This window comes from Nomascus leucogenys, chromosome 12 (assembly GCF_006542625.1).
Source record: "Nomascus leucogenys isolate Asia chromosome 12, Asia_NLE_v1, whole genome shotgun sequence".
In the NCBI taxonomy this organism is placed as follows: domain Eukaryota; kingdom Metazoa; phylum Chordata; class Mammalia; order Primates; family Hylobatidae; genus Nomascus; species Nomascus leucogenys.
Genome location: NC_044392.1, coordinates 1897037 through 2159122, shown reverse-complemented (window position 1 = coordinate 2159122; position 262086 = coordinate 1897037). Strand labels below are relative to the sequence as shown.

Genomic DNA, 262086 nt, shown 5'->3' with positions numbered 1-262086 from the left:
TCTACTAAAAATACAAAAATTAGCCAGGCTTGGTGGTGTGTACCTGTAGTCCCAGCTACTCGGGAGGCTGAGGCAGGAGAATCACTTGAACCCGGGAGGTGGAGGTTGCAGTGAGCTGAGATCGTGCCACTGCACTCCACCCTGGGCAACAGAGTGAGATTCTGTCTCCAGAAAAAAAAAAAAAAAAAAAGATTTGAATTGTTTAGTAACAATAACACATGCAAGTTATTTCTTCAAGATATAAAATAAGAACAAACATTTTCATCCCTGGAAGAGGTTGGAGCAGGAGTGATCAGTATCGTGGGGAAAGAGAAACAGCAATTCCCTGAGTGTTGGGGGACTTAGTGATTCAGCTCCTGCCCCCCTATATTGGGAGGAGCTTTGGGTTATGCTATGCCCATGATTTATTACCTCTTACAGCTCCAGGATACTCAGGCTGTGGGCTCTCTGCTGGGGCAGTACTTTTACTTTCTGTTACAATGCAATTCACCAAACATGTATTGAGCATCTTGTTCAACAAAGCGAAATGTGATATCCTGCAGTAGGCTGAATAATGACCACCTAAAGATAGCAGGTCCCCAGAACCTGTGAAGGTTACCTCGGATGGTAAAGAGATTTTGCAGATATGATTACATTAAGGATCTTAAAATGGAGAGACCATCCTGGACTATCATCCTAGTGGGCCTGATGTAATCACAAGGGTCCTTATAAGAGAGAAGATAATGTATGAAGACAGAACAAAGAGAGATTTAAAGATGCTGTATTGCAGGCTTTGAAGATCGAAGAGGGGACCACCAGCCAAGGAATGCAGCCCACGAAGCTGGAAAAGTTATGAAAACCAGTTCTCCCCTAGAGCCTCCAGAAGGAATGCAGCCCTGCTCACACCTTGATTTTAGCCTCCATAAGACCCATTTTGGACTTCTGACTTCCAGAACTGTAAGACAATACAATCATCTTGTTTTAAGCCACAAATTTGTGGTAATTTGTGAAACTGATACAGATGTAATTGCCAAAAATATTATAGAAAACTGGCTCCGGTTTTCACATAGTGTGGAGTGAATAAACACATACAAATCCACATTCACCTTCACTCTGCCTCTGGCCTGGTGTACTTGGGGGAGCAGGTGCACAGTGGTGCATATGTGCCTTCTTGTCTTGAAGAGTGAGAGCACCTGTAGCCACCTAGACCCACACAAACCACTTCTGGTCTTATTTTCACAAGTAAGCATGTTTGATTTGTTCCTTCAATAAACATTTACTGAGTACCTGCTTTGTGCCCAGCGTGGTGCTAGGTGTGGCTACAGTGAGATGAGCCAGACAAGTTATCATGGGACTTTGGGTCTGTGGAGAGATGTGTATGTAGAAATTCAATACTCTTTCATATTTATAATCATAATGAGGGTGTCTCTGAATGGGGTTCAGTTTTAAAGTCAGCAGTCAGGTGGAGAGGACATACCCAAAACTACATTTAAAGCCCTTAGGGCTGGGCACAGTGGCTCACACCTGTAATCCCAGCATTTGGGGAGGCCAAGGCGGGCAGATCACCTGAAGTCAGGAGTTTGAGACCAGCCTGGTCAACACAGTGAAACCCCGCCTCTATTAAAAATACAAAAATTAGCTGGGCGTGGTGATGGGTGCCTGTAATCCCAGCTACTTGGGAGGCTGAGGCAGGAGAATTGCTTGAACCTGGGAAGCAGAGGTTGCAGTGAGCTAAGATCGTGCCATTGCACTCCAGCCTGGGCAACAGAGCGAGACTCCGCCTCAAAAAATAAAATAAAGCCCTTAAATTACCTGTACTGCACAATAATTCCTTTGTATGCTGAATTCTTTTGTATGCTCAATGAGAATTGGTTTTCATAACTTTTCCAGCTTCTTGGGCTGCATTCCTTGGCTGGTGGTCCCCTCTTCCATCTTCAAATTATTTTGTATGCTAAAATAAGTAACTAAAGGAAAGGCTGTCTTGAGATACCTGGACATTGAAGCCTCTCTGCCTTTAAGAAAATGACCCCATCTCTAGGGATGCATTGAGATTGAGCAGAGAATTCAGGAGTGCTCCTGGTATCTGCAGGGGTGACTCCAATCTGTTTCTATATTCAGCATTATCAGCTTAGCGCATGCTAAAAGATGAGTTTGGTTTTGTGAGGATAATATCAAATTCTGGGGTGGCATCTTTGGAGGTCAGTGGTTGGAGGATAAGTTGTAAAGCTGGTGTTAGTTAAATGTGCCTCTGATGTGAGTCCACAGGGCAAACCAAGGACAGTGCTCTTATGGAAAAGAGCTGGGGCCATGAGAATCTACAGTGAGGCAAGCTTAGGGGTTCACAGAGGCCTTCCCAGAGGAAGTGACCTCGAACTAACACTTGAAGACAGGTAGGCATTAGCTAGGCAAGGCAGTTGAGAACATTCTGGACATACATATCACCTCTGCCAGTAGCCGGAGTTGCAGCTTCATCTGTAGGACCAAAAGAGTGACACCCACAGGCCCCTTACTGCCTAGAGGAATGCTGGGACTCTGCCCTAACCTCAAGAACCTCTGCAAGATCCTTGTCTTGTGAACCTCATGCACTGTTTGACTTCCTAGGAAATGCTATGGATTTCTTACAATGAGATTTCTGGTATATCCACTGCTTCTGCCTGGGGCACTTTTTGTTTTCTAGAATGGCGTGGTGAGCCTTTGAGCAGAGCAGTCCTAGAATCTGCTCTAGCATTGACTTGTTACATGACCTTGGGCTGTCACTTCTTCCCTCTGGGCCTTGATTTGTCCACCTGTAAAGTCGAGAGCAGGTGGAACCTTTCCAGCTCTGATGCTGTCTGGTGGGACTGTGAGGAAGCAGTGTCCTGTAGTGGTTAAACCCCAGGCTGTGGCCCTGAGTGGGAGTCCTGCCTGCACCATTTACTGGGACCTTGGGCAAATCACTTCGCCTCTCTGAGGCTCCATTTCCTCATCTGTACAATAGGACCTTCATTCCTATCCCCCTGGATTGTATGAGGATTAAATGAGATTACAGACATAAAGCATTTGAGGATGTGCCAGGCCCAGCAAATGGCAGCTGCTGTTATATTTTGTAATGGATGTGAAATAGAAAATGTTAACTCTGCTGATTGCTGTGAAACACACCACCCTCAGGGTTTACCATCAATGCAATCTCTGCAAACTGTCAGAAGGTCCTCTGATGGGTGTCCAGGGAAACACCCAAAGCTGGGTAGCTTCACTTCAGCAGGAACTGAGGAAATTCCCCATGGGGAAAAGTTGGCCAAGTAGGTGGTGGCTGTGCTAATTTGTGGGTATGAAGACAATTCCTAGACTCTGAGCTGCAAGGGTGAGCCTGAGATGGAGTCTGGGTGGCCCGAATTAGCTCAGGGTGGGAAAGGAAATGTCCCTTGCCCGTAGCTAGTAACCACAGCCAGGATAGCCTAGGGCAGGATGGAAGGGAGAACTGAGTCTTCCCTCACCCATGACCTGCCCTGGTCCTCTGCCTGTGCCACACTGTCACTCTAATTCTGACCATCTGGTGCCTGCTCATATTGCCACTTGTAAGTCTGACTGCTCTTTACATAAAAGATGGGAAACGAAGGCTCAGAGAAAGGCAGGGACTTGCCCAAGACCACACAGCATATCAGAACCAAAATCTAGGTCTCCAGGCCTCAGATGCAGCTATCTCCGTGAGCATCAGACAGCCTCCTTGATTCTGGCAAGAGAGTGAATGGCTGGTTGTTGCCTGGCAACCACAGCCGCCCCAGAAGTTTTCTATCTCCACATTTTCATGAGAATCAGGCCATTCAGCAATAGCTGGGCCCAGACCTCAGAGAGGAAATGTCTCTGGTCTTAGGGGCAGTAGGGACAGGACTCTTCATGTTGAAGTACTTACCTAGGCAAGGTACAGTCGGTTCCCCTCCAGGTTCTAGAGCTCTCCCAGGCTGCCCCGACCCATTTCTCTTTCTTGCTTAGGGGCCAGATTCACACGATTTCCTCCCTTCTGGCTGAGCTGAGCTGTGCTCTGTCATCACCAACAGCAAGTGCTGGAGGAGAAAATCCTGCTGGGGCCTTTAATCACATCGAGAGAGCAGTTTAGGAATCACCCTGGGCCTGAACCCTGGCTCTGCCAGTCGTTGGCTACATGACCTTGATCAAGTTACTCCACCTCTCTGAGCTGGTTCTTTCATCTGTAAAACAGGGTTAATGTCTGCCTCTCAGGTCTGTGTAAAGAGTTAATGAAATAATGAATGTAGGCCGGGCGCGGTGGCTCACACCTGTAATCCCAACACTTTAGGAGGCCGAGGTGGGCGGATCACGAGGTCAGGAGATCGAGACCATCCTGGCTAACACGGTGAAACCCCATCTCTACTAAAAATACAAAAAATTAGCCATGCCTGTAGTCCCAGCTACTCGGGAGGCTGAGGCAGGAGAATGGCATGAACCCAGGAGGTGGAGCTTCATCTAAAAAAAATAAAATAGAATATGAATGTAAGGTATCAGGCATAGGAATAGGTATTCAGGGCCACGCGTGGTGGCTTACACTTGCAATCTCAGCACTTTGGGAGGCTGAGGCAGGCAGATCACCTGAGGTCAGGAGTTGGAGAAACCCCATCTCTATTAAAAATACAAAAATCAGCCGGGCATGATGGCAGGTGCTATAATCCCAGCTATTTGGGAGGTTGAGATGGGAGAATCACTTGAACTCGGGAGGTGGAGGTTACAGTGAGCTGAGATCGCACCATTGCACTCCAGCCTGTGCGACAGAACCAGACTGCATCTCAAAAAGAAAAAAAAGAAATAGGTATTCAGTATTAATATCTGTATCAGTCAACTTTCTCAACTGCAAGCAGTAAGATTCCACTAAAGGTTGTCTAGCAGAAAAAGGCCAGAGGATCAGGCTGGGGGGCTACATATCAAGAAGAGTATCCCCAGAATGCCACTTCAGTGAAGACCCTAGGGCCACCCCCAATTGCCAACACATAGCACAGATGTGGCAGCACGCATTAGGGATGTTCTGTAGCCTCACTCACCGTGGCACCCCTTGCCCTTCTCTCTCCCCTTTTGGGATCTGGGTACAGGAGGAAGGAAGTGGATTCCTCACGCTCATGGCTAGACTGCATAGGGAAAACACATACATAAGCGCCGTACCCCTGGTGCTGTTTACACTGCTTACAACCCTCCCTTAGAGAATGATACTACGATTTTGCCAGTTGATAGATATGGAAACTGATGCACAGAGAGGTGTTTCTTAACTTGCCTGAGATCACACAACCAGTAAACAGTAGAACCAGAACTGGAACCCATGCAGTTTAACTCTGTTGCTAATGTCCTGAACTAGAACTCTCAGGGTAACCAGAGTTACCCTGAGAAATTACTATTTCCCATCTACATGTAGGGAAGATTCTATCATAACTGTGACTAGATGGATGGATGGATGGATGGATGGATGGTTTATTCATTAATTCAACTTTAAGTGCTTTTTATGTCCCAGGCTCTGTGGTCAACACCGAGTAAAACTAACGTGTTCCCTGACTTTAAGGAACTCAGGGCTAGTGGAGGAAACGAACAAGAAATAAGCAAACACTCAAGTAAATTAAATACTTGGAAATTATGAGAAGAGCAAGGAAGGAAGCACGGAGCAAGGTATAATAAAGAATGACTGGGGCAATATTGTGGGTAGGGAGGACTCTCTCCCTGGCTCACTGTTTAGCCATACTAGCCTCCTGGCTGCTCTTTGTTTTCTTTTTTGTTGTTGTTGTTCGTTTGTTCTTGTTGTTGTTTTTGAGATAAAGTCTTGCTCTATCACCAGGGTGGAGTGCAATGGTGTGATCTTGGCTCACTGCAACCTCCGCCTCCCGGGTTCTAGCGATTTTCCTGCCTCAGCCTCCCAAGTAGCTGGGACTACAGGGGCGCGCCACCACGCCCAGCTAATTTTTGTTTTTTTAGTAGAGATGGGTTTCACCATGTTGGCCAGGATGGTCTTGAACTCCTGACCTTGTGATCCACCCACCTCGGCCTCCCAAAGTGCTGGGATTACAGGCATGAGCCACTGCACCCGGCCCTGGCTACTCTTTGGGACCACCAAGCACACTTAGGGCGTTTGCTTTGGCTGTTCCTTCTGCTTAATAAGGGTTTCCCCAGTTACCTGCATGGCTAACTCCCTCACCTCCTGAAAGTTTTGTATGCATAGCACCTTCTCAGCAAGACCTTCCTTGACACCACTATTTAACAACTCATCCTGCCTCTTCCCTGCACTGATGCTGCATCAGCACTCCCTGTCTCCTCCCTGCTCTACTGTATCTTCCCCTTACCACTTTCTAACACAATTTATTTATACGTATTTATAATTTATTATATTTATTATGTTTACACTTTGCTTTACCTTGTAGAATGTAAACATCACAAGAGAGCAGGGATCTTTGTTCTGTTCACTGAAATGTGGCACATAGTAAGTGCTCAAAGGTATTTATTGAATGAATGTAAATAATGTCCCTGATGTCACACAGCTGGAAAGTGGCATTTCTGTGATTTGTATCTAGTGTTATTTGGCTCCAAAGCTATAGAATCTTATTACTAGGGCTGTTACGGGGCTCAAATGGGTTCACGTGTCAGCCACTTAGCACAGTGCCTGGTAGGAAAGTTAATGTGCCGTAAACATGAAATAATAGTCGTTATTGTTAATTATTGAGAGGGCCCCTCCCTCTTGGGCTCATTTTTCTAAATTTCATAATAGTACAGCCGGCTCTTTGGGATAAGCCGTCAAGCCTGACTTGACAGACACACTGACATGACTCTTAGGAAGGAAAAGTGCAGCTGTGCCAGCCCCAGTAGCCTGGAACCCTGCCCCAGCAGGACCCAGTCCTCTATGTGGTCCAGCCTACTTCGTAACTGAGCTGAAACTGTTCACCCACAGGGATTGCAAACAACACAGACTTCCTGTGTTTTGAGAAAGGGGAAGTCCAACCAGTGATTTACCTTGAGTCATTTGTTTCGAGAAGGAAGCCTCAGCAGTTGGCAGAAAGTAGCGGAAGGGGGAGGGCTGCCAGAGGCGAGAAAGGAGACCTGGATTCTAGAAGGAATGCCACTACTTCTCAGCTGACCACACTGAGCAAGTCCCCTCTCTGGCCTTAATTTTCTCATCTGGAAAATGGGACAATGATCTTTACCTCACTGGCTTCTCTAGGCGTGCTAACATCGATGAGTGCCTGTGTGTGAAGAGCCGGAAATACAGGAATGCATCAGCATCTTGCAACTGGAAGGGCAAAGTTCAGAGGTTAAAAATTTACAAACTATGAAGTCACTTAGATCTCGATTCAAATCCTGCCTCCATCACTTTCTAGCTGTGTGTCCCTGGGCAAGTAATGGAACCTCTCTAAGTCTCAGGATCGTTGGTTTCCTCAGCTGTGAAATAATTTTTCTCCTAAACTGATTTTGAGGATTAACTGAGATATGCATATCAATGGCTATGAAGGAACAAGGAACTGGGCTCAGAGGAATCCTTCAGGAATGGTGATTCTTGTTTTTAATCCTGGATGAGCTCTCACTTCCTCTCTGTGTGCTGCCAATGCCCAGGACAAACCCCTGCTGAGAGTATTCCTTTTTTTTTTATTTTTTGAGACAGAGTCTCACTCTGTCACCCAGGCTGGAGTGCAGTGGTGCGATCTCGGCTCACTGCAACCTCCGCCTCTTGGGTTCAAGCGATCCTCCTGCCTCAGCCTCTCGAGTAGCTGGGATTACAGGCACCTACCACCATGCCTGGCTAATTTTTTTTTTCCCACCAGGGTGTTCCTGAGTTTATCTGAGGCACACCCGGCCGAGGGCCCTGTACCTAGAAGAAGGTGTTGGATCTCCTGGTGAAGCGTGGCTTCTGCTGATGGCACAGCACCAAGTGGGGCAGCAGGAACTTGATCTTGGAGTCGTGGAATTGCCTGACAGCCAGCCGCCAGCACTTGCTGGCCGCGATCTCCTCCATTTTCATGATCTGGATGAAGTGGGCCCAGGCGCGGTACCGGGTGCCCATGTCTCGGTAGCACTGGGTGACAGCACCCATGGTGGTTAGGTCCCGGTATTCCCCATACATGTTGTGGGTGCTGCTCCAGGAGTCATAGTGCAGCCAGATGCCGAAGTTCTTCACCCACAGTGGGTACTTCTCAAACACCTGCCCACAGTTGACAGTCTCCCCCGAAGACCTCTTCATCTTCTTTAATTGAGATAGGAAGAACCAGAAGTGGAACTTGGCGACTACGTGATTAGGCGCAAAGATTTGCATGTGGTAGAGGGGCAGTGTGTGGCATTTGGGGGTGGGCAGGCAGCAACACACCTGACCTTGTACTCTTGTTGTGTGCCCAAGGCCTTCATGGCTTTCTCTCCACCTTCGCCACCACCCGCAAAAGGAAAAGGCTAATTTTTGTATTTTTAGTAGAGATGGGGTTTCACCATCTTGGCCACTCCTGACCTAAAGCGATCCACCCACCTTGGCCTTCAAAAGTGCTGGGATTATAGGCCTGAGCCACTGCACCCGGCCCTCTTCTGAGTATTTAATAGAAATACCTCCATCTGTGGGACCACAGATAATTATTAAAATAGAGAATAATTTTATGTATTTATTTTTACTTATTACAAAACTTAAATTCATGGCATCAAAAAAAGCTTAAGCAAATAAGTAAAAATAAGAAAATAGAGATTACATATAACCTCATCACCTAGAGATAATCACTATTAACAGTTGGGTTAACTCTCCTGGATTTCTTTTTAAGGCATATTTAACAAGATGTCAAATGCAAGTTTCCTGTCATTTTGGCTCTGGGGCAGAGGCAAGGACCACTACATCCAGGCATGCTGAAGGATGGAGAAACCAGTTCTACCAGCATTAATCCCATCACCCCCAGAGTGTGGTGGTGTGTGTGTGTGTGTGTGTGAGAGAGAGAGAGAGAGAGAGAGAGAAGACAGAAGAGAGAAGAGGGCTAGTTGAGAGAGATTTATTTTAGAGGGAATTGTGGTTTTTTGTTTTGTTTTTGAGTTAGGGTCTCACTCCGTCACCCAGGCTAGAGTATGGTGGTGCAACCACTGCTCACTGCAACCTTGAATTCCTGGGCTCAAGTGATCCTTCCACCTAGCCTCTCAAGTAGTTAGGACTACAGGTGCGTGTTACCATGCCCAGTTAGTTTTTTTTCTACTTTTTTGTAGAGATGGGGTCTTGCTGTGTTGCCCAGTCTGGCCTCGAACTCCTGGCCTCAAGCAATCATCCCCGCTAGGCCTCCCAAAGTGCTGGAATTACAGGCATGAGCCACCGCACCAGGCCTCTTTTGGACCCAATTGTTGATTGCTATATGTTCCCCACTGCATCACCCACCTCCACCCCCAGACAGGAGGGGTGAGGGGAACTTGTGAAGGGAGCCATTTGGAAAGTGTGAGATGTGCCTCAGGGGTCTGTAGACCAAGGAGAAAAGCAAGTCTAAAGCAAGGGCCCACTCCTCTCTCTCACCTGCACTACCCTACCCGCAACAGAGAGAGTTTATCATGCTGAAATGTAAATATCCATTGGGTTATCTACCTCCCCAGCTAAACCAGAAACCAGAGTCTGGGGCTTGTATCTCTTGCCCCCTGCAAAAGGCCTCTCACTTAATTGATGCTTGATAAATGTTCTGAAGAATGACGGGAAGACTGAAAAAGCTGTGGAGTCGAAAATGGAAAGAACCAGGATTTAGAATCACACAAATCTGAGTTCAAATCCTGCCTCTGTCACTTTCTAGCTGTGTTCCCTTGGGGAAGTCATATCATCTCTCTAACCTTATATTTCTCACTTGTAAAATGAGGATAATTTGAGTGTCTGCTTTGCAGAGTTTTGAATGAAATGAGATCAAGCACTGGTACATAGGTGTTCCATCAGTGAAGAATGAATGAAGATATGGTAGTTTGGGGAATGCTGCAAACTGGCTCGGTTTTCTGAGAATTTCCTATGTGAGCTGATACAGTTCTGGGATTTCTGGTCCTGGTTTCCTTCCCTGCTCCTTCCTCAGTCCTCATCATCCTCGTCATCTTTATAGAAGCAGCAACAGCTGCCATTTGTATGGCAATTTATAGAAATTCCATGGCCTGGTCTCATTTAAATATCACAATAACCCTGTGAGGTGTATATTATAATCCCCATTTCACAGATAAGGGAACTGAGACCCAGAATGACTTGCCCAAGGGCACAAAGATCTGAGATTCGAGGGTACCTCTATTAGCTTTCCTAAAGGGATTTATTTCACATGTATGCAGCACCCACTGGTATTCTGGGCACTTGCAATTAGCAGCTCCTGTCCCCTTCTATGGTAGTGGAGAGGACAGACAACCAAATCAAAACACCGTCTATATCTCTTCATGGTAAGATGGTAAGTGCTGTCATTGAGTGGGCAGAAACGCCAAACAAGATGACAATTTCTGTTGAGGGCAGTTGTCTGGAGAGCAGATCCGATCCACTGTTTGCTATCTCTGTGGCCTTGGGTAAGTCACTTCACCTCTCTAGGCCTTAATTTCATCTGCCAAATGGGAGTTATGATAATGGTACTTCCCTCATAAATCACTGTGGGGGGCCAGGTGAGGTGGCTCACGCCTGTAATTCCAGCACTTTGGGAGGCCAAGGCAGGCAGATCACCTGAGGTCAGGATTTCAAGACCAGCCTGGCAACATGGTGAAACCCTGTCTCTACAAAAATACAAAAATGAGCTGGACATGATGGCGGGTGCCTGTAATCCCAGCTACTAGGGAGGCTGAGGCAGAAGAATCACTTGAACGCAGAAGGCGGAGGTTGCAGTGAGCTGAGATTGTGCCACTGCACTCCAGCCTGGGCAACAGAGCAAGACTCTGTCTCAGAAAAAAAAAAGTCACTGTGAGGATAACAGATGTAATGTATGTAGCATTTAATATAGTGTTTTGCACAAGCAAATGTATACAACTTTTTTTTTTGAGACAGAGTCTCGCTCTATTGCCCAGGCTGGAGTGCAGTGACAGGGTTTCACCATGTTGACCAGGCTGGTGTCAAACTTCTGACCTCAAGTGGTCCACCCACCTCTGCCTCCCAAAGTGCTGGGATTACAGGTGTGAGCCACCATGCCCAGCCACTTCTCAACTTATGTCCCAATAAACCCATCATACATTGAAAATATTGTAAGCAGAAAATGCATTTGATAAACCTAACCTAACCATCATAGCTTAGCCTAGCCTATCTTAAACATGCTCAGAAGACTTGCACTAGCCTTCAGTTGGGCAAAATTATATAACACGAAGCCTATTTTTAAGCCTTCAAAGGATGGACCCAAGCACCCATTCCAAAACCCCTTTCCAGGATTACTGCAAATTCCCGGGAGGCTTTATTTCTCCTGCTCCAGTTCCTACTTCAGCCTGTACTATCTTTGGTCAGCACTATACCAAAACAGATGTAAAAGTTGGCCCCTTCAGCTGTTTCCACCAACACCCCAGTCAGGGCAGCCTCCGTGAATATAGAAGATCTTTCTTGAATATTTCAAGGGATAGGAGGCAGAGACATTCACATCATAGCTATAAACCTCAGGGTGAACAAAAACAAAAACAACTCCCGGTTTCCAAGACAGCTTTTTCTACTTTCCTCCACGACCCCCAGCCTCAGCCACAAGCCAGCTCTTGTCTCCTGGTAAAGGACATTTGCCTTTGGCTATTCATTCCACTCTCCCTTCCTAAGGACCTCTCAGATTTCTCTTCCAGGCATTATCCCACTGTGTGAAGCCTCAGGGTTGGGGGGCTGGCTTTCTCTCCTATCTCCCCATCACCACCATCATCAAGTGAAAGCCGTACAGGGCTCCTCTTTGGCCTTCATGTAGTCCGCACAAGGATAGGAGGAAATATTTGCTGTCATTCTGGCCCTCTCTGGCGTCCTGCTGCCCACCCCTCCCCAGAGCTCTCGGGTCCTGCCCATTTCCCAAATCCAGTCCTCCAGATTCTAGTAGAATCTCTGAGCCCTCAGTAGCTTCTCAGTGTATGTATGACCTTTTGCTTAAAACATCCAGAGCCATTGGGGAACAGATCCAAATCTAAGTTCTCTTCTTCTTCTTCTCTTTTTTTTTTTTTTTTTTTTTTTTTTTTTTTTTGAGATAGAGTCTCACTCTGTCACCAAGGCTGGAATGCAATGGTGTGGTCTTGACTCACTGCAACCTCTGCCTCCCGGGTTCAAGCGATATTCCTGTCTCAGCCTCCCGAGTAGCTGGGACTACAGGCGCGTGCCACCACACCTGGCTAATTTTTGTATTTTTAGTAGAGATGGGGTTTCACTATGTTGGCCAGGCTGGTCTCAAACTCCTGACCTCATGATCCGCCCACCTCGGCCTCCCAAAGAACTGGGATTACAGGTGTGAGCCACCACGCCTGGCCTTCTCTTCTTTGTTGCCCCCACAACAGCTGCCTCTCAGACATTAAAGACCACACCTTTACCCTGGTTTTCCAAAGCATTTTCCTAATGAAAGCCATCCTGTTCTCTAAGGGTGGAGGTCATGCGCCTGAGGGTTTATGACATGCATGTGGCTCACTGGGATGTTTTTAAAAAATCAAATCAACATTTAAAAATTGATGGATTACACATAAAAGTCCAGATTTGTGGCTTTTCTTATAAATTCAGAAAATCTGGCTTCATAAGACCCACATTTCTCCCAAGGAGCATATTGGCCTAAATGAAGAGCGGACTCCCTGCCCTTTAGACAGGTTTTGCCTTTCTTTTTTCTTTCTAAATACTGTACTTCACCCCATAAGACAGGTTTTTCTTATGCCCCTAATGCACCAGCCTTATTTCTCTCTCCTGCTTGACTCCTGCAGGCTTTCACCTTTGTGACCTTTGCTAAGCGGCATTTTAGTGCCAGTTTCTACCCTCTGTTGCTTTATTATAATTAAGTTGGGTCTAGGAATTCGCTAGGCTCACAAAGGGGGAAAGGCAGTGATGGCTCTCCCTGGAAGGGCCCCGGGTCCAGAGGGATGGGGTCTCCCGTGCAAGGAGGCGGTGGGACTGGTGAGGGTGAAGGTGAGTCTTGGTTATGAAGGATCTAAATGCTCTGTCATCGGGCACGGGGAGCCAGCGTGGGGTTTAAGGCAGGGCGACACACCATGAGCTGTACGTATGAGAAAGGTGGCTGGGAATCTTGCGGGGCAGAATCTATTGAAACCCTCCCATCCCCCGCTGTGTCTGCTGGAAGCCCAGTGAGAGGCAGGGGCAGTGGTCCGAGGACGGCTGCCGCCGGAGGAGTGGCAAAGGCGGTGGGAACGGCTGGGAGAACTGCAAGGGAGGGATTTCGGAGGCAGCCTTGTCAAGAGTGGGTATGCTTGACCTTGACGGAAAACACTGCGGGAGCTGCGGCAGCAACTCGTTCGCCTCCGCTCCCCTCCCGTCCCCTGCGCCGCAGCGGACTGCGGCGGAATCCCGGCCCCTAGCCGGGCGCCCTCCCGCGCGGATGCGGCACGCGAGGGGCGGGGGCGGGATGGCGAGGGTGGCGGGATGGCGGGGATGCCGGTCTTCCCTGGAAGGCCAGGGAGGGAAAGGGAGGCTGGTCACATGGCACCGCCACCGGGCGCAGCCGGATTGGCCGGTTGCGCAGCCAAGCAAGCCAAGGCTGCTCGGATTTCCAGGCACTAAGCGGCCCCCTCCCCTCGTTCGAGCGCCCGAGGAAAGCGCTGGCCCTGCCCCGGGCAAGGGAAGACGCGAGCGGTGCTCGTTCCTCAGTGTGAAACGCACGGTATCGCCGCAGTCCTAGGGAGGTCTGATTATTGGGAGCTTGGGACGTCTGATTATTTATTGTGTAGAAGCAATTGTCTGATTATTGTCTTGGGAGGTCTGATTATTTATTGTGTAGGAGCAATTGTCTGATTATTGTCTGGGAGGTCTGATTATTGTCTGGGAGGTCTGATTATTGTCTGGGAGGTCTGATTATTGTCTGGGAGGTCTGATTATTGTCTGGAAGGTCTGATTATTGTTTGGGAGGTCTGGTTATTGTCTCCATGAACACCTCTCATCCCCCTTCCCTTCTCTGCTTTTCTCCTGACTTCCCACACCTACCCCTCTTTCTACCTTACCTACCTGGAGGTCAGCTTTATTTGCAGGTTTCCATTACTTGCTGTAATTTTTCAGCTTTGAGTAAATCAACCTGCTGGAGGTGGCAAAGATTAAAAGAGAAATCCCACAGATGCCTCAAGTCCCACACGTCCAGGCCCACCTATCTCCCCAAAATGCTCTTCTCTGTTTCAAGCAAACACCTGAGAACCATCTCCATCTCGCTGTCCCCAATCAAATCTATGACCAAAACCTATTAAATTTACCTCCAAAATATTTCTTACACCTCACACCAAGTATTTTTCCTTCTTAGCATTTATCCTGATTTGTAACTGTATGTTTATTTGTATGATTGTTTTTGTAAGGGTTTTTCCCACTGGATTGTAAGCTCCATGTGAGCAGGGACCTTGTCTGTTTTGCTCATTGCTGTATCACCAACACTGTACCAGGCACATAGTAGGTACACACTAAATGTTAATTAATTGATTGAATGAATGAATCCATGTATAACAAGTCCTGGGGAGGGGCACAGATTTTAAGATAAAATACACAGTATCTATCCCCAAGAAGTCACCTATCCGATGGGTTTGGTGTCATGAAGCCTGTAGTTCCAGCTACTTGGAAGACTAAGGCAGGAGGATTGCTTGAGCCCAGGAGTTTGAAGCTGTATCATACTATGATTTTGCCTGTAAATAGCCACTGCACTCCAGCCTGGGCAACGTAGCATGACCCCATCTATAAACAAAACAAAAAAAGAAGTCATCTATCCAACAAACATGGCCTGAGGTCTTTGCTACACAAGGCCCTGGACAGAGACTAGTGCATGCAATGAGTAAGATTCCATTTCTACCTTCCCTCTTTGTCTTAAGAGTCCACATGTCACTAACCCAGACAAGACCCTGTGGTATTGGAGGTGCCAAGGGTGGAGTCAGAGTCCAGGATTTAGAATCTGATGAGCTGGCTGTGTGACCACAAGCCTTCTCTCTCTGAGGCTCCATCTTCTCATCTTGAAAACAGGATAGCAATACCAAGCTCACATGGCTGTTGAGAGCAATGAATGAGATAAATGAAAGCACCAACTGTGGGTCTTATGGCGATGTTGGGTGTAGGTGGGTGATCGTGTCTTCCAGTTTGCCTGGAAGAGATCGATGGACACCTGTTAAACTAGAGAAAATTAATAGCATTCCCTTTCATCCCTCCAAATGTCCAGCTTTGGACAGTAAAGTATGTGGATACCCTAGTAATCCATGTAACTCTAGAGTTATCTACACTGTACCCTGGGGACACAAAGGATGTAGGGAGCTGGGTCTGACTGTAGAAAGGTGGATGGTAACCATGGAAATGAGCCTGAAAAATGCATAGGATTACACCAAGTGGAGAGGGATAGGAAGGGCATAAGAAGCAGAGGGTCCAGCATTTGCCAAGAAGCAAGGCTTAACAATCCTGGGCATACTTAGTTAGATAACATAAAGAAGGCCAAATGGCTTGAGTCCAGGAGGCATGCAAGAAGATGAGGCTTTCTGCAGTGGGAACTGGAGAAAGTTTTTGAGTAGGGGTAGACATGAGCCAATGGCTTCACAAAAGAGACCAGTTGAGGAGCTGGGGCCAAAATGGAAGCAGAAGAGATAATGAGGCTTGAACAGGGCAGTGCATGTAAGCCCAGGGAAGAAAGGGTGAGATTCCATAAGCATTTTGGAGATAAAACAGATAGGACTTCGATGTGAGCATCAGAGGACAGGTCAGAGGCAGGAAGACTTCCAGATGGATAAAGAGGCCACTCCCTGAGGCAGGCAGAGAGAGGACAGGCCAGGAGACCCAGAAAATAGGAGGTGACCCAGATCAGGCCGACTAGGCACAGAAGCTGATGATCCACAGGGAAAAATGGAGATCACATCAGGTAGAGATGACTTCTGAGGCCAGAGGAAGGAGCTAGGAGCCTCAATATTCATGTGACATCTAATTAAAATTAGCTTTCAAAGCAACCTTGAAGCCAGGTGCTGTGGCTCACGCCTGTAATCCCAGCATTTTGGGAGGCTGGGGCGGGTAGATCACCTGAGATCAGGAGTTTGAGACCAGCCTGGTCAACATGGTGAAACCCCGTCTCTACTAAAAATAAAAAAATTAGCCAGGCATGGTGGCACACACCTGTAGTCCCAGCTACTTGGGAGGCTGAGGCAGAAGAATCTCTTGAATCTGGGAGGCAGAGGTTGCAGTGAGCTGAGATTGCGCCATTGCACACAAAAAAGCGAAACTCCATCTCAAAAAAAAAAAAAAAGGCTGGGCGTGGTGGCTCACACCTGTAATCCCAGCACTTTGGGAGGCTGAGGTGGGCGGATCAATTGAGGTCAGGAGTTCAAGACCAGCCTGGCCAACATGGTGAAACCCCATCTCTACTAAAATACAAAAGAAAATCAGCCGGGCATGGTGATTAGCGCCTGTAGTCCCAGCTACACACAGGAGGATGAGGCACAAGAATCACTTGAACCCAGGAGGTGGAGGTTGCAGTGAGCTGAGATCACGCCATTGCACTCCAGCCTGGGTGACAGAGCAAAACTCTGTCTCAAAGAAACAAACAAACAAACAAAGAAAAAAACAACAAAACAACAACAACAACAACAAAAACCTTGAAAAAGACAAGAGAAAACTCAAAAGTAGAGCCTCAAGAAAGAAAAAAGCAGGTTTTGTAGTCCAATTTCATTGTATGTATGGCTCTCCTTGATTTAAACTGTCCCATAATACCTCACAGACTAAAGGCTGAGCTCCTTAGCCTGGCACTCAAGGCTTCCTGCAGCTGGGTCTCAGCCTATCTCTGATGAACATTTCATATTTCATCTGCTCATGTTTGGCCCCTCCCTCCTTCCTTGTGAAAGACTAGCTCCTTCCTTTTGGAGAATTGCTCCTCCCTTTGGTCCAGGCATATGGTTCAGGTACTGCCTATCAATCATAGCATTCCATCCTCCATGACCACAGATGTGAGTGAGTATGCAGCCAAACCTCACCAATCAGACTTGTTCTGAAGAATTTTGAGAATCTGGAACAAAGGGAAGGTAATTACTCCTCTCTGGGGAGGAAGCTAGGACACATAAGCTAGGGATTCTACAGTTCCAGCAAGAGAGAGAAGTCGACTGAAAAAATAAAGTGGGGAGAAGAGGGAGTTAATGCTTAACGGCTATGGAATTCCAAGTTGGGAAAACGAAAAAGTTCTGGAGATGGATGGTGGCGATGGTTGCACAACAATATGAATTTATTTAATGTTACCGAACTGTACACTTAAAATTGGTTAAAATGGTAGATTTTATGTAATGTATATTTTACCACAATAAAAAAAAAAAAGAAGAAGCTAGCATGCAGAGAAGCAAAGATGAATGATGGAGTGCAGGATCTGGGGGCTTTCCTGGGTGCAGTTGCTGTGACACAAAGGGTTCAAAAGGTTATAGAAGCCAAAAAGCACTCTTTTGGCCTAGCCTCATTCAAGTTAGGCTTCTGGTCCCTGCATCCAATGGAGCCATAATACAGAACCTTGCCATTTTCTTTTTTGGTTTTTTTTTTTTTTTTTTTTTTTTTTTTTTGAGAAGCAGTCTCACGCTGTTGCCCAGGCTTAGAGTACAGTGACACGATCTTGGCTCACTGCAACCTCTGCCTCCCAGGTTCAAGTGATTCTCGTGCCTTGGCCTCCCGAATAGCTGGGACTACAGGTGAGTGCCACCATGCCTGGCTAATTTTTGTATTTTTAGTAGAGACAGGGTTTCTGCATGTTGGCCAGGCTGGTCTCAAACCTCCCGACCTCAAGCGATCTGCCCACCTCAGCCTCCCAAAGTGCTGGGATTACAGCGTGAGCCACCGTGCCAGGCCAGAACCTTTCCATTTTCATTTCTCACTCACGTCCTTTCAGACCTTCTCTTCTCCTGTCAATGCTGCTGCTCATACTTCCTCAGACTTATCCTGTGTTTATACACACTATGCCTTTCCTCCCTGCTCCCCAAGCTTGGAATGTCCTTCCCCCTTCTTATGACTTTGTCAACTCATATTCATCATTTGAGATCCAGCTCAAAGGGCTCCTCCTCAGGAAAGCCATCCCTGACCACCCTAAGCAGAGCCTGCCATGCCTTCTGTTGGTCTATCATAGCTTTTTTGTATATGTCCTCATCACTTGGTATCTCAGTGATCTGCCATCTTGTCTGTAACCCCCAGTAAATTATGTTTTTCATCTCCATGACCCTGGAAGCTGGCAAAGAGGCTAGCACAAAGTAAGTATAATAAATCTTTACTGAATGAGTGCACAGATGAGTGAGAATCTTTTTCTCCCCCATGCCATCTCTGAGTCACTACTCAGTTTCTATCAAGAAGAGACACATAAGGAAACGTGGGAGGAATTGCTTTAGTCCCTTTATTCAAGGGTGATAGTCTCAGGAGAGAAGAAAACACAATCAAATTGGGGCCATTGCAAAGTCTAGTGGCATTTAAAAGAAGTTATTTTCCCCAAAGCACTGGCAGCTTTGAACTGAGGCTGAATTTGTTTGGAAGCCAGAGCCAAGACAAGCAGACATTTGGTAGTGTTGAGCCTTCCAGCAAGCTGGGATTCTGACAGCTGTTTCTGTCAGCTGCACAAGGAGAAGCATCTAAAAGGCATCTGGGTCTACCTGGAACTGGGGGTCCCCCTATCTTTTAGCACAATCTGACTCAAGGAACAAGGCAGCCCTCTCTCCTACCCTCCATTCCCACCATAAGCATATACCTCCTCTAAGGGGGCTCTACAATTGATTAGGACGTTGCGCACTGAGAACAGAGTCAAAGATGACTATAGGGAACTGTGGCAGAGATGATACTACTGCTTACTAAATGGCTTATGGTTTGTTCCTACATTTCCCAGCCTTCCTTGCAGTTTTGTTTGTTTGTTTGTTTGTTTTTGACACAGAGTCTTGCCCTCTCGTCCAGGCTGGAGTGCAGTAGTGTAATCTCCGCTCACTGCAACCTCCACCTCCCGGGTTGAAGTGATTCTCCTGCCTCAGCCTCCTGAATAGCTGGGATTACAGGCGCCCCTACCACGCCCAGCTAACTTTTGTATTTTTAGAGATGGGGTTTCACCATGTTGGCCAGGCTGGTCTTGAACTCCTGACCTCAGGTGATCTGCCCGCCTTGGCCTCCCAAAGTGCTGGGATTACAGGCATGAGCCACCGTGCCCGGCCTCCAGCTCTCTTTTTGAGGCAATACTGAAAGCTTTGCATTGAGATGGTGGAGACCAAGACAGAAGTAGTCTGGATCTCTGAGTTACCCAGGAGAGTTGAGAGCTACCCTGGAGAGTGCCTTAACCCATAGCCAGCTTTGCATGAGTGGAAAAGATATACCATTGTTGTGTTATGCCATTGAGACATTTGGCTTGTTTGTTACCATAGCCAAGTCTAGCCTATTCTGCCAGATAAATATAGACATTAATTGTTGTTTTAGCCATCCAGCATCAAACCTCCTTCCTATTTGAGGATTAAACTCTCCCCCTCCTTTAGGACTCTTTGGTGTTGCCAAATCCAGCGGTCACATCTCTGTTCTTATCTTTCTTGATTTCTCAGCAGCATTTGTCACAACTGACCACTCCCTTCTGGGAACATACTCTGTTGGTGTCTGTGACATCATGCCTGCTTAGTTTTTCTTTTATGTCACTGGCCCCTGCTTTTCAGTTTTCTTTGTTGGCTCCCCTTCTTGTTTTATGTCAAAAGTTTGAAGTTCTGGAGACCTGGTTTAAAATATCACAGCTGGTTTCCACCTTTTGAGACGGTGTCTTTTTGTGTCACCCAGGCTGGAATGCAGTGGCATAATCACGGCTCACTGCAGTTTCAACCTCCCAGACTCAAGCATTCCTCCCACCTCAGTCTCCCAAGTAGCGGGGACTACAGGCACACTCCATCACACCCAGATAATTTTTGTATTTTTTGTAGAGATGGGGTTTTGCCATGTTGCTCAAGCTGGTCTCAAACTCCTGGGCTTAAGAGATTCACCTCCTTAGGCCTCCCAAAGTGTTGTAATTACAGGTGCGACCCACAGTTCCTGGCCCATCTTCCCTTCCTTATTAATAACAGAGCACTCATTGTTAGCTGGGCACATCGTACCCAGTTAAGAGAATGTTTCCCAGGCTCCCTTGCAGCTGAGTATGGCCATGTGAGTATGTTTTGGCAAAAATGTGCAGGACTTCCAAGGCAGTCCTTTTTTTTTTTTTTTTTTTGAGACGGAGTCTCGCTCTGTCGCCCAGGCTGGAGTGCAGTGGCGCAATCTCGGCTCACTGCAACCTCCGCCTCCCGGGTTCCCGCCATTCTCCTGCCTCAGCCTCCCGAGTAGCTGGGACTACAGGCGCCCGCCACCACGCCCGGCTAATTTTTTATATTTTTAGTAGACATGGGATTTCATTGTGTTAGCCAGGATGGTCTTGATCTCCTGACCTCGTGATCCGCCCGCCTGGGCCTCCCAAAGTGCTGGGATTACAGGCGTGAGCCACTGCGCCCAGCTCCAAGGCAGTCTTCTTAAAAGGAAGAGGATGCATTTTTCTTCCCTTTTTCCTTCCCACTGTTTGGAATATGGACCATAGTGAGGTGACCTTAACACTGGAAGCCAAATACTGAGGATGGCTGAACAGCCCGGAACTGCCTACTTTTGGACTTATATTTCATGGAAAAAGAGAAATTTCTGGCTGGGTGCAGTGGCTCATGACTGTAATCCCAGCACTTTGAGAGGCCAAGGCAGGAGGATCGCTTGAGCTCAGGAGCTCGAGACCAGCCTGAGCAACACAGGGAGATTTCATCTCCATGAAAAAAATAAAAATAATAGGCAGGCCTGGTGGCGCACCTGTGCTCCCAGCTACTCCGGAGGCTGGGGTGGGAGGATCGCTTAAGCTTGGGAGGTTGAGGCTGCAGTGAGCTGTGATCACACCACTGCACTCCAACCCGGGTGACAGAGCAAAACTGTCTCAGGAAAAAAAAAAAAAAAAAAAGATAAATTTCAATCTTAAGCTATTTTTTTCTTTTGTTATTTGCAATTGAATGTAATCCTGATACATTCCTGTTGTTGAAGCTGTTTGCCTGCCTCCTACTAGGAAGCCTAAGGGTCCAGATCCTCCCCCAGTCAGAGGAATGGGGAACTAGAAAAAGAAAGGCAAAGGCATTGCCAGGCAAGAAAACGCTGGGTCTCCTTCTACAAGTTTGGTAAGTAAGCAAGATACCAGGAGGACAGAATGGTAAGTGAGCCTAGAAATAGATTATTATATACATAGGGTTTATTAAATATATAGAGAACACTGAATGCTAGACTAAGAAATTTGGACTTTATTCTGTAAATCCCTTGCAATAGGGGACCTTGTCTGTTTTATTTACTAATGCCTCGCGCTTTGTAGAGGCTCAATGAATGAATATATTCTTTATTAATTTATGCTGTCTGCTTAATAAACAGAAATGTTGGAAGGTGAACCAGTTAGGAGTCACCATCTGATCAACCCCCGTCTGCTTTTTATAAATAATGTAACTGAACCATCATTTACTGGAAGTGGCAATCAACCCGTGAGCAACGGCAAACCAAAAAGTCCACTTTGGGTGTCAAGGTGATGGAATTGGGGGCGGAGACCGGGGAGAGCAGTGGGCTAGGATCGCTCAGTCTCCGCAACATGGCGGCCCTGGAACCACCTGACCGGCAGGAGGCGGAGCTCCGCCCCAGCTCGCCCGGCCCCACCCGGCTCGGCCCTGCCCGGCGCACCCCTAGACTGGGGCGCGAGGGTTGTGAGGTGTTTGAGCGAAGCGCCTGCGCGGGGCAGCGGCGCGCGGGGCGGAGGCTTTATAACCACTTCGTCGTTGCCTCTCGGCTTCTATCTTCGGGAGGGCGGTTGAGGCGGTGGGGGCGGCGGCGGCGGCCGGGCGCTGGCTGAGAGGCGCTGAGGCGGGAGCTGTGGCGGCGCTGGGCGTTCCTGGCCCCTCGGCCTCTGCGGGCCATGGGCTCCGAGAAGGACTCCGAGTCGCCGCGCTCCACATCCCTACATGCGGCCGCGCCCGACCCCAAGTGCCGCAGCGGCGGCCGGCGCCGGCGCCTCACCTTGCACAGCGTCTTCTCTGCCTCGGCCCGCGGCCGCCGCGCCCGGGCCAAGCCGCAGGCCGAGCCGCCGCCCCCGGCTGCGCCGCCGCCGCCGCCCGCCCCGGCCCCTGCCGCGGCCCAGGCCCCGCCGCCCGAGGCGCTGCCCGCCGAGCCGGCCGCCGAGGCCGAGGCAGAGGCCGCGGCGGTGGCGGCGGAGCCCGGGTTCGACGATGAGGAGGCGGCAGAGGGCGGCGGCCCGGGCGCGGAGGAGGTGGAGTGTCCGCTGTGCCTGGTGCGGCTGCCGCCTGAGCGGGCCCCGCGCCTCCTCAGCTGTCCGCACCGCTCGTGCCGGGACTGCCTCCGCCACTACCTGCGCCTGGAGATAAGCGAGAGCAGGGTGCCCATCAGCTGCCCCGAGTGCAACGAGCGACTCAACCCGCACGACATCCGCTTGCTGCTCGCCGACCCGCCGCTTATGCACAAGTACGAGGAGTTCATGCTGCGCCGCTACCTAGCCTCGGACCCCGACTGCCGCTGGTGCCCGGCCCCGGACTGCGGGTGAGCGCGGGGGCGTGGCGCGGGTGGCGGCGGGCTGCGGCCTAGGGGCGTGGCTGGGGGCAGCGGGGACCCCGCGTGGGTGTCCCACGCAGGGAAACCCGTAAGGTTGCAGCTTCGGCGGGGTGGTAACATCAGGCAAGCCCAGACTAGTGGGGTCAACGCACCCGACACCCCGCCCCTGCCCCAGGGCTCGAGGTGGCTGCTAAGCGTTCGGTGAGGGGAAGGGAGCCGTCCATCAAGTTAGGAGACAGGGAGAGGTTTTTTTGTTGGGGGAATGCCCTCTGTCTGGAGGTGAGGACAGTATCTTTTTTTTTTTTTTGAAGACGGCCAGGCTGGAGTGCAATGGCGCGATCTCTGCTCACTGCAACCTCCTCCTCCCAGGTTCAAGCAATTCTCCTGCCTCAGCCTCCTGAGTAGCTGGGATTACAGGCGCCCGCCACCACACCCGGCTAATTTTTGTATTTTTAGTAAAGATGGGGTTTCACTATGTTGGCCAGGCTGGTCTCGAACTCCTGACCTCAGGTGATCCGCCTGCCTCGGCCTCCCAAAGTGCTGGGATTACAGGCGTGAGCCACCGCTCCCGGCCAAGGTGGGGAGTATCTCTTAATGAGAGCGGGGAGGGGATATTTGGCCAAGGAGGGAATGAGAATATTCTGAGGGGGCAGCGCGTCGGAGGGGTGTGTCCACTTGGCTAGGGGCAGACTTAGCAGCATTGCAGAAGAAGGCGTGTTCTCCCTGACAACCACCGCTGAAAGTTGGGATGGAGGTGACCGGGGAATAGGCTCTGGGGTACCCTGAGCACTGTGTGTTCCGTGCCACGCTATCGGGAGGCACTCTGTCGTTCTTACCTTGCTGCCTTGGGTAGTAGGGTGAGGGATGGACAGACATGTTCTTGGTCCAGAGACTCAATGGGGGCAACTGAGAAGAATGCCCAGAGGTTGGTGTGATAAGAGAAATTGTGTTTCTGAACCCCTTTAATCTTGAGTTCTTGATGACAGTCTTTTTAATGCACCATGTAGGCTGAATTTTAAAGGGCAGTAAATTAAAATATGCAATATCTGCAGAGACATGAACACCAGATTTTCCTATCTGAAGCATTCAGTGGAGACCTTCCTCGCCCTCCCCGCCTTTAGAAGTCTGTTACTGTCAGTATATCCCATGAAGGCGTTGCACGCAGGAAGAGGGGCTCATTTAAGTAGTTGGGAGTCAGACAGCCATTACCTGCTCTGTGACCTTGGGCAGATAATTTTATTCTTGTGTGTCATGTTTTGGCGACAAAAAGATGCTGGGGACTCCTTGCAGTGTGTAAACGTAATGCTAGTAAAAAGTTGTGTGATCTTTAGCTTCAAAGGGTTGTTAAGGACTTTTAATTGTAGCCTGTGTATCAAAGTTGTTTTGAAATCTCCATGATGCTGCTGGTTGTCTCCTTTCAAAAGGAGCTGTCTTAGAGTGTCTAGGAGAGTAAGAAGAGTTAACTTCTGTTTTTAATTCTGCCAAACTTGCTTGGAAATGGGTGTGTTATTTAACCTCACTGAGATGGGGTTTCTAAATTACTTTGAAGTGCTGTGGTCAAAGGAATGGTGTTTATGGTGGCTCACTTTCACTTTCAGTTAATAAGTATCAGGAAGGACCTTTTAGGTTCATGGAACTGTCTGTTTATGTCTGGTGATCTTACTGGCCTTCTGAGGTTAATTTATATTAAAGTTTTACAGATACTGTTGATCTATTTTCTTAACCAAATGAATACTAAGAGAACACAGGCCAGGCTCGGTGGCTTACGCCTATAGTCCTAGCATTCTGGGAGACCAAGGCGGGCGGATCACCTGAGGTCAGGAGCTCGAGACCAGCCTGGCCAACATAGTGGTATCCTGTCTCTACTAAAAATACAAAAATTAGCCGGGCGTGGTGGTGCACACCTGTAGTCCCAGCTACCCGGGAGACTGAGGCAGAATCGCTTGAACCCGTGAGGCAGAGGTTGCAGTGAGCCGAGATCAGGCCACTAGACTCCAGCCTAGGTGACAGAGCGAGATTCCGTCTCAAGAAAAAACAAAACAAAACACTGCATAGTTAATTTTGGAATAGTACATTAACTCCTTTCTGAGATGTTTCCTTGAGTTCTAAGAAACGTGGCAGATCATCCTTCTGGAAAAGGTCCCTGTTTATTTTTAATTTTTCTAAAGTCAGTTTCTGTCTTTGCTCACATCAATAAAAATGCACAGAAAATAATTTTCAAGCTTGGTGACAACTCTGAACTATTTGGAAGTTATTAAAAAATTAGGCCATTTCTTATTTTAGCCAAGTATTATGTTAGTATCCTCCAGATTTTATTTTTTTAATTAGTTAAAAGAATGATAATCATATATATAGTCATATATAAACTGTGTATTTTTTTATATGTATCATCTGCGGACTTAAGGTGGAGTTCGGGGAAAGAAGAAAGCTGGCCTCTCAATACCTGTGTGCCAGGCATATATAATTTAATTCGATACTCACAACCTTGTGAGATAGGTTTAGGTTTGATATGGTTTTACAAATGAGGAAACTAAAGTTTAAGGAAATTGAATGACTTGTTCAGGGTCCTATAACTAGTAAGTGGTGGAACCAGGCTTAGAACAGGGGTCTTAATTCCAACCAATGCCAGTATTCCTTCCACTCAGCTCCTGTTTTAAAAAGCATTTGCTTGTTAACATAGCCACATTATTGAGGATGCTGCTGCTTGGGTGCATTTCATTAAGTGTAGCCTGAGGACAACATGGAGAAAGCCAGAGATACTAGAGTCTAGCTTCCTTTCTGATTCCTGTTGTTAACAGCCTCCTACCTACGTTATTTTTCTTATCTGAAATAGGCCTAATTCTTTCCTGACTTGAGAGGTTTAATTAATGTTTACACTGTGTTTTGAGATCTTCAGTTGAAAGTGGTTATAGGGAGTAACTTTAAAATTCTGTTAGTTGCCAAATAGATGCCTGAGTTCTCCCTTGGGATGTGGCTAGTGGCCTTGCATCTCTTTTTTTGAGACAGGGTTTCGCTCTGTCACCCAAGCTGGAGTGCAGCAGTGGTGCAGTCACGGCTCACTGCAGCCTCAACCTCCTGGGCTCAGGCGATCCTCCTGCCTCAGCATTTCAAGTAGCTGGGACCACGGGTGCATGCCACCAAGCCCAGCTAATTATTATTATTAATATTATTATTATTATTTGTAGAGACAGGGTCTCCCTGTGTTGCCCAGGCTGGTCTCGAACTCCGGGGCTCAAGCTGTTTTCCCGCCTTGCCCTCCCAAAGTGCTGGGATTATTTATTGCTGCCTCTTTTTAATGCCAGGAAAAAAAATAGCTTCTGTGTTCTCACTGGATGTCATGGTTCCTTTGTTTTGTTTTGAGCAGTGTTGTTTTGTTTTGTTTTAGAGACGGAGTCTCACTCTGTGCCCAGGCTGGAGTGCAGTGGCATGATCATGGCTTACTACAACCTCGAACTCCTTGGCTAAAGCAGTACTCCCACCTCAGCCTCCTGAGTAACTGGGATTATAGGCACGAACCACTGCACCCAGCTCCTTTGTTTTATTTTTTAAACAAATTGTTCTATTCTTCTGGGGCTGGTAGAGGTCGTGGATAAACACTAGAAGTCCAAGTCCCAGTTATCTCCCGTTCCCATACCTGACCATCTTTACTGCCCACAGATAAAGTTCTTGCCAGCCAAATTGATCAGGTCTCCCCTCTGCCTTGTTTGTATGTGCATTTGGTAGGGCGAGGGGGGCATGTGAGCAATCTTACAGGTTCTGCTCATTAGTTTTACTATAATTACTCATAATAACAAGAACACCATACATTCAGAGATTCATGATTTGTTTACAGAATAAAGCAAAGCGTTTTGGATTTTTCTTTTCTTACACTCAAATGTGGTTTTATTTTATTCATAAATAAGGGAACCAATTTCAGTGGGAAAACATTCACATTATAATTTTTTTTTTTTTTTTGAGACGGAGTCTCACTCCGTCACCCAGGCTGGAGTGCAGTGGCACCATCTCTGCTCACTGCAAGCTCTGCCTCCCAGGTTCACACCATTCTCCTGCCTCAGCCTCCCGAGTAGCTAGGACCACAAGCACCCACCACCACGCCTGGTTAGTTGTTTTTTGTGTTTTTTTTTTTGTTTTTTTTTTTGTATTTTTAGTAGAGACGGGGTTTCACGGTGTTAGCCAGGATGGTCTCGATCTCCTGACCTCGTGATCTGCCCACCTCGGCCTCCCAAAGTGCTGGGATTACAGGCGTGAGCCACTGTGCCCGGCCTCACATTGTTATTTAATATACTAAGAACAATATGGCCTAGTATAATCTTAAAACAAGCTGTCAGATGAGATAAAATTAGTTCAAAATCCAAATAACTGATTTTTTATAGTTCTTTATAGCCTTCAGACTATAATCTCATTCAGACATAATTTCGTTTTAGTCTCATCCAGGTGGATATTGACATGCATTTTATAAAGGAGAAACCAGTTCAGAGAAGTTTAAATATGGGGCCTAGTGTTTCATTGCTAATAATTGGTACTGTTGATCTTTTACGCTTTTGAGTCTCTGCCCAAGTATGTCTTTTCAGAAACCCCGAAATCATGTAACTGTAATGTTTTCCTCTCAAGTGTCCTGTTGCTAATCTTAAAACCCTTTCAGAATCCCTAGGAGACTGACGGGTGAGCAAAGTAGGCAACAGAAAATTTCCTGGTGTACAGGGGCAGATCTTCTGTACAGATGAATAAGAAGGGATAAGGCTGTCTTGACCTAAATTCTTTGTGCAGGTGCACCACTCCAGCCTTTCATTGCTGCCTCTGTCGTCTGCAGAATCCTTCCTCCCACCTGATCCCAGGAAATAGTATCAGCTATTGGCCTTCCCAGACAACTAGACTGGACCATCCCATAAACAGGAAGCTTTTGTTCATCCCTAGCACATTTATGAGGGAAGAGCAAGCAAGCTCTTTGAGCAAGACAAATTTCAGTCAGTGAAGGAGGATTTTTGCTTTCTGAAGCCTCCCTGAACCTCTTCTCTTGATTTGGCTCCATACCTCCTGTTCCACAGCTTTTCCCTGCATTCCCCAACTCCACACCACCCCCTCCTCTTGTGCGAGTACACCATCCTCCATCCCAATACATCTGTCTCAGATTTGCCAAAGTTCTTGTACTAAAGGAGAACATCTGTATCACTCCCCTGCTTAAGACTATTCATTGACTACCTAACCTAGAAGATGACTTCTCATTATGTCTTCGAGAACTTATTTGAGCTATCCATCCTTATCATTTAAGCTCCTTTACAGTCTCCAACCATCTTTATTTATTTTTTTTTTTTTAAGATGGAGTCTCGCTGTGTCGCCCAGGCAGGCTGGAGTGCAGTGGTGCAATCTCACTGCCAGCTCTGCCTCCAGGGTTCATGCCATTCTCCTGCCTCAGCCTCCTGAGTAGCTGGGACTACAGGTGCCTGCAACCACGCCTGGCTAATTTTTTGTATTTTTAGCAGAGACGGGGTTTTACCGTGTTAGCCAGGATGGTCTCGATCTCCTGACCTTGTGATCCACCCGCCTCAGCCTCCCAAAGTGCTGGGATTACAGGCGTGAGCCACCACACCTGGCCATCTCCAACCACCTTTGATTTTATTTTCTATTTTTCACTCATGTCACTATTTCCTAAGGTATGTTATAGGCATTACTTGAAAGAAAAATGTTTTGTGAGGAAATAAGCTTGGAAAATACTGGGTTAAACAAAATAAAACAAGTTTATGAGTTTCTTAAATCTTTAAACATGCTAATATGCTAATATGTAGTATACATCTTCAATATAATATAATTTCCCCAATTTAGATCACCAGGAAACAGGTTTTTGTTTTTTCTGTAGCATCTTTAAGGCTTAACTCAAACTTTCCCTAAACTCCTTTAATAGTTACCATGCTGGCCTGCTTTTGGTTAGTGTCCTTATTTAACCATAAACCTTATGGTCTGAATAGATTGAGAGCTCATGCCTCTAGACTAGGATATCTATATTCCAACCATTTCTACAACTCTGTGTACAAAGTCTTTCAATGAGGTTCTAGAAGAGTATGGTACATAGATGAATTTTGATGAGAAAGATAAGAAATATGAGCAGCATAGTTCTCAGAGGAAGAATAGAGATGAAAGAGATAAGCAACAATAGGATAGACAGGTGATCATTCAATTCAACAGACAACTTTTTTTTGAGATGGAGTCTTGCTTTGTCGCCCAGGCTGGAGTGCAGTTGTGCCATCTCAGCTCACTGCAACCTCTGCCTCTCGGGTTCAAGCGATTCTTCTGCCTCAGCCTCCCAAGTATCTGGGATTATAGGCACGTGCCACAATGCCCAGCTAATTTTTGTATTTTTAGTAGAGACAGGGTTTCACTATGTTGGCCAGGCTGGTCTTGAATTCCTGACTTCAAGTGATCCACCTGCCTCAACCTCCCAAAGTGCTGGGATTACAGGTGTGAGCCACCACACCCGCCTTCAACGGATACTTTCAGAATGATACAATGTTGAACCCTGGGTGAGTACTGGGTATTACAGAAAGAACTTAGACATGGTTTTCTTGATAGGATGTTTCACCTGGTAGAGGAGACAGATAATTGATACATAGATAGATAGAAAATTATACAAATGTCATGTGATAAATACTAAAGAAAATACGGGTGCTCTTAGATAGATGAAAGAACAATAGATTTTGCATGACGGTTTCAAGAAAGACTTCACAGAGGAGCAGTCATGGTGGTTTGCACCTGTGGTCCCAGCTACTTAGGAGGCTGAAGTGGGAGGATTAGTTGAGCCCAGGAGTTCGAGACCAGGCTGGATAATAGCGAGACCCCATACCTGGGAAGTGACTAGAGATCAACCTGAAAACGTGGACTGGATTCAGGTCGATAGGCCTGTGTAAGCCATGGAAATAAGTTTTGGGTTGAAGCACTTTTTTTCTTTTTTCTTTTTCTTTGAAGGATTTCAAGCAAAAGAGTAACCTTCTAGAATGGAATTTGGATGGAGTGGGGAATAGGGAGACCAGATAAGGAGGCTGTTGGAGTTGTCTAGCCTAGAGATGAGTCTTAAATAGGGCAGGAAAAATGAAGATGTTAAGGGTACAGTTCATTGTGACAACTTGGCACATGTCTACCACCCTGATGCCTACTAGGGGTCTGTTTGTAAATGGGTAACCTAGTTATGTTACATGACTTGGGGGTGGAAAGTACAGACATAATATAGGAACACATTTCTTTAGCCACCAAAGTCTATTGGAGCATAATCAAATTTATACTAATGGAAATCTTTCTTTCCAGGTCTGAAGCTAAGTAATGCTGTGGTCTAGCTTGTCACTTTACGATGTTTCTGAAGATTTAGGAAATTAATAAAATGAGTAAAAGTTGTATGAACGTAAGCAGCGGGGGCTGGGGAGAGTGGTCTGTAGTCTCTTTTTTATTATTTTTTATTTTTTTGAGATAGGGTTTAACTCTGTAACTCTGTTGCTCGTGCTGGAGTGCAGTGGTGCAATTTCAGCTCACTAGAACCTCAACCTCCCAGGCTCAGGTGATCCTCCCACCTCAGCTTCCTAAGTAGCTGGGACTGCAGGCATGTGCCACCACACGCCACTGCACCCCACCACACTCGGCTAGTTTTTGTTGTTGTTATTTGAAGAGAGAGTCTCACTCTGTCACCCAGGCTGGAGTGCAATGGTGCAATCTCGGCTCACAGCAATCTCTGCCTCCTGGATTCAAGCGATTCTCCTGCCTCAGCCTCCCGAGTAGCTGGGAGTAGCTGGGACTACAAGTGCACGCCACCATGCCCAGCTAATTTTTTTGTATTTTTAGTAGAGATGGGGTTTCATCACGTTGGCCAGGCTGGTCTCGAACTCCTGACCTCAGGTGATCCACCCACCTCGGCCTCCCGAAGTGCTGGGATTACAGGTGTGAGCCACCGTGCCCGGCCTAATTTTTGTGTCTTTCGTAGAGATGGGATTTCACCATGTTGCCCTGGCTGGTCTTGAACTCTTGGGTTCAAGTGATCCTCCTGCCTTTGCCTGACAAAGTTCTGGGGTTATGAACATGAGCCACTGCACCCAGCTGTGTCTGTATTCTTCACAGCATGTAATTTTCTACACCTTTCTTTTAGCTTCTAATTAGCAAGCCTGACTGGTTGGTTAAGCTAAAAGAGCAGAGTAGGAAAGATGCACCAGCATGGGACATGGAAGAGAAGGAACAAGGTGGACAGGGCAGATTGGGTCTCAAGAATGAGGTATTTTCTTTTCTTTTCTTTTTTTTTTTTTTTTTGAGACAGAGTTTAGCTCTATCTCCCAGGCTGGAGTGCAGTAGCATGATCTTCACTCACTGCAACCTCCACCTCCCGGGCTGTAGCCATCCTCCCACCTCAGCCTCCTGAGTAGCTGGGACTACAGGCATGCACCACCACGCCTAGCTAATTTTTGTATTTTTTTTTTGTAGAGATGGGGTTTTGCCATGTTGCACAGACTGATCTCGAACTCCTGAGCTCAAGCAATCCACCCACCCCTTGGCCTCCCAAAGTGCTGGGATTACAGGTGTGATCCACCACGCCCAGGCAAGGTTTTTTTTCAACTATTCGGGAAGAAGATTACCCTATTCATAACTTAGGGGTTTACCACTAAAGTGGGTTTATATGAAATTTTAGGGTTAGGTTATAGTTCCTGGCATATAATAAGCCAATAGATACATGGATATGTTGAAAAGATTGCTTTAGAGCAGAGTGATGGCCTAGGAGAAGACCTAGAATGCCCTGGGGAAAGTCAAACAACCAAAACAAGAGAGGGTCTCTGTCATTCATGCAACACAGGTATTTTGAGCATGAACCAGTATACTAGACTGAGATTAAAAAGTGGATGATATGTCTCCTTAAGTCCAGTGTGGTTTGGGAGGCAAGCATATAAACAGATAGTTACAATATAATGTGATAAGTGTTACAAAATAATTGTGCACACCCATGAAGTAGGCAACCAGCTGCCTAGAGAGGTTAAGTATATTTTACAGAGAAAATGACACTGGAGTTGGTTCTTAAATGGGTACTTGTCAGGGCAAGAAGTAAGGACAAGACATTTCTGGGTAGAAGGAATAGAGTATGTAAAGGCCAGGAAGTAGGACAGAGTGTGCGATGTTTTTACGCCATACATCTTTGAGGACAAGGTCTCACATACAGTTTTAGAACGTGTTTAGCTACGTTTGAATGCGACAAGTACCTATACCTCCATTTGGTGGAATAGAAGCTAAGGTTTGGAGTTTTTGTTTTGTTTTGTTTTGTTTTTTGAGATGGAATTTCTCTTTTGTTGCCCAGGCTGGAGTGCAATGGTGTGATCTTGGCTCACTGCAACCTCCGCTTCCCAGTTTCAAGCAATTCTCCTGCCTCAGCCTCCTGAGTAGCTGGATTATAGGCATGTGCCACCATGCCTGGCTAATTTTTGTATTTTTAGTTGAGACGGGGTTTCGCCATGTTGGCCAGGCTGGTCTTGAGCTCCTGACCTCAGGTGATCCACCTGCCTCGGCCTCCCAAAGTGCTGAGATTACAGGCGTGAGCGACCGCACCAGGCCGGTTTGGAGATTGTAATAACTCCGTGTCATGCAGCATGAGTCAGAGGCAAGAGCTCAGACCAGGTACCCAAAAACAGGAATGCCAAATCTTGTGCCCTGAGTAATTCGGTGTCATAGTAATAGATTGCTGTGGATTCATGAGTATTTGGGGTTATTTTACTTCCTTGGCACCAAATTACACACTCAAAATTGACATTGTCAATCCTATCCAATGTTGTTCTTTTTCAAGAAAAACAAAAAAAAGAAGTGGGCTGGGCATGGTGGCTCACACTTGTAATCCCAGCACTTTGGGAGGCTGAGGCAGGCAGATCACTTGAAGGCCAGGAGTTCGAGACCAGCCTGGCCAACATGGTGAAACGCTGTCTCTACTAAAAATACAAAAAATGTAGCTGGGCATGGTGGCGGTCGCCTGTAAGCCCAGCTACTTGGGAGGCTGCGGCAGGAGAATCGCTTGAACCCAGGAGGCAGAGGTTGCAGTAAGCCGAGATCACGCCATTGCACTCCAGCCTGGGCAACAAGAGCGAAACTCCATCTAAAAAAAAAAAAAAAAAAAGAAGTGGGGGCTGGGGGAATGTTAATAAACATTTACTTCTGCCATGTGAGGTAGGAATGGATGATGACGTGTTCAAGGTTCCCTACTAGCTGTCCACTTAATTTGTATCTTTAGAAGTTGACTTAATGCTTTTCTGAGGTCATCCAGTAACTTTCCCATTTAATGCAAAATAACAAGCTAGTCACTGTCTTGAGGAGACACGTTGTTTATCTTTAGTAGTTATTTTGCAGCTAGGTGGGGTAAATTTGCTCAGAACTCCTACAGGATATGAATCATTTGCATTCATAGGTTGACCTATTCTCACTGTTCTTTCTGAGAAGAGTTTTAATACAGCCTGTATTATATAACATAGGGGATACATTGTCATTTATATTTTCAGCGTCATTCTCAAGTCAATTTGCAGAATCTGTGATAAACGTGACAACTTGAGTTGCTATGATTAACATCTTACGTACATTCAAATAAACAAGCAAACTGTAGAATAAATTCCAGAAAATGTTATTAGCTTTTTGCACAAGTTATTTGAGGTCTTTGAATATTGCGAGAGAGTATTGGAATAGAGGACAGAGTGCAGATGGCAACACGGAAACCTACAATTACTGATGTTTTTAAAAATGTGTGTGATAGACCAAGCATGGTGGCTCACGCCTGTAATTCCAATGCTTTGGGAGGCTAAGGCGGGAGGGTTGCTTGAAGACAGGAGTTCCAGACCAGCCTGGGCAACATAGCAAGACCAACCCTGTCTCTACAAAAAAAAAAAGTTAGCTGGGCATGGTGGTATGCACTGCTACTTGGGGGCCTGAGGTGGGATCACTTGAGCCCAGGAGTTTCAGGTTGCAGTGAGCTATCATCACACTACTGTCCAGAAGCTGGGTGACAGAGTGAGACCTTGTCTCCAAAAAAAAAAAAATTGTGTGATGAACTTTAATGACTTTCCATTTATTTATGTATTTATTATTTTTCCGACAGAATCTCACTGTCACCCAGGCTGGAGTGCAGTGGCGCAAACGTGGCTCACTGGAGCCTTAACCTCCCAGCCTCAAGCAGTCCTCCCACCTCAGCCTCCCAAGTAGCTGTGACTGCAGGCCTGTGTCACCATGACTGGCTGATTTTTCTTTTTTTTTTTGAGATGGAGTCTCGCACTGCCACCTAGACTGGAGTGACACCCATGGTGGCGCAATCTCTGCTGACTGCAACCTCCACCTCCTGGGTTCAAGCAATTCTCCTGCCTCAGCCTCCTGAGTAGCTGGGATTACAGGCGCCCGCCACCATGCCCAGCTAATTTTTTGTATTTTTAGTAGAGACAGCGTTTCACCATGTTGGCCAGGCTGGTCTCGAACTCCTGACCTGTGACTCGCCCACCTCAGTCTCCCAAAGTGCTGGGATAACAGGTGTGAGCCACCGCGCCTGGCCTTTTTTTTTTTTTTTTTTTTTTTTTTTTTTGAGATAAAAGGTCTTGCTGTGTTGCCCAGGCTGGTCTAAAAATGCTGGCCTCAAGCGATCTTCCTGCCTCAGCCTCCCAAAGTGCTGAGATTACAGGCATGAGCCATCTCACCTGGCTAAAATTTTATTTTATACAAGTATTATATTTCTTTTTAGAGTAATCTGAGCATTTAATTGACATATTTGGAATTAATCAGAAAGGCTAATAGTTATATAAATATATTGGATTGTTTGTGTGAGACTAATTTTTGGTAAATGAACATGAACTACAAGAAATGGTCGACATTAGTGCTGATAAATTCTGAATCTTTACATGAAGAATATGTGTCACGGCTGAGCGCAGTGGTTCACACCTGTAATCACAACACTTTGAGAAGCCAAGACAGGCAAATCACCAGAGGTCAGGAGTTCAAGACCAGCCTTGCCAATATGGTGAAGCCCCGTCTCTACTAAAAAAAAAAAAAAAAAAAAAAAAAAAAAGCTGGACGTGGTGGCGGGCGCCTGTAATCCCAGCTACTCGGGAGGCTGAGGCAGGAGAATCACTTGAACTTGGGAGAAGATTGCAGTAAGCCGAGATCACGCCACCGCGCTCCATCCTGGGCGACATAGTGAGACTGTCTCAAAAAAAAAAAAAAGAATATGTGTCAGAAGAGAGAAAGGGAGGTATGGCCTTAATGCTGTATTAATGTATAAGATAGAGGCATGGTATTCTTGGATTCTGGAGCCTATCAAGACATTTCAAGGTATAGATTTGAATTGAAAAAGTGTGGAAAGATGAGATGAGCTTTCAAGAGGGATGCTGATCATAAGTCTTTAGGGTTATTGTCTCTGTGACTATGTCAGACCAGCTTCACTGTGGAACTTAAGAATGAAAAAGGCAGCGCGCTTTCCAACTGCCTGACTGCTTTTTGGCCTCACCAGTGGGAGCTCCAGCATCTTGTTTGCTCGAAATGGACCCCAACTGCTCCTGTGCCACTGGTGGCTCCTGCACGTGCGCCGGCTCTTGCAAGTGCAAAGAGTGCAAATGCACCTCCTGCAAGAAGAGCTGCTGCTCCTGCTGCCCTGTTGCTGCCCTGTGGGCTGTGCCAAGTGTGCCCGGGGTTGCATCTGCAAAGGGGTGTCAGAGAAGTGCAGCTGCTGTGCCTGATGTGGGGACAGCTCTGCTCCCAGATGTAATTAGAGTAACCTGCACAAACCTGGATTTTTTAAAAAATACAACACTGAGCCGTTTGCTGCACTTCTTTTTATATTAAATATGTTAATGACAATAAAACAATTTTTACTTGAAGGAAAAAAAAAATGAAAAAGTCTGGGTGCGGTGGCTCATGCCTGTAATCCCAGCACTTTGGGAGGCCGAGGAGGGTGGATCACAAGGTCAAGAGATCAAGACCATCCTGGCCAACATGGTGAAAACCTGTCTCTACAAAAATACAAAAATTAGCTGCACGTGGTGGTGCATGCCTGTAGTCCCAGCTACTAAGGAGGCTGAGGCAGGAGAATCGCTTGAACCCGGGAGGCAGAGGTTGCAGTGAGCCGAGTCACGCCACTGCACTCCAGCCTGGCGACAGAGCAAGACTCCATCTCAAAAAAAAAAAAAAAGAAAAAGAAAAGGTAGCATGGTGGCTCATGCCTGTAATTCCAGCACTTTGGGAGGCTGAGGCAGGCTGATTGATTGAGCCCAAAGTTTGCAACCAGCCTGGGCAACAGGGCGAAACCCCATCTCTATGCAAATTACAAAAATTAGCCAAGTGTGGTGGTGTGCACCTGTAGTCCCAGCTACTCTAGAGGCTGAGGCAAGAGGATTGCTTGAGCCTGGGATGTGGAGGTTGGAGTGAGCCACTGCATTCCACCCTGGGTGACAGAGCGAGACCCCATCTCAAAAAAAAAAAAAAAAAAAAAGAATTAAAAAATAAACTTTAGTTTTTGCCATAGCTCTTTATTTCACTAATGTTCTCTTCCTTCATATAAACAAATACTAATCTCTCTAAATATAGCAAACTATCAAAAGGAAATAGTTCTGTACCCTGTTATTTATGAAACTTACTATGACAAACTACTCCGAAAGCAGCTTCAGCTATGATTGAATAAATGCTAGAAATCCAGGATAAATAAAATACTCCACCTCCACTTTTTAAAGGAAATAAATGATTTATGTTTTTGGAATCTCAAGAAATTTATAGCCAGGCGTGGTGGCTCATGCCCGTAATCCCAGCACTTTGGGAGGCCGAGGTGGGTGGATCACCTGAGGTCAGGAGTTTGAGACCAGCCTGGCCAACATGGCGAAACCCCATCTCTACTAAAAATACAAAAAAAATTAGCGGGGCATGGTGGCTTGCACCTGTAATCCCAGCTACTAGGGAGTCTGTGGCAGGAGAATTGCTTGAACCTGGGAGGTGGAGGTTGTAGTAAGCCGAGATTACACCCCTGCACTCCACACTCCAGCCTGGGTGACAGAGCAAGACTCTGTCTCAAAAAAAAAAAAAAAAAAAAGTTTACTTTCTCACATGGGATATGTTTACAGTTGGTCAAATGTGCTTGTGTGTGTATATGTGTGTGTGTGTGTGTGTATTCTTTTCTCTGTGTCATATGTGATAGTGGGGTAGTGCCAAACATTGTTAACTCTGATGAATAATGTCTCTTTTGGTTAGATCATTCTTACCTTACTGGTATCTCTTACTGTTTCCTTACCTAGTTATGCTGTTATTGCCTATGGCTGTGCCAGCTGCCCGAAGCTAACTTGTGAGAGGGAAGGTTGCCAGACTGAGTTCTGCTACCACTGCAAGCAGATATGGCATCCAAATCAGACATGCGATATGGCCCGTCAACAGAGGGCCCAGACTTTACGAGTTCGGACCAAACACACTTCAGGTCTCAGTTATGGGCAAGAATCTGGACCAGGTATAAGTTGGCATTATCTCATTGTCTCTTTATTTGGTATTTCATGATGTGAGCCCAAAGCTGAAAGAAATTATCTTATTGTATAACCCAAGTACTCCAAAGGATCAGAGAGCAGAAAATATCATTTGGTAATACTTTCAATATTATAATAAAGATAGCACTTCCCTCTCTGACCATCATAGGTTATCCAACCTATATAAAATTGAAATGCAACAAAATCGAATTATGTAGTTCCTACTTTTTTAGTAATATGATTCAGATTGGAGAGCAATTAGTTCAGTTTGTTTTACTAGGGGCTTTTTCAAAACTTTCCTTGTGAACAGAAAGACATTTAATTAGTATTAAACCTATGCTGTTTGCCTTCAAGCTGACTTAAGTGCCTCACTGCCTTTGGAAGTAGAGTACAGATTGAAGAAAAGGAAAACTATCTATTAGTATAGATTAATGATTAACCTTAAAAGGAGCAATGTCACACATTCAGCTCCAACCTTGACGAGTCAGAGGAAACCTATTTTAAAATGTCAGTGGATTTATTGCTTTGTACTTTTATTTTACTGATGTCATTTGGGCGAGGCTAGTAGGAAAGATTTTGCCATTCACTTTTTCCTGGCACAGCATAACTTCCTAAATTGTCATTTTATTAGGACAGTTCATAGCTTGCTCTGAAAATTACCAAGTATATGCTACATAGCATACCCAGTTGTTTTTAGGTTTTGAATTTGAAAGTATCATGGGAAGGGACTGTGGGCTATGTTAACAGCAAATCACAATGATACATGTTGAACCTGAAAAATAAATTTCCCAAACTAAAGTTTTTAAAAACGTAAAGCTAATTCCAGGCTGCAGGCTATTCTTTCTGTAGGATTCTTCTTTTAAATCTGCCAGCCTATCGACTGGTAGAAATTTCATTTTTCTTGGAAACATCTTTCTCCCTAAGGAAGTCTCCTTGCTAGAGTGTGGTTCAAGTGCTGTGTAAGATGCCAGTGGCTGGGATAGGCAGCTCAATAAGAGACAGGATTCATTTTATGAAAATTCCTGAGGTCTAGACATAGCCAACCTTCCAGTAAAGCAGGTTGTACAATTTGGAGTGTTCAGTGAAGAGTTCTTGACTGCTGCCTCATTTCTTATATATACTCCTAGGAATAATTAAATCAAACTGGATTTAACTAGGGGTGTTTTTTCTACCCATTCTTCCTCCCCCACTCATAGCAGATGACATCAAGCCATGCCCACGATGCAGTGCGTACATTATCAAGATGAATGATGGAAGCTGTAATCACATGACCTGTGCAGTGTGTGGCTGTGAATTCTGCTGGCTTTGTATGAAAGAGATCTCAGACTTGCATTACCTCAGGTAAGATGGGAAATGCATCCATTCCTTTTGTAGTCTTATTCTCTTACTGATTCATGGAAAAGGATGTCAAAAAGACACAGCTGTCCTCTCATTACAGGTTAAGGAAGCTGGGAAAACTCTGACATGCTCCTCTAATCATGTTTTCACCAGCTACTCTTCTAGTTCTTTCTGCCTTTCTTTGCATGCCATATTACAGGTAGTCTGGACTTGCTTTTCTCCTTTTGCTATCTTGCCTCCATACTTGTTCATGTTCTTTCCTTTGCCGAAAATGCTTTCTGCCTACCTTCCAGTATCCTCCTTTTATCTCAACTTGTTCAGTTCTTATCTTTTAAGAGCCACTTAAATGCCTTTCATCCATGTTGCCTCTCCTTTTTCCACCTCATTCTTTGACTTTCTTTTATCTTTTGTCATAAATATCGTCAGTACTTTACACTTCATGTACATGTCTTATCTTACTAACCTGTAAGTATCTTGAGGCTAGAGTTGTGACCTTTTTATAGTTTTTTGCATTTAATGAGTTCCCAAGGAATTCATTAAGTGAATTTTTTTTTTTTTTTTTTTTAAGACAGAGTTTCGCTCTGTCACCCAGGCTGGAGTGCAGTGGCTCGATCTCGACTCACTGCAACCTCCACCTCCCAGGTTGAAGTGATTCTCCTGCCTCAGTCTCCTAAGTAGCTGGGATTACAGGTGCCCGCCACCATGCCCAGCTAATTTTTGTATTTTTAGTGGAGGCGGGGTTTCACCATGTTAGCCAGTCTGGTCTTGAACTCGAACCTCAGGTGGTCCGCCTGCCTCGGCCTCCCAAAGTTCTGGGATTACAAGCGTGAGCCACCGCGCCCAGCCTCATTGAGTGAATATTAAAATATTGTTGTGGAGGAGTTAATATTTACAAACAAAATGTTTGCTAATATTTACAAATAAAATATGTTAATATTTACAAACAAACATTCATCGTGTAAATGAAACACAACACCTTCGTTGCCAATTTGTCGAACATTTGAGTACTTACTGTGTGCTAGTCATTGGGGACATAGGGGTGAATAAGACATGATCCCTATTTTCAAAATTGTTTATCCCTTCTAGTGGAGAAGATAGCACAAAGAGAATGGGCAAAAATGGTTGCGCACAGAAGGGCTGAATGTAAAAGTAGCCAAACTCAGAATACCAAACTGATACAAAGGTTATGATGAGGTCTTTTTATATCCTCTCCCAGGAACATGGTTTGCAGTATCTATTAGGTGTGGTAGGACATATGCCAAGAAAACTACACAAATCAGAGTGTTCATTAGTGCAGGGTGCAGTGTGTCTGGATGGGATGTCAAGTGCGTAAGGCTATGCAGCATCCCAAGTCTTGTCAGTCATGGAAGCTAGATCAGTTTTGGTGGGTTAGGGAAGACAGAATTCAGCAGAGAAGAATGGAAAAGGAATTTCAAGTCTGGAAGCCTGTCTTTACAACAACAACCAAAAAAGTTAAAGAGCCCAGAGCTCTAATAGTCTGGCCTTGTCCTTTGCTCTCCCTTGTGTAATATATTCATTTCCTGTAAACTCTTCTGTTAATCACTCTTACTGAAAAGAAGGCTGTTGCTGTTATCAAGCCCTCTGATAATACTAGCTGTATTTGTAATGTTGACATTAACTTCGGTCTGTTTTCCCTGCAGCCCCTCTGGCTGTACATTCTGGGGCAAGAAGCCATGGAGCCGTAAGAAGAAAATTCTTTGGCAGCTGGGCACGTTGATTGGTGCTCCGGTGGGGATTTCTCTCATTGCTGGCATTGCCATTCCTGCCATGGTCATTGGCATTCCTGTTTATGTTGGAAGGAAGGTAAGAAAGACATGCTGGTTTCTGCGCTTGTTTCAACTTTAGGTTCGTTGGTAAAGGTTTGAGGGAAATGGGAAGGAGCTATGTTTCAGAGCTACCTGAAAACCAGCTGGTTCTTAGATAAAAATAACCTTACTTTCTTAAATGGATTTTCATAAACCCCCATGAGATCTGAAAGTTCTTATTAACATCCTGGGCCTGGCTTGTCTCAGTGACTTTTTTTTTTTTTTTTTTTTTTTTTTTTTGAGACAGAGTCTCACTCTGTTGCCCAGGCTGGAGTGCAGTGGCACGAGCTTGGCTCACTGCAACCTCTGACTCCTGGGTTCAAGCAATTCTCCTGTCTCAGCCTCCCAAGTAGCTGGGATTATAGACATGTGCCACCACGCCTGGCTAATTTTTTGTATTTTTAGTAGAGACGGAGTTTCACCATGTTGGTCAAGCTGGGCTTGAACTCCTAACCTCAGGTGATCCACACGCCTCAGCCTCCCAAAGTGCTGGGATTACAGGCATGAGCCACCACACCCGGCCGTCTCAGTGACTTAAAGGTAGAATGCTGGGCCGGGCATGGTGGTTCACATTTGTAATACGTGGCCTAGCACTTTGGGAAGCCAAGGCAGGTAGATCGGTTGAGCCCAGGTGTTTGAGACCAGCCTGGGCAACATGGCAAAACCCATCTCTACCCAAAAAAATATAAAAATTAGCTGGGTATGGTGGCATGTGCCTACAGTCCCAGCTACTAGGGAGGCTGAGGTGGGAGGATTGCTTGAGCCCAGGGACGTAGAGGTTGCAGTGAGCCAAGATCGCACCACTGCACTCCAGCCTGCATGACAGACTCCAAAAAAAAAAAAAAAAAAAAGAAGGTAAAATACTTACTTCATTCTGCTGAGTTATTTTGTCTCTTTTTGGATTAACTTTGTCTGTATTACTTTATATCTTCCAGGTCTGAGTTAGGTTAACATTTGATAAAGATGCCTATTTGGGATGGAGGATATGTTTTAATATAGATAACTTGCAAGTGAATATTCACCTGTCCTTTTTTTCTCTGGCAAAAGATTGATGTCCTAACCTGCTGACCTGGATTTTCTTTTTTTATTCTTAGATTCACAGCAGGTATGAGGGAAGGAAAACCTCCAAACACAAGCGGAATTTGGCTATCACTGGAGGAGTGACTTTGTCGGTCATTGCATCCCCAGTTATTGCTGCAGTTAGTGTTGGTAAGCTAGTCAGGACCACGCCTCTTCTCAGCTTTCTGACCATAACAGTTTCGCCAGATGGCCAGATGTTTCTCAAAGATTCCTACATTTTATGCCAGCCCACCTTGATAGTAAATTCTGTTAGGCACCATGATTATGATTTTTTTTTTTTTTTTTTTTTTTTTTGAGACGGAGTCTTGCTCTGTCACCCAGGCTGGAGTGCAATGGCGCAATCTCGGCTCACTGCAAGCTCCGCCTCCCGGGTTCCCGCCATTCTCCTGCCTCAGCCTCTCCGAGTAGCTGGGACTACAGGCGCCCGCCACTGCGCCCGGCTAATTTTTTGTATTTTTTTTTTAGTAGAGACGGGGTTTCACCGTGGTCTCGATCTCCTGACCTCGTGATCCGCCCACCTTGGCCTCCCAAAGTGCTGGGATTACAGGCGTGAGCCACCGCGCCCGGCCGATTATGATTATTTTTAAGTTTTTCAAGCACACCAAATTATCAGAGTGTGTGATCTTTTGTTCTTAAGTTAGTGCCTAGAACTCCATTTGGCACATAGAAAAGGTTGAATTAAAGAAACTTATTTTAAGCCCTAGTTTTCACCTTTCATATTCCTTCTCTACTTGCCATGAAATCCACAAAACAAAATTACTTTTGTTTTGATTTGTTTAATGCTTCACATTACTTTGGGAGGCACAAGAGTTTGTTTTAGAATAATAATAGTGTAACTAACATTTAATGTGCCTCTTCTTGTGCCAGGAGTGGTTCTGAGACTTTTGCATATATTAATTTATTTAATCCTCACAATCCTCACAAAAGGAAGCACAATTTTAATAGAAAGGTGCAGTAATTGGCCGGGCGCGGTGGCTCATGGCCGTAATCCCAGTGCTTTGGGAGGATGAGGCGGGTGGATCACGAGGTCAGGACATGGAGAACATCCTGGCTAACACGGTGAAACCCCGTCTCTACTAAAAATACAAAAAATTAGCCAGGCGTGGTGGCGGGTGCCTGTAGTCCCAGCTACTCGGGAGGCTGAGGCAGGAGAATGGCGTGAACCCGGGAGGCGGAGCTTGCAGTGAGCCAAGATCATGCCACTGCACTCCAGCCTGGGCAACAGAGTGAGACTCTGTCTCAAAAAAAAAAGAAAGGTGCAGTAATTTTCCCCAGGTCACTTAGCTGGGGCATGAATCAAGTTAATCTGCCTTCAGATCCTGTGCTCTTAATAGCTAAGCCATTCTACCTCACACAGTAGTAAGATTTTGGAATTAACATCCTGAGGAGATCCTAAACTCCAAGCAGTAGTCACTTATTTAATATTTGATTCTTGATTGGCTCTTGATTAGGTTAGCATTTCAACAGTGATTAAAAGAGGGGAAAATGAAAGCAACATATATTTACTCTGCAAAGCACAGTACATAACATTCTCATTTGATTATTGACAACCGTGGGAAGATAGGTCCAAGATTATACAGCTAGTAAACGGAGCCAAGAATCTAATCCAGACCTTTCTGATTTCTAGCCTGGTCATCATTCTGTTACACCAGGCCACCCTTTTGGGATAGCTACTTTCTGTCTTTCTTTCTTTATAAAGTGGTTTGTCCATGCCCAGACTGGGAAGAATTATTCAGGGCACTTGCAACCTAATAGCCAGCTGACGTGTTTCCTTCTCTTCCCCCAGGTATTGGTGTCCCCATTATGCTGGCATATGTCTATGGGGTTGTGCCCATTTCTCTTTGTCGTGGAGGCGGCTGTGGAGTTAGCACAGCCAACGGAAAAGGAGTGAAAATTGAATTTGACGAAGATGATGGTCCAATCACAGGTAAAAAGCAGGATGTTTATTTCCATTTGAATTTATGATATACAAGATAAAAATCAGTAAAATTCAGCACATTTTACAGGGAGATTGTCATTGGATTACTTTGGATAATGAGCTTTGTAGGGGGTAAAGTATTTTTAGCTTTTCATTTCTTTGTTCCAAAGTTATTAGGTTAATTCCCCTGGTACTTGCCTCTGTGTGACAGGTACAAACTAGTAGGATTCCAAGTAACTCCAAGTATGTTGGTAGTAGTAGTGATTATAATAACATCTTTATATCTGCACAGTACTTGATAATTTTCAGAGTATTTTACACAATTATCTCACTTGGTTTTTACAACAAACAGCTCTCTGACGAGGGAGGATGGAGCTGTTGTCCCCATTTAAATGGGAATTTCTTTTTTTTTTTTTTTTTTGAGACAGAGTCTCTGTCACCCAGGCTGGAGTATGGTGTTGCGATCTCGGTTCACTGCAACCTCCGCCTCCCAGGTTCAAGCGATTCTCCTGCCCCAGCCTCCCGAGTAGCTGGGACTACAGCCATGTGCCACCACGCCTGGCTAATTTTTTTTTTTAGTATAGACGGGGTTTGGGGTTTCATCGTATTAGCCAGGAAAATCTCGATCTCCTGACCCCATGATCCGCCCACCTTGGCCTCCCAAAGTGCTGGGATTACAGGTGTGAGCCACCACACCCAGCCTAAATGGGAATTTCTTTAAGCTTTCATCTCACTATTACGAGCTTCACAGAGCTGAGACTAGGGCAAGTCTTCTGACTTTTACTTTAATGTGGGTTCTACTTTACCGTAGTAACTAACGTAGGGCACAGAGATCCCCAAAGGTTTTTCTAGCTTTCTTTTTTCTTTTCTTTTTTTTTTTTTTTGAGACAGAGTCTCGCTCTGTTGCCCAGGCTGGAGTGCAGTGGTGTGATCCTGGCTCACTGCAGGCTCCGCCTCCTGGGTTCATGCCATTCTCCTGCCTCAGCCTCCTGAGTAGCTGGGACTACAGGCACCCGCCACCACGCCTGGCTAAATTTTTTGTATTTTTAGTAGAGATGGGGTTTCACCATGTTGGCCAGGATGGTCTCGATCTCCTGACGTTGTGATCCGCCCGCCTCAGCCTCCCAAAGTGCCGGAATTACAGGCGTGAGCCACTGCGCCCGGCCAGTTTTTCTAGCTTTCTACTAGAAGCTTCCTATTAAAATCGGCACATGACCCAAACATATTTTTTAAATCTTCATGTTTGGTTACATGGAAGCAACAGTGTAGTGGAAAGAATAGTGGACTTGGAATCAGAGTTAGAGTTTCGCGTAACTACCATGGCCTTGGACAAGTCATTTAGTTTTAAATTTTAGTTTTCTCATCTAAAATTGAGGCTATTAATGCCTAGTTATTTGGAGGATTAAATATGAACATATGTTAAAACACTTGATATGTGGCGACTGCACACAGTACCTGTTCGTTAAGTAAATACGTTAGTACTCTGAAAAGTCATTGCAGGAAAATGCCTACTGACCGTTTTGGTGTTCTGCTGTCTTGAATTGGATGTTTGGTTCTATCCCCAGTGGCAGATGCCTGGCGAGCCCTCAAGAATCCCAGCATTGGGGAAAGCAGCATTGAAGGCCTGACTAGTGTATTGAGCACTAGTGGAAGCCCTACAGATGGACTTAGTGTTATGCAAGGTCCTTACAGCGAAACAGCCAGCTTTGCAGCCCTCTCAGGGGGCACGCTGAGTGGCGGCATTCTCTCCAGTGGCAAGGGAAAATATAGCAGGTAAACAAATAGATAATTTCTGGCAGAAATGGTTAGAATTATAAGAAGTAACACATTGAGCCATTTCTCTGTGCCAGGCTTGTGCCATATATCATCTTATTTTGATTTAATTGTCAATGGTTTTGTTTTGTTTTGTTTTTACTTTTTTTTTTTTTTTTTTAAATGGAGTCTCACTCTGTCGTCCAGGCTGGAGTGCCTTGGCGCGATCTCGGCTCACTGCAAGTTCCGCCTCCTGGGTTCAAGCGATTCTCCTGCCTCAGCCTCCTGAGTAGCTGGGATTACAGGCACCTGCCACCACGCCCAGCTAATTTTTTGTATTTTTAGTAGAGATGGGGTTTCACCATGTTAGCCAGGATGGTCTCAATCTCCTGACCTCGTGATCCGCCCGCCTCGGCCTCCCAAACCACTGGGATTACAGGCGTGAGTCACCGCGCCAGGCCTTTTTTTTTACTTTTACAAATAGGAAACAAGCTTAGAAAAAAAGGTTACGTCAGTTATGCAAAGTTCAGTGTTCTTTCCATTGCACCATAGCTGCTTCTATATAAAGAATAATCTTTTTTTGTTGTTTTTGTTGTTTTTTTTGAGACAGAGTCTCGCTCTGTCACCCAGGCTGGAGTGCACTGGCGCAATCTCGGCTCACTGCAAGCTCCGCCTCCCGGGTTCATGCCATTCTCCTGCCACAGCCTCTCCGAGTAGCTGGGACTACAGGCGCCCGCCACCACGCCCGGCTAATTTTTTTTTTGTATTTTTTAGTAGAGACAGGGTTTCACCGTGGTCTCGATCTCCTGACCTCGTGATCCGCCCGCCTCAGCCTCCCAAAGTGCTGGGATTACAAGCGTGAGCCACCGCGCCCGGCCTTAAAGAATAATCTTGACTTCAGATTCTCCCTTGACTGCCTGAGGCTGCCTCCTTCAGGAAGGGAGAGTAGGCATTTTTATAGAATTCCTAAAGCTATGCTCTCCATTAGGCTTGTCACTGGCTTTCAGTAGCATTTATGCTGTATCGTGGCTTATTTATTTTATTTTATTTTTTTGAGATGCAGTCTTGCTCTGTCGCCCAGGCTGGAGTGCAATGGCGCGATCTTAGCTCACTGCAGCCTCCACCTCCTGGGTTCAAGTGATTGTCCTGCCCCAGCCTCCCGGGACTACAGGCATGCGCCACCATGCCTGGATAATTTTTGTATTTTCAGTAAAGACAGGGTTTCACCATGTTGGCCAGGCTGGTCTCAAGCTCCTGATCTTGTGATCCACCCGACTCAGCCTCCCAAAGTGCTGGGATTACAAGCGTGAGCCACCACGCCCAGCCCATGATGGTTTATTGATAGTGGGCCTTGGGGGTGTTTTTTTGTTTTTTTTTCTCACTCTGTCATCCAGGCTGGAGTGCAGTGGCAGAATCATGGCTCACTGCAGCCTCAACCTCCTGGATTCAAGCAATCCTACCACCTCAGCCTCCTGAGTAGCTAGGACTACAAGTGCACACACCACATCCAGCTAACGTTTTCAATTTTTTGTAGAGATGGGGTCTTGCTCTGTTGCCCAGGCTGGTCTTAAACTCCTGGCCTCAAGCCATCCTCCCAACTCAGCCTCCGAAAGTGCTAGGATTATAGGCATGAACCATTGCCCCCAGCTGGTTTAATACTGCAATCCTTATTACCTTTCTATTTCCATTTGCTAGATAAGGAAAATCAATTCCATGTACTTGTGTTGAAAATACGTAAAGCTTTGTAATTAAAAAGATTGTGACTTGCTTGGTCATTTCACTAGTTAGGCAGACCAGAGTGTATATTTTCAGAGGAGCATAACATGTTGCCTGAGAAGCAGTTAGTTGAATGCAATGGAGAAGAAAGGCCTAGGGAGGGATAAAGGTAGAACAAAGCAGGACAGGAAGGTAGTTGCCTTCGGCTATCCGAAGGACCTTCAGCTGTGAAAAGGATTAGACTTCTATGCCTCATACCAAAAGGTAGATTAAGATGACTTGGCAGAAGCTAAAGGGAAACTAATTTTGGTTCAGTATAGAGAATATAGGGAAAAGCAACATGAAAGCCCAAAGAGGAAAAAGGCTACTTTATTAGATACTGAGCTGCCTATCCCTGGAAATGTTTACAGTGAGACCAGATGGCTATTTGGCTATAAGAAGGATTCAAGCAACAGATGGCAGGTGGACTGGATCTCACACCTGAGTGCCTGTCAATCACCTGGGAGCCTCTTAAAAATAGACTTCAGGGACCCAGCGCAGAACGAATAGCAGAATTTCCTGGAGTGGCACCTAGGGGGTGATCTGTGTTTTGAAAAAGCTCCCCAGGTAATTCTAGCACAGCCGTTGCATGAACCAGCATCTGAGAACCACCTAAGTAGGAGGCCTTTCTGAAAGACTCTTCCAACTCAGAGTGATTCTGTGGCAGACCTGAAACTAGAACGCAGGTCTCTGACACTATGCACTTTCCATTGCATGCCCTCATTTCCCTGGGCCTTGGCACATTTTTGAAGGGCACCTGAGGCTGGAGCAGCAAAGCAAAGGCTCAGGCAGTAGGATGGAAGCTGCTTGAATGTGCAGCTGCAGGCTGCGGCTGACCCGTCTGTGCATCTCATGACTCTGGTTGTCTCTTGTCAGGGGATCCCGCCCCCACATGCTGGCATATTCACTGCTGTGCTTTCTTAAAACCAACACCCCTGTAAATAAGCAGACAGACATAATTGGAGACTGACTTGCTGAAACTGCAGCTTAGCCAGTCCAGCTGTTGTAGTTCTGTGAAAGCCTTTATTTTATAGGAAGAGAATGAGTCAGACCGGTTTGACTGTGAAACCCATTATGAGGAAATACTTAAGTGTGCAGCAAAGTGGTGTTGGAGCCAAGAAAGGAAATAGTTATGGGCTCTGAGACACTATTGGGAGTTTGCTGCTCCAAGAGGAGGGAAGAGGTTGGCTCCTATATGTCCTTCAGTCTCATTCCCTGGAGGTAATTTGATGTTAAATGTTTGATTTCCTATTATGTGCAAGGCAGGGAAGGTAAAGTGTGAACGAGTTGTGGTCTCTCCTTTTGTGGGGTTAACAGACGAGTGACAGATGCATCATAATAAGTAGGCAGGGCCTGCGCACGCCTGTAATCCCAGCACCTTTTTTAGGTGGGAGATCACCTGAGGTTAGGAGTTCAAGACAGCCTGGCCAACATGGTAAAACCCCATCTCTACTAAAAATACAAAAATTAGCTGGGTGTGGTGGTGGGAACCCATAATCCCAGCTACTTGGGAGGCTGAGGCAGGAGAATCGCTTGAACCTGGGAGGCAGAAGTTGCAGTGAGCCAAGATCGTGCCGCTGCACTCCAGCCTGGGTGACAGAGTGAGACCCCCTCTAAAAAAAATAATAATAAATAAGTAGGCAGGTGCTGTGGCAGTCCTTAGCAAGAAGTGAATGGTTTGCTGGGATAATGAGGGAAGTGATAGTTCCTTTGTTGTTAAGGACTGAGTATAAGTTTGGTAGAGAAAGGAAATTTCTAGAGAGACAGAATAGCATGTGCAGAGTCATGGAAGTATAAAATGTATAGGTATTTAAAGAAAGAAAAAATTCAGAGTGACTATGATTTCGGATCTATAGGGAGTGATAGAACTGGACAGAGAGCTTCCTGGCAGATCAGGAAGACCTTAAATGCCTGTTGGCAGTAGGGAGCCAAGAGTTAGAGAATTGTTAGAGTGATTCGGTCTTTATTCACACTGGCACTGTTCTAGAGGTTGTTTGACTTGGACTTAAGAGCTACTGGAGAGGGAGCCCAATTGTAGTCATCCAGGCAGGAGATGATGAAAACCTGAAGTTAAGCAGTAGCTGTGGGGATAGAAAGGAGGGGACGATTTCAATAGATATTTAAGAGAAAAAATGTATGGGCATCTATTTGCGCTGTTTGACAATTGGAGAAGATTAGACAGACAACCACAATTTGCAAGAGAGTAATGGAAGAGATGTGTGCCAGGAAGCAGACTGTCTTGGAATACCCAGGTCTCATATTAACTTGAACGTCCCCTCTTTACACAGGTTAGAAGTTCAAGCCGATGTCCAAAAGGAAATTTTCCCCAAAGACACAGCCAGTCTTGGTGCAATTAGTGACAACGCAAGCACTCGTGCTATGGCCGGTTCCATAATCAGTTCCTACAACCCACAGGACAGGTATGTGAACAGTGAACAGTCAGATGTCCAGGAGAGGTTGCATTTTTTGGTTGGGTACTAGGTCTTCAGAAGTTCAGTGCCTCATGTTAGGGCTGTATGTACCATTTCGTGGGATATATAGTGTAACCTGTGGATTCATTGGAGCAAGTTCTTGGTACTTGAGTGTTTGGCATCTCTTGATTCTTCTTGTTAGCACTTGATTTTTAGAGATTTCTTTTCTTTCTTCCTTTTATATACTTTTTTCTTTTCTTTTTTTTTTTTTTTTTTTTTTTGTCTTTCTTGGCTATTCCAACAGTGTATAATTACATGGAACTTAAAGAGCTAGATTGATGTTCATTGATGTCTTCGAGTCTAGGGTTTCTGCTTGCCCTTTGCTTGATAGCGTTCCCGTAGCTTCTTTCTCTTTTATTTTGAGAAACTAGTATATCTGGGATGGTGTGATTGTGGTACTCCCACTGGTAGGTATTCTGGCTTCTTCTGCTTGTGGCATGGTAGTAAAAAGCTTTTAGTGTTCTATTTTGAGTAAGCTAGCGTGAGGCTCTGACCCTTAGTTGAATTTTGGAAGCTCTTTCTGTATGTTTAAAGAGATTAGCTGAGATATACGTGTGTGTGCATCTGAGCACACGTGTGCATGTATATAGTTAAATCAGCAAAAAGGATCTAATTACTCTTCTCCATCTCATTTATTTTTATTTTTGTTTTTTTAGAGATAGGGTCTTGCTCTTGTCAACCAGGCTGGAGTGCAGTGACACAATCATAACTCACTGCAGCCTTGAACTCCTGGGTTCAAGTGATCTTCCCATCTCAGCCTCCCGAGTAGCTGGGACTACAGGCACATGCCTCCATGCCCAGCTAATTTTTTTTATTTTAGAAACAGGGTCTGACTTTGTTGCCCCGGCTGGTCTCAAACTCCTGGACGCAGGCGATCCACACACCTCGACCTCCTAAAGCACTGGGGTTATAGGCATGAGCCACCGTGTCCAGCCTCCATCTCATTTGAGTGTTAGATTAAAAATGTTATTTTTGTTAAAAGTGAGCTCTAGTTCACTGTTTACCTAACTTTTTGAAATTCCTAATCCTGAACCCACGGACTGCTTTTACCAACAGGTTTAGCATGACCCATGCATGACTCAGCAAAGTGGATTTTGTCTCCACAGAGAATGCAACAATATGGAAATCCAAGTGGACATTGAAGCCAAACCAAGCCACTATCAGCTGGTGAGTGGAAGCAGCACGGAGGATTCGCTCCATGTTCATGCTCAGATGGCAGAGAATGAAGAAGGTAGTGGTGGCGGAGGCAGTGAAGAGGATCCCCCCTGCAGACACCAAAGCTGTGAACAGAAAGACTGCCTGGCCCGCAAACCTTGGGACATCAGCCTGGCCCAGCCTGAAAGCATCCGCAGTGACCTAGAGAGCTCTGATACACAGTCAGATGATGTGCCAGACATCACCTCAGATGAGTGTGGCTCCCCCCGCTCCCATACTGCAGCCTGCCCCTCGACCCCCAGAGCCCAAGGTGCACTGAGCCCAAGTGCCCATATGAACCTCTCTGCCCTAGCTGAGGGACAAACTGTCTTGAAGCCAGAAGGTGGAGAAGCCAGAGTATGAAGTGGAATGAATGCTCCTGTTCTGAGAAGCACACTTGTAACTGCATCTTTTGGAACTTTTTTTTTTTTTTCCAAGGGGTAGAGATTTATGTATTTTATTTGAAAGATTCTCCGGTCACAGGTTTTCACCCAGGGAAATTCTGAGAAATTCACAATTTCTTACCAGATAAAACATAAAAAGTTTGCCGTTAGTTCCCCTCCCCTCCCCTCCCTCTTTTTAGTTTTAACTTATTGGTTAAACTGATGGCAGCAATCTGTGAGGTGTGTCAAAGAGTGTACATATGTATGTGTGTATATTGAATGCTAAACATATTATTGAAAGACATTTTAATAAAGATTTCTGTCATAATTCAACTTACCTCATTTTCCTTGGCTTGGATAGTCCCACAGAGCCAAGTGTTTGATTGAAACAAAGCATCATCTTTGACAGTCTCTAGAGCTGAATTTTTCTAATCCCAGGGAAGAAGGATTGTATTCAAATCTAACCGCAGTAGTCATCTATAAACCTATGACTCCTAGCATGATAGGAAGCAAAGCTAGGCTTGTTTTGGACTTTGTAGTCAGGCTGAAGAATTATTAGCTGAGTCAGCTGAATAGGGAAGCAGTAGATTAAAACTAACCTTGTTTGCCCTCTAGAAGCAACTGTGCAATTTACTCTTAAAACTTTACCCTTTTCTGCATTATAGTCACTAGTAGTCATATGCTTCAGAGGAGGGAAGAAGTGGCAGTCCCAGGTAGCTCTTAAGAGAATTTTCAGTGGCCAGGCACGGTGGCTCACACCTGTAATCCCAGCACTTTGGGAGGCCGAGGCAGGTGGATCATTTGAGGTCAGGTGTTTGAGACCCACCTGGCCAACATGGTGAAACCACGCCTCTACTAAAAGTACAAAAATCAGCCAGGCGGTAGTTGCGCACGCCTGTAATCCCAGCTACTCAGGAGGCTGTGGCAGGAGAAGGGCTTGAGCCTGGGGAGGCAGAGGTTGCAGGGAGCCGAGATCACTGCAACTCCAGACTGGGTGGCAGAGACCCTGTCTCAAAAAAAAAAGAGAGTTCTCAGTGAATGTTGCATGGTTACAAGTTGGAGAACAGAATATTCTGTTATTGGAGGAAGAAATACACTGATGCGCGTAATCACAAAGCAATGACATAGGTGTTTGCTGTGTTCTCAGGTATACCACTCCATGTTCTAAAAAACTTTCTCAGTTTTGCTAATCTGGTTTAAATAAAAGGGACTAAAATCTGAGATTTGTAATGAAAGGAGGGGGTATGCCCTCAAAATCTCTAAACACATTTATCTGATCTTACAAATTTGTCAAAATTGAGCTAAGTTTGTACTACTTGGAGTTTTGCCTCTGTGTAAAGTAATGTCCTGGCCGGGCACAGTGGCTCACGCCTGTAATCCCAGCACTTTGGGAGACCGAGGCAGGTGGATCACCTGAGGTCAGGAGTTTGAGACCAGCCTGGCCAACATGGTGAAACCCCCGTTTCTACTAAAAATTAAAAAGTTAGCCAGGCCTGGTGGCATGTGTCTGTAATTCCAGCTACTCAGGAGGCTGAGGTAGGAGAATCGCTTGAACCTGGGAGGTGCTGGTTGCAGTGAGCTGAGATCGCCCACTGCATTGCAGCCTGGGAGGCAGAGGGAGACTCCATCTCAAAAATAAAAATAAAATAATGGGCCGGGCGCAGTGGCTCACGCCTGCAATCCTAGCACTTTGGGAGGCCAAGGCGGGTGAATCACGAGGTCAGGAGATCGAGACCATCCTGGCCAACATGGTGAAACCCCGTCTCTACTAAAAATATAAAAATTAGCTGGGTGTGGTGGCGCACACCTGTAGTCCAGCTACTCGGGAGGCTGAGGCAGGAGAATCACTTGAACTCGGGAGGCGGAGGTTGCAGTGAGCCGAGATCGCGCTATTGCTCTCCAGCCTGGGTGACAGAGTGAGACTCCGTCTGAAAAAATAAAATAATGTCCTTAGAAGTGAAAGCTTATATACAGTATAGCAAGAAAATAGAAGACTTGTGAAACCTGATGTCAGATTCCAAATCTTGCAGTGACTTACTTTGACTGTATGAGGCAGTTTCATGCCCCTAACTTCCCCAACTTTCAGATCTTATTTATGTATTTAGAGACGGAGTCTAGCTCTGTCCCCCAGACTGGAGTGCAGTGGCATGATTTTGGCACACTGCAGCCTCAGCCTCCCGGGTTCAAGTGATTCTCAAGTCTCAAGACTCCCAAGTAGCTGGGATTATAGGTGCGTGCCACCGCACCCGGCTAACTTTTGTATTTTTAGTAGAGATGGGGTTTTGCCATTTTGGCCAGGCTGGTCTAGAAGTCCCGACCTCAAGTGATTCCCCAACCTCGGCCTCCTAAAGTGCTGGGATTACAGGCATAAGCCATCTCGCCCGGCCCTCAGATTGCATTTAAAGAGCTTCCAGTGTGAGACCTCTCTCACCTTAGCCCTGGGCCCAGAGGAAAAATTGAAATCCTCCTTTCCCTGAAGACCAGATGGCTTTCTGTTTCCTTTCACAGATGCACTTTTGTCTTCCTGGCCAGTGTTTTACTACAATGAGGATGGCAAGTCTGGACAACAGCCAGCTTGGAAGATTCTTATCTCTTGGGCACTGCAGCCAGACTTCACACATTTCCCTGCACCTAGGACAGGAAATGCTGTTAGTGGACTTTGGATTTCTGGAAGAATGTTCCCTGAAGGGGGCGTGTACTTGTGTGAAAAAGAGGCAGACAGCCTGGAGATCTCTGAAACGCAAATTATCAACTCAAAACTTGGAATTCCCTTGAAGCCTCAAGAGAACAAGTCACTTCTTTGATAAAGAAGTCTGTTGGAGGGGCAGTAGTTTATGGCTAAACCTATATTTCTTATCTGGGTTCCACTTACTACGGCTGTGAGATTTGGGCAGTTTACTCTCTGAGTCTGTTTTCACTTAGCCAAAATGGAGATGATGACCCTGGTTAAGGGGTTGTGAAGACTGAGATGGTATACTGAAAATGTTTTTGGTAAAGGCCCATGTTTTTTCCTCCTGCAGGAATAAGAGGAAATGAGTTAAAGGAGATTTTAGATATCATGTGAGAAAGGAAGCCTAGACCTCTAGGCCAGAGGCTATGAAAAATTTAAATTTATTCTAATCCTTAGCCACACTTTAGCAGATGAAAAGGCCCATCATCACCACCTAGAGGCGAACACAAGTAATGCATTAGAAAAGTTACAATAGCTTGGCCAGGCGCGGTGGCTCACGCCTGTAGTCCCAGCACTTTGGGAGGCCGAGGGGGGCGGATCACGAGGTCAGGAGATCGAGACCATCCTGGCTAACACGGGTGAAACGCCGTTTCTACTGAAAATACAAAAAATTAGCCGGGTGTGGTGGCGGGCGCCTGTAGTCCCAGCTACTCGAGAGGCTGAGGCAGGAGAATGGCGTGAACCCGGGAGGCGGAGCTTTCAGTGAGCCGAGATCGCGCCACTGCACTCCAGCCTGGGCTGGGCGAGAGAGCGAGACTCCATCTCAAAAAAAAAAAAAAAAAGTTATAATAGCTTAGAAGATGGGGAAAGTTTAATTTCCTCTTCATACAGCCTTCATTCATCCTGAAATACCTACCGCATTTCAGGTATAAGATGTAGCAATGACTAAAATACAAAGTCCCCGTCCCCATGGGACTCAGACTCTAGTGGGGGAAGGCAATCAGGTATATAACCTGGATTGAGGATAAGTACTCTGTGAAGAAAAACACGGAAGACAGAGTGGTAGATAGTGCTACTTGACATGACCAGGTGGGGCCTCCTTGATAAGGTTCCATTTTATTAGAGACTTTAATGGAGCAAGGAAGAGAACGATATGAATATCTAGGGGAAGCACACACCAGACGTGAGGAATAAAGTGCAAAGGCCCTTTGGTAGAGCATCCTTAGTCTGTTTACAAAAAAGCACAGTATAGAGGCCTATATGGCTGGAAGAAAGTGGACCAAGGTGGGAAGAGTAGTGCATTAGGTCAAAGGCATAGCTGGGGCAGGATTGCGTAGATTAGCCAAACAACTCTGAAGACAAGGACATTTGAGATTTCTTTGGGCCAGGAAGAGGTAATCTTCAACGCCAGACAGATGCAGTGCTTGCAGCCAGCTTTCAAAGGGGCTGAAACTGGGAGGGGACATGTCTGATCACTAGTACTACTTGGACAGGCCAATGTGAAGAAGCTTGTGGATATGGTAAATGAATACTCATTTATTCTCACCTAATGTACCTTCTTATGCTGCAGAGGCTGGAAAACGAAAAACTTCATGTCTTAGATTTCCTTGAAACCAAGGTTCTGAACGTAACCTAAGGTTAAGTTTTGCCAATTAGATGCACAAACAAGATGTGGAGGGAGGAGTGATTCAGGGGTTATCTTTAGCTACTTTGGCTATTTCTTCTGCAAGATGTAGAGACCTTAGGTTTCTCCTTTTTTTTTTTTTTTTGAGATGGAGTCTGGCTGTCGCCCAGGCTGGAGTGCAGTGGCGCGTTCTCCGCTCACTGCAGGCTCCGCCCCCCCGGGTTCACGCCATTCTCCTGCCTCGGCCTCCTGAGTAGCTGGGACTACAGGCACCCGCCACCTCACCCAGCTAGTTTTTTGTATTTTTAGTAGACACGGGGTCTCACTGTGTTAGCCAGGATGGTCTCGATCTCCTGACCTCGTGATCTGCCCACCTTGGCCTCCCAAAGTGCTGGGATTACAGGTGTGAGCCACCGTGCCCGCCTGATTTCTCTTTAACTGCATTCTAATAGCCATCAGTAGCTTTGTGGGTGTTGAAAGGTGTCTGGATCCATAGATAGCAGTTCGTGATATGTTTTCTTGTAGTCAACCTGTAGTGGCCTCCTAATTCCTCATCTCCCCTATGGTGGCAGAGGTAGCAGCTCACATGGAAGGCTAATTCTGGGTCTGGGAATCTCCTGGAGGCCCAGCCTATGGCCATGTTCCCCAGGCTTTCCAGTACTTTTGTAAGCACCTAATTTACCTGTGTTGAATCCTTTTCTACTTAAAATGGGTAGAGGAGCATTGTTCCCTGCAGTTACTGAATCCTGGCTAATATAGTATTTGGTTCCAAAAGTGGTTACTAGCAACAGGCCCTCAAAGATGGGCCTCTTAGATTAATTATGACTAAGCTGTATTTGAATGAAATGTAGATCTAGTCACCATTGGAAAATGATAAACCGGCAGGCAAATTGCTTACACCTGTGGTCACCTGAAATGAAATGTCTTTTGGAGAAAAGACGTTGGCACCTCAAAGGGCTGCCATGATAGATCATCATGTAAGAAATGGGGACAAATGATGGTGACTACACTAGAGGGGTTAAAGGAAAAAGACAAAAAGCTCAAAAGTTTGACATTTTCAGCTCAAGGCATAGTATAGGAGAGACCCAAAATAATTTTATCTTCTGTAGCCGCAAGGCTCATGTACATCAAAATCAAAGGGAGATTCTGGATCATTGAATTACATACAACATAAGTTGAATTCGTAGCTTTACCAGGCCTCTTATGTGAAAATGGGGCTCTGAAATGAGCAATGGGGACCCTTGAGTGGATTTGGGTAAATCCTAGTGCTGTCAACTCACAGACTCTACTTCTCTTCACCAGCAGAAGCAGCCATTCTTCCCCTCATAGATATGGCTGGTTCTGCTGCTTGAAGACCGTGGGGTTGTTGCCTTAAAGGGGAATACTAATACTTCTCGTGTCCCACCCCCTACCCCTCCTTGCTACCAGCTCTAACTAGAGTCAGATCCCAGTATGCTTCTGGAAGGCAAACGCAAAGTCTGATCTGAGAGTCTTACAGAAGAATTGTAAAACTTTGCTAATTTGTATCAGCAGAAACAAGGGGAAAATGTGTAGCGTGTATTCCAAAGATGTTGGACCAGGAAGATAGGAATATACATTTATTTTCATTTGAGTTGAATTTATCAGTATGGGGATACTAGAGGTTCTGGACTCAGCATATTGGCTTTAGCAGCTAAGAATTTTTTTTTTTTGGAGACAGAGTCTTGCTTGCTCTCTCGCCCACGCTGGAGTGCAGAGGCGCAATCTCGGCTCACTGCAACCTCTGCTTCCCAGGTTCAAGCAATCCTCCCACCTCAGCCTCCCAAGTAGCTGGAATTACAGGCTCATGCCCGCACACCTGGCTACTTTTTGTATTTTTACTAGAGGTGGGGTTTCACCAGGTTGGCCAGGCTGGTCTTGAACTCCCGACCTCAAGTGATCTGCCCACCTTGGCCTCCCAAAGTATTGGGATTACAAGCATGAGCCACTGCAACCAGCCAAGAATGGCTCTTAACGGGTTGTTGGATGAAACCTGGACTTACAAGTGGCCTGTACAGAGATGGCAAAAATTCCTCAGTGTAGAATTAGAAGAAGAATCAAGGCCAGGCGTTGTGGCTCATGCTTGTAATCCCAGCACTCTGGGAGGCTGAGGTGGGAGGACTGCTTGAGGCCAGGAGTTTGAAACTAGCCTGGGCAATATAGCAAGACCCCCTCTCTACAAAAAGTTAAAAAATTAGCTGGGCATGGTGGTGTGTGCCTGTATAGTTTCAGCTACTCAGGAGGCTGAAGTGGGAGGATTCCTTGAACTCAGGGATTTGAGGCTGCAGTGAACTATGATCGTGCCACTGCACTCCAGCCTGGGCAACAGAGCTAGACTCCATCTCAAAAAAAAGAATCAGCTGGGCGTGGTGGCTCATACCTGTAATCCCAGAACACTGGGAGGCCTAGGCCGATGGGTCACTTGAGGCCAGGAGTTCCAGACCAGCCTGGCCAATATGGTGAAGCCCTGTCTCTACTAAAAGTACAAAAACTAGCTGGGCATGGTGGTACCCATCTGTAGTCCCAGCCACTCAGAAGGCTGAGGCATGAGAATCTCTTGAACCCAGGAGGCAGAGGTTGCAGTGAGTTGAGATCGTGCCACTGCACTCCAGCCTGGGTGACAGCAAGACTCTGTCTCAAATAATAACAAAAACATGATACTAAAAACATTGATTTGTAGATTTATCATATGTGTGACCTACTTACCTCCTAATTTTGCCCTTCAAAATTGCCAAGAGGTTATTCCTTTCAGCAAGGAATTGAAAAGTACATTAAACAAGGGAAACACCTTATCTTGGAAAGCTTGTAGTGTGCACCTTCCCTAGGCTGGAAATGAAGCTAAGAGATGTTACCATTATAAAGAAATCCCTGGCCGGGCGCGGTGGCTCACGCCTGTAATCCCAGCACTTTGGGAGGCCGAGGCGGGCGGATCACGAGGTCAGGAGATCGAGACCATCCTGGCTAACACGGTGAAACCCCGTCTCTACTAAAAATACAAAAAATTAGCCAGGCGTGGTTGCGGGCGCCTGTAGTCCCAGCTACTCGGAGAGGCTGAGGCAGGAGAATGGCGTGAACCCGGGAGGCGGAGCTTGCAGTGAGCCGAGATCACGCCACTGCACTCCAGCCTGGGCGACAGAGCAAGACTGCGTCTCAAAAAAAAAAAAAAAAAAAAAGAAATCCCTGATATCAGTAGGGATGATGGGATCCTGCAGTGCCAGCGGCCAAGCGGTAGTACCAAGGCAACAGAGCTGGAGTGATGAAATATATGGGTTACCTACCAAGGTTCTATTTGGCTTATAGAACACAAAACAAAGCTTCAGGTCTGGCAAATAGAGGCCTGTTTCGAGTCACCAAAATGGAGATTTACAGACAATTCTCAGAGCTGAAGCCCTTGAAAAAGGGGGTGCAGGGTACTCCGGAGGAAGCACCCAGCAATACCACCATAACTATATCCTAAATCTTCTAGTTTTCCCCAAAGGGATCTTAAGCCATTTAACTATGCACGTGTGCTCAGGGAAATGGGAATCCCCAGGCCTTTAGGGATTACCTGGAAATTGGCCCTAAACCAGCACAAATGCGGAGACCTGAAAAGCCTTTGTGGTCCACTAGTTAGAATAGAGGCTTCTGTGGTGTTACGGGTCGAATTGTGTCCCTTCCACCAAAAATCATATGTTGAAGTCCTAGCCCCTAGTACCTCAAAATGTGCCCTATTTGGAAAATGAGGTTGTTGCAGATACAATTAAGATGAGGTCATATTAGGGTGGCCCCTAATCCGATTGTTGTACATATAAAAAGGGGAAATCTGAACACAAAGACATGCACACGGCCGGGCGCGGTGGCTCACGCCTGTAATCCCAGCACTTTGGGAGGCCGAGGCGGGCGGATCACGAGGTCAGGAGATCGAGACCATCCTGGCTAACACGGTGAAACCCCGTCTCTACTAAAAATACAAAAAAATTAGCCGGGCGTGGTGGCGGTCGCCTGTAGTCCCAGCTACGCGGGAGGCTGAGGCAGGAGAATGGCGTGAACCCGGGAGGCGGAGCCTGCAGTGAGCCGAGATTGCGCCACTGCACTCCAGCCTGGGGGACAGAGCAAGACTCCATCTCAAAAAAAAAAAAAAAGACATGCACATAGGCTAAGTACCACGTGAAGATGAAGGCAGAGACTGGGGTGATGCAGCAGAGGCCAAGGGACAGCAAGCATTGCCAGCAAACCATCAGAAGCTGGGAGCGGCAAGGAACAGATCCTCCCCCACAGCCCGCGGAAGGAACCAATTCTGCCAAAATCTAGGACTTCTAGCTTCCTGCACTGTGAGACAATGAATTTCTGTTACTTAAGTCACCCAGTTTATGCTACTTTGTTATGGGAACCCTAGCAAACTAATATATGGGGGTCAGGTGATCAAAAGGAGTTCTGGCCTGCATCGATCTCACATACTCATCCCCAGTTCCTTTAGGCACAGTTGGAGTAGACGCACTTAGTGACTGGTAGAATCTGCACAGGGAGTGACTCATGGAATGAAAGCTATTGTGGTAAGAAGAGCAAAGGGAACCCTTGGAATTGCCCTTCCCCACCAAAAACATAAACCAAAAGCGACAGGGCATCCCTAAGGGAATGATGGATATTAGTGTCCGCATCAAAGACAGAAATTTCAGGAATGATGGCTCCTGTCATATCCACATTTAATTTACTTGTTTGGCCTATGCAGGACTTGATTTGCAGCTGTTATTTTAGATATAATCTCTTTACGAAGCAAATCAACACCTGCCCCTGGCCCCTACAGTCATGCAACTGAATATGAGTACTGACCTGGAATATGCTTTTTTCTCTAGCCCAAATAGCAGAAAACATCAAAAACAGATTACTTTCACCTGTCAGGGTCAACAGTCCATTACACTGTCCTGCATCTGGGTTATATCACCCTTGCAGCTCTGTTGCAATCTAATCTGCAGGCACTTTAATCACCTCACATCTCCCAGAACACTGTTCTACATGTCTGGAAACTTGTAAGCAAGAAGTAGCAGGTGTCCAAATGCCCTGGTAAAACATGTGTTCTAAGGATAGGAGATAATCCCTGTGGAAATTCAGAGAATGTCTACCTCCATGATTTGGGTCACCCCACCAGATAAAGAGCTTAATCCAGTTCATATACTGGCTGAGGAAGAAGGATCATGGACTGGATGGTGGAGAAATAAATATATATAAATATAAACAACTAACTCATGAAAAGCTGAGAAATGGGCACTATATTAGCAATTCATATTTTCTTCCTTGCTCTATTGTGTTAATTTATAGATATTAACTCATTTTCCCTTCCCATATTTTCCCTAGTATAATGAAATGTATTATTGTTGGTAACTTGTTAATTTAGTGTTTAGATTATATGCTGTTAAGGTAGAATTGTAACTGAACTAGAATGATAATCACCCAGGGTGGATCAGCTGTGTGACTGATGGGATTTGGGGTCTCTTATTTTAAGGAGCAGATTTAGGTCCCTAAAAGTCCAGAAAGATAGACTGGTGTAGACATGGTGAACTGACTTTCAGCATCCATTCCAAAAACTTCTGCATATTGCAGAGGCTGCAAAGATAAAAACCATTTCCCAGACTCCCATGCAGCTAACATTCCGCATACAAGTTGGAGTCTACCCCATCAATGGATGAAAAAATAAAGAAAATGTATCTATAAACAATGGAATACTATTCAGCCTTGAAAAATAAAGAAATTCTGTTATCTGCAGCAACATGGATGGAGCTGGAGAACATTATGCTAAGAGTGAAATAAGCCAGGCACAGACAGATACCACATGCTACCACTTGCATGTAGAATCTAAAACAATTGGGCCGGGCGTGGTGGCTCATACCTGTAATCCCAGCACTTTGGGAGGCTGAGGCGGGCGGATCACCTGAGGTCAGGAGTTTGAGACCAGCCTCAACATGAAGAAACCCCATCTCTACTAAAAATACAAAATTAGTCAGGCGTAGTGGTGCATGCCTGTAATCCCAGCTACTCGAGAGGCTGAGGCAGGAGAATTGCTTGGACCTGGGAGGTGGAGGTTGCGGTGAGCCGAGATCGCGCCATTGCACTCCAGCCTGGGCAACAAGAGTGAAACTCCGTCTCAAAAAAAAAAAAAGAAGTAGAATGGTGGTTACCAGAGGCTGAGGGCTGAGGGGAATAGGGAAAATGATGGTCAAAGGGTACAAGGCCTCAGGAGGAATATGTTTGTTTGTTTGTTTTGAGATCTAGTGCACGGCATGGTGAATATAGTTAATAATAGTTGATAGAGCTTGGATATTTGTCCCCGTATAAATCTCAGGTTGAATTGTAATCCCCAGTGCTGGAGATGGGGCCTAGTGGGAAGTGATTGGATCATGGAGTGGATCTTTGCTGTCCTCACAATAGTGAGTCTGGAGATCTGGTTGATTGAAAGTGTGTGGCACCTCCCCCACCTCTCTATTTCTCCGGCTTTCACCAGTATTAAGTGCTCTGCCTTCCACCATGAATAAAAGCTTCCTGAGGACTCCCCAGAAGCCGAGCAGATGTCAGGTACCATGCTTGCACAGCCTAGAGAGCCAGGAGCCAATCAAACCTGTTTTCTTTATAAATTATCCAGTCTCAGGTATTCCTTTATAGCAATTCGAGAATGGCCTAATACAATAGTATATGATTGTACATTTCAAAATCACTGAGAGTAAATTTCAAATGTTCTTGTGATACCCTAACTAGTATTAACTTGATTGACTCTCAGTCAGCTGAGAAAGCCAGATGGACTCCATTTGGCTCCTTCATTTGCAAGACATCAAGGGCTCCTTACCCACCCCCTTCCTCAAGGGCTTAACTTCTGCAAGCTGACTCTCAGCATATCAAAGAGTGCAATTAACTGATAAGGTACTGTGGCGAGCAATGTCCGCAATTCCCAGGAATTTGCCCAGGGAATTTCCCCACCTTTTTGTTGTGTTTTGTTTTTGTTTTTGTTTTGAGACAGAGTCTCGCTCTGTCACCCAGGATGGAGTGCAGTGGCGCAATCTTGGCTCACTGCAAGCTCCGCCTCCTGGGTTCACACCATTCTCCTGCCTCAGCCTCCCAAGTAGCTGGGACTACAGGCGCCCGCCACCACCCCCGGCTAATTTTTGTATTTTTAGTAGAGACGGGGTTTCACTGTGTTAGCCAGGATGGTCTCGATCTCCTGACCTTGTGATCCGCCTGCCTCAGCCTCCCAAAGTGTTGGGATTACAGGCGTGAGCCACCGTGCCTGGCCACCTTTCCCCACTTTTTAACTGGGTTATTTGTCTTTGTTGTTGTGTTGTAAGATTTTATATATTCTGGATGTAAGTCCCTGAACAGATACATAATTTGCAAATATTTTCTCCCATCTGTGGGCAGTCTTTTCACCTGGTGTGTTCTTCAGTGCAACAATTCTCATAGTCACTTCCTGACTCATCACCTTCCCAACTGTGCCAGAGTTAGTAGCTATTCTGGGGCCCAATTTGCAGAGTCTGATCCTGGTTGTTTTTCCTGAAAACGTCCTAGAGCCCACTCCTCCAGTCCTTCCAACTATTTTTTTTTTTTGAGATGGAATCTTGCTGGACTGCCATGGTGCATTCTCAGCTCACTACAACCTCCACCACCCAGGTTCAAGCGATTCTCCTGCCTCAGCCTCCCAAGTAGCTCAGACTACAGGCGCCCACCACCACACCCAGCTAATTTTTGTATTTTTAGTAGAGACAGGGTTTCACCATGTTGGCCAGGCTGGTCTCAAACTCCTGACCTCAAGTGATCCACCCACCTCAGCCTCCCAAAGTGCTGGGATTACAGCTGTGAGCCACAACGTCCAGCCCAACTATTCTTTTTACTTGCCACGCCCCCAACCTTTTTTTTTTTTTTTTTTTTTTTTTTGAGACAGAGTCTTGCTCTGTCACCCAGGCTGGAGTGCAATGGAGCAATCTCGGCCCAGTGCAACCTCCACCTCCCAGGCTCAAATGATTCTCCTGCCTCAGCCTCCTGAGCAGCTGGGATTACAGGCACCCACCATCATGCCCAGATAATTTTTGTATTTTTGTAGGGATGGGGTTTCACCATGTTGGCCAGGCTGGTCTTGAACTCCTGACCTCAGGTGATCCACCCGCCTCAGCCTCCCAAAGTGTTGGGGATTACAGGCATGAGCCACCGCGCCTGGCCCCATTTTATAAAGCATCTAGTTCCCTGTATTAAATCCCTTTCTGCTCGATTAGAGCGACTTCTGTTTCCTGTGACTGATCCCCGATGATAAACAGCACCATGTGATACAATGTCCTCAAAGAGAGGCTATGGCATGTCATTTTGCTAGAGTTGATGTGCAGCCAAACTATAATAATAATAATATACTCCTAGGAAGCCAGAATTGAAAGCACCTTTGAGATGGACCAGTCCAACGCCTTCATTCGACAAAGAAGGAAACGAAGGCACAAGAAGGAAGACATAAAAACCGTGAGGCCGAGTGCCTGCAGCTCCCTCAGCCGCCTCCTGAGGCCAGTGGACCTGAGCTGACCTTCCTCATGAAATCACTGTGATCTGGGTCACGGAAGTCCAATGAGGCCAGCCCTGCCAACCTCACTGTAGCTGACTGGACACAGGATTTGGGCCCGAGCCATTTGCTGCCGTGGACAAGCTGGATGTGATGGAGGCCAGTGCCTGTGTGAGACTGTCTGGTATGGGAGACATGGATGCTGGGAACATGCCCAGAGGACACGGAGCCAGAGCACAAGCCTATCCCAGTTCCTGTTCTCCAGGGACCTGCTGGACGCTGCTGAGAGGGCTTCCCCAATAACCTCACTTCCTCTGTGTCCTTATTGTAGCCCCCATTACTGAAAGTCCTCCGAGCCTGGCTCTTCCTTGCATACCTAAAGGAGCTTGAGAACATACCCAGACATGGCCCTTGATTTTTCTGGGAATCACATAGCTAGATCCAAAAAAGAAGTAGCCGGCACAGTGGCTCATGCCTGTAATCCCAGCGTTTTGGGAGGCTGAGGCAGGCCTCAGAGATCAGGAGTTCAAGACCAGCCTGGCCAACATGGTGAAACCCTGCCTCTACTAGAAATACAAAAATTAGCCAGGTTTGGTGGTGCATGCCTGTAATCCCGGCTACTCGGGAGGCTGAGGCAGGAGAATTGCTTGAACCCGGAAGTTGCAGTGAGCTGAGATTGAGGCACAGTACTCCAACCTGGGCAACAGAGTGAGACCCTGTCTCAAACAAACAAAAAAAAAGAATGAGTTTCCTTCTCAAAAGGGATGGTCTTCAGAATGAGAAGATATAAAATGCCTGTTCCAGCACAGATGGCTGATAAATATCCGTCTTCTCCTCCCCTTCCTTGCTGTGTGGTTTCAGTCCTCTGAGACCACATGTGACATCACTCTGAGATGTGACAAGGCTAAAGGACACAACCAAAGCAAACCTGAATTGCCTGGAATTCCAAATGAGTAGAGGCTGCTTTCTCCTGGGGTTCCTAAGCTGAGAAGATGTAAGCATGGATCTTCCAGAGAACCTAATATTGCACCTCACAGAGGAATGTGGAGCTGAGAAGTTGAAAAAGAAAGAGAAAGAAACACCATTTGATTACACTAGATGACATCATTTTAATGCCAGGATCTAACCGTGCCTAAAGCCCCTGAACTTTTCAGTAACGTAATCCAACAAATGTCTTTCCCCTTATCCAAAGCCCATTTCAGTTAGGATTGTGTCATCTGTAACTAAAGAAGTTCTGACTAATACGGGAAGTGGGATACTCCCAGTGCTGGCCCCTCACACTTGGAGTCAGCTGAGTTGAGGTGGGTTATAGAATGGTGAGGATTTCCCAGTCCCAGGCTGGGAGGCGGGTGTACCCTGGGATGCAGCTGCACAGCCAGAGTGTCCTGAAACTCAGATCACACACCCAGCAGAGGTGGGAACTTTCGAGGGCTTCATAGAAATATGTTGATGTGCTGGCTATTTTCCCAAATCTTCAATTCAGAGTCCAGAAATAGACAAATTTTGCAGAGAAAATAATAACAAAAGCTAACATTTGGCCAGGCATGGTGGCTCACACCTGTAATCCCAGAACTTTGGGAGGCGAGGTGGGCGGATCATGAGGTCAGGAGATCAAGACTATCCTGGCCAACATGGTGAAACCCCGTCTCTACTAAAAATACAAAAAATTAGCTGGGCATGGTGGCACGTGCCTGTAGTCCCAGCTACTCAGGAGGCTGAGGCAGGAGAATCGCTTGAACTAGCGAGTCAGAGGTTGCAGTGAGCCGAGATCTCGCCACTGCACTCCAGCGACAGAGCAAGACTCCGTCTAAAAAAAAAAAAACATTTATGAGACACTCACTATGTGCCAGACACTATATTAAGAGCTTTACACATATTCGTTTATTATTTTTCTTTTCTTTATAAATAAAATGAGATGGGGGTCTCGCTGTGTTGGCCAGGCTGGTCTCAAACTCCTGAGCTCAAGTGATCCTCCCACCTTGGCCTCCCAAAGTGCTGTGATTACAGGCGTGAGCCACCATAACCGGCCCATTTAATCTTTAAAATAACATAAATAAGTGGGTACTATTTTATTTCCCATTTTACATTTGAGGAACTGAAGCACAGAATAATTGCCCAAAGTCTTACAGCTAGATGGCAGTTGAGCTATGAACTTGAATCCAGGCAGCCTGACCCCTGAGCTTGTGCTCCCACAGCTCTGCTCAGAGAGGCTGCCCATAGCCAACAATCCAAGCTGATTCAGTGTCAGATGATCGTGTGCTTTGTAGGATTAAAAATGCTCATCTTGGCCAGGCACGGTGGTTCATGCCTGTAATCTCAGTACTTTGGGAGGCCAAGGTGGGCAGATCACAAGGTCAGGATTTTGAGACCAGCCTGGCCAACATGGTGAAACCCAATCTCTACTAGAAATACAAAAATTAGCCGGGCATGATGGCAGTTGCCTGTAATCCCAGCTACTGGAGAGTCTGAGGCAGGGGAATTGCTTGAGCCTGAGAGGTGGAGGTTGTAGTGAGCCGAGATCGTGCCACTGCACTCCAGCCTGGGCGACAGAGGGAGACTCTGTCTCAAAAAAAAAAAAAAAAAAAAAAAATTGCTCATCTCTTTACGTCAAAGTTAAAGTGAATGGGAGCAAAGGCAGGGAGGCAGGAAACACACCCCTCCCAAGCCCTTCTGACCTGTCCCACTAAGAGGACAATGACCCTTATGTAAAGAGCCTTCCACGTAGTGAGAGCAGGCCAGCTGCGCCCCCACCCCCATGCCTGGTGTTCACATTGCTCCAAGGCAGAGGTGAAGACAGAGGCCTTAGGGATCCGAGTACTGGGAGGTTTCCGTTGCTAAGACAGACGTCCTCCCTCTCCCTAGCAAATCAAGATCAAAGTCTAGATTCAGGGACCATAATTTACAATTCTTCTGACTCAGTTATTAGCCCATGGTCTTACCCAAATGCAAATTAAGTCAGAAACCTTACATGTCTTTTTATTTTATTATTATTTTTATTTAAAAAATTGTTTTAGAGACAGGGTCTCACTCTACCACCCAGGCTGGCTGCAGTGGTACAATCACAGCTCACTGCGGCCTTGACCTCTAGGTTTAAGCAATCTTCCTGCCTTGACCTCCTGAGTATCTAGGACTACAGGTGTGTGCCACCATGCCAGATTTTTTTTCACTTTTTGTAGACACAGGGTCTCACTACGTTGCCCAGGCTGGTCTTGAACTCCTGGCCTCAAGCGATCTTCCTGCCTCAGCCTCCTAAAGTGTTGGGATTACAGGTGTGATCCACTGTGCTCCTCTAAACTTACACATCTTTTAATAGAGTGATCTTGCCAGAGAAACCCCAATCCTGGCAAGTGGAAGCCTGTGACTGCTGATCAACCGCTAAGGCAATGTCTTGGCCCCAAAGAGTACCCACAGGAAATCCTCAAAACCCCTCTAAGGTGTGGCCACAGAATTACAACGGGTAGGGGAGTCCCTCCACCAAGGTAGAGCAGCCAGACTGGCCCTGCACTGTTGAGGCAGGAAATACTTGCTGTTCTTCATGTAATGCACACCGTGGGCCACTGAGTGTTCTCCTCCCGTTTTCCAAATGGGGTTGCTTATTTGTAATTATCTTGTTTTCCCTCCACCAATGCACCAAGGTATTTTAAGCTGATTAGTATTTATCTAGAGCAGTGTCTCCCAAACTTCTTGATCTCAGGACTCTATTATGCTGTTAAAAATTATTGAAAGCCAGGCACAGTGGCTCACGCCCGTAATCCCAGCACTTTGGGAGGCCGAGGTGGACAGAAAACTTGAGGTCAGGAGTTCAAGACCAGTCTGGCTAACATGGTGAAACCCCATTTCTACTAAAAATATAAAAAATTAGCCGGGCGTGATGGACGGGCACCTGTAAGCCCAGCTACTCAGGAGGCTGAGGCAGGAGAATTGCTTTAACCCGGGAGGCGGAGGTTGCAGTGAGCTGAGATCATGCCATTGCACTCCAGCCTGGGCAACAAGAGAGAAACTCCGTCTCAAAACAAAATTATTGAAGACTTAAAAGAGTTTTTGTTTATGTGGGTTTTATTATTGATATTTGCCATATTATAAATTAAAATTGGCCGGACATGGTGGCTCACACCTGTAATCCTAGCACTTTGGGAGGCTGAGGTGGGCAGATCACTTGAGCCCAGGAGTTTGAGATCAGCTTGGGCAACATAACGAAACCCTGTCCCTACGAGAAATATAGAAATTAGCAGGGCGTGGTTGTGCATACCTGTAGTCCCAGCTACTCAGGAGGCTGAGGTGGGAGGATCTCTTGAGTCCAGGAGGTCAAGGCTGCAGTGAACCATGATTACACCACTGCATTCCAGCATGGGCAACAGAGTGAAACCCTGTCTTAAAAAGAAAAAAGTTAAAATTAAGAATTTTTAAAATATTTATTTTAAAATAAAAAGACCCATTAAATTAATGTTAACATAAATAAAACATTGTTAAGTTTTTTTAAAAACTACATTTCCAAACAAAATAATTAGTGAGAAAAATGGCATTGTTTTACATTTTTACAAATCTTTTTAATTCTGGGTTAATGAAATGCAGCTAAATTTCCATATCTACTTCTTCATTTGATCTGTTGAAATATGGTGTTTTGGTTGAAGCGTATGAAGAAAATTCAGTCTCACACAGATAACTAGAAAAGGTGGGCGTATAGGCACATGCCCTTTTATTGCACTCCACTTTATTTTTTTATTCACGGATATTGCATTTCTTACAAACTGAAGGTTCGTGGCGACTTCATCAAGCCAATCTAGGGAGCCATGTTTCCCACAGCACATGCTCACTTCATGTCTCTGTGTCACATTTTGGTAATTCTTACAATATTTCAAATTTTTTCATTATTATTGTATCTGTTATGGTGATCTGTGATCGGGGAGCTTTGATGTCACTATCATGCAGTTATGTGTTGCTTCACAACGGGCATATATTCTGAGAAATGCATCATTAGGCAACTTTGTTGTTGTGCCGACATCATAGAGTATACAAACCTCGGTGGTAGAGCCGATTACACACCTCGGCTCTATGGTGTGGCCCATTGTGCCTAGGTTACAAACCTGTACATCATGTTACTGTACTGAATACTGTGGACAGTTGTAATACAATGGTAATAATTTGCATGTCTAAACGTAGAAAATGTACAGTAAAAACACAGTATTAGGATCTCACAGGACCACAATGTGGTCCATTGTTCACTGAAACGTCATTACGCAGCACGTAACTGTAACCGTCTTGGGGCACCATGAACCACGCACATGTAAGATGGAGAACTTAATTGATACATATCGTGTGTGTTCTGACTGCTGCACTGACCAGCGTTCCCCCAGCTCTCTTCCTCTCCTTGAGCACCCCTATTCCCTGAGTCAAGACAATATTGAAATTGGGCCAATTAATAACTCTGCACTGGCCTCTAAGTGTTCAAGTGAAAGGAAGAATCACACTTCTCTCACTTTAAATCAAAAACTAGCAATGAGTGGCCAGGCGCGGTGGTTCACGCTTGTAATCCCAGCACTTTGGGAGGCCGAAGCGGGTGGATCACGAGGTCAGGAGATCAAGACCATCCTGGCTAACACGGTGAAACCCCATCTCTACTAAAAATACAAAAAATTAGCCGGGCGTGGTGGCGGGCACCTGTAGTCCCAGCTACTGGGGAGGCTGAGGCAGGAGAATGGTGTGAACCTGGGAGGCGGAGCTTGCAGTGAGCCGAGAGTGTGCCACTGCACTCCAGCCTGGGCGACAGAGCGAGACTCCATCTCTTTAAAAAAAAAAAAAAGAAAAAAAGACCAAATAAGGTCTTAGTATTATTATGAAAATAACTGACTTCACAGACCCTCTGAAGGTCCTGGAACCTTCAGGAATTTGCCGATCACATGTGGCAAACTGCTGATGTAATGCTTTATTCATCAGTTAATATTTATCAAGTGTCTACCACATTCCTGACACTGTTCCAGGCTCTGAATATTGGGTGGTGCACTGTACACAAGATCCGTAAGGCCTCTGCTCTCAGAGAACCAAAATTCTTGTAGATAGAAGCAGAAAATGAATAAATAAATGAATAAGATTATTTCACCTACAGAAATGTGCCTCGAAGAAAATAAAACAGGATAATTTAATAGAGAATGGCTTGTGGGCAATTTATCTTCAATTGTTCAATACGATATCCACTCTCCCTTGTGCCTATTTAAATTTAAATTAAATCAAATAATTCAGTTTCTGAGTCACACTAGGCACATTTCAAGTGCCCAATAACCGCAAGTGGCTAGTGGCTACCATATTGTACAGTGCAGATAAAGGACACTTCTCTCATTATGGAAAGTTCTGCTGAACAGCACTGATTGAGTCTGTGTGAGACTAAAAGCTCAGTGAGGATTGAGGGCAGAGTATTGAAGGCAGAGGGATACAAGGGCAAAGATCCTAAGATGGAAACCACTTGGGTGTGTTGAAAGAAGAAGAGAGACAGCAGTGTGGCCGAAGTGTGGCAATTAAAGAGGGGCCTGGAGGGCTACGATATTAGAGAGGTGGGTGGGAGCCAGGGCATGCTGGGAATCGTGGGCCTTGGTGAAGACTTACAGAGCCCAATAAAAGGAGGCATTGATATGACTTGATTAATGTTTTTGAAAAATCACTCTGGCTGCTACATGGAAAATGAATTGTAGAGGTGGAGGTAGAAGGACCAGTTAGGAGGCTGCTGGATGAAGGGAGTGGTGACGGAAATGGAGAGAAGCTGTTTGATTTCATAGGTATTTTGCAACTAGAACAGCAGGACTTGCAGGTGGATAGAATGTAAAGAATGAGAAAAAGGGAGGAATCACTAATGGCCTTTAGGCCTTTGGCTTGAGCAACTATATAGATGATAGTGCCAATTACTGAAAAGAGGAAGAATGAATTCAGGGGCATGGAACTGAGACCGCTTCTTGGGGGTTTTACATTTAGATGGCCATTAGGCATTCGGGTAGAGATGACATGTAGGCAGTTGGGTACACACATTTGGAACATGGAAGTCAGAGCTGGAGATACATACAGTCCGCCCTCCATATCTGTGGATTCAACTAACTAGATAAAAAAAAAAATCTATCTATCTATCTATCTATCTATCTATCTATCTATCTATCTATCTATACATATATTTTTTAAGACAGAGTCTCAGGCCGGGTGCGGTGGCTCACACCTGTAATCCCAGCATTTTGGGAGGCCGAGGCGGGCAGATCACGAGATCAAGAGATCGAGACCATCTTGGCTAACACAGTGAAACCCCATCTCTACTAAAAATACAAAAAATTAGCCGGGCGTGGTGGCGGGCGCCTGTAGTCCCAGCTACTGGGGAGGCTGAGGCAGGAGAATGGCCTGAACCCGGGAGGCGGAGCTTGCAGTGAGCCGAGACCGTGCCACAGCACTCCAGCCTGGGTGACAGAGTGAGACTCCGTCTCACAAAAAAAAAAAAAAAAAAAAAAAGACAGAATCTCGCTCTGTGGCCCAGGCTGGAGTGCAGTGGCACCATCTCGGCTCAATGCAACTTCCACCTCCCAGATTTAAGTGATTCTCCTGCCTCAGCCTCCTGAGTAGCTGGGATTACAGGTGCATGCCACCAGGCCCAACTAATTTTTGTATTTTTAGCGTAGATGAGGTGTCACCATGTAGACCAGGCTGGTCTTGAACTTCTGACCTTAGGTGATCTGCCCACCTCAGCCTCTCAAAGTGCTGGGATTACAGGCATGAGCCACTACACCCAGCCCAAAAATACTTTTTGAAATAATAACAATACAGCAATAAAAAATAATACCAATTTTAATATACAGTATAATAACAATTAGCATTATGTTGTAATAAGTATTACAAGTAATCTAGCGATGACTTAAAGTATATGGAAGGATGTGCATAGGTTATATGCAAATACTATGGCATTTCCTACAAGGGACTTGAACATCCAAAAATTTTGGCATCTGAAGTTTTCCTGGAAAGAATCCCCTACAGATGCTGAGAGGCGACTGTATATAGGAATCACTGACACGTTGATAGTATAAAAGCCAAGAGTGTGGATGAGATCACTGAGAAAGCAGGCATAGATGAGAAAAGAAGAGGGCTTTGACCGAATTCTCAAGTGTGCCATCATGAAGGGTCAAAGAGTGGAGATCTCAAGAAGCCGAAGAATTGTTAAGATATTAGAGTAAGTGGTCTGGAAGGATAGAAGATGGGTGTTGGGGGAGTAGGGTGCTGAAATGTAAGGTCTTAGAAGCAGTATAGTTATTGATGATAATGAGGTCAAAGATTTGACCTTAGAATGGACCCTGAGAACTGGACTTAGAGGTCCAGGAGGGAGAAATCAACTTAGAGGGACCGAGAACGAATGGTTACAAAGGTAGGAGGAAAACATGACGGGTGTGGGGTCATAGAACCAAAAGAAGCATGTTTTGGTTGGGCGCGGTGGCTCACGCCTGTAATCCCAGCACTTCGGGAGGCTGAGGCGGGCGGGTCACGAGGTCAGGAGATCGAGACCATCCTGGCTAACACGGTGAAACCCCGTCTCTACTAAAAATATAAAAAATTAGCCAGGCATGGTGGCGGGCACCTGTAGTCCCAGCTACTCGGGAGGCTGAGGCAGGAGAATGGCGTGAACTCGGGAGGTGGAGCTTGCAGTGAGCCGAGATCACACCACTGCACTCCAGCCCGGGCAACAGAGCGAGACTCAGTCTCAAAAAAAAAAAAAGAAAGTGGTCATTTTGGTTGACCATTGCTGACAGGTTAAGGTGACAACAGACTAGTGTGCCCACTGGATTTTGCAGCATGAAAGATGTTGGCATTCTTGATAAGAGCAGTTTCAGTGGAGTGGTGAGGTTGGGAGCCTAAAGAAAGTGGGTTGAAGAGTGATGAGATTTGAGGAAGTAGGAATGAAGGGGGGAAAACCAGTAGTAGCTGGAGGGCAAGTAGAGTCAAGGGAGGTTTTGTTGTTTTGTGTTGTGTTGTTAAGATGTAAATATATAACATGTTTATGTGTTGATTGGAATGCTCTATTGGAGAGAGAGAGATTATCTGGTGTTGCAGGAGAAAAAGCATGTAGTTGCAGAAGCAAAGCCCTTGACAAGGTGAGAGTTCGCCTTAGAAAGTAGAGAGAGGACTTCATTTATGGTAACAGGGAAGAAGGCAGAGAGTGTGGCTCATGCTTGTAATCCCAGCACTTTGGGAGGCTGAGGCAGGCTGTCTAGTTGTGGTGATACAATTGTAAACAATGCTGCTCTTGTTATACAAATTTTTGTATGAATATGTCTTCAGTTCTCTTGAGAATATACCTAGGAATGAAATTGCTGGGTCATATGATAACTCTATGTTTGTTCGTTTTTTTCTTTTTTCTTTCTTTTTTTTTTGGAGACAGGGTGGCTCTGTCGCCTAGGCTGGAGTGCAGTGGTGTGATCACGGCCTTGATCTCCTGGGCTTAAGTGATCCTTCCATCTCAGCCTCCCAAGTAGCTGGGACCACAGGTGCATATCACCATGCCTGACCAATTTTTAAATTTTTTTTAGAGATGGGATCTCACTGTGTTGCCCAGGCTTATGTTTAATTTTTTGAGGAAATGCCATATGGTTTTCCAAAGTGCTCGCACCATTTTACATTGTCATCAGTAGTACATGAGGATTCCAGTTTCTCCACATCTTCACCAGCACTTGTTATTGTCTGTCTTTCTGGTTATAGCCATGCTAGTGGATATGAAGTGGTATCTTATTGTAGTTTTTATTTGTATTCCCCTATTGACTAATGATGTTGAGCATCTTTTCCTGTACTTCTTAGCCATCTATGTTTCTTGTTTGGATAAATGTTCATTGAAATCTTTTGCCTCTTTTTCAGTTGGGTTATTTGTCCTTTTGTTGCTGAATCGTAAGACTTTTTTATGTATTTGGATACTAGATGTCTATCAGATGTATGACTTGCAAATGTTTTTGATGCGTTATCTTTTTACTTTCCTGATAGCGTCCTTTGAAGCACAAAAGTTTTTAATTTCGAAGAAATCATAATTACCTATTTTTCTTTGGTTGCTTGTGCTTTTAGTGTCATAAGTAAGAAATCATTGTCTGATCCAAGGTCACAAAGACTTATGTCTATGTTTTCTTAAAAGAGTTTTATAGTTTTAGCTCTGACATTTAGGTCTTTGATTCAGTTTGAGTGTATTTTTGTACATGGTATGAGTTAGGGGTCCAGCTTCATCCTTTAGCATGGGATACCCAATTGTCACAGCTCCATTTGTTGAAAGACTATTATTTCTCCCTTGAATCATCTTGGCATCCTTCTCAAAACTCAGTTAACCAAGGCCGGGCGTGGTGGCTCACACCTGTAATCCCAGCAATTTGAAAAGCCAAGGAAAGAGGATCACTTGAAGCCAGGAGTTTGAGACCAGCTTGGGCAACATAATGAGACTTTGTCTCTACAAAAAAAAAAAAATTGTTTAAATTAGCTGAGCACAGTAGTATGCACCCAGAGTCTTAGGTACTTGGGAGGTTGAGGCAGGAGGATTGCTTGAGCCCAGGAATTCAAGGCTATAGTGACCTATCATCAAGCCACAGCACTCTAGCCTGGGCAACAGAGCAACCCTGCCTCCAAAAAACAGAAAAGAAAAAGATCAATTGACCATATTGTATTTTTATTCCTCGTTTATTTCTGGTTTCTTTATTTTTGGACTCTCAGTTCTATTCCATTGATCCATATGTCCATCCTTATGTCAGTACCACGTTGTCTTGATTATTTTAACTTTATTGTAAGTTAGAATTGGGAAGTGTGAGTTCTTCAACTTTTATTTTCTTTCACAGGATTGTTTTGGTTATTCTGTATCTTCTGTATTTCCATATAAATTTAGGATCAGTTTACCAATTGCTGCAAAAAAGGCAGTTTTTATTTTTTTAACTAGTTCATTTTAGGTTTAGGGGGTACATGTGCTTGTAGTTACATGGGTATATAGCATACTGATGGGGATCAGGCTTCTATTGTATCCAGTGTCCAAATAGTGAACATTGTACCTGATAGGTAATTTTTCAACTCTCACCCTCCTCTCAACCTCCCTCCAGAGCAGCCTGGATTTTGATAGGGATTATATTGAATCTGTAGATCGATTTGGGAGAATTGCCATCTTAATGATATTAAGTCTTCCAATTTATGAACTTAGGATGTCTTTCTATTTACTTAGGTCTTCTTTAATTTCTTTTCTTTTTTTTTTTTTTTAAGAGATAAGATCTCACTCTGTAGGCTCACTGTGAACTCCTGGGCTCAAGCAGTCCTTCCACTTCAGCCTCCCAAGTAGCTAGGACCACAGATGCCACCACACCCAGCTAACTCGCGGGGGAGGGAGGGTAGAGATGGGGGTCTCGCTATGTTGCCCTGGCTGGTCTCAAACTGAACTCAAATGATCCTCCCACCTTGGCCTCCCACAGTGCTGGGATTACAGGCATGAGGCAGTGTGCCTGGCCTTTAATTTCTTTCATGTTGCTAGTTTTAAGCAGAAGAATATCATGATTTGATTTATACTTTAAGAAGATTACTCAGTAGTGGCCGGGCACGGTGGCTCACGCTTGTAATCCCAGCACTTTGGGAGGCTGAGGCAGGCAGATCACGAGGTCAGCAGTTCAAGACCAGCCTGGCCAACATGGTGAAACCCCATCTCTACTAAAATTACAAAAATCAGTTGGGCGTGGTGGCGGGCACCTGTAATCCCAGCTACTCAGGAGGCTGAGGCAGAAGAATCGCTTGAACCCGGGAGGCGGAGGTTGCAGTGAGTCGAGACCACGCCATTGCACTCCAGCCTGGGTGACAGAGTGAGATTCTGTCTCAAAAAATAAAGGAAGATTACTCAGTAGTGTGGAAAAATAATTGGTGGGCAAAGAGATGCTACATGAACAAGGGCAGAGACAAAGAGGAAGTCACTCATTATATAAATATTTATGGACGGGACTTAGTGATTGACTTTATGTAGAAAGAAAGGGAAGAGTAAAGAACAACTCCCAGGTTTGGGCTTGGGTACATCACGACGCCACCAACTGAGATAGGAAAATATAGTTTGGGGGTAAAGATGAAGTGATCAGTTTGTGCCTGCTGAGCTTCAGGTGGTGAAGGGACACCCAGGTGGAAAGGTAAGGTAGTTGGATATCTGAGTCCAATGCTAAGAGGAGAATCTAGGCTGGGAATAGTGATTTGACAAACTCATCATATAAAAGGAGAGCTGTCAGAGTGCACAAGCTAACTGATGGGAAAAGTAAAGGAAGCAGAAAGGACGCACAGAAAACTAGGAATTCCAAGGCTGAGCTGATGACAAAAAGTCCACAAAAGAAGACCGAGAAGGAACATCCAGAGAGGCAGAAGGAAGCTCCAGAAAGAGATGCAGGGAGAGTGGCTAATAATAACAACTTAAGGACTGAAATGCTTCCATCGGAATTAGCCAAATGAGAAGTCACTGGTGACTCTGGCAATGACTCTTTTGCTGAAGCTGAAGCCACACTGCTGTGAACTGGAAGCGGGAGTTGGGAAGGTGGAGACAGCAAATAAAGATAACTCATTCCAGAGGTTTGCAGGGGGAAAGGAAAAGAAGTGAAAAAGCAGTAACTAGGAATGTAAAGAGGGTCAAGAGGAGCTTGTGCTGTTTAGGACAAAATAGACTTGGGTGAGTTTCTAGGCTGAGGAACGAAAGCAGATGAAAGGGAGAGTCCCTGTGGGGCTGGGAGGAGTAAGGAGGGAGAGGATTGATTTTATTTTTCTTTTAACCCAGCTTGATTCTATAGTGATTTTTAAATTTTTTTTTATATGGGCCGTGTGCAGCGGCTCGCACCTATAATCCCAGCACTTGGGGAGGCCGAGGTGGGTGGATCACCTGAGGTCAGGAGTTCAAGACCAGCCTGGCCAACATGGCGAAACCCCATCTCTACTAAAAATACAAAAATTAGCCGGGCGTGGTAGCGCATGCCTGTAATCCCAGCTACTCGGGAGGCTGAGACAGGAGAATCGCTTGAACCCAGGAGGTGGATGTTGCAGTGAGCCGAGATGGTGCCAACTGCACTCCAGCCTGGGTGACACGGTAAGATGCCATCTCAAAAAATAAATAAATAAATAAATAAATAAATAAATAAATAAATATTTTTTTTCTATGGAAGTGAGAGGACTTAGAACAGTGCTTTTCTGACGTTAATGTGCGTATGAGTTATATATCTCAAATCTCCCCCCTCTCTCCATCTTGACAGCTACCATTCTGGTCCAAGTCCCCTTACAGGCCTCATCTCTCACTGGGACAACTGAGCTGGACTTTAGATGCTCAACCCTGTGGTTTAGGCTTGGTGGTGAAGAGGCCAGGACAGGGCTAACTGAATGGAAGAAAATAGAAGGGGCCGGCACGTGGAGTCTGAATACGGGCATGCTGCTGGGGAGGATTTGGTGATGCTTGAGGTTGGGATTTCAGAGAAGGCTGTTCTAGGCGTGGCTCTGGAGAGAATAGCTACAGTCATGTGAAGGCCACTGAGGATGGCAAGGAAGGGCCCTGGGACATTCACACGGATGAGCAGGACATTAGGACAGAAACCCAAGTCCCGGATGGATGAAGGGTGGTGACAGGGAAGATAGAAGACGCAGTGAAGATGAAGGTGATTGGGAGGCACAGCAGAGTAGAGCCAGGCAGCAGAAGTCTCAGAGGAGAAAGAAAAAGGTAACATATGCACACAGAAAACAAAACACAAAGCCAGGCACACGCCTATAATCCCAGCACTTTGGGAGGCTGAGGTGGGAGGATTGCTTGAGGCCAGGAGTTCGAGACCAGCCTGGGAAATATAGTAAGATCTTGTCTCTACGGAAAAAAAAAAAAAATTAGCCTGGTGTGGTGGCGTGTGCCTGTGGTCCCAGCTACTTGGGAGTCTGAGGTGGGAGGACTGCTTGAGTCTGGGAGGTAGAGGTTGCAGTGAGTCGACACTGAGCCATTGAACTCCAGCCTGGGCGACAGAGTGAGACTCTGTCTCAAAAAAAAGGGAGGGGGTGGGGGTCATGGTGGCTCACTCCTGTAATCCCAGCACTTTAGGAGGCCAAGGCGGGCAGATCACCTGAGGTCAGGAGCTCAAGACCAGCCTGGCCAACGAGGTGAAACCCCGTCTCTACTAGAAAATACAAAAAGTAGCTGGGCATGGTGGCTTGTGCCTGTAGTCCCAGCTATTTGGGAGGCTGAGGCAGGAGAATCTCTTGAATCCAGGAGGCAGAGGTTGCAGTGAGCCGAGATGGCACCTGCACTCCAGCCTGGGTGATAGAGCAAGACTCCGTCTGGGAAGAAAGAAAGGAAAGAAAGAAAGAAAGAGAGAGAGAGAGAGAGAGAAAGAAAGGAAGGATGGATGGAAGGAAGGAAGGAAGGAAAGAAAGGAAAAAGGAAAGGGAAGTAAAAGCAAGGAAGGAAAGGAGGAAGGGAGGAACGGAGGGAGGGACGGGGAAAAGAAAGAAAGAAAGGCACAAAAAACTTCTAAAATGTGAATGGAGGTACAGAGTCTTGCTCTGATACCTAGGCTGGAGTGCAATAGCATGATCTCGGCTCACTGCAACCTCTGCCTCCCAGGTTCAAGCGATTCTCCTGCCTCGGCCTCCCAAGTAGCTGGGACTACAGGCACATGCAACCACGTTGGCTAATTTTAGTATTTTTAGTAGAGATGGAGTTTCACCTTGTTGGCCAGGCTGGTCTCAAACTCCTGACCTCAGGTGATCCACCTGCTTTGGCCTCCCAAAGTGCTGGGATTACAGGCATCAGCCACCGCACTCCGCCTGATGTCTGCTTTATACTTTTCTGTTTTTCTTTCCATTTTTCCACGATGAGTTTTTCTTTCCAAACATGTAAAAGAATACAAAAATTAATGTAACAAACACTCCTGTTCACACCGTCTAGAATCCATAATTGTAAACATGTCATATTTGCTTTAAAAAAAAAACTTTGGAGCTACAGTGAAAGTCTCCTTTAACTGCCTCTTCTTCTCTCAGACAAGCATGGTCAGTTGGTTTTTAGTTTTATATACAGGTATATACATACATAAACTAGAATCTGGTACAGTTGTGTATGATGGCTTTACTTACATGGAGGAACAGTTCTTAAAATCGGGGAGGGATGGCAACCTTCTTTAAATTGAGGAGGGGATGCACAGGTACTGGCAGCCTGAACTCACCTCCCCAGCTAAGCAGCCCCATGGGAGCCCCTGCCCTGGGGAGATCCAGCTCCCAGCTAAGTGCATGGGCCACACCTGGTTGTTAAATGTACCAGGAAGATAATTGCTATTTGTATTTCTCTGGCTAGCTTCCAATGAACTTTCATATCTTGCAAGTCATTTATGGCTCAAAAAATCTGGGAAGCCTGGAAAGAAAATCATTATCCCCATTTGACAGATAGGGAAACTGAGGCCCAGGAAATGGCAGTGAGCTGCCAGGATATCACAGTGAGTTGATGGAGGATAAAGAACTAGAGCTCAGATCTGGAGTTCTTTCCAGAACCTCAGGCCAGCGTGCAGAGGGGTGGAGCAGAGGCCAAGGCTCGTCAGGTAGCTGGCACTGATGGACTTCGGCCACATGGCAATAAGGAAAAGAAGTGGCAATAACTTCAGACCGCTGAGGTTGGCTGATGGCTGGGAAATTATGGTCTGGAGAGAAGCAGGTGGAAAGTTTTCCTTCCTCAGAGGTCCCAGAGGGCAGGCACACTCCTGGGGACTGTGGCTCTCCCCACCCCCAACACACACACACTCAGAAGTCAGGAGCAGCCTCACAGTCAGACAGGTCCAGGTTCAAGTCTCAGCTTTACCACCAATATATGTTGTAGGGTCTTTAAAAAGTCCTTTACCTCTCTGGGCCTCAATTTTCTCATCTGTAAAATGGAGTGATTATCTTTAATTCTGTGTTGTTCCAAGGATAAAAGAGAATCATCATCTATGCATCTGGAAACAAAAGCATTTAAAAGGTCCCCAACCTAATTCCAGAAGGCTCCAGCAGGGGTTAGCGTCAAGAGGACTGCCTGACACTGACCGATAGAGAAGCCACATCCATGCACACCCATGAGGTTTGACATCGGCTTTGCAGTGACCACCTGCGCTCTCCGGAGCAGTCCCTGGGAGATGGGCATTGGCATCACAAGCTGTTGGTGGAATGAGGGCAGGGCAGTGGTGATGAAGGGGCCCTTCCTTTCTTTTTCCTTTTTCTTTTCTTTTTTTTTTTTTTGAGACAGAGTCTCGCTCTGTTGCCCAGGCTGGATTGCAGTGGCACAATCTCGGCTCACTGCAACCCCCGCCTTCTGGGTTCAAGGGATTCTCCTCCCTCAGCCTCCCGAGTAGCTGGGATTACAGGCGCCTGCCACCATGCCAAGCTAATTTTTGTATTTTTAGTAGAGATGGTGGTTTTGCCATGTTGGCCAGGCAGAACTCGAACTCCTGGCCTCAAGTGATCCACCTGCCTTGGCCTCCCAAAGTGCTGGGATTACATGCATGAGCCACTGCGCCAGGCCGGCCCTTCCTTTCTTTTCAACAAAACCAAGGCATGAATTCATTCTAAGACTCCAACTTCAACCATACAGCCATCTGTAAAACAAAAAGCAGAATCCTTCCCCTCACTCTCCTGCATCACTCTTGGTTATCACGTTGGTGCCATTGCTTGCTATTAGGAACAGTTTGTCCACAAACACCATTAAATGCATGCATATCTTTGCACTCTGGTGCATAGGATAAAGATCTACAAATGGAATTTCTGGGCCACAGTTACAAGTGTCTGAACATTTTTTTTTTTTTTTTTTTTTTGAGACGGAGTCTCACTCTGACACCCAGGCTGGAGTGTAGTGGCCCGATCTCGGCTCACTGCAAGCTCTGCCTCCCGGGTTCACGCCATTCTCCTGCCTCAGCCTCCTGAGTAGCTGGGACTACAGGCGCCCGCCACCACGCCCGGCTAATTTTGTTTTTGTATTTTTAGTAGAGACAGGGTTTCACCGTGTTAGCCAGGATGGTCTCGATCTCCTCACCTCGTGATCTGCCCGCCTTGGCCTCCCAAAGTGCTGGGATTACAGGCGTGAGCCACCGCACCCAGCCACAAGTGTCTGAACATTTATAATATGAGTAAGTACTACCCAATTGCCCTACTAAAAGATTGTCTGAGGACATCAACATTCCGATGCCAGCCCGATGTCTTCATAAACTGCCCCCATCTTCCCTTCCACCTGACAAATCTGTCTCCCCACCATTCCCTGCACATTATCCCCCTTCAGACAGCAGGTGACAGGGAAGCTGCTCTGCTGGGGGGTTACCAGATAGGATGCCCCGGGGGGCTTCCTAGGAGAAATGGCTCCACTCCCTCCCATGGTGTTAATACATTCTCCAAACTCCAGAGGCTCTACATCTGACCCCACTGCCCAACACGCACAGCGCCGCAGGTGTCAGCACAGGTGTGCAGAAAGACACACAGACAGTGGACAGCACCCAGGACAGGCTCCAACCAAGCACCCAGAGACAGCCAGCCAGCCCCTGGCCTCTGGGACACTGCCCAGTGGGGTAAGTGGGGCAAGCTGCGAACAGATGTTGCCCAGTTCCCACAGTAAGTGCCTCCAAGGACCGAGAGAGCCCAGGGAGGTGGCCACAGTGTGGCCACTCTACAGAACTTGGGCACAGAGACCCAGGGGGATTCCAGGCTCCTGCCTACTCCACCACTTCCAGCTGGTGGTCTTGGGTGAGTGGTCTGTGGTCTCTGAACCCAAAGGTGCAGGAATGGTACCTCCGCCAAAGGGATGCTGAGACTAACAAGGGACCTCACTGGGGTCCATCCTGACACATTAAAGGGCTCAGCAACCCAGAGCAGTACTAATAAAGCTCCTACTATGTGCTCTTGCTAGGTCTACACTTTGTCCATAAAGACAGTCTGGAGAGTTTCCAAAGCGTGTTGTTGTTGTTTTGTTGTTTTGAGATGGAGTGGCGCGACGTGGCGCGATCTCAGCTCATTGTAACCTCTGCTTCCTGGGTTCAAGCGATTCTCCTGCCTCAGCCTCCAGAGTAGCTGGGATTACAGGCTTGCCCCACCACATCCGACTAATTTTTGTATTTTTAGTAGAGACGGGGCGGGGGGGGTGGTTTTTCACAATGATGGCCAGGCAGGTCTCGAACTCCTGACCTCAGGTGATCCGCCTGCCTAGGCCTTCCAAAGTGCTGAGATTACAGGCATGAGCCGCCGCGCTTTCTTACCTAATTTTTGTATCCTATTTTGTCTCACCACGACCTTAGGGGACAGGAATTATCCATGATTTTCCAAGGACGGAACTGAGGCCCTCCCGACCAAGAAGGAGACGTAAAGCGCCTTTTTCGGCGTGGAAGACAAGACTCGCGGGCGGTAAAGGTAAGCACAGAGAGGGGAGGCGATTTGCCTGAGGTCACACAGCAGGCAGGGCCAGACCCCAGTCCCCAGCAGCTCTCTCACCGCCCCTGCGGCCCCTCTCCGTCCCAGCCCAAGCACCACACCCAGGTCACGGTAACCACAGCTACGCGTGCAGCCCCCAGCTTGCCCGCGGGCCCGCGCGGGGCGGCTCCTCAGAGCCTCAGTTTCCCTTTGTAGAGCGGGCCCGCCGCCGCGGGTGGGCTGAGGGCGGGCGGCTCGGCGCCGGGCGGGGCGGCGCCTGACTCAGCGGGCGGGCCACGGGCTGCTCAGCCGGTCCGACCGGCCGGGAGGCGCACGAGCCGCGGGGGCGCTGCGGGGCCGGGCGGCCCGGGGGGTGACGGGAAGGGAGGCCGGCCCGGCACCGCCCAGCCCCGGGCTCCGGGCGGGAAGTGGGCGAGCGCGGCGGTGCGGGGCGCGCGGGCGACGGGCCAGCGGGATGGGAGCAGGGTCCCCCGGCGGCCCGCAGCCTCGGGAGCCACGCTGAAGCCGGGGGCGGGACCAGCGCGGAGCCGACATGTGTCTGCGCCTCGGTGAGCGACGGGGGGCGCGCGGGAGGCCCCGAACCACCCCAACCCTCCCACGGGAGCGGAGCACTGAGCCCGGAGCCCGAGCCCCCAGGGGGCCAGGCCGCCCGCTCTGCCTCTAACTTACTACGAGGCCGGGGGTGGGTCACTTTCCTCTCTGGGCCTCAGTTTCCCCAGCAGTGAAATGGAGGAGCACTGCGGGTGTCTTCTCGATGTGGCTGTAGCGTCTCTTACCCTCGCCCTCTCTTGCCTTTCCTGCGGAGGCGCACGACTGCCCTCGGGGGCCCCCGGGTGGGCGGCAGAGGGAACGCTGGAGAGAGCGGCCCCATCTTACCCAGAAGGGACCCCGGGGCCAGGCCTCAGCTTCCCCAACCTTACAAGGGGCGCCCACTTAAAATACTCTTCACTCTCCCGAGGTCAGGAAGGAAAGCCGTGAGCAAAAAGGATCAGCAGCGGGGGAGCGGGACTAATGTGCCCCCTCCCTCCACTGCCTGGGCACGGTGATGCTGCTTGTGGGCAGCAGAGTCCTGGGGCATCCCCGCTGTCTAGCCGAGAGACCTTGTGAGCCTCAGTTTCTTGGTCTGTAAGAGGGGGACAGTAGTTCCCACCTCCTAGGACTACTATGAGGATGAGGGCAGCTTCTAAGAGTAAAGCGCGTAGCGCCTTGCCGGCTGCGCTGCTATGCGCTCCCACAGCGGTAAGATAGAAATGAAGCCAGCTGGGCTTCATCTGGGAGGCAGCACTTTGGGAGGCCGAGGCAGGTGGATCGCTTGAGTCCAGGAGAGATTAGCCTGGCCAACATGGTGAAATCCGTCTCTACAAAAAATTTAAAAAAAGAAAAAAAAATTTAGTCCAGCTACTCAGGAGGCTGAGGTGGGAGGATCACCTGAGCCCAGGCGGCAGAGGTTTCAGGGAGCCGCGATCAGGCCAGTGCACTCCAGCCTGGGCTACAGAGTGAGACCCTGTCTCAATTAATTTAATTTAAAAAGTCAAGGACTGCTCCAGACTCAGTCCAGTGCTCCAGGCACAGCCCCATGCTGGCACCGTGCCTCCTCTTTGACCAAAGTCTCGGTCCTGGGATGCTGTTGTTATTGAACCCAGCCCTGAGCTGGAAGGTAGACACCGAGCTCCCAGGTAGGTGGGTGGATGGGGTGAGGTGGTTCAGGCTCCTGTGCTGAAGCTGCCATGCCCCTTCCTGCTTGGCTGGCAGTGCATCTTCACAATGCTATTCCAGTCTCATGGTGCCTGTCCAGCCCATCATCTGCCCTCTGCTTCTCCTAGACTTGGTTCAGCTCCAGAGGGTCCTGCAGGCTCCAGGGGTCTCAGAGACTGGCTGGACCAATGCCTCCCCATTTTATAGATGTGGAACTTGGGACCCAGAGAGGGGAGGGGCTGGTGCATGGTCACACAGCAAGTCTGTGACTGAATGGCCCCATCCCTTCCTGCTCCCTGGGGACTGTCTCTTGGCACAGCTTGGGACAGATGTCCCAGAGCATCCAGTGTAGAGATTTCATTTTTTTTAGACGGGGTCTCTGGCTCTGTAGCCCAGGCTGGAGGGCAATGGCACGATTACAGCTCACTGTGGCCTCCACCTCCTGGGCTCAGAAGATCCTTCTGCCACAGCCTCCTGAATAACTGAGACTAGAGGCATGCACCACCATGCCTGCCTAATTTTTTATTTTTATCTTTTTGGTAGAGATGGGATCTTGCTATGTTGATCAGGCTGGTCTTGAACTCCTGGCTTTAAGTGATTCTCCCACCTTGCCCTCCCAAAGTGCTGGGATTAGAGGCATGACCACTGTGCCCAGCCTCTGTTTTTTTTTTTTTTCAGCTGCAGAGCTACCATATATTAAATATGACCAAACCACTCTACCACAGATGAGGAGACAGAGGTCTAGGAAGCGACTCAGAGTCACATCCCATCAGAAGCAGCTAAAGAAGGGGATGTTTAGTTCTAGGGCCTGACCACAGTCTTCAAGTCTCAGAGCTGGCTCTAGTGAGGGGCTGGCAGGGCCAGGGGGTGTGGTGTGTCTCCTTGAAGGCAGAGCTAGGACTTACAGGCAAATTTTAGAGAGCAGGTCGGGAGCCAGCATGTGCAGGTAGGACTGCGCAGCCACTTGGCGACTGACAGCATCTGAGTGAGTCCAGTGTTCTTTTGATCCCAGCTTCCCCGACTCACTCCATCCTCCCAGGTCCCCCCTGCGCTGAGAGCTTGCTTTTCCCAGTACCCTCAGCGTATGCCACACTTTCCCATCCACTTCCTCCTGGACCCACTGAGAGGCAAGGTTCTTCTTCCCATTTTACAGATGGGGACATGGAGACTCAGAGCCTTGAGTTACCTCCCCAAGTCACCTGGCTCCGGGCTGTTCAGTTCAGCAGCAGTGTCAGCATCTGCTGTGTACCAGGCCCTATCCACGAATCTGAGTACCGAGCAGGGCCCAATTCCTGCCCAATGAACTCTGGCTCCTTGTGGCCTGGAGAGAGACTGTGGAGCTCACCGTGGTACCCCAGGGCCTGGCACAGAGCAGACGCTCTGTGAACATGTGTAATGAACACACGAATCAGTGAATGGGGAGCTTAGTGGAAGGATCTCGAAGTCTAGAGCTAGAGACCTGAGCTAGCGCCCCCCACTCATGACCATGAACACTAACAAGCGCTACTGCTAAGAGCCACCTGTATGCTTGCCCAGCCTTAGAGTCCCAAGGATTCTCACAAAGGCATCCCGAACCCCTTTTAGGGATGAGGAGACCAAGGCTCAGAGAAGACAAGTTACTGGCTCCAAGTCATCCAGAAATACATTTAGAACCCAATGTCCATCACTAGGGCCAGGGCCTCGGCTTCCCCTTCTGCCCAGCAGGATAAGCCCCACGCCCAGCCCTGACATAGCTGTCCCCCACAGGGGGCCTGAGTGTGGGCGACTTCCGGAAGGTGCTGATGAAGACAGGCCTGGTGCTGGTGGTGCTGGGCCATGTGAGCTTCGTCACAGCTGCCCTGTTCCATGGCACGGTTTTGCGCTACGTGGGCACCCCCCAAGATGCGGTGGCTCTGCAGTACTGCGTGGTCAACATCCTCTCTGTCACTTCCGCCATCGTGGTATGGCCAGGCTGGGAGGGTGGTTGGTGGGAGGAGGCTGGAGGGGGCTTAAAGGGTCTTCAACAGGTCCCCACCCAGAGCCCGTGGTGGTAAGCTGAGAGCCTCAAGGACTAACCCTTTGTCTGCCACTTACCAACTGCCCAAGTCACTCAACTTCTTCATCTATAAAATGGAGATGGTAACAGTGTTTACCTCTGAGGGTCCTGATGGGCACCGATGAGATCATCCACACAAAGTGCTTAGCACAGTGTCTGGCACGTTGTTAGCGCCACTACCGTGAGCTAAGATGAGTATTACATCGAGGAATAGCCACGGCACCACCGGACAGAAGAAAGGAGCAGGAGGTGAGCTTGGGAGGGTGCCGGAGGGTTTCACAGAGTGCAGGCCTCCGACCTGGGTATTGATGGATGAGCAGGAGTTCACAGACAGGCTGCCATGACCAGAACCTACGTATTGGCATGCTGAGGCTAGTATAGGCAGGACAGGAAGCTGGGATGGCATTCCGAGTACAGAGAACGAGAACGGGAGACCGGAATGTTGGAGGTGGAAATGGCTAAGCTCTGTTCTGGAGATTCTGAGAAAACCAATTTGGCAGGAGCTTAGCATCAGGCCTGGTCTGTAGCAACTGCTCCATGAATGGTAGCCACGGCTGTGACCGGATATCAGTACCTGTTTGACTAGCGCATGAATGGAGGGGTCTGGTAGTCTCAAGTTTCTAAAGCTCTTTCCTGCCGGTCAGCGCAAGTGGCCACAGCCTCAGAGGAAGATCCTCCCGCACATCAGTGTCTCAGTTCCATCCCTGCCTCCTCCTGGCTGAGGGACTTACTTCGCTCTCTAGGCCTGTTCCTCCCTTGCAAAATAAAGCTCAGACAGCCTGCTGGCCTCAAGGCTTGGGAGAATGGGGGTCACAGGTCCCAGCAAGGAGAGGCTCTGTTGGTGGGACAGGGCTGGGCTGGGCGGATGTGTGCAGGGTCCTTGGAATTCCTCTAATACTGTTTCGAGGAAGGCAGGGAAGGCAGTGAGCTCAGGGCGAGGAGGCCCACCAGGATGGGCTTTGAGCTGGACCACTTCAGCCTTCCCCTCACTCAGTTAATCCTCGCTGCTCCCAGCAACTGGGGGCCGTTATTATCCCTGTTTCACAAAAGAGGAAACCTAGACTCAGGGATTCACCCAACCTCCTGCTGATACACAGAAGCCAAACCGGATTGGAACCTATTTGTGTCTGACACCAAAACCAGTGTCCTTTCTGTCAGCTCATCCTGCAGCGCGGGGCTGAGCCCACAGAGATTGGGGCACTCTGTTGTGGCTCTCATGTGAACTAAAGACGTGCTGGGCCTGGAACCCAGGACCCCGTCAGACCACCTGCCTCAGGTGGGTCCGGCCCAAGCCTGGTCCAGTGAGGAACATGAGGAGGAAGGCTGGCTGGGTGGACCCCAGAGATCCAGAGGGCAGCTGTTGGGCTGAACTGTGGGGTAGCCCCACCCCTTGGGATCGAGGCTGGTTAGGGAAACATGTGCAAACCTGAGCAGGGCTTGCAGGATCCGCACGGGCAGAGGAGCAGGAAGGGTGTTCCTGGTGAGAGGGTGCGTGGGCAGCGTCCTGAGCAGGCTGTGTACGGGCGTCCACATCCAGAGCAGTGAGGGGGGAAGGTAGCCCAGGTAGGGCTGAGAAGCCAACAGGGTTGGGGCTGGGGTCTGGTCACTGAGAGCCTGGAATCATTGAAAATACTCCGAGATTTAAAATTCTACTCCATAACATGTCTTGGTTTGTTTCAATGTAACAATTTTGATTTTAGTTCCTTGCTAACTGGGTTAGTTTCTTCCACAATCTTTTTCATTCAGAAAAGGGTGTCCCATGCATACCCTGGCATGCCCGGTGGCCCCAGGATACACGAACCTGCTTGAGACACAGCCTTAGGCAGTGGGGACTCATGGAAGGTTGTAGAGAGGGAGTGACTGTTTTAGAAACATCATGTCAGGCTGGACCATGAGGAGGCAGATGGAGATGTGAGGCCCAGGCAAAGCAGCGGGTGAGGGGTGGGGGAGTCTGGAGGGCAATGGTTGGCGCGGTGAGATCATTATCCCAGAGTGGCCCTAATCCCCCCTGCCCCTGCGCCTCCAGACACGGAGTCAGGGCTGACATGAGCCTTCCCTACAGGTCATCACCTCAGGCATCGCAGCCATCGTGTTGTCACGCTACCTCCCCAGCACCCCCCTGGTACGTGGTGCCTCCTGGGATGGGGCTGTGAGGGAAAGGTAGGGGCAGCCGCCACCCACCAAGGGCCTGGCCTCCTTGGAGGGGGTAAGGCTGACCCTCAGGGAGGTCAGAGCTGCCCATTGGGGCCAAGCACGACGCCCATTGACCAGTGGCCTCCCCCGTCCAGCGCTGGACAGTGTTTAGCTCGAGCGTGGCCTGTGCTCTCCTCTCTCTGACCTGTGCCCTCGGCCTCTTGGCCTCCATCGCTGTGACCTTTGCCACCCAGGGCAAGGCACTGCTGGCTGCCTGCACTTTTGGGAGCTCTGAACTACTGGCCCTCGCACCTGACTGTCCCTTCGACCCCACACGCATTTATGTGAGTACCTAGGTCTGGGGTAGGGGCACCAGGCCCTCGCACGGGTGGGAAGGGCTCTTGGAGTCCACCCTCCACTCCCAACTCCAGCCAGCCATCTCTGCCCCATGCCCCGCAGAGCTCCAGCCTGTGCCTCTGGGGCATCGCCCTAGTGCTGTGCGTGGCGGAGAACGTGTTTGCCATGCGCTGCGCTCAGCTCACCCACCAGCTGCTGGAGCTGAGGCCCTGGTGGGGGAAAAGCAGCCACCACATGGTAAGTTCCCTCCACAGCCCTGACTCCCTGGATTTCCTGGGAGCCCCTGCCAGGGTGCCCAAGCTGCTCTGCCCCACCCCTATGTATGGGCCCCCACTTGAGAAATGGGGCAAAAGTTTTCTCCCCAGGAGCAAAGGGAGAGGCCTGGAGGCTCGGAGAGGTGAGATCTCCCAGCAGAGTCACACAGCTGACACCTGGCTCTCCTAGGGCCCAGGATGAGTCTTGAGGGAGGGGCAGGGGTGTCTGGGCTCGCACTGGGGGCATTCCAAAGGTCAGGCCTGGCTCTTGCAGTGGAGTGGGTAGTGATGCCCCTTTGCCCCCAGAGATCCTTCCAGCCCTCCCCTCCTTCCATTTCCCGGATGTCCTGGAGGAGGAGACCCAGGCTGAGAACCAGTGGGTCTGGCAGTCTCCTGTGTCTCTGCAGATGCGGGAGAACCCAGAGCTGGTGGAGGGCCGTGACCTGCTGAGCTGCACCAGCTCTGAGCCTCTGACCCTCTGAGAGATGATTTCCTGCCCAGGCCCCATGGCCACTAGGACCCTGCAAGCAACTCTGCTCGGTGACCAGGCCAAGATTCCTGGAGCTGGCCTGAGAGGGCTCAATGGACCCTCGGGGACCCATGTGGGGCTTTCAAACCTCTCCCCCACCACCCAGCCCACTGCACTGAAATGAGACTTTATTCTGAAATTATTAAAAAGAACAGAGATGCTCCATTTGGCTGCATGCAGGGGGGGGCGGTTGGGGGGACAGAGGGGAGGACAGGGGCTCAGCCGGGGGGGCCGTGTCTTTCCCACGCAGGACACTGTGCATGGGGCTCTGGGTGCATCTGCCCATCTGTCTATAGGCCTGTGTGTGTGTGAGAGGCCAAACAGAGAGCTCCGTGGGTCTGTGTGTATCTAAGTGCTAAAAGGCAGGCGGGCTTTCTGGGACCCACAGCTGGCGGGCTAGTATCCTGGAAGGTTTCACTTGGTGGCTTGGCCTAGGGACCAGCAAGGGCTAGGGTGGGAAGGGTGGCTCAAGGAAGCCTCTTTCTCCAACTCCACACCCCTAGAATCCTTCTCTCCCCTCCAGATAAAAAGGCTCCTCCCCTGGGCATGACTCCCCCCCACCCCCAAGCTGAGACCTGCAAGACCGGGACTGCCCCTTTGGGAGAGGGGTCTGGCCTCGGGGCTGGTGGGTGGGTAAGGGGGCCTGACTGAGGGGCAGACCAACCCAGCCTGTGTCTCTGTTGTTGCCTCTGGGATTGGGGGGTGCTAACCGCTTACTTGCTTTGGCCTGGGGGTACCGCAGGGTTCCCTTTTCCGGAAGCCCCCCACAGGGCAGACCCGGGGAGAAGGGCTTCCCCAATCTGGCCCCCAGCCAGAATACACACAAGGGAGAGGAAGCTAAGAGCCGGGAGGGGGCCGGTGAAGGGAGGGAGGAAGGGGGACCTGGCTCCTCTCAGAACTGGGAGGCGCTGCTGGGGTCGCACTGCAGCAGACGCACGATGGACGGGTCGCTCTTGGCCCCGCGGATGAACTCCTCCAGGGACAGCTTGCCTGCAGGGGGAGAGGAGCGGTGATGGGGGAGGAGGCGGCAGCCAAACGAGGGGAGGCGGAGCGGGAAAGGGAGGGAGGGAGGGAAAGGCGCCCGCCCCGTCCACCGCGTCCGCCCGGTCCCGCCCCTGCCCCTCACCGTCGTTGTTTGTGTCCATTTGGCGGAAGATTTTCTCAGTCCTCTTTTCCGGGGTCGACTCGTCCTCCGGCATCTTCATCACGGACGAAACCATCTTGTAAATGGCCTGGGGGCGGGAGGGGAGGCGGGGAGTGAGAGGCGCCTGCCCGAGCCCCCACCCGCAAGATTCAGAGGCGCCCCCGGGCTCGCTGACGTTTGCTGCCCCCGCCTGGGCAAGGCGGAGTGGGGAATCACGGAGGCGTGGGGAGCCGAGGCCTTCGGGAAGGCGTGTCCGGGAAGGCTTCCCAGAAGAGGGGGCTATCGGGCGGGCCCTGCCGCGCTCCCTTGGAGGGCTGGGTGGGAAAGGAGCAAAGGCGCCGCAGGCGAAAGCTCCGAGCGGGCGCCGGGAATTTGGGGACGCAGGGGGTCAGGAGAGATATTGGAGGACACCGGGGCCCGACAGTGGAGGTCCTGGAGCGGCGGGCTCAGGAGCGCGTGCCCGGGACGCGGGTCGGGGGTAAGTACCGGGCTGGCACCCGGGCCCAGGGCGCTCGGTGGTCGAAAGGGGGCGCCGGGCCAAGGGGGCGGCACTGCGCTGCGGGGCCGTCTGCGGCCGGCAGGGGGCGCGGCGCGGGCTGGAGGGCCAGAAGCAGCTGGGCCCAGAGGGGCGGGGAACAGTATGCAAATGAATGCAAATGAGCATCTGCAGCGGGCAGGGACCGCCAGGCTTGGCTAGGCTGGGCTGGGCAGAGGGCGGCAGCCGCCACGTGCAGTAGCTCCCGAGGCGACGTGAAAGAGAGTTCTTGCGCTAAATGTACAGAGCACGTAGGGCTTGGCCTGTAGCCTGGGTCGCAGTGCCCTGGAGCTCAAGGACCTAACCTGTCTCCTCAGTCTTCCAGCTTTACCCGACCGACACTTCCTCCAAGAAGCCTCCCTTCTCCCATCCCATACACTTCTGCCTCAGATCCAGCTTCAGCCTCCACACTGGTCTCTTCCAGCCTCTGTCCCTCGGGTCTGTCCCCCATGCTGCCTCTGAAAGCTCTTTTCAAACACAGATCTCCACTGTTAACGTCCCCAGCCCGCACACCACCCCCTCACTCCCGTCACACACAGGCCTCCCCTTAGGCCCGCCTTGCCCCCAGCTCCTTCTGCTGCCTCCCACTCCTCCTTGGGGCTCAGTTTACAAGCTGTTTTCTCAGCGAGGTCTTCTGCAACCCAGGCTGGGTCAGGGTGCATAGGGGCCCAGAGCCTGGCAGACTTCTCCTTTGCAGACACCTCTCCAGAAGTAATTATGTCTTTGCAGGGTTGTTCCTGCAAACATGGACGTCTAGCTAATGCCCATATCCCCAGAACCTGGCACCGGGCAGGGACTTCCCTATTTAAAAGCCATTGGCACTTCCCACTGCCCTCTGTACCAAGTTCAAACCATTCGGCCCTTGGGATTTAAGCTGCCGTACAATCTGTCCACTGCTGACCCTCCTCCATCAGGTCTCCCCTGGCTGGGTGATTCTGCCAACAGCCAAACACCCCTGGCCCTTCAGATTCTCCAGCATTTGCAGTCTTTGCCTGGAATAACAATACTAACTACCACTTATCAGGGGCCCGCTGTGTGCCAGGTACTTTACATGCACTATTTCTAAACCTCACACAAGCCCTGAAAAACAACTATCATGACCCCCATTTTCCAGATCAGAAACTGAGGCTCAGAAGGAAATTGATGGCAGAGGCTCGATTTGTACGTGTTCCCTCTTAGCTGCTGGAGGGATGCTTGGGCAGTGTGGGGTGGTGACGATCAGCAGGGCCTTTAGCATTAGACCCGGCCTGTAGTAACTGCCCAATGAATGGTAGCCACCGTTGTGACCGGATATCAATACCTGTCTGACCAGCCCATGAATAGAGGGGTCTGGTAGTCTCAAGTTTCTAAAGTTAGATGGACCTGGAGTGGCGTCCTGGTTGAACTACTCACTAACTGTGTAGCCTTGGACACATGTGTATCTGTGAGCCTCAGTTTCCTCAGATTAAATGAGATTATGTGTGAGGAATCGTGGCTGGCTAGAGCGGGTGGTCAGTAAACAGCAGCTCATATTACAGTCATTATTCATCCTCCACATCCTCAAGTCTTCCCTGCCACTCAGTCCCCTGGTTCCTAGATGACACCTTTACGCCCCTGTCACTGAGCTTGTCAGTGTGACCTACACATCTGTCTCCCCAACCAGAGTGGGAGCCCCAAGAGGCACAGCGTCTTCCTCTCCCGTGTGTCCACTACCTGGCACAGGGCTGGGTCTTGAGAAGAACTGGGCCAGTGACCAGTAACCCTGTGATAGCCTTCTCCTGGGCCTCCTAACTAATTGTCTGGAATTGCTGCTTACTCGTGGTTTCACGGGAGCCGACTTGTCCTTAATCAGGCACTGGGGCTTGCAGAGCTCTGTGTGCACCAGCTGTCTGGGGCCCCAGGCGCCATAAAAGAAGCCAGGGCCTGGATACAGAGGCCACCAGAAAGGGTTCCTGAGGATGCCCAGGGAATGGGTCTAGCTTGACTGATGCCCTGGGTGTGGCGGCTCCAGCAGGACTAGGGTTTACCAGTACACACCAGTGCAAAACACTTCAGTGGTAAAATGCCAATATCCCTTCAGATTGGTCAGTACCCAGCTGCTGTCCATGTCTGGGTGATTCTCCACCATTCTGGCCACCTGGCCCTACCATCAAGACCTCCGGATCCCCCTACCATCAAGCAACTAAAGAGTCAAATGCCTGGCTCACAGGAGTCCATGGCAAACATTAGGGCTTTCCCCCCTCTAGCCATAGGTATGGGGAGGGCATCACATCTCCACCTGGAGAGCAGGCCCAGACCTTAGCAAGAGGAGAAGCCAAAGTCAAGAGTCCAGCAGTGGCTGGGGCAGCAGTGTGTAGAGCTGAGGGACCAGAAGGGAAAGGATTCAGAGATGCAGAAGGAAAGGGGGCAAGAGCTTGTGCAAAGCTGCGTGACAGGATTAGTCAGGGCACATTTCAAAGATGCTGAAAAGGCCCTTCTGGCTAGAGCAGAGGATGTGCAGAGGAGAAAATAATAACAGACAATTGCTAATGTCTACCAAGTACCAATTATATGCCAAGCCTTCCGCTCAAGTCCTTATCTCACTCTATCCCTGCAATAGCCTTGTGAGGCAGGGGCTTAACACCCCCACTTTACAGGTGAAAAAACCTGTAAAGGCTTAGGAAAAAGGCAGGTAAAATAGAACCAGAGCCCTGGCCATCTTCAAGGCTGGGCTGAGGGGATGGGTGCCCTGGGAGGTTTCTGCAATCAAGCTAACATGCAGCACACTTAAACTTGTACTAACAAAAGGCATTTATATCCGGTCCTTAAATCTCCTTGTGAAGTCAGTATCACCGTACAGATGAGCAACCTAAGAGTGAAGGCCACTTGCAGAACTGGAAGCCAGACCTCCTGGCTATGAGTCCAGAGCCCTCTCAGTAGACAGCTCTGAGTAGTAGCCAGCCAGAGCTTTTCTCCACTTATGTGCTGTGTGACTTTGGGCAAAGAACTTCACCTCTCTGAGCTTCATGGGGTTGTTGTAAGCACGCACTGAGCTCATGAACACCTCACTCCATGCTAGGCTCATAGTGGGCCCTCAGTCAATTAGTTAGAAGATGGCTGGGTATCCAGATGGAATGTGGACAGTGGTGCCAGATGGCCCACTCACACAGGCTGTGTGGCCTCAAGCAAGTGCCTTTATCTCTCTGAGCATCCGTTTCCTCTGGTGTAAATGAGGCTCAATTAGACATAACTAGACTGTGCTCTGCAGAAATGTCAATTCATAAAAGATAAAGAAAGGATGAGGAGCTACTCCAGATTAAAGGGGGCTAAAGAGACGTGAGAACTAGATGCAATGCATGACCCCAGGTCAGGGCCAAAAATGCTATAAAGAACATTATGGAGACAGTTGGCAAAATTGGAATATGGTTGGTAGATTAGATAATAGCATTGTTTCTATGTTAAATATCCTGGCTTTGGTAATCATATTATGGATTATGTAAGAGAATGTCCTTATTTTTAGGAAATATATCCTAATGTATCCAGGGGTAAAGAGCCAATGTTCAGAACAAGAAAATGTTACACACTGATGTGCACACACGCACACGCACACTGATAATGATGAAGCAACTGTGGGAAAATGTTAATTGGCGAATCTGGATAGAGGGTATAGGGGAGTTTTCTCAACTTTTCTTTAAATGGGAAATATTTCCTAAAAACAATTTTTAAAATGGGATTGCAAGAATAGCCCCTGCCACCACTTGCCTACGAGGTCTGCTGAGAGGATCAAAAGGGGTGGTGGGTGCAAGCGGCCAGGCCCTGTGCCTGGCATTGTGAGGGGCCCAGGGGCCCACCTGCACGATCTCCAGCATCTCCTCCCGGCTGATGTAGCCGTTGCCGTCCAGGTCATACATGCTGAAGGCCCACATGAGCTTCTGCTCCAGGCGGCCGCGCGAGGTCACGCTCAGCGCAATGATGAACTCCCGAAAGTCTATGGTGCCATCGCTGTTGGTGTCAAAGGTGCGGAAGACGTGCTCGGCGAACTTGGAGGCGTCACCGTAGGGAAAGAAGTTGGCGTAGATCTTCTTGAACTCGTCCACGTTGAGGATTCCTGTGGGGCAGTCCTTGAGGAAGCCCTTGTACCACTCCTGCAGCTCCAGCTCTGAGAACTCCGTGTTCTCTCGCAGGTCCTGCAGCATCTCGGGCCGCAGCTTGCTGTTCTGCTTGCCCATGGCCGCCCAGCCAAGTCCCACCTGGGTCCCCAAGGGGGTCAAGGGCAGAGAGGATTGATCAGGCCCTCCTGGCTACTAGACACTGCTCCAGATGGGCCCCCCTGCCAACAGCCATCCCCGCCTCTTGTTTGGCCCAGTGAGAGGAACTGGCCCGAGGTCACATAGCCTAGACCCAGGCATCCCGTATCTATGCCATGCTCCACACCATCTCCCCGGACCATACACTTTCCTGGGAGAGGGAGGAAGGGAAGGAGGGGTTCACATTTACTGAGGCCCTTCTCGGTGCCGGCCACTAAGCCTTCACAGATGCACACCAATTCACCCTCACAACAGGTTGTATGGGGACTTGCCCCATTTTACAGATGAGAAGGCAGGCTTACAGACGTGAGGTGGCTGCCTCAGGTCACACAGCCATGGCATTATGAGGCTGACTCCTAGAGTTGCCCACAGAGGTGCAGAAAAACCTTCTGATCCTCCTCCGTCCTACCCACTGCCTTCTCATTGTCTCACATGTGCCTGCTCAGCACTGAATATACCCGCAGCCCAGACACTGCCCTGTTCTGCCTCTGACAGGTGCGCCCAACAAGAGGCAGCAGAGGGAGGTGTTACTGTGGGCTCCAGAGTCAGATCACCTAGGTTTGAATCCCAGCTCCCCCTCTTACCAGCTACGTGACCTTGGGCAATTCCTTAAACTCTCTCTGCCTTATCTTTAAAGTGAGGTAATAACTACTTACTTAAGAGGATTGTTGTGGGGATTAAATTAGTTAATATGTGTGAAGCACTTAGAACCATGGCTGCATAGATAAGTGCTACATAAGTGTTAAATAAATAAAAATGACTTACATATACCCAGGTGCCACAAAACTCATGCAAAAACTGTGCAAACGAATGTATACCGATAACTGTATGCTTCGTAGCTCACCAGATCCACACCCTGGATCCCATGCCACTCACGTACCAGCCCACGCCCACCCATGGGTCAGCATGCCTCCACACATGACGACATTCCCTCTGCTCCACAACTCACACGAACCGACACATGGCACCACGCACAACTCCCATACTCTGTGCATCAAGACACACCAGCCCACGACCCCACATGTCTCACACATGCCATCACACGCCAACTCACATGCCGACACCTCTCACATGGCCAGCTGCACGTGGGACCTTCAGGCACCCTTGCCATTTTTCTTTGTTTTCCTTCCGTTTTCCCAGGGGTGCTGCCAGGTCCCAGGAGGGGGAGCTGCAAACCTTCCCAGACCTGCTGGGGGCCCCTTTTCCAAGGAAACCCCCCAAGCCCATCCAAGCCTCCCCAACACTTACCTTTCATCTAGTCCTGAAAGGTCCCCTGAGTGCAGGTTAGATTGTGGAGGCTGAGTAGAAGGCAATGAAGAGGAAACAGCCAGCCAGTTCTGCACAGGGATGTAGGGGTGTGTGCAGATGACCCCCACCCACTTGGGGCAAGGAGGGGGTTCCTTGTGCATACATGTGCATGAAGCTCTGCACACATGTGAATGGGTGTGTTGTGAGTGCATGTGCTCATGCATGATGTGTACCGCTGGTTTTTGCATTGCATTTGCCTGCCGTGTCTTTCCCTCTATGTCCCTGCATGTGCCTCAGATGTGCATGTGATCAGGTATGCACCCGTCACAGCGTGAGGGAATGAGCCCGTGTGGCTATTTGGAGGACCCGTGTGTGTCCTCGGCGGTGTGTCACATGCATGTTTCTTTAAGTTGGTGCCCCTCGTTTCTAGACCAGCCTCTTATGGCCCAGGCTGAGGACCCACTGGAGAAGTGAGTGGGAAAGGGCTAAGGAAATGAGAAGGGCTGGGGCATGTCCCTCACTGCCCTCCTCAAGGTCCAAGGAACTGGGTCACCGGGGTCGGGGCAGAGAGATGCGCGGAGCAGGAGAGCTCCTCCAGTGCCCCCCTTCGCCCTGCCACCCTCGGAGTTGCCCCTCCCGGTTGGAAGAAGATTCAGCTGCCCGCAAAGACCTCAAGTCCCCCATATGGGAAGAACCCCCTCAGCTCGACCTGAGAAGCCAGCCCCGGGGACCCGCTCCAAACCTCCCTCAGCTCTGTCCCCCAGCCCGCGCCTCCATCCGCTCAGCACTAGGACAGCGCCCGGCTCGTGGCCCCTCCTGGAGGGGGCGCTCCAGGGCGGTCGAACGCGGCTCCGAGGGGCCGGCCACTCGGCGGTCAGGACCCTGGAGAGCACCGCGCGCTCCCGGGTCCCCAGCGCCCCCGCCACCCCGGGGCAAGGATTCCCGGGAAGCCCGGGAGCGGCGGTGTTGGGAAGCCCTGGACGTGGGCCCCCGGCTCCGGGAACCCCCTGCCCTCATCCCCCGGCCCCGGCTGGAGCTGCCCCCACTCACCCAGCGACGCGGAGACACCGACTGCGCAGGGAAGGCGGCGCTGCTGCGGCGCGCGCGGCAGGGGCGGCAGGAGGGGCGGGCGGGACTGCGAGGGAGACGCCCCGCAGCGCTCACCCGGAGCCCCTCCCCTGGGGGGGTCCCCGCCAGCCCTGGGGGTTGGGGAGCGGCGCGCTGGGCTCCGCCCCCCACCCCCGCCCCGGAGAGAGAAGGGGACGCCCTCAGTTCCCCGGCCCCCCTCGAGGGAGCACCCTGCCCGGGGAGGAGGACCGCGGCGCCCCTCTCCTCGGCACCTCCGCTCTGGTGGCCGGAATGGAGGGACAGGGTAGTGCCAAGAGGTCCCTCTCCTGAGCCGGGGGCGATCCCAGGCCACTCCGCCCCGCTTCCTTCCCCATACCCACCTGGGCTCTGAGCCGCACGTCGCTTCGAGGGCCGAATCGGCACCCTGGGCACCCTCCCTGCTCCTGCGCCTCAACTCCCAACTAACGGAGCTGGGAGCGTGGAGCGCCCATTCCTCCAGCTACTGAGGTCTTCGGGGTGGGGGGCCAGACGCGCCCCCTTCCCCACCTCCCCCTTGGCGAGCCGGCCCCCATCTCAAACCCACCACTCCAGACCTCACCCCGACCCCCCTCTCTGAATTAATCCCACCTCCCAACTTTGGTGTCAGCTGCTCCTCCCACTGCCCTCTCCAATCAAGGAAACCCCCTCCCTTTCTCCCTCCCCAGCCTCTGATTGTGCAGGCCATGACAGGAGGGCAGAACATCTTCTGCCTGGGGATCCTGTGGTACCTACCCACTGCCTGCCGACCGACCGCACAGCTCCTCTCCAGAGTCGATGACCCCTAGCCCAGCTCCTCCTGCCCCCAGCCTCAGCCACATTCTCCGCATGCTGGGCTGAGATTTTGTCCTTTTTCCATTTGTAGGGGTTGGTCCTTATTGTCCCCATGAAGAAATGGGCTCAAAGGGGTTAAGTGATTTTTCCAATGTGTGCCCAATGTGTGTTCCTCATCCATTCATTCCACAAATACGTATAAAACACTAGTTCTGCGGCCAGCATTGTCCTGTCTAGGTAGTGGGACTACAGGCATAGACAATAAACAACGGACACAATATACATGTCTATATTAGACATGTGTTTTTAAACGTTGGGATTCGGGTGTGGCAGTTAGAATGGTAACTGCCACTGGGGCCATCCAGAGCCTTGGGGCCTATGACAATGACTTTAGGCTTTTTATTCCAGATGAGATGAGAAGTCCTGGGGGGCTTTGAGCAGAGTGAGAGGGTGTGACCTCCACGTGGACAGCTTCCTTGGGTTATGATGTCAAGAAGAGACTGAGGAGCTGGGGGCAAGGCGGGAGAAGGGGCCATTTCAGGCTGAGAGATGGCCGGGCTGGGTCTGGTTTCTGGATTTACTTGGCAGGTAAAGCCGGCAGCATTTGCCGTCTGCCCGGAGGGCCCTTCCTAGCCCAGAGTTTCTTCAGCATTGGCAGCTCAGCCCCTCCTGGCACCCCAGGGCTCCGCCTCCAGGCTCCCAGACTGAGCCTCTGAAGTCCTCAGAGTCTAGCCTTAGTCCCTCCTGCTTGGAGGCAGGCAGGGAGGTCTCGGCTGGAGGAACTGAGGAGCCAGGCTGGGGTGGGGTGGGGACAGCTGGGCTCTCCGGAACACCGGCTCCACTGTGTGCCTTGGCTCTGATGTTGGGACCCCCAGTGGAGGCGTGAGAGACGCCAGATGAGCGTGGGTGGTTCCCAGCTGCCTCCTGCATGAGGACCTGGGGGCTGGGAGAGATTCGCCGCTCAGCCCCCACCCCAGGGCCCTCCAGTGGCAAGCTCCCTCCCATTTCCCCACCAGGCCTGGGGGGCCAGCTGTGCTGGGGTCAGGGAGACGGTCCTGCCCTCCCTCACCCCCTCAGCCGCCTCCCCCATCACCCTTTCCTCTCTCTCCTGAGTGGTCTGGATCCTCCTCTTTATCCTTGGGGGACTCAGTTTATCCCCATCTTGGGCTGCTCAGCTCCCTCTCTGCCTTCTCCCCACTTCCCCAGCTCAGCCTCCTGCAGGCTCACCCCCTCAGGGGCTGACTTCTCCCCCCCACCACCACCCCCCCACCAACCACCTTTCTTCTTTGAGGGTGACTCTGGTGCCCTGCCTTCGGACCCCCAGTCTGCTTTCTGTCTCCCCAGTAGATAGGGGTTTTGGAAGGCAAGGCCACGTCTCGCCTCCCCATGAGCCCCTCCTGCCTTTGTCTTTCCCTGCATCTAGACTGTGTAGGTGGTTCTGGAGGCAGAGTGTGGGCCCCAGTGGGTTCTGCTGCTACTTCCCATCAGCCACGTGCACCTTCCAGAGGGACTAGGAAGCATTGCAAGCCCACCCCCTAACAGCTAAAGAAGGTTCAGGGCTCCCCACACTGCACGACACGGCCCTTGGTCCAAGCCCTAGTGCCCTAAGATATGGCCATGAAAAGGGGGGCCGAGGGGCTGCTGGGCCTGGGTCCCTCGCTCTGGACAACCCAGAGCAAGCCTCTTCCCCTTTCTGAGCAGAGAGTTCAGACAGGTGACGTAAGCATGAATGGATGAGGCCTCCTGACCCTGGAAGCCTCGTGTGTGGGGAGGTGTCCTTGCTGGTGATACTTAAGTCCCTCCCACCTCAGACTGAGGCGCCCAGGAGGAGGGAGGGGCAGGGGTGGGGTAGAATCGGAGGCAGGTAATTGAGAGAGTCAGGCAGTAGCAGGGTCCGTGGAAGGGCGAGCAAGTCCCAGGGGAGGGGAAGTCCCCAGCATCTGAGGAGGGAGGAGAGGGGCACGTAAATCAGGGCCGACTACCCTCCTCTACCACTACCAAGGGAGGGACAGAACTGCTTCTGGGATGCCAGAGAGAGAGACGTGATATCTCAAGTGCCTACAGCGTGTAGAGTGCTCTGCACACGTCACCTCACTGGATTTTCAATGATCCTGAGGAATCAATAATATTAACTGCCATTTTACAGATAGGAAAACTTGGGGCTCAGAGAAGTAAAGTCACCTGTCTGAGGTAACACAGCAAGAAAGCAACGGTGTCAGAATTTGAACCCAGTTCTGGCCAAGTGTGGCGGTTCACATCTGTACCCCCAGCACTTTGGGAGGCTGAGGAGGATCACTGAAGGCCAGGAGTTCGAGGTCAGCGTGGGCAACGAAGTGAGACCCCATCTCTACAAAAAAAATGCAAAAATTGGCCGGGCGCAATGGTTCACACCGGTAATCCCAGCACTTTGGGAGGCCGAGGCGGGTGGATCACGAGGTCAGGAGATCAAGACCATCCTGGCTAACACGGTGAAACCTCATCTCTACTAAAAATACAAAAAAATTAGCCGGGCATGGTGGTGGGCGCCTGTAGTCCCAGCTACTCAGGAGGCTGAGGCAGGAGAATGGCGTGAACCTGGGAGGCGGAGCTTGCAGTGAGCCGAGATCATGCCACTGCACTCCAGCCTGGGCCACAGAGCGTGACTCCGTCTCAAAAAAAAAAAAAAAAAGCAAAAATTAGTTGGGCGTGGTGGCAGGCGCCTGTAGTCTGAGCTACTTGGGAGGCTGAGGTGGGAGGATTGCTTGAGTCCAGGAATTTTGAGGAATTTGAGCTGTGATTGCACCACTGCACTCCAGCCTGGGCAACAAAGCAAGACCCTGTCTCTAAAAAAAGAAAAATTGAACCCAGTTCTGTGTGACTCAGGAGCCCAGGCCCTCTCTGGAAACCTCTCAGTGAAGTGGGTGAAGGTGGCCCCTCCCCAGCTCCCTCAGAGGCCCAGCCACCCTACCCCCCACCCCCCACCTTGTTGCCTCTTTGGTCCCAAACGGTTTGGAAAATCCTGACGGGAGCAGATGGTGGGACAGATGGAGGGAAAAGCATTTCGGGGCTGAATTACACAAACAAACATTGAAAAAGTGATTAAAACCCCAAGCCACCCCTTTCCAAAAGGCCCTGCCCACCCCAGCCTAGAGCACAGTGGGCTCTGAGGTGGGGGCCTGGGGGTCTCCGAATACCCCGCATCTCATCCCCAGCATCCCATCTTCTGCCCCGCCCCCTCTCTGCCAGGGACCACCCCCGGACCAGAGCCTAGGGTGGCAGAGCTGCCAGGAGCACAGCCCGGGAGGGGGAGGGGATGGGCCTGGCTGTTCCCAAGGGAGCTGGGCCCTAAGAAACAGCAGGCTGGGGCGGGAGGTGGGAAAGTCCTGGGAGCTGGAACTGCAGACCCAAATCAGGGATGGAGTGTGAGGTGCTGGGGGCCCTCAAGCAAAGTCCCTCACTTTATATGCGGAGCCCAGGTCACACAGCAGCGTTACCCACCCCACAGTGGAGCGGGACAAGGCCCTTGACCTCTGGAAGCTTCGGTTGGTTCCCTGGTCTGTAAATGGAAACAATAATAATAGCACTGGAAGGGCTGCTGTGAGGATTAAGAGGGAGGGAGCCTGCGAGGTGCCTGGCATAGCGCCTGCGCCCAGTCAGTGCCCAGCTAATGTTGGCTGTCAGTACTCACAGGGCTCCACGTGGCTCCTGGGCAACCCCTGGTGTTGGGAGATCCGGAAGGCTGGGGCTGCTTGAGATGGTCCTTCTCCAAACAGAAGTCTGGGCTTGAAGATCCTGCTGGGAGAGCCCCTGAGACTGCTGAGCTCTGCAAGATGGAGATGGCTCCAATGGGTCCCCAAGAAGAGCCCTGACTCCTGGGTAAAAGCACCGAGCTCCATGTCAAGTGCACTGTCAGGGAGCCCAAGAGATAGAGAAAGTGCTGCATCTTAGCTGGTTCCTCAATGTGAGAGTACAGATTTCCCGGGATGACAGATCCAGGTTCAAATCCTGGCATGGCCTTTTGTCTTTTGGGGAAAGTTGGCAAAAACCACCCCTCTGGTCCATTTTCTGTAAAACCTGCCTTTCCAGCCACCTCCGGGACTTGCTGCCAGAAGCCCGCACACACCCTGACATAAGCCTGCCAATGGTCACCCCATCACCTTCTCCCACAGCCTGTCCTGCCCTTGGGCCCCCTCCATCCACCAAAGGAGGCTGAGGCCCCACCCCATCTAGGACCCCTCCCTCTTCCTCACTCCCACACCTGCCTTCTTCCCAAGTACGACCCATTGTAGCAGAGATCTCAGACCTGCCCTCTTCTCCCCAGTGCCACTCACTTCCTGGTCATATCTGCCCGGTATTACGGCTCTGGCCTTCCCACAGCTCCCCTGCTCTGATCAGTTTCTCTAAATCTGATTACCTTCCTCCCTGCTTAATAACCTTCCATGGCTCCCGCTGCCTTCCAGAGGCTCTCTGAGACATGCCTGAACCCTCACCTTCCACCCCAGCTCTTCTCCCTCCACCTTCCGTTCCCCTAATAATGTCCCACCAGCCCAGCAACCCCTGCCCCGGATGACCAGGATCTTCCCCACACCAGATGGCTCCCTGACCCTCTCCCAGCCCTAATCTCTCCTATATGGGAATTGGCCTTGGTGGGATGGGTGAAGTAATGCCAGCATCTGGGGTCACATCCAGGCCACACTTGCCCAGCAGAGTAATCGCTTTTCCTTTTGCTGGTGAAAGCAACTCATAGCTGGAAGGGCCTCAGGAGTTGACCAGAGAGGGACAGTGACTTGCCTGAGATCACCCAGCCAGGCCTGCCCTGTTTCTGCTCCCCTCAATTAGAAGTGGCCCCTTCACAGCCTCTGTAATCAAAACATTGAGATCTTTCTTCCATAATTCCATTGCTGGGGAGCTCAATCCTGCCACTTCTCTTGGTCTATCTTGGACGGGACCGCTTGAAAATCATTCCCGGGTTATGGCAAAGGGACCAGTCACTTCTTGGAAGTGGAGTGGAGGGCAGGAGGCTGAGTCTTCTCTTCAAGCCTCAGTTTCCTCATCTGTAAAATGGGTATAATTCTAACTCCTCTGAGGATTCAAAGAGGCTTCCCTATGTCCTCTAACAGAACCCTCTCCTTCCTGCTGGTTCCTGTGATGGAGGCCTGAAGATGGCGTGATGTTGGCTCACCGCAACCTCTGCCTCCCAGGTTCAAGTGATTCTCCTGCCTCAGCCTCCCGAGTAGCTGGGATTACAGGCATGCGCCACCACGCCCAGCTAATTTTGTACTTTGAGTAGAGACAGGGTTTCTCCATGTTGGCAGGCTGGTCTCGAACTCCTGACCTCAGGTGATCCGCCCACCTTGGCCTCCCAAAGTGCTGGGATTACAGGTGTGAGCCACCATGCCTGGCCTAATTTTTTGTATTTTTAGTAGAGACAGGGTTTCACTATGATAGCCAGGCTGTTCTCGAACGCCTGACCTTGTGATCCACCCGACTTGGCCTCCCAAAGTGTTGGGATTACAGGCGTGAGCCACCAAGCCCAGCCCCAAATTAAGATTTTAAAAGAAACTTCCTCGGGCCAGGCGCGGTGGCTTACCCCTGTAATCCCAGCACCTTGGGAGGCCAAGGCTGGAGGGTCACGAGGTCAGGAGATCGAGACCATCCTGGCTAATACAGTGAAACCCCATCTCTACTAAAAATACAAAAAATTAGCCGGGCCTGGTGGCAGGCGCCTGTAGTCCCAGCTACTCGGGAGGCTGAGGCAGGAAAATGGCGTGAACCCGGGAGGCGGAGCTTGCAGTGAGCGGAGATTGTGCCACTGCACTCCAGCCTGGTCGACAGAGCGAGACTCTGTCTCAAAAAAAGAAAAGAAATAAACTTGGGGAAGCCGAGGCAGGAGGATTGCTGGAGGCCAGGAGTTTGAGACCAGCCTAGGCAACATGGTGAGATCCCCATCTCTACAAAAAAAATTTTTTTAATTAGCTGGGAGTGTAATCAGGAGGCTGAGTCAGGAGGATTGTTGAGCTCAGGAAGTGGAGGTTGCAGTGAGCGAGACCCTGTCTCTAAATAAATAAGTGAAATAAAAATTAAAAAGTGCCCCCTAAACCGGGATTTGCCTCCCGGAAGCCTTCCAGCAGCCCAGCTCTGCTGGGGTTGTCCAGGCTGAATGCTGCATCCACTGCCCATAGCCCTGGGGGATTCTCCTCCCAGCCTGCTCCTCATAACCCAGAAAAGTGGTTGGAATTCCCAGCCACCTGTGTGGTGTGGCTCTGGGGGCGGAGGGACTGTGCATGTAGCTGAGCCCTGCCTCCCTTGCAGAGCTGCTGTGGGGAACCTACAAGACACTGTGGAGGGTAGTGCACGTGAAGGAGGCTGCTCCATGACACTTCAGGGCTCCAGGATACACATTCACACAGCCTTGCCGCAGGTGCCCCAGTGAGAGGAAAGGTCACACCCCAGCTCTAGACTGCTGCTGGCACCCCAGTTCCCTCCCTGAGACTATGCATGGGGTTAGAGCCAGAGGCAAGCTAGAACCCAGCTCTGTCTCTGAGCTCTTTCCAGTGGGCCAGGCTTCCTTGGAGGAGTGAGAAGAGTTCCCAGAGGGCCCAGGGGTACCCAGAGTTCCAGAACCCCACCCCGGAGTCCGAGGTTGCCCTATCGCAGGAACCCTGTGCTCCCAATTTGTCTGCCTCCCTGGGAAGACCAGGCCAGCTCTCATTCCTGGCACCTTAGGATTTCCCGGAGCCTGAGGATTGCCTCATTGTTTCCATAGTAACAGTGAACAGCAGGGCCTCCTGAATCACCGCTGGGAGACTGCACTGGTACCTGCAAGTATGCATTTGCCCCAGAACGCCTGGGATGGGGCAGCCTTTGGTGCATGCACACAAGCATATGCACACCTTTGCACACATGCACACCCAATGCACACCCCTTCCTCCTCCCAAACACACACGCACACCCTTGCAAATGCAGGCACGGGCAAAGCGCTCCAAGCCCTGGCCCGCTGACCCAGAAGTGGGTCAGAACGTCATCCTGCCTGACATAACCCACTCCCACAGCCACCCTGGCCCACTCAGATGCAGAGAGCATCTCCGGGAAATGAGGGACTTGCTCAATACCCACTGCAACATTTATAGATACTTAGCACGTGCCAGGTCCTGCGCTTTCCTCTTCACATGTAACATCTCCTGTGTTCCCCACAACACCACTCTGGGATGGATGCCAGGAGAGTGATTTGCCAGAGGTCGCACTGTAGTGCGGGGCTGAGCCAATGTGTGAGCCCAAACTGTTTGGCTCTAAGCCTTGGACTCCTGCCTTCCTCACCAGACCCCTTGATGCCAGACCCACAAGCACTCATCCCAGGACCCACAAACACAGATGGGCGTGTCTGGCAGCAGGTGGGATCAGAGCCAACTAGAATGCCAGGATTCCTGGGCTTGTCACTCTGGGCCATCATATTCCCTCTTCAGCCTCCAGCCATTCCTGGGTCAGAGGTATGAGGTGAGGTTTAGACAACATAGGGATTTTTTCTTTCACTTATTTCTTCCCAGTGTGCAGAAAAGGAACTTTGAGCAGCAAGAACAAGACCCACTGAGAATCTCCTGCCTGGGAAGCCACCCGGGTTCCCTTCCCTTCCAGCAAAGGGATGAGTCCAGCTGCTGGATCTGTCCTCCAGCCTTCTCTGAGACCTCTCATGCAGACTTTTAACAAAGGGGCCTGAGGCCAGAGGCTGGGCCAGTTGCATCATCCTGAGCAGGGAGTTGGGTGGGCCAGGTGGGGGGATGGCTTCCAGGAGGCAGTTTTCAGCAAAAGGATGGTCTGGCAGTGTTGCCAGGAAGGCAGCAATGCCCCTCACTAGAGGCATCCCAGTTTGGCAGGCACTGGATACACCCTGGTGAGGAAATTTGAGACAAGCAATGACCGAGTCCCTGCAACATCATCGTCGTCATCTTTGTCATCGTCGTAGCTACCACGGATTGGACATGCTTTTTGTCAGGCACTTTAAGATATGATACAACTGCCACTACTGCTAATAAAAATGGCAGCTGCTAGGAACTGAGCCCTTGTGTGGCTGATCTTCAATGACTCCTCACAGAACCCTATGAGGCAGGCACTATTGTTAGGCCCATTTATAGATGGGGAAACTGAGGCTCAGAGAGGTTCAGAGACATATTTACAGGCAGAGGCAGCAAGATGCAGGCTCTACCTGGCTGCTGCATCTGTGGTCGGCTCACCTGGGAATTGGCCTCCTGAGAGCTAAGCAGCAGGCAAGGCAGCCTCTGCCAGCTGGGGCCTCCTCCTGGTACCGTTCCTGCGCTGGGGCAACGCGGGCTTCACTGTGGCTGAGGTGACGCCCTCTGCTGGCTGTGCCCAGGCTGTGCAGAGCCACGAGGGAGGTCCTCCGAGGACTTGGGTTGTGGGAGGTGGACCGACCCTGGAGCCTCAGGGTCAGACCTCCACTGCGGATGGCTGCCGTTCGCCAGCGAGAACAGACGCCAAGGTCACTCCGGCAGTCCGGGGCTGAGCTGAGGAGTGAACGTAAAGGCAGTCTTCACTCCCAGGCTTTTGTCCTTCTACCCATCCCTCGTCTTCCCCTAGCTACCTCCACCTCCTCCACTGCCTTCCACTCTGAGCCTCTAAAATAGGGCCTCTGGCCCCACTGTTTTTGAGGAATCTGGGTGACTGGTGTGCAGCTGAGAATCTGTCTCCAAAGGCAAAGCCAGAGTCCAGGGTTTGAGGCCTGGAGCTGCCACTGACTGGCTTTGAATGATACTGGGTGAGATTCTCAGCCTCCCTGCGTGCTGTTGGATGGGAGCCTTCCTGTGTAGACTCTGAAGAACTGAAGAGATTTGAGGAGGTGTCCTTTACCCGATTAGAAGGCTCTATTCCGCCGCTCCTCCTCCTCCTCCCTCCCCCTCCCCCATCCTCTTCCTCACCCCCCCCCCCCGTCCTCCTCTCTCCACCCGCCACCCCCCCCCCCCACCCCGTCCTCCTCTCTCTCTCTTCCTCTTCTCCACCCCTGACCAGAGGAGGCATTTTAGGCTCGGAAAGCTAGAGTTACTTGGCCCTATGTCACCCAGCCAGGGGTTTCTGGCTTCAGAATCTGGACTTTGGAGGGCTGACCTCTGCCCTGCTTCCTTTTCATTTCCTCCTATATGTCTGATCCATCAGCTCCTCCTAAAAAAAAAAACCATCCCAAATCCTCCATCGACTTCTCACTCTGTCCCCTGCCACCACCCAGGCCAACACCGCATCCTTTCTGGCCATGAGACCGCAGCACCCTCCTTGCCTCCTCACAGGGCACCTGGCCCCCCACTCCTGTTCTCTGCCATCCAGCCTGCACACTGGAGCCTGGAGCGGGCAAAGTGAGCCTTTTAAAACGCAAATCACATCCCATCTCATCTCCCCTCGAAGCTTCCCATTGTGCGCGGGATCCACCTAACCTCCCTTCCACACCTGGAGGCCATGTGCTATCCAATCCCACCTGCCCTCACTGTCTCCTTCTTGCTTAGAAAGCTCCAGGCTCACTGGCTTCTTTCTGTTTCCCCAACATGCCAAGCTTGCTCCTGCCCCAGGGCCTTGGCACTTGCTGTTCTGGGGCCGGAGTTCCCTTCCTGTGCTGTGTGCTGCTGCCTCCTTTGCCTTCGGGTGTCAGTTCAGATGACTCCCCCTCAGCTCACACCACGTAACGTCGCCCCACCCAGCCACTCTCCACCACATGACTTCCTTGTTTTCATAGCCACTCTCGGTCTCTGAAGATATTTCATTTGGTCATCAGCTCACTTGTTTATTGCTTTTCTCTCCCCCTGGAATATGAGATTCACATGGGGCAGGGACCCTGTTGTCTTCGTCACAGCTGTGATGCTGCTGGCACTTAGTGGTGCTCAATAAATGTTTGTTGAATAAATAAAGCCCTTCCTAGCCCCAGCTTCTCTTGCAAGCTTGGAACAATCTTTCCAATCTAGTTCTACTTTTCCTGCTCCCAATGTCACAGCTCACAGCCTATAGCAAACGCCCACATAAACATTCTGCCTCTCCTGCTTTCCCTCCACAGAAACACTCCGCTTTTCCAGACCTCAGAGCTAATGGTTCCTCTTTCCCTCTGCCTCTTTCCTCTCACTTGGCTAATTTCCACCTGACTGTCAGTACTTATTAAGCTCAAGCATCACCTCTTCCCAGAAGCCCTTCCTGCTTTCCTCTTAAGTTAATTACCTTTTCAGTCCCTGTAGGCCCCAGGTGCCTCCTATTCCAGAAGGCAGTCCCCTCTTTGTATTTTAAGAGCATCTCTCTCCTCTTCCCCGGCCATAAGACCTCCTTAAGGACTAGGACCAGTCTGGTTCATCACTATGTCCTCAGCACCAGCAGCACTCAGGAAATACTAAACTGGCCTGACTTCATCATTGCCATGATGGGGATTTTGAGGATTAGAGAGGCTAGATCAGTGTCTCCCAGCTGTATGACCCATGGCAAGCCCCTTCTTCTCTTCAAGCCTCAGTTTCCTCATCTGTAAAATGGGTATAATTCCAACTCCTCTGAGGATTCAAAGAGGCTTCCCTTTTTTTTTTTTTTTTTTTGAGACGGGAGTCTTGCTCTGTCCCCCAGGCTGGAGTGCAGTGGCACGATCTCGGCTCACTGCAACCTCCGCCTCCCGGGTTCACGCCATTCTCCTGCCTCAGCCTCCCAAGTAGCTGGGACTACAGGCACCCGCCAACACGCCCAGCTAATTTTTTGTATTTTTAGTAGAGATGGGGTTTCACCGTGTTAGCCAGGATGGTCTCGATCTCCTGACCTCGTGATCCGCCCGCCTCGGCCTCCCAAAGTGCTGGGATTACAGGCTTGAGCCACCGCGCCGGGCGAGGCTTCCCTTATGTACATGATGTGTCAGCACGGGAAAAGTGTTGGGTGAGTGGGGGGGCCCTTGTCTTGGCCCTGGGATTAGCAACTGCCTCTGTGAGCAATAAGTCCCCTTGAGCCCTTCAGGGAAGGAGATTGATGTGATGCCCTGAGCCCTGGATCCTTGTCCTCAGAGGTCCTTAGAGGTGAGGGGAGGTGGTAGGCAGACTGGATCAAGCCCTCAACTTGCAGCCACATATTTGAGACATATCTCTATAGTTCACTGGCTGTGTGACACAGGGCAAGTCCCCTTACCTCTCTGATCCTCAGCTTCCTGATGTGGAATGGAAGCTAATGACACATACCAGCCTAAGACTCAAAATAACATGGATAAAGGCCGGGCACGGTGACTCACACCTGTAATCCCAGCCCTTTAGGAGGCTGAGGTGGGTGGATCACCTGAGATCAGGAGTTCGAGACCAGCCTGGCCAACAGGATGAAATCCCATCTCTACTAAAAATACAAAAATTAGCCGGGCGTGGTGGTGGGCACCTGTAGTCCCAGCTACTCGGGAGACGGAGGCAGGACAATCGTTTGAACCTGGGAAGCGGAGATTGCAGCGAGCCAAGATCACGCCACTGCACTCCAGCCTGGGCAAAAGAGTGAAACTCCGTCTCAAAATAAAATAAAATAAAAACATGGATAAAGTAGGTGCTCCATTATTATATCCCCAAAGCAACTCCTGACCTCCTGATTCTTCCTGTGATTTGTAGGGCAGGTGAGGGGTGTCTAGCGACCACCCTTGACTGGGGCCATGACCATCCTAGGCTATAGAAAGGAACCTTCCTATTCTAAATGGGTACCCGGAGCTGACTTGGGCACCTGCAGCCTGAGTTAGGTGCTGAGACTCTGGACAAGCAGGAGGGTCCAAATGCTGGTGACCCCATTAGGTGTCAATGTGTAAGTGACCGGCCAGCCCTCAAAGGGGTGTCTGTGGAGTCCTTCAAATGAAGCCCAGTGAGTGCAGCTTGGGAGGACAGAGGCCCACCCTTAGTCCCTACCCAGGTCCTCATTTATGGTTTCATTCATTCTTGCACTGCTGTGTTTCCGGAATATTACACAGGGCCTGGTCCATAATAGGTGCTCAATAAACACATGATGGAAGAATGATTTTTTTCCATACAGTCAACAATCATTTAATGAGCCCCAACTGCATCATAAGCCTTGTGCTAAGGGATGGGGTACATAAAGTGGCTGGGTTTTTTTGAGACGGACTCTTTCTCTGTCGCCCAGGCTGGAATGCAGCGGCGCACTCAGCTCACTGCAACCTCTGCATCCCGGGTTCAAATGATTCTCATGCCTCAGCCTCCCAAGTAGCTGGGATTACAGGCATGCACCACCATGCCCAGCTAATTTTGTATTTTTAGTAGAGACGGGGTTTCACCATGTTGGCCAGGCTGGTCTGGAACTCCTGACCTCAGGTGATCTGCCCACCTCGGACTCCCACAGTGCTGGGATTACAGGCGCGAGCCAGCGCCCCGGCCTGCAGTGGCTGCTTCTGACAGCTCCCTCCCAAGTTCACCCCAGGGCTCCACTAAATCCTCCCAGCCAGCTCCCACTGGCTGCCAGATTCCAGGCACTAGGGCTTTCCCCAGAATTAAGGCCCAAGCACCCCATGCATCATGAGGCCTGAGAAGGCTGTACCCCCACAGTCACAACTTTCCAAATCCTCCCAATCCTCCAAGCCCCCTCCTTCAGCTGCCTTCTCTCCCAAGCCCTCAGGCACTGCCATCTCCTCCCTCTCAATGCCCTACATCTATCTAGGTTTTACCCAAAGAGGCCAGCAGGTGGCGCCAAGGCTCCCCTTTCCCCAGCGCTGGACTGGAGGCCAAGACCCCACCAGGACCCTCCCTCCTTTTCTCCCCTGCGGGGACCGGAGTAGATTCTGTGTCCTCTAACTGAACCCTCTCCTTCCTGCTGGTTCCTGTGATGGAGGCCTGAAGAGGCTCCAGTTGCTCCTGAGGGCCTCCTGGTTGTCTTCCTGTCTGATGGATGGGGGGCGGGGGGTCCCTAGGGGCTAAGCTGCAGCTGGTGGGGCGGGGCCGGGTGAGGTGGGGCAGGCAGCAGCTGCGGGGAGAAAGAGAGAGAAGATAATAAGGAGAGAGAAAGAGAAAGAGAGCAAAGAGAAAAGAGAGAGAGAGGTGCTCTGGCTCCGGGGCTCTTCTCCCAAACGCGTCGAGGTCCCAGCTGAGGCTCTCCCAGGACAAGGTATGTGGTGGAGGAAATGATGGGGCTGGGCAGTGTCACCCTGCCGAGTGGCGCAGGCCTGGGGGCACTGAGGGAATGGATAGGAAAATTCCGCTGCTCAGCAAGAGCCCCTAAGCTCGCTTCCATCTCACCCCTTCCAAGGTGACCAAGGAGGAACCCAGGGTCAGCGAAGGAGTCCTGGGCATTAGGAGAGGAGGGTTGTCTTATCGCTCCTCTTGACCCACTGTGGGAATTTGCACCAAGCTCTTCCCATCGCTAGACCTCACTTCCTTAAAGTAAAAACCAGGGGGATGGAGAGGAAGACCCTGAAGAGGTTTCTGTGGCAGAACTTTGCAAGACGTCCCCTTTCCAAAGAAAATTAGCCCTTCCAGGGCTTCTGGAAAACCTTTAAGACCCAAAGGAATGCCCCGCTAATGGTGGAATTTCGGGTAGTCGTGGGAGGGGGCTCAGGGGTTCTTGCTGAGACAAAAGGCCCTGAGCCCTGGTCCATGCATGCCTCTCTCCTCCACCTGGTTTCTCTGGCTGGGATGAGGGAAGGGGGCTGGAGCCACTCCCCCTCTCAGAGATGCTCTTAGATTGCTGCAGACTGTTTTCTGGCTGGGGAGGAGCTGGCCCTGGCCAATTCTAGAATCTCAGGAATCTCTGGATGGGTGAAGTCACTCTGGGTGGGGAGACAGTTCAGTTAAGCACAGCTTTGGGAGTCAGATCAGCCTGTGCTCAAATCCTGGCTCTGCTGTGGGTCCCTGGACAAGTCAAGTAGACTGTCCAAGCTGCAGGCTCCTCCTGTGCAAAGTGTGCACAGAGTATGACTTTACGAGGCTGCCCTGAGGATTAAGCCACGTAATGCAAAGAAAGCTCGGCATAGTATCTGGCCCCTGGTAGACGCTCATTACTGCCCTCACTATGGGGATGAAAATGAAGGAAAAGGACTGGCCTGGGGTCACAGAGCTGGACTCTCCGGTGAGTCAGAGCAGCCTCTTCCCAACCCCACTGGAAACACGGAGCCCTAGTGTCCACTTAGCACTCTCTGCTCACCCCAGCCTTACTGTGATCTCTCCCCTCTGCTCCCGTCTGCCCCAGGCGCAAGGCCTCGGGTGTAGCGGGGAGTGAGGGGATCCCTAGGCCCAGGGAAGGGAGGCGCGCTTCGGGGTGGGGGCACAAACGGGCATCTCCGTGGCACTTGTCCTCTCTCTACTCTGGGAAAGGGCAGAAAGCGGCAGCCGAGTCAGGGCTGTGCACGGGCGAGAGAGTGACCGCGGCGGGGGCGCGGAGAACCCCGCTGGGCTCCCGCTCGGTGAGAGGGTAGGAGCCGTGGGTCCGCGAAGCCCCTTCCTCCCCGGCAGCGGACCTAATAGGCAGCGGGGGCGGGAGTGGGGGCGCCCTCCGGTCCTCACCCCGCCCCCGCACCTCTCCCCGCAGCGGGGGCGCCCCGCCCCCCAGGCGCCCGACGTGGACGCGGCCGCCGCCACCGCCGCCGCGCGGGAGTCGCTGTCCGCGGAGCCGACATGCAGGCGGCTCGGGGCGGCGCGGGGCGGCCGGGGCGGCCGGGCCGCGGGCCGGAGCGCGAGCGCGAGCGGCCGCCGGGCGCCGGAGCCGCGTCCCCCTGCGCCGCCCCGGGCCTGCCGGCCGGAGGAGCCACCATGCACCCCGGGTCGCCGAGCGCCTGGCCGCCCCGCGCCCGCGCCGCGCTCCGCCTGTGGCTGGGCTGCGTCTGCTTCGCGCTGGTGCAGGCGGGTAAGGGGGCCCGGGGCGGGGGGCCGGCGCCGGGGCAGGCTCCTCTCGAGCCCAGCTACCTGGGAGTCCCCTGGTCCTTCCTCTGCCCCCTAGGGACTCCTGTCTCGGCCCAAACACTGCTCCCCTAACCCAGCCCCCAGCATCTTCCCTACCTCCTTGACCCCCAGACCTGTCCTTCGGTTTCCAAACCTCCCCTGTCACCTCAGCCCTGGGTTTCCTAGGGTCTTGTGGTCCCCAGTCCCCTAATCCCATTCCCCTAACCCCAGGTCTTTGCCTCAGCTTCCCTAGCTCCCTTCTTTGGCCCAGGGAGCAGCTGAGGACACCAGTTCCCCCACCTGGGCCTCTCTCCTTGTCCCCAGGACCTCTCAAAGCCCTGCAGGCCAACTCTGCAGGGGCAGATGGGGTCCCGCTGTGCAGGAGCACGTGTGAAGGGGGTGGGGGCTGGCACCTGAGGGCGCAGCGCAGGGCGTGGGGTGGGCCCCCGCACCCCTGAGCTGGTGCAGTGTCTGGCCTGCCCCATGGGGCCGGCCCGTCCTTGCCCAGCCTCTCCTGCCACTCTCTCTTTGTCCCTCCTGGCTGCCGCTGCCCGGCTCATCTCTCCCTCCGTGGCTCGGGGAGCGCTCTCTCGCAGCTGTCTTTCTCAGATGCCCCACTTCTCTGTCCTCTGGTTCTGTGTCTGCCGCCACCTGTCTGTGTCCTCTCCACCTCCCTCTCCATGTCTGGCTCTGTCTCCCTCAGGTCCCAGGCCCAGCCCCCTGGGTCTCAAGTTCACTCTCTGTGGGGCGAGGGGTGCTGCTCAGGCCCAGCTCTGCCCCGTGCTGCACCTGCCCCTTGGAAGATCCAGAGGCTTATGTGACTGCACTGCCCCTCTCCTGGACGGTTTTCCTCACTGACCCGCGCTATCCCTATCACTCTCACCTCCACTTCCCTCCTGTCTCTTCTGGAGTGATTCCTCATTCATCCTCTTCCCCTACCTGTTCTCTCCTCTCCACTCACCATGGAGGGGCCCTGCTCTGAGTGACCCCATCTTCCCCTGCCACCTCCCCACCTGCGTCTTGGGGCTGGAAGAGCATGGATAAGAGGCTCACACAGACTTCCCCAGGCTTTATTCTGCCTGGGCCACCACAGTTCTGGGGATACTTCTGTTCTCCTCACTCCCAGTCCAGGGCTCACCCCAGCCTGACATTTCTCGATCTCTGAGTCTTTCTCCTTCGCTCAAGGTCACTCATTGGACAGGGCAGTATTGTCAAAGGAGCACTGGATTGGGAGTCCTTTTGTCTGCTTTTCATCAGCTAACCTTCAGTTTCTGTCCACCTATGTCCCCTACATAACTCTCTCCACAACTCTAACCACCCATCCCTTAGATAGGGCCCCGGCCCAGGCCCATCACTTTGAGCGTTGGACCCCTCGTGGGGCCGGCCTGTGGCCAGCAGGGGCTTCCATCCCAGTCATGAGGAGCCTGGGGCCTCTTGGGCTTGGTTCTTCAACCCACTGAAGAGCTGAGAGCCATGTCACTGGACCCCACTTGAGGCCTTAGTTTCTTCCTTCCCCTCCTGCATGGCCTTCCCCAGGTTTCCCCTTCTTACTTATGAGACAGTGGGTCTGGGCCTCACAACAGGGGATGCTCAGGCTTAGGTGCCTCCCTGTCCCCCAGACAGTCCCTCAGCCCCAGTGAACGTCACCGTCAGGCACCTCAAGGCCAACTCTGCAGTGGTGAGCTGGGATGTTCTGGAGGATGAGGTTGTCATCGGATTTGCCATCTCCCAGCAGGTAATGCTCCACTGTCGTTAGGAGGGAAGGACACATCAAGACAGTAGTGGCAGATGGGGGTAGGAGTGTGGCGGTGGTGGTGATGGAGAAATAGAAAGGAAATAGGAACTTGGGGCAAGGGAGATGAACAGTAATTTGGACATATGTCTAAAAATTGGGGCCCCATTCAGACATATGTCTGAAAACTCTAGAAGAGAATCAGTCAGTGAGGGAGGGTTCAGGAACTTTCAAGTGGAACATAGAAATTAAGAGCATGGTTTTTATCTCAGAGACATCTGCATTTAGGACCTAGCTCCAGTGCTTACTAGAGGTGTGGCCTTGGGCAACTTCCCTAACCTCTCTGAACTGTTTCCTTCCCTGTAAAACGGAGAAATTGATAGCAGAGGTGATGGAATGATGAAGATTGTGTATGTAAAGGCTTTGTCACCACTGGGAGGTGGGTAGGAGCGGGGCTGGTCACCGAGTGTTGACAGCAGTGACCGGCGCTTGTCTGCAGAAGAAGGATGTGCGGATGCTGCGCTTCATCCAGGAGGTGAACACCACCACCCGCTCGTGTGCCCTCTGGGACCTGGAGGAGGATACGGAGTATATAGTCCATGTGCAGGCCATCTCCATTCAGGGCCAGAGCCCAGCCAGCGAGCCTGTGCTCTTCAAGACCCCGCGTGAGGCTGAGAAGATGGCCTCCAAGAACAAAGGCAGGCCCGGGTCACTGTTAAGAGGAATGGGGTGGGGTGAGGGGTGGTCAGGACCAGACCAATGGGTGGCTTGAGGAAGGCTCTGTCTCCTCCCCCTTACCCCCTGCTGGCAAGTAAAGCAGTACCTGAGAGAGAGTTCACGCTAGTCCCTGACAAGACGCTGGGCATATAAATTCCCTTTAGACTCGGTCCTATCACTGCCACCCCAAGTAGCCATCAGTGCATTCTAGAATGTATGTTAGATGTGTGGGCACCTGTAGAAATCAGCACTGTTGTCTTGGGCTTGGCCCTAGAGGAGTGGCTGAGGGAGGAAAGGAGCGCTGGATCTAGTGTCTCTCTCCCTGCAGATGAGGTAACCATGAAAGAGATGGGGAGGAACCAACAGCTGAGGACAGGCGAGGTGCTGATCATCGTCGTGGTCCTGTTCATGTGGGCAGGTGAGTCTGGCCTCCGAGCCCTTCTTCTTCCCTCAGCCTCTGGGAAATGGAGGACTCTGACCAGCCCCTTCTCTCATGAAAAAAAGGGTAAGGGGTTTGGACATCTCTAAGGTGAAAAGTCTCCAAGTCCTGCCAATGACAGTTCTGGGAACCAGATCTGACCCCTTCTCTACCTCACTCTTCACCAAAAACCAGCATATTGTTAGCTGCCTTATAGGATTAGATGAGTACTTGCCTCTGTCCTCCCTCAGAAGAGGTTCAGCTTCTTGGGGCTGGACACTTCCACAGGCCCTTTACCTCTGGTCATGGCCACAGCCTTTTTTTCCTCTTCTGGGGTGCTGTGCCTCCAGGGGTCCAGGCCTGGGAAGCTCAGGGGAAGTCACTGCCTGGCCTGGGGACATTCTCCTAACCTACTCACCCTTCTAGACCCAGCCACCATGGCTGTGAGACAGCCACCGTGAAAACTCCCTCAATCCATCCATTAGAATGGCCCTCCTGCTTCCACACCCCTACTGCATACTGTTCACTCCTCTCTTTAGCCCTTCCTGTGTAAGTTAGTTCGGCTCATGTCTCTCCTTTACCTGTGGTCTGTGAGCTCCCTGAGAATGAAGACCAAGTTTTTTGTTTGTTTTGTTTTTTGAGACAAAGGTTTTGTTTTTTGAGACCCAGGTTGGAGTGCAGTGGTGCAATCACAGCTCACTGCAGCCTTGACCTCCTGGGCCCAAGTGATCCTCATACCTTAGCCTCCCGAGTAGCTGAGACTACAGACATGTGCCACCATGCCTGGCTAATTTTTTATTTTTTTGTAGAGATAGGGTCTTGCTATGTTGCCCAGGCTGGTAAAGGCCAAGTTTCATTCATCTTTGTACTCAATTCAACCAGCATTTACTGAACAATCACTCCAGCCCAAACAGTAGTGCTACAATCATGACTAAGAAGACCCCTCTCCTTGCAAAGAACTGTCTGGGCTAAGCCAGGCCTGAACTTTTTTTTTTTCTTTTCATTTACTCTTCTTTTTTCTTTTTCATTTACTTGGGCTGAACTTGACTATAATCCAATATGATGAGTGCTATGATAGTACCATGTAGGAGAGCAGAGGAGAGGGAATAACTGTGGGTTAGAAATCAGGAAAAACACAGAGAGGAGCTTTGAAGGATAAATAGGAGTTCACCAGGCAGCCAAAAGAGGAATAGTGTTCAGGGCACGGTGTGTTCAAGAAATAAAGTAAGCTCGGTCTGGTTCAGGGCAGCTTCAATCCAAGAGAGAAGGTAGAACGTGGGGGAGTAAAGGATGGCGAGGCTGCAGACTGGAGTCTTTTGAGGGATTTGAATACCATGCTAAAGCTTTATTAGTATGGTGGTTGAGAAAGGCAGGCTGTATTGTAGAAGCATTTGGAAAAAAAATGTTCCTTAGGCACACAGAAAAACAGGCACTTGGCAAAATGAGGGAAAAACAAACGGTTGTACAAAAGAGGAGGTTTGCTTATGGTGCATTATTAGATTTGGCACAGACAGTATTTATATAATCATAACAATATAAACATAGCGAATTAACCCAAAATTGTGATGTAATTTTGTTAGGATAATAGGGAGGGAAGTAGAGGAAGTTGTTATGCTTTATCTACTATGTTTGGAAGTCAACAGATTTCTAAAATAGATCAAGAAATAACATTCTAAATATAGAGGTAGAATTGGGAAAACACCTAGGAGGACTGGAGTTGGCTGCCTTAATACTGTCTGACTCTCAAAACACATTCTGTTCATGTATTATTAGTTTGATAAAACTAAACATTTAACAGACTGCAGGCCCTGGAGTTCATGTCCTAGTTCTGCCACTGTGTGACCTTGAGTTAAGTTAGTGAAACTCTCTCTGCATCAGTGTCCTCACTTGTACCCTGGGAATGATAATAATAGGTATCCTCACAGAGTTGTGAGGATTAAGTGAGATAGAATATGTCAGTGCACAGCACAGGGCCTGGCACAAGCTCAGCACATGCTATTATTGTTTCTATTTTCCCCTCAAGGAAAACAGGAGCTGTCAGAGGTTTATTTATTTGTTTTTCTTTGAGACAGAGTCTCTCTCTCTGTTGCCCAGGCTGGAGTTCAGTGGCCTGATCTCAGCTCACTGCAACCTCTGCCTCCCAGGTTCAAGCTATTCTCCTGCCTCCCAGGTTCAAGCTATTCTCCTGCCTCAGCCTCCTGAGTAGCTGGGATTATAGGCACCTGCCACCACGCCCAGCTAATTTTTGTATTTTTAGTAGACAGGGTTTCACCATGTTGGCCAGGCTGGTCTCTATTTCCTGACCTCGTGATCCACCCACGTTGGCCTCCCAAAGTGCCGGGATTGCCGGGCACAGTGGCTCATGCCTGTAATCCCAGCACTTTGGGAGGCCAAGGTGGGCGGATCACCTGAGGTCGGGAGTTTGAGACCAAGCCTGACCAACACGGAGAAACCCCGTCTCTACTAAAAATACAAAATTAGCCGGACGTGGTGGCGCATGCCTGTAATCCCAGCTACTAGGGTGGCTGAGGCAGGAGAATCACTTGAACCTGGGAGGCAGAGGTTGCGGTGAGCCGAGATTGCGCCATTGCACTCCAGCCTGGGCAACGAGAGCGAAACTCCATCTCAAAACAAAAAACAAAACCAAAGTGCTGGAAATACAGGCGTGAGCCACCGTGCCTGGCCGCTGTCAGAGGTTTAAAGGAAAGGAGGGGAGGAGATGTGATCAGACGCATATTGTAGGAAGATCAGCCTAGCAGCAGTGAAAGGGGTGGTTGGTGAGGGCACAGGTGAAAACAGGAGCCAGAAGGCAGAGGGAGGGTGCTGCAGTAGTACAGGTGAGGTACAATCTGGAGAGACCATTGACAAGCACTAGTGGGAAAGAAGCAGGGGAGGCAGGAACCCAGGCCCTGGCCTCTGACTGCTCACTTGTCCCCCTCAGGTGTCATCGCCCTCTTCTGCCGCCAGTATGACATCATCAAGGACAATGAACCCAATAACAACAAGGAAAAACCCAAGAGTGCATCAGAAACCAGCACACCAGAGCACCAGGGCGGGGGGCTTCTCCGCAGCAAGGTGAGAGCAAGACCTGGGCCTGGGTGGGCCACCCTGTGCCTCATGCTCTGGTAATCCCTGGACTGCAGAGGGGGTCAGCTCGGGGCCTGGCATGGCGACAGCTGGGCAGAGCCAGACTTGGCTGCTGCCTGTGTGACACAGGGACACTGCAAGTTGATTTTGGATCCTCTCCTTTTGCAGGGTGCCAGGGGCCAGTGGTGATTTGAAGAAAAAAAAAAAAAAAGCAGTGAGTGGGGAGGGCAGAATTCTTGGTTGGCGCGGGACAATAGGAGTGGGGTGTCTGGCCCATTCCTGCTCCCGCTGTGCCTTGTGACCTTGGGCAGGTGCTTTACCGCTGTACCTTCATTTCCTCTTCTGTAAAACAGATATGAAAACCTTTTCAGTGCTTGCCCTCAGCAGCTAAGAAGACAGACAGTAGAGAATGTGAGAGGATCTCATGGTTCTGATGATGATTATCCAACCAACATCTGGCCCTCTCTACATCTCTTCCCTCCATCTCCTTGTATCCTCTGGCTTACTGTCCTCTCTCTGGCACACTTTCCTGAAGCCTCTTATTAACCCCCATCTCCAGAAGCATCTCAACAATGTCAGTGGCTGAGGCTGCACTCAGAGGGATGACTGCTGGGGGTAGACTGGGTGCCAGGGGCCATGTGCCCAGGACCCAGTCTTGGCCATTCAGTTGAGTGAAGCTGAAGGCTGGGTTTGAAAAGGCAAAAAGACAAGACATCCAGGCAGGGCTTCTCTTTTCTTTCCACAAGGGACAAGAGCTTGGCTTATTTAGGCTGCAGCCCTGCTGCTCCTCCCTTCCTTCTTCTGTCCTGTTTCCAGCCTTGCAAGAAGGCTATTCACAATTAGGCCTGGCCGCTTCTCTCATTTTTTTCCTCCCAGTTTCCAAACAAGCCCTCAGTGAACATCATTGAAGCGTGACTGCCTGTCTGCAGGGAGAAGGATTCCATTTTTCTTCTCAGCTGGTCCCCAGGCCCACGGGCACAGGGAGAGGGACGACTGCAGCAGTGGGGAGGAGGTGCAGCTAGCTGCACATTTCTCTCTTCTCCTTGCCCTAGTCAGATGAAGGAGGCTGAACTACAAACCCAAATTCTGCAAAAAAATAAAAATAAGCCACAAAACTAAAAGGCCTGGCCCCATTCTAGAAAAGGCAAAGCTGCATGAGACACAGCCTTCTGCCTCCTCGCCTCTCCTGGACTGGCTTCCTCTTTGAGAAAATACACAAAGCCCTGGGAGATGACAAGCACGAGGACTGACTCAAGCTGTGTCTTTCAGACCAAGGAACATCAGAGAAGCTGTGGGGCTGCCTGCCATGCAGGATCATGGCTGCCATCCAGCCTTTTCTGGATCCAGCCATCAAGGACATGTTTGTGGTGTGATGCACACCTTTGCAAGCATGTAAGATGTCACCTGGTTTGTCTCTTTCGGAAAACAAAAATCAGAAGGCCGCATTCTAGAGGGCAGAGAAATTCCCCCGATGACTGAGCTGGCTGCCTGCATCTATCTTCTTTGACCCTTATGACTGTAAGATCGTCAGTTTGGAAGGTACTGGTCCAATTTATTTACGAAGTATCTCTTGGAGTTTCAGAAATGCTAGCTTGGACAACTGAAAAGTCACATCACATCTGGCATTCTGGGGGCTACTAAAACACCCCTTCTGGAGTACAAGCTGCTGGAAGGCAGGCCTGAGCCATTCACCACGGACAGGAAGAGCAGCCCTGGCTATCACCACTGGCCTCTGGGGTCTTCATATCTTGCCATCTCATCCAGGGTTCCGTGAAAGTTACCCAGGGTCCTCATGTCCTTCCTTAGAGCCTGAGTGGTGTGAGGTGACAGGTCTCTCTCTCCACTGCCCCTTTCTGGTTTAAAAAAATGGTGCTTGATGAGGGAAGGTAGACTCTTCCCTAGGACTGACGAGTTACGGCTGCCAGATGCCTGCATGGGAAGAGGTGGACCTCTGCATCTTCCATTGGTGGCCAAGGATGGGTGTAGGAGAACCACACCTAGCACAAGCCTGGTACTCAGTAAATATTTGTTGAAATGAATGATAAGAGCATTGGTCCCCAAGCCAGAGAGCCAGAAGCCATCACCCAATGACCGCCCCTTCCTTCCGGTCTACAAGAGCTCTCAAGGCTGGGTCTGCCACCACTCTGCTTTGCCCAAGTGTGGCAGCACTGGGGAGGAGAGACAGGATAAAGGGCAGATGTCAGCAACACTAAGGGCTTCCTCATGGGAGGGCATGAGGCTCCACTCATTGTCTTGTGACTTCCATCCCTGCTGAATGGGCTGCAAGGCCAAGGCTCCTTAGGGGAGAGGTCCTTACCTCTGATCCACTTAGAGCAATAACCACTTTTTAAATGTAAAATAAAAAGACAAATGAAAAGGCACATCCTTGTCTTCTGGTAAATGCCCAAATGTTGCCCTCTTTTTCTGGCAATTGGCAGCAAGTCAGGATGTGTGGAGGAGGGAGTCAGTTTCTCTCCATTTTGGCCTGCAGCTTCTTAGGGACATGCCTGCCAGCCAAGCTGGAGTTGGAAGGGAAATCTCAAACAGATGGGGGTGCACGTGTAGGAGAAGAAAATAGCTGCTCCATCATCCTATTACTGAGGCTCCCCCAAACCAAGCTTGGGCTGCCTCACTAGATAGGTACGCAGGCTGGTACTCAGTTTTTAAAACAAAGGGTTTTCCCCTCTGGATGGGGCTGGGTGCTTTTCCTGGCCAAAGGAATGCAATTCTTGTTTTTCCCCAGGGTAAGGAAGGAAGTGAAGGGGAACAGCAAAAGCTGCTTTCTGCAGCTCAGTATTCACAGTGTGCTGTTCTAGGCTGTTAAAGGAACACCATTATGATCCCAACAGCAGGCTGAAAGAGTAATGATGACATTAGCCAAGGAGCAAAAACCAGTAAATGGGGCACCTCGAACATTCCTGTCCAGAGCCAGGAAAAAGCTTGGAGAGAAAATGTCCAGTGAGCAGGGCTTAGAGTTGACTGTTCTAGAAGGTTTTGAAAGCAGAGGGAAAGAAGGTTTAGAGGCTGCACAGCAAAGTAGGAAACTGAGTTGCACACCGACTCTAGGCCAAACCTGAGAGATGTACTTCCTAGGCCCTCTGTACCCATCTAGTGCCAAATGATGGAAAAGCCCCCAAGTCAGCACTAGGTATAGTATAGTCAGTGGGGCTCAGGGAGCTCTGCTAATGGGGGTTTCCTGTCCTCAACTTAATCTGTGCCTGTGGTACATCATAAAGGGTATGAGGGAAAAGGAGGTGACACTCTTGGCTTGGATAAAACTCCATTCCCTTTAATTACCTCCCTAAACTCCCAACTGTATAACAATTGAGCCTTCCCTGAATCCACTGTAGTTGCAAAGTCGAACCCTACACAGCTAGACTTGGGGTGTGATCCTTTCACCACCATCACATAGATCCACGGACATTTTCTCACAACTGTGGAAAGGCACGGGCAGGTCTTTGAGACCAAGAGACCTCACTTGCAGACTACAGCAGGCCTGTGGGAGAAATGTTGGTCTGAGAGACAGGAGACCCTGCCTTGTAATCACCTAACACCTCAGGCAAGTTAATTGTCTGAGGTTAGGTCACGGTGTCCTTATCTGCCAAAAATAGAGAATTTAGAAGATTCCCAGACTCTACCTGCTTCCTACAATAGGAGCCAAGGTGCACCCTCCGGAGCATGAGGGAAACCTCGGGGTCTGAGGGAAGAGACTGGTGAGTGTTTCTGTGAGGCAACAGTCCTTTTCTCCTCCTACTCGTGTCCCCTAGTTTTTCAGAATGGGCCTTCTCAAGAATGCATCTTTAAGAGTTTACAAAAATGTGCAAAATCTCACCAACCCATTAACATGAGCTTTAGATTTATTTCTGACTCTCTTTAAACCTATTTGATGGTTACTGGAATTTGCATTTAAGTAGCCTCCAAGAACAAATTGCTTCTATAAACGGGACACCCTGCTCACCCTCCTCCCTTGCCCAGCTCCATCAAGCTCTATCCGTACAAAATATTACTAAACCTTCAAATGTGACTTGAAGTTAAGTTGAAGGAAAACTTTGTATACAAACAGTTCCTAGCCAGGTGCAGTGGCTCATGCCTATAACCCCAACACTTTGGGAGGCCAAGGTGGGGCAGATCATTTGAGACCAGGAGTTCAAGACCAGCCTGGCCAACATGGTGAAACCCTGTTTCTACTAAAAATACAAAAATTAACCAGGCATGTTGGCGCACACCTGTAATCCCAGCTACTCAGGAGGCTGAGACATGAGAATCACTTGAACCCGGGAGGTGGAGGTTGCAGTGAGCCGAGATTGCACCATTGCACTCCAACACTCCAGCCTGGGCAACAGAGTGAGACACTGTCTCAAAACAAATAGTTCCTTAGTGATATATTTCAGGAGTATCACTTAGACTGCTTTAAAGTTTATCCAAAATATTATATTCCACCCCCTTCTCAATGGGTGCTGGGAGGGCCAGATTTTCTGTCTATGGCATGTCCCAGTTGTCACAGGGGGAGGACAGGTGGGGAGGAAGGACAAGGCAGGAGCCTGTTCATTTAGGAATTCCACCACTGACCAGCTGATACTTCCTGTGACAAGTGGGATTTTTTTTTTTTTCCTGACAGGTGCTCTGGCATACAAAGCAAGCATACACTAAAATCAGCTTAGGAATAATTGTTTTCTCTTAGAAAAGCAGAACATTACTAAGAGAAGCGGGGAACTCCACTTTCTAGCTTTAGGTGGTTGGGTTTTTTCTTCCTATAAAAGCTCAAAATAGGCTAACTAGAGAATGACCCCCTTCCTCTTGGAGAAGGTCCATTTCTCCTTTTCCTCTTCACTTTTCCGTAATGTAAAATGGACAAAAGATTCTATCTACACCTGATAGGAACAAAACAGATATGCATAGGTTAAAAAGAGTGCCTCAGACTGAGACAAGAATGTCAAGTTGCTGAGTACTTAGCAAACTTAATATTGAGTCTTTTGCATGGACTCAATATTATATTTTGTCTAGAATTTATAGACAAAACTTATAGCACAGCAGGCCAGATAGCATGGCTAAACATGTTGCTACTTGTTTTCTCAGCATGAACTCAGATTTTTAAAGCACTGGCTAATATAGGTGACAAGTTATTATTGCCTTCCCTTTTTTCCTTGCTTCTGGGGGTAAGTCTAAGAAGCTTTGGTTCACGAAAGGGATCTAAGGAACACTGTGTCTCCCACATCTACCCACACTTATCCAACCTTCACCCAGCATTTAGGAGCCGCAGTTTCTGGAGAAACTGGGTTATGAACAACCATCAATTCTGTACCACTGATTCTGGTTTCTTACATCCCCTTCAAAGAGAGAATGCTCTGGGATAGCATGGCTTCTTCCCTAATCAATGCTAGCTCTGGAGAAGCAGAGATGGGGAGGCCAACCACACAGCCATGGGAAGGAATAAAAGGCAATACCTGCCTGATCACGGCTGAGCCATCTTCCCCCTCTGCAAAAACTGAGGCATAATGATATTTCAGGCTCTCCCTATGTCAGGCTCCTGACATGCACCATATGTAGCTGCAAATCCCAATCAATTTCAACATTTCTTAACTGCTAGAACACCTTTCTCAACACTGTAATTTACCTTCAAAAGAATAGGGAGCAAGCACCCTCGCCTTCCCAGTACCACATTCTACTAACTGCCGCCCCCCTCCCCACCCCACTAACCTACCTACGCAAAGGAAGAAGGCAAATAACCCTCCATCGAAGCCTACGACAGACCGCCACAGTACATATGTCACTGACAAAGAACTTTTATTTCTTTTTAATGACATTAAACACAACTGCTAGAAGGGAAAAAACATGATAAAGAGGAGGCACCAAACTTCAGTTTCATAATTGAAACTGACAACGCCAGTAAATCAGGGCCTGCGTTAGAAACTACAGGTTATTTCAGGCTCCTTACTTACAAGTAAACAATGTAAACAGCATATTTTTACTCTGCTTTGTCAAGACCCTCATGGTAGGAATGTCATCATGGATGAAGAAAGCAGTTAAATGCACATAACACTTGCTTAAAAAATAATACAGCAAGAATTCCAACTGCAATATTAGACTTAGAGGCCAACACCAAATATAAGAGATATGCAGATTTGAAAAGAGATGAAAACTCCAGATTCTACCCACTACCATCTTTAAGGCGAACATGCCAGATAATGAGTTTTCTTTGGCTTTGTTTTTTCTTCTTAAAGAATACCATGTTAACCACTAGAGAACAGCTCTCTCCTCCCCCAGTCCAACAGATTTAATTAAGCTGCTAAAGCTTTGGAAAAACAGAATTATTTGAGCTAAGAGGAAATGTGATTGTCACATTTTCTAGTTAACCTGTCACTCATTTGATTTGGCAAAGGCAGTGCTCCTATTACACATTCAGTCTTAAAACCCCATGTACCAGGAGGGCATGAGTCTTAGATTTTTGCCTAAGCAAAATCCTGTCCCTTCACTCCTTGGGTTTTCTGTAGGGAACTAGACAGCTGCAATGCTAGCTATTCCAACTACATTTAATTTTAACTATGCTATGGTCCCAAAGGTGGATGTTTGGCATGTCTCACTCCATCAACCTAATTTAGGGCAGCCTGGAGAAGTGACCGATGTAGTAAATGCCAAGTAGGCTAACTAAAATAATAGATTTCGACTACTGCCTTTGAATAGAACTTCTCCTTTGCATTTTGGCCCCAGAATTTAAACCAAATGTTCAAGGAAAAGCAAATCCTTGACTGGATAAAAACAGTAAACACTTAAGGACATTCACCCAAATTTATTGTTGGCTTAAATGACCAAGCTTTCCCCAAGTCAGTTTCTAAAGTGGGGTAGGATGTTTAGAATGTGTTACTCACACAGAAAGATGGCATTGATGAAATCACGAAACTAAACACAGGCTATACCAACTATGAACAACCTTCACAGAGAATGAACAATAGCACAAATGCCAGACTGCAACACTTCCTAAAATGATGTCTATAGCTATCTGTAAAGAGAGAATAACCGGCCAGGTGCAGTGGCTCACGCCTGTAATCCCAGCACTTTAGGAGGCCGAGGTGGGCGGATCACCTGAGGTCAGGAGTTCAAGACTAGCCTGACCAACATGGAGAAATCCTGTCTCTACTAAAAAGTACAAAATTAGTCTGGCATGGTGGCACATGCCTGTAATCACAGCTACTCGGGAGGCCGAGACAGGAGAATCCCTTGAACCCAGGAGGCGGAGGTTGTGGTGAGCAGAGATCATGCCACTGCACTCCAGCCTGGGCAACAAGAGCGAAACTCCGTCTCAAAAAAAAAAAAAAAAAAAAGAGAGAATAACCAACTCCTAAGACATCCATTAAGACGCACAGTCTGTCAACTTTGGTTAGAATACCAAACGTTAAGATCAGGTAATGCTTTTGTGCATAGTCTTAGTCACAACTATATTACATCCACGTTAGCATCCATGTGAAACTAGGTATCAGGGGCTTGGCCAAATGAGATGGTAACATCCAGGGCCTAAAGACACCTCTTGTTAACTAATAATGGAGACAAAAGAGTGCCTTTCCATACTCTCCCACAGAATGGAGGCTCCCTAACTAACACTCAAATTTGGGGTTCAGCAAATGAAACTAAATACCAACTGACACCACAATAGCACTAGCCTGCCCTAGACTCAAGACTCTGGGTGGGCAGCTCTTCAATAAAGACTGCAAGGAGGCCATCCTGAAGAGGCATATCCACGTCTAACAGGTTACAAGAATACTGCCACTAGAATCCTAACGAGCAGAGTGGTCACTGGAGGGTAAAAAGAAAAAGGAAAATCCTTGAAGAAAGGCAAAGGAGACAAACAGTCTCAAGACCATAAGGTATTATAAGTCTTCCGTCCAAGTAAGATGTATAAGATTTGTAAACACTATTATGCAAAATAAGTTCAATAAGGAATGAAAAAATCCCCCCCCCCCACAAAAAAATCAAGGCAGCTAGTACATACAGAAGCGAAAGGAGACGATTTACTATTTTAATTTGTCCTTTCAATAGGATTCTTCTCCTGCTCCATCCTACTTATAATGTCCTGGATTGCCAACTTTAAAATACTGACAGGTATTCAGAGGATTCAAATAAAAAAGTAAGAGGGTTGTTAAAAGTAACTTACATCCATTCACAAGTCATCTAACACTGGCTCACAGACTGGTAAAGAATCTCTTCCTTATGGGAGATTTAACAATTTCTTTGAGGTACCAGAAAGTAGACTTTGCCTCTGCAGAGAGGTGGGTCTTTTGCTTCAGCCTGGGTGTTCTGGCTTAATGCTGGCTTTCAGGAGGCAGCTACTTTCAATTTAAATTAAAAAAACAAACAAAAAAAAACTATACCAATCGAACGCTTGCTTAAACACAGACACACACACACACGCACAAAATCAGGAGGGACTTCATACAAAAAAATTCAAGTCGGCAATGGGCATTTCCAAAAGGTGACGAGTTTTTTAAATAAAAATCTTGTGAAAAATAAAATCCAAAATCGGCAAAGCACAAAACAGCAAAAGAACATGAAATGCTGCTCCAAGCAGGACCCTGGATAGGGACCTTCATTGCTGATGGGATGACACAAATTAACTGTACGAGAAGTCTGGGAGACGCCGGAACCGATGGTGGCTTCGCATGTTCCTGTCAACCCACTGAGTCAGACTGTATCTTTGCAGATGTTTCTGTCGGCGGGCGTAGTTTCTATCAAGAGAGAGGGAGAGTACAAACAGGAAGGCTATTTCAACTAGAATGGCTACTTGTACACAAAAAAAGGCCAGCACAACAATTTTAAGAAAATCTTTACTTTTGGAAATCAGATATTAATTTTATATTTCAATTCTTGCAATTTTAGAAATTTTATACTATTTTATTTATATGAACACCACACCATAAGTGCTATTTCTTTCCAACTCCCAAAGCCACCTAATTTCCCATAGGTATTATGGTGATATGTGCCATATACACAATGTTCTAAGGAAAACTAATGTAGAATAATGTTTAAGTAGGGGAGAAAAAAAAAACCATTTTCTTCTTCCAGAAGAATTTAGTGTAGGATCTATATTTCATTGTTTGCATCAGACCTGTACCTCCAAAAGGACCTCATTGTCTGACACAGCTCAAGGTTGCTCAGGACACAGCAGTTAAAATTAGAATAAATTCCCAGAAAGTTAAGTCATCATGTGAGTTTAGAGACTGAAAAATTAACAGCATGGACTCAAAGTAAAATTTCTTAAAAGTCTCCTTTAGTTATGTGCTGGGCTGCAGTTCTGAGCAAGATGCTCTGAGATAATTTGATCCCATTTTCGACTCTGAAAGTGCTCCTAATAACAACCTAGGAAGCTTTCTGAAGATATGCATTCTAAAATTTAAAAAAAGAAAAAGAAAAAACAAACAAATACAGATATGGATTCTTGGCCTCTCCCTCCTCCCAGACTTAATGACTTAGAATACCTGGAATCAGGATACAAACATCTGTATTTTTAGATATCTCCGCAGGTGATTATGAGTAGTAGCCAGGGTTGAAAATAACTGTAACAGTACCTGACATTTATCTATCCCTATATGCAAGTACTTGCTGAATTCTTTAAATACCTCTCCTCACTTAATACTGTGACAATCCTACTAGTATTTTCATTAAGTCCTTGTATAGGTAAGGAAATTGAGCCTCAGGTTAATAACTTACCCAAGGTCATCCAGTAGAGTAAGCAGAAGAACTGGATTTGAATTCACATCCGACTCCAGAATTTATCTAATAACAATTACACTACACTGCCTTTCCTTCTGAGAAATGCTATCATTTTGACAACTACAGAGGGAATATGACTGTAAAGGTCCTGAAGCAAAAGGAAGAGTATTAGGAGATGAGGTTGGTGAGCGCAGGCCAAAGCATATAGGCCTTTGTAGGGGATTACAAGAATGGGAAGATGTGAGATAGGAAGCCACTGGGAAATACTGAGCAAATGTGATTTATGCTTTAAAAGAATCTCTTTCTTTGGCTGCTGAGTTGTGAACAGTGCACTGGCAAGGGCAGAAGCAGGGAGGGCATTTAGGAGACTTGCAACAATCCAGGTCAAAGATGAGAAATAGTTAGGCTTTGGATATACAGCTGATCCTCCATATCCATGGGTTCTACATCCATGGATTTAACCAACCATGGGTCAAAAATATTCAAGGAAGAAAAATGGATGGTTCCACCTGTACCGAACATGTACAGACATTTTTTACTTGTCATTATTTCCTAAACGATACAGTATAACAACTATTTGCATAGCATTTATACTGTATTAGTTATCATAAGTAATCTAGAGATGATTTTAGGTGTATGGAAGGATGTGCACAGGTTATGCAAACACTATGGCATATTATATAAGGAACGTGAGCATCTGTGGATTTTGGTATCCAAAGAGGGTCCTAGAACTAATCCCTCATGAATACCAAGGACAACTGTATATGCAGAGCCTATGGGATTTGCTGATAGACTCAATATGGGGTGAGAGAGAAAAAAGTAAAAGATGATTCCAAGGTTTTTGAGTATCTGAATCAAAGTAACTGAATAAATTTGTACAGCCACACTGCATCAAGAATCCAGAAAACTGTAATACTACATTTGAGTCTTAAAAAGAAAATTCCAGAACATTTCAGAATTAGGAAGGTCCTTTGACACCAAGTTGCAAAGCTAGTATTAGAACTCAGGTTTCCTGAATTTCAATCCAGTTTTTGTTTTGTCTGTTTATTTTTTTGAGACAGGGTCTCGCCCTGTTGCCCAGGCTGGAGTGCAGTGGCATAATCATTGCTCATCACAGCCTCAAGCTCCTGGGCTTCAAGCAATCCTTTTCTCTCATGCGCTCTCAGGGAATACAGACACACACCACCATGCCCAGTTAAGTTTTTGTATTTTTTGTAGCGATGGGGTCTCACATTGGCCAGGCTGGTCTCGAACTCCTGGGCTCAAGCAATCCTCCTGCCTTGGCCTCCCAAAGTGCTGGAATTACAGGCGTGAGCTACTGTGCTCAGCCTCAGTCCAGTTCTTATTCCATTATACTGCATCACTTTTTCCCCCCGCCTCTTGAATTAAACAATTCCAACCCCTACTCCCCACTACATTCCTCCTGCAGCCAAATTTCACTTTTTTTTTTTTTTTTTTTAGACGGAGTCTCGCTCTGCCGCCCAGGTGTGAGTGCAGTGGCACCATCTTGGCTCACTGCAACCTTTGCCACCAGGATTCAGGCAACTGTCCTGCCTCAGCCTCCTGAGTAGCTGGGACTACAGACACTTGCCACCACGCCCAGCTAATTTTTGTATTTTTGGTAGATATGGGGTTTCGCCATGTTGGCCAGGATGGTCTCAAACTCCTGACCTCAAGTGACCCACCCACCTTGGCCACCCAAAGTGCTGGGATTACAGGTGTGAGCCACCGCGCCCAGCCATTCTACCCTTTTCCATCTTCTTCTAATCACCCACTCACCGCGTGGTGAGGTCCGAAGGATGCTGCCATTTTGAGTGCTGCATATGATGAACTTGATCCATCAAGGCACAAAGCTCCCCCGAGATACCTGTGATACAGAGGGATCAGTGGTTAGCAAACAGCTGAGTGAACTATGTCAGCCAATGTCAAAGTATGTGCTTTCAGGCAAAGAGAAAACAGGCACTGTTCTCAACAATATATACTTATGATTATCACAAGCAGTGAGCACAGAAACTATAAACCAGAATGGGGAGATTGCTCTTGGAGGGTGAAGGTGAAGCAATAATGGCAGCCACCATTCATTCATTCAACACTTAGCTCCTACAATATACAGGGAACTTTACTTTTCCCTAGGAATATGGCAGTGAACAAGACCCTGCCTCAATGAAGTTTATACAGGAGACAGATGATTCCAAAGTGGTGTGATAAATGCAGTGAAAGAAATACAGACTGCTATAGAGACTGGGGGGTGGGGGTTAGGGAAAGCCCCTCCAGGGGGAGTAACTATAGCAGGGATCTAAAGGATGTGTAAAATTAGTAAGGTAAAGAGGGGTAGGAGGTTGGATGCCAAAAGATAACAGTTAATACAAAGCCCCAGAGACAAAAGACAGCAAATACATTAAAGAAACAAGAGGAGTTTAGAACAGATGGAGGTGGGCGCTCTTTGCTAACAAGAAAAATTGCTAGATGCAATTTCTCAAACACCTGGGATCCTAGCAATGTACTAGACACTTTATATATTATCTTACTTAATTCTAAAAAAGATCTTACATGGAGATAGATGTTATTAATATCATTTCTTTTTTTGTTGTTTTTTTTGAGACGGAGTCTCGCTCTGTTGCCCAGGCTGGAGTGCAGTGGCACAATCTCGGCTCACTGCAAGCTCTGCCTCCCGGGTTCACGCCATTCTCCTGCCTCAGCGTCTCCGAGTAGCTGGGACTACAGGCGCCCGCCACTACGCCTGGCTAATTTTTTTGTATTTTTAGTATTTTGTATTTTAGAGACGGGGTTTCACCGTGGTCTCGATCTCCTGACGTCGTGATCCGCCCGCCTCGGCCTCCCAAAGTGCTGGGATTACAAGCGTGAGCCACCGTGCCCGGCCTTATTAATATCATTTCAAAGATGGGAAACTATGGGAGGTGAACTTGCCTGAAATTTTTTTTTTTTTTTTTTTTTTGAGACAGAGTCTTGCTCTGTCCTCCAGGCTAGAGTGCAATGGCGTGATTTTGGTTCACCGCAACCTCTGCCTCCTGGGTTCAAGCGATTCTCCTGCCTCAGCCTCCTGGGTAGCTGGGACTACAGGCACCTACCACCATGCCAGGCTAATTTTTATATTTTTAGTAGAGATGGGGTTTCACCATGTTGGCAAGGCTGGTCTCCAATTCCTGACCTCAAATGATCCTCCCAAAGTGCTAGGATTACAGGCGTGAGCCACCATGCATGGTCCTGAAATTCTTGATGACCCAGGATTCAACTAGCTCCTGTGTGACACCATGTCCTTGCCACTATGCAATAATGCTAATTTTGCACTCAACGGTTGAGACTTAGGCTAAAACTCAATAGAAGCAGAAATAAAACACTAGTTAGGAAATAATTTCCCTAGACCAGTGGTTCGCAAATTTTAACATACATTATAATCAACTGGAGGTATTATAAAACAGATTGCTGGGCCTAGCCTCCAGACTTTCTGATTATACATAATTAGAAAACTATACAGATCTGGGTAGGGCCTGAAATTCGCATTTCAAGCAAATTCCCAAGTAATGCTGATGCTGGTGGTCTGAGAACCACATTTTTTTTTTTTTTTGCGGATCGTAGGGTGGGAAATAAAGTCTCACTCTGTCACCCAGGCTGGAGTGCAGTAGTGTGATCTTGGCTCACTGCAACCTCCTCCTCCCGGGTTCAAGTGATTCTCCTGCTTCAGCCTCCTAAGTAGCTGGGATTACAGGCGCCTGCCACCACGACTGGCTAATTTTTGTATTTTTAGTAGAGACAGGGTTTCACCATGTTGGCCAGGCTGTTCTTGAACTCCTGACCTCAAGTGATCCACCCGCCTTGGCCTCCCAAAGTGCTGGGATTACAGGCGTGAGTCACTATGCCCGGCTGAGAACCACACTTTGAAAATCAAAGCCCTAGACAGTGGAGACTTTTCAGCTCGTTTATGTTTTTCATTACCTTATCTACTGTGCTTTCGGGAATCAAAAGCAGTCTCAGTAGGCTATAGACTCATATTTTCAAGCTCTAGTAAAAGTAATGTAACTTTTAGGATAAATGTAATTTATTTGAAGCCTCAAAAAGTAGAGCTTTGTAGAAAAAGTATACTACTATATACTTTGGAGTTAGGCAGAGTTGAGTTAAAATTCCAATCCATCAATTAGCTCTGTGACCCTGGGCAAATTATTTCACTTCTTCAGGGCTCACTACTCGTCTATGAAAAGCAGATAATACAATTTAGCTTGAAGCTGAGTTTTAGGAATATTGTACGTAAAAGACCTAGCACATAGCTCTGGCACACAGCATTTGTGCAGTGAGTGGTAGCTATTACGATGTTAGCGCCTCAGGCCTATATTAGCTTGCAAAGACTCTGCAAATCCTGTGAAATTTTAAGGAAAAACGTTTATTAAATGGATCCATCCACACATAAACTATGACATTTTATGGCACTCAAATATTTTTCTAACCATAACACTTTTTAGGAAAAATTTACAGATTAAAAGTTTCTCTACTGTTAAAAAAGCACAACCAAATGAAAGATAATTGACAAAATGAAAAATATATTTGAAACATACTTGGCAAAAGTTTAATGTCCTTTATCTACAGTCTCTTTATTTTTTTTTTTTTTTTTGAGACGGAGTCTTGCTCTGTCCCCCAGGCTGGAGTGCAATGGCGCGATCTCGGCTCACTGCAAGCTCCGCCTCCTGGGTTCACGCCATTCTCCTGCCTCAGCCTCTCCGAGTAGCTGGGACTACAGGCGCCCGCCACCACGCCCAGCTAATTTTTTTTGTATTTTTAGTAGAGACGGGGTTTCACCGTGGCCTCGATCTCCTGACCTCGTGATCCGCCCGCCTCGGCCTCCCAAAGTGCTGGGATTACATGCGTGAGCCACCGCGCCCGGCCCCAGTCTCTTTATTTTTTAAAAAAGGTCAAGGGCATGAATAGACAACTTGCAAAATTATTACAAGTGATCAATAAACATGATAAAAACAATGTTCAATCTCACTCATGGAAAGAAAAAGCATTACTGTCACTCCTTTAGAAGGAAAAATAAATCAGAAATGAGTTTCCTCGTGAAGGGAAGTAACTCTTGATTAGAAAATTCCTTACCTGCTGGATTTGTAAAGCTAAAATCAAAGGTCTCAATTCAAATTGCCTTTCCAATACTCCACTTTCACCTCGCTAGCACTCCACTCCCTGTGGTCACCCAAAAAGGACATTTCAGTGGGAGGCAGGGGAGAGGAGAATCAGCTTTATAAAAATTTCAAGATACATTTTTCCTACCAAAGCTTCACAAAGGAGGGCTAGCAATATATGGAAATTCTGTGTCCATCAAAATGGAACCACAAGATTATCTATAGAATATGTCCTTCAGCTCACTCATTTCTTATCACCTGCATCTTAGAAAATTAATCTGGCAATGGAAACTAAAGATAATAAATCTCCTACAAACATATCTATTCACATTAAATGATGAGAAGAATAGCCAGTTAGCCAAAGGGGCCTAATATTCAAATATTTAACTTCTAGGAGTCAAATCCGGCAGCAGCAATTTATATAACACTATATATCAAGCCTGTTTAAATAAATAAATAAAGGCACTGTCCTATGTGCTAGTTTATATATATCAACTCATTTATTCTTTACAACAATCCTATAAGGTATTTTCCCCATTTTACAGACAAAAGTATATAAAACTGTAAAGAAACTGAGGCACAGAAAAGTTAACTAATTTGCCCAAAGTCACATATCTAGTGACAAAGCGAGAATTCCAACAATATAAAACTATCATAGGATTGAATTTCCTTAAAAATTTTTCTGGGAGCAACATTTCATAGCTGAGATTAGAAAGTAAAAATCATATAGCCATATGTCTCTTGTAAACAAGGGCTCAATAATTAGATCTCAGCTCATGTACCAGAAAATTTTAATTTTCCTTAGCACTAATAACTTGTTAGACTAGCCTAACCCTTATTATTAATAAGACTTAATGATCTAGAGATAATGGGAGCTAACATTTATCAAGCACTTCTTATGTGCTAGGTACTTTGCTAACTGCTTTGCATGTATCCTATAATTTAATTCTAACAATCACAGATGGCAAACTCTATAACCTCCATTTTATTCACAAGTAAACTGAAGCTTAGAAAAAAATACTTTCCCAGCACTTTGGGAGGCCAAGGCAGGCGGATGGCTTGAGCCCAGGAGTTCAAGACCAGCCTGGGCAACATGGTGAAACCCTGTCTCTACAAAAAGTACCCGGGTGTGGTTGTACACACCTATAGTCCCATCGACTCCAGGGGGCTGAGGTGGGAGGATCACCTGAGCCCATGAGGTGGAGGCTGCAGTAAGCCATGATCATACCACTGCACTCCAAGCTGGGTGACAGAGCAAGACGCTGTCTCAAAAAAAAAAAAAAAAAAAAAAAAAAAAGGATACTCATCTATCATCTAGTAAATCAGAAAAGCCAGGATTCAAACCCAGGTGGGGCTAATAATCCAAAAACCTCATTTTAGCTTATAGCTTGAACCTCATCTTCCTCCAAATTTAGAGATGCTAACAAGAATGGGAACATTTGAATTTTCTCTTCTCTTCATAGTCTCTAACAGATGGGCTTTCTTGGACCAACAATCAGTACCATGGGTTTATTTTAAGTTGTGGCAAAAAGGTGGTAAAGACTGTCCTTTGTTTTGTGACTAAGAATGAAATAAAGAAGGGAAAAACCCCCAATATTTCAGGAATGAAGTCAACAATTCATCTAAATCTTAATCTATAAATATGAAGGTAACTGGTTTTGGGGAAACATCCAGTTTAATAACTGTTCTTAATAAGTTTAAAGTGAATCAATTTTTATATCATAATGGAGGAGGATGGATAATGCTGAGTACCTGCTATGCCAATTCTGACAGGTTTTATAGGACATAATACTTTTTACCACCCACACGACCCTAACTCAATCAAGTGTGGTACCTGACCAAAGAACAGAGACTCTCTCAGCTGGCTAATGACCTAATGACCTAGAAGGCTGCCTAGTACCAGCAGGTCATTGGTTTAAGTAAACCAATCAGATACTCTCCTTTGAAATGTTAATGTGAGCTTTAGTAATGAGAACAAGAGAGAGAACAGCACACATGCAGGGCTCCAGGAAAAACAGTTACTTGAGATAGCTAAATAGCAGCAAAAGTACTGGTCACAGAAACAGATTAGATTAGGGAAAATCCCAATAGGGAACAGAGGCACACATTTCTTTTTTCTTTTTTTTTTTTTTGAGACAGAGTTTTGCTCTTTTGCCCAGGCTGGAGTGCAGTGGCTCAATATTGGCTCACTGCAAACTCCGCCTTCCAGTTTCAAGCAATTCTCCTGCCTCAGCCTCCCGAGTAGCTGGGATTACAGGTGCCCACCACCATACTCGGCTAATTTTTGTATTTTTAGTAGAGATGGGGTTTCACCATCTTGGCAAGGCTGGTCTCGAACTCCTGACTTCATGATCCACCCACCTCGGCCTCCCAAAGTGCTGGGATTACAGGTGTGAGCTGCAGCACCTGGTCAGAGGCACACATTTCTGACGGAGCGTGTAGTTCGGCTCTATGGTTAATTCTTTTCACTGCAAGGCCTGGTGAAAAGAGTCTCATCTAATCATCTTTTCCTGTAAATCCTTAAACTCAGTTACTTAAAGGCTATCATAATGTCTCTATTCCATGCAATGTAAAGTACTTAATACCGGGGAGGGAATGGAGAGAGAAGGAAAGAAAAAATGTGCTACAGGGGACATGGGCTACTGCTTTTATAAATAGATTAATAAAATATAAATGAAAAGAAAAAAATAAGTAGAAGGCAAGAATGCAAATGTGTCACCTCTAGGTCAACAAAACTGCGATGATCTAGTAGAAATCTTGACTGATTTTCCTTGCAGGCAAGGGAAAAAGTAAAAGAAACAGGAGTTATTATATAACTCATTTATGAAAGTGATACAGGGGATACTGAATGATATATGAATGTCCTCAACAGTACTGGGAAATTCAGAATCAGAATTTATATAACCATTGCTGTTTATGATCTTCAATAAAAATCAAAGCAGGTATTTCCACTTTTAGCTAAGATGAATGGGGGACTTAACCTCTCATTGTAAGCAACTAGAAACGAGGCAAAATTATGAAACAAGTGCTTTCAGACTACTGAGAATTGTGATCCCCGAGGGAAGAGAAACAACTGAGGTGAGTCTTGAAACTTCTTATAAGTCTATAATTTTTCAAAATAAAAAGCTTTTTAAATGAAGGCAAAATAAACAGGTTCTAAATAAAAGCAGAGACTTCATCAGTAGATGTGCACTACAACAAACATTAAAAGTTGTTCATTAGGAAAAAGGAAAATAATACCAGATTGAAACTTGGATCTATAGAAAATAATCAAAAGCACTGGAAATGGTAAGTATGTGAGTACATATAAAAGGCTATTTTTCCTATTTAGATGATGTCTTTAAAAGATAATTTACTGTTATGGCCAGGCGCGGTGGCTCATGCCTGTAATCCCAGCACTTTGGGAGGCTGAGGTGGGCGGATCACCTGAGGTTGGGAGTTCGAGACCAGCCTGACCAACATGGAGAAACCCCGTCTCTACAAAAAATACAAAATTAGCCAGGTGTGGTGGCACATGCCTGTAATCCCAGCTACTAGGGAGGCTGAGGCAGGAGAATCGCTTGAACCTGGAAGCAGAGGCTGCGGTGAGCCGAGACTGCACCATTGCACTACAGTCTGGGCAACAAGAGCGAAACTCTGTCTCAAAAAAAAAAAAAAAAAAAGATAATTTACTGTTTCTGTTTAAAGTAAAAATAACATGCCTGTAATCCCAACACTTTGAGGGATGAAGTGGGAGGATTGCTTGAGGCCAGGAGGTCAAGACTACAGTGAGCTATAATCATGTTATTGCACTCTAGCCTAGGCAACAGAGTGAGATCCCATCTCCATAATAATAATAATAAATTTAATAAGATAAAAATACAACGAAGAGGTATAGGCAGTAAGTATGGAGATAAAATGGAATACTAAAAAATACTACAAAAATTAAATGAGTCAGGGAAAGATGGAAGAGGAAACAAAAAACAAATAGAAAACAAGTAACAAGATGGTAGATTTAAATCCAGCCATACGGGATTGTACATTAAATGTAAATAGATTAACGCTCCAATTAAAGACTGAGATTGTGAGACTGAAGAAAAAAAAAAAAAGCAAGACCCAGCTACCAATTATATGCTGTCTATAAGACATCTACTTTAAACATAAAAGTAAATTAAGGAGGCCAGGCACGGTGGCTCATGCCTGTAATCCCAGCACTTTGGGAGGCCGAGGCAGGCAGATCACGAGGTCAAGAGTTCAAGACCAGCCTGGCCAACACAGTGAAGCCCCATCTCTACTAAAAAACTACAAAAATAAGCCGACTGTGGTGGCATGCACCTGTAGTCCCAGCTACTCAGGAGGCTGAGGCAGGAGAATTGCTTGAACCCAGAAGGTGGGGGTTGCAGTGAGCCGAGACCATGCTATTGCACTCCAGCCTGGGTGACAGAGCGAGACTCCATCTCAAAAAAAATAAAAAAATAAATTAATTAAGGCAAGGCCCAGTGGCTCACACCTGTAATCCTAGCACTTTGGGAGGCCGAGGTGGGTAGATCACTTGAGCCCAGGAGTTTGAGACCAGCGTGGGCAACATGGCAAAACCCCATCTCTACAAAAAATATAAAAAATTAGCTTGGTGGCACACACCTGTAGTCCCAGCTACTTGAGGGGCTGAGGTAGGAAGATCACGAGCCCGGGAGGTTGATGCTACAGTGAACCATGATTGTACCACTGCACTCAGGCTGGGTGACACAGCAAGGCTTTATCTTAAAAAAAAAAGTAAATGAAAACATATCAAAATGTGTGGGATGCAGCTAGCAGTGCCTAAAGGGGAGCCTATGGCTTAAAATGCTTAGAGAAAATAGAAAGTTCTCAAGATCAATGATCTGATCTTCCACATTAAAAAGCTAGAAAACAAGGCCAGGCATGGTGACTCATGCCTGTAATTGTGGCACTTTGGGAGGCCAAGAGTTCGAAACTAGCCTGGGTAACAGTGAGATGCCATCTCTATTTAACTTTCTTTTTTGAGACAGGGTCTCAGTCCGTCACCTAGGCTGGAGTGCTGTGACACGACATTGGTTCACTCAGCCTCCTGGGTTCAAGGGTTCCTCCCACCTCAGCCTCCCAAGTAGCTGGGATTACAAGTATGTGCCACCACAACGCTCGGCTACTGTCTCTATTTTTAAAAATGAAAGGTCAGGAGATTGAGACCATCCTGGCTAACACGGCTAACACGGTGAAACCCCGTCTCTACTAAAAATACAAAAAATTAGCCGGGTGAGGTGGTGGGCGCCTGTAGTCCCAGCTACTCGGGAGGTTGAGGCAGGAGAATGGCGTGAACCCAGGGGGTGGAGACTGCAGTGAGCCGAGATCGCGCCACTGCACTCCAGCCTGGGCAACAGCGACACTCCATCTCAATAAATAAATAAATAATAATAAAAAATAAAAATACAAAAAAATTAGCCGGGCATGGTGGGGGGTGCCTGTAGTCCCAGCTACTCGGGAGGCTGAGGCAGGAGAATAGCGTGAACCCAGGAGGCACAGCTTGCAGTGAGCCGAGATCACGCCACTGCACTCCAGCCTGGGTGACAGAGCAAGATTCCATCTCAAAAAAAGATAGATATATAGATATATAGAGATATGTATCTATCTATAGATACATAGAGATATATCTCTATAGATACATATAGAGATATATCTCTATCTATAGATATATCTCTATGTATCTAGATATATAGATACATATATATATCTAGATACAGAGATATATATATGTACCTCTCTAGATATGTGTGTGTATATATACACATATATAAATATATAGATATATATCTCTATAGAGATATATATCTCTATATAGAGATAGATATAGAGATATATCTCTATATAGAGATAGATATAGAGATATATCTCTATATAGAGATAGATATAGAGATATATCTCTATATATAGAGATACATATAGAGAGATATATATATAGAGATACATATAGAGATATATCTCTATATATAGAGATACATATAGAGATATATCTCTATATATAGAGATACATATAGAGATATATCTCTATATATAGAGATACATATAGAGATACATATAGAGATATATCTCTATATATAGAGATACATATAGAGATATATCTCTATATATAGAGATACATATAGAGATATATCTCTATATATAGAGATACATATAGAGATATATCTCTATATATAGAGATACATATAGAGATATATCTCTATATATAGAGATACATATAGAGATATATCTCTATATATAGAGATACATAGAGATATATCTCTATATATAGAGATACATAGAGATATATCTCTATATATAGAGATACATATAGAGATATATCTCTATATATAGAGATATATAGAGATATAGAGATATATAGATATATAGAGGATATATATAGAGATATATCTATATATAGAGAGACATATATGTAGAGATTTATAAATTTATAAAAAAATAAATTAATTAATTAAGGCAAGGCCCAGTGGCTCACACCTGTAATCCTAGCACTTTGGGAGGCCGAGGTGGGTAGATCACTTGAGCCCAGGAGTTTGAGACCAGTGTGGGCAACATGGCAAAACCCCATCTCTACAAAAAATACAAAAAATTAGCCAGGCTTGGCGGCACACACCATATGTGTGTATATATATCTATATATATATGTATATATATAGATAGATATCTCTATATAGATATATATAGAGACATATCTGTATCTATAGATATAGAGAGATATATATCTGTATCTATAGATATAGAGAGATATATATCTCTATGTATCTCTCTATCTTGGAATAGAAATCAGAAAACAGGAAGGGCATGGTGGCTCATGCTCATAATCCCAGTACTTTGGGAGGCCAAAGCTGGAGACCATCTCTACAAAAAAATTTAAAAATTAGCTAGGCATAGTGGCACGTGCCTGTAGTCCCAGCTACTCTGGAGGCCGAGGTAAGAGTATTACTTGAGCTAAGGAGGTCGAGGCTGCAGTAAGCTGTGATGGCCCCACTGCACTCTAGCCTGGGGGACAGAACCAGACCCCATCTCATAAAAATTAGTAACAAAACAGGGTTTGCTCTGTCACCTAGGCTAGGCACAAGTGATCCTCCCACACTGGCCTCCCAAAGCACTGGAATTACAGGCACGAGCCACCATGCCCAGTTCCAAATGTTTTTCTAAAATCAGTAACGGGTCGGGCGCAATGGCTCACGCCTGTAACCCCAACACTTTGGGAGGCAGAGGCAGGCAGATACTTGAGGCCAGAAATTGGAGACCAGCCTGGCCAATATAGCAAAACCCCACCTCTGCTAAAAATACAAAAAATTGGCTGGGCACAGTGGCTCACACCTGTAATCCCAGCAATTTCAGAGGCCAAAGTGGGCGGATCACCTAAGGTCAGGAGTTCAAGACCAGCCTGGCCAACATGGTGAAACCCTGTCTCTACTAAAAATACAAAAATTAGCCAGGCATGGTGGCAGACGCCTATAGTCCCAGCTACTCAGGAGGCTGAGGCAGGAGAATCACTTGAACCTGGACCAGCCTGACCAATATGGAGAAACCCTGTCTCTACTAAAAGTACAAAATTAGCTAGGTACAGTGGCACATGCCTGTAAATCCCAGCTATTCAGGAGGCTGAAGCAGGAGAATCGCTTGAACATGGAAGGCAGAGTTTTTGGTGAGCCGAGATCATGCCATCGCACTCCAGCCTGGGCAAGAAGAGTGAAACTTCATCTCAAAAAAAAAAAAAATTAGCCGGGCGTGGTGGCTCATGCCTGTAGTCCCAGCTACTCAGGAGGCTGAGGTTGCAGTGAGCCGAGATCACGCCACTGCGCTCCAGTCTGGGCAACAGAGCGAGACTCTGTCTCAACAACAACAACAACAAAACAAAAACAAAAAGAAAAGATCTCATTTGTACTTAACTGGAGGTTCTAGGCAGCACAAGAAAAGCAAATAAAAGGCATCCAAGTCAGAAAGAAACAAGTAAAAATTTCTTTATTTGCTGACAATAAGATAACCTACAGAGAAAACCTGATGAAATCTATTAAAAAGTTACCAAAACTAATTAAAGAATTTAGGAAGGTTATAGAATATAAGACCAAGACACAAAAATCAATTACATTTCTATATAATAGCAATGAACAGATACTGAAATTTTAAAAACTAAATCATTTTACAAAAGCATCACAATATGAAACACTCAAGGATAAATTGGATAAAAGATGTGCAAGACTGTATAAAAGCTACAAAACATTTCTGAAGGAAATTAGAGAAGACTTTAATCAAAACACTCAATATTAAAATGTTAATTCTCAATCAGGTGCGGGGGCTCACACCTGTAATCTCAGCACTTTGGGAGGCTGAGGAGGGCTGATCACTTGAAGTCAAGAGTTCGAGAACAGCCTGGCCAACTTGGTGAAACCCTGTCTGTATTAAAAATAGAAAAAATTAAGCTGAGTGTAGTGGCAGGCATTTGTAATCCCAGCTACTTGGGAGACTGAGGCAGGAGAATTGCTTGAATCTTGGAGGCAGAGGTTGCAGTGAGCTGAGATCGCACCACCGCACGACAGCCTAGGCAACAGAGCGAGACTCGATCTCAAAAAAATAAAATAAAATGTTAATTCTCTCTCTGTTTTATTTTATTTATGTATATAGACTCAATACAATCCCAATCGAAATCCCAGCAGGCCTTTTTAAAGAAATTGATAAGCTAATTCTAAAATTTATATGGAAATGCAAAGAATCTACAAAAGCCAACACAACTGAAAAATAAGAACACTAATGGAACACACTAGTCTTTTTTTTTTCCTGGAAATCTGATTTTTCTAGAGACAAATGATTTTTGACAAAGGTACAAAGGCAATTCAATGCAGAATGGACAGTCTTTTCAATAAATGGTAAAGAAGCAATTGAATATCCATGTGCCAAGAAAATAAGCCTTACATTCATATATGTGTGTGTGTGTGTGTGTGTGTGTGTGTGTGTGTGTGTGTTTTGTTTTTTTTTTTTTTTTGAGACAGTCTTACACTCTGTCACCCAGGCTGGAGTGCAGTGGTGCATCAATGCAACCTCCCTCTTCTGGGCTCAAGCAATCCTCCTGCCTTAGCCTTCTGAGTAGCTAAGACTACAGGTGTGTGTCACCACGCCTGGCTAACCTTTTAATTTTTTTTGGTAGAGGCAAGGTTTCATCACATTGCCCAGGCTGGTCGCGAACTCTTGGGCTCAAGCAATCTTCCCACCTGAGCCTCCCAAAGTGCTGGGATTACAGGCTTTAATCCATATCTTGCACAACATACAGAATAAATTTTAAAAGGATCATAGATCTAAATGTGATCCCTAAAGCTATAAAACCTCTAGAAAAAAACATAGGAGAAAATTTTTGTGGCCTTTTCTTTTAGGCAAAGACTTCTTAGATACCACATGAAAGCATAATCCGTAATTTTTTTTTTTTTTTTGAGACAGAGTTTTGCTCTTGTTGCCCAGGCTGGAGTGCAATGGCGCTATCTTGGCCCACCGCAACCTCCACTTTCCAGGTTCAAGCAATTCTCCTGCCTCAGCCTCCCGAGTAGCTGGGATTACAGGCATGCGCCACTATGCCCGGCTAATTTTGTATTTTTAGTAGAGATGGGCTTTCTCCATGTTGGTCAGGCTGGTCTCGAACTCCCGACCTCAGGTGATCTGCCTGCCTCGGCCTGCCAAAGTGCCAGGATTACAGGTGTGAGCCACTGCTCCTGACCCATAAAATTTTTAAAAACCTGATTAAACTTACTTCATCTGCTATAACCAGTGACTACCAAGAAAAATAAATAAAAATAAACAAACTTACTTCATCAAAACTAAGAATTCTGTTCTTTAGAAGACACTTATGGGAATGAAAAGACAAGGCATATACTGGGAGAAAATATTTCCAAATTACTTATCTGGCAAAGAAACTTCCATTCGGAATATGTATTTAAAGAACTCTTGAAACCCCGTAATAAGAAAATAATCCAAATTTTTTTTTTTTTTTGAGACGGAGTCTTGCTCTGTCGCCCAGGCTGGAGTGCAGTGGCGCAATCTCGGCTCGCTGCAAGCTCCACCTCCCAGGTTCACGCCATACTCCTGCCTCAGCCTCCTGAGTAGCTGGGACTACAGACGCCCGTCACCACGCCCAGCTAATTTTTTTGTATTTTTAGTAGAGACGGGGTTCCACCGTGTTAGCCAGGACGGTCTTGATCTCCTGACCTCGTGATCTGCCCGCCTCGGCCTCCCAAAGTGCTGGGATTTCAGGCTTGAGCCACTGCGCCCGGCCGAAAATAATCCAATTTTTTAAATGAGCAAAAAATACTTCACCAAAGATATACAGATGGCAAATAAGCACATGAAAAGATGCTCAACATTATTACTCATTAGGAAAACGCAAATGAAAACTACAACGAGATATCACTACACATATATTAGAATGTCTAAAATTATAAAAACTGACCACTTTACACCCATTAGGATGACTCCCATTGAAAAATAGAAAATAGGTCGGGCATGGTGGCTCACACCTGTAATCCAATACTTTGGGAGGCTGAGGCAGGCGGATCACCTGAGGTCAGGAGTTCGAAACCAGCGTAGCCAACATGGCAAAACCCTGTCTCTACTAAAAATACAAAAATTAGCCAGGTGTGGTGGTGGGTGCCTGTAATCCCAGCTACTTGGGAGGGTGAGGCAGGGAGAATTGCTCGAACCCAGGAGGGGGAGGTTGTAGCAAGCCAAGATCACGCCATTGCATTCCAGCTTGGGCAACAGAGCAAGACTCTGCCTCAAAATAAAACAAACAAACAAACAAACAAACAGAAAATAGGGGGCCAGGTGCGGTGGCATGGTAAAACACAGTCTCTACCAAAAATACAAAAAATTAGGCCGAGTGCGGTGGCTCAAGCCTGTAATCCCAGTGCTTTGGGAGGCCAAGGTGGGCGGATCACTTGAGATCAGGAGTTCAAGACCAGCCTGGCCAATATGGTGAAACCCCATCTCTACTAAAAATACAAAAATTAGCCGGGTGTGGTGGATGCACACCTGTTATCTCAGCTACTCAGGAGGCTGAGACAGGAGAATCGCTTGAACCTGGGAGGCAGAGGTTGCAGTGAGCTGAGATTGCACTGCTGCACTCCAGCCTGAGCAACAGAGCAAGACTCCATCTCAAACAAAACAAAACAAAATAAAAAATTAGTCAGGTGTGGTGGTGAGCCTGTAGTCCCAGCTACTCGGGAGGCTGAGGTGGGAGGATTGCTTGAGCCTGGGAGACAGAATTTGCAGTGAATCAAGATCACACCACTGTACTCCAACCTCAGTGACAGAGACCCTGTCTTAAAAAAAAAATAAATAAGTAAAAGAAAATAGTCTTTTCTCAGCCTTAGCGCCATTTTCTTGGAAACCTCTGCGCCATGAGAGCCAAGTGGAGGAAGAAGCGAATGCGCAGGCTGAAGAGCAAAAGAAGAAAGATGAGGCAAAGGTCCAAGTAAACTGCTAGCTTGTTGCACCGTGGAGGCCACAGGAGCAGAAACATGGAATGCCAGACGCTGGGGATGCTGGTACAAGTTGTGGGACTGCATGCTACTGTCTAGAGCTTGTCTCAATGGATCTAGAACTTCATCGCCCTCTGATCACCGATCACCTCTGAAACCCATCTTGCTCATAAACAAAATGCCCATGTTGGTCCTCTGCCCTGGACCTGTGACATTCTGGACTATTTCTGTGTTTGTGGCCGAGTGTAACAACCATATAATAAATCACCTCTTCCGCTGTTTTAGCTGAAGAATTAAAAAAAAAAAGAAGAAAATAGTCTGGGTGCAGTGGTATGCACCTATAATCCCGGTTGCTCAAGAGGCTGGGGTGGGAGGATAGTCTGAGTTCACAACCAGCCTGAGCAACACAATGAGACCCCGTCTCTAAAAATAAAAAGAAATTAGCCAGGCATGGTGGTGTGCACCTGTAGTTTAACCTCATTTAGGAGACTGATGCCAGGAGTTTGAGGCTGTACTGCACTATGGTTGTGCCACTGCACTCCAGCCTGGGTGACAGAGCTAGACTCCATGCCAAAAATAAAAATAAAAAAATAAAAATAGAATTAGCATATGATCTAGCAATTCCTCTTCTCTTCTTGGTATGTAAGAATTGCAAGCAGGGTCTCAAAAAGATATTTGTAGATGCATATGCATAGCGGCATTATTCACAAAGCTAAAAGGTGGAAGCAAACCAAGTGTCCATTGATGTATAAATGGATAATCAAAATGTGGTATCCATACACTATAATATTATTAAGTCTTAAAAAGGAAGGAGATTCTGACACATGCTACAACAAACACGAACCTTGTGGACATTATGCTAAGTGAAATAAGCCAGTCACGAAAAGACAAATACCACTTTGTCTGACTCCACTTATGTGAAGTACCTAGAGTAGTCAAATTCATAAACACATAAAGTGGAATGATGGTTGTCAGGGGCTCAAGGGAGACGGGAATGGGGAGTTATTGTTTAATGGGTATAGAGCTTTGGATTTGTAGTGGGTGCAGTGATGTGTGCCTGTAGTCTCAGACACTCGGGAAGCTGAGGAGGAGGACTGCTTAAGCCTAGGCGTTTGAGCCTAGCCTGGGAAATTTAGCAAGACCTTCATCTTTAAAAAAATAAAAAACAAAGCTTCAGATGTGCAAGACCAAGAAATTATTGAAATGGATATGGTGATGGCTTACAACAATATGAATATACTTAATACCACTGAAATGTACACTTACAACTTTTTTTTTTTTTTTTTGAGACGGAGTTTCGCTCTTGTCGCCCAGGCTGAAGTGCAATGGATGATCTCAGCTCACTGCAACCTCTGCCTCCTGGGTTCCAGCGATTCTCCTGCCTCAGCCTCCAGAGTAGCTGGGATTGCAGGCACCCGCCACCATGCCTGGTTAATTTTTGTATTTTTAGTAGAGACAGGGTTTCACCACGTTGGCCAGGCTGGTCTTGAACTCCTGACCTCAGGTGACCTGCCCACCCCAGCCTCCCAAAGTGCTGGGATTACAGGCGTGAGCCACTGCACCCAGCCAACACGTTTTTATAAAAATGTTTAAAAAAGATGGTTATGTGTATATTATGTGTATTTTACAATTAAAAAGTTGGGGAAAAAAATTTAAAATAGTGACCATACCCAATTGTTGGTAAGGCTGGGGGCAACCGGAATTCATACAACTGCTAATAGAAATAAAAAATGGTACAACTACTTGGGAACAGTTTGGCAGTTTCTTAAAAAGTTAAACACACACCTGCCATATGACCCAGTCATTTTACTCTAGATATTTACTTGAGAAAAATAAAAGCACATCTATATATACACAAAGATTTGTGCAAGAATGTTCCTAACAGCTTTATCTGTAATAGCCAAAAATTGAACGTAAGCCAAATGCCCATCTAAGTGAATGGGTAAACATTCACTTAGGGATAAATCTATATAATAGAATACTACTCAGCAATAAAAAAAATAAGCATGCAACATGGATGAATTTCAAAATAATTATGTTGAGACAAGCCAGACTCAAAAGAGTATATAGTGTATGATTCCATCACTTTAGAAAATGCAAACTAACTGCAGTAGACACTAGATCAGTGGTCAATCTTGCCTGGGGATTAAAGGGGGCACAGACAGGCAAAAGGGAGGAATTACAAAGGTGCACAAAAAAAGTTTTTAGTCCAATATGCTTATTATCTTTTTTTTTTTTTTTTTTTGAGACGGAGTTTTGCTTTTGTTGCCCAGGCTGGAGTGCAATGGCGCGACCTCGGCTCACCACAACCTCCACCTCCCGGGTTCAAGTGATTCTCCTGCCTCAGCCTCCCGAGTAGCTGGGATTACAGGCAGGTGGCGGGTGCCTATAATCCCAGCTGGGAGGCTGAGGCAGGAGAACCGCTTGAACCTGGGAGGTGGAGGTTGTGGTGAGCTCAGATTATGCCACTGCACTCCAGCCTGGGCAACAGAACGAGACTGTCTCAAAAAAAACAAACAAACAAACAAACAAAAAGAACTTCCAGAGAGAAAAAGACAGATCACACACAAAGAAATAAAAGTTAAATTGATAACAGACTTCTTAAGAGCAATACTGAATGTCTTCAAATTTCTTTTTTTTTTTTGAGAAGGAGTCTGGCTCTGTTGCCCAGGCTGGACTACAGGCGCCCACCACCACACCCGGCTAATTTTTGTATTTTTTTTTTTTAGTAGAGATGGGGTTTCACCATATTGGCCAGACTGGTCTAAAACTCCTGACCTTGGGATCCGCCTGCCTCAGCCTCCCAAAGTGCTGGGATTACAGGCGTGAGCCACTGCGCCTGGCCATGTCTTCAAATTTCTGAGCAAAAATTGATTTTAAATTTAGAATTCTATATCAAACTATCCATCAAGTATGAGAATAGAATAAAGACATGTTCAGACATGTAGAGACAAAGAAAACATCTACGCACCCTTTCTTAGATATTCTCAGAGGATGTCCTCTCCTAAAACCAAAAATAAGAAAGAGGAAGATATACGATCCAAGAAACAGGATTCAACCCAGGAGGGCAGCAGAGGAAAATCCTGGGATGACAGCTCTGTTGCAGGGCTAAAGAACAAGCAGTGCAAATTGGAGCAGCAGAACAGAAGGCTCTAGGAAAAAGCTCTCCCGAAAAAAAAATTTAATGAAAGAAACTGAAGCAATTAACAACTCTACAAAAATAAACAATTCAAGAAAGAAAATGAAGCCATAATATACTACTTGGCTTTTCAGTGAACAATACTTAGTTGTGACACAAAAACAATGAATACTGATTTAACACCCTTTAGTATAGCTACTGTAAACAAAACAAAACAAAAACAAAAACACAAGCCAGGCACAGTGGCTCACACCTGCAATCCCAGCACTTTGGGAGGCCGAGATGGGGAGATCACTTGAGCTCAGGAGTTCAAGAACAGCCTGACCAACATGGCAAAACCCCATCTCTACTAAAATACAAAAATTAGCCGGATGTGGTGGAGTGTGCCTGTAGTCCCAGCTACTTGGGAGGCTGAGGCACGAGAATCACTTGAATGTGGGAGGCAGGGGATGCAGTGAGCCAAGACTGTACCACTGCACTCCAGCCTGGGCGACAGAGCGAGACTCCAGCCTCAAAAAAAAAAAAAAAAAAAAAAAAAAAAAAAAAAAAAAAGCACAAAAAAATAAGTGCTGGCAAGGATGGGGAAAAATTAGAACTCTTGTGCACTGCTGGTAGGACTGCAAAATGGTGCAACTGCTGTGAAAAACAGTATGAAGTTTCTCAAAAAATTAAAAACAGACCTACCATATGGTCCAGCAATCCCACTTCTGCATATATATCCAGAAGAATTAAAAATAGGGTCTTAAAGAGACTATCTGTAGACCCATGTTCATAGTGGCACAATTCACAATAGCCAAGAAGTGGAAGCAACCCAAATGTCCACTGACAGATGAATGGATTAAACAAAATGGTGTGTATATATACAATGGAATATTATTCAGCCTTAAAAAGGAAGGAAATTGAGTGGTGAGAAAAATAGAAAAAAATAAAAATAAAAATATTTAAAAAGGAAGGAAATCCTGTCACATGCCACAACGGGTAAACCTTGAAGACATTATACTAAATGAAATAAGCCAGTCACAAAAAGATAAATATTGTATGATTCCACTTATAAAAGGTATCTAAAGTAGTCATATTAGAAAAAAAAAAGAAAGTAGAATGGTGGTTACCAGAGACTGAAGGGAGAGAGGGGAACTGTTGTGTACAGTTTTAGATTTGCAAGATGAAGAGGTTCTGGAGATATGTTTCACAATGTGAATATAGGTAACATTACTGAATTGTGCACTTAAAAATGGTTAAGATAGTAATTTTATGTTAGATGTATTTTTTTTTTACCACAATTAAAAAAAGATTAATGGGATCATGTCAATAGGAACAAGAGTCATCTTGAAGGAGCTCCCATTTATCATATTTGAGACAAACTGAGCATCAAAAAGAAAAAAAGAACAGTAGCTATAATTGATTACAACACACTGATTCTTTAAAAAAAATCCATGAGGTTATAGTAATACTAAAATAATAGAAAATCTTTATAAAAGAATGCTAGTTAATAACTGTAGAAGAAATTATATATTTAGAAAATGAACATTTTTTTCTTGAGATGTAATTTTGCTTGTTGCCCAGGCTGGAGTGCAATGGCGTGATCTTCGCTCACTACAACTTCTGCCTCTTGGGTTCAAGAGATTCTCCTGCCTCAGCCTCCCGAGCAGCTGGGATTACAGGCGCCCACGATCACGCCCAGCTAATTTTTATATTTTTAGTAGAGACAGGTTTCATGTTAGGCTGGTCTCGAACTCCTGACCTCAGATGATCCACCTGCCTCGGCCTCCCAAAGTGCTGGGGTTACAGGAATGAGCCACCGCGCCTGGCCAAAAAAGAACATTTTCTATGTAACTCCCAGTGCAGTAGCTCATTCAAGCAAGGATCATCAATAAATGCTCAAGCAATTAGATGAACAGTTAGTTGTTGGGGAACAGGATATTCACATGGTAGCAACCCCACAGATAATTTACTAATTACAAAGGGGTAAATGTACTTTACAATGGAAAGATATGGCAGTTAACACCTTAACAAACTTAGTATTACTATTTGTGGAACAACCTGTCATTAAGTGTCATATATGCCTGCTAATTTGATTAGGAGGATATAGTGTAGGGTAGAGTGTAGGATGAATACACGATAGCGCCTAGGAATTATCCCTGCCAAAAACACTTAATTTGAATCTAATCCCACCTCTGGACCCAGCTTCTAGTTTACAGGAAATACAGAGAATGGAGGAACAAATTAAATGATACCACAAGAAACAGACAAAATTCAGAATGTGGGACAATCTATAAAACAAGTGACCTAAATTAAAGGAGATTAAGGAGACCATAACTAAACATGTGAACTTTGATTAGATGCTAGTTCACCAAAGTTACAAAAATATATTTTTGGGACAACTATGGAAATTGGAATATGGAATATATATTAGATGATTTTTAAAAGTTTATGATTAAATATAAATTACCAATAAACAAAAAACATTTAACCTTACCAATTATTAAAACAAAATATGTTAAAATTTACCTATCAAATTGGTGACACTAAAAATTAATACAATTTTTTGGGGCAGGACCATCTGGTAACATGTAACAGTTTTTTAAATGTTTATATACTTTACCCAGCAATTCCACTTCTAGGGATTCATCCTATAGAAATAAGAGTTGTACATAAACATTTATTGACCAGAATGTTCACTGCAGCATTACTAATGAAAATGGACACAATCTAATTTACTAAGATGAAATAAATTCTTTAATAAAATACTTTGTAATCATTAAAAATCTTAATTTCAAATATTTAACATGAAAAGGTCCTTAAAATACATTAAGTACAAAGAAAGCAGATTATAAACTATTAATATGTAATTTCCCTGTATATATTCTACCTTACAGGAAAGATAATTATCAAAATGTTAATTTTGTTATTTCTAGGTGGCAGGATAGATTTATAGGTGATTTTAAGTTTTTTTTTGTAGGAGAGAGAATCATTATTTCTAATGTCTGAAAGAATAAAAAATGGGCTGGGTGCTGTGTCTCACGCCTGTAATCCCAGCACTTTGGGAGGCCAAGGTGGGCGGATCACTTGAGGCCAGGAGTTCGACACCAGCCTGGCCAAAATGGTGAAACCCTGTCTCTACTAAAAATACAAAAATTAACCAGGTGTGGTTGCCTGCGCCTGTGGTCCCAGCTACTCGGGAGGCTGAGGCAAGAGAATCGCTTGAACCTGGGAGGGAGAGGCTGCAGTGAGCCGAGATCACGCCACCGCACTCCAGTCTGGGTAACAGACTCTGTCTCCAAAAAAGAAAAGAAAATAATAAAAAATGAAAGAACAAAGTTATTTTTCATGATGCTAGAGGGCAGAACTAGGAACTACCACTAGAAGTTACAGGGAAGCCACGTTTGACTCAATGTAAGGAATAACTTTCTAACAACTAAAATTTTCTAAGCAATGAATGACCTGCCTTATGAGGTAATGCGTTTTGCATTATTAGAACTCTAAGCAAAGGCTAAGTGGTCACTTGGCAAAAATATATAGAACAGATTTATGTGTTAGGAGATTAAAGAGAAGCTCTTAATGGTTCTTTTCTACTTTGAGTACTTATAATTTCATAGAAACTTTTCCACTTGCAGGGATACCAGAAAGGAAGTGGTTGGTGTTTCTTTTTAACTGTTATCATAAAAAAAAAAAAAAAAACATGTGGCGCTAAACTAAAAAGATTATACTTACATTAGAATAATGGAGTTGAAGGATGATTTACTTTGTTACATTCTACATCAATAATATTGATAAAGTGAAATTTATTATTGATAAAGTGAAAAGAGATAACTAACCCAATGGAGAGGATTCAAACTGAACTGGCAAGAACTACATTTGAATCTACTCCTTACTAATTTCTCTGTGTCTGATAACCTGAAGAATTACACTTTTTCAAGGTTAAATGCAATAAACATCTCAAAAAGGAGGAGGACAAGAAGTACTATGCTCCCCTTTTGTGCTTCTGGCTGCACTATAATTCACATACAAATGGAGGAAAGGTGAAGAATATACCACCCCTGCCCTTGCAATAAGGTATATAAAAATCTTATGATTTTGGATGTAGGAATACTGGGCAATGGGAAGTGACAGAAAAACTTCATATTATACTGGGTTCCTGGAAGGCAGAAGGAAGTGCCAGAGGTCTGTGAAATTTTTAGAGTAATTTGTAATGCTGAAAAAAATGAATGCCCTAAAAGACGTGCTTAAAAAACAACTTTTTAATTATGGAAATTGTCAAATATACACAAAAGTAGAAAGTGTACTCACCACTCACCTTCATTTATCAACATTTTATCAAAGCTGTTTCCAGTATTTTTTGTCTGTGATTTAAAAACAAACACTAGATATAATGCTATTTTACCTAAAAAAAAAAACTTCAGTATGAAAAGATATCCTTTCTTGCTGGTAACAGCAACTATTCAATAAATGTTAGTTACTAGAGCTAGGTACTTTTCTATGCTTTACATCTGCATAATTTTCATGTAAGTTAAGCCTTGTTATTATCCCAATTTTACAAATCAATATTTAATGGCTCACCCAGCCAGTAAGCAGTGGTGCCAAGATGTGAACCCAGATGTTATTCTAGACTTTACTCTCCCAACCACTAAAGTATGCTGCCTATTCACTGTAGTTATTCTAGCTATTCTTTATGGGATATAGATTGTTGTGGTAATACTGGGAGAGGAACTGCTGAATGGGGAAAAGATTGAAAATGATGTTATAGTGTGAACAGCTGCTCTTTGCTTTTCTTGGGAAATTTTCTTTAAATGCTCCAAATGAGAGAGAAAACGTAACTGGATATCATCAGTGTCAACTGCCTAGGATATAAAAAAAGGAGTCAGCTCACAGATGGAAAAGCAATGACATGACTAGGCCTCTTCCACAGAGCTTGAATATAGACAGATTTCTTTTAAATTTGCCCCTCCAATGATTGGGGGAGAGGTGGAGAGGAGAGGTTTCTCTACTTCTATCAGACCTAAAATAGTTCCAGCAAAGGGATCTCACAAGCAGAGGGCTAAGAAATCAGTATAAGTAATATTTGGTTGATTATGAAATATTCAGTGAAAAAAAGGATACGGGATAAAAAATTCTTCTGACTGATGTCTCATCATAATCTTATAAAACAAACAAGAAAAACTACTACATAATTCAGGATTTGTCAAAAGAAAGAAGAGTCTCCTCTGCAAAAGGACCAAAAATTCTCCTAAAACCCTCCCTAGCGATTTACAATAGATCTTAGAGTAATTAAACTAATTATCTTCTCTGTGGAGCTCACCTAGGGCATCCACCTTCCCCATCTTCCACTTTTCCCAAACACAAGCAGAAGGGCTCCTTCTCTGCTCCTACTGTACTTTACATGTAATTCTATTAGAACTCTAATCAATATTGCAGTGTAATTATCTTCTCTAGGCTATGAATTCCCAGAGGGCCAAGACCCTATCTTACTCCTCTTTACATTTCCAATTCCTTATCTTCAAACCTACCACGATTGAAATACTCGAGAAAAGTTTGCTGAATGAATAAAGATGACAGAATATGGAGTGATTTTTTTTTTTTTTTTGAGACAGAGTATCATTCTGTCACCCATGTTAAAGTGTGATGACATGATCTTGGCTCACTGCAACCTCTGCCTCCCGGGTTCAAGTGATTGTTGTGCCTCAGCCACTCGAGTAGCTAGGATTATAGGCATGTGCCACCACGCCTGGCTAATTTTTTTTTTTTTTCCCAAAAGAGTACGATCCGGCTAATTTTTATAGTTTTAGTAGAGATGGGGTTTTGCCATGCTGGCCAGGCTGGTCTTAAACTCCTGCCTCAAATGACTTGCCTGCCTCTGCCTCCAAAAGTGCTGAGATTACAGGCATGAGCCACCACGCCTAGCCTGGAGTGATCTTTTTAAGAAGTGATTCTTTTATCAGTATAAAACCTCTCTAACCTCTTCACCTTCAGTTCTTCCCATAAGTCTCCCCTTTAGGAGCTTTCCCATTAGCCAATAGTTCAGGCTGAATGATAACATGGACCGTAGTCTCTTGAGAGCTGGAGAAAGAATCTAGTCACTTTGGTTTGCAATATATTCTAATGAAGTGGGGAGAACACAACTTGAAGGATCTGGAAGGTAGCCAAACCTTTCAAGAGCTTTTATTCAGAAGCCAAAATGCAGAATGGTGTTTGAAATGCCTGCTTTTACATTTAAATGCTGAAGGTAACAGGAAAAATAAAACATTTCAAATTTAAAAAACCACTGATTAGTAAGCAGCACCTGGTCATCCACTTCCATTATTTTTCAGACAAAAAATCCCTAGCAAAAATGTACCAGTCTGGGTTAAAGCCCTCAACCATGAGGGAGGCACCTTTCATGTACTGTTGTAAGCGTGCTTAGACCCCTCTCTAGTACTGGTTAACCAAACCACTTCAAGAATTATCTGGTTAGGCAATCTCTTTAAGTGAAAATCTTTGAGTAAGGAAGTTATCTTTCTCAAGAATTTAAGAAAATTCTAAACAATCTCCCAGTTTAAGCTGTTACACTGGAAAGAGAAAGTCACATCATATGTTTTATATGCCTTTCTTTGGGTACCACGTTACCTTGGTTAGTGTCCTCTGGGTCTTCTATATGAGCAATGACACTCCTGAGATAAAGCTGCTTCTGCTGTTCTAGATTTGACTGTGAAAACGTCGGAACATTAGTCCTTGAATAAAGCAAACCAGAAAAAAGAAAAACAGCCCATTAGAAACAGGAATATAGCGCTTTGTAGAGAGAAGTGATATACTGCTGATTGATTAGAACTAAGTTTCAGAGGCAAAATTATCTTTATGATCGAGAGGCAGAGGACAGTATTAGTCACACACACAAAAAACTAAAATGGAGTATGGAATCAAGAGAACAAAGAAGAGAAGCTGGGTGTGGTGGCTCACACCTGTAATCCCAGCACTCTGGGAATCTCAGGCAGGAGGACTGCTTGAGCCTAGGAATTTGAGACCAGCCAGGGCAACACAGCGAGACCCAAGAAATTTTTTTAAAAAATTAGCTGGACATGGCTGCATGTGCCTGTAGTCCTAGCTACTCAGGAGGCTGAGGAGGGAAGATGACTTGAGTCCACGAGTTCAAGGCTGCTGTGAGCTATGATCACACCACTGCATTCCAGTGGGCCTCAGAGTAAGACCCTGTCTCTAAAAAAATAAAATAATTTTAAAAAAGACGAAGAGAAGAAGGAAATAGACACAACCTCCTGCTAACGAGGAATAGAAAGGTGAAGATTACTAGTCCCTAGAGAAAGCATTTGTTGAGTAATTCAAGGTTAGTCAGAAAATAGCTTTCTAGAGTGAAACTGAAAAGTTAAATGGGACAAAGACTGAAAAGAATCACTAGATCTGGCAATCAGAGCAATGGTGACCTTGGTGAGAGCAATTTCTGGCCCATACTCATACTGACTGACTGTACTAAAGAATCAGTGGATGACAATATTGAGATTGCAAATTTGTTACTGTCCCAAGTAGCCTGAGTTGTGAGCTTTTGATATCACTTACATTGTAAGCAATTCACAAGGTTTCTCTCAATTATGCAAACAAAATAAAAAACCAGGAAACTGGGATTCGGGGTGATAGTCAAAGGAAACTTTAGCCTTATTTGTAATAATTTAAACTTTTACTTTATTTTTTATACAAGGTCTGTCTCCCAGGCTGGTGTGCAGTGGCATGAGATCGGCTCAGTGCAACCTCTGTCCCCTGGGCTCAAGCAATCTTCCCACCTCAGTCTTCCTAGTAGCTGGGACCACAGGTGTGCGCCACCACACCTGGGTATTTTTTTGCATTTTTAGTAGAGGCGCGGTCTTGCCATGTTGCCCAGATTGGTATTGAACTCCAGAATTCTAGCAATTGGCCCACCTCAGCCTCCCAAGGTGCTGGGATTACAGGTGTGGGCCACCGCACCTGGCCTAATTAAATTTTTTAAGCAAAATTAATATAATAAATGTATAATCAAAAGAATTTGTTAAAGTCTCACTGTAAGGAAGCTAATCTGATTCAACATTTTAAAAAAAGCTTTTCTAATAGATTCAATTTAAAAGGACCATGTAGAGACACTGCCATCTCCTGGCAACAAGAGAATAAATTGAAAAGATGACGCAAATTTGCAACCCCTACTAGAATTTTTTCACAAGGGCAGTTGTGTGCAAGTTGGGAGAAACAACAAAATGATTTTCTACTAGTTGTATTTTAACATTTTGGTTAAAATTATTCTAACCTCTTATCATATATGTGACCAGGCTGCCCCATGCACAGGAGAAGATACCTTACATTTGTAGTGTTTTCACTAATATGTCTATTTTGCTTTCAAAATAACCCTGTAAAGCAGCAGAGGAGGCATCGTTAGCCTTATTTTATGCATAAAAACTGAGGTAAGAGATTAATTGACTTGCCAAAAGTCACATAGTTGGTAGTGCTAGAACTTCAAGTTTGCTTACTCCTGGAGCAGGGTTTTTTCCCTACACTAAGAGGAAACTGGGGAGGGGAAGAAAGAAATTGAAGAGAACCAAAAGAAATCAGAATATTTAATTATACTTTACATTACCTGGTCTTGGTTTGTAGAACAGGAATGACTTTGCCTAGTCTTCTCTCATGGCCTTTCATCTTCCCAGAATCCTTGTTAAGAACATCCTGCTTTTTTGAGGAAAAGGAATGCAAAAGGAAAGGTGATTCTTAGTTATAAGAAACCCACTGAAAACAACACTATTTATGGAAATATTTTTTAACTAAAGGCTACAAAAGCCTATTTGTGAACACTACTGTGTACCACATATGACCGTAGTACTTTAAATGAGATAAGAACTGTAATCTTTTTCTGTAATCTTAAAAAAAAACAAACAAAAACAAAAAACAAACCCTGGCCAGGCGCAGTGGCTCACGCCTGTAATCCCAACACTTTGGGAGGCCAAGGCGGGTGGATCACCTGAGGTCAGGAGTTCGAGACCACCCTGGCCAACATGGTGAAACACCATCTCCACTAAAATACAAAAATTAGCTGGGCATGGTGGTGCATGTCTGTAATCCCAGCTACTCGAGGCTGAGACAGAAGAATTGCTTGAACCCAAGAGGCAGAAGTTGCAGTGAGCCAAGATCGTGCCACTGCACTGCAGCCTGAGGGACAGAGCGAGACTCTATCTCAAAAAAAAAAAAAAAAAAAAAAAAAAGAAACCCTATGTGGCAGGGATTATTACACTCATCTGGCAGATAGGGAATCAGGCTCAAAAAGGTTAGATAAATTGCCCAAGATTTTTCAGCTCTTTCATGGCTGATTCAGAGCTAGTGCTGTATCTTAATATATAGCATGGCAATAAAGATTGAGACATAGGCTGAAGCCCAAAGACAAGAAAAATAATAGAATTACCATCTTGGTAATTATTCAACAGAGGGTAATTTAATATTATGTGCCAGGTGATATAAATACATTATTTCATTAATCCTTATTATACTATGAAGTATTATTTACTCCAATTTAGATAAGAAATGTGGGGAAACATAGAGGCTAAATAATTAGCCCAGGGTCACAGTGCTAGTCAGGATTCAAACCCCAATTTGTCTGAATACAAAGCTCTGCCAGATTATAACAAATGTACCACTGTGGTGTAGGACGCCCATAGCAGGGGAAGTTGTGTATGTGTGGAGATAGCAGGTATATGGAAACTCTGCTATACATCTGAATAAAAATAATTTCATTTTTCTCTTCACCTTGAATAAAATGTACTTACTTTGTTTGATGAGCTGGAAACAACCAGAGATCTCATTTCACAACCTGACTTGTGTGAACCACCATTTCTACAGGATAACTCCATATTAGAAGGACTCTCTGAATGGTCTGAGATCCGAGAGAATACAGACGTAGGGTTCTCACTGTCAGGCATATTTTTATCAGAGACAGTTTGTTGAAAGTTATTGTTTGAAGAAGAGAGCTGGGGCCCATCCCAGGCAGAATTACTGGGGCTGATCCCTTCAGATTCAGTACAAAGTTTGCTTTCATTTGGGCTAAGACCATCTTCTGTCATCTCTTCTCCAAGGGAAGAGAGTTTTTCAGTCTCTTTGGATGAATCAGTCTCGTCCTTATCAAGCAGAACATCACAAACTGTTGGATTAAATGGTGCAACAGTAACTTTTATAAGATTCTTTTCTAGTACAGAGCGTCTGTTTAATGGTTTAGTATGAGCTAGTCCATGACCACTTGATGTACTTAGCTGAGGTAGTTTGAAGAGGTTAGGAGTCTCAGCTACTGGTCCCAGGCTGTACGATGAATTTTTCTCTTGGGGAGTATCAAGTAGAATTTGACTCCCTCTTTCTCCCTTCTCAACATGCCCACCGTCGTCTTCCCCAGAAGACTGCTCATATGATGGGTCATCTTCCTTCAACAGTGCATCAATCTCTTCCTCTGTGTAACTTACATCACCATCATCTTCTTCTCCCTCTGACAGCTCCAGCAAGGAGTCATCCAATCCATCCTCATCCAAGGAACCCCAAGAAAATGGGGCACTGTCTTTAGGCAAGAGAGAGGTACCAGAAGACTGTTCAGAGGGCACCCGTGAGCACATCATTTCTGGAGAAATAAAAGACAGTTTCACTGAGGAAGAGAAAATAACCTTATACCAACTCCAGTCCACCATATGTGGGTAATGTTCTAGTATTTCAAAATCTTTGCACTGTGACTTGTAGCATAAGAAATAATTTTAAGATATTTAACCTTACCAGAAACATGGAAATACACATTAGAACAATGAGATACTTTTGCCTATCAAAATGGTGATAATTAGGATGCCATGATAATCTGTATTGGTGAGGATGTGGAGAAACAAGCACTCACACACTATCAGTAAAGGCGTTTAAGTCAGTATGATATTTTGTGAAGAGTAATTTGACTATACCATTTGACCCAGCAATTTCACTTCTAGAACTTCATATATATATACATGGATGTTCAAAGTAGCCAAATCCTGGACGCAACCTAAATGTCCATTACCAAGAGAACTGTTCAGTACATCATGGTACGTCTGTGCTATGGAGTACTTTTCAATTATTTAAAAACACAATGAAGTAGATCTGTATGTACTATCATGGAATGATATCTACAACATACAAACAGAACAAATGTATATTATGTAAAATGTTTGAATATTCAATTTACACTTTAACACAAAACAAAAATGTATTACTTTTGAAATAAAACAAAATTCAAGAACACAAGAAGGTAAATAACTGTCTTCCATACTGTGTGGAGCTGCTGGAGCAGTCTCTGCCTTTGCCACGAGACCAAATGGAAAAAGGTTTCAGTTCCTGCTAGCTGTTCCTTTCAGGAGACTTGTCAAAATGATTGACTCCCACCTTCCTGCAGGCAAAAAGAAAATTAGAGGATCTTCTCATCACTTTCAACTCTGCTAATTACAAAGTCAACTGTATTATGCTTTAAGGTGCTCGATGTATTAATTTTAATCTTGATTTTTTTGTAATACCAGAAAGTTGGATTTTCTGAGTCAAGAACACCAAAGAAAAAAATCTTCAAAGAAAAAAAAAATTATGCAACTAAGAGAACTAGTTTTGTACCTCCCAACAATTTATACTTTCTTAAGAGTATCATCTACTTTAGTAGGATGAATACTGGCATGGGAATCCAAAGACCTGGGGTGTAGTACTGGTTGTATCACTAGCCAGCTCCAATAACTTGGGTATGCCACTTGACCATTTAGACTTGTTTCCTCATTTACAAAATGGGAAAGGGATGGAAAAGGGGTGCTAGGCAATGTCTAAGGTTCCACCAAAATCTAAAAATTAATCATGATCACAAATACAAAAATCTTTATATATATATATATATATATATATGTATATAAAAAATGCAAAAAAAAAAAGGTCATTAAAGATACAAACACAAGCCTGGGCACAAGGTGAAATGCTGTCTCTACAAAAAAATAGAAAAATTAGCGGGGCATGGTGGCACACGCCTGTAGTTCCAGCTACTCATGAGGCTGAGGTGAGAGGATCACTTGAGGATGGGAGGTCGAGGCTGCAGAGAGCAGTCATCATACCACTGCACTCCAGTCAGGGTGACAGAGCAAGACCCTGTCTCAAAAGAAAAAAAAAAAAGATACAAACAAAAATTGATGACTATTGTAACTTGCAGGGACCACAAAGGTAGGTCAAGGTTGGACTTTGTATCATTTTACTTTTCTACTTGAATATTTAGTTAGTTGTATAATTAAAACCTAGTTTTTAATATTTCACATATCTGAGAAGTATAAGAAATGCTTAAATACTGAACTCAATAATTTGGAAAAGTACTTGTAGCCTTGTTAACTATAAAATTTCCCCTACTCCATGACCCTCCATACCACACCCTGAGTTTTAACTTTAGTTCATACATTCCTTTTTTTTTTTTTTTTTTTTTGAGACAGAGTCTCACTCTGTTGCCCAGGCTAGAGTGCAGTGGCACAATCTTGGCTCACTGCAAGCTCCGCCTCCCGGGTTTATGCCATTCTCCTGCCTCAGCCTCCCGAGCAGCTGGGACTACAGGCTCCCGCCACCACGCCCAGCTAATTTGTTGTATTTTTAGTAGAGACGGGGTTTCACCGTGTTAGCCAGGATGCTCTCCATCTCCTGACCTTGCGATCTGCCTGCCTTGGCCTCCCAAAGTGCTGGGATTATAGGCATGAGCCACCGCGCCCAGCCTAGTTCATGCATTCTTTTAGAAGATATTTTTTGAGCTACAATCATCACACACCACAAGCTGCGTGATATGATTTCTCTTTATGATTTCCAAGAAGTCAAGATATAGCTCCTACCCTCATAATGTATAATATGTAATGTATAATCTTAATGTATAATCTTGCTAGAGAAACAACACTGAAAATTAAACACCAATATGAGATAATATAAAATGGTATGGACAATAAAGTACTAGAGAAAGAGAAGCAAAGGGATTATAGAGTTTTAGAATTAGAAGGGATCTAGTTAAACTTACTCATATTAGAAATGAAATGGGAGAAAAAGAAATATTAAATACCTATTATAAACCAGGTGCTCTGAGACACATTTTACAACTCTAACCTCTCAACACAATTCTGTAAAATTAATCTTATCAAAGAAATCATTTTCTGTTGTATTTAAACTTAGAGCTGCTAAAACTTATTTTATTTTACCAATACTATATTCCAGCAATTGTGAGAGTTCTAGGTGTTGAAGCAGCTACCTCTATGAAAAGTAATTTCTCTGTGTTAGTGACTGAGTTATTTTATTTACTTTATTTCTTTAGGAAGCAGTTAGAAAAAAAAGTTTAGTATGGAAAACGTTCTTTGACTTAAGAAGATTTATGTCAGGCACAGGTATCACAGGCACTGGGGTTAAGCAGCTACATTTCTTAGATGCCCTTTCTGGGCCATTGCCCCCCATTCTGACTCCTTACAAAAGGTCTAGTTCAAGCCCTTGGTTGGCCAAATGGAGAGTTCAATAGATTTTCCCTCTTGGGAAACTAAAGTTCAGAAGCATGAAGTAACTTAACCGAGTACACATAGCTAATAATGTTAGAACAAGGATCAAAACCCAGGTCTAATTCCAAACGCAATGTTTTTCCCACTAGGTCTGTGACAGACTTGCTCAGGATTGGTCAGCAAATGGCAGAGCTAGAATCCAAACTCAGGCCTTCTAAATTCAGTACAATCTATAACAAACTGTGCAAGAGCAAAGACCAAAGAGGGCTTTTGGTCTCTTGGAAAAAATATTTTAAGCCACCTTAATAGGACCAATATCCTTCGTAACCATTGCAATAATCAATTCCTACACAACATGACATCCAGATGCAAAAAAATGGGCTTTTCTGAGCTTCTCTTATGTTCTAATAGATCTGGGAAAAAAAGTATACAAAACAATACCATATATATGGTATATATAGAGACAAGGAGATAATTTTAATTTGTACAAATCATTCTCTTTCTGATGTCTGATGTTATTTCCTCATTTTCTTTTTTTTTTTTTTTTTGAGATGGAGTCTAGCTCTGTAGCCCAGGCTGGAGTGCCGTGGCGCGATCTCGGCTCACTGCAAGCTCCGCCTCCCGGGTTCACACCATTCTCCTGCCTCACTCAGCCTCCCGAGTAGCTGGGACTGCAGGTGCCTGCCACCACACCTGGCTAATTTTTGTATTTTTAGTAGAGACGGGGTTTCACCGTGTTAGCCAGGATGGTCTTGATCTCCTGACCTCGTGATCCGCCCGCCTCGGCCTCCCAAAGTGCTGGGATTACAGGCGTGAGCCACCGCACCCGACCATTTCCTCATTTTCAAAAGTACTTATTATAAAGAATGTAAAACATATACATAAGTAACATAATAGTATAATGAACCCCCACATACCCATCACTCAACCCCAATGACTATTAACTCATAGCTAATCTTGCCCCATCCACTTCCCACCTTTACCAGATTATTTTGAAGCAAATCCCAGGCATTGTATCATTTCATCTGTAAATAACAAGAATTCCTTATCATAAAACACACAGTTCAGATTTCCAATTATCTTATGTCATATTTTTTTTAAGGCTAAAAAATAATCAGTATCCAAGTAAGGCCCATACAATGTGACTGGCTGATGTCTTATGTGTATTTTAATCTAAAGATTTCAGATCTTTTACCCCTGCAATTACTTTATTAAAGAAACTATATGGGAGATGGCTTACGCCTGTAATCCCAGCACTTTGGGAGGCTAAATTGGGGGGATCACTTGAGGCCAGGAGTTTGAGACCAGCCTGACCAACGTGGCGGAACCCCATTTCTACTAAAAACACAAAGAAAATTTAGCTGGGCATGGTGACGCAGGCCTGTAGCCCCGGCTATTCAGAAGGCTGAGGCAGGAGAATCGCTGAAACCCAGGAGGCGGAGGTTGCGGTGGGCAGAGATCGCACCACTACACTCCAGCCTGGGTGACAGAGTGAAACTTTGTCTCAAAAAAAGAAAAAAGAAACAGGCCGGGCGCAGTGGCTCACGCCTGTAATCCTAGCACTTTGGGAGGCCGAGGAGGGCAGATCACGAGGTCAGGAGTTTGAGATCATCTGGACCAACATGGTGAAACCCCATCTCTACTAAAAATACAAAAATTAGCTGGGCTTGGTGGTGCGCGCCTATAACCCCAGCTATTCGGGAGGCTGAGGCAGGGGAACTGTTTGAATCCAGGAAGCGGAGGTTGCAGTGAGCCCAGACCGCGCCACTGCACTCCAGCCTGGGCGACAGCAAGAGTCAGTCTCAAAACACAACGACAAAAAAACCACAATACCATGTATTATGTATGGATACATATATCACAAAATTATTAAAATAGGCATGAAAGGCCGGAATTCAGGATGGTCTTGATCTCGACCTCGTGATCCACCCGCCTCAGGCTCCCAAAGTGCTGGGATTACAGGTGTGAACCACCGTGCGCGGCCAACGTTTTATTTCTTAAGAAAACAATATCTCATCTTAGGCTACATGACGATAAATAAATAAGGAAAAAAAATAGCAAGATGAGACCTGAAACAAATATGGTAACCTAAGACAAAGCAGTATGGTAGGTATAATAATGTTCATTATTATGTTACTTTTATACTGTTAAATTATTGTTATATTTTTGAGACAGGGTCTCAGGTTTGTCGCCCAGGCAGAAAACAGTGGCGTGATCATAGCTCACTGCAGCCTTGAATCCCGGGGCTGCTGGGACTACAGGTACACACCACCATACCCGGCTAAATTTTTATTTTTTGTAGAGACATAGTCTCATTATGTTGCCCAGGCTGGTATTGAACTCCTGGAGTCAAGCAATCCTTCTGCATTGGTTTTCCAAAGTGCTGGGATTACAGGCATTGAGCCACCATACCCAGCCACTATACTTTTTTATATGCTTGAAATAATAAAAACATTTTAAAATTATGAAGTCAATGGGAAAGATACAATGATTATACTCTGTGAAGTATCAAATGTCCTCATATATCACAGTACCTACCTGATAGGGTTGTGGCAAGAATTAAATGAGATCGTGAACATAAATTTAGCACACTAGAGGCATGACAGACAAATAACTGGTGGTCATAGTTATTATTTCACCCCACCACCATCATTGCCCTGACCCCTGGAGTCTTAAGAGAAGCATAGGGTCACGCGCAGAGGCTGATGCCTGTAATCCCAGCACTTTGGGAGGCCGAGGTGGGCGGATCACCTGAGGTCAGGAGTTCAAGAGCAGCCGGGCCAACATGGTGAAACCCTGTCTCTACTAAAAATACAAAAATTAGCCGGGTGTGTGGTGCATGCCTGTAATCCCAGCTACTTGGGAGGCTGAAGCAGGAGAATCGCTGGAACCCAGGAGGCAGAGGTTGCAGTGAGCTGAGATCGCGCCACTGCACTCCAGCCCGGGTGACAGAGCGAGACTCTGTCTCAAAAAAAAAAAGAAAAAAAAGCATAGGAACGGTAGGAAAAAAGAGTGCTAAACTGGTAGGGAATTTCCCCTAGACCCTGCTTGAAATTATCTAACATACTCTACCCTCATCTAGTTTAATCCAGCATTCAACCATATTGTCACTAAAGACCAGACTAGGTAGACATCTGAAATATCAGGCAAATTAATGTTCACTGAACTATCCTTTATAGAGGTACTGGACCTCAGCAATTCACTTCAAGTCTCTGAACCTCAATACAGATGAGAACATGCATCTAAAAAGGGGGTAAATACTGTTAACTTCAAACACAGATTATCATGAGAAAAAAGAGGATGTTTATGAAAGTACTCTAAACCTAAAAGTTCTATACCAAAAAAACCTGGTATTTAATGAATGTGCAAGGGGGGAAATCCTCATATAAAACTGAAGTTCTTCAGTGAAATTCCAAACACAGCCTTACTTATTACTTCTCCGTCAAAAGAAGGCTTACTTACTTCTCTGTCTACCATCTACCACCTTTCTTGGCACTTGTCTGGTAACCTCCACTTAAAATACCGGGACCCCTTTTTTTTTTATTTTTATTTTTGAGACAGGGTCTCACTTCATCACCCAGGCTGAAATGCAGTGGCGTGATCTGGGCTCACTGCAACCTCTGCCTCCCAGTTTCAAGCGATTCTCATGCCACAGCCTCCCAGTAGCTGGGATTACAGGCGTCCACCATGCTCGGCTAATTTTTGTATTTTCAGTAGAGATGGGGTTTTGCTATGTTGGCCAGTCTGGTCTTGAACTCCTGGCCTCAAGCAATCCTCCGGCCTTGGCCTCCCCAAGTGCTGGGATTACAGGTGTGAGCCACATGCCTGGCCATATCCCTTTATTTTTAAGGGAAGAATATTTTTCCGATCTTCTATCTCTTAGTTCCTCTACACCCCATCCTTTCTGTGACCCCATTCTGTCCTTCCACATCTCCCTCACCTGTCCACCCCCTTCTTCACACTTCAGTTTACCTCCCCCTCTCTGTTCTCGAACCTCCTGGTTGCAACCTCAGAAACTGGTTCCCTTTCTATTTTTATCTCACCTCAGAAAACCTACTGCCTTCGAGCACAAAGCCTTACTTTATTGAGGCCACTAAAACTGCAACACCAGATGCAAACCCACATCCCCTTTCAAGCTCTAAAGTCAAGACCATTACCAAGCAGGGTCTGACAGGTACAGCCAAGGGCAGAGATTATTTCCAATGGACAAGACCTCCCCCGGCCTTTGATTTCCAACCTTTCCCAAAGCAATACATGTGAAGCACACAGCACGAAACACACTCAGCAGGCTTTATCGCTCCATAAAATAGGCACAACATTTACAAAAAATCAAAATGAACTGAAATTATCTGTAACAGTTTTGCAAATTCCTTCGAAGTAACTAAAAACACTGCAGGACGGAAAAAACAAGCCGGGGCTGCAAATCTTTGCTTTAGGTAACATTTCACTAGATGAGGGTGCCAGGATTCTCCTCCCACATGGACACAGACAACAGATTTGCTAAGCTGCAGCAACAGGTTTCTTTTCAAAAAGAAAATGTGCTTTAAAACACTTCAGGCAGGTCTGCTAGAGCTTGGAGTCCCTAATAAATATACAAAACACCGGAGATCAGGTTAGGGCAGGCGGTGGACAATTCAACCACTTCTAGGACCTTTCCAGGGCCCACCGAGGTAATAACCGCTTTCCCTCTTGCCCTGGAAGTAACTGGTGACGCCGCCTCCAGCCCTTGAGGACCCGGAGAAAGGGTGGCCCAGGCCCAACCTTTGGAGGATACTGCCTTGGCTTTCTCTCACAAATGCAAAGGCCCGGGACGGTGTCGCCTTCCAGGAAGGGCCTTTGCATCTCCCTCCTCCGGGGACACCGCGAATTCCCGCCTCCCGGCGGAAAGCGGGAGAAGCGAGAGTTTTCTCCCCGCCCCTCCCCCAGTAGGGGCAAACCCGCCCCTCAGCAGGCCTGGGCTGTGCGCTCCTCTCCCGGGGACCACCGTCCTCAGATCTCCCCGGGGAATGGGTCGTCCTCTTCCTGCCCCAACCCGCGAGACGCGGCATAAAAGCCCGCGGCTATCTTCCCGCCAGCAACAGCCTCCCGCCGAGCCGGCCGGGGCAGAGGCGGCCCCCACCCCCACTGGACAGGGACTGCAGACGGCGCTCCCCGACTCTCAGACGACCCGGGAGCTTCCCTTTTCCTCAGCGGGGTGAGGGGCATCTGTCGCCCGGCGACTTGGAGGTGGGGGGCAGGGACATTCCCTCGCCATCACCTCAGGAGCTAAAACGCGCCCTTCTCGCAGCAGGGCGTGGGCCTCCCAATCCCTCCAAGGGGCGGACGGCGTGCGCAACCCCCTGGAGAAGCAACAGGCGCCCCCATCCCCCTCCAAGCCGGGTAACGCCGACCCCCTCGTCCCTCCCGCTTTTCACCTCCGGAAGCCGGGCCAAAGCCTGGGCGAACGACTGCGCCTCACTCCGCCCCCTGCGCCATTTTATCGCCCCCTCCCCGACCTCCCCCACCCCGAGTCAGCCGGGCCAACGCCAGGGGGAGGGCAAGCCAGCAGTGATTGGCAGGAAACCGTCCCGCCTCTAGGAGGGTTGTGCCCCGCGCAGGCGCCTCAGCCCCGCCCTCCGCACCGCCCACCGTGCCCACCGGCTCCACCTTTTCCCGTCTCATCGACCTGCTCGACTCTCCGCTGCTCCTCACTTTTTCCGGCTACTGCCGGAAGGGTCCAGGCCGAGCAAGCGGAGCGTCGAGCCCAGCTGATGCAACCTGGCTGGACTCGCGTGACAGTTCCCGGCACGCGGCGGCGACGGTGACCCAGGAAGGGGCTCTGGTGCCGGGCTGAGCGGGGGAAGCAGGGGTAGCGGAGCCATGGGGGACGCTCCCAGCCCTGAAGAGAAACTGCACCTTATCACCCGGAACCTGCAGGTCAGGCCTGAGGGTTGGAAATGCGCGGTTGGGGATTAGGAGCCCGGTTCAGTGATTTTGAGCCCTATTACGGGGTTCTAAGTATGTGGGGCCGGGGACTCGGCGCTGGGGCAGCTCTGAGAGAGGCTGTAGATCTCACTGCTGGTCGGTTAGTCAATCAAGCAGCCCTTCCCTGGGTTCCACAGAAATCACAGTGGGCTCACCTCTTGCGTCCAGTTACCTTGTGTTGGAGCCAAACTTTGAATCCAGGACTCCCACTCCACCCCCCTATTAAGTGCCAGACGTGGTGCTTAGTCGCTGGGGATACGTCAAGGGCCTGCCAGAGCTTGTCTGAAGGGGATTAGACGTTAAAAATGACCCATTACGGTTCAAGTAAGTACTACAAGTTGCTATACTGGGAGCTTTAAAAGGAAAGAGAGAAGGGAAGGCTTCCCTGAGGAAGTGACCTCTAAACTGCGCCTTGAGGAAATGGATCCCCCCCCTCACTCCACAAGTGTTCCGATTGTTAACCAAGAACTACAGGAGTAGAAGTGAACCAGAGGAAGAATGGAAGAATGAGGAGGGAGAGCATTTCAGATGGAGGGAACAGAAATTGTGGCTAATTTAGCTGGAGTGGAGTGAGCAAAGTTATGAGGAAGCACTTAAATATTTATATTGCTTACCCCTTAACTTTTTCAGGCTTCTAACTATTGTCACCTTATCAGGGAGGCATGATTTCCGACCGCTTTATGTAAATAACAAACCCTCTGGCACCAGAACTGCCCCATGCCTTGCTCTGCCTTTTTTTTATTATTGTTTCTACATAGTATACATTTTATTTGTTTATTTGTTCAGGAGAGGTAGGCAGGGACCAAGTCACAGGAGCCTTGCAGGCCTTGTTCTGTTCAATTTTAAATTGGGCTTTCTTCTAAGAGCAGTGATACATCAGTTGGGCCACACAGCCTGTTCTTTCTTTTTAGAGATGTACTTCACATACTATAAAATTCACCCTTTTAAAGTGTACAATTCGGTGGGTTTTAGTATGTTCACAAGGTTGTGCACCCATCACACTATTTTTTTTTTTTTTTTTTTGAGACGAGTCTCGCTCTGTCGCCCAGGCTGGAGTGCAGTGGCACGATCTCGGCTCATTGCAAGCTCCGCCCCCCGGGTTCACGCCATTCTCCTGCCCCAGCCTCCCGAGTAGCTGGCACTACAGGCACCCGCCACCACGCCCGGCTAATTTTTTGTATTTTTAGTAGAGACAGGGTTTCACCTTGTTAGCCAGGATGGTCTCGATCTCCTGACCTCGTGATCCACGGCCTCGGCCTCCCAAAGTGCTGGGATTACAGGCGTGAGCCACCGCGCCCGGCCACAACCATCACACTATGTAATATAACTTGCACCCGTTAGCAGACGCTACCTATTACCCACTACTCCTAGCCTTAGGGAAACACTAATCTACTCCCTGTTTCCAGGTATTTGCCTGTTCTGGGCATTTCCTGTAACTAGAATCATACAATATGTGTCTTGTTGCGTCTGACTTTTTGCACTTAGCATAATGTTTTCAAAGTTCATGCATGTATTTGCACCTAGCAGAACGTCATTCCTTTTTATGGTTGAATGATACTCTGTTGTATGGATATACATTTTGTTTATCCCTTCATCAGTTGATGGACATTTGGGTTATTCCGTTCACAACTTAGTCTTAACCAAAGTTTTTTGCATGCTTCCCCTAGCTAGATTCTTTGTTTCCTATTCTCTCTCCATAAAACAGTGCTGGTTGGAGACTAAAAATACACGAAACTATTAGAATTGACTCAATTGGTTTTTTTGTTTTGGGGGTTTTTTTTTGGAAATGGAGTTTCGCTCTTGTCGCCCAGGCTGGAGTGCAATGGTACAATCTCAGCTCATTGCAACCTCTGCCTCCTGGGCTCAAGTGATTCTCCTGCCTCAGCCTCCTGAGTAGCTGGGATTACAGACGTGCACCACCACGCAGGGCTAATTTTTGTATTTTTAGTAGAGATGGGGTTTCACCATGTTGGCCAGGCTGGTCTCAAATTCCTGACCTCAAGTTATCTGCCAAATTCGGCTTCCCAAAGTGCTAGGATTACAGCGTGAGCCACAGCGCCCGGCCTCACTCAGGTTTTAAAGGCTAAGTAATGTGACATCTTCTTGGGTGGCGAGAACCTTCCAAGTGTCCACATATTCAGGGGTGCTCTTGAGCATGCGGGATCAGCTGCCAAAAGACTTGGAGCACAGGATTTTAACAAGTCCTGGTAATATATGATTCAAACCAGCAGTCTATCATGGTTTCTAATAGCTTCCCAAAACCGTAACTTGAGGAAACACTACAACCTCTTATCAGGGGTATACTGGCCTGTTAGAATTTTTCCAATACTGTCATAGGACAAAAAGAAATCATTAAAGGTTTGTAAAAAGGAAAATGAGTTTTAAAGAAGTTTTTGAGTTTTAAAGACTATCTCTGGCTACCTTTTAGAACATGGATTGGAGGGGCCAGGCACAATGGCTCATGCTGGTAATCCCAACACTTTGGGAGGCCCACGCGGGCAGATCACTCGAGGTCAGGAGTTCAAGATCAACCTGGTCAACATAGTGAAACCCCATCCCTACTAAAAATACAAAAATTTCTCTGGCATGGTGGCAGGCACCTGTAATTCCAGCTACTTGGGAGACTGAGGCAGGAGAATCATTTGAACCCGGGAGCAGAGGTTGCAGTGACTCAAGATTGCATCACTGCACTCCAGCTTGGGTGACAGAGCAAGACTCCGTCTCAAAAAAATAAAAAAAGAACTTGGATTGGAGGGAGTAAGAGTAGATTTGGGAGACCTGTTAGGAGAATATTACAGTAATCCTGGTGTGATCTAATGGGGCCTGGATTTGGGTGGTGATGTAGAGGCAGAGAGAAATAGGAGAGTTGAAGAGCAGTTTTGGAGTCCTTGAACAACTCTATGTGATGGTACCATTTACTGAAGTAGGAGTGAAACTATCCTGAAAAAGATGGTTGGGGAATGAAGTAAGAAGTCAAGAGCATCAGTTTTATTTTGAACATGTTGAGTTTGAATGACTGGGTTGGTAACGAGAACACGGTTCTGTATATGGGCGTAAGCAGGAGATTTGGGAGTTAGTGGCTCATAGTAGTAGTTGAAGCAACTGAAGGGGATCAGTTAAGGAGACTGTAGAGTGAGAAGACAAAAGACCAGAGCCCTAAAGATTGCTAATATTTAATGACTAGGAAGATTAAGAACAGTTGCAAAGAAATCTAAGCAGGCAGAGAAGAGGAAAACTAAGAGAATAAAATAAAGGAGACCAAAAGAGGAGAATGCTTCTGGGAGGGAGTGAGGACTAAAAAATACTCATTGAATTTAGCAACATGAAGGTCCTCTGTGATCTTAGCAAGATTATGTGTGATGTGATATGGAATTTAGTAGTATGATGTAGTATGGAATTCAAATTGGAATGGGAGATTAGGAAATGGAGACCAAAAGAAGAGACAACTGTTTCAAGAAATTGGCTATGAAAGGAAGGAGAGTGAGTTAGAGGCATGTAAACCAAAAAGTACCTGAGGCCAGGTGTGGTGGCTTACACCTATAATCCCAGCCCTTTGGGAGGCTGAGGCAGGTGGATCATTTGAGGTCAGGAGTTTGAGACCAACCTGACCAACATGGTGAAACCCCATCTCTACTGAAAATACAAACAATTAGCTGAGTGTGGTGGTGCATGCCTGTAATCTCAGCTACTCTGGAAGCTGAGGCAGGAGAATCACTTGAACCCCAGAGGTGGAGGTTTCAGTGAGCAGAGATCACAGAGCTGTGCTCCAGCCTGGGCAACAGAGTGAGACTCCATCTTGAAAAAACAAAAAGTATCTGAGACAAGTCTCAATCAATTTAGACGTTTATTTTGCTAAGGTTAAAGACCATGGCATCTGACACAACCTCAGGAAGTTCTGAGAACATGTGTCCAAGGTGGTTGGGTTACAGCTTCATTTTATACATTTTGGGGAGACAAGTTACAGGCAAAAACATAAATCAATACAAGTAAGGTATACATTGGTTTGCCCAGAAAGGGGGTGGGGGTCCTAGGTTATAGGTGGATTCAAAGATTTCCTGATTGGCAATTGATTGAAAGAGTTAAACTCTACCTGAAGAGTTGAAGTCAGCTTGAGTTAAGATAAGGAGGGTTATGGAAGCTAAGGTGTTTTTTTTTTTTTGAGACAGTGTTGTTCTTGTTGCCCAGGCTGGAGTGCAATGGTGCAATATTGTAGGGACCAGCCCCACAGGGTCAGTGGTCTTCTCCCTGTGTGCAGCAACGAGAGAGTGTAGAAATAAAGACACAAAACAAAGAGATAAAAGAAAAGACAGCTGGGCCTGGGGGACCACTACCACCAATTCGCGGAGACCGGTAGTGGCTCCAAATATCTGGCCGCACTGTTATTTGTTGTATACAAAGCAAAAGGGGCAGGGTAAAGAGTGTGAGTCATCTCCAATGATAGGTAAGGTCACGTGGGTCACGTGTCCACTGGACAGGGGGCCGTTCCCTGCCTGACAGCCAAGGCAGAGAGAGAGAGAGAAGACAAAGACAGCTTACACCATTATTTCTACATATCAGAGACTATTAGTACTTTCACTAATTTACTACTGCTATCTAGAAGGCAGGGCCAGATGTACCGGATGGAACATGAAGGCAGACTAGGAGCGTGACCACTGAAGCACAGCATCACAGAGAGACGGTTAGGCCTCCAGATAACTGCGGGAAAGCCTGACTGGTGTCAGGCCCTCCACAAGAGGTGGAGGAGCAGAGTCTTCTCTAAACTCCCCCGGGGAAAAGGAGACTCCCTTTCCTGGTCTGCTAAGTAGCGGGTGTTTTCCTTGACACTTTTTGCTACCGCTAGACCACGAGTCCGCCTGGCAGCGGGCGTCCTCCCAGATGCTGGCATCACCGCTAGACCAAGGAGCCCTCTGGTGGCCCTGTCCAGGCATAACAGAAGGCTCGCACTCTTGTCTTCCGGTCACTCCTCACTGTGTCCCCTCAGCTCCTATCTCTGTATGGCCTGGTTTTTCCTAGGTTGTGATTATAGAGCGAGGATTATTATAATATTGGGATAAAGAGTAATTACTGCCAACTAATGATTATTGATATTGATATATAATCATATCTAAGATCTATATCTGGTATAACTATTCTTGTTTTATATTTTATTATACTGGAACAGCTCGTGTCCTCGGTCTCTTGCCTCGGTGCCTGGGTGGCTTGCCGCCCACACAATATTGACTCACTGCAACCTCCGCCTTCCAGGTTCACGCGATTCTCCTGCCACAGCCTCCCGAGTAGCTGGGATTACAGGCGCCTGCCACCATGCCCTGCTAATTTTTGTACTTTTAGTAGAGATGGGGTTTCGCCATGTTGGCCAGGCTGGTCTCGACCCCTGACCTCGTGATCCACCCGCCTTGGCCTCCCAAAGTGCTGGGATTACAGGCGTGAGGCGCTGCACCCAGCTGAAGCCAAGGTTCTTGTCATGTAGAGGAAGCCTCCAGGTATCTGGCTTCAGAGAGAATTGATGGTGAATGTCTGTTATCTGACCTTAAAAGGTGTCAGACTCTCCAGAAAAGACTTAGTGTGGGTAGGAGATTTCTCTACAGAATGCAAATTTCCCCCGACAAGAGACAGTTTTGCAGGGCCATTTCACAATATGTCAAAGAAATATCTTTTGGGGTAAAATACTTTGATTTCCTTTAGGGCCTGCTATCTGTCATGTGGTGCTATACCAGAATCAGTTTGGAATTCGGTATCTTATTGCTACAGAGAGTTTGTTTTGTCAATCTTACTATCTGTGTTTTAATGTGCATGCTGGTCAGTTGTGTCTAAACTCCAGAGGATCACCAGGTAGGGTGGCTCATGCCTATAATCCCAGCACTTTGGGAGACTGAGGCCAGAGGATCACTTGAGTCCAAGAGTTCGAGACCAGCCTGGGCAACATAGTGAGACTTCTCTACTAAACCGAAAAAACTAGCCAGGCATACACGCACTGGTAGCCCCAAGCTACTTGGAAGGCTGAAGTGGGGGGATTGTTGAGCCTGAAGGTCGAGGCTGCAGTGAGCTGTGTTTGCACAACTGGACTCCTGCCAGGGCAGCATAGCAAGACCTTGTCTCAAAAAAATGAATAAATATACTTCAAAGGGAGAAGGGTATAATGAGGCATGTCAGACCCTTCCTTCCTGCCTTGGCCTGAACTAGTTTTTTAAGTTTCTTTGGGATCCTGTTGGCCAAAATGTGGGGTCCATTCCAACAGTTGGGGGGCTTAGAGTTTAGTTTTGGTTTACGGGTAGCTGCTGCAGGCAAAGATGCAGTTAGGGACATGACCCCACTCCCCAACACCGGGGGTGATACTAGCAGCAGCACCAACTTTACATTGGCTCTCCATGTTGTAACCGAGCAAGTTATAGAGAAACGCCACACTCTGAGACGAATTCAGGAGTCCTTTATTAGCCGGCGACTGAGAGATGGCTAGTGCTCAAAATTCTCTCTGCCCCGAAGAAGGGGCTAGATTTTCTTTTATACTTTGGTTTAGAAAGGGGAGGAGGAGCCTAGCTGAAACAATCTTACAGAAGTAAAACAGGCAAAAAAGTTAAAAAGACAAATGGTTATGGGAAAACAAGCAGTTCCGGGTGCAGGGGCTTTAAATCCATCACAAGGTGATAGAGGCGGAGGCTTTGGGTACCATCAACCAGACACAAATGCCCGGGCTTAGGGTACTATCAATCGGGCAAATTCCTGGGAACTGCGGATATAGCTTGCCACAGTATCTTATCAGTTATTTGCATTCTTTGATGTGCTGGGAGTCAGCTTGCACAAGTTAAGTCCTTGAGGAAGGGGGGTGGGTAAGAGGCTGCAAGGGGCTGCAAGTGAAGGAGCCAAAATGGAGTTTTTACCAGGTTAAAACAAGGTAGGGCATCACATCTGCACTGAGAACATGGCTGGACCTCCTTGATGGCTCTGAGCCTGGATCTCCAGTGACACATGCTTTTGTTTTCCTTGTCACATGGTAAAGGATGAGCAAGGTGAGGCACCGACATTAAACTAACTCTTCTGCTTCCACAATAGGAGGTTCTGGGGGAAGAGAAGCTGAAGGAGATACTGAAGGAGCGGGAACTTAAAATTTACTGGGGAACAGCAACCACGGGCAAACCACATGTGGCTTACTTTGTGCCCATGTCAAAGATTGCAGACTTCTTGAAGGCAGGGTGTGAGGTAAGAACTAATGCTCTAAGCCCTTGGGGAATGACCCAAGGGAGACCCAAGAGAGACTTAACAAGGACAGGGTGGGGCTGGAGGAGATAGGTTGGAGGTAATTGGACAAATTCACATTTTGGTGGCCCCTTATCTCTTGTCCAGGTAACAATTCTGTTTGCGGACCTCCACGCATATCTGGATAACATGAAAGCACCATGGGAACTTCTAGAACTCCGGGTCAGTTACTATGAGAATGTGATCAAAGCAATGCTGGAGAGCATTGGTGTGCCCTTGGAGAAGCTCAAGTTCATCAAAGGCACTGATTACCAGCTCAGCAAGTAAGTGCTTGATCATCCACCCTCCTTGTGGCTCTGGTGCTTCTAGCTAATTACAGACCTGTGGAGTCCAGGCATTCTTCACATTTAGATTAGAAGCTGTCTGGCGTGACCTATTAAGAACCATTTAAATCTTTGTCCATTAAAACCTCATTGTCCTTGTAATTCACCCATCAGAAGCGTACTGACTAGTAAATGCCTTAATACTGTCCTTTTGCTGGAAATATAAACGTGACCATAACAAAGTCCTTGGCCTTGCAGAACTCACAGCATATGAGAGAGTGATGGTGAACAATTCAGCCTCCCTTTCTCTTCCAACCTCAGCAAATAATAATAAAAGAAATGTGAAAGAAAAATATTTCACTTATTTCTCACCGCCCCAACAATTGTTATTGCTTTTTATCTTTGTGAGTTTTGTTTATATTTGGAATGTTAGCATAGATATTTGGTGTCTTAATGTTTAACTTACTCTTTTTTTTTTTTTTTTTTTTTTTTTTTGGAGATAGAGTTTCGCTGTTGTTGCCCAGGCTGGAGTGCAATGGCACGATCTTGACTCACTGCAACCTCCGCCCCCTGGGTTCAAGCGATTCTCCTCCCTCAGCCTTCCTAGTACCTGGGATTACAGGCATGTGCCACCACACCCGGCTAATTTTGTATTTTTAGTAGAGACAGGGTTTCATCATGTTGGTCAGGCTGGTACCAAACTCCCGACCTCAAGTGATCTGCCCGCCTCGGTCTCCCAAAGTGCTGGGATTACAGGCATAAGCCACCGCGCCCAGCCTAACTTACTCTTTCTTAACCTCAGATATGCATTTATAAGTACATAGCACTCTATTAGTCACTTTTGCATTTAAACCCTTAGAACAACTTTTTAAAGTAAGCATTATTTTGCTAAGGAAATTAATTCAGATTTAACTTTCCCGAGTTTATACATCTAGTAAGTAGATGAGTCAGGATGTGAACCCAGATCTCTTGTTTACTAGTAACTTTCTCTTTTTACTGCATCTGATATAATTTTCTTTATCATTCCTCACTGTTGATACATTTAGGGCTTTAAATAAAGCATATAGGCTGGGCAGGGTGGCTCACATCTGTAATCTGAGCACTTAGGGAGGCCAAGCTGAGAGAATTGCTTGAGGCCAGGAGTTCAAGACTACCCTGGCCAACATGGCAAGTCCTCATCTCTAAGAAAAAGAAAAGAAAGAAAGAAAAATAGGGCCAGGCATGGTGGCTCACACCTGTAATCCCAGTGCTTTGGAAGGCTGAGGTGGGCAGATCACTTGAGGCCAGGCGTTTGAGACCAGTCTAGCCAACATGGCGAAACCCCATCTCTACTAAAACTACAGAAAATTACCTGGGCGTGGTGGTGTACTCCTGTAATCACAGCTACTCGGCAGGCTGAGGCATGAGAATCACTTGAACCTGGGAGGTGGAGGTTGCAGTGAGTGGAGATCATACCACTGCACTCCAGCCTGGGCAACAGAGTGAGACTCCATCTCAAAAAAAAGAAAAGAAAGAAAAAGAAATGAATAAGTAAAGCATATGAACATCTTTGAATTTACAGCCTTCATAGAGTACCTGAAATTTTATTCATTTTTACATTTAATCTACAGATCTTTATGGAGCCCCTGGTATATGATAAGCACTGTTCTAGGTACTGGATATGCAAAAGTAAGCCAAAACAAAAGTCCCTATCCTAATGGGGCTTACATTCCAGCAAGGAAATACAGACAGTAAATAATGAGTTATATGTGTATCAGATGGCAATAGCTGAAACAAAGCAGGCAGGCCAGGGTACAGAAAGTTTTCAGGAAGCCAGGGGTTTCAATTTGGATGTGATGGTTAGGGAAGCCCTCTCTACTAAAATGACGTTAGGCAGAAACCTGAATAAGGTGAGGGAGTGAGTCTTGCAAATATGTATTGAATTCTTGCTATGTGCAAGACGCTAGTCTAGGCACTGGGGTTATACCTGTGAAGAACACAGGCATGGTTTTTATTCTCCAAGAACTTAAGAGAATTTGGGATATGGGAAGGTGGGATAAATAAAGCTATCTTGCTTCAAAGTCACTTGATATTTTTCTATATACAAAAATGACTTTAGGGCCAGGCCTGGTGGCTCACGCCTGTAATCTCAGCACTTTGGGAGGCTGAGGTCAGGAGTTCAAGACCAGCCTGGCCAACATGGCAAAACCCCATCTCTACTAAAAATACAAAAATTAGCCAGGTGTGGTGGTTTATGCCTGTAATCCCAGTACTCAGGAGGCTGAGGCAGGATAATCACTTGAACCCACAGGGCAAAGGTTGCGGTGAGCCGAGATCACACCACTGCACTCCAGCCTGGGCAACAGAGCGAGACTCTGTCTCAAAAAAAATAATAATAATAATAATGGTGGGGGAGTGGCGGGTGCTGGATGCAGAGGCTCATGCCTGTAATCCCAGCACTTTGGGAGGCCAAGGCAGGAGAATCACCTGAGCTCAGGAATTCGAGGCCAGAGTGGGCGTAGCGAGACCTCATCTCTACTAAAAATCAAAAAAATTACCTAGGCATCATGGCATGCACCTGTAATCCCAGCTACTTGAGAGGCTGAGGTGGGAGGATCACTTGAGCTGAGATCAAAGCTGCAGTGACTATGATTGTGCCATTATACTGCACCCTGGGCAACAGAGCAAGATCCTGTCTCAAAAACAAAAAAACATGGAAATAGATTGGGAAATTTTGATATCAGTTGAAAAGGCATTCCAAATGAAGAGACTGAAGGAAAATGGCAGAGAAGCAGTATTTCAAGAGATAATGGCAGAACATTTTCCAGAAGTGAAGAAAAATACTAATTAAAGCCCTCTTTTAAAAAGAAAAACAAGCCCAGTACTGTGGCTTGTTTTCCCAGCACTTTGGCAGGCTGGGGTGGGCAGATTGCTTGAGCCCAGCAGTTCCAGACCAGCCTGGGCAATGTGGGGAAACCACGTCTCTACAAAAAATAGAAAAATTGGGCAGGTGTGGTGGCACATGCCTATAGTTCTAGTTCCTTTGGAGGCTGAGGTGGGAGGATCACCTGAGCCCAGGGAGATTAAGGCTGCAGTGAGCTGTGATCACACCACTGTGTTCCAGCCCAGGTGACAGAGTGAGACCCTGTCTCAAAAAAAAAAAAAAAAAGATAAAAGGGAAAAACATAAAAATAAAGAAATATTTTAGATGAGAAGATAGGTCTATCACATTTTAGAAGCTACCAGGCAGTGCTCTGTTTGAATGTCCTAGTGTAACTGGACCCAGGTTTGGCTGCCCGGCCACTTGAAAGCCAAGACAGAAGACACAAGGGTTGGTAGGAGGAGAAGCAGGTTTAATCAGAAAGCCAACAAACCGAGAAGATGGTGAACTAGTGTTCTAAAGTACTATCTTAAATTCTAAATTTTACCATAGTGTTTTTAAAGGGAGACTTGGTGTGGGAGACATGCAGGAGTGGTGAGAATACAGGGTCTGCGTGTCTTTGTTCTGATGGCTGTCTTGCATAATTGCCTGTCAGGAGGTATGGTTGGTGTTATCTTGACTTCAGACTGATGGTGATGGACTAATTGTTCCAGACTCCCTCTGAGCAGGAGGATTCTGCAGTCTGGGCTCCATGCCTAGTTTGTTTCAAGATTAGCTTCTGGGATTTCTTTTTTTCCAACTTTTATTTTAGATTCAAGGGGTGCATGTGCAGGTTTGTTGCATGAGTAAATTACATGTCACAGGAGTTTGGTGTACAGACAATTTTGTCACTCAGGTAATCAGCACAATACCCAATAGGTAGTTTTTGAATCCTCACCCTCCTCTCTGGAATTTCTTAAGCAAGAGCATAATTAAATAAGCATGTATTGCCAGAAGGGAGGGAAAGAAGAAGAAGAAAGTTGGTGATTAAAATATATTTTTAAAACTGAGATCCCTGGTTACACTAAGGTTAGGGAAGTAAATTAATGTGCTTTAGATTGCCCTGGGAAACTGAGGCCTAGGCCCAGGTTTACAGCTGTCCCCTCTTCCCTTCCTCTTCAGAGAGTACACACTAGATGTGTACAGACTCTCCTCCGTGGTCACACAGCACGATTCCAAGAAGGCTGGAGCTGAGGTGGTAAAGCAGGTGGAGCACCCTTTGCTGAGTGGCCTCTTGTACCCCGGACTGCAGGTACTTAAGTGGGAGGGAGTGGCCCGATGACCTTTTCTGCTCTGGTTTGATGACAGGCATGTCTCATTGCACTTTGCTTTACTGCACTACACAGATACTGTGTTTTTTACAAATTGAAGGTGTGTGGCAACCCTGTGTCCAGCAAGTCCACCAGCACCATTTTTCCAACAGCATGTGCTCACTTCGTGTCTCTGTGCCACATTCTGGTAATTCTCACAGTATTTCAAGCTTTTTCATTATTATCATATCTGCATGGTGATATGCGATCTGTGACCTTTGATGTTAATGTTGTAATTGTTTTGGGGCACCACAAACTGTGCCCGTATAAGACAATGAACTTAATAAATATTGTGTGTGTTCTGACTACTCTACCATCCAGCCATTTCCTCACTCTCCTGGCCTCCTTATTTCCTGAAACACAACAATATTGAAATTAGGCTAATTAATAACCCTACAATAGCCTCTAAGTGTTGAAAGGGAGAAGTCACACATTTCTCACTTTATTTATTTATTTTTGAGATGGAGTCTCGCTCTGTCACCCAGGCTGGAGTGCAGTGGTGCAATCTCGGCTCACTGCAACTTCCGCCTCCTGGGTTCAAGCAATTCTCTGCCTCAGCCTCCTGAGTAGCTGGGATTACAGGCGCCCGCCACCACGTCTGGCTGATTTTTTTGTATTTTTAGTAGAGATGGGGTTTCACCATCTTGGCCAGGCTGGTCTTGAACTCCTGACCTTGTGATCCACCCACCTTGGCCTCCCACAGTGCTGTGATTATAGGCGTGAGCTACTGCGCCTGGCCGCACGTCTGTCACTTTAAATCTACAGCTAGAAATGATCAAGCTTAGTGAAGAAGGAATGTCAAAAGCCGAGGCAGGCAGAAAGCTGGGCCTCTTGCACCAAATAGCCAGGTTGTGAATCCATAGGGAAAGTTCTTGACGGAAATTCAAAGTGCTACTCCAGTGAACACCTGAAAAATAGAAAGTGAAACAGATGTAAGTTTCACTTATGCTGATATGCAGAAAATTGTAGTAGTCTGGATAGAAGATCAAACCAGCCACAATATTGCTTTAAGCTAAAGCCTACTCCAGAGAAAGGCCCTAACTGTCTTCAGTTTTATGAAGGCTGAGAGATTGGTTCATGACATTTAAAGGGAAAAAAGCCATTTCCATAATATAAAAGTGCAAGGTGAAGCAGCAAGCGCTGATGTAGAAGTTGCGGCAAGTTACCCAGAATATCTAGCTAAGATCATTGATGAAGGCGGCTACACTGAATAGTGGATTTTCAAGGTAGATGAAATAGCCTTTTATCGGAAGAAGATGCGATCTTGGACTTTCATAGCTAGAGAGAAGTTGATTCCTGGCTTCAAATCTTCAAAGGACAGGCTGACTCTCTTGTTAGGAGCTAATGCAGCTGGTGACTTGAAGTTGAAGCCAATGCTCATTTACATTCCAAAAATCCTAGTGCCTTTAAGAATTATGCTAAATAGGCCGGGCATGGTGGCTCATGCCTGTAATCCCAGCACTTTGGGAAGCCGAGGTGAGCAAATCACTTGAGGCCAGGAGTTCGAGACCAGCCTGGCCAACATGGTGAAACCCCGTCTCTACTAAAACTACAAAAAAAAAAAAAAAAGAAAAATTAGGCCAGGCGTGATGGCTCATACGTGTAACTCAGCACTTTGAGAGGCCGAGGCAGGCAGATCACGAGGTCAGGAGTTCGAGACCAGCCTGGCCATCATAGTAAAACCCCATCTCTACTAAAAATACAAAAATTAGCCGGTCGTGGTGGCGTGCAACTGCAGTCCTAGCTACTTGGGAGGCTGAGGCAGGACAGTCGCTTGAAACCGGGAGGCAGAGATTGCAGTAAGCTGAGATCGTGCCATTGCGCTCCAGCCTGGGCAACAATGCAAGACTCCGTCTCAAGAAAAAAAAAAATTAGTCAGGTGTTGTGGTGCACATCTGTAGCCCCAGCTACTTGGGAGGCTGAGGCAGGAGAATCACTTAAACCCAGGAGGTGGAGATTGCAGTGAGCCGAGATCACACCACTGCACTCCAGCCTGGGTAACAGAGTGAGACTCCATCTCAAAAAAGACTTATGCTAAGTCTACTCTGCCTGAGCTCTATAAATGGAACAACAAAGCCTGGATAGTAGCATATCTGTTAACAGTATGATTTACTGAGCATTTTAAGCCCACTTTTGAGACCTGCTCCTCAGAAAGAAAGATTCTTTTCAAAACATTACTGCTCATTGACAGCGCACCTGGTCACCTAAGAGCGCTGATGGAGAGCTTCTGTAGAGCTTGAGATGTTCAGGAGTTGAATGTTATTTTTACGCCTGCTAACACAACATCCATTCTATAGCCCATGGATCAAGGAGTGATTTCGACTTTCAAGTCCTACTATTTAGGAAATACATTTCAAAAGGCTATAGCTGCCATAGATAGTGATTCCTCTGATGGATCTGGGCAAAGTAAACTGAAAACCTCTGAAAAGGATCCAGCATTCTAGGTGTTATCAAGAATATTCGTGATTCATGGGAGGAAGTAAAAATATCCATATTAACAGGAGTTTGGAAGAAGTGGATGGTAACTGTCATGGGTGACTTTGAGGGGTTCAAGACTTCAGTGAGGGAAGTCACTGTAGATGGGGTAGAGATAACAGGAGAACTGCAATTAGGAGTGGAGCCTGAAGATGTGACTGAATTGCTGCAATCTCATGATAAATTTTGAACAAATGAGGAATTGCTTCTTATGGATGAGCAAAGAAAGTGGTTTCTTGAAGTGGAAACTACTGGTGAGGATTCTGTGAACGTTGTTGAAATGGCAACAAAGGATTTTGAATATTACATAAACTTAGTTGATAAAGCAGCAGCAAGGTTTGAGAGGATGGACTCCAATATTGAAAGAAGTTCTATTGTGGACGGAATGCTATGAAACAGCATCACCTGCACCAGATAAATCTTTCATGAAAGGGACAGTCCATTGACGTGGCAAACTTCATTGTTGTCTTATTTTAGGTAATTGCCACAGCCACTGCAGCCTTCAGCAACCACCACCCTGATCAGTCAGCAGCCATCAGACGTGGGGGCAAGACCCTCCACCAGCAAGAAGATGATGACTTGCTGAAGGCTCAGATGATTATTAGCATTTTTAGCCATACCTTAGCCAAATTAAAGTATGTACGTTGTTTTTGTCGACATTAACGCTATTATACACTTTAAATAGACTACGGCATAGTGTAACCACAACTTTTATATGCACTGAGAAACAAAAAAATCCAAGTGACTCACTTTATTTTGGTTGTCTGGAACTGAACCCACAGTATCTCTGAGGTATGCCTGTACTGTGCACAAACCTCTCTCCTGGCACCAGTTAAATATATGCATTTGCTGTTCCTTCTCCAACCTATAGGCCTTCCTGTGTGTCTGTTCTCTTCCTTCCCTGCTTCCTGGGAAGCTCTTTTACTTCTTCCATTATAATTCCTTCTCTACCTGTCTGTCCTTTAAGACATTGTTCATCTCATGCATCTTTATGTTAATCATAATCCTTTTTATCATAATCTTAATAAAGGAAATAAACTTCAGAGCGATATATGAAAATAAATTTGAGCATGATCCTATTTTCTGTTAAACAAAACAAATACATGTTTTGCTTAACAGAAACTTCCTTCTGTTTCCTTCATGTGCACGTATATTTGTATGAGCAAGGAGAAGGATAGAAAAATACAAACCAGGCGGGCGCGGTGGCTCACGCCTGTAATCCCAGCACTTTGGGAGGCCGAGGCGGGCGGATCATCCTGGCTAACACGGTGAAACCCCGTCTCTACTAAAAATACAAAAAATTAGCCAGGTGTGGTGATGGGCGCCTGTAGTCCCAGCTACTCAGGAGGCTGAGGCAGCAGAGTGGCGTGAACCTAGGAGGCGGAGCTCGTGCCACTGCACTCCACCCTGGGTGACAGACAGTGCAAGATTCCGTCTCCAAAAAAAAAAGAAAGAAAAGTACAAACCAAGCTGTTGATACTGGTTACCTTGTGAAGGCAGGAGGAAAATATGGATAGACTTCACTTTTTCTTTGTATATCTGTATAATTTTTTTTAATTAAATTTTTTGTAGAGACAGCATCTCACTACGTTGTCTAGGCTGGTCTTGAACTCCTGGCCTCAAGTGATCCTCCTGCCTTAGTCTCCCAAAGTGCTGAAATTGCAGGCGTGAGCCAACACGTCTAGCTCTCTATAATGTTTGATATGAGAAAATAAAATTTTCCCTTGTCACATCAAAGAGATACTTTCCAAGGTTAAACCTGGAGCTGGGCGCAGTGGCTGGCACCTGTAATCCCAACACTTTGGGAGGCCAAGACAGGCAGATCACTTGAGGTTGGGAGTTCAAGACCAGCCTGACCAACATGGTGAAACCCCATCTCTACCAAATAATACAAAAATTAGCCAGGTGTGGTGGCATGCCCCTGTAGTCCCAGCTACTCGTGAGGCTGAGGTGGGAGAATCACTTGAACCCAGGAGGTGGAGGTTGCAGTGAGCCGAGATCACGCCACTGCCCTCTAGCCTGGGTGACAGAGTGAGACCCTATCTTAAAAAAAGAAAACCCGGAGACATGCTAGTTCTGCACTGTTGGCTGGGCGCCATGGTTTATGCCTATAATCCCAAGTCCAAGGCAGGAGGATCGCTTGAGGCCAGGAGTTCAAGACCAGCCTAGGCAACGTAGCAAGACTCCATCTCTGTTTTATTATGTGTGTGTGAGACTCCATCTCTAAAAAAAAAAAGAAAAAGAAAGAAAGAAAAAACTATGTCTGTACCGTCTAATGTGGTAGCCTCTAGTCCTAGTCATATGTGGCCATTAAAATTAAATAAAATGGAAATTTTTGTTCTCTAGTCGCATTGGCTATATATCAAGTTCTTCGTTAGCTACTATATTGGACAGCACAGATATATAACATATTCATCACCACAGAAGATTCTGTTGGATAATGCTGTTCTAGACTGTTCCTGCTTGTTCAGCCTTCTCTTCCTCTTCCCTTCAGCCAATCATGCACTAAATTTATCAATTCTACTTTTTTAAAATGTCTTAAATTCATTCTTGCTCTGCATCCTCATTGTCTTTTATTCATCAATATTTCTCACTTAGACTGTCACAATAGCCTTCGAGCCATTCACTTTGTCTCTAGCCCATGGGTCTCCAGTCTCTGCCCTGCCCTGTTACTGTTGCAGTCTTCCTACAGTGCTGGTCATATTTCTCCTCTCCTTAAAACCTTTCATTGGCCAAGATAACACTAGGCACCCTAGCATGACATTTCATGGTCCTTACCTACTTTTCTAACCTCATCAGTCACTACTTCCCACCTCCCTTGAAGTTTGTACTTTTGCAGACTGAATCACTCAAAATTTCCCTAAACACTTCACACCTCTGTGCATTCTCACATTCTATTTCCTCTGCATGGTGAAAAACATCTATATGTTCTTGAAAACCAAGCTTAGCCCACAATCTGATTCTAGGAAGCCTTCTCCACACCCATCTTACTAAATAGAGATAATTTCTTCTTTTATGTCAACACTGTTCCTTCTATGAACATCTGGGTTAACCCTTAGCACACTGAGTTGAAATGATCTGTTTACTTGTCTCTCCCCAGCTGGATAATTGGGCTTCTTGAAGGGAGAGTCTGGGTCTGATTTATCTCACCATCCACGGAGCTGGCAGCAGGCCTGGCATGTCATAAGTGACAGTCACTGTTTTATTTATTTATTTTAATTTAATTTTATTTTTTGAGACAGGGCCTCACTCTGGTGCAGTGGCACGATCATGGCTCACTGCAGCCACGACCTCTCTGGGCTTAGGTGATCCTCCTACCTCAGCCTTCTGAGTAGCTGGGACTATAGAAGCGCGCCATCACACTTGGCTAATTTCTTTTTGTTTGTTTGTTTTTTATTTTTGGAGAGACACCCGGGCTCAAGTGATCTTTCCACCTCAGCCTCCCAAAGTGCTCGGATTACAGGTGTGAGCCATTGCACCCAGACAGTCACTATTTTCTAGTTCAGTCTTACTTTTTCCCGAATTCTCACAGGACTTCTTTATGCTACTTATATGTCATTTGTCACAGGCCACCTTATTCAGTAGGATACTTTTGGCATGACTATGGTTTGTTTTCTTCTTCTCTCCCTCCCTGCAGGATTCTGTGTATCCTGAGGGCAGAGACTACTCTTATTTTTTTATCCCATGACATCCACATGGAGTAATGTTCACCGCAAACACTCAACTGTCTTTGCAGCTTTTGAGGCCAAGAGGGAAGCTGGCTGCTGTTTATTTTCTTCTTGGCTTTACCTTCTGAAAAATCTAGTAATTTCCTAAAGTTTCTGATTTCTCAGACCCATATAGAAGAAATAAAATAGATGTTTAGGCTGGGCACGGTGGCTCTTGCCTGTAATCCCAGCAATTTGGGAGGCCAAGGTGGGTGGATCACCTGAGCTCAGGAGTTTAAGGCCAGCCTGGGCAACATGGCAAAACCTGTCTCTACTAAAAATACAAAAAATCAGCCGGGCGTGGTGGTACATGCCTGTAAGCCCAACTACTAGGGAGGCTGAGGCAGGAGACTCACTTGAACCCGAGAGGCAGAGGTGGCAGTGAGCCGAGATCACACCACAGCGCTCCAGCCTGGGCGACAGAGCGAGACTCTGTCTCAAAAAAATAAAGTAGATGTTTATGTTCATGTGTTTCTTTCCACAGGCTTTGGATGAAGAGTATTTAAAAGTTGATGCCCAATTTGGAGGCGTTGATCAGAGAAAGATTTTCACCTTTGCAGAGAAGGTGAGTATCCGCTTTCCTGTCTTTTTTCACTTGCACCTCAGAGGTATGCAACGATGTTTATTGAACTATGATGTGTCAGTCCCGCTAGTCATAGTGTATGGTAAATATTCTCCTTGTTTTGCAGATGAGAACACTGAGGATAGAAGAATAAGAAGTTGTCCAATATCACACAGTTAGTAACTGAGCAGGAATAATTAGTACCCAGATCTTTCAAACTCCAAAGCCCATGTGCCTGGTGACAGCCAGGAAGCTGCTCCTGCACCTGTTGGATTTACTCCTTTGCTAATAGCCCAGTTTCCAAGGAGAGGCATTACCAGTTGGAACTACTGTCCTTTCACAGAGCATTTGGTTCACATTTTCCAGCATCTTTTTCTTTTTCTTGTCTTTTTTTTGAGACAGGTTCTCACTCTGTTGCCCAGGCCAGAGTGCAGTGGTGCAGTCACAGCTCATCGCAGCCTTGACAGCCTGGGCTCAAGCAATTCTCCCACCTCAGCCTCCCAAGTAGCTGGGACCACAGGTGCATGCCACAACACCTGGCTAGTTTTAAAATTACTTGTAGAGATGAGGCCTTCCTGTGTTGCCCAGGCAGGTCTCAAACCCCTGGGCTCATGCAGTCTTCCTGCCTTGGCCTCCCAAAGTGCTGGGATTATAGGCGAGATCCACTGTGCCTGGCTTAGTTTTTTGATATATTTAATGAATGTAGAAATGCTTACTCTCTCTCTCCTTTTTTTTCCTTCTTTCTATATATATATATATATATATATATATTTTTTTTTTTTTTTTTTTTTTTTTTTTTTTTTTGAGACAGAGTTTTGCTCTTGTCACCCAGGCTGGAGTGCAATGGCTCACTCTCGGCTCACTGCAACCTCCACCTTCTGGTTTCAAGCGATTCTCCTGCCTCAGCCTCCCGAGTAGCTGGGATTACAGGCACCTGCCACCATGCCTAGGTAATTTTTATATTTTTAAGTAGAGATGGGGTTTCACCATGTTGGCCAGGCTGGTTTCGAACTCCTGACCTCAGGTGATCCACCCATCTCAGCCTTCCAAAGCACTGGGATTACAGGTGTGAGCCACTGCACCCAGCCACAATATAAATTTTTTGAGGGTCAGGTACTATGGCTCATGCCTGTAATCCCAGTACATTGGAAGGCTGAGGCAGGAGGATCATTTGAGCCCAAGAGTTCAAGACCAGCCTGGGCCACATAGCAAGACTCTGTCTCCACAATAAAATAAAAAATTAGCCAGGCACGCCTCTGTAGTCCCAGCTATTCAGGAGGCCGAGGCAGAATGATTGCTTGAGCCCAGGAGGTATGATCATGGCTGCAGTGAGCCATGATCACACCATCACACTCCAAACTGGGTGACAAAGCAAGACCTTGTCTCTGAAAAAAAAAACCAAAAAGAATAAAAAATACATTGTTTGATTATTTGTTTTTTTTTTGTTGTTGTTGTTGTTGTTTTAAGGCAGAGTCTCGCACTGTTACCTGGGCTGGAGTGCAGTGGCGTGAGCTTGGCTCACTGCAACCTCTGTCTCCCAGGTTCAAGCAACTCTCTTTGCCTCAGCCTCCCAAGTAGCTGGGATTACAGGTGCCCGTCACCACACCCAGCTAATTTTTTTGTATTTTTAGTAGAGACGGGGGTTTCACTATGTTGGCCAGGCTGATCTCGAACTCTTGACCTCATGATCCACCCGTCTCAGCCTCTCAAAGTACTGGGATTACAAGCATGAGCCACCATGCCCGGCCTATTATTTCATTTTATCTGCTTGATTAACTTTTTAGCTGGACCTTCTTTTATTATTAGAGCAGGGATTTGGCCCATACCTTGTTTTTGTATGACTCATGAGCTAAGAATGGTTTTTACGTTGTTTAAGAATTGTGAAAAAAAGATGAAGAATATGCAGTAAAGAGCACATGTGGCCCATAAAGCCTAAAATCTTTTTTGAGAGGGAGTCTCGCTTTGTCACCCATGCTGGAGTGCAGTGGCGCAATCTTGGCTCACTGCAACCTCTGCCTCCTGGGTTCAAGTGATTCTCCTGCCTCAGCCTCCCAAGCAGCTGGGACTACAGGTGCGTGCCACCACACCCAGCTAATTTTTGTATTTTTAGTAGAGACAGGGTTTCACCATATTGGCCAGGATGGTCTTGATCTCTTGACCTCATGATCCGCCCGCCTTGGCCTCCCATAGTGCTAGGATTACAGGCGTGAGCCACCGCACCCAGCCCCTAAAATCTTTATTAACTGGCCCTTTCTAAAACAGTTTGCCCATCCCTGCCCTAGAGATTACAACATATATCCTTGCAATTTATTACAGTTTAAGTTAGATATTTTTACCACTGCCCAACAATTCAGGAAACAGTTTTACTACATTTTTGCTCCAGTAAAACTCATTTTTTGTTTGTTTGTTTGTTTGTTTGTTTGTTTTTGTTTTTTGAGACGGAGTCTTGCTGTGTCGCCCAGGCTGGAGTGCAATAGCGCGATCTCGGCTCACTGCAAGCTCCACCTCCCGGGTTCATGCCATTCTCCTGCCTCAGCCTCCCAAGTAGCTGGACTACAGGTGCCCGCCACCACATCCGGCTAATTTTTTGTATTTTTAGTAGAGACGGGTTTCACCATGTTAGCCAAGGTGGTCTCGATCTCCTGAACTTGTGATCCTCCCACCTTGGCCTCCCAAAGTGCTGAGGTTACAGGCATGAGCCACCGCGCCCGGCAAAAGTCATCTTTTTTTTTTTTTTTTTGAGACAGAGTCTTGCTCTGTCACCAGTGCAGTGGCGTGATCTTGGCTCACTGCAAGCTCCGCCTCCCGGGTTCAAGCCATTCTCCTGCCTCAGCCTCCCAAGTAGCTGGGATTACAGGCACTCACAACCATGCCCAGCTAATTTTTGTATTTTTAGTAGAGATGGGGTTTCACCATATTGGCCAGGATGGTCTCAATCTACTGACCTCATGACCCACCCGCCTTGGCCTCCCAAAGTGCTGGGATTACAGGCATGAGCCACTGCGCCCGGCCTCAAAACTCATTTTTGACATAAATTTTAAATCCCTTGGCCGGGCGCAATGGGTCACTCCTGTAATCCCAGCACTTTGGGGGGCCAAGACGGGCAGATCACCTGAGGTCAGGAGTTTGAGACCAGCCTGACCACCATGATGAAACCTCGTTTCTAGTAAAAATACAAAAATTAGCCAGACGTGGTGGTGTGCACCTATAATCCCAGCTATTCAAGAGGCTGACACAGGAGAATTGTTTGAGCCTGGGAGGCAGAGGTTGCAGTAAGCTGAGATCGCACCATTGTACTCCAGGCTGGGCAACAGAGAGAGCCCTTGTCTCAAAAATAAAATAAAATAAATCTTAAAGACTTTATTGCAGTTTTTTTTTTTTTAATTTTTCTGAGACTGAGTCTCCCTCTGTCGCCCAGGCTGAAGGGCAATGGCATGATCTTGGCTCACTGCAACATCCACCTCCCTGGTTCAAGGGATTCTCATGCCTCAGCCTACTGAGTAGCTGGGATTACAGGTGCCCGCCACCACGCCTGGCTAATTTTTGTATTTTTAGTAGAGACAGGGTTTCACCATGTTGACCAGGCTGGTCTTGAACTCCTGACCTCAAGCGATCCGCCCACCTTGGCCTCCCAAAGTGCTGGGATTACAGGCGTGAGCCACTGCGCTCAGCCTATAACTGTTTTTGAAATCACTTTTCATCTATATCTACCCCGACTTACCCTTTCTGATACTCTTGATTCTTGCCTGCAGTTCTTTGCTTCTGTGTGAGTTCATTTTCCTTCAACCTGAAGAGCCCCCACTTAGTATTTTGTGTTTGTAGTGCAGTTCTTTCAGTAATGAGTTCTTTCAGCTTTCTTTTATCTGAAAACATCTTTCAGTTTCTTTCACTGGGTATAAAATTTGAAGTTTGCAATTATTTTTCTTATTGGCACTTTTAAAGGATCATTGCATTGCCTTCTGGCTTCCATAGTTTCAACTGAAAAGTCACCTCTAAGTATTATTGTTTCTCCTTTACAGATAATATGTCTTTTGTCTGACTGCTTTTAAGATTTTTTCTTGTTTCTGATTTTCAGCAATTTGACCATGATGTTTTTGTTGTTGTTTTCTTTCAGACAGGGTCTTGCTTGCATCGCCCAGGCTGGAGTGATTGATCCTGGCTCACTGCAGCCTTGACTTCCTGGGCTCAGGTGATACTCCCACCTCAGCCTCCCGAGTAGCTGGGACTATGGGCGTGTGCTACCATGCCTGGCTAATTTTTGTATTTTTTTTTTTTTTTTGGAGATGGAGTTTCACCTTGTTGGCCAGGCTAGTCTCAAACTCCTGAGCTCAAACGATTTGCCTGCCTTGGCCTCCCAAATTGCTAGGATTACAGGTGTGAACCACTGTGCCTGACCAGCTATGATGTTTTCAGCTATAGTTTTCTTTGTATTTATCCTGCTTAGATTTTGCTGAGCTTCTTGAATCAGTGGATTTGTTTTCATCAAATTTGGGAAATTGTCTGCCATGATTTCCTCAAATACTGCTTCTCTCTTATTCTCTTTCTCCTCTAGGGACTTTATAAAACTCATGTCCCATATTCTGTTCTGTTGCTTTCCTTTCTTTGTTCCCTCTGTGCTTTAGTTTGGATATGTTCTATTGAACTTTCCTCAAGTTTATCAATCCTGTCTTCTGTTAAATCCAGTATTGTATTGTGACATTTTAGAACTTCCATTTGATTCTTTTTATAGATTCCAATTGTCTTTTACAATTCTTTTTCATCCATTTTGTCTGTCTTTTCTTATTTCCTTTTCGGTTTGTTTTTCCTGCCTATTCTGCCTATGTACTCTTTTTTTTTTTGAGTTGGAGTCTCGCTCTGTCGCCCAGGCTAGAGTGCAGTGGCGCAATCTCGGCTCACTGCAAGCTCCGCCTCCCAGGTTCACGCCATTCTCCTGCCTCAGCCTCCTGAGTAGCTCGGACTACAGGCACCCGCCACCACACCTGGCTAGTTTTTTGTATTTTTAGTAGAGATGGGGGTTTCACCGTGTTAGCCAGGATGGTCTCGATCTCCTGACCTTGTGATCCACCCGCTTTGGCCTCCCAAAGTGCTGGGATTACAGGCATGAGCCACCACGCCCGGCTTATTTTCTTTAACATACCAATCAGTTATTTTGGCAACATGGTCTGTTTACTGCAATATCTGGATTGTTTCTGAATCTGCTTCTATTGACTATTTTCTCATGACTGTCAGCCGCTTTCTCTGCTTCCCATTTCTAGTATTTTTTTGTGTGTGTATATCAAAGGGATTATAGATGCATTGTAGACCTTCTGGATTATGTTTATAGGATGCTATGTTTTCTGTAGATTGCTAAATTACTGACTTATCACCTGGGTTCTGTCAGGGGTTGGTCTTAGGCTTTGTTAGAACACATCTACTTCAGCTTGGCCTTTACTCCTGTGGTGTGGTCCTTGTTCCTAGAGCATGGCCTTTATCTAGAGACTCAAACTGAAATATCAGGGTGTTCACAAAGCCCTCTCTACTTTGATTGGACCTAAACTTCCATCTCTGTCTCCCCAATACTGTGCAGCCTCCAAAATCTCTGCCCAGGTCTCCAGCCTCCCAGAGCCTGTTCTCTGCCAGACTTCCTGGTATCTCACTATGTTCATAAACAGCTATGAGTCAGCCAAGAAATCAGTGGGGAATTTTGACATAGGCTGAGGAAGCCATCCCAGTCCCTAACCTCCTCCAGCCCTGAACTCCAATAGCTGTTTCCTCTGCTTAGTCTCTTGCCGTCTGCTTGGTCTCTTTTTCTCAGCACCTGGTTTGCAAAAAAATACCCTCAGTGAGAAAGCCAAGGCAAGTGTGTAGTCACCTTACTTCCTTTCGCTCAAGATTTGCTGCCCTGTTGGTGTTTTTTTGTTTTGTTTTTTGTTCTGTTTTTGTTTTTGTTTTTGTTTTTGTTTTTGAGATGGAGTCTCGCTCTTGTCGCCCAGGCTGGAGTGCAATGGCACAATCTTGGCTCACTGCAACCTCTGCCTCCCAGGTTCAAGTGATCCTACTGCCTCAGCCTCCCAAGTAGCTGGAATTACAGGTGCCTGCCACCACGCTTGGCTAATTTTCGTATTCTTAGTAGAGATGGGGTTTCACCATGTTGGCCAGGCTCGTCTTGAACTCCTGACCTTAGGTGATCCGCCCAACCTCAGCCTCCCAAAGTGCTGGGATTACAGGCGTGAGCCACCGTGCCCAGCTTGCCCTGTTGTTTTATGTATTTCCAGCTTTTGTTGTTGTTTATGGTGACATAAGTCCAATAGCCTCACAATGTAATACTGATAGAAAAGCAGTAGGGAAAAAAACTTCGCTTGAATTATAGTCACTGTCGAAAACTACGTATTTGGTATAAAAAGATTGGAAGCAATATAACAACTACTCAGTTGCTGGCCAAGTTAGATGAGATCGGGGCACTGAGTAGGAACTTAGACTAATAATCTGCTTTTGTGTGTTTCTCTAATCTCTCAGTACCTCCCTGCACTTGGCTATTCAAAACGGGTCCATTTGATGAATCCTATGGTTCCAGGATTAACAGGCAGCAAAATGAGCTCTTCAGAAGAGGTAAGTTGCCAGCTGAGACTCGAATTTAGAAATCTTCAGCCTCAATGGAGAGATCGAGGACCAGAAAGAACAGTGACCTGGCTAACTAGAATTTTCCAGTATTTGAGTTAGAAGGGGCCTTACAGCATTCAATTAGTTCAGTGGTTCTTGAGTATCAAAGGATCCAGAGCAGTCCTGATGAGATCTAACCATAACTTAATGGTTTTTACTGCTGATAAAAAAATACAAGCAAAAGTAATATCTTTGTTCATAGAACTGTGATAAAATTCAGCCTTATTAATGAGAGCACTGTGGTTGCATTTCACTAATTAGCATTTTGATTCCTAGGGTAATACTTGATATCACTAATATTATGATATCTTTTAAGAGTCCCTCTTGAGCTCATGTACTTGAGGGAAAGTTCACTTTGGTTCTGATCATTAGAGTGTGGAAATCCAAAGATGTGAAAAGTTGAGTTCTGGGTTCCCAAACATGGCTTACCTTCAGAATCATCTAGGGAATTAAAAAAAAAAAAAAAAAGTGTTGATTAGACCTTGTCCATAGAGATTCTGATAAAGTAGTTCTGGGAGGAACTTAGGAATCTGTATTTCCTTCCTTCCTTCCTTCCTTCCTTCCTTCCTTCCTTCCTTCCTTCCTTCCTTTCTCTCTCTCTCTCTTTTTTTTTTCTTTTTTTGAGACAGTTTTACTCTGTTGCCCAGGCTGGAGTGCAGTGGTGTGATCTCAGCTTACTGGAACCTCCATCTCCCGGGTTCAAGCAATTCTCCTGCCTCAGCCTCCTGAGTAGCTGGGATTATAGGCAAATGCCACAATGCCCAGCTAATTTTTGTATTTTTAGTAGAGACGGGGTTTCACCGTCTTGGCCAGGCTGGTCTTGAACTCCTGACCTGGTGATCCACCCTCCTCAGCCTTGCAAAGTGCTGGGATTCCAGGTGTGAGCCACTGCGTCTGGCCTCCCTGTTACCATATTTTTAAAGAATATACTCGTTTCTTTTTCTCTCACATTAAAATGCTCCATGTGTCACTTATTCCTCTGACAAATATCGTATCACTCATCCTGTTTGGTGACATTTGCTGTTTCTTCACCCTGGTAATCAGGCCTAGCAGTAGTTCCCAAATCAGAATCACTTGGAGAAGTTTATGTGTGTGTGTGTGTGTGTGTGTGTGTGTGTGTGTGTGTTTTTATTTATTTATTTATTTGTTTATTTATTTATTTATTTTGAGATGGAGTCTCACTCTGTCACCCAGGCTGGAGTGCAGTGGCACGATCTCGGCTCACTGCAAGCTCCACCTCCCGGGTTCACGCCACTCTCCTGCCTCAGCTTCCTGGAGTAGCTGGGACTACAGGCGCCCGCCACCATGCCTCGCTAATTTTTTTTTTTTGTAGTTTTTAAGCGAGATGGGGTTTCACTGTGTTAGCCAGGATGGTCTTGATCTCCTGACCTCATGATCTGCCCACCTCGGCCTCCCAAGGTGCTGGGATTATAGGCATGAGCCACCACACCCAGCCAAAAAGTTTTACAAGCTCATGCCTGTAATCCCACCACCTTGGGAGGCCATGGCAGATGGATACCTGAGGTCAGGAGTTCGAGACCAGCCTGTCCAACATGGTGAAACCCCATCTCTACCAAAAGTACAAAAATTAGCCAGGCGTGGTGGCAGGCACCTGTAATCCCAGCTACTAGGGAGGCTGAGGCAGGAGAATTGCTTGAACCCAGGAGGCAGAGGTTGCAGTGAGCCGAGATCACGCCATTGCACTCCAGCCTGGGCAACAAGAGCGAGACTCCATCTCAAAAAAAAAAAAAAGGCAGGCCAGGCCGGTGGCTCACGCCTGTAATCCCAGCACTTTGGGAGGCCAGGCGGGCGGATCATGAGGTCAGGAGATCGAGACCATCCTGGCTAACACGGTGAAACCCCCTCTCCACTAAAAATACAAAAAATTAGCCGGGCGTGGTGGCGGGCGCCTGTAGTCCCAGCTACGCAGGAGGCTGAGGCAGGAGAATGGCATGAACCCCAGGGGGCGGAGCCTGCAGTGAGCCGAGATCGCACCACTGCACTCTAGCCTGGGTGAAAGAGCGAGACTCCGTCTCAAAAAAAAAAAAAAAAAAAAAAAAAAAAAAAAAAAGGCCGGGCACAGTGGCTCACACCTGTAATCCCAGCACTTTGGGAGGCCAAGGCAGGTGGATCACCTGAGGTCAGGAGTTCCAGACCAGCCTGGCCAACATGGTGAAACCCCTTCTCTACTAAAAATATAAAATTCAGCTGGGTGTGGTGGCACGCACCTGTAATCCCAGCTACTCAGGAGGCTGAAGCAGGAGAATCGCTTGAACCTGGGAGGCAGAGGTTGCACTGAGTCAAGATTGCATCATTGCACTCCAGCCTGGGCCACAGAGTGAGACTCCATCTCAAAAACAAAAAAAAAATGCCTGGCCCAAGCCCAAGAGATTTTGATTCATTAGGTTTGGGTGGACCCCAGTAAAAGGTGATTCATATACGGTCACATGGGAGCTAGAATTTGGTAACCACTGAACTCAAATGACCATGAACTCACTCTTTCCAAATAAGAAACAAAGCCTATTACCTAAAAAGGAAAAATGGCTGTAGATAATATATAATACTTAGTGGGGCTGATTGCTATGAACAAGTATCCTCACACATTGTTGACAGCAATGTTGATTAGCATACCTTTCAAAAAACAGTTTTGAACCTAGCAATTTTGGGCAGCTTAAGGAAATGATTTTAGAGAAGGGAAAAAACTCTGCAAAGATGTCCAATGTAGCATTATATATAACTTGTAAAAATTAGGATAGAATCTAACATTTGGAGTTTGTAAATTATGTTTCCACTAATAATTGGGAATATAATACGGCATAAAAACTATAAGTAGGCCACACATTGTGGTTCACACCTGTAATCCTAGCACTTTGGGAAGCCAGGGTGGGCAGATAGCTTGAATCCAGGAGTTCAAGACCAGCCTTGGCAACATGATAAAATCCCATCTCTACAAAAAATTTTAAAAATTAGCTAGGCATGGTGGCATGCACCAATAGTTCCAGCTACATGGAAGGCTGAGGTAGGAGGAGTACTTGAGCATGGGAGGCAAAGGTCACAGTGGGCCATGATTGTGCCACCACACTCCAGCCTGGGCGACAGAGCAAGCAAGATCCTATCGATCCCAACACTTTGGGAAGCTGAGACAGGAGGATTGCTAGAGGCCAGGAGTTTGAGATTGTCCTGGGCAACACAGTGAGACCCCATTTTAACAAAAATGAAAATTAGCCAGGCGTGCCAGATGCGGTGGCTCACGCGTGTAATCCTAGCACTTTGGGAGGCCAAGGTGGGTGAATCACCTAAGGTCAGGAGTTCGACGCCAGCCTGACCAACATGGAGAAACCCCATCTCTACTAAAAATACAAAATTAGCTGGGCGTGGTGGTGCAGCCTGTAATCCCAGCTACTTGGGAGGCTGAGGCAGGAGGAACTGCTTGAACCCAGGAGGCAGAGGTTGAGGTGAGCCAAGATCATGCCATTGTACTCCAGCCTGGGCATCAAAAGCAAAACTCCATCTCAAAAAATAAATAATTAATTAATTAATTAAAAAATTAAAAAAAAATCAGCCAGGCATGGTTGTGTACACCTGTAGTCCTAGCTCCTCATGAGGCTGAGGTCAGAGGATCACTTAATGGCAGGAGTTGGAAGTTACAGTGAACTATAATTGCACCACTGTACTCCATCCTGAGCAACAGAGCGAGACCGTCTGAAAAGAAAAAAAAATTATAAGTAAGGACCAGGTAGCCACTCAGAAATACTTAAAAGATAGACATTTATTCTCCAGCTACAAATTCATAACAATTTTGTGTGTTATAAACAAAGCCTGAGAAGAACACAAAAAATAAAATAGTTTAATTTGTTAGATGGCAGGATTGTGGGTGGTTTTTCCCCGTCACCCAGGCTGGGGTGAGTGGCATGACCATGCCTCACTGCAGTTTCAACCTCCTGGGCTCAAGTGATCCTCCTGCCTCAGCCTCCTGAGTAGCTGGGAGCACAGGCGCATACCACCACACACAGCTAATTTTTTATTTTCAGTAGAGATGGGGTCTTACTATGTTGCCCACGCTGGTCTTAAACTCCTGGGCTCAAGAGACCCTCCAGCCTCCCAAAGTGATAAGACTACAGGTGTGAGCCACCGTGCCCAGCCTAATGTTAAAATATTTTTATTGCCCGGGCGCGGTGGCTCATACCTGTAATCCCAGCACTTTGAGAGGCCAAGGCAGGCAGATCCATGAGGTCAGGAGATCGAGACCATCCTGGCTACCACGGTGAAACCCCGTCTCTACTAAAAATACAAAAACAAAATTAGCCAGGCATGGTGACGGTCACCTGTAATCCCAGCTATTCGGGAGGCTGAGGCAGGAGAAGGGCGTGAACCCGGGAGGCGGAGCTTGCAGTGAGCTCAGATGGCGCCACTGCACTCCAGCCTGGGCGACAGAGTGAGACTCTGTCTCAAAAAAAAAAAATCTTTTTATTTATTTATTTTTACCACGTCCACAGGAAAATATCTGCAAGTACCTAATGTTAAAATCTTTGTAAGAAGAATTTTTTTAGCGAGGCACAGTGGCTCACACCTTTAATCCCAGCACTTTGGGAGGTCAAGGCGGGAGAATTGCTTGAGCCCAGAAGTTTGAGACCAGCCTGGGCCACATAATGAAACCCTGTCCCTACAAAAAATAGAATTAGCTGGGCGTAGTCCCAGCTTTCCAGGAGTCTGAGATGGGAGAATCTCTTGAGCCCAGGAGATTGAGGCTGCAGTGCACCATGAGTGTGCCACTGCACTCCAGCCTGGGCGACAGAGAAGAAAAAACAAAATTTAACTCATATTAGTTGAGCATATTCTCATTTTCAACCACAAGAGGTCCTCTTCCGTTCCATAACTTCTAGGAGTCCAAGATTGATCTCCTTGATCGGAAGGAGGATGTGAAGAAAAAACTGAAGAAGGCTTTCTGTGAGCCAGGAAATGTGGAGAACAATGGGGTTCTGTCCTTCATCAAGCATGTCCTTTTTCCCCTTAAGTCCGGTAACACTCTCTGTTTTCTTCTAGAGGCCAGGCTAGAATAGAAAAATTCATGCTGTGATCATACTTGTGATTTGTCACAGACTCTTCCTCCAGGGACTGGCTGCCCTGATTCTGTGCTCTGATTTCTTATATATTAAAGTATGAATGATGTTGGGATGTAATTTAATTGTCCACATATTCGTTACCAGGCTAGGTTCTGAGGGAATATTGGGGTGGGCAGAGGTGTTAGAAGTATGGGTGGGGGCAGACATGTTGAACTAGAGAAATACAACAAAATAGATATAAGCCACAAGCCTTCCCCTGAAGCAGCTGAGATGCTAGCTGGGTATACAATAGTGCCACCCATCCAATTTAAGAATAATACCATACAATGAAGTTCAGAATATATGGCAAAAACTACAAATAGTCATGCATGTGGGCTAGGAATGCCGATTCTGCCACTGTCAATGAGTTTGTTGACATGGATCCTTTTCCTTATAGAGTTTGTGATCCTACGAGATGAGAAATGGGGTGGAAACAAAACCTACACAGCTTACATGGACCTGGAAAAGGACTTTGCTGCTGAGGTAACATGAAAGGAAAAGGAATCCTTTCATGAACATCTGTATTTTGTTATTTTTTGCTGACTGTTAGAACTTGTTTAGAACAGCTTGTTCTGTGTAAAAGTGAGCTGCCTGCTATTTTTGCTCTACTTTTGGTAATCTCACTAGTGTCATTTTCCTTCAAAATTGCAGTTTTGGTTAAAGTTTCTTGTCAGTTAGCTTTTCTGATTTAGGAACTCGTTAATGCAGATGGATTTCTATCCCTTGGGGCCCTTTCCTTACCTGGCAGGGACTCTCTCTCACCTCTTCTCAGGAAACATTTCTCATCAATAAATGTCTGTAATCTTATACACACGGGTGGTCCCTTTAGGATGTACAAAAGCAGTACTCATTCAGTAGAAACCGTACTTCTTCAAGTACCCATACAACCATTCTGTTTTTCACTTTCTGTACTGTATTCAATAAATTACATGAGATACTAAAAAAAAAAAAAAGAAAAGAATGGGCTGGGCGCAGTGTCTCACACCTGTAATCCCAGCACTTTGGGAGGCCAAGGTGGGCAGATCATCTGAGGTCGGGAGTTTGAGACCAGCCTGACCAACATGGAGAAACCCCATCTCTACTAAAAATACAAAAAAGTAGCCGGACATGGTGGCACGCGCCTGTAATCCCAGCTACTCGGGAGGCTGAGGCAGGAGATTCGCTTGAACCTGGGAGTCGGAGGTTGCAGTGAACCGAGATCGTGCCATTGCACTCCAGCCTGGGCAACAAGAGTGAAACTCCGTCTCAAAAAGAAAAAAAGAAAGGAAAAGAAAAGAAAGAAAGATAATCCCCACTCAACTTTGCCAGACCTCTCCATCTTGGCCTGCTAGGTTTGTAGTTACATGCTTGCTACAGGGCTCTGTGTTTTTGTGGGGGTTTTTTTTGTTTTTTGTTTGTTTGTTTTTGTTTTTGTTTTTTTTTGAGACAGAGTCTCATTCTGTTGCCTAGGCTGGAGTGCAGTGGCACGATCTCGGCTCACTGCAACCTCTGCCTCCCAGGTTCAAGCGATTCTCCTGCCTCAGCCTCCCGAGTAGCCGGGATAACAGGTGCCCACCACCACACCCAGCTAATTTTCGTATTTTTTAGTAGAGACGGGGGTTTCACCATGTTGGCCAGGCTGGTCTTGAACTCCTGACCTCAGGTGATCTGCCTGCCTCGGCCTCCCAAAGTGCTGGGATTACAGGCATGAGCCCCCGCGCCTGGCCAGGGCTCTGTTTATGCTCTCCAGAGCTGCATATTTTGTTAATGGCTTTGATGAGGATTCAGGTGGTTCCCAGATTCGATGGGCAAATGGTACAAAGCTAATATACTGGCACTTTAATCACTCTCCAAATGACTTAGCAGGCTGGAATAAAGGACCTAACTCAGCAAAGATGAAGTATTTCAGGAACAGAAATGTGTGTATGTGTGTATATATGTGAATATAATATATGTGTGAAAATATGTATATGAATATATATAATGAAAAGAATATATATATACCAGAAATAACATAGGAGGAAGTGATTGACTCTAGAAAAGCTTGTGGAGGAGACGCTACTATCCGAGCAGTATTTTGCTTGAGGAACAGGAGTTCACAAGGAAATCTGTGAGGGAATAAATCGTGCAAAGACATGGTAGGATGAAACAGCATGATGTATGAGGAACTGCAGGTGGTTTGGTCTGACTAGAGTCTAAAAGGTGAGGAGGGGGATTGTGGGAGAGATAGGCAGGGCCAGGTCACAAAGGGAAGACATAATACCATATATAGGGAATGAAATGGGGGGTGTTGTGATTGACTCTGAATTCAGGTCCAACCAATTTAATGGGGCTGTTAGAGATGTTAATGTACGCCAGGTGCGGTGGCTCACACCTGTAATCCCAGCACTTTGGGAGGCCAAGGCAGGAGAATTGCTTGAGCTCAGGAGTTGAAGACTAGCCTAGGCAACATAGTGAGACTCTGTCTCTACAAAAAAAAAAAATCAAAATACTGGCCATCCATGATGGCACATGCCTGTAGTCACAGCTACTGGGAAAACTGAGGTGGGAGGATCGCTTGAGCCCAGGAGATCAAAGCTGCAGTGAGCCATGATTGCGCCACTATACTCCAGCTGGGTAACAGAGTGAGACCATGTCTCAAAACAAAAAAAGTCTTCTGTGGGAATTAGGAATAGATAAAATGCCTCAGAAAAAAGATCTGCAGCCATGTTATCCAACAGTACTTTCTGTGGTGGTGGATATGTCCTATCTGTACTGCCTGATACAGAAGCCACATGTGGCTGATGAGCACTTGCAGTATGGCAGGTGCAGCTGAAGAACTGAATTTCAGTTTACATTTAAATACCCACACAAGGCTAATAGCCACCATATTGGACAGCCGCAGCCCTAGAGCTTTTATTAAAATTAAATATTCCCAAGGAAATGAAGAAGTAGCATCAGAAACAAAAATGTTCGCTTTGTCGCATTAAAAGTGTTCATTCCTAAGGGATGTCCCCTCAGAATATCCAGAAGATTGTTTCAGACCAGATTTGAGATATAAAAAAGGCACTCAGCTGGACATGGTGGCTCACACCTGTAATCCCAGCACTTTGGGAGGCAGAGACAGGCAGATTGCCTGAACCCAGGAGTTCAAGACCAGCCTAGGTAACATAGCAAGACCCTGTCTCTACAAAAAGAAAAGAGAAAAAGCAGCAGCCAAAGCGTAGAGGGGTTATGTGCCTAGTTTGGAGTCACACACAGCTAGCTGGGAATCTAATCTGGGTCTGTGGAACTCCAAAGCCCTTCCTCTTTCTTCTTACTCAGCTCTCTCCCTCAGGTTATCTTTAGGCCTTGGGTTACCTGTGTGAATGTTTCTCTGCTTGTAAATACCACTTGGTCTGTGACCCTACTCTAAGCATAAATGGAGGGACTAGAAGAATTAGACTAACAAATACATTCAGCTCCCTAAACACCCTCAGGTTAGTATAGATTTCAGAATTAAAAGACGTGGATTTCGGACATGTTAGTCTTTCTGAATGTATTTTCCCTTCTCTCTTCTACCTGCCTCACAAGATTATCACAAGGATCAAATAAGACTGTTGGGAAAAACTCCCTTGATCCTACTTTTTTGGATTCAGGTGTCCTGTGCCCTGTTCTAGACCTTATCTCACTAGGTCTTGTTCGATTCTGCAGGTTGTACATCCTGGAGACCTGAAGAATTCTGTTGAAGTCGCGCTGAACAAGTTGCTGGATCCAATCCGGGAAAAGTTTAATACTCCTGCCCTGAAGAAACTGGCCAGCGCTGCCTACCCAGATCCCTCGAAGCAGAGTAAGGCCAGCCGGAGAGGGGCCGACATCATCAGAAGAGAGAGCTTGTCAATGAGCCTTGGAAAAATGCCTGTCTTAAATTGAGGGCACAACAACCCAGGGGGTCTGAAGTGCAGGAATGTCACGTCCTACTGGCTCCTAGAATGGAACCTGAGTCATTTTGATTTGGGTTTGGTTAACACCAGGAAGTGATCACATCCTTGTGTACCAGCATTGCTGAGAGCTGCTGGTGTAAGATGTACACTGTGGTCCTTCTGGTCTGTTTGTTAAATCTGCCTCTTCATTAAAGATAGTGACCAGGGCCAGACACAGTGGCTCACACATGTAATCTTAACACTTTAGAAGGCTGAGGCAGGCAGATCACTTGAGCCCAAAAGTTAGAGACCAAAACCCAGTCTCTACCCCCCCAAAAAAAAAAATTAGCCAGGCATAGTAGCACATGCCTGTAGTCCCAGCTACTTGGGAGGCTGAGGTGAGAGGATCACCTGAGCATGGGGAAGTTGAGACTGCAGTGAGCCGTGATCGCACCACTGCACTCCAGCCTGGGCAACAGAGTGAGACTCTATGTCTCAAAAAGAAAAATGAGGGCCGGGCGCGGTGGCTCACGCTTGTAATCCCAGCACTTTGGGAGGCCGAGGCAGGCGGATCACGAGGTCAGGAGATTGAGACCACGGTGAAACCCCGTCTCTACTAAAAATACAAAAAATGAGCCGGGCGTGGTGGCGGGCGCCTGTAGTCCCAGCTACTCGGAGAGGCTGAGGCAGGAGAATGGCGTGAACCCGGGAGGCGGAGCTTGCAGTGAGCCGAGATCACGCCACTGCACTCCAGCCTGGGCGACAGAGCGAGACTCCGTCTCAAAAAAAAAGAAAAATGATAGAAATTAGATTAGACCTATTATACCCAACCAGTATATAGGGTATCGATAGTCTCTTATACAGCTGTTGGGCAGAGCCTGCAGAGCTTAGAGAAGGTTATCTTTAGATTCTCCCAGTTTCCTTCTATGTGCATGGGCCTGGCTCTTAGTTGGCCATCCACTTTTGCATAATGCTGAGATATTGGCATTAATAGCTTTGTGCGACCCTTCCAGAAAAAAACTCAGTAACTCAGTAAAATTTTTTTTTTTTTTTTAATTTTTCTAAAAGAGACAGAGTCTGGCTCTGTTGCCCAGGCTGGTCTTGAAGTCCTGGGCTTAAGCAATCCTCCCACCTCAGCCTCCCGAAGTGCTAGAATTACAGGTGTGAGCCACCACACCTGGCCAAGACTCAGAAATTCTATATGGAATGCATGAATGGAAATACCTAAAGGAGGCAAAGCTACTACTGCTCCCTCCCCTCTAGTCTAATAATTGAGGGAGAGAACAGATGAAAATCAGGTATGTCATGTCTGAAAGGTTGCCAACCCAGTATTAAAGAAGTTTTAACTCAGTGCTTAGACTCTGGGGATTCTACACTAAATCTTACCTAATCTCAGTGTCTTCACGTGGTGGGATCAGCAGCTGACCTGCCACAGGGAAGAATGCTACCTCCTGGGGTTCTTCTCATTCCCAGAGCCAATGGCCAAAGGCCCTGCCAAGAATTCAGAACCAGAGGAGGTCATCCCATCCCGGCTGGATATCCGTGTGGGGAAAATCATCACTGTGGAGAAGGTACTCATTTTTCACCACATCTCAGAGAGGCAGATGGGGGCCAGGTTTGTCTGTTTCCATCCGGAGGAAACGTGGCCTGGAGATGGGAAGTAACATCCTGAGGTCATATTGCAAGTCAGAGTGCAGGTGTCTAACTCCAGGCATCAGGCTTTCTGTTGCGATTGTTGCCTGTGGACATTACGCAACCAAACACAGCCAGGAACTCGGCATGGGGGACGGATGTTAGTCAGAGGGAACTTGTTTATCTGTTAAATCTGGTCTGATAGACTCACCTGATCCCTATCAGCTTGCCTGGACTAGCTACAGGCCTTATCTTGGATGGGCCACTTTGCCCCCTTCAGAAAGTGGTGGAGGGAAGACTTCCTTTTTCCCAGAGACAGAAAGTTATGCACCCAGTGGCCTGGGAACATTGTTCTGGGCTTTTTTCCCTTCGACATTAATTTGCTTCTCACTGTGTACCCCAACCACCAAAACCACCCTGAGATCAATGCTGGTGCTCCTGCATCAGATGGCAAGGCCAGCAATTGTCCTCCTCCCATCTCCCAGCCCACCTAGGACCTGTCTGGTGCCGCACATGCACCATAATGGTAGCCATCTAGACAGTGTGGGTCGTTTAATCTCCACTAGAGGCCGGGAGCGGTGGCTCACGCCTGTAATCCCAGCACTTTGGGAGGCCGAGGCGGGCAGATCACGAGGTCAGGAGATCGAGACCATCCTGGCTAACACGGTGAAACCCCGTCTCTACTAAAAATACAAAAAATTAGCCGGGCGTGGTGGCGGGCGCCTGTAGTCCCAGCTACTCGGGAGGCTGAGGCAGGAGAATGGCGTGAACCCAGGAGGCGGAGCTTGCAATGAGCCGAGATCGTGCCACTGCACTCCAGCCTGGGAGACAGAGCGAGACTCCGTCTCAAAAAAAAAAAAAAAAAAATCTCCACTAGAAATCCTTCCACCTCTTAACACAAGCATCTAGGTCCATTTTACTCAAATCTGGCCTCAGTTGAGAGCAGAATATACCATCAGAGCCCATTCTCCTATCTGCTATCTGGGACCTGGAGAGAAAGTTAGCTCTAGGGGGTCTTTCCGGGGGCCTCCGTAAGGAATGGATGCTCCTTTCTGGAATCCAAGAGTTCACCAGGCTGCTTCTCTAATGGACAATGATCCTCTTCCTCCTGATGTCTCTCCCCGGCAGCACCCAGACGCAGACAGCCTGTATGTGGAGAAGATTGATGTGGGGGAAGCTGAACCACGGACTGTGGTGAGCGGCCTGGTACAGTTCATGCCCAAGGAGGAACTGCAGGACAGGCTGGTAGTGGTGCTGTGCAACCTGAAGCCCCAGAAGATGAGAGGAGTCGAGTCCCAAGGCATGCTTCTGTGTGCCTCTGTGTGAGTGAGGACTTGGGGTGGGGCACAGGACCTGGGGAGGCCAGGAAGAGTGGGGAATCAGCCCATAGGACGTCCTTCCACACACCAGGTGGAAGCTCTGAGAACACGTGCCTCTTCCTCGCTGATGCCGAAAGTTGATGCATGAAGGACTTATTGTACAAGTACTGTGAATGAAGCATTTTACCTACAGTTAATTTTGTTAAAATAGAAAGGGAGGGCTCAAACCAGTACATGCCCAAGTCTTACTACTAGTAAGGAGTGGGGCAGGGATTCAAATCCCAGTTTTGATGTCTATAAAGTCCTCGCTGTGTTGTTTTATACTTCCTCCCCTAGAAGCACAGATTTTGGTATCTCTCTTGACACGCAATTTTGGTATAGCCTTGGCTAATCTAACCCTGGTGATACGCAGGGATGTAGCAAGATAAGGACCTCCTGGGGCCGTGGTACTGAGGATGCCCTAAATCCCATCAGGGCCCCTGCGTAAAGGCCCGGATTGCTTTGGGCTCCACAGTCATTGGAACCCATCCATAGCCTCACTCTTCCCTTGTCCCGTGTGTCTTCCCAGAGGAGGGATAGACCGCCAGGTTGAACCTCTGGACCCTCCGGCAGGCTCTGCACCTGGTGAGCGCGTGTTTGTGAAGGGCTATGAAAAGGGCCAACCAGATGAGGAGCTCAAGCCCAAGAAGAAAGTCTTCGAGAAGTTGCAGGTAAAGAGCTGTAATTGTTCCCTTTCTTGGCTGGGCTGCCTGGACTGTGTCCCCAGACTGTCCTGTTACTGAAACCATAGCTGCCCCTCTCTGTTGGGACTTCCTGCATTTGAGCCCCCCTCTTCCTTCTTCTTTCCAGACCTTTCTGAATTCAAGGTGCCTGAGGAGCATGGGGGTCTTAGGACCTTGCATTACATCTCCGCTAGATCATTTGAGGCCCTGTGTCAGGGACTTCAGACATTTCTTCATTTGATCTTCAGTCTGTGATAGGAGATTATCCCCATTTTACCTGGCAGGATAACTGACAAGGCCACATAGGGTCACCAGAAATGATGAGGGCAGGGCCAGGCGCGGTGGCTCATGCCTGTAATCACAGCACTTTGGGAGGCCAAGGCAGGCGGATCACCTGAGGCGAGGATTTCAAGACCAGCCTGGCCAACATGGTGAAACCTTGTCTCTACTGAAAATACAAAAAATTAGCCAGGCGTGGTGGTGGGCACCTGTAATCTCAGCTACTCTGGAGGCTGAGGCAGGAGAATCGCTTGAACCTGGGAGGCGGAGGTTGCAATGAGCCAAGATCACGCCATTGCACTCCAGCCTGGGCAACAAGAGTGAAACTCCATCTCAAAAAAAAAAAAGAAAAGAAATGATGAGGCCAGGATCGGCCGGGCGTGGTGGCTCACGCCTGTAATCCCAGCACTTTGGGAGGCTGAGATGGGCGGATCATGAGGTCAGGAGATCGAGAGCATCCTGGCTAACACAGTGCAACCCCATCTCTACTAAAAATAGAAAAAAATTAGCTGGGCATGGTGGCGGACGCCTGTAGTCCCAGCTACTTGGGAGGCTGAGACGAGAATAGCGTGAACCTGGGAGGTGGAGCTTGCAGTGAGCCAAGATCACGCCACTGCACTCCAGCCTGGGTGACAGAGTGAGACTCTGTCTCAAAAAAAAAAAAGAAAGAAAGAAATGATGAGGCCAGGATCAAAACCTTCCCAGGGTCCCTCCTGCCCACCTTGAGTTTAGAGCACTCATTGTCTCCTTGCCTTCTGGACAGTGAAAATCTGGCCTGCTCCAGTGATCCCTGAATTCATTCACTCATTCATTTAACAAATGCCGAGTCCATAATACAGGTGTCAGGCAGTATTCTGGGTGCTTGGGCTACCTCAATGAATAAAGCAGCAGGAGTTGACTCTACTCATGGAACTAACATTCATGGGTGACTCTTTCTAGTTAATACCGTGTTCCTTCAGTGAGATAGATGAGTGCTTCTGGAGGACACTCAGAGTCATTTCTACTCTCCATCCTCTTGCATGAGGCCATTTGCTTTGCCCACTCCCTCCTTTCCTGGTTTTCTAGGCTGACTTTGTGAATCTCTTTTTTCTGGCTATGAAATAAATTTTCATGGTAGAAAACATCTAAAATACAGGAGAAAAACAAACAAAAAAGACACAATATCCTAGTCCTGCCACCTAGAGATACTACAGAATGTTATTAGTGATTATTTCCTTCTGGTCTTTTGCTATGCTTGGAGTGACAATACGTTTACAGTTTAAGCCATACTAAATGCTGTTCATTCATTAGAAACAGGGTCTCACTCTGTCACCCAAGCTGGATTACAGTGGTGCCATCATAGCTCCCTGTAACCTCAAGCCTGTAAACCTCTTGGACTCAAGTGATTCTCCCACCTCGGCCTTGCAAAGCACTGGAATTATAGGCATGAGCTACTGTACCTGGTCATGATTTTTATTTTATTTTATTTATTTATTTATTTATTTATTTATTTACTTACTTACTTATTTACTTACTTACTTATTTTTCCGAGATGGAGTCTCACTCTGTCGCCCAGGCTGGAGTGCAGTGGCACAATCTCAGCTCACTGCAACCTCCGCCTCCCAGGTTCAGGCAATTCTCCTGCCTCAGCCTCCTGAGTAGCTGGGATTACAGGTGCCTGCGACCACGTCCAGCTGATTTTTGTATTTTTAGTAGAGATGGGGTTTCACCATGTTGGCCAGGCTGGTCTCAAGCTCCTGACCTCGTGATCCACCCACCTGGGCCTCCCAAAGTGCTGGGATTACAGGCGTGAGCCACTGCGCCAAGCCTCCTGGCCATGATTTCTCTCACGCCTGTAATCCCAGCACTTTGGGAGGCCGAGGCAGGCAGATCACCTGAGGGCGGGAGTTGGAGACCAGCCTGACCAATATAGAGAAACCCCGTCTCTACTAAAAATACAAAATTAGCCAGGCAAGGTGGTGTATGCCTGTAATCCCAGCTACTTAAGACGCTTAGGCAGGAGAATTGCTTGCACCTGGGAGGTGGAGGTTGCAGTGAGCCGAGATCACGCTATTGCACTCCAGCCTGGGCAATAAGAGCAAAACTCCATCTCAAAAAATAATAATAATAATAATAGTAATAATTGAGGCGTTGCACTGTATAGTATTCTACCATAATCATCAAAATCTAACTAAGCTCTTTTTTTTTTTCTTTTAGACGGAGTCTCACTCTGTCACCCAGGCTGGAGTGTGGTGGCACGATCTTGGCTCGCCGCAACCTCCACCTCTCAGATTCAAGTGATTCTCCTGCCTCAGCCTTCTGAGTAGCTGGGACTACAGGCGCCCCGCCAATTTTTTGTATTTTTAGTAGAGATGGGGTTTCGCTGTGTTAGCCAGGATGGTCTCAATCTCCTGACCTCATGATCCGCCCGCCTCGGCCTCCCAAAGTGCTGGGATTACAGGTGTGAGCCACCACGCCCAGCAATCTAACTAAACTCTTATTAAGACATTGAGGTTGTTTGGTTTTTCACTGTTAGAATGATGTGACAGATGTGACAGATGTCTTGGTGCATAGGCCTTTGCACTTAGATTTATTTTCTTAAACTAACTCCCTAAAACGAACTTACTTGAGTCAAAAGATGAATGTGAAAGCTTTTGACAAACATCTCTTAGAAAAGCTGAGCCAGCTTACCCTACTGGTATGTAAGAGAGTTTTCAGGCTGGGCACGGTGGCTCACGCCTGTAATCCCAACACTTTGGGAGGCTGAGGCAGGCAGATCACTTGAGGTCGGGAGTTCAAGACCAGCCTGACCAATATGGAGAAACCCCATGTCTACTAAAAGTACAAAATTAGCCGGGCGTGGTGGTGCATGCCTGTAGTGCCAGCTACTCGGGAGGCTCAGGCAGGAGAATCACTTGAACCTGGGAGGCAGAGGTTGCAGTGAGCCAAGATCATGCCATCGCACTCCAGCCTGGGCAACAAGAGTGAAACTCTGCCCTGAAAAAAAAAAAAAAAAAAGTGTTTTCTTGCAGTCCCACCACCATCATTAAAATCTCTTTTTCTCTATCTTGTCCAGGCTGACTTTAAAATTTCTGAAGAGTGCATCGCACAGTGGAAACAAACCAACTTCATGACCAAGCTGGGGTCCATTTCCTGTAAATCGCTGAAAGGGGGGAACATTAGCTAGCCAGCCCAGCGTCTTCCTCCCTTCTTCCACCACTGAGTCATCTGCTGTCTCTTCAGTCTGCTCCATCCATCACCCATTTACCCATCTCTCAGGACACGGAAGCAGCGGGTTTGGACTCTTTATTCCATGCAGAATTCAGCAAGGGGCAGCTTACCCTCCCCAGAACCCAGCATCATCCTGTCTGGCTGCAGTGAGACCAACCCCTAACAAGGGCTGGGCCGCAGCAGGGAGTCCAGCCCTACCTTCTTCCCTTGGCAGCTGGAGAAATCTGGTTTCAATATAACTCATTTAAAAATTTATGCCACAGTCCTTGTAATTGGAAAAATACTGGTGCCCAGGTTTTCTTGGAGTTATCCCAGCAGCTGCGCCTCTAGCTGGGATCTAGTACCTGGCCTAGGCTAATTACAGCTTCTCTCCAACAGGAAACGGTGGGATCTGAAAAGGAAACGGAAGGGAAAACAGAGAACCTAGTGGCCTACCAAGTGGTTGGCAACTTTCCCAACGTCTGCTTCCTCTGAGGCTTGGCACTGGGGGGCAGGGCCTGCCCCAGGGCTCCTGGAATTGCCCTTGATCCAGCTAGGCCGGGACACTCCCTAAACCAGCTGCGTGTTGTCAGCATCAGGCAGAATGAATGGCAGAGAGTGATTCTGTCTTCAGAGACGGTGGGGTACTTCTCCATAAGGCATCTCAGTCAAATCCCCATCACTGTCATAAATTCAAATAAAATGTCTGAACAAGGGTGTCTGGATGTGAGCTGGACCATCTCCAGAGAGAACACAAGTGTGAGGCAGCTGCTGGCCCCTCACCTCGTCTGGGGTTCCTTTACCCTGTAATGGGCGGTGGGGGTATAACATGGACACGACACCTTGACAGTCCCTTTGGCAGTACTAGGCAGAAGAGGCCCATACTTGGGTCCAATGTGTGCAGCAGGCAAAACATTTTCCCTTCTAAATGTGGGCCCAGACCACTGCCCTGTCCCCACCACATTAAGAAGCAGTAGCCACAGCCAAGTTTCAATCATTTAATTAACACCTTTAAATGAAACACAGTTTTCTTCATGTGTCTCACTCAGGCTTCAGGGCAGAGGGAATGGATTTTTTGTTTAGACATATCAAAGACTCAAAAATTTAAAGAAATATATATATGTATATATATACTTCTAACATTTTATGGAAATTAAAAATCAGAGGCTTTTGGTCTCTCCATTTACTGTAGGTCAAGCTCATTTACCCCAGAGGACAAAGAAGGGTTGCCTCTTCTAGACCCTCCCTTCTTTGTCCTCTGTCCCACCCAGCAGGGAAACAAGCTCAGAAGATCCTAACAGGATAAAGAGTTCCAGTAACGTTGGAGGAGGGAGAGGGAAAGAGAAGTCAGGTTCTCTCCCACCTCCAGCCATTCCCAGGTTGCTGCCAGGGCCTGGTTTCATGCAGCTTTGACCCAGTCCTGGATCCCAGGGGGTGGGGTAGATCAGGAGCTCTGAGCAGAACAGGGCTCACCGATTATCCTCTTTCCCCAACTCGGTGGGCAGGGGCAGTGTACACCCAGCAGCACTCTCCACTGCCCACAGGCAAGGGGAGGAGATTGATTGATTAGCTACGAGGAGAAGACAGTAGTGACTAGCAGGAAACACCCTGGAGAGGGCCAGGGGAACCCTGTGGCTCTCACCACATCCCCTCTGTTCCCAGCCTTGGTGAGGGGGCGGGGAGGTCGTGTCAACCTCTCTCCTTGGTGGTGAAGCTAAAAGCAAGGTTCCTTGCCAGACTCAAGCCCAAGTCACTGTTAAGGAAAGAGGATCAAGAAAGAAGGGGTGGCCCTGGGGGGCAGCCACGCTGCTGTGGACCCACAGGGGCCAATGGGGAAGCCAGCTTGCCTAGACAGGAGGCACAGGCTGAAAATAGGTTAACATTCCCGGAGAGTGCAGTAAGAGAGGCTGATACCTAGGGGAACACCACCCAGCCTGCCCTAGGAGCACTGGGTGCCCCTCACTGACTAGGGAAGACTTGAGTAAAATGCACCTGTGGCTTCCCATCCTTGTCCCTCAGCGTTAGCCCCCCCAGTGGAACCACCTGTGCTGAAAGGCAGCTGCAGAAAGGACATGCACCGAAAGGAGTAGAGAGAAAGGTCAGAGAATGAAGTGTGGAGGGCCAGGCCTGGGCCCTCTGCTTAAGGAAGTTCTCCCCCTCCAGATGCTCCCTTCTATCCACGTCCTCAGTGCTTGCTCAGCCCAAAGGCTCCTGCCTCTGAAGTGCTGGGGGCCCACCCACCCCAGTGTGGTGAAGGAGGCAAGGGGCAGGTGCTTGACACCGCCAAGTGCCCCGAGATGACTCTACTGCTCACCCATTTCTTTGGGCCCTGGCAGTCTCCTACTTGTCCCCAGCATGGAGCACCTGGCAGAACTGGAAGGCAGGAGGGTGGTTGGTGAGTTGAGGCACAGGAAGGCCAATCCCCTCTGCACCTTTTGTGCTTTGGAATTCCACAGCCCCACCCCTGCCCCCAGCCTAGAGAAGCCTGTGGGAACACAATGACTTGGCCACCTTCAGGAACCAAGAGGAGTAAACTGGATTGGGCAGGAGGGCACAGACTGGTCCCAAGCTATGGGCTGGCTGCCGGGGATGGATGCTGCTGCCATGTAAACAGGCCCTTGGAATGCAGCTTCCCGGGCCCGGGAGGATGGCCATGCAGCCACTTTTCGAAAGTGCTTTGATTCTGGACCATAGCATGTGCATGGTTTGGACATAAAAAAATGAAACTCGGGTGAGGTGTCCTGCTCCCAACTCTGTGGCCTCAGGGCCAGCAGGGGGCGCAGCCACCCTCTCCCGCCAGCTACCTCCTTCAAGATGAGGCTAAGGCCAAGACTGAAGCGGCAACTGCCGGAGGTGAACCCATTCGGGAAAAGGCATGAGCGCGGGATGATTCGGAGGACAGGAGCAACACCAGGCTTGCATAAGTATTGAAGGCCGTGGAGGTTAAGGCTGCAGGCGCCCTCTCTATTAGGTTGTGTCTGCTGTATCCTCTCGTCCTTGGAGCTGCTCGGGTCCCTGAGATTGTGTTTCTGGGATGGGTCAGCAGTGCCAGTGAGGTGCCTGGTGGTCAGACCAGCTCTTTCTGTGAGTCTGGGGGAGAAAAAGAAGGGACACTTAGCAAGGGGCCTCCTGGCTTGGTTCTGGCACTAGGAGCCCAACAAGGCATACCCTCACCCAATCTTCTTACCCCTTTGACTTACTGACCGTGCCCGCAGCACTGGGCTGGACACCCTACAAATGTTCAGACACTATAACGTAGCTGTCACTGCCCCATATTTTACAATGTAGCTAGGAAGGGTAGGGAAAGAGGCAAAGTTGGAATTCAAACACAGTAGGCCTGACACTCACACACCATTCTCCTCTGGGGCCCAGCAAGGGTGACACCTTGCCCTTCCCAGGCATTCTCAGACCAGAAAAGTTAAAGATCCAAGAGCAAATCCCCCATGACGGGACTTCAGATTCCTACTTCCCATCATCAGCAATGGGACCTCACGCTAGCACTGCCCACTGTACCTGAACCCGGGAGGCCCATCTTCTCCTCTGGGCCCACCAGCTGCAGGACACCTCCATTCTCCGCCAGCTCCCTCTTAGTCCTGTCCTGGGTGTGAGGGAGCCCGTTGGTAGGAGGAGCAGTAAGGGGCTCAGCTCGAGGGCAACTGGGGGAGGCGGGTGGGGGGACTCCCACAGACGGCTTGCGGGCCACAGGCGGGGGAGCCTTAGGTGACTTCTTTGGGGCCTGGGGTGGCCGCTGCTCTGAGATGCTCCGGAGTTCTGCCACCAGATTCCGCTGGAGGTCAGCCTGGGTCTCAGGGGACACGGGCCGCTCCAGCTGCAGCTTCCTAGTGCCCTTGGAGAAGATGAAGCTGGCCGTGGAGGCAGGGGACTGGGGAGGCCGTGGCTCTGCCTCAGGCGGTCCGTTGGGCTGGGCACTTGAGAGGCCTTCGCTGGCGGCCAGGCTGCAGGCCTTGAGTCTGACGGCAGCATGGAGCCCTGAGGAGGGGGCAGGCACTGGGCTGGCCCGCCCTGACAGGGCCCTTCGTAGTGGTTTCTGGGGGGCTGCTGGCCCCAGTGCTGGGGTGGGAGCCCCTCCTGGAGCACCCACGGAGCGCAGCCGTACCATCTGCAGAAGCGAGGGCGTGACCAGGGGCGCACCTACGTCCTCCCTGGGAGGCCCGCCGCCCTTGCTACAGCCCACCGGTTCCTTCTGAGGGAGCTGGGCCACGTGCCCTGGGGCGGAACTAGCAGGAGCTGGGGCTGGCAGAGCTGGAGGAGGGTCTGGGCTACCCGGGGGCTGAATCTGCGAAGCAGTAGCTGAGGAGGACGAAGCAGCCGGGGAGCTGCCAAGCTCTGGGGAGCCTGAAGGGCCTACAGGCTCAGGGCTGGCCACAGAGAAAAAGGCCTCCTCTGGTGGGGGGAAGTCAGCCATGGACAGGTCCTGCTCCTCAGGGGCAGGGGGCGGGGGCGGGGGCCAGCTGGGATCCTGGAGGGGCTCCTCAGCAGTCTCTGGGGCAGATGGCGCCTCCACAACCACCTCTGGCTTCTTAGTGGGTGGTGGGGGTGGATGATAAGATGGGGGTGGGGATGGTGGGGGTGACTGGTCTTTGGAAATGACAGGAGACTCCTGCAGTGGAGTCAAGGTTGTCTGGGGAGTGGGAGGGGACTGAGGACTGGCATCAGTGGTAGAAACGGGCCCAGGAACCACAGCAGGGGTGGCTAGAGCAGGGGCAGCTGGGTTAGGGCTCCTGGGCTTGGAGGGAGGTGGGGAGAAGGGGGCAGGCACCTTGGGGTGAGGAGGTATGACAAACCTGTCACCCAGGGGGGTCAACATCTGTGGCCCAGAGCGGTCTGAGGGGGCTGGGTCAGAGGAGGAGGAACATAGAGACGTGAGGGAAGAGGAGACAGAGGCCCCAGGGGAGCGAAGGGACGTGACTCGCTCTGGTTTAGGGGGCTGGGCCTTGCCTGGGGAAGCGGGGGGACCTGCCAGGCCCTTGGGAGGGAGAGTGGGAGTACCACTTTGGCTCGAGTATCCACTGGAGGGCGAAAGTGTCCGTTCTGGGGAGCGTGGGGGGCGCCGGGAACCACCCGGAGACAAGCCAGGCACCCAGCTGTTGGCTGGGTTGGGTGGACAGGGTGCTGCCCCTGCCCCTTCTGAGCCACCAGTGGTGGGTGGCCGAGGCAGCTGGGGCTGCTGCTTACGCTCAGGCTTAGGGGGCAACCCTAAGGGCCCATCAGGCACTGCTAAGCCCCGCTGATGGAGGGAGTGGGTCCGGCGGGGAGGGGGTGGAGGCCGCTTCAGCTTCCGTAGGGACACACTCCGGCCAGACAACTGCCCGCTGCTCCGAATGCTGAGTGTGTCTGAGGCCTCAGCAGTGCTGCCCCCACTGGGGGAGCCCCTCCCACTGCCTCCCTGGGGAGGGGGTGCCACGCTATTGCTAGCCGTAGAGCTCTCCGGCTGGCCCTCAGAGCCACCCTTAGAGGAGAGGGTGGAACCGTCAGACACGATGGTGTCGGAGGACTGAGAGTGGCTCCAGGTGTCACTGGAGGAGGATGGGTGGCGGCTGCGGGGCTGTGGGCTGGAGACGGAGGAGAAGCGCCCCAGCGAGCGGACGGAGGCTGGGCTGGCCGAGTGCAGGCTGCAGCGGCTTAGGGTGCGCAGGCTGCAGCGGCCCAGGGCCACCACGTCCACTGTAGGCGGCAGCACAGCATGTGGAATCAACTTCGACAGGTAGGTGGCCTGGGGGGAGATGGACATGGCCGGGCTCAGGGGCTCTGCAGGCCCTGCCCCTCCTGTCAATCCAGGCACTGCTAGGGACATGGGCCGGGTCAATGGTGGGGGCCGGGCGCCCGTGGACCGGCCAACAAAGGTGTCATCCCGGTAGACACGGTCAATGTGGCGCTGCAGCATGGCCTCTGTCTCAGCGCCAGCCTCCGCCTCCGCCTCCAGCGCCTGCAGGGACACCCGGGCCCCCATCCCTGAGGTGCCTCGGGGGCGGCCGTCCACCGTGGGGATGCGTATAGCATCCCGTGCGCCAGGGGCCCGGGGCGTGCATGGTGCCTCGCGCTCATTCCGCAGGCCTGGAAGGGACGGGGAGGAGGTGGGGTCAGCAGAGAGGGGATGACCAAGGCTCCCTCCCCACCCCACCACTGCCCTCCTAACCCGGGCCTCACCAAGCTCCTCCTGCACGTGCTGCGGGAGTCCCAGCACCGTGCTCCGCCGCTCCCGCCGCCGCCGCCCTGACTTTCCAGATTTGGGAAATGAGTCATGGGGTCGGAAAGTGGAGCCTGGGGGCCAGTCATGGGAGAAAAACTGTTAGAGCACAGGACTCAGGGCACATTCTGCAGGGCACTACTTTTGTAATAAGAGCTCCGTGAGAAATGGTTTCCACAGTCAAGTGGGTATGGGCAAGGCTAGGTTAAACAAAGCTAGAGGCTTCTTTTCTGTAAGACTTCTGGAAGGCTACTAAGTCAACAATAGTAATTTCCCGTTAGTGATAGCTTATTATTTAGTAAACATATTATTGTTAGTCGTCATGCTAAACATTTGGCATTCATTCCAATAGGGTACTTATCCTCATTTTTATAGAACATCAAACAGAAGTTCAGAGAGGTTAAGGGTTTTCCCAAGGTCACACAGCTGGCATGTAGTTACACCAGGCCTCCAACAGTTAAGATTTTCTAACTCTTTTTTTTTTTTTTTTTTTTTTGATATGGAGTCTCACACTGTCAACCAGGCTGGAGTGCAGTGGCGCTATCTCGGCTCACTGCGAGCTCCACCTCCCGGGTTCACGCCATTCTCCTGCCTCAGCCTCCCAAGTAGCTGGGATTACAGGCACCCGCCACCAGGCAAGGCTAATTTTTTGTATTTTTAGTAGAGACGGGGTTTCACCGTGTTAGCCAGGATGGTCTCCATCTCCTGACCTTGTGACCCGCCTGCCTCGACCTCCCAAAGTGCTGGGATTACAGGCATAAGCCACGGTGCCCGGCCGCCAAGATTTTCTAACTCTTAACTGCTTTATAGTTAGTGTGTATCATGAATGTGCAAGAGGACACAGGGTACTGTGTTTCCCGAATTCATTGAATCAGACAGCCTGGCGAAACGCTGGATAAGGAGGAGAAGAAGCTACAGATGCTGGGACCCAATGGTGCCCACCGTCCCTCTTCCCTGCCCAAGAATCCACCTTTGCGCTGGATCATCTCGGAGCGGATGGAGAGCGCGTCCTCCGCTGTGGTGCTCTCAGCCACGTAGGATGTGGTCTGGCTGCAGAAGGAGATGTTGTCTTCATCCGGCCCCGTCCGGGAGGACTGTCAGGGTAGAAGGAGATCTAGGTGGGGCTGCCTCCTCAAGGCTCCCCATTGGAACTTTTTTTTGAGATAAATCCAGCTCAGGCTGGAGTGCAGTAGCGAAATCTTGGCTCACCGCAACCTCCGCCTCCCAAGTTCAATCGATTATCCTGCCTCAGCCTCTCAAGCAGCTAGGATTATAGGTACCTCCCACCATGCCTGGCTAATTTTTGTATTTTTGGTAGAGACAGGGTTTCACCACTTTGGCCAGGCTGGTCTCGAAATCCTGACCTCAAGTGATCCGCCCACCTCGGCGTCCCAAAGTGCTGAGGTTACAGGTGTAAGCCACCACACCCAGCCTCCCACTTGAACTTTTGAGTCACAGATCCCCTCCAGCATCACCTAGCACTGAGCAACTCTGGACTAGCCCTCAGGGGTCATTTAGTGTGGCCCTTTGTGATAAAGAAACTGAGACCCAGAAATGTTCCAAGACATCCTTGCCAGGGGTCAAGCAGGTAGAGAAGAGTCAGGACTGCGCTGGAGGCAGGGCTCACCTGGATACTCTGGGTGTCTCCATGGTCCCAGCCGCCCTTGTTCAGTTTCTGTTTCTCTGGAAGACACCAGAAGGGTTTGTTGGGTTAGGCCCCTGACCTTGACAGCTGACAGTGCAGCACTAGAGGGAGGAGAGGGGAGGGGAGTGGAGAGGAAGCTTACCTTGGTGTTGTAGGGAGCGGAGCCCCTCCTGGGCCTGAGTGTGCAGCTCTTCCAGGTGGGGGGGTCGCCCACTGGGAAAGAAGACGTTGTCCTGGTGCTCATCCACTGCAGACCCTGGCCCCTGGCCGGGCCCTACACTTAGACGTTTGTCATTCTCAGCCTTGGCAGAGCCTAGTAGGAGGGAGGAGGAAGGGAAATGAGGCAAAGGCATCTGGGCCCTGCAGGTGCACAGGTCCCACGGCAGGGGCACTCATGGCCCCCAGACTGCACACGGCCCTTGCATATACAAGCAATGCCCCCTTCCCCCAGTCTGGACACATAGCCCACAGTTCTGGAGTAAATACTCAACACACACAGCCCCCATATATACAAACTACACCCAAGTGTACATAAATCTGAGTACCCACACCACACAAAGGGCCCCATACAAGGCACCACACACAGGACACACAGGTACACAGGTCTACTGTGTGTGTACACAGCACCCACAGATGTCATTCATGTATATAAACAAAGGGCATCCGAGTATAAACACATATAGGTACACACACCGAGCACACCCAGCCCGCACGTAAACGCACAACACCCACAGTCCCTGCTCTGTATATACACAAACAGTAACCAAGTATATACACGACTATGTACTCACACGTCACTCAGGGCCCCACAAAAGACATCCCGAGTATACACATAGCCCATAGCAAATACACTGCTCTCGCCTCCATACCCAAAACCCCACTTCACAAGAAAACAAACCACTCTTTTCATGCCACCACTTGACCCAGGTCCAGGAAGAAGATACCACAGGAAATTAGGAAGGAGAGAGAGCTGGCATGAGTTACAACCAGATTCCCAGAAAATCCTAAGGGGGATGCAGACCAGGGAGATAGCCTCCTGGGTCCCCTACTCACCCATGTGGCTGCCCCTCAGTGGAAGGATGGGCAGAGGTGGGAGAAGAAAGACTCAGGCCCCTCCACCTGCCCAAGGGAGCTCCAGTGTCTCTTGGGGAAATAGTCCCAGGCACCCCCTCTCCTGCAGGCCCTGGCCCTGGGGAAATAGTCCCAGGCATCCCCTCTCCTGCAGGCCCTGGCCCTGGGGAAATAGTCCCAGGCACCCCCTCTCCTGCAGGCCCTGGCCCTGGCCCCTGTTGCAGAGGAGCCAGGGATCCATTACAAAGGATCCTGTTACAAGCCCCGCCTATGGAGGGGCTGGCCATCTAATCCTGGGGATGGGGGGCTGTGTCAGCACTTTGCAGCCCCAGCCCCCCTTTAAATGAAACCCACAACATAAGCAAAAGTGCTGGAAGGGTCATGTGACCTTGGTAACACCTTATAAAGGGACAGGAACAAAACAAGCCCTTTAAAGGGCCATGCTCCAGGAGCAGGGTCTTCAGTTCAGAAACCTGCCTTTCCTCCTCCCTCAGCCCATTCGTCAACAGCCAGAGCTCCTGCCGTAGGGAGTCTGCAGGAATCCCACAGGTCAGAGCTAGGAGGCCCCCAACAGATCCAACCAGACCAGTGCCCGAGATCCCCAGATTTTACAAATGGGGAAGCGGTTCAAAGGGGCAAGGCCTTGCCTAAGGTCACCCAACAATAGGAGTCAGACGGACCCTGGACTCAACTCCAGGTTCCCAGACAGGACTCCCAGATCACACAGACTGGTGGCCCCTAACCCTCAAAAGTCCAATAAACTCTTAATCCAGGTCTGAAAGCCCAATTCCTAGGAGAAGGAAGGAGGAACAGGCCCCTCCCTCCAAAACCTCTCCATTCCCAGGCCTCTAAACGGGATTTCACTGAGCAGGCTCCCCAACTTCCAGCGGTACTACTCTCCTCTCTTCTGGGCCGCCCACGTCCCACCCTCCCCGGCACACCAGGAAAAGCTAGTACATCTTGACTAGGAGGCTGTACCCAGTGAAGTGTGGGTACCCCAGCAGGGAGGCTGCTGACTTCAAGGTCAGAGACACCTGGATCCATCCTCCCAAGCCACAAGCAGGGCCCAGACAAAGGCAGCAACAAAGCGGCTGGACAAAAGCACAGCCGGACGGGAGATTCTGGCCTCATTATCAGCCCCCAGCCCCCACCCCATTACTCTTGCCCAGCCTTGATCCCTCATTCTACATAAGGGTCTGGCAAAGCGAGGTATCGAGCATCCCTCCCCTCCCCCCAAGCCACACCCACTCACCCTTCTTCTTAAACAGCCCTAGGAGCGCCGGGAGGTGGCGGCCCACGAACACCACCATGACTGCGGGCGCCACTCGGGACGTTCCCTATCCCACCCTGCCTCTCCAGAGCAGAGCGCGGGGCGTGCCTTCACTGTAACCCAGCACTATAGGGATGCGCGCCCTCCCGCCCCGCCGCAGAGCACCGGCTCCAGACAGAGGAGGGGGAGGGGCTGCTCTCCAGGCCCTCCTCCCACCTTCGCCACTGATCCCGCCCATCTGCCGACCCCGCCCCTCAAATGGGGTGCAGGGGCACAGAAAGGAAACTGAGGCCAGGAGTCCGTGGGTACTCTGCTCCAGTAGAGTATGATTAGGAGGCCTGAAGATACTCATCCAGCAGCAGATCACTCACCCTGCCCCCAAGTCCAGAGTTAAGGCAGGGGTCCCAGCTGCCAGATGGCAGGTGGAGGGGCCACCAGACTAGACTTGGCAGGGTGCCCACCTGCAAGCCTCCTGGCTGGCTAGCGTAATTCCCTGGGGAAAGAGCTCAGAGCCTGCAGCAGCCAGGCAGGAGCCCAGAGCTGCCAGTGGGATGGCAAGGCTGTGGGCAGAGGCCCCCAGAGGGGCAGGGGCCAGTCCCAGGACACAGTCCTGGGAAGCCAGGGAGATGCCCAGAGCAGAAGCACAGTGGCTGGCGGTTCAACCCCACACTTCCCAAAGGACTTTCTTCTTCCTGCTTTGGCAATGTGACATCAGAAGCCCAGAGAAACACAGTGAACTCTCCAAGATCACACTTAATCTTGCAGAGGCTAGACTTCAAAGCAGACCTCCTTCTCCCCTAGCCTGGAATTCTCCACAATGGCCCCACACTGTCAGTGATTCTGTCCTGGATCACCAGGCAGGGAGAACAGAATTAGCCAAGAAACAGCCCATGGCTGAAGGCAGTAAAAAAGGAGGTGAGGTGGAGAAGTACTGGAAAGGAGATCAGGTCCAGTTCAAATCCAGCTCCATCACACAAGTCATGATCTCATATGAAATTAAGGCCAATAACTCCTCTTTTTAAGATTGCTGTGGCTCACGCCTGTAATCCCAACATTTTGGGAGGCCAAGGCGGGCAGATCACTTGAGGTCAGGAGTTCGAGATCAGCCTAGCCCAACATGGTGAAATCCTGTCTCTACTAAAATTAAAAATAAAAATTAGCTTTGTGTGGTGGTGCATGCCTGTAATCTCAGCTACTCGGGAGGCTGAGGCAGGAGAATCTCTTGAACCGGGGAGCCAAAGATTGCAGTGAACCAAGATCCCACTACTGCACTCCAGCCTGGATGACAGAGCAAGACTCCATTTAAAAAAAAAAAAAAGAAAAAAAGAAGATGGTTTTATCCATTCATTTGATCAGCAAATATGTGTTAACCTAGTACTAGGGACTATAGTTAATGGAGAAGAACTTTATCTTGTTCACCAGTTTATCCCCAGAGGCTAAATCAGTGCCTGGAACATGTTACGAGTTGAGTTCAAAAAATATTTGATGAATACATGGATGAGGTAAACTAACAACGTAATTTTGGGTAGTGAAGACTCCAGAGCTGTGACAGGAAGGTTTGGTGGGGCCGGGGGGCGGGGAGAGTGGTTTAGTTAGGTTGTCAAGAAAAGCCCCTCTAAGAAAAGAATAGGCTGGGCATGGTGGCTCACACCTGTAATCCCAGCACTATGGGAGGCCGAGGCAGGAAGATGGCTTGTGGTCAGGAATTCAAGATCAGCCTGGGCAACAAGGCAAGATCCTATCTCGACAAAAAACTTTGAAAATTACCCAGGTGTGGTGACACACACCTGGGGTCCCAGCTATTGGGAGGCTAAGACAGGAGGATTGCTTGAGCCTGGGAGGTTGGGGCTGCAGTGAGCCATGTTTGAGCCACTACACTCCAGCCTGGGTGACAGGCATCTTTAAAAAATAAAATCAGCCAGGCGCGGTGGCTCACGCCTGTAATCCCAGCACTTTGGGAGGCCGAGGCGGGCGGATCACCTGAGGTCAGGAGTTTGAGACCAGCCTGGCCAACATGGTGAAACCCTGTCTCTACTAAAAGTACAAAAAATTAGCCGGGCATGGTGGCGCACACCCGTAATTCCAGCTACTCGGGAGGCTGAGGCAGGAGAATCGCTTGAACCCGGGAGGCAAAGGTTGCAGTAAGCTGAAATCCCGCCACTGCACTCCAGTCTGGGCAAGAGTGAGACTCTGTCTCAAAAATAAATGAATAAAATAAAATACAATAAAATAAACAGAAAAGGACATTGGAACTGAGACTTGAATACTGAGGAGCCAGTCAGGGCAGGTACCTGGGGAAGAGTCTTCTAGACAGGCTACAGCAAGTGGAAAGGCATTGAGGCAGGAGTGGTGGATTTCAGGGAAGAGAGAGGAGGCCAGTATGGCTGGAGGATTGAGCAATGGAAAGAATGGCAGGAGACGGAATCAGAGGAGAGCAGGTGCCAGGTCAGGCTGGGCCCCATAGGCCTTGAGGGTTTCAGCTGGGTAGTGACACTGTTAAAAAATATTCCGGCCGTGCACAGTGGCTCACGCCTGTAATCCCAGCACTTTGGGAGACTGAGGCAGGTGGATCACTTGAGGTCAGGAGTTCAAGACCAGCCTGACCAACATGGTGAAATCTCGTCTCTACTAAAAACACAAAAGTGAGCTGGGCGTGGTGGTGGTGTGTACCTGTAGTCCCAGCTACTCAGGAGGCAGAGGTGAGAGAATTGCTCAAACCCAGGAGGCAGAAGTTGCAGTGAGCTGAGATTGCGCCACTGCACTCCAGCCTGAGTGACAGAGAGAGACTCCGCCTCAAAAAAAAAAAAATTCCAGGCTAGCACTGTGGCTCACACCTGTAATCCCAGCACTTTGGGAGGCTGAGGTGGGCAGATCACCTGAGGTCAAGAGTTCAAGACCGGGCTGGGCGTGGTGGCCCACGCCTGTAATCCCAGCACTTTGGGAGGCCGAGGTGGGCGGAACACTTGAGGTCGGGAGTTAAGAGACCAGCCCAACCAACATGGAGAAACCCCCTCTCTACTAAAAATACAAAATTCACCAGGCGTGGTGGCACATGCCTGTAATCCCAGCTACTGGGGAGGCTGAGGTAGGAGAATCACTTGAACCCAGGAGGTGGAGGCTGCGGTGAGCCAAGACCGCGCCATTGCACTCCAGCCTGGGCAAGAAGAGTGAAACTCCGGCTCAAAAAAAAAAAAAAAAAAAAAGAGTTCGAGTTCGAGTTCGAGACCAGCCTGGCCAACATGGTGAAACCTCGTCTCTACTAAAAAAAATACACAAAGGCCAGGCGTGGTGGCTCACACCTGTGATCCCAGCACTTTGGGAGGCCAAGGTGGGCGGATCACGAGGTCAGGAGTTTGAGACCAGCCTGGTCAATATGGTGAAAGCCCGTCTCTACTAAAAATACAAAAATTAGCAAGGCACGGTGGCGGGTGCCTGTAATCCCAGCTACTTGGGAGGCTGAGGCAGAAGAATTGCTTGAACCCAGGAGGCAGAGGTTGCAGTAAGCTGAGATCATGCCACTGCACTCAACCTGGATGACAGAGCAAGACTCCCATCTCCGAGGAAAAAAAAAATTAGCCAGGTGTGGTGGCAGGCACCTGTAATCCCAGCTACTCGGGAGGCTGAGGCAGGAGAACCGCTTGAATCTGGGAGGCAGAGATTGCAGTGAGCCGAGATCGCAGCCATTGCATTCCAGCCTGGGCAAGAGAGCAAAAGAATTCCATCTAAAAAAAAAAAAATAAAAGATTTCCTGGGAGGCTGGGCTTGAGCCCAGGAGCTCGAGGTTACAGTGAGCTATAATTGTACCACTGCACTACAGCCTGGGCAACACAGTAAGTCCCTGTCTCTAAAAAAAAAAGTAAATATATAAAAATAAAGCTTAAAAAAAAAAAGATTCCCCTGAAAACTCTAAAAAACATAGCAGAGACTGTGAAAGAGAGTCTGTGAACTATATATATGTATGTGTGCAGGATCCCACCAGCCGTGCCTAAGGACACCCCTCTGTCATAGCATCTTTCTGTCTGAGTCTCTAGGGAACTAAAAATTCACAGAGGCTCCCAAGCAACACGACCCCCCTGCAGTTCCTTCCCCAGTGGCTGCCACCCTAGCACTGGCCTCTTGGAGACTACTCAAGTACAAGCTAAGGTCCTGCTCTCCAGAGAACAAACATTGGTGGAGCTGAATAGTCACATCAACAAATCAATGAGATCTAAACAACAATCCTAAGAAGTAGGCACTTTTATTCCCATTTTATAGATGACGAAATGGAGACCAGAGGGAGCAAGCATTATAAAGCTGCCCCCTCTGGCCTCCACGGTATAAATGGCAAAGCGGTATTCTCACTCAGAACAACCTGAATCCAAAAGCCATGTTCTGTGCACCGTGCCAGCTACAAACCCGATCTCCCCTCTGAAAAAGGGTCATGGGACCCCATCATCCCTACGAATTGGAGGTTTCTTGACCACCTGCTGTCCCCACTCTTCCCCTCTTAGGCCAGATCCACCCACCCACCCACCCACCCTTCTTATCAGTCTCACACAAACAGAAAAGACCAGTAGACCGACATTTGCAGGGTGATTAATTCATGTCAGGCACCATGCCAGGTCGTGGTGAAAGGCAAAACGTAGTCTCTGTCCTCACGGATCTTAGAAAAGTTCTTCGAGGCAGGTACTGGAAGGTACTTTCCCAGTAACTGATCATGGGCCTGTGAGGCTCAGAGAGCTAAAGTGACTTCCCAAACTCTGGCTGGCTCTAAAACTGGAGCCTTTCACCACACAGGACAGTCATCTTCAGCTACCCTCTAACCAGGGAAACTAAGGGCTGAGCTCCTGCCAAGATGGGGGTGGAGGAACATCCGCTCATCAAGGTCCCAGGCCCACAGCTGGCAGTCAGGGCCACAGCTGCAAATTCCCAGAGATCCAAGGGCTTACACTTGATAACATCTGGTTGCCCCAGCAACACCTCTCCCCCTCCCCACCCAAATCAGAGCCCGCAGCCTCTCCAGAGTCACCCCAGATCTATACACCTGTGGCTCGCTTGGGGAGGGGCTCAGCAACCTGAGTCTCAGGTGACTGGGAGGGGTACTTCACAAAGAAACTGAGGTCCAGAGAGTGGAAAGACCTTGCCCACAGCCACCCTTAGAGTCCTTGTTCCAGGGCTTTCTGCCCTGGCAGACCAGAGGTGCAGCCTAGGGCTGAGGCCATGAGGGAAGGACCCCATACCACACCCCCATCCCCAACATGCCTGGGGGAGGAGGCTTCCTGGATCTGAGCAGACACCTTGCTCCTGGTGGCCACGCCCCCAGCACACAGGGCACACCGGGAAGCACACTTGCGGGCTCCTCAACTCAGAGACAGTTTACCAGGGCAGAGACTCAGGCAGCAGGCAGCGTCCCACTGGGGCCACCTCCACAGGTGGGCACTCTCAAAACCACACCCGCATGGCTGGGTGCAGTGGCTCACGCCTGTAATCCCAGCACTTTGGGAGGCCAAGGCGAGCGGATCGCGAGGTCAGGAGTTCAAGATCAGCCTGGCCAACGCAGTGAAACCCCGTCTCTACTAAAAATACAAAAATTAGCCGGGCGTGGTGTCGAGCTCCTGTAATCCCGGCTACTCAGGAGGCTGAGGCGGGAGAATCGCTTGAACCCGGGAGGCGAAGTTTGCAGTGAGCCGAGACCAGGCCATTGCACTCCAGCCTGGGTAACAGAGTGAGACTCCGTCTCAAACAAACAAAAAAACACACACCCCCATAAAGCACACCTAAGCCACCCTAGTTCCTGCCTTCCTCACCCATGAGCGACCGCACAGACCCACACAGGGCCTGCCAAGGGGCTGTGTGTACAGAAAAACAGGTGTATGTAGCCCCTACTCAGGGGCTTTCCTAAGCCTGGGGAAAGGGAAGAATCGGGGAGGGAGCCCCTGCCGTCCAAGGCCACGCGCATGCGCACGCACTGTCTTGGCAACATCCTCCATGGGGTGAGGCCTCAACCTGCCCCATTCCAGAGCAAGGGGCGGGGGTGGTGGCGCGCCCACAGCCAGGCAGGCCTGACTCAGGGGAGAGGAATGAGGGGGGAGGGCACAGCTGTCCAGGTGGCCTTGCTCAGGAGGCCAAACCCTCTGAAGCCAACCCAGCCCCCAACTCCCTACTCCTGTCCGAACTGTCCCTGGCCAGCCCATGAGCCAGAATCCTGGGTGTTCAGAGGCCCTTAGCCTCAACCCCTCACTGTACAGGTGGACAAACGAAGGCCCCCGCCCGCACCCGCCCCCCGCCATTACACATTCTAGAAGCAGAAGCAGAAACCAGAATGTAGATTTTATTCCCAAAGAGGCAAGACAAAGGAAAATGAGCATAACAAATTTTCAGGTGGAGGCGCCTCACGGTTCTCAAAACACTTTCTCTTCTACTGTCTCGCAGAACACCTAACAAGAAAGTTAAAAGGCAGGAGTGGTTTCCTAAGTGACCAACTTGCTCAAGGTCACCCAACCAGGGAGTGGTTGAACCTGGGTCTCACTCCGACAACCTTAGTGATTCTGAGAAAGTTAATGGGTAAGGGCGGTTGGGGAAGGGACATGACCTCAATCTCTGCCCAAAGAAAGTAGGGGCTCTGTACCCCACCTGTGCCGGAATCCCCCTCCTTCCTTCCCTTGGTGTCCAGCCCACCCCAGCAGGGACAGAGCTGACAGGCCGGTTCTAAGGTAAATAATGGGGGGCAGGGAGTGCCCAGAGCAGGGAGGGGAGGAGCCCATCCCACGGGGTGCCCTGGGGGAACAGGCAGCAGTGCACGGAGGAATTAGCTACAATAATATTAATAAATGTCCTAATGAGTTTCTTGGCCAGTATTTGCTCCCAGCAATGACATAATAATCCCTTTCAGCCAAGGCACAATTCTAACTTTCCACAGCCCTTTCCTGAAGTTCCTTCAAGGCATGATTATCCCCATCTTATGGACGCCAGAGGCAGACAGCACAGAGTAGGGAGAAGAAAGAGCTGGGAATCAGGAGGTCTGGATTCTAGGCCTTGCATGAATGAATTGGCCTCTCTGGGCCTCAGTCCCCTCATCTGTAAGGTGGGACTAACACCAACATCACAGAGTGCCTGGGAACCTTAAAGAAAGCCACACGATCTAGTGTAAACCCTGACTCCAAGGGTCAGAGACTTGCCCAAGGTCACACTGCTAGAAATGGCAGAGGCAGGATGTGAGCCCAACTCCGACTGGCTGCAAAACCATGTTCTTCCCATGCCACCAGCAGCCTCCTCTCCCCACCACTCCAGCTCTCTTCAAATCTCAAGTAAGGTTAAGGGCCATTACGATAAGGTCTGATAAGGAACACTTGACATCAGCTCCCTATCTCTCCTTAGTGATACCCCTCCATGTGGCAGCCCTAAGCCCTCAGTTTGGGAGGGAAGGGAATTCCAGGCCCAGACCAGATCTCGCTGCCCTGGAGTGAGGAGACCTAGGTTGGAGCTTTTATTCCCCCTTAATTGCAACATGATCCTGAGCCAGGTACTGTGCTTTCCTGGGCCTCAGTTTCTTCATCTGAGATGTGGGGGGGTTGGAGAGATGATCTCCAAAGAGCCCTCACCATGGATGATTTTGCCCCTAGAAGGAAGGGGGGTCAGTGGTTCCCTGCTTTGAATCGGGGCCTGGGGCAGCAAGGAGATTCCGCTTATCTCAGATCCCTGGGATCAGAGAGAGCTGGACCAGCCTCTTATCTGGAAGCCCGGGGCTCCCACAAGCAAGTCACCCAAGCAGCTGGTCACAAGTTTCCCCACAAGAAAGGGGACGAGACATGGGGGGAATGGAGGAGGGAGCCTTCTCCAGCTGTGGAACCTACTAAAGACCCCAGACTCCAAGAAGTTAAACCTCCAGGTCTACAGGCAAGGGGAAGGATGAAAAGAATTCCAGATGGTCTGACTCCAGCAGTCCCTTCCCTCAGTCTCCCCATGTGCACGATGGGAACAATAAATCCAACCAGAAGGAGGGCCATGTGTGTGAGCTTGACCATGTAATGCATGGGAAAAGGAAGAGGGCGGGTCTTCCTGGGCTACCAATTCACATCCACCACCATTCCCCAACCCACCCAGGACCAAGTGCCCAGCTAGCCTGGGAAGGGGAGAGTTGGGTGGATCCCTGAGTGCCAAGATCAAACAATCCCAGCAGGTTACAGTATCTTTCCAGCAGTCAGGAGGCCTCACCTCATACACCTTCACCCTTCTCTACCTTCCAAGGGCATTTGATCAGAGGGATCAACCCTTCCTTGAGTCTTGATTTCCCCTTCCCACTTGCTCCCTCTCTAAGTGCTTGGAGGCTTTAATGCTTAGTCCTCAACCCCTAACCCTCCCCACAGTGCTTCCTCCACTAGTCCTCTTTACATAGTCCAAATCCCCTGGGGCCGCAGGCTTTCTCTGCCCAGAGGACATCCAGGCGCCTCCATCATAAGATGACACCCTTCTATTCCTAAACTGATTAAGGGCACGGGCTTTGTTTTTTTTGTTCGTTTTTTGTTTTATTTTTTTTTTTTGAGACGGAGTCTCGCTCTGTCGCCCAGGCTGGAGTGCAGTGGCGCAATCTCGGCTCACTGCAAGCTCCGCCTCCCGGGTTCACGCCATTCTCCTGCCTCAGCCTCTCCAAGTAGCTGGGACTACAGGCGCCCGCCACCACGCCCGGCTAATTTTTTGTATTTTTAGTAGAGACGGGGTTTCACCGTGGTCTCGATCTCCTGACCTCGTGATCCGCCCGCCTCGGCCTCCCAAAGTGCTGGGATTACAAGCGTGAGCCACCGCGCCCGGCCAAAGGGCACAGGCTTTGTAATGTGACAGGCTTGAGTTTGAATCCAGATTCAGCCATCTCCTTGCTGTGTGGCCTTGAGAAAATGACTTCACTTCTCTGAACTCCAGCTTCCTCATCTCTAAAATGGGAGAATAGCCTGTGGCTTGTGGGACTGTTGGAGGACAAAGGACAAATGAATTAACTGATGTAAAGGGACAGCATAGGGCCTTATTTTTATCTCTGCTACCATCCCCCAGCCAAGCAGCCTCAAGCACAGAAGCCCACACAGCTCCCTCTGGCCCTTACGCTCAACATCTGGTTAATCCCAGGTCTTATCAATTCAGCCACTTCCTCCGAAGTGTCTCTGCAGCTGCCACTCCTCTCCACTCCCACAGCCCCCACCCTGTCCCCAGCCCTCACCTCATCACCTCTCCCCTGGATTACTGCAACAGTCTCTAAGCCTCCACTCTCATCACCCCACCCTCAACCTGTCCTGCCTGCACCTGCCCCCACCCTAGAGCCATCTTCCAACACCCCACTTTTGTAGACTCCTCCCTTGCTCAAACACCTTCACTGGCTCCCTATGGCCTGCAGACTCCAGACCTCTCTCCCTGCCTTGTACTCTCTCCCTCCTCCTCTCACAGACTAATGAAATGAGTACTTATGCTGGCGCTTGAGTACTTATACTCAAGCTCCAGTCCCCACCTGGGCCTGTCACAGCAGAGGCTGAGGCCGAGGATGACTTAGGATCCTCAGCACAAGTAAAACCAAAGGTACTGAGGTTTACATTCACAATGGAACCTCAAGAGGACCCTCAGCTACTTTTCCCTCCCACCTCCATGCTCAGTCTCAACTCCATTTGTTTTATGTTTGTTTTTGAAATGGAGTCGCGTTCTTGTCACCCAGGCTGGAGTGCAGTGGCGTAATCTCAGTTCGCTGCAACCTCCACCTCCTGGGTTCAAGCGATTCTCCTGCCTCAGCCTCCCAAGTAGCTGGGATTACAGGTGCCTGCCACCAGGCCTGGCTAGTTTTTGTATTTTTAGTAGAGACGGGGTTTCACCATGTTGGCTGAGCAGGTCTCAAACTCCTGACCTCAGGTGATCCACCCACCTCAACCTCCTAAAGTGCTGGGATTACAGGTGTGAGCTACTGCATCCAGCCCATTCTTTTTTTTTTTTTTTTTTTTTTTTTTTTGAGACAGGGTCTCACTCTGTCACCCAGACTGGAGTGCAGTGGCACGATCGGCTCACTGCAGCCTTGACCTCCTAGGCTCACGTAATCCCCTCACCTCAGCCTCTCAAGCTACTGGGACCAAAGGCACACGTGCCACCACGCCCAGATACTATTTCTTGTAGAAATGGGGGGGGGGGGGTCTCGTCATGTTGCCCCAAGCTACTCTCCAACTCCTGGGCTCAAGTTATCCTCCCACCTCGGCCTCCCAAAATGCTGGGATTACAGGCGTGAGCCACCTCGCCTGACCTCAACTCCATGCCTTTGCCCATGACCATACCCCACAGCTGAAACAAATCCCCGGTTCTCTCATTTAACCAACAACTTAGGACTAATTTCAATCCTGTGATTACTTCAAAGACCAATTAGGACCATCTCCGCAGTTTTCTAAAGCTAACCCCAACCCAGAAGGCTTTTGACACATTGCCTAGAATATTTCCTAGCCCCTCACACTTAATTTCTGTGTTGTCTTGACATTGCTTTCTAATTTTTTTCAGAACGCCTTAAAGCCTGAGTTGACCCATGAGTTGCAGCAGGAGCTGGAAGCTCACAAGTGTTGCTGGAAGCCCCAGGCCACTTCCTCAAGGGCCAGTAGGCAAGAGACTATCAACACAGCCTTCTTATCTTCTCTCTCCTCCATCACAAATGGTCACAAGTCTGGGCCCACAGTTAGTTCCTAGGAAACCATCAGATCGGAGCGACCATCAGAGGACAGATGAAGAGCCCCAGCCCTGCCCCCTCAGTGCAGATTCTAGGAGAGACAGGTAGGCACAGACAGGACTTTCAGGACTGCTGGGGCAGGGAGAGTGCTGGAAGGTCCTGGAGATTCTCATCAACACCTACCTTCTGAGAAATCCTCAAACAGCCTAACTGAACTTAGTTAACCCTTTTCTTATTGTCATTTTGATTATATTACTACCTCAAACCACCACAGGCAAATGACCTTGGCCAAGTCCCTCTTTCCTGGACCTCAGTCCCTTCATCCATGAAACGGCTAGCCAGAACGGTAAGGGTCCCAAGAAGTCACCTAGAGCCCCTGATTTCACACACAGGACCCCTGTAGGAGCCAGGGTGGTCCAGACAAGTGAAAGGAATCTGCTCAAGGTCACCAGGGCCCATTCCAGAGCCTCATTGAGAGGAGAGGTCCCCCACTTCCCAGCCCAGGCTCTTTCCACCACCCCCTCTATGGAGCGATGAGATCATCAAGCTCCGGAATCTCTAGGAATGTGGGCCAACCTAGGAATACACCCGTAGATTCTCCCACCACAGCAGGGCCCCCTTCACTCCACCTCCTCTGGGATTTCCTCACTCCCCCAGACCAACAGGTATCGCTAAGGTGCCTGCCTATGTTGAAGACCCTCTATCTTGGAGAGGAGGGAATGGAACCATCACCCTGCCCTTCCCCCATCTCTGGATTCACCAGTAACTAGGCACTCTCGATAGCCCCTCCTTCAGCACCCCTCGGGGATACCCTGAACTGCCGAACTCGTTGGGGGAAACAGGAATCCCATCTCCTGGGGTTAGAGGCCTTCCCCTTTCCCTCCCCTCCCCATTGGAGCCTGGAATGTGACCCGCGGAGGGATCCCGCAGCAGCCGGCAAGGGCTGCGTTCCAGCTCGGTGGCTGCATTGAAAGGGGGAGATGCGGCGGCGACCTCGGGGACCGCGGGGGCGGGGGAGGGGGCTGAGGCGGGGAGACGTCGCGGTGGCGCGGGTGGGGGTAGGGAGGGAGCCAAGAAAACCAGTCCGACTCCCGATCGCGCCAGATGGAGGCGGTCCCCAGACTCCAGCCCCGGGTTTCCAGCTTCTTCCTTCCACCTTCGTCTCCCCTCCCTCCTACAAACTTTCAGCCTTCAGCCTGTTGGGGGCTAAGATCTGGGGAATAAGCGTGTGTGTCCAAGTGCCTTAGGGTCTGCTGTGAGCCTGAATGCGAGTCCGGTTGGTTGTGCAGTTATGAACCTGTGTGTACATCTGTGTGCCTAAGGCGCTGGGCAACTGTACCCACATGACCGATGTGTGTGAACGACTGTGTGCCTGTGTGTCTGGATCTGCGCGTGGGTGTAGTCCGTGTGGCTGTGTAAACCGCATGCATAGGTATACATGTACCTGTGTCTCAGGCTCTGTGCGTCCTACTGCGACGGTACAAGAGTGTGGGTGTGATGGTGTATGTGATCCTGTGTCTGCGTGTCCGTACATCTGAGTGGGTGTTGTGCGTGTGACTGTGTAAACTGCGAACATGTACGTGTGCCCGCCCGTGGGTATTACCGTGTACGTGTGTCTCCGTGTGCCTGTGAGGGGTGGGGTCTGCGCGGGGATTCCCGACCCCCCACACTCACACCCTCCAGGCCCCGGGAGGGGGCAGCAGCGGTGGCGACGGCCGCAGCAGGGACCCTCCTCCCTGCCTGCCCCGCCCCCACCCCGGCCCCTACCTGCCGGCCGCTTCGCCGACCGCCCGAACCGCCAGAAGCTGCGGACCCGGGGACCGCTGGGGGCCTTCCTCTTGTGGTGTGAGTTCCCCATTGCAGGTGCGGGAGCCGGCGCGGGAACCCAAGCGAGGCCCAGCCAGCCCGGCCGCCGGGCCCGCAGCCCCGGGAGGGAGGCAGCGAGACTCGCGGGCGGGCACCGCGGGCGCCCCCAGCCCCAGCTCGACCACGCCCCCGAGCTCTGCGGCCAATGGCCAGGCCGGGGGCGGGGCCGGAGGAGGGGCGGGGCCTGGCGCGCATCCCGTCGGCTCCGCCCCTCGCGGGACCTGGGAGACCTGCTGGGCCGCCCAGCCTAGGGCGCACAGGGGAAGGCCTGGCCAGTCCAGGTGGGGCAGGCGGGTTGCCCGCTCTCTCAGCCCAAAGGCTACGGCTCTGAGGAGTGCAATGGAGCTGGGAGAACGCGGATCCGGAGCTCTGCTGCCGCTAGGGCCCACCAGCCACCTCCCCATGAGTGTCACGTGCCTGTGTGTACAAATGTATGGAACTGACTGTATTTCTGTAGTTATAGTGTTCAAAATAGTAGCACCCTTTTACTTAGTGTTTACTATGTGCCAGGCTCTGTGCTAACCGCTTTCATGCATTACTTCATTTTATCCACAAGACAATTGTGTAAGGTAGGTCCTTTTTTTTTTTTTTTTTGAGACCAAGTCTCGCTGTCGCCCAGGCTGGAGGGCAGTGGCGCGATCTCAGCTCACTGCAACCTCCGCCTGCCGGGTTCAAGCGATTCTCCTGCCTCAGCCTCTCCGAGTAGCTGGGACTACAGGTGCGCACCACCGCGCCCGCGCCCGGCTAATTTTTGTAATTTTAGTAGAGACAGGTTTCTTTTTTTTTTTTTTTTTTTGAGACGGAGTCTCGCTTATTGCCAGCTGGAGTCAGTGGCGCAATCTCGCTCACTGCAAGCTCCGCCTCCCGGGTTCACGCCATTCTCCTGCCTCAGCCTCTCCGAGTAGCTGGGACTACAGGCGTCCGCCACCACGCCCGGCTAAATTTTTGTATTTTTAGTAGAGACGGGGTTTCACCGTGGTCTCGATCTCCTGACCTCGTGATCCGCCCGCCTCGGCCTCCCAAAGTGCTGGGATTACAAGCGTGAGCCACCGCGCCCAGCCGAGACAGGGTTTCACCATGTTGTTCAGGCTGGTCTCAAACTCCTGACCTCAGGTGATATGCCTGCTTCGGCCTCCCAAAGTGCTGGGATTACAGGTGTGAGCCAGACCACCCGGGCTGTTAAATATTTTTTTAACCAGCCTGGCCAACATGGCGAAACCCTGTCTCTACTAAAAATACAAAAATTAGCCAGGCTTGGTGGCACACGCCTGTAATCCCACCTACTCAGAAGGCTGAGGCAGGAGAATCGCTTGAACCCAGGAGGTGGAGCTTGCAGTGAGCCAAGATCACACCACTGCACTCCAGCCTGGGCAACAGAGCAAGACTCCGTCTCAAAAAAAAAAAAAAAAAAAACGTGTGTGTGTGTGTGTGTATTTTTTTTTTTTTTCTTTAAAAAGGCCAGGTGTTATGGCTCACACCTGTAATCCCAGCACTTTGGGAGGCCAAGGCGGGCAGATCACTTCAGGTCAGGAGTTCGAGACTAGCCTGGCCAACATGGTAAAACCTCATCTCTGCTAAAAACACAAAACATTAGCCAGGTGTGGTGGCTCATGCTTGTAATCCCAGCTACTTGGGAGGCTGAGGTGGGAGGATCGCTTGAACCTGGGAGGCAGAGGTTGCAGTGAGCCGAGATCACGCTACTGCACTCCAGCCTGAGCGACAGAGCGAAAAATTAAAAACAGAGAGATGAAAAGCCTTCTAGGCTGCCCGGGGCTCCCACCTCTGTCTCCTCCTCACAGGTGTCCTTGTGCTGAGGGACCTGCCCAGGGCCCCACTGCCTGGGCAATGACTCTTCTTTACCATCACTTCTGCCCTGTCTCTCCAACTAGAGGCAACGTGGTAGAGCAGAGAGAGCACTGGGCTGGAAGTCTAGAGCCCTCAATTCTAGGCCCCACGTGGCTTATCCTTTCTGCCACCAGAACAAGCCCCTCCACTATACCATGCTGCCTCTTATGCCCGATGGCTCCAGCAAACCCTTTTCCCTCCCTGCAAAATGCGAGAGTCAAAGCTAAACCCAACTCTCTCTGAGGCCCTTCTCTTGCTAGAGTCTCAGGTTGACAACAGTGCAGTCCTTCAAAGGCTGGCAAGTTATTCACCCATAGAAAATATTCACTGAGCATACAATGTGTACCAAGCTGTGTGTACACTTTGCACAGAGAAAATGGTCCTAGTGTCAAAGCTGAAAAAGACCTCCGAGATCAGCTAGCCAATTCCCTGAATTTATATAGATAGGGAAACTGGGGCCCATAAAAAGAACAGTCAGTATGGGGGAGTAGAGGGAATACCCAAGGATAAAGTCTAAATTTCCTGGCATGAATTAAGTGAGGACAGGTATGTGAAGAGGCTCAAAGGATGTCTGAAGTGCGGCAGGTTCCTTGGCCTTCACAGGAAGCACTGGAGGAGCTGCCCCTGCCCGCCAGTTCAGCCTCATCTCCAGCCTCATCTCTGAGATGAGAATCTTCTCCTTCTCAGAGCTACAACCACACAAAACTGCTTGCCACCCTGCAGCACACAACTCCAGGCGTTCACCCCTGCCATCCCCTCTTCCACCTTGGCCTGGAAGGTGCCTTTTCATTCTCAATGCCCTGCTCTACATGCTGCTCCTCCAGGAAGTCTTCCTTGCAGCCCCTCTTCCCCCAGCTCAGTGCTTCCTTAATGAAGGCCCCACAGACATTAGTGCTGCCTTCTGATATAGTACTGATCACACCCCAAGGCTCCCCTGCACCCCGTGTTCGCCATCCCAGAACTTGCCTTCCGACAATAGTTTTAGTATCTGCCTTTCCAACCAGAACAGCTTCCTGAAGAGCAGTGATTGTCTGACTCCTTTTAGTAACCCCAGGCTCAGCACATAGTAGGTGCACCTATGTGTTTAATAGAAACTGGTGGAGGTGGGGATGGTGGGGCTTGTAGATTAGCTGTAGTAGCAACGGTGATGCTTGCATACTGACGGAGGCAGTGATGATAGCACATAAATACTTTCACTGCAAAGGCAGTGCTTGCTCCAGGATCCTGTGGGAGGAGTACTGCCCACTGCCAAGAACATAGGAGAGGCTGGGCTAGGACTGGTGGGAAGAAGTAGGTGGTATGGAAGGCATATGGACCAGAACTCCACGAACCACAAGAATGAGCTGGAATGCCTCGTGACCCTCTTAGAAAATGGTGGGGAAGGCCGGGCGCGGTGGTTCATGCCTGTAATCCCAATACTTTGGGAGGCAGAGGCAGGCGGATCACCTGAGGTCGGGAGTTCAAGATCAGCCTGACCAACACGGTGAAACCCCATCTCTACTAAAAATACAAAATTAGCTGGGCATGGTGGCGGGCGCCTGTAGTCCCAGCTACTTGGGAGGCTGATGCAGGAGAATCGCTTGAACCTGGGAGTCGGAGGTTGCAGTGAGCTGAGATCGCACCACTGCACTCCAGCCTGGGTGACACAGCAAGACTGTCTCAAAAAAATAAATAAATAAAAGGGGCCGGGCGCCGTGGCTCATGCCTGTAATCCCAGCACTTTGGAAGGCTGAGGCAGGCGGATCACAAGGTCAGCAGTTTAAGACCAGCCTGGCCAACATGGTAAAACCCCATCTCTACTAAAAATACAAAAATTAGCTGGGCATGGTGGCGGGCGCCTATAATCTCAGCTACTTGGGAGGCTGAGGCAGGAGAATCACTTGAACCCAGGAGGTGGAGGTTGTGGTGAGCAGAGATCGTACCACTGCACTCCAGCCTGGGAAACAAGAGCGAAACTTCGTCGCAAAAAATAAAAAAGAAAATGGTGGGGAAGACCTCACTTGGCTAGACTTGGAGGAGGGGGTGTCCTAAGTAGACAGGAGGCCTCACTTAGTAATCTCCCTACCAGGAGCCTCCTGGGAATCACACACTTTGCTACAAGATTCAGGGTTTAAATCCTCTGTGGGCTGAGCTGTCTCTATCGCCCCTTCCATGCCAAGCACAGAGCTGGGCACCCTGTGAGTGGGCTGACGGTCCTTTAATGAATCAGCCCCTCAGGACAGTGGAGTACAAGGGCATAGAGTACAGTGGGGTATAACTAACAATGGGGGGGGTGGACAGAGATTTCACTCCTACCCGAGGAAGCTGCAGGAACTTGGCTGACTTCCCCAAGTCTGCCAAGAGGCTGGAGGTGGCCTTGGGGTCCGCACAAGGAAGGTGTGTGTCCCTGCTCCTCCAACCCCGCCATGTTCACTGTGGCCCAAATAACATACAATGCTTCCTCTTATTCGTTTTCTTTAGCATGTGACAGGCCATGAGCAGCTGAGACAGCTTTGAGGGTCTGGAGAGAGAGGGATTTCCAAGGAGCAGGTGCCGAGGGAAGGCTCTCACTCTGCCCTCTGCTGACAAGAAAATGTGAATTTTTGGGGTCACAGGGCTTGGCCACCACAGTTCAACCCTTGCTAGGAGCCCTGCTTCAGGGACTGCAGGGACTGCAGGGAGGGTATAGTGTGGGGAGAGCACACTGATTGGGAGCCCCTTTCAGGCCCAAGGGGAATTTCCAAGAGGAAGGTGAGGGAGAGAGAGCTGGAAGGAGCCCCTAAAGGTGTTGAGGGGAGGGCAGGGAAGACTCCCTTGGCATTGCTTCCTTCTCAGCTCTTCACACCCCTAGCAGAGGCACCTCTCTGGGATGGGATTTTCCATTTGAAGTCTGAGCAAAGGAGTGAAGAAGCTGAAGGCCTGGCAGTTGTGGGCTTTTCTTCTGCCTTTGACACTAGATGGCCACGTGAACTTGAGCGTCACTTCCTCCTCTGGGCCTCAGCTGCCCCGTCTGTATGTACCATGAGGGCTCCCTATGACATCTCGGGCCATGAGCTCTGAGAGTCTAGGATCCAGAGGTGCCCATCTCTGGGGGCCCATACTGGAGCATTACCTATCATCCAAGGCCACTTAGCCAGGCCTTGTGCTGGCCAGGGCAGAAGGACGAGTCTGTCAACCCAGTCTCTGCCCTTCGGGTATTCAAAATAGTGAGGTACAGCAATCCCTGGATCCCACGGAACCCCAGATAGCCGGCTGGTCCCAAGTCCCTAGCACATGCTTTGCCTGACGCCAGTGCCACAAACCCTTCAATCCCAGCTTCCTTTCATCCTTCCATTTCAGCTCAAGTGCCACCTCCCCGGGGAAGCCATCCCTGACCTCCCTCAGAGATTGCTGTGCTTCCCCTTGTCACACTTAACCCTTAATTACTTGTTCAGCGTATTTTCCCCTCTACACACACACTCGTTGTGAGGTTCATGAGGCCAGGACTTTGTCTCTCTTATTCATCCCTAGGACAGTGCCTGGTATATAACACTTAGGAAATATTTGTGAAATCAGTGAGTGAGGGTCCCTCTCCCATCTGGACCCTAGGAAAACAATGTCCATCCTTTCACAGGGGTCTGGGGGAGAGAGAGCAGCCACCCTGTCACACTCTTTATTTTTTACATTTCTGGGAAGCCAAAATGTCACATTCTTATTGAGAAACCCCAAACTCCTCTAGGGAAACCACTCCCCTATTGGAGGTGTCCCATAGCAGAGGGAACTCAGCCCCTATTACATTCGTCTAGGCCCCAGGTAAGGACACTAAGGTGCCCTTTACCAAGAAGAAAGTGGCTGCAAAAGCATATACTGCCCAACCCCAACTCTCTTAAGCACCTGGCTCTAGGGTCTAGGGACAATAATTTCCCCTGGGAGTATTGCAGAGCTGACACTGACACCAGGCCCTGAGGGCTGAACAGGAGTTCACTGGATAGCAAAGTGAAGGGGAGCACATCCGAGGCAGGAGAAGCAGCACAGGAACTGACACAGAAGGGGAAACACAAGGAGTGTTGACTGGTGGACAAACAGACACCATCCTGACCTCAGAAGGGCAAGGTGCCCACGATCCCGGAGTCTGGACTCTCACTTTGCTTTGGAACTATCTAGGCCCCTTCCTCAGCAGAGAGAAATGACATTGTTCATAATGGACTCTCCTTACCTACCTTCCTTTTTTTTTGAGTTTTGAATGAAACTGTCGCCCAGTTGAACTGTTGCCCAGGCTGGAGTACAGTGGTGTGATCTCGGCTCACTGCAGCCTCCGCCTCCTGGGTTCAAGTGATTCTCCTGCCTCAGCCTCCCAAGTACCTGGGACTACAGGCGCCTGCCACTACGCCTGGCTAATTTTTGTTTTTTGTTTTGAGACGGAGCTTTTTGCTCTTGTTGCCCAGGCTGCAGTGCAATGGCGCGATCACAGCTCACTGCAACCTCTGCCTCTTGGATTCAAGCTATTCTCCTGCCTCAGCCTCCCAAGTAGCCTGGGATTACAGGTGCGTGCCACCATGCCCAGCTAATTTTTTCATTTTTAGTAGAGATAGGGTTTCGCCATGTTGGCCAGGCTAGTCTCGAACTCCTGACCTCAGGTGATCCCCTCCCGCCTTGGCCCCCCAAAGCACTGAGATTACAGGCGTGAGCCACTGTGCCCGGCCATAATTTTTGTATTTTTAGTAGAGACGGGGTTTCACCATGTTGGCCAGGCTGGTTTTGAACTCCTGACCTCAAGTGATCCACCCCGCCTCAGCCTCCCAAAGTGCTGGGATTACAGGTGTGAGCCACCGTGCCCAGCCACCTTACCCACCTTCCTATGACATCCAGGCCACTGGGTCTCAGTGTCTTATCTGGCTGGCTAGAGGTCAGCTCTCCTTTCCTGGACACAGTTCCCATCCCCATGCCTAGCCCCCAGCCCCTACAGGCTTGCCCCCTCAGCCCATTCTCAAACCCACAGAATCCTAGAACTAGCAAGAGTCTCAGAGGCCATTAAACCCCATCTTTGTCGGCCAGGCGCGGTAGCTCACGCCTGTAATCCCAGCACTTTGGGAGGCCAAGGCGGGCAGATCACGAGGTCAGGAGTTCAAGACCAGCCTGTCCAATAATGGTGAAACCCCCGTCTCTACTAAAAATACAAAAATTACCCAGGCATGGTGGCACGTGCCTGTAGTCCCAGGCTGAAGCAGAAGAATCGCTTGAATCTGGGAGGCAGAGGTTGCAGAGAGCCAAGATCTCGACACCGCACTCCAGCCTGGGCGACTGGGCGACAGAGTGAGACTCTGTCTCAAAAAAAAAAAACCATCTTTGTCATGACAGGGCATGTCTGGTCCAAAGAGGGGCAGGACTTACCCAAGGTCATACAACAGAGCAGAATTCAAACTCAGGGTTCTCTCCACAACTCCACATCACGAAAGGACAGTCCTCCCTGAATGGCCAGAGGGAACTTGGAGAGGCCACAGTGAACTGACTAGAGTTAACATGGGGCTAAGTCAGCTAGGCCTGGCAGGGTGGCTCTCAAATTCTCAGTATCAGAGCCACGCCCACTCCCACCCCTCAGCCGCTGCCCACTGCACAAGAGAAACCCTCAGGAGGACTACATGCCCCTTTCCCCAAAACCGGTTTTGTCTAAGACTCTAGAGAGGTCACCCCCCTCCAGAGTCAGAAACACAGCCATCATCATCTAATTGTCTTTGTGGAGTGTGGCCTCTGGAGGCAGACTGAGTGGCTCCATCACTGTGATGCTGTGAACCTCACTTCCACATAGTTGGGGACCCTGCCTGTCTGGTCCTCTGGCGTTCGCATCACCTTGAACAGTGCCTGACACTACAGAGTAAAGAATATGTCTTCTTCGGCCGGGCGCGGTGGCTCACGCTTGTAATCCCAGCACTTTGGGAGGCCGAGGCAGGCGGATCACGAGGTCAGGAGATCGAGACCACGGTGAAACCCCGTCTCTACTAAAAATACAAAAAAAAAAAAAAAAAAAAAAAAAGAATATGTCTTCTTCAAATAAATGAAGCTGAGTGACCTTGGGCTACTTACTCTCACCCCTTTTTTCTCACCTACAAATGGTGATAACTGTCCACCTCCCAGGTTGCTGTAAGGACATGGGAAGACTTTGATGAAAATGCCTGGCCAGGGTATATATAGCACATAGCAGCCTTCCTGTTACTTCTCTTTCCATTCAGATTAGCCAGGACCCTGCCCTCCTTCCATAGGCTGCTTGCCTCCTCCAGAAAGCCTCCCCTGATTATCTGCTAGGCTCCAATCCTGGCCTCTGTCCCAGAAACACTTCCTACCCACACACTTGTCTAGAGTCCAGGTGATATTTCTGGAAGATATGGATTCCTGTTTGTTTTTGTTTTTTTAACTTTTTCTTTTTTTTTTTTTTTTTTTTTTGAGATGGAGTCTTGCTCTGTCGCCCAGGCTAGAGTGCAGTGACTCGATCTCGGCTAACTGCAAGCTCCGCCTCCTGGGTTCACACCATTCTCCTGCCTCAGCCTCCCAAGTAGCTGGGACTACAGGCGCCCGCCACCACACCTGGCTATCTCGCCTCACTGCAACCTCCGCCTCCCAGGTTCAAGCGATTCTCCTGCCTCAGCCTCCTGAGTAGTTGGGATTACAGGCACCTGCTACCAGGCCCAGCTAATTTTTGTATTTTTAGTAGAGACAGGGTTTCACCATGTTGGTCAGGCTGGTCTTGAGCTCCCGACCTCGTGGTCCACCCACCTCGAACTCCCAAAGTGCTGGGATTACAGGTGTGAGCCACCACGCCCGATCAAGCAAAGTTGTTCTTAGGCCCAGAGCCCACTCCTTCCAGACTGGGTCCTTAGAGCTCAGGTGACTAAACTTATAAACACAGTCATAGCAACCCCTTGCATTTCTGTGGTGACTTCTCTTTAATTTTTTTTTTTTTTTTTTTTTTTTTTTTGAGTCTCGCTCTGTTGCCCAGGCTGGAGTGCACTGGTACAATCTTGGCTCACTGCAACCTCCGCCTCCCGAGTTCAAGCGATTCTCCTGCCTCAGCCTTCCGGGTAGCTGGGACTACAGGTGCACACCACCTTGTCTGGCTAATTTTTTGTATTTTAGTAGAGATGGGGTTTCACCGTGTTGCCCAGGCTGGTTTCGAACTCCTGAGCTCAGGCAATCTGCCCGCCTCAGCCTCCCAAAATACTAGGATTACAGGCATGAGCCACCACGCCCAGCCTTTAATATAATTTTCATATGCTCTCTTGTGAGAATCTTGGTGAGACAGAAAGGTCACAGCCGCATCAAGGCAATGTCCAGCCAGAGGATACCCCCTTTCTTCCCCACAAGACAGTGGTGGAATTAGGGAGCCCACAGAGAAGTTGCTCATCCTACATCATGGGGCTTGCTAGTAGCTGGGCCAGGATTTAAACTCTCATTGGCCTGATTCTGATACTCTCCCCACTCTATCAAGTTCCCTCACTTCTCTCTCTGGGCCATTTCCCATCTGTAAAGTGAACTGAACAAGAAGATCTTCAAGCCTTATCTGCTGCTCTATGTCCTTGGGAGAGTCATGAAAACAGTCCCGATTTTTGAGGCAAGTGATTTGAGTTTAAATCCCAGTTTGGTCAAATCAGTCATTCACTGTCCCTGAGCCTCAATTTTTTCATCTGCAAGTGAGATCTTGACATATTCGGACTAATCAATAAATGTCAGACTTCCTCTCTTCTTCTAAATCTGTGCAAGGTAGTGAGGTCAGCAAGGGAATCGTGGAAGACTGGTGCTCAAAACTCCATGACAAGCTCAGTTTTTCCATCTTACAGTAGGAGAGTCAGATTAGAGGAATCAAGACCTGCCTCTCGTAGGTCTTTGAGCCAGAGATTGGAATGGAGGAGATAATGACTTCCCCAGCAAAGATCCCTGACCTCCCAGGACCCTGACCTCCCAGGAATCTCCTGTGCATCCCTCCTCCCCACCTCTCCCAATCTCCATTCTGAACATTCTCCCTGAAAGAGTTAAGCCTTCTGCAGGCTTCCCCTTCCTGGCCAGCGTTGCCAGTGGAGATTAGAGGGATCAGATTTATTTCTCTTAATAAACAGAAAAGAAGTTGGGCCAGGCAGGTGACAAGGAAACAATTGCAATAATAGGAGGCTGGAGTAAAAGGGAACAGGACTTCCTCCAGTCGTACCCAGGGCCACCTCCAGACCTGGGGAAACAACAGCCAGGGGCAAGGAGGTGTTACCCATGCACGTGGGCTCAAATCAGGCCGACATGCTGCCCCGAAAGCCCAGAGCCACCTGACACCAAACACAAGGCGAGAGGGAGGCCTGGCCACTGACCCAATGACCCCAAACCCAGGCTGTTGGAGCAGTGACCTACAGGCTCAGCTTTTCCAGCCCCCTGCCTCCCAGGCTGGTCTCCCAGAGGAAAAAGGTCCACTGCCCTGGGGTATACACTGCTAGTCCACTGGCCTTCTGCCTGCCAACCCTGACAGTCTGACCACAATCCATCCTGCTGCAACGCCCTCTTGATGAGATGGGGATGACTTCAGACTGAATCCCAATGGGGCAGCCCTGGGACAGACTCCATGTCCTGTTGGGACTGCAGGGCCTTTGGAAACACCCCTCACCCAAATCCAATCCTCCCTCAGGGTTTGGCCCAGTCACTCCAGCCCCAGCACCCTCACTTCTATTTGTGGCTGTGCCGCAGGGAAGCAGGGCCCTTATCCAAAAGGAAGATCAAGCCGGATACAATCACACAAGAGGCTTTCCACCCTCTTCCTGACCCCTGAAGTGCTCCTTCTAACTCTCCCAGAAGAGGTGGTTAAAGGACACTGGGAGGGTAAACACAGGCAGAATGGGATGGGCCCACACACCCGGCCATTTCCTCACCTCCAGCACTGCAGCAGCAGTCTAGGAAAGGTGGACTTCCCAGGACGGCAAGCCCCAAGGGAGCTCCACCCTCTTGCGAAGACTCAAGCCCTCCCCACCAAAAGGAAGACAGAAACTGGAAAATGAGGGAAGGCCCAAGAAAGGAACTGAAAGTGACCCCAGCAGGGATGGACCAGGTCGGCTTCCCCGCCTTTCAGGCTGCCCATCCAGGCCAGAGGAGGAGCCCAGGGGCTCAAATTCAGAAAGACTGAGAATTAGCTGTTTAAGTGCCCACCCCAACCCAGGTACAGCCTCTCCACTGAGCTTGGGCCTCAGTTTCCCCCATCTGTAAGCACACTTCCGACACTGGCATGTTTCTCCAGGGCTGGAAGAAGGAGTGATAGGGAGGGGCGGGTTGGTTCACCTTGGTGAGCTCACTACCCCAGGAGGTGATGTTTGTGGCCTGGCCCAGGTGAGCGTGAGGGAGGCCAGGTGGGAAAAGCCCGCACTGTTAAGAAGCTAAGGCAGGTTACACTGTGCTCCATGCGAGGTCCTTTTTGGGGCTGGAAATCCAGATCCAGCTGAAGCTGAAACTCTTTGTGAGTGCGGTTGACCTTCCAGACCCAGAGGGTCCCCACCAGAGACCCAAGGCCACCTGTCTCTCCCATTGGCCACAGGCCAGCGTTAAGTCTCTGACCCCCTGACTCAGCAGAGGGCAGAACCTGGATGAGCCTGGGGGAGGGGGAATCGCCTCACCGCCCTGGAGTCGGGCTACCAGCACTTCCTGCTCTGCCAGGGGATCCCTGCCCCAGCCGGGGGTCCCCTCCCCTCACAGCGGGGCAGGACTGGCTCTGGAAAGTGCGGAAGGCAGCGCAGGGTGGAGGTGTTCGGACTCAGCCCTGGCCTCTTCGCTTTCCAGCACCAGCTCCCGGGGGTCACCCCCCTCCAACACGCCGCGCGCGGACCCCCGGCAGAGCCCCCGCGGCCGCACCCTCGACGTCCCCCCGCGCTCAGCCCAGGTGCCGACCGCCTTACCTCGGCCTTTGCCCTTGGCCCTCTTGGCCTTGTCCTCCGCCTTCTTGGCCCGGGGGGCGGCCGGTTCGGCGCCCTCGGCCCCTGCCGCCTTCTTCTTGCGCCGCTTGCCCCGCAGCCAGCTGAAGGCGCGGCGGAGGCCGGACGCGCCGGAGCGGGACTTCTTCCTGCGCGGGGGGCCGCCCGGGTTCCCCGGCTCCTCGGCCGCAGGTGCGGCGGGGGGCGCGCGGGCCGCCATGGCAGGCGGGGGCGGAGCGGGCGGCGGGTCAGGCCCCCTGCGGCGCGGCGCCCATGCCGGGGGCGACCGCCGGGGACGCGCGCCCGGAGAAAAGTTTGGGCGGCGGAGGCCGAGCGGGCGCGGAGAGCGGGCGGCGGGAGCGGCGCGGGAGGGGCCGGCCGGGCGGCGGGCGGGGCGCAGGCCGGCGGGGAGGGAAGGAGCGGGGCGGGAGCGGCCGCGGGGCGGGAGCGGCGCTGCCTGCGGCCCCTCCCCGCCTCCCCCGGGCCCGGCGGAGGGCGAGGTCCAGTCCCGAGAAGAGGGGGTCCCGGGAGCCCGGGGTCGTGCCCCCCGCTGGGGCCCGAGAGGGCGGGTCGTGGGGCCGCCCGGGAGGGGGCGGCACTGAGGTTCCGTCCCGCAGGGGGCACCGCGTGAGGTCTGTTCGGAAGAGGGTGGTATGGGGTGGGGACGGGAAGGGGAAGGGCGCAGGAAAGGGGGAGCGAGAGGCTGGGGTTGGACCCCGGGAGTCTTGGTATCCCAAGTTTGGGCTGGGAACAGGGTATTCTGGAATATTTTTTCCTGGAATAAGGGAATTTGGAGAATTCCTTCCAAGCCCCGACAGTGTTGGGGGGCTTGCGCCAGGAATAGAGGCTTCAGACACGTCCAAGACCTGTGACCCGCAGTGGGCACATCCCTCCCATCTGCTGACTGGGGTCGCCTCCTCGCTCTTTACCACACCTTCCAGGCGCCAACCATCTTCGGTGTGCAGCGGGGGCCCAGGCCCACTGTGTTCCTGCCTCACCCTTTGGTGGCAAGGATGAGGATAGCCCTTCCTCCGTTTACCCTTGGACTAGGCTTTGAGGCCCCAGGGCACTCCTGCCTGGACCAGGAGTTCCCACTGAGATGCTCAACACTAATTAGGGTTGAACTCCGGCAGGAGGTGAGAGGTGTGACTGGGAGGCTGGTAGAAAAGGGAACGTTTAAGAATCCTGAAATTGCTGTGCTCATTGCCTCCAGGCCTCTGGCTCTATTACAGCTGACCAAGCCCTTTTATATCATCTGATCACACGACAAGGGAAATGGAGTCCAGAAAGGGACAGAGGTGGTCAGCGGCAGAGGAGCCAAGATGGGCACCTGGGTCTTGTCTCAGCCTGGTCTGAGGCTTCAAACCCTAAGGGCTAGAAATTGCACTGGGGGCCAGCTGTGGGTTCAGCACCCTTGAACCCCCTCCGTCAGTCCCCAGAAGGGCCTTGTGATGTCCATACCAGTGGGGTGGCCAGAATCACCCAATCTGACTCTGGTCACATGGTTTTCTCTTGGTCCTGGTCTCCACAAGGGCACGGGCCCATTTGTCTGGGCCACCCAGCCCAGTCAGCCCCGGCGCACTGTAGATAGCACTCACCGTAACATTGCAGGATTACTAGAGTGCAGTGGGATCTCCCTAACCTGCCTTAGCCCCCTGCATGTCCCCAGGGGCTCAGCTGTGGTGAACCTGGGACATCACTGACACTCTCCCACCTGGGGGCTCTGGGGCAGACTACCCAGTGTCCATGCTGGGCCTCAGTTTCTTGTCTAACCACCATTCATTCAGATCCAGCCCACAATCCCAGAGCATCCGTTCTGGATCAGGAACCAGCCCTATACTCTGGGTGCTCTTGGCCCAGCCTAGCACTAATCCTAAGAACCCAGCCTCTTCCTCTGTTAGTTGGTGAGGAAAGGGAATGTAGAGAACGCAGTTTTCAAGGGAAAAGTGTTACAGGTGCCAGGCGCGGTGGCTCAGGCCTGTATTCCCAGCACTTTGGGAGGCCCAGGCAAGTGGATCACCTGAGGTCAGGAGTTTCAGGCCAGCCAGACCAACATGGTGAAACCCCGTCTCTACTAAATACAAAAACTTAGCTGGGTGTGGTGGTGCATGCCTGTAGTCCCAGCTACTTGGGAGACTAAGGCAGGCGAATCGCTTGAACCCGGTAGGCGGAGGTTGCAGTGAGCCAAGATTGCACCATTGCACTCCAGCCTGGGCGACAGAGCGAGACTCTGTCTCAAAAAAAAAAAAAAAAACTTATTAAGAATTTCAAGGTCTGCCATAGTGGTTCATGTCTGTAATCCCAACACTTTGGAAGGCCAAGGTAGGAGGATTGCTTGAGCCTAGGAGTTCGAGACCAGCCTTGGGCAACATGGTGAGAGCTCATCTCTCCAAAAAAAAAAAATTGTTTTTCATTAGCCAGGTGTGGTGGCACGTGCCTGTGGTCCTAGCTACTCACTCGGGAGGCTGAAGTGGGAGGATCCCTTGAGCCCAGGAGGTCAAAGCTATAGTGAGCCATGTTCGCGCCACTGCACTGCAGCCTGCTAAACAGAGTGAAATCTTGTCTTTTGTTGTTGTTGTTGTTGTTTCTTTCTTTGTTTTTTTTGAGACCGAGTCTTGCTCTGTCACCCAGGCTGGAGTGCGGTGGCACGATCTCGGCTCACTATAACCTCCATCTCCTGGGTTCAAGCGATTCTCCTGCCTCAGCCTCCTGAGTAGCTGGGACTACAGGCGCCCGCCACCACGCCTGGCTAATTTTTGTATTTTTAGTAGAGACAGGGTTTCGCCATATTGGTCAGGCTAGTCTCGAACTCCTGACCTCAGGTGACCCACGTGCCTCAGCCTCCCAAAGTGCTGGGATTACAGGTGTGAGCCACTGCACCTGGCCTGACCTTGTCTTTTAAAAAAAGAATTTCAAGAGGCAATAGCAGGCTGGGCAAACTGACTCACACCTGTAGTCCTAGCACTTTGGGAGGGTAAGGCAGGTGGATCACAAGGTCAGGAGTTTGAGACCAGCCTGGCCAACATAGTGAAACCCCGTCTCTACTAAAAATACAAAAATTAGCCAGGCGAGGTGGCAGGTGCCTGTAATCCCAGATACTCGAGAGGCTGAGGCAGGAGAATCACTTGAACCCAGGAGGCAGAGTTTGCAGTGAGCCAAGATCATGCCATTACACTCCAGCCTGGGCGACAAGAGCGAAACTCCGTCTCAAAAAAATAAAATAAAATAAATAAAAATACAAAAAAATTAGCAGGGCATGATGGTGCTTGTCTGTGGTCCCAGCTGCTCAGGAGGCTAAGGCAGGAGAAACACTTGAACCCAGAAGGCAGAGGTTATAGTGAGCTGAGATGGTGCCACTGCACTCCAGCCTGGGTGACAAAGCGAGACTCCCTCTCAAAAAGAAAAAAAGGTCGGGCACAGTGGCTCAAGCCTGTATAATCCCAGCACTTTGGGAGGCCAAGGCAGGTGGATCACAAGGTCAGGAGTTCAAGACCAGCCTGGCCAAGATGGTGAAACCCCATCTCTACTAAAAATACAAAAATTAGGCCAGGTGCAGTGGCTCAAACCTGTAATCCCTGCACTTTGGGAGGCCGAGGCAGGCGGATCACCTGAGGTCGGGAGCTCGAGATCAGCCTGACCAACATGGAGAAACCCCATCTCTACTAAAAATACAAAAATTAGCCGGACGTAGTGGCGCATGCCTGTAGTCCCAGCTACTCTGGAGGCTGAGCAGGAGAATCGCTTGAACCCGGGAGGTGGAGGTTGCACTGAGCCGAGACTGCGCCACTGCACTCCAGTTTGGGCGACAGAGCAAGATTCTGTCTCAAAAAAAAAAAAAAAAGACGCAACAGCAAAACATTCAACCAAACACAGAGCCTTTCTGAGCATGGGCTATGGGTAACTCACAGTTCGCATGCCCTGCCAGTGTCTCATATAATTCCTCAGCGAAATTCCCCTCCAACTAGAATTTCCAGGAATCAACCCACAGATTGGACCCTCTGGTTTGGAGGTAGGGAGAGGAAGAAGGGAAATGAGGAGAGGTCAGGGTTGTATTCCCTTCACTGCTCCTGATGCCAGCACCCCGAGATTCTCACTTCTCATCCCCCGCCCAGACCACCCTCAGACCAGCAGGCCCAGCTCTCCCTCTTGCCCCCTGGCCTAATGGACAGACATGCTTCTGAGCCACCCAGGGAGGGCTAGCCTAGGAAGAGCTAGCCTGTGTCTCAGCTGCAGCTGAATCCTGCTCCCTGGATTAATGATTGCTCAGCTCAGCTACATGTCTTTGCTGGCCTTGCAGGCAGCTGAGGGAGCTGACTTCCCAGCAGTCCCTGTGGATAGGGCCCAAAGTTCAACCTGGAGCCAGGCTGTCACCTGACCAGGAAAGAAACTTCCAACCTGTCCCCAGGGAGGAACCAGCAAAAACCAGGCTTGGGGCAGCATCCCAAGGGCCCTCCAGCTTTGCCCCTCCGTTTGGGGAAAGCCCAGGACCACCCCGATGTTGCCCTCACACACACCAATCCCCCTTTCCACTTGGGAGACCTGCCTTCCACAGGAGCCAGCTTTGTCCTCTGCTGGGCCTGGCCTCCTTCCACAAAGACTTCTCACTCCAGACAGGGCAGCCAGGCCAAAGGTGTGGCTGAGCCTCTTACATTTTACAGGGAAGACCAGGAAGGGACAGACAGCCTTGGGATGGGAGCACCTGTGGCTTCCCTCAGTTCTTAGACCAATTGCAGGGGCCAGAATTGAACCAGAGGGCAGAGCAATCCTGCATAGTTGGGAGGGGGGAGATGTAGGTCCCAGCCAGCATTCTTATGTCCCCTAATCCCTGGCTCTTGGCATCTGTGGCAGCCGTCTTAACATTTCAAACAACCTCCCTGCTGAGGTCTTCTTTGATCCTCTAGGCATCTCTTAGAATCAAGCCCCAAGCCTAATTCCACCCATTTTTCCTCCCGCTGAGTTGAGAGGAGAAATGGCTCACATAGGGTGTTAGTGGTGTGTGGCCAGATCAAATGGAGTCTTATGGGTTCCCAGCTTTAAGTTGGTGCCAGCTCCTAAGAAAAGAGAGGAGAGGGAAGAGGTGAGAGTGCAGGGGGAGGAAAGAAGAGAGAAAGGAGAGAGCAGAGAGGGAGTTATTGCCACCACCCAGTCTCTAGTGTGCAATGGGTTGTGTTTCCCTTCGTTCTTTCAGCAAATATCCCAGCTACTCAGGAGGCTGAGGCACCAGCATTGCTTGAACCCGGGAGGTGGAGGTTGCAGTGAGCCGCGATCATGCCACTGCATTCCAGCCTGGGCAACACAGTGAGAATCCGTCTCAAAAGAAAAAAAACAAAAAAGTACATCAGTGTTCTCACTGATGTACTTTTTTTTAAATTTTATTTATTTATTTTTTTGAGACGGAGTCTTGCTCTGTTGCCCGGGCTGGAGTGCAGTGGCGTGATCTCAGCTCACTGCAAACTCCACCTCCCGGGTTCATGCCATTCTCCTGCCTCAGCCTCCCGAGTAGCTGGGACAACAGGTGCCCGCCACCATGCCCGGCTAATTTTTTGTATTTTTAGTAGAGACGGGGTTTCACTGTGTTAGCCAGGATGGTCTCCATCTCCTGACCTCGTGATCTGCCCGCCTCGGCCTCCCAAAGTGCTGGGATTACAGGCGTGAGCCACCGCGCCCAGCCTACATATGTATATTCTAAAGTAATTATTGAATCCTAGAATGAGAAAACTACGTGGGGCAAAAGAATCCCTACAGCTAGGCCAGGCGCGGTGGCTCACGCTTGTAATCCCAGCACTTTGGGAGGCCGAGGCGGGCGGATCACGAGGTCAGGAGATCGAGACCACGGTGAAACCCCATTTCTATTAAAAATACAAAAAATTAGCCGGGCGTGGTGGCGGGCGCCTGTCGTCCCAGCTACTCGGAGAGGCTGAGGCAGGAGAATGGCGTGAACCCGGGAGGCGGAGCTTGCAGTGAGCCGAGATTGCGCCACTGCACTCCAACCTGGGTGACAGAGCGAGACTCCGTCTCAAAAAAGAAAAAAAAAAAAAAAGAATCCCTACAGCTAACCTGGTTCTCATTATTTTGGTCTTGCCACTAACTTGCTAAGTGTGTACTTGGGCAAAAAGACATTGCCCTCTCAGGGAACCAGTTTCTCCATTCTGAACATCTAGTTTTACCTAGGGAAGGAGTGTGTGTGGAGGTATTTGAGTATGTTGGGGTGTGGGGCTGCAGTGCACATATGCAGAAGCCTTATTAACTCATCCTCACCACCCACCCCATCCCAGCACTGGGCCCAAAGGGGGCCCTGCAAAACCACTGAACTGCCCAAGTTCGAAGGCGGAGGCGGGTTGCCATGGAGACACGTTTTGTTTCCCCAACTGTCTGGCTGCATCTGACAAACACGAAAAGCTCAGCCAGATGGACACTGACCTAGGCTGAGAGAGCAGGGATTTCCTGACCCCAAGATTCAGAGGTCTCTCTGCTCTCCAAAGAGAGGGGCTTGGTTCTTCTCAGAAACAGGAAAATGATCCATCTGGTCTGCCAGCTGGGAAGGCTACGTGTCGGGGGCTGCTGGCTGGAGCCCCTCTCTAGGTGTTTGCAGACACGCACTCCACCAGTCCTGGGCAGCAAGCCCTGTGCCCAAGGGCAGGGCTACGAGTGCAACACCCACACTCAGGGCCTTCTGGAAGCGGGGGAGAGATTGAAAGGTGTGGGCAGAGCTCTCCGCCCACAGATAGGAGAACAACTGGATGTGGACTCTTAGAGACCCCAGCTCCCACCCCCGCATCTACATAGATGTACACACAAACACACTGAGACACAGACAGAGGTCGACAAACCTACCTACACACCACTTCACAGCGGCACATCCAAATATGTGGGTACATATACCAGTATACGAGCCCAGATACACACTGCCACACCTAGATACTCATGAACACTCAGATATGCTGAGGCAGACTGACATGTAAACACATGTAAGCTGGCCACAGTGGCCCACGCCTGTAATCGCAACACTTTGGGAGGCTGAAGTGGGAGGATTGCTGGAGCTCGGCAGTTTGAGACTAGCCTGGGCAACATAGGAAGACCCCCATCTCTACAAAAGTTTAAAAATTAGCTGGGCCGGGCACGGTGGCTCACGCCTGTAATCCCAGCACTTTGGGAGGCTGAGGCAGGCGGATCACCTGAGGTCAGGAGTTTGAGACCACCCTGGCTAACATGGTGAAACCCCATTTCTACTAAAAATACAAAAAATTAGCCGGGCGTGGTGGGCACGTGCCTGTAGTCCCAGCTACTCGGGAGGCTGAGGCAGGAGAATCGCTTGAACCCAGGATGCGGAGGTTGCAGTGAGCCAGGATAGCGCCATTGCACTCCAGCTTGGGCAACAAGAGCTAAACTCCGTCTCAAAAAAAAAAAAAAAAAAAAAATTAGCAGGGTGTCGTGGTTCATGCCTGTGGTCCCAGCTAATTGAGAGGCTGAGGTGGGAGGATCACTTGGGCCCAGGAGGTTAAAGCTGCCATGATCGTGCCACTGCATTCCAGCCTGGGCAACAGAGACTCTGTCTCAAAAATATATATGCATTAAAAATATAATAAACACGCTGGGTGCGGTGGCTCATGCCTGTAATCCCAGCACTTTGTGGGGCCGAGGTGGGTGTATCACCTGAGGTCAGGAGTTCAAGACCAACCTGACCAACATGGAGAAACCCTGTCTCTACTAAAAATACAAAATTAGCGGCCGGGCACAGTGGCTCATGCCTGTAATCCCAGTACTTTGGGAGGCCGAGGCAGGCGGATCATGAGGTCAGGAGATCGAGACCATCCTGGCTAACACAGTGAAACCCCCGTCTCTACTAAAAATACAAAAAATTAGCTGGGCGTGGTGGCGGGTGCCTGTGGTCCCAGCTACTCGGGAGGCTGAGGCAGGAGAATGGCGTGAACCCGGGAGGCGGAGCTTGCAGTGAGCCGAGATTGCACCACTGCACTCCAGCCTGGGCGACAGAGCAAGACTCCGTCTCAAAAAAAAAAAAAAAAAAATTAGCTGGGCTTGGTGGCACGCGCCTGTAATCCCAGCTACTCGGGAGGCTGAGGCAGGAGAATCGCTTGAACCTGGGAGGCAGAGGTTGCAGTGAGCCGAGATTGCACCATTGCACTCCAGCCTGGGCAACAAGAGCAAAACTCTGTCTCAAAAAAAACGAAATAATAATAATAATAATAATAATAATAATAATAAAGACATATAGGCAGTGCATGGTGGCTCACGCCTGTAATCCCAACACTTTGGGAGGCTGAGGTGGGCGGATCACGAGATCAGGAATTCGAGACCAGCCTGGCCAACATGGTGAAAACCCTGTCTCTACTAAAAATACAAAAATTAGCCAGGTGTAGTGGCGGGCGCCTGTAAACCTAGCTACGCAGGAGGCTGAAGCAGAAGGATCACTTGAACCCAGAAGGTGGAAGTTGCGGTGAGCTGAGACCGTGCCATTGCACTCCAGCCTGGGCGACAGAGCGAGACTCTGTCTCAAAAAAAATAAAAAATGAAATAAAATAAACACATATAAATAGACACAAACAGAAGCTGAGATACACAGCTACACCCCACACACATACATATCACCAATACGCCCAAGCATATACTCACTTATACAGAGACACACAGACACACATACACAAACGCATACATTTCCAGATGCACAGACATTCACCAATATAAGAACAGAATACACACAGATGCTTAGCAGCCCATAAACCACAGACAGGCCGGGCGTGGTGGCTCATGCCTGTAATCCCAGCACTTTGGGAGGCCGAGGCGGGAAGATCACGAGGTCAGGAGATCGAGACCACCCTGGCTAACACAGTGAAACCCCATCTCTACCAAAAATACAAAAAAAAAATTAGCCAGGCGTTGTGGTGGGCACCTGTAGTCCCAGCTACTCGGGAGGCTGAGGCAGGAGAACGGCGTGAACCCGGGAGACGGAGCTTGCAGTGAGCCAAGATGGTGCCACTGCACTCCAGCCTGGGCGACAGAGCGAGACCATGTCTCAAAAACAAAACAAAACAAAACAAAACACCACAGACAGACTCAACCAGGCCCCATAAACAAACATAGATGTAAAGAGCCAAACGCAAGTAGAAACACAGTTCCAGGCCAGGGGAAGAGAGGAGAAGGGAACTAATACTTGGTGAGAGCCAATTTTGCAGCAGACAGCGTGAGAACAGTTTTGCCTGTAGGATCTTTTTAAAATCCTTCCAATAATCTGTAAAGTTGTTAGGATTATCCCTGCTTCTTACAAATGCAATAATATACATGCTTATAAAGGCCCAGATAATACAGGAGAAAACAGGATACAATGTGAAAGTTCCCCATCACATACCCCTTTCCCACCCCACCCCATCCACTATTAATGAGAAGGGTAGCATAAACCCCTCCGGCCTTTTTCTTTTCTTTTTTTTTTTTGAACTGGCACCCGGGCTGGAGTACAGTGGTGCAATCTCGGCACACTGCAACCTCCGCCTCCCAGGTTCAAGTGATTCTCCTGCCCCAGCCTCTCAAGTAGCTGGGATTACAGGTGCCCGCCACCACGCCCAGCTAATTTTTTTGTATTTTTAGTAGAGACGGGGTTTCACTATGTTGGCCAGGCTGGTCTCAAATTCCTGACCTCATGATCTGCCTGCCTCGGCCTCCCAAAGTACTGGGATTACAGATATGAGGCACCACACCTGGCCTTTTTTTTTTTGTTTTTTTGAGACAGAGGTTCACTCTTGTTGCCCAGGCTGGAGTGCAATAGTGCAATCCCGGCTCACTGCAACTTCCGCCTCCTGGGTTTAACTGATTCTCCTGCCTCAGCCTCTCAAGTAGCTGGGATTACAGGCGCCCGCCACCACGCCCAGCTAATTTTGCATTTTTAGTAGAGACAGGGTTTCTCCGTGTTGGTCAGGCTGGTCTTGAACTCCCAATCTCAGGTGATCCGCCCACCTCGGCCTCCCAAAGTGCTGGGATTTCAGGTGTGAGCCACAGCGCCTGACTGCCCTCTGGCCTTTTCCTACGCATTTGCATACAAGTACGTAAAGATACTGCAAATTTGAACATTTTCTGCAAAACTGACTCAGAGCGGATAAGAAATTGGACCAAGGTCACACAGCTAGTTAGTAATAGAACCAGGATTTGGATTTAGCTCTGGCTCACTCCAAAATGCTCTTTTTGCTGCCTCAGCCCACAGACAACCACAGAGACCTAAATTCACAAAGGGGAGGCCCAGGGCCAGAGGGAGGGGCAGCACATCTGGGCAGGAAGGGAAAGGAAGCTGCACAGTGTCTCCGCCTGATTGCTCTGGGATCAAGTCTCAGTCCCTTAGGTGGCTCCCCTGGTCAAAGGCATTGTCCCTGTAAATTCCTATTAAGGAGCAGACGTATCCCTGGGATGGAAACCTTTGAATCATTGACTCATAGGTGACCACCAGGCAAGTGACTAAGTGATGACATGCACAGCTACAGCCCCCAGGACCACGCCCGGCCACCCAGCTTTTTTTTTATTTTTATTTTTTTTGAGACAGGGTCTTGCTCTGTTGCCCAGGATAGAGTGCAGTGGCACGATCACAACTCACTGCAGCCTTGACCTCCCAGGCTCAGGTGATCAACCTCCCACCTCAGCCTCCCGAGTAGCTGAGACCACAGGCGTGTGCCATCATGCCCGGCTAATGTTTCTAACTATTCGTAGACACAGGGTCTCCCTACGTTGCCCAGGCTAGCTATCACATTTTAGCAAACATGTTGTCCATCACTCTCACAGCTAGATGGGAGGCCCTGAAAAGCAAGGGCTGGCCTCCTTCCTCTCTGAATTTGTAGTGCCAGGAGAGGCTTGGCACAGTGGAGACGGACTCAGTGGGTGGTTGCTGAGTGGAGTCCACATCCATTTGATGTTCATCTGAGCGGCAAAGTGAGAAAATAGGAGGGATGTGTTGTGGGGCTAGGGTACCCTGGGAAGGCCACTGCTAGCTGCGGCTCCCTCAGGAAGTCACTGAAGGCAAGAGCTCCTTCAGGATCTGGCTGTCACTAGCCCTGAAGCCCAGGTGGGCCTGTCCGCACAGCTGCCCCTGCTGGGGAAGCAGGTGTCCTCCCGCTCCTCCACATCTCCCTTCAGTTACGAGCTCTCAGCCCATCTGTTTTTTTGTTTGTTTGTTTGTTTGTTTGTTTTTTGAGACGGAGTCTCACTCTGTCGCCCAGGCTGGAGTGCAGTGGCGCGATCTGGGCTCACTGCAACCTCCGCCTCCCAGGTTCACGCCATTCTCCTGCCTCAGCCTCTGGAGTAGCTGGGACTACAGGTGCCCGCCACTGCGCCTGGCTAATTTTTTGTATTTTTAGTAGACACAGGGTTTCACTATGTTAGCCAGGATGGTCTCGATCTCCTGACCTCGTGATCCACCTGCTTCGGCCTCCCGAAGTGCTGGGATTACAGGCGTGAGCCACCGCGCCCGGCCAACCCATCTGTTATTATATATTTACTGTTTCTCACTCTGCTCAGCTTGGTGCCAGGCCCTGGAGGAGGGAATTGGAGAGCAGGGGACAGTGGACTAACTGTCTACAATTAATGATCACTTACCTGGTCCCGTAGAATTCACAGAAGCCCTGTAAGTTGGGTTCTTAGCTCTATGAAATGAGGTTCAGAGAGGGAAGACACTGGTCCCAGGTCACACAGCCAGTGAGCCAAGATCCATAGTCAGGGGTGTAAGCATCCTTCCCCTGCATCCTGCACCTCACCCCACCCCCCAGCCTGGGAGGTTGTGGACTTGACTTGGAGGAGGCTCAGGGAGGCCATTTTTTAGGTGGGGCTGCAGCTAAAACATGGCCTGCCCAGGGGGGATTCTCTACAATAACAACAGCTTGCATTTATCCAGCACTTTCCCTTCCATTAGCTCATTCAGCCCTCCCCAACATCCCCATGGGTACCTATTATTCTCTCCATTTGACAGATGAGGGATGGAAGCTCAGTGAGCTCAAGTGACTTTCCTAAGGTTGCACAGCCTTGCATGGCAAAGCATGAGTAAACTTTCAGATCCTACACCTTCCTCTTGGATCTGTCTGCTCCCTCAGCCTTTCTCCCCTCCAGCATCCTCCGTGCTGCCCTAAAGAAGCTCTCCAAAACACATGCAAGATTCCAGTCCCTGCCTTCTCATGGCCACACCTTTGTCTGTGGGTAATTTTTTTGGCTGTCCCTGACTTGTCTACCTTTCAAGCTCCTACTCAGCCTATAGGTGCCAACCCAAATGCTGTCATCTCCAGGAAGCCTTCCTGGATTGATCCAGCCACACTTTAGCACTCCTTCTTTTTATTTTTTATTTTTTTGAGATGGAGTTTCGCTCTTGTTGCCCAGGCTGGAGTGCAGTGGCGCGATCTCGGCTCACTGCAACCTCCTGCCTCCCGGGTTCAAGTGATTCTCCTGCCTCAGCCTCCCAAGTAGCTGGGATTACAGGCATGCGCCACCATGCCTGGCTAATTTTGTATTTTTAGTAGAGATGGGGTTTCTCCATGTTGGTCAGGCTAGTCTTGAACTTCCAACCTCAGGTGATTCACCCACCTCGGCCTCCCAAAGTGCTGGGATTACAGGCGTGAGCCGCCACGCCCGGTTCAGCATTCCTTCTAAGCATAGAAGGTCCTCCAGATAAAACTCTAGTAGAGCAATTATCTTATTATGTTTGTTTGTCTGTCTAACTTTCTCACCAGATTGTGAGTTCCTTAAGGGCAAAGACAATGATTTTTCAAGTCAGCCTCGCCTGCACATAGCTTTGGTACTTGTTTGTACAACATCCCTGAGGGCTAGGCCTCAGGCCTCAGTGAAAGATGCTGAGGCATTAATAGAGGTAAGGCAGCAAGAGAAGCTGGTGCTTAGGGAGGAAAAAGAAGACATGGGATTTTGCTTTTAGCTATTTAGAATTTGACTTGGACATCCAGCAAAACATGCCCAGGAGGTAGGAGCTGGGAGATGGGGGGAACTGACCAGAAAGAAAGGATATTATCTACAGGTGCCATTACCTGACCTACTATGCACCAGACCCAGTGCTGAATGCTTTATGTGCATTATTGCATTAGATCCCCAGGAGGTAGGTAAGATCAACCCATTTAATAGAGGAGGAAGCTGAGGAGTTACCCAAGGTTACACAGCTAGTAAAAAGGAGAGCCAGGACTTGAACCCAAGTTTATATGATGCCAAGGTCCATGCACTTAATCCTTCCTCCATATGGTAGACTAGAAAGGACCGAATTTAGGGCCTGGCACAGTGGCTCATGCCTGTAACCCCAGCACTTTGGGAGGTTGAGGCCGGCGGATCACCTGAAGTCAGGAGTTCAAGAGCAGCCTGGCCAACATGGTGAAACCTCCGTCTCTACTAAAAAATACAAAAATTAGCTGGGCGTGGTGGCGGGCGCCTGTAATCCCAGCTACTTGGGAGGCTTAAGCAGGATAATTGCTTGAACCCAGGAGGCGGAGGTTGCAGTGAGCCGAGATCACGCCATTGCACTCCAACCTGGGCAACAAGAGCAAAACTCCGTCTCAAAAAAAAAAAAAAGAAAAGAAAAAGAAAAGAGAAAGGACTGAATTTAGAAAACACTCTACCTTTGGCTGGGCTCAGTGGCTCACACCTGTAATCCCAGCACTTTGGTAGGCTCAGGAAGGTGGATCACAAGGTCAAGAGTTCGAGACCATCCTGGCCAACATGGTGAAATCATGTCTCTACTAAAAATACAAAAATTAGCTGAGTGTGGTGGTGCATGCCTGTAATCCCAGCTATTTGGGAGGCTGAGGCAGGAGAATCGCTTGAACATGGGAGGTGAAGGTTATGATGAGCCAAGATCACGCCATTGCACTCCAGCCTGGGCAACAAGAGAGAAACTCTGTCTCAAAAGGGAAAAAAAAAAAAAAAAAAAAAAAAAAAGGCCGGGCGTGGTGGCTCACACCTGTAATCCCAGGACTTTGGGAGGCCGAGGCGGGCAAATCATGAGGTCAGGAGATTGAGACCATCCTGGCTAACACAATGAAACCCTGTCTCTACTAAAAATACAAAAAATTAGTTGGGCATGGTGGCAGGCGCCTGTAGTCCCAGCTACTCGGGAGGCTGAGGCAGGAGAACGACACCAACCCGGGAGGTGGAGCTTGCAGGGAGCTGAGATCGCGCCACTGCACTCCAGCCTGGGAAACAGAGCGAGACTCAGTCTCAAAAAGCAAAGCAAAACAAAACAAAACAAAAACACTCTACCTTTAAGAGGGAGAGTGGGAAGAAGAGATTAGAGAAGGAATTGTCCAAGAGATAGAAGGGAAACCAGCAGGGTAATATTTGAGGTGGAGAAAAGAGTTCCAAGAAGATGCCGGGCGTGGTGGCTCGGGTCTGTAATCCCAGCACTTTGGGAGGCCAAGGCGGGCGGATCACCTGAGGTCAGGAGTTCAAGACCAGCCTGGACAACATGGTGAAACCCCATCTCTACTAAAAATTCAAAAATTAGCCAGCCATGGTGGCACGCACCTGTAATCCCAGCTACTTGGGAGGCTGAAGCAGGAGAATCACTTGAACTCGGGAGGCGGAGGTTGCAGTGAGCTGAGATCACACCATTTCACTCCAACCTGGGCGACACAGAGAGACTCCGTCTCAAAAAAAAAAAAAAAAGCTCCAAGAAGGTCCAGAAGGACCAGGTTAACCATGCTTACTGTCCCTGACAGATTAAGCTGTCAGGGTGAGGGGTTAGGCAATAGAGGACAACCTTCCAGAGAGAGTGGGCACCGAGGAGTTAGTAACAGGTCCAGTGGAGTGGGAGATGGGGAAGTGGAGGTGGTTGGCTGGGAAGAGGAGGAGAGGAAAGGGAAGGAAGGGAGCATCATGTGGGTATGCAGCCCAGGAGGGCAGGACAAATGGGTTTGGGCTGGCCTGGAAATACTGGGGCTAGGATGTATGCAGGTGGGAGGAGGAAGGGGTGAGCTTTCCTCCTCCCACCTGGTCATTTTAGGTTGACTAGACAGACAAGGACGCCCTCAACCTAGCTCTTCCTTGACGGTCTCAGAAGTGTCCCACTTCCTTCCTCCCTTCCCCATCTTGCAGGCCAAGGCACACTGTTCTCATCCCTCCTTCCCTCTCCCTTCCTGCCCCCATGGCTCCCCCGAGGTTTTTCAGAACCAGCCACTCCCACCCCCAGTCTGCTCTCTCACCCTCCCTGGCCCAGCCTGGTGAGACAGGCCGGGAGGAGTTTCCAGGCAGGAAAGCGCTGAGTCACTCACCAACACATCTGGTCTCAGATCTTGATACCCAGCTGGAAGGGGCAGGAAGGAAGAGGGCTCCTCCCCCACATCTGTCCTGGCCAGTCCCCACCATTGCCAGCTGTGTGGGGCAGGCTGGGAGAGGAGCGCCTCTGCCACTGTAACAACTAGCCTTTGCTGGACTGCCTCGCCCACTCCAGCTGGGGTGCTTCGCTTCTGCGATTGCCTTTAATGCTCCAAACAGCCCTGGGAAGTAGGGCCGATCGCCTCCAATTCACAGGTGAGGAGACGAAGTGGCTTGCACGAGGTCACACAGATTTGGTGCGCTGGTGCATTGGTGTCCCCGTCCTATGCTCTGGGCACACAGGAGGGAGTGATGTGTAGAGACAGTGAATGAAGTTGTCCGGGGGCTTAAGTAAGCAGACTGCGCCCATCCTCCTGCCAAAATGGCCCCTTCTGAAAGTCCCAGTGGAGAGAGGGCCATCCTTCCTGCCCTACTCTGTGCCCTGCCCATTTGTTGCTGGCTCTGTTTGGAGTCCCCCACACCCCTCTTTCCCCAGCCTCTTTCATTGTCTCCTCCCTCCTCCCCGCTGAGAGGAATAGCAGTGGCTTTGGCAGGAGGCGTTCCCATTGTCCTGAGTGGAGAGGGGCATTCAGGTCCTGAGAGGGCAGGGCAGATCATGCCAGGGCCTGTCACCTCTTCCCAGGCTGCAAAGCAGCCTTCTCTGGGGCCCAGGCTGGTTTTTTACACAACATGCAGTGTGACATTGGGCAAGTCATTGGGAGTGCAGTGGCTCACTGCAACCTCTGCCTCCTGGGTTCTAGCAATTCTCTGCCTCAGCCTCCTGAGTAGCTAGGATTACAGGAGCCTGCCACCACGCCCGGCTAATTTTTGTATTTTTAGTAGAGACGGGATTTCACCACCTTGGCCAGGCTAGTCTTGAACTCCTGACCTCATGATCCACCCGCTTCGGCCTCCCAAAGTGCTGGGATTACAGGCACGAGCCACCACACCTGGGCTTTTTTTTTTTTTTTTTTTCCTGAGACGGAGTTTTGCTCTTGCTACCCAGGCTGGAGGGTGATCTCAGCTCACTACAACCTCTGCCTCCCTAGTTCAAGCAATTATCCTGCCTCAGCCTCCTAAATAGCTGGGATTATAGGCATGCACCACCACGCCAGCTAATTTTGTATTTTCTTTTTTTAGTAGAGACGGGGTTTCTCCATGTTGGTCAGGCTGGTCTTGAACTCCCAAACCTCAGGCGATCCGTCTGCGTTGGCCTCCCAAAGTGCTGGGATTACAGACGTAAGCTACTGCACCTGGCCTCCCAATTGTAATTTTAGTTACAATTCATTTATTTATTTTGGAGATGGGGGTCTTGCTATATTGCCCAGGCTGGACTCAAACTCTTGGGCTCAGGTGATCCTCCTGCATCAGCCTCATGAGTAGTTGAGACTACAGGCACGGGCCGCCATACCCAGCTCCTCATATTAACTTTTGACTAGTTTAAATTGTATGTAATGTGGCTGATGTCACAGCTGTACCACTTGCTGTGTGATCTTGGGACAATTTTTTTTTTTGAGACAGAGTCTTGCTCTGTCGCCCAGGCTGGGATTACAGACAGAGAAACACAAAGTCATAAATAAAAGTCACCTCTAATTCCATCCAGAAGTACCTTTTTGTGATATTTTTCTTTCTCTCTTTTATGTATATATTTGAGACAGGGCCTCGCTTCGTCACGCAGGCTGGAGTACAGGGTCATGCACGGCTCACTGAAGCCTTAACCTCCCAGGTTCAGGTGATCCTCCCACCTCGGCCTCCTGGCTAGCTGGGGCTACATACACTTGCCATCATGCCCAGCTAATTTTTGTATCTTTTGTAGAAACGAGATTACGTTTCTACAAACCTCATTTGTAGAAATAAGGTTACGCCATGTTGCCCAGGCTAGTCTAGAACTCCCCAGCTCAAGCAATCCGCCCATCCTGGCCTCCTAAAGTGCTGGTATTACAGGCATGAGCCATCACATCTAGCCTAGGAGATTTTATTTGTTTCTTTTTTTCTTCCCTTCCCTTCCTTCCTTTCCTTTCTCCTTCCTTCCTTCCTTCCTTCCTTCCTTCCTTCCTTCCTTCCTCCTTCCCTTCCCTTTCATTCCTTCCATTCTCTCTCTCCTTCTTTCCTTCTTTTCTCTCTCTCTCTTTATCTCTTTCTTTCTTTTTATTTGAGAGGGGTGTCTCACTCTGTGACCCAAGCTGAAGTGCAGTGGTGAAATCATAGCTCACTGCAGCCTTGAACTCCTGACCTCAAGCAATCCTCCCACCTCGCTGGGACTATAGGCATGAGCCACTGTGCTAACACAGGAGATTTTATTACACAGAGTAGAACTGCCCTCCCCCCTCCTCCAAGGGAATGGCCCATACGCTTCCAGGCTGGAAAGTGGCATTGATGGTGGATATGATCTCTATTTTCTGCATCTTCCAGACAGGGCCTCCGTTTCCCTGTCTGGAAATGAAATGGTTGGACTAATCAGGGGAGACAAATAGATTTAATCTCACATGCCAATTGATGCCCCCAAAATGGTTCTGGGTTAGAGGGAGAGAGTACCATGATCAGTTAATTATGTCTGCCATGAATACAGAAATGAGTAGTGGGAGCACACATATGCTGCATAGCTACCATGTTCTCAGTGCACTTCTGGGTTCTGAACACAAACTAGCTCCCATGTAACACTGTGCACTGTTACACTTTCTCTGCGGAGCCCAACCAAGGATCTCCTCAACTCAGACTCTAAACAGGGTGACCTTGGGGAGCTGGGGAGGGAAGAGGGTTTGAGTATTTTCTCACTAAAAGGGAATATACAAATAGCATGCATATGTGCAGCCATTCCTCACCAGTCCAGGCTTGGGTATTTGAATGTTAAATGATCAGATGTAAATGAATGCAAATGAGCAGTGAGTTCTTTGAGCAATAAGGTCTTAGCCCAGCCAGAATGGCTGAGACCAGTGTAGACCGCCCTCACTGAAGGTGAGATAGGGCAGTGCCTGAACATTTCAGCTGAAAGACAGTCTCAGTTCTGGTCTGAGCGTTCTTCGAGGGGCACCTTGGCTCATTAAGAGGACAGAGAGAGTGGGGACTCTATGGTAGAGGGTGGGCTCAGTCAAGGGGAGGTTATTGGTAAAAAGAGATGGGGGCTGTGGTGCAGTGGCTCACCCCTGTAATCCCAGCACTTTGGGAGGCTGAGACGGGTGGATCACTTGAGGCAAGGAGTTAGAGACCAGCCTGGCCAACATGGTGAAACCTTGTCTGTCCTAAGGAGAGGTCCCCATCTCCTCACTGAGCCCCATCCCCTCACTAGGTCCCCATCCCCTCACTGAGCCCCATCCCCTCACTAGGTCCCCATCGCCT

General features: G+C 48.3%; 8 protein-coding genes and 2 pseudogenes across 25 annotated transcripts; 5 read left to right on the top strand and 5 right to left on the bottom strand.

Annotated features, from left to right (window-relative positions):
* Nucleotides 1-7804: 7804 nt before the first annotated feature.
* On the bottom strand, nt 7805-8334 carry LOC100601117 (annotated as a pseudogene).
* Nucleotides 8335-21009: 12675 nt separating this feature from the next.
* Nucleotides 21010-51163, top strand: RNF19B (ring finger protein 19B). 4 transcript variants are annotated; one of them, XM_030823347.1, is made up of 10 exons: nt 21015-21213; nt 21458-22627; nt 36895-37100; nt 38310-38454; nt 40113-40275; nt 41372-41486; nt 43144-43284; nt 44841-45048; nt 49071-49202; nt 50360-51163. In XM_030823347.1, exons 2-10 carry the CDS (start codon nt 21990-21992, stop codon nt 50808-50810), a joined length of 2199 nt encoding a protein of 732 aa, XP_030679207.1. In that variant the 5' UTR covers nt 21015-21213; nt 21458-21989; the 3' UTR covers nt 50811-51163. The 4 variants fall into 4 exon arrangements, with proteins under 4 accessions (XP_030679208.1, XP_030679207.1, XP_012366460.2 ...); XM_012511006.2 differs by having other exon boundaries at nt 21015-22627; nt 38313-38454; XM_003276393.4 differs by having other exon boundaries at nt 21015-22627.
* Nucleotides 35018-35349, top strand: LOC115837540 (annotated as a pseudogene).
* A 31203-nt stretch (nt 51164-82366) lies between the features above and the next one.
* On the top strand, nt 82367-89202 carry TMEM54 (transmembrane protein 54). Of its 2 annotated transcripts, none has more exons than XM_012511513.2 (6): nt 82367-82584; nt 85478-85671; nt 87829-87888; nt 88154-88243; nt 88359-88493; nt 88918-89202. In XM_012511513.2, the coding sequence occupies exons 1-6, from the start codon at nt 82569-82571 to the stop codon at nt 88990-88992; spliced, it is 570 nt and encodes a 189-aa protein (XP_012366967.1). In that variant the 5' UTR covers nt 82367-82568; the 3' UTR covers nt 88993-89202. The 2 variants fall into 2 exon arrangements, with proteins under 2 accessions (XP_012366967.1, XP_012366964.1); XM_012511510.2 differs by having other exon boundaries at nt 88055-88243.
* HPCA (hippocalcin) lies at nt 89151-97802 on the bottom strand. Of its 4 annotated transcripts, XM_030823344.1 has the most exons (5): nt 97680-97802; nt 97282-97366; nt 94528-94926; nt 90166-90271; nt 89151-90029 (listed from the first exon to the last, which is right to left on the bottom strand). In XM_030823344.1, exons 3-5 carry the CDS (start codon nt 94903-94905, stop codon nt 89932-89934), a joined length of 582 nt encoding a protein of 193 aa, XP_030679204.1. In that variant the 5' UTR covers nt 94906-94926; nt 97282-97366; nt 97680-97802; the 3' UTR covers nt 89151-89931. The 4 variants fall into 4 exon arrangements, with proteins under 4 accessions (XP_030679204.1, XP_003276435.1, XP_030679206.1 ...); XM_003276387.3 differs by lacking the exon at nt 97680-97802 and having other exon boundaries at nt 97282-97592; XM_030823346.1 differs by lacking the exon at nt 97282-97366 and having other exon boundaries at nt 89689-90029; nt 97680-97770.
* Nucleotides 97803-98167: 365 nt separating this feature from the next.
* LOC115837506 lies at nt 98168-112690 on the bottom strand. The gene is made up of 6 exons (XM_030823178.1): nt 112653-112690; nt 112379-112531; nt 110875-111042; nt 106317-106607; nt 101777-101911; nt 98168-99052 (listed from the first exon to the last, which is right to left on the bottom strand). The coding sequence occupies exons 1-6, from the start codon at nt 112688-112690 to the stop codon at nt 98755-98757; spliced, it is 1083 nt and encodes a 360-aa protein (XP_030679038.1). The 3' UTR covers nt 98168-98754.
* On the top strand, nt 112672-121287 carry FNDC5 (fibronectin type III domain containing 5). 3 transcript variants are annotated; one of them, XM_003276386.3, is made up of 6 exons: nt 112672-112917; nt 114572-114687; nt 115184-115382; nt 115730-115819; nt 118761-118894; nt 119260-121287. In XM_003276386.3, the coding sequence occupies exons 1-6, from the start codon at nt 112689-112691 to the stop codon at nt 119263-119265; spliced, it is 774 nt and encodes a 257-aa protein (XP_003276434.2). In that variant the 5' UTR covers nt 112672-112688; the 3' UTR covers nt 119266-121287. The 3 variants fall into 3 exon arrangements, with proteins under 3 accessions (XP_003276434.2, XP_030679203.1, XP_012366961.1); XM_030823343.1 differs by having other exon boundaries at nt 112728-112917; nt 119075-119995; XM_012511507.2 differs by having other exon boundaries at nt 112730-112917; nt 119783-121287.
* Nucleotides 121288-124669: 3382 nt separating this feature from the next.
* Nucleotides 124670-167423, bottom strand: S100PBP (S100P binding protein). 8 transcript variants are annotated; one of them, XM_003276377.2, is made up of 7 exons: nt 167252-167423; nt 159626-159742; nt 158121-158956; nt 156944-157032; nt 154960-155063; nt 130388-130475; nt 124670-127623 (listed from the first exon to the last, which is right to left on the bottom strand). In XM_003276377.2, the coding sequence occupies exons 3-7, from the start codon at nt 158952-158954 to the stop codon at nt 127509-127511; spliced, it is 1230 nt and encodes a 409-aa protein (XP_003276425.1). In that variant the 5' UTR covers nt 158955-158956; nt 159626-159742; nt 167252-167423; the 3' UTR covers nt 124670-127508. The 8 variants fall into 8 exon arrangements, with proteins under 8 accessions (XP_003276425.1, XP_012366730.2, XP_030679198.1 ...); XM_012511279.2 differs by lacking the exons at nt 124670-127623; nt 130388-130475 and adding exons at nt 147867-150163; nt 150962-150989; XM_030823341.1 differs by lacking the exons at nt 124670-127623; nt 130388-130475; nt 159626-159742; nt 167252-167423 and adding exons at nt 136475-136507; nt 150962-150989; nt 152654-152699 and having other exon boundaries at nt 158121-159024.
* YARS1 (tyrosyl-tRNA synthetase 1) lies at nt 166796-209730 on the top strand. Its single transcript, XM_003276376.4, has 13 exons — nt 166796-167753; nt 174852-174998; nt 175143-175318; nt 179340-179469; nt 186194-186274; nt 192767-192859; nt 197794-197929; nt 198410-198495; nt 201664-201799; nt 203346-203443; nt 204633-204826; nt 205392-205533; nt 208880-209730. Exons 1-13 carry the CDS (start codon nt 167697-167699, stop codon nt 208988-208990), a joined length of 1587 nt encoding a protein of 528 aa, XP_003276424.1. The 5' UTR covers nt 166796-167696; the 3' UTR covers nt 208991-209730.
* Nucleotides 209731-209997: 267 nt separating this feature from the next.
* Nucleotides 209998-243798, bottom strand: KIAA1522 (KIAA1522 ortholog). 2 transcript variants are annotated; one of them, XM_030823336.1, is made up of 7 exons: nt 243445-243798; nt 217009-217179; nt 216849-216904; nt 216192-216315; nt 215182-215295; nt 212527-215088; nt 209998-212103 (listed from the first exon to the last, which is right to left on the bottom strand). In XM_030823336.1, exons 1-7 carry the CDS (start codon nt 243677-243679, stop codon nt 212081-212083), a joined length of 3285 nt encoding a protein of 1094 aa, XP_030679196.1. In that variant the 5' UTR covers nt 243680-243798; the 3' UTR covers nt 209998-212080. The 2 variants fall into 2 exon arrangements, with proteins under 2 accessions (XP_030679196.1, XP_030679197.1); XM_030823337.1 differs by lacking the exon at nt 243445-243798 and adding an exon at nt 231632-231807.
* Between the last annotated feature and the right edge of the window lie 18288 nt (nt 243799-262086).

Coding starts and splice junctions, on each gene's coding strand:
- RNF19B (XM_030823347.1), top strand. CDS start 21,990: ATGGGCTCCGAGAAGGACTCCGAGTCGCCGCGCTCCACATCCCTACAT. Junction 41,487..43,143: donor TATTGCTGCAGTTAGTGTTG/GTAAGCTAGTCA, acceptor CTCTTCCCCCAG/GTATTGGTGTCCCCATTATG. Junction 43,285..44,840: donor AGATGATGGTCCAATCACAG/GTAAAAAGCAGG, acceptor TTCTATCCCCAG/TGGCAGATGCCTGGCGAGCC.
- TMEM54 (XM_012511510.2), top strand. Junction 87,889..88,054: donor ACCTCCCCAGCACCCCCCTG/GTACGTGGTGCC, acceptor TCCCCCGTCCAG/CGCTGGACAGTGTTTAGCTC. Junction 88,244..88,358: donor TCGACCCCACACGCATTTAT/GTGAGTACCTAG, acceptor CATGCCCCGCAG/AGCTCCAGCCTGTGCCTCTG.
- HPCA (XM_030823344.1), bottom strand. CDS start 94,905: ATGGGCAAGCAGAACAGCAAGCTGCGGCCCGAGATGCTGCAGGACCTG. Junction 90,272..94,527: donor AGATGCTGGAGATCGTGCAG/GTGGGCCCCTGG, acceptor TCCCGCCCCCAG/GCCATTTACAAGATGGTTTC. Junction 90,030..90,165: donor AATGGACACAAACAACGACG/GTGAGGGGCAGG, acceptor CTCCCCCTGCAG/GCAAGCTGTCCCTGGAGGAG.
- FNDC5 (XM_003276386.3), top strand. CDS start 112,689: ATGCAGGCGGCTCGGGGCGGCGCGGGGCGGCCGGGGCGGCCGGGCCGC. Junction 115,383..115,729: donor GATGGCCTCCAAGAACAAAG/GCAGGCCCGGGT, acceptor CTCTCCCTGCAG/ATGAGGTAACCATGAAAGAG. Junction 115,820..118,760: donor GGTCCTGTTCATGTGGGCAG/GTGAGTCTGGCC, acceptor TGTCCCCCTCAG/GTGTCATCGCCCTCTTCTGC.
- LOC115837506 (XM_030823178.1), bottom strand. CDS start 112,690: ATGTCGGCTCCGCGGACAGCGACTCCCGCGCGGCGGCG. Junction 112,532..112,652: donor GCGACTCCCGCGCGGCGGCG/GTGGCGGCGGCC, acceptor GCTGCCTATTAG/GTCCGCTGCCGGGGAGGAAG. Junction 101,912..106,316: donor CTCAGGAGGCCAATTCCCAG/GTGAGCCGACCA, acceptor TCCATCTTGCAG/AGCTCAGCAGTCTCAGGGGC.
- S100PBP (XM_003276377.2), bottom strand. CDS start 158,954: ATGATGTGCTCACGGGTGCCCTCTGAACAGTCTTCTGGTACCTCTCTC. Junction 155,064..156,943: donor GTTCTACAAACCAAGACCAG/GTAATGTAAAGT, acceptor GCTTTATTCAAG/GACTAATGTTCCGACGTTTT. Junction 130,476..154,959: donor CCCAGAGGACACTAACCAAG/GTAACGTGGTAC, acceptor TCTGTATCACAG/GTATCTCGGGGGAGCTTTGT.
- YARS1 (XM_003276376.4), top strand. CDS start 167,697: ATGGGGGACGCTCCCAGCCCTGAAGAGAAACTGCACCTTATCACCCGG. Junction 167,754..174,851: donor TTATCACCCGGAACCTGCAG/GTCAGGCCTGAG, acceptor CTTCCACAATAG/GAGGTTCTGGGGGAAGAGAA. Junction 204,827..205,391: donor ATGCTTCTGTGTGCCTCTGT/GTGAGTGAGGAC, acceptor GTGTCTTCCCAG/AGGAGGGATAGACCGCCAGG.
- KIAA1522 (XM_030823336.1), bottom strand. CDS start 243,679: ATGGCGGCCCGCGCGCCCCCCGCCGCACCTGCGGCCGAGGAGCCGGGG. Junction 217,180..243,444: donor GGCCAAGGGCAAAGGCCGAG/GTAAGGCGGTCG, acceptor CCCTCCTACTAG/GCTCTGCCAAGGCTGAGAAT. Junction 216,905..217,008: donor CCGCTCCCTACAACACCAAG/GTAAGCTTCCTC, acceptor GGTGTCTTCCAG/AGAAACAGAAACTGAACAAG.